This window comes from Papio anubis, chromosome 2 (genome assembly GCF_008728515.1).
Source record: "Papio anubis isolate 15944 chromosome 2, Panubis1.0, whole genome shotgun sequence".
NCBI lineage: Eukaryota > Metazoa > Chordata > Mammalia > Primates > Cercopithecidae > Papio > Papio anubis.
In genome coordinates this window covers 48,800,772-49,012,607 of record NC_044977.1, presented here as the reverse complement: position 1 = coordinate 49,012,607, position 211,836 = coordinate 48,800,772, and the positions used below count along the sequence as shown (strand labels likewise).

At 48.7% G+C, this 211,836-nt stretch overlaps 5 protein-coding genes, 1 long non-coding RNA gene and 1 other non-coding gene across 23 annotated transcripts; 4 read left to right on the top strand and 3 right to left on the bottom strand.

Moving 5' to 3' along the window:
• Window positions 1-2,113: 2,113 nt before the first annotated feature.
• On the bottom strand, window positions 2,114-10,378 carry LOC101019083 (histone H1oo). Of its 5 annotated transcripts, XM_021922685.2 has the most exons (6): window positions 10,236-10,378; window positions 9,606-9,612; window positions 5,924-6,183; window positions 4,232-4,595; window positions 2,775-2,839; window positions 2,238-2,477 (listed from the first exon to the last, which is right to left on the bottom strand). In XM_021922685.2, the coding sequence occupies exons 1-6, from the start codon at window positions 10,344-10,346 to the stop codon at window positions 2,238-2,240; spliced, it is 1,047 nt and encodes a 348-aa protein (XP_021778377.1). In that variant the 5' UTR covers window positions 10,347-10,378. The 5 variants fall into 5 exon arrangements, with proteins under 5 accessions (XP_031518952.1, XP_021778377.1, XP_017801556.3 ...); XM_031663092.1 differs by lacking the exons at window positions 5,924-6,183; window positions 9,606-9,612; window positions 10,236-10,378 and adding an exon at window positions 5,128-5,218 and having other exon boundaries at window positions 2,114-2,477; XM_017946067.3 differs by lacking the exons at window positions 5,924-6,183; window positions 9,606-9,612; window positions 10,236-10,378 and adding an exon at window positions 5,201-5,283.
• Window positions 10,379-18,478: 8,100 nt separating this feature from the next.
• RHO (rhodopsin) lies at window positions 18,479-26,746 on the bottom strand. Its single transcript, XM_003906878.4, has 5 exons — window positions 24,474-26,746; window positions 22,588-22,756; window positions 21,242-21,407; window positions 20,886-21,125; window positions 18,479-20,068 (listed from the first exon to the last, which is right to left on the bottom strand). The coding sequence occupies exons 1-5, from the start codon at window positions 24,832-24,834 to the stop codon at window positions 19,958-19,960; spliced, it is 1,047 nt and encodes a 348-aa protein (XP_003906927.1). The 5' UTR covers window positions 24,835-26,746; the 3' UTR covers window positions 18,479-19,957.
• A 6,854-nt stretch (window positions 26,747-33,600) lies between these two features.
• On the bottom strand, window positions 33,601-121,416 carry IFT122 (intraflagellar transport 122). The gene is given in 31 exon segments (XM_031663090.1): window positions 33,601-33,791; window positions 34,222-34,386; window positions 34,768-34,847; window positions 36,355-36,480; window positions 37,633-37,681; window positions 37,683-37,748; window positions 38,678-38,843; window positions 40,815-40,915; window positions 45,497-45,591; window positions 46,699-46,839; window positions 48,831-48,933; window positions 50,373-50,544; window positions 53,194-53,360; window positions 57,723-57,884; window positions 60,917-60,970; window positions 65,000-65,140; window positions 69,698-69,895; window positions 71,677-71,841; window positions 73,457-73,594; window positions 75,156-75,358; window positions 76,590-76,728; window positions 76,885-77,076; window positions 84,580-84,655; window positions 87,265-87,441; window positions 89,179-89,325; window positions 90,325-90,391; window positions 92,635-92,711; window positions 95,540-95,618; window positions 102,141-102,225; window positions 103,852-103,918; window positions 121,238-121,416. Coding segments are annotated over 31 exon segments (3,729 nt in total). The 5' UTR covers window positions 121,279-121,416; the 3' UTR covers window positions 33,601-33,701.
• Window positions 121,417-121,591: 175 nt separating this feature from the next.
• Window positions 121,592-134,083, top strand: MBD4 (methyl-CpG binding domain 4, DNA glycosylase). 8 transcript variants are annotated; one of them, XM_021922692.2, is made up of 8 exons: window positions 121,592-121,893; window positions 123,695-123,922; window positions 124,343-125,184; window positions 128,186-128,260; window positions 128,338-128,472; window positions 129,060-129,209; window positions 129,700-129,750; window positions 133,949-134,083. In XM_021922692.2, exons 1-8 carry the CDS (start codon window positions 121,790-121,792, stop codon window positions 133,966-133,968), a joined length of 1,605 nt encoding a protein of 534 aa, XP_021778384.1. In that variant the 5' UTR covers window positions 121,592-121,789; the 3' UTR covers window positions 133,969-134,083. The 8 variants fall into 8 exon arrangements, with proteins under 8 accessions (XP_021778384.1, XP_021778381.1, XP_021778380.1 ...); XM_021922689.2 differs by having other exon boundaries at window positions 128,189-128,260; window positions 129,700-129,803; window positions 133,949-134,064; XM_021922688.2 differs by having other exon boundaries at window positions 129,700-129,803; window positions 133,949-134,064.
• Window positions 134,084-134,257: 174 nt separating this feature from the next.
• EFCAB12 (EF-hand calcium binding domain 12) lies at window positions 134,258-162,742 on the top strand. Of its 4 annotated transcripts, none has more exons than XM_003906877.5 (9): window positions 134,258-134,474; window positions 141,110-141,546; window positions 145,081-145,266; window positions 148,006-148,162; window positions 151,994-152,190; window positions 154,556-154,769; window positions 159,327-159,480; window positions 161,483-161,539; window positions 162,213-162,742. In XM_003906877.5, exons 1-9 carry the CDS (start codon window positions 134,426-134,428, stop codon window positions 162,469-162,471), a joined length of 1,710 nt encoding a protein of 569 aa, XP_003906926.2. In that variant the 5' UTR covers window positions 134,258-134,425; the 3' UTR covers window positions 162,472-162,742. The 4 variants fall into 4 exon arrangements, with proteins under 4 accessions (XP_003906926.2, XP_009179593.2, XP_009179594.2 ...); XM_009181329.3 differs by lacking the exon at window positions 134,258-134,474 and adding an exon at window positions 134,481-134,828; XM_009181331.3 differs by lacking the exon at window positions 134,258-134,474 and adding an exon at window positions 134,710-134,909.
• Window positions 162,743-165,135: 2,393 nt separating this feature from the next.
• Window positions 165,136-178,611, top strand: LOC101020124. 3 transcript variants are annotated; one of them, XR_001892817.3, is made up of 3 exons: window positions 165,136-165,186; window positions 167,081-167,991; window positions 177,731-178,185. It is a non-coding gene; the product is annotated as an uncharacterized LOC101020124 (long non-coding RNA). The 3 variants fall into 3 exon arrangements; XR_634926.4 differs by lacking the exon at window positions 165,136-165,186 and adding an exon at window positions 178,426-178,611 and having other exon boundaries at window positions 165,198-167,991; window positions 177,731-177,887; XR_002515744.2 differs by lacking the exon at window positions 165,136-165,186 and adding an exon at window positions 165,198-166,679.
• On the top strand, window positions 166,864-167,002 carry LOC116274011. Its single transcript, XR_004182494.1, has one exon. It is a non-coding gene; the product is annotated as a small nucleolar RNA SNORA7 (small nucleolar RNA).
• Window positions 178,612-211,836: the final 33,225 nt, after the last annotated feature.

Here is a 211,836-nt window from a genome sequence, read left to right as displayed (position 1 = left end):
AGGGAGGTAACTTGCCCAAGGTTTCATGGACGCTAAACACCTCCCACCCCTGCCCCCAGCTCATGGACACAAGATGCCCACTCATGCCCCCCACACCGCAGTCTGCCTGGAGTTGCCTCCCACAGCACCGGCTCAAGCCGTGAATGAGCAGTGGCAGGAGCAGACCTCTCCTCAGGAAGCACCGGCCCAGCCCCACTCCGCCATCTGCTCTGGGTGCGCTTCTGGGCCCTGCTGGCAGCCACATTACAGACACCCCAGGGAGGCTGTCAGCACATCTAGGCAAAGCCGGGATTCCAAGGGGAGAGGGTGGGGTGACGGAGCAGGGGCAGGAAGGGAGCGGCTGATGCCCCATGCTGAGCAGCCTGCTTCCCTTTGCACCCTGTCTGCCCCCTTCTCAAGTCCTGTGCAGTTTGTTTTTGACTCCCTTTAGTCCACCCCTTCCTTCTCTCTGTCCTCCGTGGCTAGGCTGCCACCTCTCATCAGGACCATATCTCGGCAGCCTCCCGGCACGTGCCGAGTCCTCACCTCAGGAAATGGTCACCCAGCAGTCACCTAGCTGTCTAGAACCCAAACTGCAGACTCATCAGTGACCCTTCCTACATCCAGTCCATCAGCAGAGCCCGTTCACACCATCTTCAACAGCGATCCAGAATCTGCCACTTCTAACCCTCCTCTGTGAGCATGTCCTGGCCGGCCACCCCTTCATCTGGGTTGTAGCAGGGGCCTCCTCGCAGGCCTGTCTGCCTGCTCACATCCCTGCAGAGACTGTTGCTTGCTGTCCTCTAATGGTTGCCTATAACAATTAAAGCCCGCAGTGCTTGCCCTTGGCTTACAAGACCCTATGTGATCCAGCCGTCATCTACCCTGCAGCCCTTGTTCCGGTGAAAGGAGGGGGATCTGTTTAGAAAGATCTATTGCTGCAGGACACACCACCCCAGTACCTAGTGGCTTAAAATAACAGCAGTCACTTATTTTGCCCACGAATCTGCAATCGGGGCAGGGCTTGGCAGGAAAGGCTTGTCCCTGTTCCACCAGGTTTCTGCTGGGGCAGCTCAGTTAGGGCTGGAAGACGCAGTTCCAACACGCTGCATTCAGATGGTGGCACGTGGTACCAGCTGGTCAGAGAGTTCAGTGAGGGCTGAAAATTGGAGTCCTCAGTTCCTCTCCACAAGCTGCTTGGGCTTTCCCATAGAATGGTGGCCAAGTTCGAAGAGTGAGTATCACAAAACAAAAAGTGTCCCCAAACACAAGAAGTAGAAGCTGCCTTAAGGTGGGACCCAGAAATTGTCACAGCATCATTCTCACTGAATTCTACTGGTCAAGCATAGAGCCTGGAGTCAAGGGGCAGGGACACAGAGCCTGTCTCTCCGTGTGAGGAGTGCCACGGATGTTTTTAAAGCACCTTGGACCTTGTCGGAGAGACCCCTGTTCTTCTCTTTATTGGGCTCTAGCCACAGACTCTCCTGCAGCTCCCAGCCTGAGGAGCATGTTCTCACCCCAGGGCCTTTGCATTCACTCTTCCTTCTGCTGAAATGGTACCCCCTCCAGACACAGGTCCTTGCTCAGACAGCCCCTCCAATGCTGTCTAAACTAGCAGCCAGCCCTACCCACCCTGCTGGATGCCCAGCCCTACCTCTTCAGAGCACAGGCGCTGGCTGGGGAGTAGGACACCTGTTGGCTGTCGCAGCACCTGGCCCAGGAGCACTCCGGAACCAGTGGCTGAAAGGTCTCCCCCTCTTCTCAGCTACTCTAATCCTTCCTTTCTACCGCCAGAGGGTTCTTTCTAAACAGATCCCCTCCTCTCATCCCACCCCTCAGATGGCACCCTCTGCCTCATCTGCCTGACAACAGCTACCCATCCTTTAGGATCAAAAGCCACCTCCTCCTGGCAGCCTGATCTCAGGGCCGGGTTACTCTCCCTCCACCAGCCCCTTTGCATCCTGATATCTGATATCTATGCCACAGCCCCATACAGCACACAGTCTGTATTCCTGAGGCAGAACCTCCTATCAGAGCCCCAGCATTGACCAGGTAAACAGCAGGTGCTCAGCGGATGTTCATGAAGGACCGAATGGCCAAATCCTTGAACCTCAGCCTCTACCCACACCAGTTGTGAGGAAAAAGAAACAAAAGTCTTTATTGATAAATAGCTTACAATGAAATAAATAGAGCAGTGGTTTGTTGAAGAATAAAAACTAGGGCAGAGGCTCGGTTTCTCTCCACCCCTGCCTTTAGCCCTAAGCTTCAGCCCTCTGGCTGGACACTTTGGATGATGAGGCCTTGATGGGCAGCCCAGCCTTTCTTGGGCCCTTGGGGGCCTCTGTCTTCCTGGACAAGTGTGCAGGTACCACCTTGGACCCACTGCCCTTAGCAGGAGCAACAGCCTTGGTGTTTGGCCCCTGCCCAGCTTTAGGGGCCTTGGCCTTGGCCTTGGCCACCACCTTCTTTTTGGTCGGGGAAGCAGCACCATTCTTGACCTATACAAAAGCAAACCGGGAGCAAAGAGACAGCTGGGAAGGGCTGAAATCCCAGCTCGGTGGCTCTGGGTACACAACATTACCCTTCTAAGCCTTAGTCTCTTGTCTGTAAGACGGGGATGGCAACACCCCAGGGTGCCGGGGGAGCAGAGAGAAGAAGGTGGTAGACTGTGCTTTGTAGGAAAAGAAATTGAACCCGATCCCTGGCTGACCCTTCCAGAGGCTGAGTGTGGGATGCCCAAGCTCTGGCCTGTTCAGGGCAGGCAGCCAGGCTGGGAAAGTCATGCAGGCGCCTACCTTGCTGGCCGTGGGTTTTGAACTCTTACTCCCAGTGGTGGTTTTCCTGCAGGCCTCAGCATCTCCTGGAATGTGATGGAGGAGGTTTTGTAGGGGAAGAAGGTGGCACTGCTGGTGGGGCAGGAAGTTTCAGGGACTCTGGAACCCCCATCCCTCCTGGGTCCTAGGTCTTCACTCAGCTCTGTGACATGGGGCAAATCATTTAGCCACTCTGAGCCTCAGTGACTAGTTTGAAGACTGGGAATAACAGCATGTCCCTCACAGAGTGGCTGGAAGGTTAACCGAAGCACTTGCTCTATGCAAAGCACTAGTGCTCCAAGCCCACCGAAGCCAAAGTCTAACGGGCCTGTCAGCTCGAGCCTTTAATTTGTCTTCCGCCTGGCAGCCAGAATGCTTTTTCTTTCTTTTAAGACAGGGTCTCACTCTGTCACTGTGCTGGAGTGTGGTGGTGCGATCTCAGCTTACTGCAGCCTTGACCTCCCAGGCTCAAGCGATCCTTCTGCCTCAGCCTCCCAAGTCGCTAGGGCAACAGGTGTGCAACAACATGCTGGCTAATATTTTTATTTTTTGCAGAGATGGGATCCCACTATCTTGCCCAGATTGGCTCTAATTCCTGGGGTCAGCACTCACCTGTGTGACAGAGCAAGAGCCTGTCTCTAAAAGAGAGAGACGGAAAAAAAGAGTAACTCCAGCCCTAGCTGCTTCCTGTCAGAATCCTTCCACAGCTCCACATCATCCTCCAGATAAAACCCTGATTCCAGCTGCCCTTCACACCTTCTCCTTGCCAACACTGCAGGTAGACTGAAATATATACAGTTCCTCAAAAACTCCACCTCCTTGTGTTTTGTTTTGAGAGCGAGTCTCACTCTGTCACCCACGCTGGAGTGCAGTGGTGCGATCTCAGCTCACTGTAACATCCACCTCCTGGGTTTAAGTATTTTCCTGCCTCAGCCACCCAAGTAGCTGGGATTATAGGTGTACACCACCATGCCCAGCTAATTTCTGCATTTTTAGCAGAGACGGGGGTTCACCATGTTGACCAGGTTGGTCTCAAACTCCTGACCTCAAGTGATCCGCCCGCCTCGGCCTCCCAAAGTGTTGGGCTTAAAGGCACAAGCCACCATGCCTGGCCTAAAAATTCCACCTTCTTTATGCCTCCAGGCCCTTGCAAAGGCCCTTCCCCTGCTTGAGACACCTTCCTCCAGGAAGCCTTCCCTGACCCCTGCCTCAAGAATGAGTCACGCTCCTGGTTTCTGCTTCCCCCTTCATAACCCTTGAAATGTCTGCCTCCTTCCCCCAACTAGCTACCATGAGTTCTGTCTCTCCAGGTCAAGCCCAGCACTCAGGGCACATGCACTAAAAAAGGAAACCCCTCTCCAGAACTGGCTCCCCAAACCTACTCCAGTGGCTGTCAAGACCCCTATTCCCACACCACCCCCTAAAAGTCACACAGCTACCTTGGCTGCTCCTGCTGCCTTTGGCCTTTGCCTTCCTGCTGAGCCCGCTGGCACTGGAAGGTTCCCGTATGGCCTTGTCTGGCTTGGGGGGCACCTTCCTAGCCTCTCCCAACTGTGCCCTGGTGTCCTTGGCCGTGCCGCCTTGCTTTCGAGCCTTCTCTGTGGCTGCACCTGGCTTGGGAGGAGCCTTCTGCACCTTTGCTGGCCTCTTGGCTGCCTTTTTCACCTTGTCGACGTTGGGAGGGTCCTCCTTGGCCTCGCTTGGTTTCTTGGGGCCCTTCCCCTTGGCCTCGCCCACTCTCCTGGGGGCCGTCGGGGGGGCCATCTTCCTGGGCTGGATTTTCCTCTTGTGCTTGGGAACTAACTGGAGGAGGACACAGGGTGGGCTGAAAGCAGAGCCTCAGGTGCCTTACGTCCCCCACCCTCCGTAAGACTCCGAATGGGAGGCCTCATTCCAAACAGGGGGGCTGCTCAGGCAGTGAGGGGCAGGGAGAAGGCACGAAGCCACTGTCCTTGGAGGCACGGTCTACTATGATTCTAGGATCTCATGATCTCTCAACCACCCACCCTGCCCCTGCCGCTTTCCCACAGATTGTGCCTCTGGACTCCCCCTCCCTCCCCACCCTGAAGCTCTGTCCTGCCTCATGCCCCATGCCCCATGCCCCCGCCACCTTGCCCCTTGACACTCAGCAGAACATGGACTGAGGTCAGATGGCTCTGGGCTCACAGCTTCATCTGCCCTCCTCCAGCCGTGTACCACAGCTACATCTTCTCTTCTTTACAGTGGGACCATCACCAAGGGTGTGAGCGGCAGGGGTAGGGGAGGGCTCCTGGCAAGCTGTTTCTTTCCTGTCCCCCAACCCTCAGGGCTCCCCATCACCAAGACTAGAAACCACCTTCACCCCTCAATTGCCAGCACACCGCATCAGACACCCGACACCCCTCTGGCTCTTCTCCCTGCCCAGCCACCTGGTCCTGCTGTGACGCGAGTCCAGGCTCTGACCCACGCCCAGGAGTTCTACTAGAGTGAGACTTTCTGTGATCTGTCACCAGGTAACCACAGGGACCAGCTTGGGGTAGGCTGAGAATGTTCCCCAGTGTTCCATGGCAACTGTCATGGCAGCTGCTACGTGCAGGAAGTTGGGCAAGATGCAGGGGGCCCAGCAATGACAAGTCAGGCCCTGGGTCTGGTCCCTGAGGTATTCCTGGTGGCTGATGACAGTCCTGATGCTGGGGTGCAATTTTGTCCCAGACCTGCCTCAGCTCTGAGTGACCTGGCATGCATCCCCTCTTGGAGCCTCTTTATGAAGATGAAACTCTCCCCTTTGAAATGCAGGACATGGCTGCTCAGGGAGGTGCCAGCAGGGGGAAAACCCTTTGCTGTGGTGCGGAATTCCAGGAAGGGACTACGTGCCCAGGACCCAGAAGTTAGCACAGCTGGCACAGTCCCTGGGATCCCAAACATGCAACAGTTCACCTGTCCTGGACACCAACAGGGGGACTCTTGCAGTGGGAGCTCAGAGGGGGCACACTACCTGCCTTCCTGGCGGAGAGGGCATCTCGGCTGCGACTACAGGAGGAACAAGTACAGGGGACCGGAGGGGAAAGGCCTTCCAGGAGAGGCCGCAGTGCTAACAGAGGCCAGGACCCTTGCTCCAACCCTGGGCTATGTCCTCCCTGAGGGGCGCTTACTTTGAAGCTGCCAGTGGCCCCCCTGGCTTTGGAGTTGAGGGGCCTAGTGAGAAGGCCACGGCGCATGCCAGTGGCCAGCGCCTGCTTCAGCAGGTACTTGAAGCGCAGGACGTCCACTGTTGGGTACTTGTGCAGGATGTAGAGCTTGATAGCCGCCACCGACGTGCCCCGGCGCTGCTCCCCTGCCTGCAGCGCCTCCAGCACCATGCGCAGCACTGGGGGGTGGCGACGTCCCACTGGGAAGCTGCTGTGGCTCAGGCCTGAGGAGAGATGGCAGGCCATCACCCAGGGCCCAGTCACAACTCATTGGCAGGCGTCAGCTGGCCCGTGGGGGGTGGGTGAGGGCCCAGCAAGGGTCAGATGCTCCCCTCTCCCCAAGACACTGACCGCTGGCATGGAAGCTCCCAGACAGTCTCCCCTCAAGGCTTATTGAGTCTCTCTTTTTTTCTTTGAGACACAGTCTCGCTCTGTCCCCCAGCTGGAGTGCAATGGTGTGATCTCAGCTCATTGCAACCTACACGTCCTGGGTCCAAGCAATTCTCCTGCCTCAACCTCCCAAGTAGCTGGGATTACAGGTGCATGCCACCATACCTGGCTGATTTTTGTATTTTTAGTAAAGACGAGGTTTCACCATATTGTCCAGGCTGGTCTTGAACTCCTGACCTCATTATCCACCCGCCTCGGCCTCCCAAAGTGTTGGGATTACAGGCGTGAGCCACCGTGCCCAGCCAAGTCTCTCTTTTTAAAGAACTGAGTATTCCTTTAGAAAAACAAATCTAAATTGGGTGAATTTTCTAGATGTAACTATGGGTTTACAGGACCTCCAGGGGCTATGTGCACATTCTCAGAGGCACCCAGACTGAGAGATTCTCCAGGGCGCACAGCCCGGTTTCTTCCACAAATAAGAGGGAAAGAAAAAGTGGGAGAGACACCCTATAGACTAAAGATCCTTAGGAAACCTCTCAACCAAATGCTCATTCCCAGAGCAGGATTTGAACAATCCAACTGGAAAAAGAAAGGCAACAGATAAATGTGAGCACTGGAAGGAAATACTGGATATTAGGGATAATATTGTTTGAGGTATGCTAATGGTATTACAATTGCTTTTTAAAAGGTTCTTATCTGTTAAAGGTAAATATTATAAAATATATTTACAGATGAAATGATAAATAAATCCAGCATTTGCTTTGAAATAACCCAGCAGATGAAACAAGAGCGTCCGCAAGCTGATGACTGTTGGAGCTGGGTGATGGGCACAGTGGAAGGGAGTTACGGACCATTTGGTATAGTCTACTTTTGTATCCATTTGAAAGTTTTTTGTTTTGTTTTGTTTTACTGAGACAGGGTCTCAATCTGTCACGCAGGCTGGAGTGCAGTGCCACAATCATGGCTCGCTGCAGCGTTGACCTCCCCAGCTCAAGTGATCCTCTCGCCTCAGCCTCCGAAGCAGCTGGGACCACAGGCACGCCCCACCACGCCCAGCTAATTTTTGTATTAATATTATTATTATTTGACACAGGGGTCTGACTGCATTGCTCAGGTTAGTCTCAAACTCCTGAGTTCAAGCTATCTTCCCACCTCAGTCTCCCAAAGTGCTGGGGTTACAAGCGTGAGCCACCATTCTTGGCCCTGAAAGTTTTCATAATAAAAAGTTACCAAAAAATTCCACTCTTAGGTATATACCTGAGGGAAATGAAAACACACGTCCACACAAAAACGTATACATGAATGTTCATAGCAGCGTTCTTCGTGTCAGCCCAAAGATGGAAACAGCCCAAACATCCATGATGATCAACAGATGGATGAACAAAATGTGGTCTCTACCCATCCCGTGGAATATTATCCATTCATACAAAGGAGTGAAGCCCTGGCTACGACATGGAGGAGCCCTAAAAACATGCTAAGTGAAAAAAAGCCAGTCAGAAAAAGCCACATACTGTCTGATTCCATTTATATGAAATGTCCAGAATAAGCAAGTCCATAGATGCAGAAGGCAGATTGGTGGTTGCCAGGCTGGGGAGTGGGGGCGGAGAGTGACTGCTAATGGGTACTGGTTTTCTTGAAGTGATTAAAATATTCTAAAATTGATTATAGAGATGGATACACAACTCTGAGTATACCAAAAGCCATTGTACACTTTAAAGGGTGAATTGTATTGTATGGGAATTATTTCTCAATAAGGCATTATAAAAAAGTTGCAAATGAAGTAGGATCAAGGGTGGGGGGAAGCCTGAGAAGTTGTCAGTCACCATGAAATGCATAAAAGGGATTAAAATGTGAAACCGGATTTAAATGTGGTGACTGGAAATGTTGACTTCTGATCAATCTGCAGAATGTAAAGACTTAAATTCTGGGCAATATCGTGAGACCTCGACTCTACAAAAGTCTTTAAAAATGAGCAGAGTGTGGTGGTGTGTGCTTGTAGGCCTAGCTACTCAGGAGGCTGAAGTGGGAAGATTGCTTGAGCCTGGCAAGTGGAGACTGCAGTGAGCTGAGATCACACCACTGCACTCCAGCCTGGGTGACAAAGAAAGATCCTGTCTCCAAAAAAAAAAAAAAAAAAAAAAAAGATTTAAAAAGTCTATTGGCTACATTAAAAATGTTTTTCAATAGAAACAAACAAACAAACAAACAAACCACCTGAAACTCTAGATCTAGAGCAAAATTATAAAGCGACCTAATCCAATTCAACCCCTGCTGGTTCCTGGCCATGACGAGCCCAGTGTGGGAATATTCATCTGGGGGCCAAAACCGTTGAGTTGGTGTAGTCCTGGGTCACTCCGGGTTCTCAGGAGTTTCATTCTGCCCTCTAGGCCTCAGTCTTCCCATCTGTACAGTGGGATGGGGGCCTCTGAGGAGGTCTGAGCCCTCCCAGCTGCAGTGCTACAGGGCTTCCCAAGGGTCTTCACTTGGCCTGACCTCAGGAGCAGCTCCAACCCCTCCTCTGCTTCCCCGAGACCGTGTCTGTCCCAGAAAGCCACCCCCAAGAGTCCTCCCTCAGGCCTGTCCCCTCTCACCCCAGCCCCTCATTCGGCAGCTGTTCCATGCCTGCCATGTACCAGGATGTCCAGAACAGAGCTCAGGCCCCCAAACCTGCCCTTCATCTCTCTTCCAGGAATGCCCCACACCCCCACTGCCCATACCTACCCAACATCCAAGCAAGAACTGGGGGCATTCTGGGCCCTCTCCTCCCCACCATACTCACTTGAGGCCTCTCCATAGGTTTTTCTCTCCATATTCTGGCCTCTCCTCTCCAACTACCCAGCCCCAGCCTCCTCCCCACTACCTGTTCCCCACCCCATGCATTCTCCTCGCTGCATCTCACACCCCTCACCTCCCTGCCTGAAACCGTCCATGGTTCCCGTTCAATATAAGAGCTGACCTAACCGAAGACCGCCTTGGAGGCCCTGTGTGATGGGCCCCTCCTCCCACTGCTCCCCCAGCACTGCCCCAGCACTTCCCTCCTTCCCAGAAGGAAGATGCAGCTTCCGAGACAAGCTGCTGGTGCGCTGGCCTCTGGGCCTTAGCCCATGCCGTTTCCTTTGCCTGGGATGCCTTTCTCCTCCTGGCCATGCAGGCTGCTCTCACCCATCCTTCAAGGCTCAAAATCCACCTTGGTTTGGATACCTCTGACTTCTGACTTCCCAGTTAACTCTGCCCTTGTTCTTCGTGGTACCGGGACCCCCTCCCTATCTTCCTCGGTGTCTTGGCAAATAGAACACTTCCCCTGGCTGAGGCACACCCATCCTTCAGGATCATCTCTTCTGAGAAGCCTTCCCTGACGTCCCAGAGTGGGTTAGGGGACTCCTCTGGGCTCCCCCAGCTCTGGATGACCGCCACTGAAGCACACACCACATTAGCAAACAGCACCTACCCATGGACTGGGCTTCCCCATCAGACCGGGAGGTCCTCGAGGGAGTGAACTGGGCCTGGTTTGCCTCGGTGGACCCTCATGTCCAGATAAGCCCTGAGGTGTTTCTTGGTTGAAAATTGGAAGGCCTAACTCTGCATAAAATGTTCCTGCCCCAGTCCCTCCAACTAGCTGCCCACAGCTGCAGTCCGGCTATGGGCTACGGTCTCCAGCACGAAATGGGCTCCAGCTGGGAGGCCCTGTGGCTCTTCCCTGAGCTTGGCCGGCCCCAGCCCCCAGCCCCTACCTGGCCTTGCTACCTGTAGGTCAGCTCTTCAGCCAAAAGGCAGTTGAGCTCAGCAGCTGGGTGCTGGGTGGGTGCTGGGGCCAGGCTGGGAAAGGACGAGGAGTGGGGGTGGAGCGTCAAGGGTAACCCAGGGAGTGGGCTTGCCGGGATGAGGCAGGGGTTGCCTCCTCTTGCTCACCCGGCTTTTCAGATTCAGTAGACTTGGATGATCCTGCTGTGGAAGTTGAGGAGGGTGAGATGTCGCTGGTGACACTCCCAGGAGCCATGAGACCGACAGGTGCAGCTGGCACACCCCTCACCCAGGTGTGAGGCTGCCGGGCCTGCCTGCTAGGCTTATATACCAGCAGCCCCCCCCCCCCCCCACACCACTCCAATCAGCTGTGATTGGGCTGGGAGCACTCCAAGCTGCTGACTGGGGCTGTAGGTGTGGGATGGGGCACAGCAGCCTGCCTTCTGTAGGGAGCCCCAGCTGGACTACCCACTCCTGTGTAAGGTTGGGGGCGTCGCTTGACTTCTCTGGGTCTCAGTCCCCATGGTGCAATGATGGGAGCTGAGATGCTTGATCTCTCCTGTGCCCTCTGCCCACCAGGGGCTGGAGATGCTGATGAGGAATTGGGGTCACCTGTGTTGTCAGGAAGGCCGCTGAGGCGGCCCTCTAATCTTACCAGGTGGGCAATGGGCTGCCCCACGCCACTGCTGGCCTCAGTTTCTCAAAAAGTAGCAGTTGGAGGCAGCCCAACTGCTACTTTTGCCCAGAGCACATCCCCCTAGATCAGAGTAGCCCCTTCTGAGGCCAGCCAGGCTCTCTGGGCCTGTGCCCGCCTTTGGTTTTGTTTTTAAAGAAATAATATGGGAGGATGCTTAGCAAAAATCTTCATAGATAAGGACAACATCCACTGGGACAATGGACAAAGAATGTAAACAGGCAATTCACCAGCCTAAAGGCTGAGGAACAGGAACAGGAAAATGGACACTCAACCTCCTTGGCATTTGAGAAAATTCAAATTGAAACAATGGTGAAATACTACTTTTTCCCATCAAATTGACCAAAAAAAAAAAAAAAAAAAAATCCAAGCGAATACCCAAGGCCTGGCTAAATCACACCCTTTCTGTAGAATATTCTCTAGCCATCTAAAATGACAAAGTACGCTGGTGCAGGGACTCACGCCTGTAATCCTAGCACTTTGGGAGGCTGAGGTGGGCAGATCACCTGAGGTCAGGAGTTTGAGACCAGCCTGGCCAACATGGTGAAACTTCATCTCTACTAAAAATACAAAATTAGCTGGGCGTGGTGGTGTGCACCTGTAGTCCCAGCTACTTGGGAGGCTGAGGCAGGAGAATCACTTGAACCTAGGAGCTGGAGACTTCAATGAGCCAGGATTGAGCCATTGCACTCCAGCCTAGGCAACAAGAGCAAAACTGTGTCTCAAAAATAAATAAATAAAAATAAAATAAAATGACAAGGTGGATTAAAACAAGGATGAGGGGCCAGGTGTGGTGGCTCATACCTGTAATCCCAGCACTTTGGGAGGCTGAGGCAGGAGGATCGCTTGAGCCCAGGAGTTCAAGACAAGCCTAGGCAAAAAAGTGAAATCCTGTCTCTACCAAAAAACACAAAAATTAGCTGGGCATGGTGGTGTGCACCTGTAGTCCCAGCTACCTGGGAGGCTGAGGCAGGAGGATTGCTTGAGCCTGGGAGGTCAAGGCTGCAGGGAACTGTGATCACACCCCTGCACTCCAGCCTGGGCTACAGGGTAACACCCTGTCAAAAAAAAAAAAAAAAAAAGAAAAGAAAACAAACAAGGATGAGGCTGTATTTCACACTCAGCAAAATGACAAAGATGTAAGTGTCTCTCAATACTGAGTGACCAGGATTCAAAGAAAGTATGGCTGCTGGGGGTGGGGAGTGAGTTGGTAGCCGCCTTAGAAAACAATTCAGCAATGTTTCATACAACTAAGGAGGGACTCACTCCACAACCCACCCATTCCACTCTAGGTGTAGATCTGAGACAAATGTATACACTTACATGCAAAGATGTTCATTTCAATCTTAGCAGAAATTTAGAACAACATAAATGCCCATCAGGTGGAGAGTAGACAAGTAAACTGTGGCCTTTTCTCACAGTGGAATAGCATGCAGTAGTGAAAAGGAGTGAACCAGAATGTATCGGAGAGTATGCCCCAGCTACTGAGAAGACAAAACTTGCGTGTGTGTGTGTGTGTGTGTGTGTGTGTGTGTGTGTGAAGGCACAATAGTTCTTTTTAATTTTTTTAAACTTTTTTTGTTTTTGTTATCTTGCCAGTCACAAGCAGTAGAAAAATGTTCTGAATGGATTCATACCAAGGTAATAGTAGAAGTGGTTACCTCTGAGGAAAGGATGGGTTTTAAACAGACATGCATTCTTCTCTAGGTAGTCTCTTTATTGTGGAATTTTCCCAGAGGACTCTCCATCACCAGAGATCTGGACTCGGGGAGGCTGTGGCCATCAAAGTGTTCTAAGGTGAAATCAGATTTCACTCCCCTGTCTAGCACCCTGCATGGCTGCCCACTGCCCTTGGGTGAAAGTTCATGCTCTTCCGTCTGACTTAAAGAGCCTCCTCCCCACTCAAATCCCACAATTCACCCACACTGTGGCTCCTGGAATGGGCCATGTGCTGATATCAGGACCCTTTTGTCTCCTCTGTGTGTGTTGAATTGATGCAGAATTGCCCCCAATTTTTCACTCCTGCCCATATCTATGCCCATTTGCAATGCAACTTTGCAACCCCTCTCACATTTCTTGTTTGTTTGTTTGTTTGTTTGTTTTTTGAGACAGGGTTTCACTCTGTCACCCAGGCTAGAGTGCAGTGGTGCAATCATAGCTCACTGCAGCCTTGACCTTCTGGGCTCAAGTAATCTCCCACCTCAGTCTTCCAAGTGGCTGGGACTCAGGCACTTGCCACTATGCCTGGCTAATTAAAAAAAAAAAAAAATATATATATATATATATATATGTGTGTGTGTGTGTGTGTGTGTGTGTATATATATGTACACACTAGAAATTTTATATATATACTAGAAAAAAATATATATGTATATATATACTAGAAATGGAATCTTGCTATGTTGTCCAGGCTGGTCTTGAACTCCTGGCCTCAAGTGACCTCCCACCTGGCCTCCCAAAGTGTAGGTATTACAGGCATGAGCCACTGCACCTGGCCCCTCCCACATTTCTTAAATCTGAGCGGATTCCTTACATCTTATGACTTGCTTTGACCAATGGCAGAAATGATGGTATGCCAGTCCCATTGCCATGTGAACTAGCCCTAGCTAGCCTGCCAGATGCTGAGGCCCATGGCCGTCACCCCTGTTACCCGGCCATCTGAGGGTCAACCAGCGAGTCCCCAGCCAACCCTCCAGTTGACCACAGATGCTTGCATGAGCCCAGCCGAAATTGACCAAGCTTGGTTCAGATCAGCAGATCCGTCTGGCTCATCCAGAGTCATGAATGACATGCAGTTTGTTGTTTTAAGCCATGAAGTGTTGGGGTTGTTTGTCTTGCCGTATAAGCCAATTGATACACTTGGCCTAGAAGGCCCCTCTGTACGCACTGCCCCCTTTCTCTGGACTCTTTCCCATTCATCTTTTGGCCTCAGTGTAGATGCCGCATCTTCAGAAAAGCCTTCCCTGGCCCCTAGAAGGTTAGGGGCCCCTCCTCTGGGCTCTGCCAGGCCCCAGCCTTGCTCCTGGAGAGCCTCAAGCGCCCCGAATCGCAGCTCTGCCTTCTGTGTCTCCAGCCTTTGTGCTCTGGGGGAGGAGCGGGGCTGTATCTGTCTTGTTCCTGGTAGTATCCCTGGTGCCCAGGGCAGCACCTGGCACACAGTCGGTGCTCAGTACCCATTACTGTGATGCCTGGAGGTCCCAGTGCTGGAGGCCTGAAAACCATCTTCCGGGACTATGCTGGAGCAGGAGCCGAAGCAAAGAGGCAAATGGAAGTTGGCACAAATGGGGGCAGCAATTTTGATCACATTTATGGGACACTTCCAAGAATTGAGAAGTAGAGCAACACTCAGCGATAGAAACATTCCCACGAGCTTCATCCGAAACCCTGCTCCCGGCTGTGCCAGGATCGAGTTTCGCATTCGAAGGGAAGCAGCTCTAAAATGTGCTGCATATTCTAAAAATTCCTCTAGAGGATTGCCTTTTTACAGGGAAATGGTAATTCTGAGCATCAGACTGCGGGGAGGACGGGCCGCTTGGTGAGCTTCTGTGGTTTTTTTACTGAGGCCTATATGAAATGTAACTTCTGCTGAGAACTAGTTATGAAACACTGAATGGGGTCGGCCTACATGTGAACTTTCCTACAGTTCTGAAGATCGCAGTTCTGAACTTTTGGAAGCAGTTTTAGGGTGTCTGCTTTGTGTAACTCCAGCCCCTGTAACATCAGGACATTTGTGACTTTTCTTTCCTGACTTTGAGTCAGTAAATGCGTAAAGGGCGGGGTAGAATAACTGCCACATTCGACGTCCATATAAATATTTTATAGTCACTATTTTATTTATGCATGGAGAAGCTGAAGTTCAGAGAGGACCTGCACTTCGATCTTCCTGAGCTCCTGGGCTGCAGCCTGGAAGCCCTTTGTTTTAGTGAAGAAATAGGCCATAGGCCAGACATGGTGGCTCATGTCTGTAATCTCAGCACTTTGGGAGGTTGAGGCAGGCGGATTACTCGAGCTCAGGAGTTCGAGATCAGCCTGGGCAACATGGCAAAACCCTGTCTCTACTAAAAATACAAAAAATTAGCCAGGCGTGGCGGTGCACTCTTGTAATCCCAGCTATTCGGGAGGCTGAGGGAGGAGAATCGCTTGAACCCAGGAGGCGGAGGTTGTAGTGAGCTGACATCGCGGCACTGCACTCCAGCCTGGGCAATAGACTGTGTCTCAAAAAAGAAAAGAAAGAAAGGAAGAGAAGAAAAGCAAAGGAAGGAAGGAAGGAAGGAAGGAAGGAAGGAAGGAAGGAAGGAAGGAAAATAAATTGGCTATAACTCCAAAATCACAAGTGACTTAAACAAGAAACCATGAAACTCTTCCCTCCTGAAACTCTTGAAGTATAAGTTGGCCAGGGCTGTTAAGACAGCATGGGGGAACCATGGTGAGACACACCAGAGAACGCTGCCATTCTCTGTCCTCGGATTCTGTCTCGTGATCTAATATGGGTGCAGAAGCTCCAGTCATCATGACTACCTTCCAGCCAGCAGGAAGAAAAGACAAGAGGAAAAGGAGGGCACTTCCAATCTCCAAAATGCACAACCCAGAGACTACACACATCATTTCTGAGTACCCTACAGTGACTGGACCTTAATGTCCTGCCACCACAGTGCAAAAGAAGCTGAAAGATACTGTGTTGTGTTGAGCAACCAGGTGCCCAGCTAGAACCTAGTATGATATTATTGACAGAAGGAAAGGGAATGAATATCGGGGCAGTTAGCACTTGCTTCCCCGCTTTTGCGAGACCCCCCTCTCTGTGTTAATCTCCTTACATGTCCATTTCCTACCACACAAGGGGCTGCCTCCTTTGAACTTAGTTCATGTCTCTGGGAAGGGAATTCACATTTATTGAATGTCTACTGTGCACAGCACCCTTTATACAAATACTCTCATTAGACCCTGTAGACAATTCTACCGAGTGGGATAATTCTCTCCTGTATAGCTGAGGGGCCTGAGTCTTGGAGCAATTCAGGGACTTGCCCAAACCAAGTACAGTGGCTCATGCCTGTAGTCACAGCACTTTGAGAGGCCAAGGCAGGAAGATCCTTTGAGGTCGGAAGTTCAAGGCCAGCCAGGGCAACATAGGGAGACTCCATCTCTACAAAAAATAAAAAATAAGTCGGGTGTGGTGTTGTGTGCCTGTGGTCCCAGTTACTTGAGAGGCTGAGACAGGAGGATTGCTTGAGACTGGGAGGTCAAGGCTACAGTGAGCTATGATGGCACCACTGTACTCTAGTCTGGGTGACAAAGCGAGACCCCATCTCAAAAAAGAAAAAAAAAAAGAAAGAAAGAAAGAGAAAGAGAGAAAGAAAGAGAAAGAAAGAAAAAAGAAAGAGGAAGGAGGAAGGAAGAAGGAAGGAAGGAAAGAAGAAGGAAAGAAAAAGAAAGAAAGGAAGGAAGAAAGAAAGGAAGAAAGAAAGAAAGAAAGAAAGAAAGAAAGAAAGAAAGAAAGAAAGAAAGAAAGAAAGAAAAGAAGGAAAAGAAAGAAAAGAAAGAAAAGAAAAGAGGACTTGCCCTGAAGCTACATAGTTGAGAGGGGCACCCACTGTCTCCTTAGGGGGCACCTCAGGCTTTCAGGGGGGCATGTCTCCCTTGGCGTGAGAGAGCTCTGTGGCCATCTGAGTCCCCAGTGCATTCTGGCATGGGGTCAGCTTGCTCAGGTTTGATTGAATGGAGCTGCCATTGTACCTAAGAGGCTGTACCTCTTAGGTATCATTACAATGATAGAGATAGTCTCATTGTACCTAAGAAGCTGTACCTCTTAGGTTGTACCTCCTGCTGGCTGCCTGGAGATGAAGTGTGGACAAACTTACTGCAGCTTAGGGCAGCAGCTCCTTCTCTTTATGTACGCAAGTGCCACTAAGCAACTGTCAAGTCATTTGTAAATTAAGGAGGTGGAGGCTTTCCTGTCTATCAGGACAAACCAGAGAATGTTCTGGTGTTAGAGTAAAATTTTCCTCTGGACATGAGGCTGGGGCAAATGTACCATTTCTCAGAAAAAGTGGACTGGGTTGGGGGTTGGGGTGGGGAGCTGGGATGGGCTCCCTGCAAGTCAGGACAGCTAAGATGCCACTGTCCCACCCACTGCCACCCTGGCCCAACACAGCATCCAAAACAAAGGGTGCCAAAACCTTTGGGACCACCCATAGGAATCTTCTCCCTCATGTCCTTGAGATGAGGAGACAGGGAGGCCTGGTCCAGCCATGTGCCCAGAAAATACCAACTTAGAGTCCATTCCCTCTGGGTTGATGCAGGCTCTGCTCACCCTGCCTCCTGCCCTCCTACTTCAGGTAACAGCACCTGGGCTTTCCTTTGTGAAACCTACCTCTCCCCATTCAGCCTGCTTGGGCTGCAGGGTGAGCATGTGACCTAGGTCTGGCCAATCAGAGGATGAATCCCCATTCCAGTCATGGTGATGCAGTTAGACCTGTGTATGCCTAGCGTTCCATTACTGGAACGCTAAGCATGTGTGAGTTATTTATATCTTACTGTTCAAGGTCATTGCCAAGGTCTGATTGCAAAAATCCAAAAAATTGCAACCTCAGGCATAAATGAGCCACGTATGATCAGGTGACCTAGGCCTGGCCAATCACAGAATTAATCACCATCTCAGGCATGGTGATATGCTGTACCTGAAGCCCCGGGCTTTTTGGTCATGTGGAGCCAGCAATGTGTGCCTTTTGCTTCAGCCTAAATGAGCTGGATTTCCTATCACTTGCAACCAAAAGTATCCTGACTGATATTACCTAGTGAGTCAGAGTAAAGAGGGCCAATGATAGAGATCCCAGCGCAATGTGCCCCAGCCCCACCAAGGCACCGAGCATCTGCTATCTCATGCTCCTGCCCTCCTTCCTCACCTTGGAGGAGGGGGTGACTCTCGGGAGCTACAGCTCCATCCTGTTCCCCTTTGGGACAGGGTCTCTAGTAAGGCCAGCTCTGAACTGAGGCCCAGTATCGCCAAAGTCTCTCATCTGCTGCGTGCTAGGCAGTAGGCTGGCCACTTAAAGTCCACAATCTCATCTAATTCCCTTAGGATCAGGTGTTTGTTTTTTTTTGTTGTTGTTTGTTTGTTTCGTTTTGTTTTGTTCTTTTGGAGATGGACTCTCCCTCTGTTGCCCAGGCTGGAGTGCAGTGGCGTGATCTCGGTTCACTGCAACCTCTCCCTCCCAGGTTCAAGCGATTCTCCTGCCTCAGCCCCCTGAGTAGCTGGGATTACAGGCGCCTGCCACCATGCCCAGCAATTTTTGTATTTTTAGTAGAGATGGGGCTTCACCATGTTGGTCAGGCTGGTCTCAAACCCCTGACCTCCTGATCTGCCTGCCTTGGCCTCCCAAGGTGCTGGGATTACAGGTGTGAGCCACTGTGCCCAGCCAAGGTCAGTTTTAAGATTCTCTTTTGCAGATAAGGAAGCTCAGAGAGGTGACAAAACTCGTTTGCAGTTTTATGGGTCACCTGTGACTCTATGACCCCAAAGTTGGGGTTTTTCCCATTCCCAGGGCTGCTTCCTCCACCTCTAGCCCCAGGGGACTCTATGCTGCTTGGCTCTGCCCATTGCTCAATCCAGCCATCCCAGGGTCAGGGATCAGGTGGAAGCTGGCAGTTTCAATCTATCCTGTGGATAAAGAGTTTGAAAGCAACAAAACCCACCACCATTAATACCAACATAGGAGCTGAGCTTTCAATGGCCCAATTTGCCTTAGTCTCCAGGCAGAGCTGGGTAAAGCTAGAGCTTCTGGCTTTGCCTATATGGAGAGGCAGGAGCAGTTACTGAGGCAGCTCAATTCTGACACCTCAGAGATGTGGCCAGCTTTCTGGAGCAGACTGTCCAGAATGGAGAATCGACTAGCAGCTGCTGAAGATGGGCTTGTCTGGCAAGGGAAACTGGAAACGGGGGCCCATGAACATCCCCAGGGAAGGTGGGCCCAGTGGAATTTCCCACTGTTTGTTTCTAAGGTCTTTGAGATAAGGATGACATCAGGGACTCAGCTGTTCATTAAATGTGGGCTGGTGAGCATATCTTCTAGAGGCTCCATGCTCTAGATGCTGGGGCCCAGGTGCTAGGGCAAAAGAGCAGGTAACTTCCAGAGGCTGAGAGAAAGGCGTGTCTCTCCATAAGCCACACTGGGAAGGGGAGGCACGGGGTCTGGGGCCTCACAGTAGGGGTGATACCCCAGGCCCAATCTCACCCTCACTGAGAACTTGGCCTTCATCGCCCCACTCCCCCAATGTTGTTTTTTCAGGTGTGATGACTGCATTCTGCATTCCTGTGACTGTCCTTGTCTGCAGCCCAGCCCCAGCCCTGGTCTGGCCTTGACGCCTAGCTAATTTTTAAAAACCTGCCCCGAGGCTGGGTGAAACCCCATCATCTGAATGCCCAGTCTCAGAATGTTCACAATCAGGAGGTGATAATCATAATAATTAACTAGTTACATTAATTGATGTTATTCACAACATGAACTAGAATCTGTACAGCTCTTGCTATTTACAAGGTGCTGAAACACACACATAGACACACACACACACACACACACACACACACACACACCTCTTTTGGTCCTCTCAGTAGCTGCGTGTCGGCAGGACCAGGAATCTGGGATTTCCATTTTATAGGGGAAGAAAGTGAGGCCCAGGGAGGGAAAAACAACTGCTCCTTATCATTAGCCAAGTATGAGTTGCTGCTGCTAAGAGGGTCTGAGAGGATAGATATGTTCTCCCTTCGCTTTCATTCCTCCCTTCCTGCATCCATCCAGCATTTATTAAGCACCTACTGTGTGCCCCATTCTGTGCTAGACACTTATCCCTAAGCTGGGACACTTTTCCAGAAAGCAAGAATCTTCGTGTTCCTGAAAGATGAGTTGGGAGGAGGAGGGGCACAGATCCCGCTGGCCTTGGGGAACCTGGGACTCCAGATCAGTAGGTGTTGGTGGATGTCCCTTCTCAGGCTATCCCGGGTGAGTGAGGAGCCTCATTTTTCTCTCATTAATTATTTCTTAAAAAAAAAAATGAAGGAGCCTATGTGACTTCGTTCATTCTGCACAGGCGCTGCTCCTGGTGGGATGGCTGTGGCTGGGGGGGGGGGGGTGTGGGGGACGGGAGACGCCTACAGTCGGCCACAGCGTCCTAGGCAGGTCTTAGGCCGGGGCCACCTGGCTAGTCTCCGTCTTGGACACGGTGGCAGAGGCCTCATCGTCACCCAGCGGGTTCTTGCCGCAGCAGATGGTGGTGAGCATGCAGTTCCGGAACTGGAAGGCAAGAGGCTTGAGTCAGGGCCAGGGCTGCCCACAGTGTGCTTGGAACTGGAACGTTAGTGAGGTTTGCCCCAACCCTTTCCCTGCTTCTGCCCCTCACAGTTCCAGCGCCCCGTCCACTCAAATCTGGCTTCCTGGAGGAAACTTGCTAAGCAGACACTCCTCACCCCTAGAGATGCCAGGGACCCAGCACGAGGGGGCTGTGTCGCCCACGACATTTCATGGTGCCCTCTGTGTGCCAAGGGTGTTCTGTAAATTATCTCCTGTAATCTGAGAGTTGGGTGTTTTGCCTTTTCTATGGATGAGGAAACCAAAGCACAGAGAGGGGAATTGACTTGCCTGGGGTCACACAGTTAGAAAATGGCAGAGCTGACTTCAGAGACTGTTTACCCCAACTTCTGAGTTCCTTGGAGAGGAACCTTTACCCCTTTACCCCTCAGAATAAGACTTTTTAGCTCCTTAGTCAGCTTTATGGAGACTGGCCCATCCATTCCCCTCTTGGGACCTTCTGACTTTGACATTGGGCTTCCAGAACTATCTGGACTAGAGATTCTCCCACCTCAGTGAGCATCTGAGCCACCTGTGGAGAGCTTGTTGGAAATGTAGGTTCCTAGGCCCTCCCTGAGATTCAGCAGATCTGGGTGGGGCCAGGAATCTGCGTTTCTCACACACTCCCCATTGAGACTGCTGACCCAAGACTGCTGCCAGTAGCCCTGATGGAGCCCCCTCCCCTGCCCTGGGACGCAGTTAGTCCTTGGCAGGCAGTGCCTGTGGTCTGGGACACTGGGGCCCTCCTACCCGCAGTAGGCACCTGCTTGTTCATCATGATATAGATGACAGGGTTGTAGATGGAGGCGCTCTTGGCAAAGAACGCTGGGATGGTCATGAAGATGGGACCGAAGTTGGAGCCCTGGTGGGTGAAGATGTAGAATGCCACGCTGGCATAGGGCACCCAGCAGATCAGGAAAGCGATGACCATGATGATGACCATGCGAGTGACCTCCTTCTCTGCCTTCTGTGTGGTGGCCGACTCCTGCTGCTGGGCAGCGGCCTGCAAGACAAGGGGCCCGGGTCCAGACCATGGCTCCTCCGGGGAGCAGGAGCCGCAGATACATGCTGGGGGCTGGACTGTCAGAGCCGTGAGGCTGCCCACTCCCCAGCCCGTACCTCCTTGACGGTGAAGACGAGCTGCCCGTAGCAGAAGAAGATGACAATCATGGGGATGGTGAAGTGGACCACGAACATGTAGATAACAAAGGACTCGTTGTTGACCTCTGGCTTGAGCGTGTAGTAGTCGATTCCGCACGAGCACTGCAAGCCCTCGGGGATGTATCTGAGGACGGGCAGGTAGGGAGAACCCGCCTGTGAGGGACTTGGCCAAGGCGCCTGCCGAGCGCTGGCCCTTTCTGGGGCTTCACATTCCCTTCCTGGAAAAGGGGATCATAAGCGTCTGCATGGCTGGGTGACAGGATGGAATATGGATTAGATGGGGATGCAGACGCACCTTGTGGAATCAGTGTCGCTTCACTGGTGGCTGCGGTACCAGATGATACCACCCAGCCTCTCCCGGCATGCCCAGCCCCAGCATCCACTGCCCTCTGAGCCTAGGGTTATGCCAGGCAGAGGTTGGTGAGGAGAAGGGGAGGCTCTGTATTTGAGGCAGTTTGTATGAACTGAGGTCTTCCTAGCCCCAGGGCAAGAGTATTTTCCAGGTCAAAGATGGACATACAGGGTATCTAAGGGATCTTTGTGCAGCTTCTGGAAACAAGAGGTTTCCAGGGCACGTTGTTAGGATGTGGCAATGGTTCCTGATACTGGTGACAGTTGACTGGCCTCAGGAAACCCAGAGCGTCCAGAGGCTGTGCTTCCGGAGGATGGAACCAGATTGGAGAAGATGGGGAAAAAGTCCAGGGGGTGGACTCAAATTCAGCAAGGGGTAAGAAATGGACCCTAGCAAGACTGAGGAGGAAAAGGAAGTGAGAGTGGGAATTTTCTGGAGACAGAGGGACATGAGGCCTCAGGGGACCAGAGTCACCGGTCCTATTGTCCAAACCACTGTCCCCACTGTGTCTCATCTCAGCCCCATTTGGAGACAATCGCCTAGAGGCTGAATGGGACCCAGTTCCCAGGGGCCACAATATGGCCACCAGCACTAGGAAGGTGTGGCCTCCCCTGCTGCTGAGGCCCAAGGTTAGAGGGGGCTGCCCCCAGGGTACTAGACCAAAGAGGATTGGAATTTGCGCCTGGCTTAGTTGAGGATTAGGGGCACAGCCAAGGTGAAGGGTTGGGATGTCTTGGATTCTCTTTTACATAGAGCTCAGGAGATGGGACCAGCGCTTTTAGCAACATTAGAGTCTATTTCTTCTGCCCTACACCCCTACCCTGGGTGGGCATTTGGGCCAGGAGACATACAAGGCCAGTGCCTGGAACCAGACACTACTGGGTTTGAGTCCTGACTGGAGGACCCTACAAAGAGTCCCTGGAGCCTCTTCCCTTCTGCTCAATGCCATTACCTGGACCAGCCGAAGAGGGGGGGTGCGGCACAGGCCAGCGCCATGACCCAGGTGAAGGCAACGCCCATGATGGCATGGTTCTCCCCGAAGCGGAAGTTGCTCATGGGCTTACACACCACCACGTACCGTTCGATGGCCAGGACCACCAAGGACCACAGGGCGATTTCACCTGCAAGGCAGTCAGCAGGCTGTCAGCAGACCCCACTGCCTGTCTAAGGAGAGTGCACTCCCCCTAGATAGGGAGAGGGTAGCTAGGAAGGCAACCAGGAGTGGGAGAGGGACTTGAGGAGGCCTTGGGGAAGGAGAGAGCTTGGCACTGGGAGGAGGGGAAGGGGCGGAGGGACCACATGCTGAGGAGGGCTGGGCAAAGAAGCTCCAGGGAATGGGGGAAGTTGTTTGCTTAGTGCTCTGGGTCCATGAGGGACACGATTCAGATCAGGGGGTCACGATCGGACTGAGAACCCGGGTGGGTTTTTTTGTTTGTTTTTAACAGAAGAATGCATCCTAATGTGGGGCAGAGTTCTTTGTTGGGCAGGAATGCAGAGGTGGCGGAAACCCAGAATTGGCAGTCCTTCCTCCCTCTCTCTTCTCGGGAGATGAAACAACACGGGCAAGTGTGGCCCTCTCCTAGGAGCCATGAAGCAATGGGCAATGCTTTGCCCAGAGGAAGAAGAAGGAAATGATGAAATTGAGACATCTGCCCTGCTCACCACCCCATGAAGTTCCACAGGGAGAGTGGCCATATAGTTAATCAGCCAAACTGGGACATTTCTAACAGTGAAAGGGACAATAATTGTAAACTGGGACTGACCCTGCAGAGAACAACCATCCGTATGTGGCACACCACCTTCTGGCCAGAACTGGGTGATCTGTGATTATTGAATGTAACAAATACCCAACAATGCCAGAGATTCCCTGAGAATGGGACCGAGGAGGCAACCTGGACATGGGGGAGAGAGGGCAAGGCTGGCAGGGTGACGCTTGTGACTGGTGGTAAGCTCTCCTCGTCACCCAGCTTTGCAATGGCTGCTGCTAACATCTCCTCCATCTCAGCAGATATTCCTGGATCACAGCCAGGAGACCTAGGCTGTTGTTGCTGCCTGGCCACATCCCTAAATAAGTCTATTCCCTTCTCCCTGCCTCAGTTTTCCCCTCTGTTAAGTGGGATCTGTTATCCCTGCAGCACCCCCATCTGTTTTCCTGTTAAATGCAAGACATTATTCTAAAGCAAAAAGCAGCTGCTTCAGAGGGGCTGCATGCAGTTCGCAACACCAGGAGCCTTGGAGCACGGCACGGAGGCTAGAGGGGCACCCAGGGACGGGGGGCTGGTAGGGGAGGCAGAGGATGCCAAAGGGGACCAAGCCCATTACCCAGCACAGGGAAGACTCAATGACTGGAGAATGGAGAATCCACTTCCTACCCTGGGCTTGGGCCCCCAGAGAGGAGGGGTCTGGCTTGCCCAGCTCTCTCCTCGGTGCCCAGCCCGGGTCTGACCTGTTTTCCGAGGGAAACAGAGGCTTGGTGTTGCGAACACGGCCCAAGATGGATGCGGGCTTCAAACTCAACTCTGCCCCCATCCCATTGTGACCCCCAGCAGGGCACTTGACTTCTTTGAGCCTCAGCTCAGTTTTCTTGCTGTGAAATTAGATAAGCGCATGTTGCTCCAGGTAAGATCAAGGTAGCGTTCAGTGCCAGCCCTGCACAAACAGCAGCCCGGCTATCACCGTGTATGGTGTTTGTTGACTGAATATATGAGGGCCTTGGGTAACGCTGACAGGAGAGGAGAAGGGAGAAGGCCTCTCAGCCACTACCGCCAAGCCCAGGACTGTCCCAGACCCCTCCATGCTCCCGGGCTCCTGCATGCCCCACCCGCACCCGGCTCATACCGCCCAGGGTGGCAAAGAAGCCCTCCGCATTGCATCCTGTGGGCCCGAAGACGAAGTATCCATGCAGAGACGTGTAGAGGGTGGTGGTGAAGCCACCGAAGACCATGAAGAGGTCGGCCACGGCTAGGTTGAGCAGGATGTAGTTGAGAGGCGTGCGCAGCTTCTTGTGCTGGACGGTGACGTAGAGCGTGAGGAAGTTGATGGGGAAGCCCAGCACGATCAGCAGGAACATGTAGGCGGCCAGCATGGAGAACTGCCATGGCTCGGCCAGGTAGTACTGCGGGTACTCGAAGGGGCTGCGCACCACGCCCGTCGCGTTGGAGAAGGGCACATAGAAGTTAGGGCCTTCCGTGCCATTCATGGCTGTGGCCCTTGTAGCTGCCCCACGTCTGTTCCCACCCAAGAATGCTGCGAAGGCCTGAGCTCAGCCACTCAGGGCTCCGGCTGGATGACTCTGGGCTCTCACCCCCCCAGACCCTTATAAAATGACCTCCCCCTCCTAAGCTCCTGGCTGAATCAGCATCTGGGAGATTGGGGGTGTTCATAATCATATTAATCCCGCTGCAGAAACTGAGGGCCTAATTGGCTTCCAAAAGGGGCCAAGGTGACACCAGGAGGAAGCCTGAGGTCAGGGAGGAGAGGTACTCAGGACCCTGGGAAAGGGAGAAGGCCCCTAACTTCTACATGGCTTGTCTGTCCCAAGGTCCCAGCTCAGTCTGGTGGCCTTGGTCTGAAACAGGGACCGTGGGTGTCTGTACCATTTCCCTTGGCTTAGTACGAGCTGACTTCAGATCTTCATCTGGACCGGACAGTGAGCTTCTGGACAGCTAGAGACTTTCTAGTTTATTCTCCCAGTCTCTCATCTCGTCACAGCCCCTTACCTGTTCATTCCCCTGCAAGTTACTTCTGGGCTTGTCCAGTCCCCACACTCCTCTGACAGGAGGAGCTCCATGAGGGCAGGGGCTGCATCCTGCAGCTTCTATTTCCAGTGCCAGACACATGGCCTGGGGCCCAGGAGCCCAATCATTGTTGCATGGAATTGGAATTCACTCTCTTGTTTGTTCATTAAACATTTATTTGCGGGCCCCTGGGAATACAAAGATGGAAAGAAATAGCCCTGCCCAGAGGAGCTCAGGGGCTGAGGAGGACTCAGATATGGGAAGAAGCAGATTCCGCCCAAGGTGTCTGTGAGGTGGAGACGGGGCCTGACTGCCTGGGGGATGCAGTCCAGGAGGCCATGTTTGGGCCTTTGAGAGAAGGAGCAGTTTGCCAGGTGGCTGGGTGGGGAAGACCTGAGCTGGGGGCAGTTGTGATGGGTCTTGAACGCCGGGGAGCCTGGCTTTATCCAGAGGGAAGTGGGCAGTGGCTTGGGCAGATCACTGGGGTAGAAAGGTGACTCGGATGCCCCAAAGATGGAGTGGAGGGAGGGAGGATGGAGGGGGCTACCAGAGCAGGGGAGGGACAGAGCCCCTCAGGGGACTCCAGTCTGAAAGGGAGGCCAGCCCTGGAGGCAGCAGACAGGGCACTGTTGGGGGAGGTCTGGTCAGTCACGAGGGCCTCAAATGCCATGTGCCAGGTGGCCCCATGAGGGCCGATTCCAGAACAGCAGGATGTACTGTGAGAAAGAAAGTAGCCAAGAGCCTTGGGGGCAGATGGCTGGGGGCAAATGGAGGCCAACACTGGCAGGTCCCCCTCTCCCCGCTGTCCAAGGAACACGATGACACCTCCTAAGAATGAAGCGGGGTGTCCAGGGTGGCCTGTGCAGGTGCTGACAGTGCCCGAAGTGTGGCCGCTCAGGGACCACCATCCAGCCAACATGTGTATTGAGCACCTACTGTGGCCCAGACAAGGTGCTTTGTCCTGGGGGACACACAGGGGACATGAAAGAGCAAGCTCCTGCCCACAAGAAGCCAATGTTTCTGTGGGGTGAGGGGGCACAGGGACCACAAACGAATAGTGGAGCGAAAAACAGTAGGGACAGTTCATTCGCAGCCACTCCCAACACAGGAGGCTTCTCTGAGAAGCTGGAGCTTAAGCCGAGAATGGAACAACAGGAGGAAGCTTCAGGGGAAGGACATCCAGGCAGAAGGACCCCGGCGAGCGCAGAGCCCTGAGGCCAGGGAAACATCCCTTAATCTCTGTCATACCCAGTCTCTCCCACCCAGGATTCCCAGATCTGTCTGCTCAGAAGAGTGTCCCCTTCCCTGTAGCCCACTTGGGCTCCAGCCCCCTGCCTGGCCTGGGTGGTGTTGGGTGTAACAGGGTTTGGCACACGTGGCAGGACTAAGGCAGGGCGGGTGGGATGGGGCCTCTCGTAGTTTAAGGCGCTTGGCCTGGTGATTATGCCCAATGCTAATGAGGTTAAGGTGGGGGGTTTGATTCTGACGTGGACCCTCATGGCCAGAAGGAGGGTGTCCTGGATGCCTTGGGTCAAGGCTGACCCACACTCAGCCCCTCCCTGGCCGGGCTGAGCCCCCACCCTACACAGCTTAGCAGTACCTCAGCACCTTGCTTGTTGCCTAGTGCTTCTGGCAGCACGGAAGCTTTTTATTTGTGTTTGGTGCTCGTCTCCCTGCCTGTAATGTGAGTCCACAAGGGCGGGCCTAGGTCTATCTTGCTCACAACAGGGTTCCCAGAGCCCAGCATGGTGCTTGGCCTGTGGTGGAAAGAGGTGGGATCATGTCTGTTTTGTTCATTGATGTGTCTCCAGGGCCTGGCACCTCGAAGGTGCTCCTGAATATTTGTTGAATGAATGAGTGGGGGAATGAATGAATGAAGTCCCCCTAGATGATCTCAGTACTTCCCCTCTCTGTCTCAGGTTCCTCCTTTGTGGGTTTCACAATTGCAACCTCATGGAACCCTGGTAATAGGGAACTAACAGCCATCACTGAGGTGACAGTGCTCTTTATTCTGTAAAGCTTGACAAAGAAAAAATTTTTTTGAGACAAGGTCTCTGTCACCCAGGCTGGAGTGCAGTATCACAATCATAGCTCACTGCAGCCTCTGCCTCCTGGGCTCAAGCAATTCTCTCACCTCAGCTTCCTGAGCTGGGACCACAAATGCACACCACTAATTTTTGTATTTTTTGTAGGGGTGGAGTCTTGCTATGTTGCCCAGGCTAGTCTTGAACTCCTGGCTCAAGCGATCCACTCTCCTCGGCCTCCCAAACTGCCAGGATTATAGGCATGAATCACCGTGTCCGGCCCAAGAAATATTTTTTAAACAAAAAATGCTCTTTGTTCAGGACAACAGACTCATAGTGAGCTGGAAGGGTCATTTGAAGTCACCTACTCTGACCATCTCTGCTACATCCATTTTGCAGATGAAAAGACTGAGGACTAGCTCTGCAGAGTAGATCAGGTCCCGTTACAAATCAGTGGCAGCCTGCGTTATAACCTACATAGTCAACTGGGCTCCATGGGTATCAGCTTCCCAAACCGGGCTATGCCTCCCTCCCCTCATCAAAGACAGCTCTCAGGAAGGACCAGCCAGCCATTCACACCACGGTATAAATGACTAAAGAAAGGTTTAGCTGGGGTAATGGAAAGGCCCTAGACTGAGTCACACAGGCCTGGGGCAGGGCAGCGGAAGCCTCTAGGAGAGGAGGCTGGATTCTAGCTGGTCTTTGAGTCACCACGGTAGTACTGCTTCCTTCCCCACTCTGGGCCTCAGTTTGCTGGGACAAGGAAACCTCAGTGTGGGGCGCGTGCACATCCACCTATACAGTAAACCTCACCTGCTTTCCCCATGAGAGCCTGGTTCGTGAATCTTTAGACCCTACAGCCTTGGTTTCACTGTTCTCCCTCATTGGGCAAGGCTCTTTTCCATCCACCCTTACATCTGGACTAAGGCTACACAGCCTGGGTGCAGCCAGCTCCTCCGCCCTCCCGAGAGTGTGCTTCGGTTCTCCACTCTGTAAAATGGGAATGATAATAGTGCCTACCTAATAGGATTATTGGGAGTGCTTGTAAGTGATCAATATGTTTGTTGATGACAGTATTCTTTTGTTTTTGAGACGGAGTCTCGCTCCGTCACCCAGGCTGGAGTGCAGTGGCCGGATCTCAGCTCACTGCAAGCTCTGCCTCCCGGGTTTACGCCACTCTCCTACCTCAGCCTCCCGAGTAGCTGGGACTACAGGCGCCCGCCACCTCGCCCGGCTAGTTTTTTTTTTGTATTTTTTAGTAGAGACGGGGTTTCACCGGGTTAGCCAGGATGGTCTCGATCTCCTGACCTCGTGATCCGCCCGTCTCGGCCTCCCAAAGTGCTGGGACTACAGGCTTGAGCCACCGCGCCCGGCCTGATGACAGTATTAATCTCTTCCTAAGTCTCCTTCAGGTCTCTGCTCACACTCATGTCCTTGGGGCGACCACCCCTGACCATCCTACACACCAGGCACCCCCACCAGGTTTAGTCGTTGTTTTGAGACAGGGTCTTGCTCTGTCACCCAAGCTGGAGTGCAATGGTGCGATCTTGGTTCACTGCAACCTCCTCCTCCTGGATTCAAGCAATTCTCCTGCCTTAGCCTCCCAAGTAGCCAGGACTACAGGTACGTGGTGCCTCACCTGGCTAATTTTTATATTTTTAGTAGACGGGATTTTGCCAGGTTAGGCAGGCTGGTCTCTAACTCCTGATCTCAAGTGATCCATCTGCCTCAGCCTCCCAAAGTGCTGGGGTTACAGGCATGAGCCACCACACTTGGCCTATTGTTTTTTGAGACAGGGTATCGCTCTGTCACTCAGGTTGGAGTGCAGTGGCACGATCATGGCTCACTGCAGCCTCAACCTTCTGGGCTCCAGCGATCCACCATCTCAACCCCTGAGTAGTTGGGACCATTGGTGTGTGCCACCATGCCTGGCTAATTTATTTTCATTTTTGTAGAGATGGGATCTCCCTATATTGTCCAAGCTGGTCTCTAATTCCCAGGCTCAAGTGATCCTCCTGCCTTGGGAGCCACTTGGGAGGCTGTAATCTCAGCCTCCCAAAGTGCTGAGATTACAGGTGTGAGTGACCACACCTAGCCATGTTCAGTTTTTAAACAGTCATCACCATCAGCAACTATTTCATTCATCTTCTTAAAGCAATTTTTAAATGTTTTTTAGAGATGAGTCTTGCTCTGTTGCCCAGGCTGGAGTGCAGTGGTGCAATCATAGCTTATTGCAGCCTTGAATTCCTGTCCTAGGCTCAAGTGATCCTCCTCAGCCTTCCGAGTAACTGGGTCTACAGGCATGCCACCACACCTGGCCTCATTTGTCTTCTTATTGACTGACTTCCCATCTCTTTCTAGAATGCAGGACCAGCCTGGCCTGTTCATCGTTGCTTCTGAGCTCACAACCAACAGGAGGTGTTCAATAAACATTTGTTGAATGAATGAACAACTCCTCCTGCCCCCTGTGAGGAGGGTCTAACTCCCCACTGACCACTGAGGAATCTGGGGCACGCAGGGTCAAAGTTCCTCTGCAGAGCTGGGATTTGAACACAGGCCTGGCCAGCACCCACACTTTGTGTCGGGCAGTCCAGAGAAACCCATGGTGTGGGTGTTGGCCAAGCTGGTGTGTGTAGGGCTTCCTGAGCCAAGATGTCTGGATGCAGCCATCTTGGGGCACCCGAGTCCCAGCCCTCAGGAGCCCAGCTTTGCCTCTGCCTCGGAGGATTAGGGGCTTAGCTTGCAAGGCACAATTCGCTCTTCAGCCTCTGCAAGAGAGGAGCTGCTGTGAGAAGAGCCGCTAGGTCCTCCTCCTCCTCCTCCTCCTCCTCCTCCACCTCCTCCTCCTCCTCCTCTTCTTCCTCCTCCACCTCCTCCTCCTCCTCTTCCTTGGCTTTCTTTCTCCTGGTTCCCTACATGGCTCAGCCCCACCTGGCTGCATCACCAAGGCTACGTGAGGCCTTCAACGGCACTGAGAGCATCAAGGGGGAATAAGGGAGGGGGAAAGACCAGCTCTCATTCCCTCCTTCCTCTTTCTTTTTTCTACTCTAGCATTTGCCAAACTCCTTATATGCACCAGGCTCTAGGGATGCTGAGGCAGATCCCAAACAGTTCCTGCTTTCAAGGGGCTCCCAGTCTCAGGGGGCACTGATGGGAAACTAAGCGTGAGAGATGAGAGTTTTCTCCAAGTCCCAGTACTATGGGAGCCCAGAGGAGCAAAAGGTGGACCAGGAGGGTCAAAAGAGCCTCAAAAGAGTCTCCCAAGCAGGGCAGACAGGGAGGGCCAGCTGGGCGTGGAGGTGCTGGGCCCCCCAGGGTGGCGTGGTGGGGACAGAGGGCAGGCCTAGGGGTCTGGGTGTTGGCTGAATGGCATGGGCAGCTGCTGCAGGTGGCAAGCAGGGAGGGCCATGATGAGGTCCAGTGTTCTATACTAGGCCAGTGTTCTAGATCTGTAGGGGGAGAATCAGGGAGGGCCAGGGTAAGCACCCTGCCCAGTGGTGGCCTCTGCTGTGGGCACACAGACTCCGAGCCAGAGAAGAGACAGAGCAACCTTGGAGGAGGGGCCTCTGCCCACCTGTGCGATAGCCACCAGGGTCTCCTGGCCTCACAGCCTTGCTGGGAAAAGAGGGGAAACCAAGGCCTGGGGACCTCCAGCTGCCTGAGGTGCATCTACAGTCAGGTCCACCTGAGGCTGCCCAGTCCACCTCTCCCTTACTTCCTCATTCCAAGAACATGGGCACAATGTTGAGCACTTGGAGATGAGAGATCGGGACCAGTCCCAGCCAGATGGGGTCTCCCTATATTGTCTGAGCTGGTCTCTAACTCCCGGCTCAAGCGATCTTCCTGCCTTGGCCTCCCGAAGTGCTGAGATTACAGGTGTGAGTGACCACACCCAGCCATGTTCAGTTTTTACACAGTCATTACCATCAACGATTATCTCATTTGTCTTCTTAAAACAATTTTTAAATGTTTAGAGATGAATGTTGCTCTGTTGCCCAGGCTGGAGTGCAGTGGTGCAATGACAGCTTACTGCAGCCTTGAATTCCTGTCCTTGGCTCAATTGATCCTTCCACCTCAGCCTCCCGAGTAGCTGGGACTACAGGCTACAGGCCAGAATCACTGCTCCACTGTGCAGCCTCCAGCAGCCACTCCTGTCCGGCCTCAGTGTCCTCTTAGTTCAATGGGCATCGCCAGGTCCCTGTGGTGTCTTTCTTGTCACAGGCACTTGAGGGGTCAACAGGATCATCAGCGCTGTTGACAGACGCAGACTGAGGCTGGAACCTCGGAGTCAGAGCTGGAGGGGGCCCTTTTGTGCAGATGGGGAAACAGCCTTGGAGAAAAGACTGGACTTAGTTCAGACCCAGATCAGGTTGAGAGAGAAAAGCAGCCAGACACAGGGCTTATGCACAAAGGTTGCACTCAGGTGCAACCAAATATGCCTTGGCTTAATGCATATTTGCTGAATGAAAAATAACATGACTGAGGCTCAGTGTCATCACCTGCGTAATAGGCAGCCTTGGATGATGCACGGAAAGTGCATCTGACTGAATAGGGGTCCCACTCAGGCCTCTGGAGCTGAGCTTCCCGGGGCAGCAGAACCCAGCAGAGCACACTCATTTTTGTGTTCTTCGGCTGAGGGGGATGCATGCTAGAGTCTCGGCTGGAACCCTCCCCTGCCTCCAGCCAGGGACCATCTGATCTGTCACTGTGATTGACTGCTGGGTAGCTGGAGCTGTTTTCTCCCTCGCCTCTTTTTCCCAGCCATATGCAAATGATTTCAGTTCAAGTCATGCGCTAATGGAAATCCTAACACACTAATAAATGTTTAGTGGGAGAGCGCATGCATGATGGTAAGTAATTAGACACTTGATGGAGGAGTTCTGTTGGCACAACTGTCTGGCTCCCTTCCTTTCTTTTCCTCCATCATCTCCAGAGAGATGTGGAGGGAGGCAGGGAGGAGGGGCGGTCTAGGGCGGGGCAGGGGCTCTGGGATGGGGCTCTATCTCCGATACTTCCCACTGGGGGCCTCTGCAGCCACTCTCCTTGGGGCCTCAGTGTCTGCGTCCCTGCAATGGGCACATTTGCCCTGCCCTGCCCCCTGCACAGGTGGGTTGTAAGGAATCAATACTGCAGCACAAGGGGAGGGTGCGTTTCAGCATGGCATGGCAGCCCATACCCTTTCTCCTGCCTGTGTCCGGCTGCTCTTGGGCTTTTCATGAAGTGCTGCATTGCCACCTCTGGCAGGTGGAGTGGGGGTGATAGGGGCAGGGCCTCAGGGCTGGACAAATTGTGGGCCGCCCCTCCCAGGGCTGGAGGCACCCCCGGGCCCTGGCAACCCCCTTCCCAGCCCCACTGGAAATCATAACCCTTCCTTCACAGGGCTGCTGAGAGGCTTGAGACAGCATGGAATGTGGCTGGTGCCCAAAACGTCCCCAATACATGTGAGTTCTCCTCAGCTTCTGTGTGCTGTTCCTTCCACGCCCTCAAGCTGTTGGACTGGACACCAGTGATGCGTGAGGGAAGGGACCTTGGCAGCATGGAATCTCAAACGGAAGCCCCCTGCTTCAGGAGCTGTTCCAAATGGAAGAGTCTCCACTGGGCTGGAGCTGCTCTATGGGGCTGGGGAAGGTGGATGGAAGAGGGCAGCTCCACGGCCTGGACAGGAGCCTTGACTGGGCTACCAAACAGAAGGCTTTTTAAAAAAACTCCTGCCATCTTCTTTGGACCCAGGTATTTTTTCTTGTCAAGATGGATCCCCATTAAATCAAAATAAATAAACAAAAAAAAATCCCTGTTCCCCTACCCCTTTCCATATTGCCATTTTGATTAAATGTTAAGAGCACACAAATGTAATGTTCCTTTCAAATTAGAAACAGGTACACTTTTGCATATGGAAATTAAGTTGCAGACAATAAGAAGATTTGCTAAAATGTAGATGGTGATGAAAATAAGGAGCCCTTTTGTTATTATTGAGGCAATCTGTTGGCAAAATGTACATGCTAACGGTCTGACAGATCGGCGGACTCCAGCAGGCTGCCACGAACAACTCAGAGCCGTTCTGAAAGTAACAGATTTTTTTCCTTAGAAAATATATGTACATTCTCTTCCTCATCTCCTGGTGCTATTTACAAGGCATGAAATGCCATAAATAGGAATTCTGTGGTTACACAAGGCCCCCCCCCAAAAAAAACCACAAACTTCATCTGGGCAAGAAACACATTCTGACAGTTTAACTCTTTATTCTCCTTCACAGCCCAGCAGACCTCAAGGCGGGCAGAGGGTGCAGGCCATCCCCAGGATGCTGGTCATGGGCCAGGATCGTCCTTGCACCTGCGGCAGTAGGGGCAGCAGCCATGCTGAAGCACCAGCAACTCATAGTCCTCAGAGTGGAACATCTGAGGGAAGACAGCCATAAGCCCAGGCTGAAGCCCTAGTGCTTATCAGCTCTACGCCTGGGGCCAGGACACACTGCCTCTCAAGGGGAAGGGGCTTGGCAGTGGTCAGGGCCGGACACAGACCTGCAGCACCTTTGTTTGAGGGCTGGAAGGGAAGATGGGAGGGGGCTGTGGGGTTCCTTGTTTTCTGAGTGAAGGTCAAAAGCACATCACACTTGCTGGTCCTCCTGATTTGGGGAGGGTGTGGACAGCGCAGGGTCTGGTGAAGCACATGGAATGCAAGTAGGGGCAGAGGACAGCCAAGCCTCTGTCCCAACTTGGAGCCATGGACGTGCCCCTCCTCCAAGGGGCCAGACCTCCCAGAGGGACATTTGGGCAAGGGAAAAGTGGCCAAGAGAAGCACACGTGAGCTGCTGGGGTGGCCACCTACCTGGAAGCAGGAGGGGCACATGGTAATGGAGGCATCAGGTAGTAGTGAGCGGAAGTATTGCCATCTCAGGGGCGGGGGCCAGCGCTTGATGAGGACATCCCGGCGGCTCATGGAGCGCAGCACTAGCCGGCTTACGACTACTGGCACGAATTCTGAGCCACCTTGCTGCAGGGTGGGCGGGAAGGAGGCACAGTGTCCTCACTCAGCCACAGTGACACATCTGTGTGGATTATGATCCTGGAATCTTTGGCAGTGGTGAGAGAGGACCTGCTTCCTAAACCCAGGTGACCCCGACAGTGACAAGCTCCTCCCACCAGAGCTGAAGCTGCCTCCCTGTCCACAGACCTGTGCCCTTGGCCATGGTCCTTTGGGGGCAGCCATGGCTCCCATGCCCCACAGGAAAGGGTCCTGCCCCTCCCTCGTGCCACCACATCTGGAAGTTCTGGCCAATCCTCCTCCGCTACTGTGCTAGCTGAGGGTCCCCATGTGCACAGGAGAAGGAATAGAGGATGCCCTCCTTCAGGTCACCCAGAGAGGCACTCTCACCTCAAAGCTCAGCTTAGCTGTGAATGGGTCCTCATCTCCCATGGAGTCCTTGGTCTCCACTAGCCGCAGAATCTGGGAACCTGGAGGGGTCTAGTCAAGGATGGAATCAGAAGCAGAGATGGAGACAGACCTTAGCCTCCACCCTACACCTGTGTGAAGACTCAAGAGCAGCCAGGCCAACGGAACAGTTTTCCAGGTGGAGGAACAGAGGGGGCTTAGGCCAAGAAGGTGGAGAGAAGGGACTCTGCTGGCTCTGCTGCCCTCACCCATTCCCCTTGCAGGCCACACACACCATGGATCCCAGGGCCAGTGGGAAGCACATGAGGGCCCTGTGAGCTGCTGTGGATGGGCACGGAGGGGATAGGCCCAGGGATCCTGGAGAAACATTCCTTGGCTGCTGGGGGTCTGTGGGCACTTGTGATGGAGCAGACAGGGGTGAGAGCCCCTACTGACCCCAGGGCGGGTCAGACTCACGTGGAGGTCCCCGGAAACCGCCCCTCACCCACAGTGGTGGAGCTGGTGACAGAGGCCAGCAGGGGTCCTGCAGAGAGGCCCAGGACATGAAGACTGCTGGTGTCAAGTTGGAGTGGGCACAGCACCCACCTGCCAGCACCATAGCATGCATCATCTGTGGCACCTGAGGGAGCCTGGGTAGCACAGATGGGTCCGTGTTTCCTTCAGCAAGCAGCTCTCTGAGCTTCCCTCCTCCTAGTGTGGCCCCTGGGGGTGGCAGCACCTGGGAGCCGCAGGAAAGGCAGGCTCACAGCCCCCAGACCTGCAGACTCGGCCAGTGGAAGGACGCGAGGCCCCAGGCCATGCGTGTGCTGTTCCCTGCCAGAAGCCCCTCCCATGTCCAGTCTGCAAGTGTGGCCTGGCCTGGACAACTGCCCTGGTGCATCCTCCTGGCCAAAGGGGCAGGCTGAGCTGTGCCCCGGGGCTTTCACTGCCACGGCTGAGAGGAAAGCTGGCTGTTTCTGGGGGGTATGAGGCTGAGGGGATATGGGGCTGGCACTGCTCCTGACATCTCTGTGTTATGGGGGCACCGCGGTGCTGCCAAAGAATGAAGCTCCCCAGAGGACAGTGCGGCCAAGAGAGGCAGAGCCAGCCTGTGACAGACCAGACTAAGCGCTGGGCTAGGGAGCTTCCTCTCCTGCTCAGGGCTTCCTTGTACACCCTTCGCTTGTTCGGCCTGTCTGACAGTTTTGGACTCTGTCACTTGCATGCAAAAGTGACCTGAGGGGAAGAGCTGGGGGCCAACACCAACATCATGTCCCATGTTGGCTATGTAGGAGTTATGCACAGACAGAGGCACAGCCAGTGCCTTTTAGGGGGCAAGGGAGGGTGGGAGACCCACACGGGAACACCAAGGTGTCACTTGCCACTTCTGGGTCTTCAGGTCCTGGCCAGCTCTCTGCCCATCTCTGGTCCCTGTCTCTGTCCCATGTGGGCCTCTCCAATCTCTCTGGGGACACACAGCCAGGCTCAGCATGGCCTGCCATCCCCTGGGACTGGGCTCTCCTGCATCCCGCCTGGCCCCAGACCCCTCACACAGCCGCATACACAGGCTCTGGCCAAGGGCATGGATACTGCTGTTTGCAATCTCTTGCTGTCTGTTGTCCTGCTTGGGTCTTGGCACCTCCAGGTCGATGAGGGAGATGGCTTCTTCATCAGTGATCCCTTCCTCCAGGTAGAACTCAACCAGGTGTAGCACGTCTGGAGGGCATAGAGAAAGGGCTGAGGGGGCTGAGGGCTTTGCAAGGGACTTGCCGCCAGGCAGGTGGGGTGACCACAGAGTTCCTTCTCAACCCACTGGCAGCTTCATCAAAAGCAAGAAGAGGCAGCAGGGGCAGTCTCTGTGTGTGTGTGCAGGGGCAGTCTCTCTGTGTGCAGGGGCAGTCTGTGTGTGTGTGTAGGGGCAATCTCTGTGTGTATGTGCAGGAGCAATCTGTGTGTGTGTGTGTCAGAGTTGATCAGCCATTTATTTGCAGGGACAATTCCAACAGCAGGGGAACTGTCATCATGTGTGTGAGGATATGGCCTTCAATGTATATGCAGGGGTCTCTGCTTGAGGGTATGTGTGTGTCTTCTCTTCCTTCCTTGGGGACTGGTCCATTTGCAGGGGCTGAGTCTCTATGTTTGAGACAATCTGTGGCTGTGTGTGGGAACGATCTCATTTGCAGGGTGGGTGAATCAATATCATGGACAGAGACAGTCTCTCTTGTTTGCAGGAACAAGAATCTGTGTGTGACGTACTGAAAGGGCAGATCTCCTGTTTACAGGGAATCTGTGTCTTTAGGGGGCAGATTCTGTGGGACAGCCATGTGTGCAGACGACAGCGTGTGTGCGGGGGCGGACGGTGTCGCTGCCATGGCCAGGGGCTGGTATGCCAGGCAAGTCATAACGCGAGGGCAGGTCGCCATGGCCAGGCCTGGTCTCAACCGCTGGGGCCGGGTCGCTGTACGGACGGGTCAACCGCCATGTTGCGAGGGCTGCAGTCAACAGCAGCCATGCCGGGGCGGTGATCAGCGCCGCTGCTGCGCGGTGGCCTCATCAAAATCCCGGAAGGACTTCCTGGTCCTCGACATCAGGAATCGACTCCGGGGTCAAATGAAACATCGGGCTACCTGGTGGTTATCGCAGGACTGCAGGATGGGACGGCTAAAACACTGGGCGGCGGTGAATGATTCGCGGTTTACAAAAAAGCGAACGACTCTTATCTTCCATTTCATTCAGGTCAAAGAGTCCTCCTCCGCTGCGCTTCGAGGTTAAATAGAATTGCTGGCGCGTTACCCCAAGTCAGTGCCAGGCTTGAGCCAGGTGGCGAAACCAGTTCCAGTCGCCCGCGCCCGCGCTAAGGTCGGGGACTCACTTGGAAAGAGGGAAAAGATGGGCTTTGGCGGCAGTTGATGCAGACGATTGCCCAGGTTGTTGAGCAGTGGGTTGTTGAGGTGGAGCAGCTGACGGTAGCAGCACAAAGGCTGCTCACAGCCACAGGACTCGAGGGGCCAGGCACGTGTCCTCCTCCCCCTGGACTCTGGCTTCGGGCCCCTGGGGCCTGGCGGCAAGAAGAAAGGCCACCTGGGTGGGCAGGCAGGGAAGGGGCGCCGGGCCCAGGGGCTCCATGCCATGGGGAAGCAGGATAAAAGGCCTGCCGAAACACCCAAGCCCTGTCACTTGGGGCCCTGTGCCCAAGACACCTGCACAGGCAGCGCTCAACAGCACTTTTCCCCTGGCAGGAATGACAGTGGCCGCTGCCACCATTAGCCAGCCATTTACCATGCTGTAGGCACCATGCGGAGCACGTGGCCTGTGCTGGCTCATTTAGCTTCACAACTACCTGTGGGAAAGGGGGAACCCGAGGCGCAGAAAGATGGAGACAGAGCTAGGAGAGGGTGGAGCCAGGATGTGAACCCAGGTCTGTTTGATGCAAGTCCTTGCTCTGAGCTTGAGGGAGGAGGTGTGAAAGAAGGAAACTGGCTGGGTTGAAGGAATGTGCGCTGGGAGTGTGTGGTAGATTTGCTGGAGAAACACAGCCTGGTTCCAGAAAGGGCAGAGGTTTCTAGAGTGAGGGTCAGCTCTGGAGCCAGGCCTGGGGTAAAGGCAGAGCCACCTGGGCACAGAGGTGTGGGGCTTGCCTAAGGGAGGGCAAGGAGCAAGGGAGACCAGGCTGAGGGCTGGGGCTGGGGTTGGGGTTGGGGACTGTGAGCTGGCACCGGGGGGACTGCGGGGAGAACAGGGGGTGGACAGGGAAGCACAGGGGAGCTGGCATGGCCAGGCCTGAGCAGGGGGCACAGAGCCTAGAGGGAGCTATAGCTGTCTCTCTTCAAACGGAACCCAGGCCAGGCAAGAAGGCATGAGATGGCCTCAGGGGAGAGGAGAAGCCGTCTGCCCAAGGGTGCTGTGTCCTCACCTCACTGTCATGGAAGGGCTTGGCGCGGATGGTCAGGGTACCCAGCTCAATGGACTTTTGGAATCTGGCAGGGATGTACAGGCCACGCAGCTTGTCATAGGCATGCCGGGCCAGCCTGTAGGCACCGAGGGCCTTGCTCTGCTTGGCCAAGGTGAAGAGTATTTTCCTGCCGTGAACAGGGTTAAGGACAGCAGGGGCAACACCAGGCCTAGGAGCTGGCACTGCCTATCCTTGAAGTGAGCCCCGGGCTGGAACACAGCTCGTGCTGGTGCCGGGAGGGCAGAGGAAGGATTGTGGGAAGGCTCTGTGCGCTTGTGAGAGGTGAGTGTACTTCTCGGATGGCAAGGCCCAGGAATTTTTTCAGATATAAAAACAGCATAGTTTCCATTAATACTTTAACCTTGCTTAGTATCTCTGGGCCTGCTGATGGCTCATCTTGCACCACCCTGACTAGGCCAAAATGGCTGTTTCTGCCTCACCAAACCTGCCAGCCAGGCCCTCCTAGGACGCCTGGCACGAAGGGTGCTCTGCTCTCGCCCTGCCAGGTGAGGCCTGGTCAAGACTCCCTGGGGAGCCACCCTCAGCCCTGCTCTGAGGCCCCTGGGTGTACCCCACTCTGCCTGCATGCCCTTCCCCAAGGGCCTAGTGGGCAGTTTCTGAGCGGCAGCCTCGCCTGTACTCTGGGGCCCCCTTGGAGCTCCTCAGCCAGAGGCTGATGAGCCTTTGTGCTCTCCTCTCAGGTCACCTCCGATGTTGGCTGCTCCCAGGCCCTCCTGCCCTTCCTCCCACCTTCCTCCCAGTATTCCTGCTCCTGCCCTCTGCAGCGCAGCCCCGTCCACTTCAGCAGTTTTGTGGAGAGTTTCCTTCTGTGTCTCCGGCATGACTCCTCAAAGTCAGGGACTGTCAGGAGCCATTTCCAGGTCCCCAGGGGATGGCACAGGGTAAGGCTTGGGGCAGGAGTCCCATCAAGCTGTTGACTCAAACAGAACTTGCTGCAAAGGATAAGTACAGGTGCTCAGCCCGCACAGGCATAGCCCTGACTGCTCCTTTGGGGAAAGACGGAGATGCATGCAGCAGAGGTCTGACTCTAGGAAGGCACCCCTTGATTTGGGGTCGTTTCCCCTGAAATATAAATAATGGGCCTGGAATCCTCTAGCAAGGCCAATTCTTACAACAAAGAGCTCTGCGTCTTTTCCAGTGGAGTGCGTTTTCCTTACAGAGGGAAGGTGGTGCTGGGGCTGGGAAGAAGCTGAGAGTACAGTGAGATTTAGAAAAGAACAGGGACAATTATGTCTCATGACATCCAAGACTTTAAAAATCTGGATCCAATGATCCAGTACGTGGCTGCACAGGACCTTCAGGCACCTGCTCTGCTTATGGCACCACTGTGGCCCTCAGGGTCTACAGAAGGAGAGGAAAACCCAAAGGTACGCCCTCAGGCCTTGGGTCCTGCTGCCTCTCCGGCCCCTCCCACCCAGGGCCCCCTCACACCCTCCCACATGCCTTGCTTGCCTCTCCACATGCTGGGTCCTCCCCTGGAACATCCACTTTGCCATCTTCCCTGGCTGCCTCAACTTGCATGATGGACATCACCTCCTCCAGGTAAACTTCCCTGACCGTGGCCCTGACCTCAGCCTCATTCCACCCTCAGACACAGCAAACATCCACCAAAGCAGGCCCTAACCTGTGACCTCCCTCTTTGATGGCAGCTTTGTCACCTGGTGCCTGGCCCAGGGCTTGGGGACATAGCAGGTGCTATGTATACCTTGGCTAAACAAACACCCCCTCCTCTCCAGTCTGGGGAAGTGCCCAAGGTTCCAAGCCTGAAGGTCTGGTGCTTCTTCCATTTCAGTCACATCTTCATCTGTGGGTTCTAGGAGGAATTGGGACAGTGTGTTGGCCAGAGACCTATTGCTGGGTTCAGCTCAGAGAGCCCTGAAAACTTATCTTTTCTTGGCCTGGGCCCCTGGGCCTCCCTGCTGAGCCTCTACAGCCAAACAGCAGCGAGAGGGTGAGTTCTCTCTCTTCCCTGAGGGCTGCTGAGAGAGGAAGGTTCTGCCAGGAAAGTGCTCTGGAAGGAATTTCTTGGGGCCATTAGACAAGAACCGGGACGGGGGAGGGGTAAGAGAAAGGATACACTTTAGAGATGCCCAAGGGGGTGTCCTTGGGCAGGCTGTGCAGCAGGAACCTGGAGATGTTGAAAAGAGTTTCAGGACGATGGACACTGAATGGATCCTCCTGCAGTGAGAGAAAAGTAAACAGGGATTGAGTTCCTCAACTGAGCTGCTGCTGGGCCAGGCCAAAAGGCAGACACCAATAATTCTGAGTGACATCAACAAGAGCGGCTCTGATTATTAAGCACCCACTGTGTGCTGGGCACCATACAGTCACTGTCTCATCTGGTCTTTAACATAATAACCTTGTGGTATGCATTTTTATCCTCACAGTACTGATGAGGAAACCAACACCTAGATAGATAATTTGCCCAAGTCACCAACTAGAACAGAGCTGAGCTCCTATTCAAACCCAGGTCTGATTCCAAAGCCCAAGAATGTCTTTCTTCCAAGCTGTACTGCCTCTGGAGTTGGTAATGACTCCGTTTCTCTGAACTACTCCAAGTTGTCTCCAATTAGCTCTAAAAGAGAAGACCTTCTATGCAACTTAGGACATAACCACTGATTCATATAAGCCTGTCTTTCAACAGGGCATTTAGCCCTCTCCAGCATGAACCCACATGCCTCTTCTGTGCTTTCCAACAGCAGCTTGACTGATGTGCCACCAAGTAAGCACATATGCGGAGTTCCTCAACTGCTGACCCACTTCCCTGGCTCCTGGCATAGGCACTAACAGGAGGCAGTTAGCGCACATTAGTGGAATGATTGGTCTTCGTACCTAGAGGCTGCCAGAAGCTCAGAAGACAAATAGGGAATTTTCTATGTGAGGGTCTATAAAAGGTCAAGAATACCTTATTTTGAAGGCATCTGGCACACTGTACATAAACTGAGATTACCCACTTCTAATAAAGCTTTAAATGGTGAGGATTAAAGCAGGCTAGCCACTCCTTTTTCTTGTGAGCACTGAAGAAGGGTCTTGTGACGCCCTACTGATCACTGAGCCACCAAAGCTTAACCCCTAATTGGTCTAAACTCCTGAGGACTCACTTTGCTCTACACTTCTTCAGTTCAGAGCTTAGCATTTTCTATTTAATTCACACTTAAATTTCTATAGCTTTTGTTAGCTCCAAGAACTCAAGAAAACCTGAGACCACATCCTTTCCAGGGTAAGAACAAGATGAAGTCTGTCTCTGGTTCTACTGCACTAGGTAGGGAAGCTAAGTAACGTCCCAGAAACAATAGGTAGGAGGGGAGTCCTTTCCTCTGGGAAAGAAGCCATGTATCCAGGAAGGACCTGAACTTCCCTTTCCAGTCTTGCCCTGAATCAATGCTGCTCTCCTGGGCCCTGGATGTTGAACCACAAACTACCACTCACCTCCAGGCCTTTGCACAGGCTGTGACTTTTGCCACAAACACCTTTCCTCCTCCTCCTCTGCTTCACTTGCCCCATTTTTACTTTTCTCCCGCCTTCTGGCTGAGGGGCCACCTCCTCCAGGAAGTCTCTTCACAGGCCTCTAAACTTTACCCCTGAGGGATTGTCCTGTTTGCTAGACTGGGACTGACTGCAGGGACAATGTTTTGTTCACCACTGCGTCACCAGGTCTTATCACAGGGTCTATCACACAGTAGGCATTTGTTGAACGAAGGAATGGCCCAATTAAGAAGATTCAGCTGGGATAAGAGCCAGGGCCCCAGCTGGTCTGAAGCCCCTTAGCTCCTAGTCCCATGTAGGTCCTGTGTGTATTAGCAGAGCTCAGTTGTTAGAGACAGGAGCCCTCAGCCCCATGCCCCAGGTGAGGAAGAGGACAGGGAGCAGCAGGAGAAAAGTCTAAGGGAAGGAGCTGAGAGCCAGGTTCCGGAGTGGCTTGGGCAAACTGAGGCTGAGCTGGGCCCTGACTTCCAGCCCAAGTTGAGTCTGGGCTCCTTTTGTGGTAGTTTCTCTCCAGGTGAGCACCTGATAGAGATGAGGGACCCTAGGGGGTCTTGTTTCAGGAAAGGCAAAGACTGTAAGGGAAGATGAGGTCCCTTGAGACCACTGACCCTGCTGTGGGAAGGGATGTGACACTAGACTGACGGTTGGCCTGCACAGAGCCTGTCAGGAGTCCTTCTTGCCAGACTTTCCCAAGAAGCAAAAAATGTGCTGAGAGGTCAGCACAGATTAGAGGGAAAGAAGTGCCCAAGGTGGAAGGCAGGGCATTTGAGAGGTCAAAGAACTGTGGAAAGGCTGGGCATGGTGGCTCATGCCTGTAATAATCCCAGTGCTCTGGGAGGCTCAGGCAGGAGGATCACTTTAGTCCAGCAGTTTGAGGCTGCCATGAGCTATGATCATGCCACTGCATCCCACCTTGGGCGACAGAGACCTCATCTCTGAAAAAAGAGAAATGCCAGATGCCCAGCCGCAGGGTGCAGGCCAGGGAAAGCTGGTGTGAAGCCTTGCCTGCAGCAGCAGTAAGGATAGTTGCCACCTAGGGTCACTCCATGCTGGGTACTCTTCCAATATTAACTCATCTAATCCTCACAACAATCCCATGAAGTAGATACTGCTGTTATCACTATTTTATAGAGAAGGAAGTGAAGGCCAGAGAAGGTAAATAACATGGTGTCATTTGTGTGTGAGGACTCTCAAGTTTACCCACAGACCAACATACTAGCCTGCTTTCTCTAAAGGGAGAGAGGGAGGGAAAGGCTAGGAACACAGGCTCCAGTGCCAGCCTATTGAGACTCATATATTGGCTCTGGAATTTGCTGTTTGATAGTAGAATACATTCCTAAATGTGTTTATGTTATACATCATTTCAATGGGCATTTCTCACTTTATGTTTTTTCGCTAATGAGTTATTACTTGCTGTTTATTTTAGACTACGGAAGTGATGTTAGACAAAAAACAAATTCAAGCAATTTTCTAAATTGAGTTCGAAATGGGTCATAAAGCAACAGACACAACTCATAACATCGACAACGCATTTGGCCCAGGGACTGCTAATGAACGTATAGTGCAGTGGTGGTTCAAGAAGTTTTGCAAAGGAGATGAGAGCCTCGAAGATGTGTAGCGTAGTGGCCGGCCATTGGAAGTTGACAACAACCGAGAGCAATCATTGAAGCTGATCCTCTCACAACTACAGGAGAAGTTGCCGAAGAACTCAATGTCAACCATTCTACGGTTGTTTGGCATTTGAAGCAAATTGGAAAGGTGAAAAAGCTCGATAAGTGGGTGTCTCATGAGCAGATCGAAAATGAAAATATAGTCGTTTTGAAGTATTGTCTTCTCTTATTCTATGCAACAACAACAAAACATTTCTCAATCAGATGTGATGTGTGACCAAAAGTGGACTTTATACGACAACCAGTGATGACCAGCTCCAAGGCTGGACTGAGAAAAAGCTCCAAAGCAGTTCCCAAAGCCAGACTTGCACCAAGAAAGGCCATGGTCACTGGCGGTGCTGCCGGTCTGATCCACTATAGCTTTCTGATCCTGGTGAAACGATTACATTTGAGAAGTATGCTCAGCAAATGGAGGAGATGCACTGAAAACTGCAACACCTGCAGCCAGCACTAGTTAACAGAAAGGGCCCAATTCTTCTTCACCCACCTGACTGCACGTCACACAACCAATGCTTCAAAAGTTGAATGAATTGGGATACAAAATTTTGCCTCATCCGCCATATTCACTTGATCTCTTGCCAACCAACTACCACTTCTTCAAGCATCTCAGCAACTTTTTGCAGGGAAAACACTTCCACAACCAGCAGGATGCAGAAAATGCTTTCCAAGAGTTCATTGAATCCCAAAGTATGGATTTTTACACTACAGAAATAAACTTATTTCTCATTGGCAAAAATGTGTTGATCATTATGGTTCCTATTTTGATTAATAAAGATGTGTTTGAGCCTAGTTATAATTATTTAAAATTCAGTCTGAAACTGCAATTACTTTTGCACCAACCTAATAACCTGTGAGACCCCTCTGTCTAGGGCTTCATTATCATCTGTAAAATGGGGGTGACAGTCCTTCCCTCAAAGTGTGGTTGAAAGGAGGAAATGACTTGATACAATGAAGCCCTCAGTACATTGCCTACTAGGTACTAAGTGCTCAACATCTGTTGGGTGATTGAGGAGATACAGTGGATGAAGAGGCTGTTGACAACCCATCACCTGTTCCTCACTGCAACCAGACAGATTTAAAATGGCTTTCTCAAAGGAATCAGAGAGTGACTAAAAAGAACTATTTGGGTTTCTGGAGACCAAGCCAACACTCTGGTTTCACAGAGAAGAAAACTGAGGGACAGAGAGGGAAAGTGAACTGCTGAAGAACACACAAGTCACTGACAGGGCCAGCCAGGGAGGGAACTCGAGCCTTTGGTTAACCTGGGTCTTCGCCCTACTGCAGGAGAGGGCCTCATGGAACTCCCGCCCCCCCTTGCTGGTTAATGCAGAGTTTCCCCGAGTCATCAAAGCCTGCACTGAGGAACTAGCAAGGGCCATTCCAGCTCTGGATTACAATTCAGCAGCCCACTGCGTGATACATGGCAAACAAATAGTCAAACAAGGAAAATCAAACTTTTTCTCCCCAGCGGAGACCAAGATTCCTCAGCAGTTCACTGTGACCAGTGGGTTACATTCCATCCAGTCTGCTGCTCTTTAGACATGCCCGGGACTCCTAGCGCAGCAGACAGTACCCTCAGGCGCTGGTGACCCAGCCACCTTACCGTGTGGCGATGGATGGCATGGTAGCCATGGTACAGCTCTGCCAATCGCTGGAAGTGGTGGAACTTGCCAAGCATCATGTCCTTCTGGGCAGGATCTGCTGTGTGCAGCGGGTGGGAGGGGAAACATATCAAACAGTGTCTGTGGCTGCCAACTGGCCCCAGGAGGAGGGGCCAGGCAACAGTACTTTTGCCGGCATCAGTTCTCCCACCACACAGTGTCTGTGCCAGGGTGAGGGACAAAGTGTAGTGAGGGGAAAGGTACTCTGCTTAGGAGTAGGGCCACTCCAGGACAGTGAAGTCTTAGGTGGGCAGGGCATAAGGCCAGGGAGTTTGAAGATATTTTTTCCAGATCTCTCACTGCACCCTCCCAGGTTATTCCCCTCAGGGAGCGACAGCTGCAGCAAGACCCCAGATGTGTCAGAAGAGCCTGCTGGGACAAGGGCAGGCAGACACCAACTGTATTCATGCTTATCTTATGCCTCTTCCCTCTGCTGCTCCTATCAGAGGCATAAGGCACTGGCCAGAACACAAAAATGTGACCTTACACCTGGGCTTGACAATTTTCAAACTGTAAGCATGACTCTGTGAGGCTCCCAGCAACCAAAGGGACCAGGACAAGGGACTCCCACAGGACAGATGGGCATGCAGAGCTCAGGAAGGATTGTGACTTGTTACAAGTCACCTGCAGCCTCCATTCCAGTGTTTTTCCCACCCCTGCATGTGGCCTTTTCCAGTGGAAAAGAACATCTTTCTCTTCCACTTCCAGGGCTCCTTCAGTACATCTTGGGAAGTCTTGTGAAAGAAAGCAATATTGAAACTGTTTTTCTGGCTGGGATGAGTAAGAATCTGGAGTGCGTTATTGTAAAGTCATCTCTTGTTCATCTTCTCATTTAATTTAAAAAATTTAAAACCCAGTGCTCACCCAGGTCCAGCTATGGGCTCCCAGGTAGCAGGGGAGAGATATGCTCTGAATTAGCAATGCAGGGCTGGACCTGCCAACCGTAACCCCAGGACGGTCCTCATACCATTCTGATGGGCAAACTGGAAAAAGATGACACACCAGATTACGCCACTGCAAGGCAGGCTTATGGACAATACACCCAATAAACAAGCCCAGAGCTTTAATTAAAATGTCCCAGCTCTTCTGATGTTTATCAGAAGTGGGGCTTGGGAAAACAGTGGTCTGGCTGATGTTTACGCACCTTGAGCTATATCGAGGCACTGCATGGACAGCATCCAGTAATAATAGGCAGCATCATTAAACCTGCTCTCTGCCACAGCATTGTTTGTGAGTTGCTCCAGCACCTGGACCGCTTCTCTCTGTCGCCCGGCCTTGTGGAATGCTGGAGGAGTGGTGGAGGGAGGAAAAAAGCACATGCAATTTAGGAAGTCACTCAGGAGGCAGGATGGAGCTCTGTGGGGCTTGCACAGGGCTGTTTTGGAAGTAGGACACTCATTGGAGCATCTGCAGTGCTTCGTTGCTGGGATGGAGCTTCTCTAAATAACCGAGGCTACATCCTGGAAAAAGTACAGTGAGACAAATTCCTTTTTGGCTGGGAAAATGCGACCGACTTTGAAAAGCATGGCAGAAAGGAAAAACTGGAGGGGCCAAATTCCAAGGCAAAGTCTAAGAGTGAAACTTGCTCATCTTTAGTGAGGTTCTGCCCCCTGCTCATTCCAGGGCAAAGTTTTGTGATTCCTAAGGTGATACAAACAGGACCTGCCACTTTACTGCACTTGGAGGTTTGCAAAATGCTTTTGTTGCTAATCACTTCACTGGATCCTCACCACAGACTTATGAAGAAGGAAAATTATCCCCCTTTTTATGAGCAATGAAATGGACTTTGCAACATGGAGGTAAAGCGTCACACCCAAGGTCCCAGAACCAAGCCCAACTCTTCAGTTTGTCTTCAAATGACTGCTTTTCAGTGACCACTTTGAAGGATCTACCTCAGTTCTCACAACCATTTGTGAAAACAAGCAAAAAAACTCTCAATCATTCCTACACTGTTTAACAGATATTTTCTGAGTACCTACTACGTGGCCAGCCCCTTGAGATGTTGGTGGCTGATAGTGAAGCACTTGTAGCCATGACACTTGCCATATGTGGGCATTCAAATGATCCTAATCCTCTGCCTTCAGAGAAGGAGAAGGTCTGGCCTTTGTTCCATTCTCATATACAATCTCTTATCTGAGTACCAAGTTACTATGGTGATGGATTCTTGGAAGGGCAGACACAGACAGATGGATAGGTTGATGTGTTTTGCCCAAACATGCAGATACTTCAGCAACTGGATGCTCTGGAAATGCTGAAGCAGCAGAGAATGCGCTATCCTTCAATGAGGGCTTTCAGTTGAGAGCTCCAACAGGGAGACATTTGTTCTGCAATGTGTCCAGAGGTGGCAACGGTTACCATATAGAAGTGTAAATCAGATGCTACGGAACATGAAACACCCAACTTCAATTAGAAGGCTAAATAGGCAGCAAAACAGAAAAATCAGGTTCCCCAGTCAGAGAGGTACTGGTCCAATTCTGGCTCTCCTGCTGACTAGATTTGTGACTTGGCATGGCACATTTAGCCTCTTCATCCTTGCACAGCTGTTGGCAAGATTCAAGGTTACATAGGTTAAGTGCTCAGCCAGGGCCTGACACAGAGAGGGAAGTCAACTTTAAAAAATACGATTAATTACATCAGCGAAAGTTCTATACTTGCTTTGGCTCCAACTTCAGATGCCGTTGTATGTTGTGTGCAGCCCATTTTACCAACAGAAATCTTGAGGAGCAGAAGTCACCCATTTATCTGAGCCAGAAATAGAAGCTGAGTTTCTATTCTCAGTAGAGGTGAGACCATGCCTCACACTGTGTGGCAGTCCTCCCTTATTGTCCTCATGGCACCCTGGCTCACATTACCTCCCTGCCACTTCCTAGCTATGAAACTTCAGGCAAATTTCTTCACCTCTTTACCCTTCAGTTTTCTCATCTGCAAAATGGGAATCATAATGATGGTAGCTATACCATAGGGCTGTTGTGAGGATTAAATGGGAAGATACACTGCAGTGCACAGCACTTTGCTCAGTAACCACAGAGGCTTGGAGAGGAGGCAGCACCTCTTAAGGGCCTGTAGCAAGTGAGTGTGGCCCAGGAGGGTGTGACTCCAAAGCCAATGGTCTTTTCATGCTCCATAGTCTTTCACCACCAAACAATCACATCCCCAGGATGAAGTCATCTATCTTGGGATCTACAGATGGGAAGGGCTTGGTAGCCTTCCTGAAATGTATGTCTTGGCAGTGACTTCTCCTGCTCCTTCTAGAAGGTGACAGTCTGTGTTGCCTACCTTTCTGGGCTTCCTCAAAGCGATCGTTCTCTGCTAGCCACTGAGCATACGGCACGTAGATGTCATCCTTAAACTCAGGATGCTTCTCACCCAAAGCAAAGGCCTGGGGAAAGGAGCAAATGAAGTCTTAATAAAACTGCCCCTGCAGCCCCCATGAAAACACTGCACTTGGCTGAATTCATTAGGGATGTCATATTTTGCCAGCCTGACAACTCAGAGAGGGAGAGTGCCTCCCCCAAAAACTACCCACAGAAACGCAAAAACAAATCAGCTCTTCGAAAACAAAAGGCAATTAACAGCAATATGCAAGCGACTGGATTCAGTAACAACACAGTCTGTTTCTGGACCACAGAAGCGGCACAGAATCAGAAACATTTTATTTTGAGGGTTTGCGTGGGCTCCTGTAGTGCTGCAAACAGATTTCTTTTAATTGCAGGCGATACCTAAGGAAACAGAATTGACATTATCATCATTACCACTTCTTATCAGTTGTCAAAGATGACTGTGGGCTTTGAGCTGTATGGACCCACTGACTACTTCTCACCTAAGCCCCAGAATCACCTGTCAGGCCAGGAGAACTGGACATGAGCCATGGGGAGAAAGTCTGCCTGATGCACAGCGAGGTCTGAGTCATTCTAAGATGCTCTAATCTATGTTGCTTGAGAAATCTAATAAATTTCTCTTGAGAAGCCACCATTGCCTCTGTCCCTAGCCCCACCTTTTCTCATGAGTGACCTCAACACCTCACCAAATGGAGCCATCCAGAGAGCAGACAACAGTCAGATGGCTCCTCTCAGTGAAGGCTTTGCTTTCACTCTAAAATGGACCATGACGGGTGGGTGGGTGAGTCGGGGGAGGATCTTGGCACAGCTCCTAATCCTCTCGGGGACGGATTTCTCTGAAGGGCACAGGGAGCCGGTGAGCTGGAGGGTGGGGGTTGGCCACAGAAGGGGCAGCATTAGCTGCTTCTGCCAGCCTCAGGCTGGCCACTTTTCTCACTGGCCTGGCTAATTCTTTACAGCCCCCAACACCAGAGAGAGAAGCAGTGGTTGTGGGGTGGGGGCAGAGAAGGGAGGGAAAAAACTGGCCCCTGAAATGACTCTCGCAGTCTGGATCTGGAAAGCACAGATGGTGCTTTCTGCCAAAATGTTACCCAGCAGGTTTTAAATGTCACGCAGGTGCATCTTCACATCAGCCACGTGTCTGAGCCTGTGGTGCTGGTCAGAGGCAGCTCAGCCCAATGGCAGGCACTGGAGCTGTCATGTTCACACTCACATCCCCGGTGCCTGTCACCACCCTGGCACAGAGCTGGCTGTCAGTAACGATTTTCTCAATGACTGAATGAACGGACAAGTGGAAAGGCGCTCCACAATTCTGTGGCTCAGAGAATTCGAGGTTAAGTTGCCTGACTGCCAGCCCAATGTTCCTTTCATCATGAGGGCAACTTCTCTCCATCTGAACCCCAAAGGGCCCCTGTACCCACCCACCTGTGTCCCAGGGCTCAGGTGGGGCCCCAGCCCACGAGGCCTGCTTTCCCCTCACCTCATCCCAGCGCTGGGTCTCCACGTGCAGCTGCACCAGGGACTTGAGGTCACCCATCTTCAGGTAGGTCTCGGCAGCATAGCCAGGGCTGTCCAGCTTCTTGAGGTAGGTAGCACACAGCAGCAGCGGCTCGCGCTCAGCCTTGTCCAGCTTGCGGGCGATGTCGATCAACCTGGAGAGGGAAGGGGCAGGTAGGACGGGGGGCTCTGGGTCTTGTCAAGGGCAGACCGTATGTCCATTCATCCTGCAGTCCCCAATGTTGATACCGTGCCATGGCCCCTGGGAGTTGCTCAGTGGTTAGTTATTAAATGCATGAATACACACTCCAGAAACATCACCAGGGACCGGGAGAGGTGGCCTTTACAGGATCCCGTCAGCCACCTCGTGTATCTTTCTCGGAAGTCACTGAGCTATCCAGCAGGGCATAGAAACAATTATCTCCTAATCCCCTACCAGTACCCAGATGATGCCATGAGCTTTCCCATGCATGAAATCAGAATCTTCACCACCCTAAGAGGTGGGCACTATTATTTCCATCTCTCAGATGAGAATAAAGTCTGGGGGAAGGTGAAGCACCCAGCCCAAGACTCAGCAGCCAGGAAGTAGCCCAGCGCTCTTTCTACCACAGGTGCAGGAATTCTCACAGAAAAGTGGAGGCCAAGGCATAAGAATACCTCATTGACTGCTCTCTAAAGGAAGAGGTGAGTATGGGGCCTGCTCTGAGCTCTGGACAAAGGCCTGCAGGAAGTCTTCCCTGTCCTCCTGGCCAAGGTGCTGACCAAAGGGAGGAGCCGCAGGGACCCACTGGCTCACCACTGCTTCCCGGTGGTGAGCGGCCCTCCCATTGCTCATGGGGACATGACACCTGGATAGAATGTGCTTGTTCTCTCTGGTCAGGCTGGAATTTGGAGTCAAACTAACTCTCCCAGGAGAAAGGGTTCTACCCAGGCTAGTCTTGGTGAGAAAGGAAGGAGAAGCAGCTGTAACGAATCCCTGTCTCAGAGACAGGCAAGGCACGGAGGCCTGTCAGTCTATACTTAGAATAATAATGGCATCTAAAAATAACACTGCTCAGCAGAAAAAGGACACATTTTTAGGGAAAGGTGGCATAGACAGGCCTTAAAGCCTTAGAAACCTTCCCACCCATCACACCCAATGTCCCTAGAGGAAAGGCACCTTTTATAGCCACATCTGGAAAGCGAACAGAACATGCTTAATGTGTTTCTTGAATTACTCAAGTACCCTCAGAGTAACCTGACACATAGCACTTACAAATGAAAGTGACATGAAAAGCCAGACGAGAGAACAGGGGACCCTAAATCTGCCTGGCCCTCTTCTATATGAACCCCTTCACTTAAAGAAAAATGTGGGGAACAAAATCTGCGCCTCTGTCTTAAAAAAATTACTATTGGACAAGAAAATGGGGTGGTAGGACATCCACCAAGGTCCCTTTGTAAGGGGCCAACACACCAATTATTAATATATGGCAGCACTCAACGAAATAATTTAATCATTAACCAGCCTCCTCCGTATCCCCAAATCCTGGCTGGGCCACTGCTACCTGTAGACCACAATGTTGTTTCCAGAAGAATCACCAGCCTTTAGGAACCAGCCTAAGCCACCCTCAGGAGCTTGTCCCATCATGTCCTCTGCCTGCCACAGCAGCACGTGCATGTGTGTGTGCACGTGTGTGAGCCTGAAGCTCACTGACTGGAAAGACAAAGCCTTCCCCCTGAAGGTCTGCTGCACCGAGTCCCAAGGCTGAATCCATCCTGTCTCAGTGCTGCCCCACCCCAACCCCCTCCTCTCCCTGTTGTCCACCTTGACGAATGGTGTAACCCACCAGCAGCTACAGAGCAAAGCTAGCCTGACACTCACCCTTGCCCCACCACCCTGGGATGGGTCACTTGGTTCTAACTCTGCTACTTCTCTTTCATACCCTCAGCTACCAAGTTCCCTCCTGCTCTACTGCACTAGCCAGTTATCTGGTCTCCATTCTACCTGCCTGCCTGAGGGGGTGTCTGACTGTACAACCCTGACCGTAGGTGGTCACTTGCTATTGGCAAATCTAAGCACCTCCGTTTGGCATCAGGGGCCCTTCCAGTGTGGCCAGCCCACTTCCCCCAACCCACAGCCCATGTCCTTCACCCTCCCATTCCCACACGTCTTTTACTCCAACCAGAGCCGACTCGCTGTGTTCCTGCTGTACTTCCTGCCTGCATTTCCTTTCCCCCCATCTCTATTTACCTCTTGGAATTCTTCAAGGTCCCCTCATGCAAAGAGTGTCTCCTAAGAGAAGACATCCATGGTTCCTCCCATAAGAATTCTTCCCTGGAACTTGTTTTGTTTTTGTTCCTACCATTACACATGTAGTTGGAATCGACATCGGCCAGATTAGAGGCTAAAGCTCAGCTCTACAACTTTCCAGCTATCTGGACTTTGGGAATAACTTGTCCCTTTAGCTTCTGTTTCATCATCTGCACAGTGGGTGAGGAGACACCAGCCCTGATGGCATGGGTGGAAAACCTAATGCCTGGAAGGTTAGCACAGTGTCTGGGTTGTAGTGAGCGTTCAGCAAATGGCAGCTGTGATGTCCTGGTGTCTCCTCTTCCCTGGTCCCCACCATCCCTTCCCCTAGTGACTCCACAAGCTCCTGGAAGGCAGCTACTGCCTTGTGCAATCTCTGTCTCTCCTGAAGAACCTAGCCACTATCATATTAGCTTTAGATAATTAGAGAAGCACTATTTGTCCCTTGACAGTCAAGAGGTGACATGTGATGACATGCTGCCAAATGCTTCTCGGTGCAGGGACCAAAACCTACATGTCAACCCAGCCATGGTCACCACAGATCTCGATGGCCTTGACGTGCTCTCCTGCTGAGATGTACATCTCCACGGCGGCTTTGGGCTCCTTGATATTTCTGGCCCAGTCAGCCTGTTTGGTGATTAGCATCTTTGTTTCTTTGGGGTCTCCAGATCCAAGGAAATCCTGAGGAAGCACAACAAACAAAAACACTCTGGATCAGAACTTCCTGTGCCAGCGTTACATCAGGCTTTTCTAGCAGCAAGGGCAGGCTCCACATGGCTAAAGCAGGCAACCAGGAGGCAGGCAGGGCCCATCCCTGCGGGGCTGAGAAGGGGGAGTCCCAGGTCTCGGGAAGAGTGATCTCAGGCTGCCCTGCAGGTGTTCCTGGGGGATCCTGGGACAGCGTCAAGGACACTGGCCCCCAGTGCTTCCTTCCCATCTCACAAATGGGCATTTGTTCATCGGCTAAACGACACTTTCTAGACTATTTGGGGCCCTGCACATGAAGTCTGCAGGCTCGGGGGTTCATGATCAGGCTGTCTCTCTCTCACATAGTTTGGTAAATACATGATTATTCCTAAACAGCAATGAGACAACCTGGTGCACAATTCTAAATATCGAGACCTGTCATCTTTATTCAGATCTTATGGGTGACACAACATGCTTCAGAGTGGGCTGAGCAGGGGTTCCCCTAAACTTACACAAACAAAATGACTTACAGTTTGCCGGCCCTCCATGCCCTCTCTGAATCACCAGCAAACACTCTGTGCCCTGAACTAGGGAATCATTGCATGGTCTTTGCCCCAGTTACTTGCCTGGAACAGATAATAAGCAAACCTCTCTCTGGTTAGCTGCTTCTCAGCTGAATGGTTAGGGATCCTGTCCTGAGGTCAGGTCTGCAGGTGTGAGGACCTGATCCGACAGTGGGACAGCAGGAGACCATGGGGGGATCTGAGGCAGGGAAGGTGCTCAGGAGAGGACCTGAGAAGGAAGAGACGACTGTGGTCCTGGAGGCTCAGGGGTCAGGCCTAGAGCCTGTGTTCCTTTGGCCTCAGCAGGGGCCCTCTGAAGCGGTATGCCCAGCTTCTCTGGGCTGGCCATAGAATGTGTGAAAAACAGCCTCAGAACATCACCTCTTTTCACGGTAGTTACCCAAAATACACATGTGGGAGTTTGCCAGAGTCGAGGCAGCTTTTAAAGGTGGAGCTTTTCAAAAAGGGAAACTGGGAGCCCTTAAGAGCCCAGGTCTATGTTACTGGTAAGAAGTGGTTTGTCTTAGGAATAATGTACCCTGCAGAGAGTGCTTTGTGTCAGCCTCATTGAGAATAAAAAAAACACTCCTTTCCCCATGATTAACGCTCATGTGTCAGGAAAGTGCAGTCAATGTATGCTAAAAATCCACTTGAACAATTAGCTCGCTTTTTTTCATTTGCTTTCAGGGTAATTGTGCTTTCAGGGTATTAGGTTGGCCTAATATATGATACATTTTAAGAAGGGGAGGAAAGAGCATTGTATACCCTGATGCTGGGATCCAATAGAAGCAGACCTCCTGGCTGGCCTTTGGTTCTCCCAGGAGCTGACAAAGGGAAGGGGCTTGGAAAGCAGCCACTGTCCCCGCCTAGTTTGGGCCTTTACAGACACACCTCTCCTTTTGGCAGCTGCTATGGCACGGATTCTGTACGCTAGCACGAAGCTGGAAACCCTGCCTACCTGGCTGGTGAAATGAGGGTGGCAGCTGGGGGAAACAGGCATCTTCAAAGGGACTTCAGTGAGTGCTCAGGGGACTAGGGGTGACTGCAGCAAGGGTGAGAGACTGAGAGGAAGCCATAAGCCTAGGCCAGCTGGCCACTCAGGGAGCTGTGACTTCACTGAAGCTGGGTCTAAAAGCTTCCTTCAAGGCTCAGCAAACTGGGAATTCAAAGGCTTTTTGCTTTCCTGAAGCTAAGTTACACGTTATCTGGGGCCATGGCAAAGACTTGGCCCTGAAGTGGACAGAAAGAGGCTGTGCTGAGTGATGAATGAGACTAAACAGTGTTCTCATGCTTGGTGATTTTGATAAGAACATACTACATAAGAGTTAAGAGCATTATAATTCCCTTTATCACCATATAAACATGTCACTTATCCAGAAAGCATACAATTTATTTGTACGTGGGAATGTAATTTAAAAATTTTCTGAAAACCAGATTGAATCTTGGGAAGCAATTTTCAAGTAAACAAAAACATGCCATGTTAATCAGTACTAGATCTCCCCCACCCCCCACATAATGTGTATGTACGCATTTCTCAAATTCAGACTACCAAGTGGGGGCAGGGCGGATTGAAATGGAACCAACTTCCTTGGAATAGTGATCAAAAACTAAAACCAAAAACAAGTCCCAGAGTATTTACCTTCATAGAGAGACGGAGCAGATGGAGTGTGTAAATGGGCTGCAGTTCTGGTGGGAGGCTGTGGGCACATGAAGTCCACCAGAGTGTAAGGAGGGGCCTCAGAGCAGGGGCAGGAGTGAGGCCAGCCAGGGAGAGAGGTGTGAAGATCCACTCTGTGGTCACGTGTGGCCCTCTCATCTTCCTAATCTTTCTACAGCTTGGCATTTCTTTTTTTTTTTTTTTTTTTTTGAGACGGAGTCTCGCTCTGCCGCCCAGGCTGGAGTGCAGTGGCCAGATCTCAGCTCACTGCACTACAGCTTGGCATTTCTAACGGGCTTTCCTATACATTATTCTGTGCAAATCTCAAGACTAAACTGAGCTGTGGCTATTACCATCTGAGAAGGGAAGGGAGGCTTGGCAAACTGAAGAGCCTCTCCCTAGGTCATCCCACAGAAAGAACCTGCACTCACACCAGCTCTGGGGCACCAAGGCCAGGCATTTTCTTATTTATTTATTTTTGACATGGGTCTTGCTCTGTTACGCAGGCTGGAGTGCAGTGGTATGATCTTGGCTCACTGCAACTTCTACCTCTAGAGCTCAAACAATCTTTCCACCTTAGCCTCCCAGTAGCTGGGACTGCAGGCACTGGCTAATTTTTTGCATTTTTGGTAGAGACAGGGTTTCACCATTTTGCCCAGGCTGGTCTCGACCTCCTGAGCTCAAGCAATCCACCCACTTCAGCCTCCCAAAGTGCTAGTATTACAGGCTTGAGCCACCACGCCCAGTCTGACCAGGCATTTTCTACTGCAGCACAGCTGCCTCCTTGAGGAGGCTTCAGGGGTTCCTAAGACTAAATTCTACCTCTAGGGTCTTGATCCCTGAAGGGTTCATCCTGAGTTAAAATTTTGTTATCCCCAGGAGCAGAGATGCACTGACTCTGGTGATCTCAGTATGAATGTGTTATGAAATCTTCTAGGTGTCTGTGGTGGGGCCTGGGGGAGGGTAGAGAAGGTGACGAGGAAAAGGCAGAGGGAGCCTGTACACTCTGGGTCTCAGGTACGGAGTGAATAAATCACTAAGGTGAAAAGACAGGCTGGGGCCCAGGAGCTCATCCACGTACTGATGAAAAGGTCCTGGGCAACATCACAGGCCACCAAACACACCTTCAGCCCCAGGGTCGAACAGGTGGTGGAAGAGCACAGCCATCTTCAGGAATATAAAAGCAGAAAAATGTGGGGAAGATTTTCCATCTTGAACTTGTGAGCTGAAGAATTACTATTAGTAGCCCACTAATAGGTTGTGGCTGATGAGTCACTTCATAACACACTGAGAGCCACTTTTGACACTCCCGGAAAAGGCAGGTTAACAAAGCCCCTCTGTAGAAGGAAGACTGTAGTTGCTCAATGCACCCAAGCCTCTTTGAACTTTGCTTAGACTGAACTGCCAATGTCTTGGCTGGTCTGGGCTCCTTAGTGCAACTCCTTACCACAGAAGCCATCAAGAGCCAGGTCTAGGAAGCTCCTCTCCTATACCTGCCTTAAAGGGCCCAGCTCTGCTGGGGACTAAGGTTCATAAGGGCCATCCCAATGCAAAAGAGAATCTCTGTAATCACCCACTGCAACCACATGGTAGCCACTCTGCAGCTGGTAGGCGTGAGGCATACTGCGCTAACACAGGAGGGTGGAGGCTCTGCCTGACTTCCCAGAGGCCTAGTGAGAAGCCCAAGACAATCAGCAGGTGCTATGGGAAACTTGGCTGGCAGGCACCACATTATCCCGTATGACTGGCAGGACCGGCTCCCGCCTGAAGACACCGATTCTTGGCAGTTCCTGATAAGGATTGAGAGGATTTGTGGGAGACAGCCCTGAAGCACTGAGCCCTCAAATCAATGAAGGGATTGTGCTGGCGCAGACCCACAGCCATCCAGCTCTGTCGCTGATGAAGGTCTGAACGGCCATAGTCTGCCCCTTTGGTGTCAGCATTAAATGTCAGTTTTAGGTGAGTTTCAACCAGTGGCTGTAGATGGGTCATTTGTTTACCAGTTTCCCCACATCCTTTCTGAGACCATTGCTAGTTTTTGTCTACACCACTCTTGGGGAAAATAACTTGGACACCGCAGGTGAGAATACCAGTGGGCTCCAAGCTGGAGCTTGGGCCTGGGACAGGGTGGGTTACCTTGGCATACTCAAACATGCAGAGGTCGGTATACATTTCAAGCGCGAGGTTCTCGTGCCCGCTCCTCTTGTACAGTTTGGCGGCCTCATGGAACTTCCCCTGGTAGGAAAACACATCTGCCAGAAACAGGTCATTGTTGGTCTCTCCCCGCTTCTTCCTCTCCTGGAAAAATTAGAAGCACAGGAAATGGCCTCTGCAGCCATGGGCAGGAAGCAGCCTTTACAAAGGTTAGATGTGGCTATTTCAAGTGAGGCCCCTGGACCTTCCTACTGGAATCTGGGCTTGGCTCCTGGCTGTTGTCTCTCTCCCCCAGGTTCCCGCTGGGAACACTTGACAACAAAAGCAGGTTTTTACCAGACAAGCAAAGATCAAAAAAAGATGCAAACCTTTGTTTGTTTAATGGAAATTCCTCAGGGTTGCTTTCCTGTGTATTCCAAGGCTATGACGGAATAGTTTGAATAGTGTGTGCTCTGACTCATCCATGACCCCTAAGCTCCAGAGATCTCCCAAATCTGCAAGCCCTGTTTGGCAGAGTTGTGGCTCATAGGGATGACAGAGCAGGAGAATGTTTAGGGTTTCTGCCCAAGAGGGAGACTAATAAAATAGGATGACAAGTCTCACTATGTCCCTACTTTTAAAGAGAAAGTAAGAAATCCCGCATGCTGAATATCCACTAGGTTCTGGGTATATACTTTACACACACATGGCCCCTTTATTCCTCTCAGTGACCCTCAGGGTAGGTCTCACTACCCAAGTATTAGAGTGAAGGATGCTGAGACTCAAGAAGAGGAACAGGTCAGGGTCAGACAGAGCTGGAATTTGGATGCAGTTCTGTCTGACTCCAGATATTCCTTGTATCACGTAACACTGTCTTCTGAAGCAAGTGATGTCCCCAACAACACACACACACACACACACACACACACACACACACACACTTAGCACAGCTGAGGATAAAGCTTCTTCCTTCTGTGTCAAGGAACATTCACTTGTCTACAGCTCGAGTATTTGTAAACACTCAGTAGCACTCAAACCCTGAGCCCTAGCAGTTTCCTTTTGCTTGTTTTCTAGCAAGAGTAGCATATCGGAGGACGATGAGACATTGAATCAAACTCTTAGACAAGCTGGTGAAAGTTTTAACAGCTGGAGGCAACATGCTTCCACACTGACAGAAATCATCATTCTAAAAACCTGCACACAGCTCAGGCTCATCAAACAGACTAACTCCTAATAGTTGGAAAGGAATTAAAATCTTGCAGTGAGATAAAAGATTGATTTTGGCTGGACATGGTGGCTCACACCTGTGATCCCTACACTTTGGGAGGCCAAAGGAGGAGGATCACTTGAGCCCAGGAGTTGTAGGCCAGCCTGGTCAATATAGTCAGACCCTATCTCTGCAAAAAAAAAAAAAAAAAGATTTTACTAGACATGAAATTCAGGCCATATCCATTCTAGGCCCCAGGATATCACCATGACCAATAATAACGATCTATGGCACTCAGCAGGTGCATGTCAACATGGGTAGGTTCTTCCCCGCCGTCAGCAGGACAAGAACATCTCCCCTATCCAAAAGGCACCCACTGAGGATCCGCAGTTCTCTGGAATTATGCTGAGCACCGAGATGTGTGCAACCAAGTCTGCGGGCAGTCAACATAGAACACACTCAAAGGCACTTTACTTTTTTTCAGGAGACAATCTTAGTTTACTTTAAAGCACTTCCCAGCTCATAGCACATGAGGAGAGGACTATATTTTGATCCCAGTAAAATGTGACAAATAATAGTTGGATCCCACAGCAATCAGTTACTTTTGTGGAGAGGAAAATTATGCTAGTAACTTCAGGTGAAGACCCCCAGATCCAGGCCAGTGGATTTACAAGTGAGAGTCAGCAGCACTGGGCATTTCGGGCAATAGCTCCGAACAAGCCCTTTACCATGTGGCAGGTAAACCCCAGAACATACAGATGCCCTTTACGACACGCGGGTAGGGAGGGTATGTGGCCGAGAGAGCATGAGCTTAGGAAATAGACTGGGCTTGAATTCCACCAAGTTTTTGGCTGTGGACCTGTGGGGACGTGGCATTGTCTCACTGAGCCTTAATTTTCTCCCGCATGGAATAGGGAGAGCAACAATACCTGCCTCATTTAGTTAATGTGAGGATCTAGAAGAGCACTCACATAAATCACACATAGGGCACAGAGCAGCTTATGTTATGAGGTTTAGCAGGCTGTGAGCTCCTGTCGGCCTCTCTGTTCCTCAGCTCTGTGCCCACTGAACTCGGCACAAGGGTTGGCCCACGACAGGTGTTTATTACATGGAAATGAATGAGAGGGACAAGACATTTGCTGATTTCCTCACTGTTTCCAACTGGGAATTCAAATGTGTCTCACATTCCCATACCCTCACAATAAATCTGTTCAGGAGAAAAAATGTGTACGTCTTTTAACAGACAGCCAGACAGCACTGAGATACACAGAAATTAAGAATAGTGTCTAAGGGCCGGGTCTGGTAGCTCAAGTCTGTAATGCCAGCACTTTGGAAGGCTAAAGTGGGCTAACAGCTTGAGCCCAAGAATTTGAAACCAGCCTGGGCAACATGGGAAAACTCTGCTCTACAAAATATACAAAAAAATTAATCAGGCAGGGTGGCACATGCATGTGGTCCCAGCTACTTGGGAGGCTAGGTGGGAAGATCGTTTCAGCCTGGTAGGTCAATGCTGCAGTAAGCCATGATTGTGCCACTGCACTCGAGCCTGGGGAACAGAGTGAGACTTTGTTTCAGGGAAAAAAAAAAAAGCATAGTGTTGACCACCACCCAGCAAATGGCGTACCTACAACCAGCTTCCTTAGCACACTGCAGGCCTATTGGGTTTGGATGACAAGGTCAATATTCTCAGCCAGAAACAGTAGGGCTGGGGGTTACTCCAGAACTCTGGGGCGCTCAATTCAGACCATGGGCCATGCTCCCCACGGAGATCGGGAGAGCTTCACCCAGCTATCACGCGACAGCTCACACTGCCTGCTGCTGTCTCCCCGTGTGGCCACTCTGCCCCCAGAGCAAGGCTATGGCCCAGATGCCCAGACGCCAGTGAGCTCTGCTCCCATGTCCTCAAGGCTCTTGCCTGCCAGGAGGGCTGCCCCTAAAACAGGAACCCCAAGTATGCCTTCTTGAGAAGGAAGAATGTTTTATCTTTTACCTCAATGCTGCTGATGAGCTCTAAATATCGGAGGTCTTGTACTCTGATGAAGGCCTGTGGGGAAGAAATAAAGAATAAAATAAGCTGTCTTCTTGGCTTCCAAAGTGGGTGACTGGCTGGGGGTGGGAAGTCAAGCTCTACCTAGACAGTGAGCCAGTAAGGAGAGGAAGGGAGCAAGCATGGATTAATCGTCGTGTGTGCAGGAGGTTATACCACTCAGCGAGGTGTGGCTTTATCCGTGGGATTGGACATGTAAAGAACAGCAAAGACGTTCCAGTTGCATCAATCATTTTGGGATCAGGTAAAACAAAACCGTGATGCCACAGTCTGTGGTGGTGCCTCCTTGGGAGACTCTCGACCCAAAGAAGAACAAGCCAGCCGGGCGTGGTGGCTCACGCCTGTAATCCCAGCTCTTTGGGAGGCCGAGGCAGGTGGATCACGAGGTCAAGAGATCGAGACCATCCTGGCCAACATGGTGAAACCCCATTTCTACTAAAAATACAAAAAATTAGCCGCGTGTGGTGGCAGGCACCTATAGTCCCAGCTACTTGGGAGGCTGAGGCAGGAGAATCACTTGAACCCGGGAGGTGAAGGTTGCAGTGAGCTGAGATTATGCCACTGCACTCCAGCCTGGGCGACAGAGTGAGACTCCATCTCAAAAAAAAAAAAAAGAAGAAGAAGAACAAGCCGGTCTGACCCTCTGGTGGGGCAGGCAGCATCACAGCAGGAGAGGGTGAGATGCATGGACTGATGAGAGACTGCCTTGCACATCTTGGTGACATGGGTAGAATGCAGGGGACAGCTATGCCTACCCAGTGTTGCCACAGACACAGGGGACCCAGAGGCCCTGGTACTGCAGAGGGAACGGAGGAGGAGAAAGCTGAGAGGGCATAAAGACAGATTCTGGAAGAAGGTGGAGGGGTAGGGAATGAATCCCACCAAGTCCATGGAAGGCAAACTCTTATGTAAATCCTAAAATTGCAGCCCTTGCCAGAGACTTTAACTCATGGGCCTCTAGAAGTTTCTGAGGAACAAGCAGACTGGTGTTGGCTAAGCCAGTTTTGCTGCTTTCAGATTCTGCCCAGGATTTGGAGGAGCATGAGCCACCAGGTCAGGCTGCTTTCAGGTGGCTTTGCTGTCACCATTTCCACCAGCTGTGCTTGCTTACATTGCCCCATTCAAAATGGGCTGACCTGTGCCTAGAGGAGGCAGCAGCTCCGGAGCCCTTTGAACCAAACATGCAGAGCAATCCTGACCACTTGCAGCCTCCACTCAGCAGCACGGCATCCTCCCTCCTGAAAAGACCTCGGGAGATAAGCGAGTCCCCGGCCTCTGGCTGCCTTGCAGGTGACCACAACGCAACTTCATCTTTTCATCCCACAGGGCCAGGCTTCCTGTCAGAGACTGGGGACCCAGGGAGAAACATGTCCCGGCCCCTGTCCCCCTCCACAATTCAGAGGCCCACATTCTAACCAGGGAGGCTGGCCAATTAAACAGATCATGACATCTAGAGCTAAGAGCTCTCCGACTATGAACCAGATGCTTGGAGAACACAGATGAATGGTCTGAGCATGAGCAGGAGCGGGAGGCAGCCTTAAGTGAGGCATCAGAATCAGAACCTGGCAAATAAGTGTTTGTGGAGAGGAATTCGTAGAATAGGGCAATGTGGGCATCACATGGGCCAAGGAACACAGGGTTAAGACTACCTGGGTCCCAAGCTGTAAGTCTTACACTCTACCTTCTAGATCTGGGTTTCCTTAAAGCGCCTTGAGAGGGCAAGCCTGGCAAAGCCTGGCACGGTGGCTGAGAGGGAAAGGAGCATTCGAGGTCCGAGTCCTTGCTCTGAGCCTACTTCTCTGCTTCTAGGCTCCAACCATCTTCCTTGTGGAAAGGGGCCTGCTACTGACACCCTCTCAAGGGTCTTTCTAGCTGTAGCTCAGCTGTGCTGGAGTCTAGGATTTGCCTACTAAGAAGTCTGTTTCCGAATTCCTTCAACCTGATACATTTTGCAGCGTCAGGGCGCCTGGTCAGAGTCACAAGGCCCCTGAATGAGCTCAGCAGAGGGAACCCTGGGAACAGGGAGGCACCTGCAGCTCTGCTCAGGGTCTGGCGGGAGCTCAGCAGCTCTTCTCTGCCATCTAGTGGGGATGGCAGTCCATCTCTAGGAACCACCCTATCCAAACTGGTGAGCCTGAGTGCCTGGCACAGAGGAAGGAGGCGGGGGACTCGGGATTCGGATGAAATAGTAACTTCTAGCCTATCTTCAATATCATGTGGCTTTTTCAAAACAGCATGTTGTATACAATAGATATATATCATATACACTTACTTTTCAACTATAATAAATTTGGCCAGGTGTGGTGGCTTATACCTGTAATCCCACACTTTGGGAGGCTGAGGCAAGAAGACTGCTTGACCCCAGGAGTTCAAGACCCACCTGGGCAACATAGTGAGTCCCCATCTCAATATTTAAACAAATACATATATATGAATCAATAAACACTCATATAAAACCCTGTGGCTTTTTACAATCCTTTCTGTTCTAGGGATTTGTCGTCTTCCTCCCTGTTGGCATTTCTGGGTGGGGCAGGAGAGGGAAGCTCCCTCCATGGAGATACCTCCTTCCTCCTCTGAATTCTTTTTTTTTTTTTGAGATGGAGTCTTGCTCTGTTGCCCAGGCTGGAGTGCAGGGGCACGATCTCGGCTCACTGTAAGCTCTGCCTCCCGGGTTCACGCCATTCTCCTGCCTCAGCCTCCAGAGTAGCTGCGACTACAGGCGCCCGCCACCACGTCCGGCTAATTTTTTTGTATTTTTAGTAGAGACGGGGTTTCACCGTGTTAGCCAGGATGGTCTCGATCTCCTGACCTTGTGATCCGCATGTCTCAGCCTCCCAACGTGCTGGGATTACAGGTGTGAGCCACTGTGCCCAGCCCCTCCTCTGAATTCTTATAGCCTCCTCCATCTCCACTTTCCTACACTGAGGACATCTAAAAATATAATCTAGATCATTGTTACACAATGATCACTTCCCTTGTTTAGTAATGGCTAGCATCTGTACAACCACCCCTGATTTAAATTCCCCTTTACAACATCTCAGTTAAGCCTCATGACTGCAGCAGGCATTCTCACCACCCCCATTTCAGAACTGGGAGGACTGGGGCTCTGAGGGAAGCGGCTGGCCTGAGGTCCCAGAGCCCCTTACGTGGCACAGCTGGTTCTCAGCCAGGCTTCTCAGTCCTGGTCTGGTCCAGTCTCCTCTCTTCATGCCTACAAGTCTTGACCTAACCCAAGGCGGGCATCACATCCCTCTTTGCCACTCCTTCAGTATCAGCCCAGGAGTATGCACAAAATGAGCAGCTCATTAATTGACTGTGGGGAAATAAAGAGGGAAGGGGTAGGGGAGAAGGGGTTGGAAGCCATTCCTTCCTCCATCTCAGGTTCTAGATGGAAACACAGCTCAGGAACATACCTGGGCTTTTCCTTATGTGCAGAAAGGGTCAGATGTTTTCAGCCATCTCTCTAGCTTTCATAGACTAGGCCAGGAAAGGACACAATGAATCAAGTCCATGAATCCTGCCATGAAGGTATGTGGGAAGTGTCTACATTGCTGTCAGAATCAGAGACCTTGACCTTAGTTGGCAGATGCTAAGAAAAGCAGCATGGTGTGCAGCATTATGGCCAGTGATTACACCGATAATAAAAGCCGCCATTTACGGAATGCCTATGATGTGCCAGGCTACTACCAGGTGCTTCCCATAGATGACGGCTAATAAGAGTGACAGCCAGAATCTGAGATGCTGCTCCTGGATCAGGCTTTACAGGAACCTTCCCATTCGATCCTCAAAGCTTTGTAACGATGGGGCCTGTCATCACCCTACATCTATAGAGAAGCAATCTCAGAAAGGGTGTCACCTACCCAGGCCCACAGTGAGGAAGTGGCTGAGCTTAGATCTAAGCCCAGGTCAGCCTAACTCCAGAGGCTGCTGCAGTCTGTGGCCTTTCCGTGCCAGCTGGGTCCCCATCACCCTTCTTAAGGGACCCCACAAGGACCAAACTCCAGCTTCTGCTGGCTAGATGCTTACCTTCTTTGCTGTTTCAAAATCTAAACCTTCTAGAGCTTCCATGGCCAGTTCACGCCAATCAGTGTCGGTGACACCCAAGCACGCAATCTGGTAGGCCTCCTTGAACAGTTTCCTATCCAGGTACTGGTACATGGGAGCAGACTGCAGGATTTCATCAGGGGTAAAAAAGAAGACTGTTTTCAGAGCCATGGAAAAAGCCAGATTCAGACAGAGCCTGCCTCCAGATGCCTGGGACAATTACCCACGCCTGGGGAGCAGCCCTGCAGCCATCAGTCAGCACCCTGCCCAGCCTGCCCAGCCCACTCTGTGTGCTCCATTCTGTGTGCTCCATTCTGCACCCCTCTCATGGCTGGGCCACTGTGCTCCACAGCACAAACTCTCTGCCCATCCTCCCCTCCTTCCCACCTGTGGGCCTGCCTCACCATAGGATGTCATCCTCGCCTGGAATGCCTTTGCCCCTCCCCACTCTCCCTCTGGAAAATACCTATTTGGCTTTCAAGGCCCTATTGAAATGTCTTCTCAAGAGTCCTCCCAAGCCCCTCAAGCCCCCACCCCAGGTGAAGGAGTCTCAGCTTCCTCTGCCCTTTGTCCAGATCTCGGGTTTTGATGCAGTTACAGGCCTGTTCCCACAGCAAGGCCATGCACAGCACGTGGGCAGTGGTGGGTTGTACCGGCCTCCCTCAGCAGACCCCTAGTCTATGTTTGCTGACAGAATGAATGAGTTCCTGGGAGGAAGGGGTCTGGGATGGCCTCTTCTTCCAGGGACTGTGTCCAAGAAAGGTAAGTGATTTGCTCCAAGTTACCCTGGAAGCCTCTGGAAACAAGTCTCCTGCTCCCTGCACTGGGACCAACGCCTTCGTACAAGATGGAGTTGCCCATGAATAGTTCCTAACGACTTCTCTTTCTTAGGTTTATAAAGGGCTTTTGGCTGTCCCCATAGGCCTGTGCAGTAGGTATTATTTCTCCCTGGCTACAGCCCAGGAGACCGAGACTCAGAGAGGACAAATGACCTGTTCCAGCAAATAGCTGGCAATAGCCAGAGGTGACTGGACTCCAGGTTCTGTGCCCCTTCCTGCCACATGTATGCACGTGTGTACATGTGCATATTTGTGTGCAGGCCTGAGAATGAGTCTGAGTTGGGCCAGGACGTCTTTATCAAGGAAAGGCCTTGCCCTTGTTTTAGGCCAGTCAGTGTGCTTCAGAGGCCTGCATCTCTCCTGGCTAACTGGGCAGGGAAGAGAAATCAGTCAGGACCTCTGTCCTAATAGTTCCCAAATGTGGAGCTTGAAGTATTGTTTTCTCCAGTTGGGGCTTTTGTCTTTGAAATTTCTGGTCCCATTTTTTAGCTTTAGAATTGAAGAAAAAAAAATTTTTTTTGAGTCTGTCTACTCTCAGAGCAAAACATGGCTGCTTCCAAGTGCTTATCTTTTCCACTATGCCATCTCTTCTCATTGACACATTAAATGTTCCCTTTAGGGGGGCAGCAGGCATAGGCTAGGGAGCAGGTGACCTAGAACCCAGGCCAGGCTCAGCCACATCCTAGGGTGGTGACTTTTTGGGTAAATCCATTAACTTCTGTTTAGATGTCCTGCCCAGCTCAGGCTACTATGGGCAAAGGAGAGCTGTGCTCCAAAAATGATGAAGCACTGGGCAAAACGCAGGCATGATCATTACCTTCACTATATTTTCTCAGCACTAGCTCCTCACCATCTCCTAGGCTCTCCATTCTTGTTCTACCCCCACCTTTTCCTTTGTTTGAAAAGCTTCCCTGCTCCAGTCTTCCTCTCCAGACCTCTCAGGGTTCAGATCAAGTTTCGCCATCTCCTGGAAGCTTTCTCAAACTCCTGAAAGCTTTTCTTAAAGCACACAACGAGCTTTCCTTTCTAAAGTCCGTTAATAAGTACAGCCTGTTGCAATTTAGTTGTGTTTTGTGGTTTTTACTATTTTATGAGTCAGTAATAAGGTGAAATAATAATAGAAATTTGGCTTGACAAAACCTGAAAGATGGGTGTAATTAACCCCATTTCACAGAAAATAAAATGAGGCCCCAAAGAGTGAAGTGAGTTGCTCTAGTTACAGCTGCTTGAGATGGCAGAGTCAGGACTGAAAGCCAGTGCTCCTTCCCCGAACCGCACCAACTGCTTGCCACACTGACTGCCCTGTGAGTGGGACAGGCACTCAGACAGGCATATCACAGCTGAGCATATGATGGATGGCTAACACTTGGACTTACTTGGGAGGCATAATTTGAGTGGAGTTTTAAAAATAGACTCACTGAACAAATACTCTCTGAGCTATACTTTATCTTGCTGTTGCATTCTAAACATGAAGTCACCACCGCCTTGAGAAGCCCTCCTAGGGCTCGTTGTCCTACTTGGCAGCCCTGACAAACCAGTTCTTACACAAGACAATGTAAATTTCGAAAGGAAACCAAAAATTCCAAGACTGGGTCTGATGCTTTCTCCCTCCTCTCTGGGCCAAAACCACAGGATGGCTGGAGGCAGAGGCGACAGATGAACAGCCTCTGTCTTGAGAATGTGTTTCCTAACCCTTGGCAGTCCTGACCTGCTGCATCAGCAGGATGGCCTTGGTGCAGTCAGCAAGACTTTGCTGCTGAATCTTAAAGTCCTGGCAGAGGAAGCCCCAGGCCGCCCCTCTGGCTCCTCTTGGCCGGCCACAGTCAGGGAGCAGCAAACTGCATTTATTTTTGAGGTCAGGATGCCAATCTTGGGAGAAAACTTTTAATAAGCAGAGTTGGTTTGGTGCAATTGAGGGAGAGCAAGTTCCTGGTGGATGTGGTACATGGGTTTGTAATGGGGCAGACAAGGATGACGAGGACACAGTCCAGGAGAAACTGTTCGTGCCCCTCGTCCTGCTGCCACTTCCACCCACCTCGTTCCCTTCTTCCTCTTGTTTTCTGGTCTTTTTCTTCAGATCTGAATTCCACTAACATTTCTTGAATAGCTGCTCTGTGTCAGGCCTGGATGATGGGCATTTCCCCAGTAAGTCTTGCAGTCATGAGTTTTGAGGGGATCATCAGCTTAGAAGAAGTGGGCTCTAGCCTGAAGCAGAGTTGTGTGGGGAAAACACAGACTGACAGAGCTTAGCGGAAGGGAAACCTGGAAATTTCCCTAAAAGTCTTTCAAAGGTACACATGCTTAAACCCAGAAATTTCACTTCTAGGAATTCACGCCAAGGCGCCAAGTTGGGACAGATGCAAGGACTTAGCTAGAAAGATGCCTGCTATTTATAATACAAAAAAGCTGTAAGCAGCAAACATGTGCAGTAGGACTGGTAAAAAAAAAAGCTATGGAACATCCACAAGACACGATAAAACGCAGCTGTAAATACAAGGCAGGTGGGGCCTAGGCAGGAGGGAGGGGTGCTGGCTGTAAAAAGCACAACACCAGGCACCTTGTGGTGGTGGCAGTGTTCAGTGCCATGACTGTGGTGGGAGGTTACACATGCCAACATGGGTGGGAAGATCACCCTAGAGCTTTGCACACTGTTACCGTTGGGGGGAACTGAGCAAAGGGAATAAGGGATCTCTGTATTATTTCCTACAACTTACGTGAGTCTACAATTACCCTAAATTTTGCCATGCAGGGTAAGAACATTTAATGACACAGATTCATGCTTCAGGAGATTGCTGAGTGAAAATGCCAGATGACTAGTTTATAGCCAGCACTTCGTAGACAGTGATAGGGCTGCCATAACCGAATGTGAGGTGAAATGAGAAGATGGCCATAAAGGAAGGGATGAGAAGTCTTGTTTACAGGCCAGGCTCAGGGAATACAGTAAATCTGAGGTTCCATCTATAGGTAGCAATACATATACACATAAAAGTCACGAAAAGTATTTGCAGTGTGATTCCACTTTCGTTTAAAAATGTTCTTATAAAATCACACGCTCCTAATTGTATGTTATGCATACATTATATATACACATAGAAAAGCTCTAAGCAGATGTATTTCAACATGTGTAAGAATGATTCTGTCCTGAGGATGGGATGATGAAGGCTAAAGTTTCTCACTGGTGCATGTCTCTGTTTTATGGCAATCCTACATTGAGCACTATCTGTGTGGGGTGCAGAAGGCGGAGGGGAGACCATCCTGCATTTGGGAGGTCAATCTCAGCCGCCTGTCTGTGGTTCTGCCCTTCCCCATTCTGTGGCTCCTCCCTTCAGTGCCCCATTTCTATTCTGGCCTCCTCCTGGTTCAGGGGGCTTGTGCAGAGTCCCATGCTCCCTTATTGGCTCACAGACCTCAGCCCACACCCCCACCCACTCATTCTCTGTCTCCCCATCTCTCTCGCACACACATCACCACCATCACACACGTACTCACACACACACACCCTGCCAGACTCCTAGCTTTGTTGCTCACTCCATTTGGCTCCACGTTGGGCTCTCCGCAAAACACACACTGTTGATAACACTGCATACCCCTCCCATCCCTACATAAAGGGGACCAGGAAGAAACTGAGGCTCAGGGAGGTTAATCTGTTTGCCCCCAGTCACACAGGTTGCAAGGAGTGGAGACAGGGCAGCAGGTTCCAGGCCCAGACTGCCTCCCATGACATCACAGCTGCCATTCTTCTCTCCTTGCTACTGTCTCCCCAAAGCACCAGCAAGGGGCCTGGCTTCCCTGATCTTGTCCGCCTTGCCAGCGCTGACAGTGGACAGGTGCCCCCAGTTACCTGCGGCACCTCCACAGCAGAAATGGAGAAGACGTGGAGGCAGAAGATCTTGGAGCCATTGTAGCCGACCACAAAGCCCTGCAGCTTCTGCCGGTGCACAGGGAAGGTGCTGGCTTTGATGTTGAGGTAGCCTCCTCCCGAGAAGCAGAGCATGTCCTCACACTGGGTGTTCCAGGCCACACTGTTGGCGTTTGGTTCCTGGGGGACAGGGACGGTGGGGATCCTGTGAAAACCACCCTGGGCTCGGGCAGTGCTCGCACATTTCAGCCCAATACCCACTTAAAGACTGAATCCCACTAAATTGCTTACAGTGGGATGAAGGGAAAAGGAGGAAAAGGGACCACAAAGAAATGAACAGAGGCAAGCCCCTCCATGCACCTGCATGTTGTTAGAATTTTTGAGTAAGCAAGCATTACTTTTGAAAAAAAAAAATATTCTCCTGAAATATGCTCATACCCTTCTGCCTAGGATCTTTTATAATGACTAAATCTTTTATAATGAGCATGGATTGTTTTTTATAATGAGAAAAAAATCAATATAGCTGTTTTATGTTTAGAGGGTGGGGCAGTGGAGAAGAGGAAAAGCCAGCAGGCGATGTCACAGCTGGGAATGCTGATGTCTCCTGGCAGGGCTGAGAATCACCTCCCCTAGCCTGCTACAGAACCAGCAGTGGGGACGGTGGAGCACCCACCCTTCCATACTTGTATGGTTCTACGCTCAGACACAAGATTCACATTTGGGGCCAGCTACGCCCCCTATAGGTGGGAGGTGAGGCTGGGGAGAAGGGAGGTAACATTTCAGGCCCCATTTTGTGCCCAACACTGAGCTAGGCACTGTGGTATCCTCTATTCCTATAGCAATTCTGTGAGGGGCAATTACTAATTTCATTTTAGAGAAAAGTAATCAAGGCTCAGAGAGGCTCACTAACTTAAGATCACACAGTAAGGGATCCAGGCAGGACCCAAGCCCAGGTCAGCCTGAAGGCTGTGCCCTCTCTTGCCCCCAAACCATTCTACTCTCTTAGGGACATGAGTGAGTTGAGACTGACAGGGAGTCACCCCTGGGCTAAAGGTGGCCAGGTAACCCCTTCTCACTGACAGAGGCTGCTCCCCACTTCAGGACCCTCCCCCTATCAGTTCTGCTGCTGAGAACAAGGAGGAGCCTGGTAAGGGGACTGAATATGCCCATAACATGAGGAAACCCTGCAGTGGCCGAGGAAACCAGTCAGGAAGGGCTCCAGCTTTGGGGGGAACTTCATTCCGGGAAACCAGTCCTGACCACCTACAAAGACCTAAAGAGACAAAGAATGGCACGAGCCCAGCGAAAAGCAGCCAGGCCCTGGGCACAGAGCTACTGGGCTGTCTTCTCTGGTGATACACTTCCTCAGGCCACAGGGCTGGATGACTCCACCAAACAATGCCTAGGCCCCCAAAGATCCAAGCACTTCGCATTCTGCTGGCTCTTCTAGCATTCTTGTGAATTAAGCAGAAGGCAAGGCTTGCTCATCCCCTTCCCCCTTTCAGATGACAAAACTGATCCTGTTTCCTTCCCATGCTATAGGTGCGCATAGACACAGGCAGGCCTGCACAGGTAAGACGCAGACTTCTGCAAAGGAAGTGCATCCATCGCCCCATTCACTGAGTGCCAACGTCACACCCCTCTCAGAGTCATGGCCCCATTTCTTGTTCATGGTAAACGCGTTAGAAAGGCTCTGCTTGCTCAGAGCCTTTGGTTTCCATTGGCAAGGAAACCAAAGTTAAAGAAGCTGGTCCAGGCCCTGCGGCTTGTGCCTGCATGGGAGGAGCAGGTTGTGGCCCAGGGCCTCTGGGACTCTGCGCATGTGGTTGGCCCCTGCTCCTCACTGCTCCTCCCAGAGACCTGCCAGGGCCAGAGCTGGAGAGCCTCCTGCAGGGGCTGGGAAGCTAGAGGAGGGTCTCTAATCAAAGGACGATGTCCCTGGGCCCCCTCGGGGACATCACCTGAAAAAGCAGCTCCTTGGTGTCGATGTCATACACCAGGCAAGTGTCATTTTCATCTACCACGGCCAGCTTCTTACGGGAGGCACTCATGTCCAAGCAGCGCACGGCTGTGGCCTGCTTCAGCAGGATGATAGCAAAGAGATTGTCCACGAAGATCTTCAGGATCTGGCAACATTTCAGTGAAAACAGTGTCAGTCACCATGGCAACAAGATCCTGGCCCACTGCCAGGCCGCTAGAATCCCATGTGCTCTGCAAGAACAACTCCCACCACCTTCACCAGAAGTTCTGTGCAGAGAAAAGGACTCCTCAAAAGAAAGAGGGGGGTGGGGGGTGCATTGGCTTATCCTCAGCAGGCCAGAAGCGAGGTTCATCAGAGGCTGCAGACGTAATGACAGCCCCGAGACAGGCCGAGCTCACTTCAGTGTCTGTTCGGACCGGGGATTTGTTGATGACATTACCCAAATGGCAGCATTAGGAGAGGCCACCTAGCAGAGATCTGAGTCACGGACTAACACAGGAAAAGGCTACTATGAACACTGACAAGACATGTGGTAGAGAATTATAATAATGATGATGACAGCCATCATCTACTGATATCCCTGGTTTAAAAAAAATTTTTTTAGAGATAAGGTGTTGCTATGTTGCCCAGGCTGACTGCAGTGGCTATTCACAGTCTTAATCATATCACACTGCAGCCTCAAACTCCTGGGCTCAAAGTGATCCTCCTGCCTCAGCCTCCTGAGTAGCTGGGACAACAGGTACCCACCACCATGCCTGCTTTAATACCCCTGGTGTTTTTTGTTTGTTTGCTTTTTGTTTTTTAACACTGGCTTTAACTCCCAACCTTGATGATATCTGGTTTTGACAGTCCTATGAAATATATGGTATTATCCTCATGTAAAATCAGCCTCACAGAAGTAAAGTGACCTGCCCAGGATGACAAAGCCAGTGAGTAGCTAAGTAAGAACATGACCTCAGGTTCACCTGACCCCAAAGTCCATCCTCCCACGGGCAGTGAGAGCTGCCTGAGAAAGAAGCGGCCGTTCCTCCCCTTGGCATTGCTGCTTGACTTCACTCACTGCTCTCACGCCCCATGACTTCCGTCCCCAGCAAAGACCTGACAAGCCTCAGCCATAAGCCATCTGCTGCACAGCTTGGCTGTCAGGCTAATGCAGTTACATTGTCACTTTCAAAGTTCCATGTAGCAGCCCACTTAGAACTTTTCTTATGCTGAGCAAAGAACACACATGTACACACACACACACACACACACAGAAATCTGTTTAACTTTGTGTAACCTGGATATCCCACATCTAACTGGCCAAAGGGCTCACTTTTCTTACGACATCTATCACTATCCTGAGGACCCAGCATTCTCTAGGACACATACTGGAACGCACTGCCTTAATCCACTCGCTGCCCTAATCGGGAGCTGACCTAGGTAACAATCTCTGCCTCCCTCTAGAAATCCACAGAAGCAGCATCTCTAACAAATCTCCCACCTTCTGGTGACCTTAAGCCACTAATCCACTTTACATGTAGCCAAAGGTTATAGCTCAACTCTGCCAAAACATGGGCCTGCTATGAGTGTGACGGCCACAGCACCTTTGGCCTGAGGCTGTCCTCAAAAACTGAACTCAGGGCTGCCCCACAATTCAACCATGGAGGAGAGAAGCCCTTTTCCTGCCCTGAGAACCCAGCTCAGAGTCATTGCTAGACGGGTCACCCACGTGTGCATGTAGATTATCAGCCTGAGGGGAGACATGCGGGAGTGCTCACCTGTCCATTCTTCAGCCCCACTAACAGGCCTTCCCTTCCAGGAGGGCCACCGATCACCTTGATGTAACGAATGAGAGACTCCATCTGCCACTCCCGCTCCTTCACTCCGCTGAAGGACAGGCACTGCAGCCGTTTCTCCTAGGAAGCAAACCCAGATCTCATGGAAATTCAACAGAATAAGTGCTCCCAGCCCTCCCCAAGGAGGTCTTCCTGCCCCTAAAGTGTGAAAATACCTACACATTCAGTATCTATCTATCTAACCCAATGTAGACCCCATAATTGGCATCGTTAATCCAAGACTCCATGCAAGGCTTCCCCACAGAGCCCAATTCAGCCTCAGACCTTCAATGCAAACCTCCATCCAGGCAGCCTAGGCCAGAGGCAGCACTCAAAAGTACACATACTTGCCAGTACACATACTTGCCACATGTATCCTGTAATTTGTGGCAACCCTAAACCGCTTGAAGTTCTAGACTTTGATTATTGATTGATTGATTGATTTTTGAGACAGAGTCTCACTGTCACCCAGACTAGAGTGCAGTGGCACTATCGTAGCTCACTGCAGCCTCCAATTCCTGGCCCAAGCAATCCTCTTGCCTCAGCCTCCCAAGTAGCTGGGACTACAGGCAAGTACCATCACACCCAGCTAATTAAATAATTTTTTTTTTGTAGAGATGGGGTCTCAGTTTGTTTTCTAGACTTCTTTCGAACTACTAGCCTCAAGAGATCATCCTGCCTTGGCCTCCCAAAGTGCTGGGATTTACAGGCGTGAGCCACTGCACCCAGCCCAGTTCTAGACTTTGAGAGATTTTAATAGTATTTTACACTACAGTGATTCCTAAAGAATTCTTCTCTTTCATCACCTCCAATAGAGCTATGTAAAACTAAATCCACCTCTACTTCCAAGATGCTGGACTAGCCTTCTCTCAAAGTCTTTCCAAACTTCTCTTGGCATTGACTTAGACACTCTCTAGGAATCTTGAGAAATTTTTTTCTATGAAAAAAAAACTTTCAGGAATTAAAATTTCCTTGACAATTACTGACTTGATACAAATTTTATGTGTATATGCTTATCCATAAAAACTATCTTCATTTTGTATAACACCAATTTATGTTTTAAGTCATTAAAATATATCTAATCCCAGTATGACAAAATGTTCTGCAATAGAAAAAGGTATTCTTGGCTAGACACAGTGGCTCACACCTATAATCCCAGTACTTTGGGAGGCTGGACAGGTCTTAAACTCCTGGGTTCAAGCATTCCTCCTGCCTTAGCCTCCCAAAGTACAGCCTCGCATCTCTACTAAAAATAAAAGATTAGTTGAGTGTGGTGGCACGTGCCAGCTACTCAGGAGGAGGACTGCTTAAGCTTGGGAGGTCAAAGCTGCAGTGAGCCAGAATTGTGCCACTGCATTCCAGCCTGGGCAACAGAGCGAGACCATGTCTGTCTCAAGAAAAATATTTTTTAAAAAATAATAAAATAAAACAAAAAGCATTCTTCAGTTTATGGCTCATGACTTGCTAATAGAGTCTGGTTCATCCAGATGCCAGGAAAATGAAAGCCAATAAGCACCACTTAGTCTGATGGAAACAGACTTGTTTTCTAGTGACCAGTTTTAAAACCATGAGATGGGCACCCTATCATTGCAGGGAGCACAAATGGAATTCAGCCCAACTCCTCCAACACGCTGCTGCCCACCTGGCACAGGATGATGTGATTGGCACACACCACCAGGAGGTTGCACTCAAACTTCTTGATAATCTTCTCCTTTACCCGGTAATGCATGTCTGATGAGTCCTCTGAATACAACTCATAGATGAGGATTTTCTCTGGCAGTTGGATAGCCAATCGATTTCTGTAGATGGCAATCTTCTTGACAAGCTCTTTGCATTTAATCCGAACTGTCAAATAAAAAAATATCTAGTTCTAGCAAGAGGTTGTTAAGTAAGGTGGAAGGGAGAGAAATTAAAAGCCATCATTTACTTAACGCTACTGGCAATTAAACTGAGATACTCTCATTGAAAAATCTTTAGAGTATCTAATATATACAATCAACTCTGCTGAGCACTGGGATCCAAAGTCCTATAGGATCCAATCTTCACGGTCCAAGGCTGACAACTGAGTATGGAAATGAACTACTCACTGTTACCATCACTTGCTGGATACAAATATAAACTCCTCTCCACAGCACTAGTGGCCCCTGGTGATCGGAAGCCTGCTTAAGTAACTGACCTCACCTCTGGCCGCTCCCTGCCCACCTCCTTGGCAAACAGGAAAGACACGTTAATTTCTGGTACACACCAGGCTCTACACTCCCACTACAGACCAGGTGGAGAGAATGTCCCTGACGGGGACACTATGGAGCTGTCCAAGAGGCTTTGCCCCAGCCACCACAGCCAGAATCTTCAGAAACATAAGGTCCTCCAGGGGGACCAAAGGACACTCATCTGAATCTACAAAAGAACCCCCCACTTGGATCCCTTGCAAAGGCACCCAGCAGTGCACTCAGGCCAGCACATCCAGATATGAATACACCTGGAGTAAGTGGATTCTGAGCCTATTTAACCATTAACCAGCACAGCTACTTAAGTGGACAGAGGGAGAGACTGAGGTCTTAGGGCTTGGAATGACTATGCTAGGCCTGGAACCCTGATCTTCTGACTAAGCCTATGCCAATCCAATTCCGCTGCTCATCTCTGGCAGAAGGACCCAGCAGGAGGCAAGTGGAGACTGGGCTGAAGGAGAAGCACCCCTGAGTGACTCTGACCAGAAAGGATAAAGGTCCACAAAGACCCATGTAGGTCAACCACCTGGCTCCAATCTGTCATAAATCATCCTCCCTCACTCAGGAAATTCACGTACTCCTTGAAATTATGTGCAAAATTCTGAGTTGGTACATTTTTCAGAGAGGGCTTATTGCTTTCATGAGATCCTCAAGGAGATTGGCATTCCTAGTTCCCCCACCAAAAAAAAAACAAAAAAAAAACAAAACCCCAAGACATAGACCCAGTGGCTAACATGTTTTCAAAAGGCCAAGGAGAAACCTTTCCTGTCATTTCAAGTGCCCTGTCAGTAGCCCTTTCCCTCTGCTTCTACCTGTCCCTCTTTCCAAGGTCTAGACCTGCTTCTCACCTTTCTGCTCAGTAATCAGGTGCTGCACAATGACGTCAGTCATGCTATCCCTGTAGGCATAGCGGTCCTTGTAGAGCCCATGGACTGTGCTGAAAATAAGCTGGTAGAAGGAAATGGTGCCGTCCTGGCAGCCGACCACCTGCAGAGTGACAGAACTGTCAATTCCCAGCTCTCTGGAGAGAGTCTGCACTCCCATTTGTCAGACACAAACCCCAGTGATATGTCTCTCGAGACACGGCGGCTGCTCAGTGCCTCTTCAAGCCATGGCCCCACAGAACAAACTTCCTCCTCTTACCACATAGTTGGAATCCGGTTTCACTTGACATGTCCACACCCAGGAGTTCTGCTCCCCAACAGTCCCAAGCCGCACTCCATCCTTGGTGAAAAGAGATACTTGCTTGTCTGAACCCCCCAGCAAAATGTACTCCCCTTTAGTAAAGTAGCTGATGCAGCAGGGGTCAAAGTTCAGTGCCCGATCCTTTCCAATCTGAGGAAAAAGAACACACACCAAGGGAAAAACCATTTCCGAATCCATAACCATTGCAATACAATTAACGGCTTTTCTCGCCAACTTTAGAGGGAGTTGGGAAGACAGGGACAGCTGGCCAGCCTTTTCTCCCGTGTCATCCCATGGTGAACACGGGCCTCTCTGCCTCTGCATCTCCCTACTCCCCCACCACACAGCCCAATCCTTAGCTCCTAGAGTCAGTGGCACCTCCCCTAGTCCCACCCAAGTGCTCCAGGAGTGCAGGTGTGTCAGGGCTCCTCAGCCAAGATGGAGACTGTGGGTGGTTTTGCTCCCAAAGGCCCCCCTCCCTCTGCAAATACAGTTCTTCATACAGTTCAGTGGGTTCCCTCAGCTTCTTTTCTCTGCCTTTTTTAAAAAAGTATTTTATAAAGCTGAGTTTATTCAGTTTAAAGACTGTCCTGGTTGGGCGCGGTGGCTCAAGCCTGTAATCCCAGCACTTTGGAGGCCGAGACGGCCGGATCACAAGGTCAGGAGATCGAGACCATGCTGGCTAACACGGTGAAACCCCGTCTCTACTAAAAAATATAAAACACTAGCCGGGCGAGGTGGCGGGTGCCTGTAGTCCCAGCTACTTGGGAGGCTGAGGTAGGAGAATGGCGTAAACCCGGGAGGCGGAGCTTGCGGTGAGCTGAGATCTGGCCACTGCACTCCAGCCTGGGCGACAGAGCGAGATTTCATCTCAAAAAAAAAATAAAGACTGTCCTTTTATTCTGCAACTACACCCATACTACTTCTCTTTATTTTTTAATTCTTGTTTATTTCAAGATAGGGTCTCACTCTGTCACCCAGGCTGGAGTGCAGTGGTGCAATTACGGCTCACTGTAGCCTTGAACTCCTGGACTCAAGTGATCTTCTTGCTTCAGCCTCCTAAGTAGCCGGGACCACAGGTGAGTGCCACCATGCCTAGCAAATTTTTTTTTTTTTTTTTTTTGAAACAGGGTCTGACTCTGTTGCCCAGGCTGGAGTGCAGCGGCGCAATCTTGGCTCACTGAAACCTCCACCTCCCACCTTCAAGTGATCCTCCTACCTCAGCCTCCCAAGTAGCTGGGACTACAGGTGTGCGCCATCACGCCTGGCTAATTTTTGTATTTTTTGCAGAGACGGTGTTTCTCCTTGTTGTCCAGGCTAGTCTCAAACTCCTGAGCTCAGATGATCCACCCACCTTGGCCTCCCAAAGTGCTGGGATTACAGGAGTGAGTCACAGCTCCTGGCCTAAATTTTTTTCTTTTTAAACTCTACGTTGAACCTTTTTAGGAACTGCTACACTTTTCAAAGTGAATGCACCATTTTATATTTGCATTAGCAGCGTATGAGGATTCCAATTTCTCCATTTTAGTGAGTGTGAATTATCTCATTGTGGTTTCAATTTGCATTTTCCTGATAGCTAATAATATGGAGCATCATTTCATGTGCTTATTGGCCACAAAGAAATGTCTCACTCTATGGCTTAGGCTGGAATGCAGTCGTATGATCATAACCCAATGCAACCTTGAACTTCTGGGCTCAATTCCTCTGCCTCAGCCCCCTGCCACACCTAGGAGCTGAGACTAGAGGCATATACCACCACACCCAGCTAATTAAAACTATATTATTTTAGAGATGGGGTCCCACTATGTTACCCAGGTTAGTTCTGAACTCCTGTTCTCAAGTGATCTTCCTGTCTCTGCCTCCCAAAGCACTGGGATTACATGCATGAACCACCATGCCCAGCCCTGTCTTTATAGTTCTTTATATATTCCAATACAAGTCCCTTATCAGATATATGAGTTGTAAAACTTGTCACATTCTGTGGCTTGTCTTTTCACTTTCTCAATGGTGCTTTCTCAGCTTCTAGGATGAAGGTCACTCCCAAACTCAGCCCCCAAGGTCATTCTCTCAGCCAAAATGAACTTGTAAGTTTCCTAAGCAGGCAATGCTTTTTCAGGTCTCCACATCCTCACAGGTGCTGTATTACACACCATCCCTAGACCCAGCCAGGAGTGCTCTTTCCCTCACTTTGTCTGCCAGGTGTCATCTCCTCCAGGAACATCTCCAATCCCCATCCCCTCATCCCACCACAGCACCTGTGCTCGCCTATCCCATTGCACTTCTTTCATTGTCTGTAGATACAGGGTTAATCAGGTCTGCCCCGCTAAAGCCCAAGTTCCTTATTACCACTGGAGTTTTTTGCTGCCCCAATGGTGTCTTTCGTGAATAAAAAGACTGTTTGTGATTAACATTATTAAACTAATATTCAATTTATAAAAGAAATAACTTTAGGGAACTGATTTCTCCTTAAGTTTTTAAGTTCAATTTACAAATATTTTCCTATTTATAAATCTAGTTAAAGTGAACAGCCAATTGACTGACTGTTTAAGGAATTTAATTTTGGACAGATTATAAAATCCCTTAAATATCCAGTCCCATTTAAAACTTAGTTAAATTAATTCCCTTATACCAATTTAAACTGCAATTATAAGTTTAATACATTCAAATTTCCTTTCCTTTTTAGGAATTTCAAATGCCTAGCAATCAAAACTTTCCCTAGCACTTATCTGATGCTAGAAAACCTAATAAGAAAACAAAATTCTTATGAATCATGACATGGAAGGCTAGCAGCTTCTGGAAGTGGCTCAGTAGTTCCTATCGGAACATCCTCCCACAAGTATAAACAATAAACTCTGGACCAACTATAAACAACAACCATTTCAGGGCAACCAAAAGCAGGCAGGAACTGAAGACACATGCACATCTGGAAGAAGGGAACAAGCACTAGGTGAACTTCTCATTTTTTTTAAGGGTTCTTGCCGGAGGGTAGCCCTCTTCAGCATCATGCTGGGTGAATATAGAATTTGGGAGGACCACAGCACCCAGAAAGTGAGGTGGGAAATTCCAGAAAAGAGATGCAAAGTAAGAGCTTAAATTCTGCACATAAACTCCGCTGAATATCTGGAAACTCTTGAACTACAAACTGTGATGAGATGCCAAGCAGCCTAGCTACAGCTAAAGAACTGCACAGAGATGTCAGCTGCTGACACCACTGAAAACATGCAGTTTTGATATTGAGCCCAGCAAAGTAAACTGCCTGCTTAAACATATATACACACAAACACACAAATATACACAATAATCTTCAGAGGAACATGATGGAAATGAGTCTCTATGACGTATCACTCACTATATTGAGTACAATTCAAAATTCCCCAAAGCAGAAAATGTGAACCATATTCAATGGAGACTGAACCATGACGACCCAGATGTTAGAAATAGCAGATGAGAATTTTGTTTGCTTTTTGGGCACAGGTCTTGCTCTGTCACCCAGGCTGGAGTGCAGTGGTAAGAGTTCACTGCAGCCTTGAACTCCTCAGCTTGGAAATACTCCTGCTTCAGCCTCCTGAGATGCTAGGACAATAGGTGCCTGCCACCTCGCCTGGCTAATTTGTTTGTTTGTTTTTAGGGATGAAGTCTCTCTATGTAGCCCAGGCTAGTCTTGAACCACGATCCTGGCCTCAAGTAATCCTCCCTCCTCGGCCTCCAAAAGTACTGGGATTACAGGCACAAGCCACCATGCCCAGCTGCAGATGAGAATTTTAAAACAGCTATTGGCAGGGCACGGTGGCTCAAGCCTGTAATCCCAGCACTTTGGGAGGCCGAGACGGGTGGATCACAAGGTCAGGAGATCGGGACCATCCTGGCTAACCCGGTGAAACCCCGTCTCTACTAAAAAATACAAAAAAAAAAACTAGCCGGGCGAGGTGGCGGGCGCCTGTAGTCCCAGCTACTTGGGAGGCTAAGGCAGGAGAATGGCGTGAACCCAGGAGGCGGAGCTTGCAGTAAGCTGAGATCCGGCCACTGCACTCCAGCCTGGGCAACACAGCGAGACTCCGTCTCAAAAAAAAAAAAAAAAAAAAAAAACCAGCTATTATAACTATGGTTAAGACGATAAAGAAAAATATGCTTGTAATGAATGAAAAGGAAAAAAGAACCAAATGGAAATTCTAGAACAGAAAAATGCAATAATAACTGAAACAAATATGCACTGAAAGAGCTTAAGAGAAATGTCAGAAGTTGCAGAAGAGTCAATGAAATTTAATACTGAACAACAGAAATCCTCCAATCTGAAGATCGGAGGGAAAAGAAGGGATTTTAAAAAATAATAACAGAGCCTCAATGACTTGGAGAACAATAACAAAAGGTCTAATGTAAGTGTAATTAGAGTCCCAGAGGAAAGGAAAGAATCGAGAAGAAGAAATATTTCAAGAAATCATGGCCAAAATGTTTCCACATTTGGTGAAAGACATAAAGATATCAATGTGTACATTCAAAAAGCTCAGTGAACACCAAGCAGAAAAATACAACAAATTGCTTAAGCATTCCAATATTGCTTAGGAACCTTAAATAATATACACTTTAAATATAATTCTTATATCTTTCCACTTAAAATCAGAAGTAGGCCAGATATAGTGGCTCACACCTGTATTCCCAAGAATTTGGGAAGCCAAGGCAGAAGAATCACTTGAGCCCAGGAGTTTGAGACCAGCCTGGACAACATAGAAGACCCTATCTCTAAAAAAAAAAATTTTTTTTAATTAGCAGGGTGTGGTGAAATGTGCCTATAGTCCCAGTCACTTGGAAGGCTGAGGTAGGAGGATTCCTTGAGCCCAGGGGGATCAAGGCTGTAGTGAGCCATGATCATGCCACTGCATTCCAGCCTGGGTAATAGGGTGGGACCTTTTCTCAAAAAATAAATAAATAAAATCAGACATATAAAATTACTCAATACAACTTTTAAATGGTCATTGCAAGACTAATCTGATAGATATTCTAATATGGATTCTGGCACCAGTATGCCTGGGTTTCACCAGGGTGGACCACAGACTAAATGTGTGCCTTTGGGCAAATTATTGAGCCTCTCTGTGCTTCAATTTTCTTGCATGTAATATGGTGATGATAACAGTATTTACCTCATAGGGTTGTTACAAGGATTAAGAGAGTTAATCCTTGTAAAGAGTTTATATAATGCCTGGAATTCAATAAATTTTAGCTATTATTATTATTAAGTCGATCCTCTTAAGTATTACCAACACTTCAAATGACAAAAATACACAAATTATACCTCAGGCTAACACAAAAGTATGGGTTTGATTTACTTCATCATCCTACATTTAATTCTAATCTTCCCAGATTGGGAAGGGAAGACACTTATCCACCAAGAAAACAATTTTACTGTCCCAAACAAGTTGGGGTTACCATCTCAGCAGGTTGAGGTTGCTTATCATGCAGAAACTTTGGGCCACAACACGAGCTCTGGGGCGGCATAGATGCAAGATATTTCCTGTGGCCCTCCGCCATGTTGAGCTCTTTTCTACTGTGGCCATAGCAACAAGACCCCATTCCCTCCCACTGCAGTGCGGTCATTTGTTCCCAAGAGTCTTCAGTACCCACATCCAGTGCCTCGTACACAGTAGGTGTACCTATAAATATCTGTTGAATGACGACGTACACACATTAAGCGGATGAATAGAGAGGGCCAGGGAAACTAGATGATAGTTAATTAAAATGAGAGTTTTAGGAAATCAACCACGGCAAACTGAGAAAACACTTCATTATCTGCTCCCTTTATCTTTTCTTTACTTGAATACAAAAGAAATGACCAATGGTAAAGCAGGAGTAGAAGAAATGGCCTAAAAGCTGGGCTACACACATCTAAAACTCTTCCTTCTTGCATGACATATTTTGAGGAATAAGGATGCTATGAAATTAAAGGCTTCACTGCACAGGCTGCATTTCTCACTTGCTTGGCTATGGTATGAAACCTGTATCCAGCACCTTTACTCTAATTCTTGGCGTTTCCTGCCTACTAATAAGTCATCCGACTACCATGCTCTCTATATTTTAATCCACCCTCCACGGAAACAAGTTATTCTTCTGAAGCAAGAATCTGTGATGCCACTTCCTGCCATCTATGGCTCCTGAATACTTACAGTATATGATGTTCGAACTTCTTATTCACACTACTCAGGTCCTTTATAATCACATCCTCGGCCAGGTGTGGTGGCAGCTCATGCCTATAATCCCAGCACTTTGGGAGGCTAAGGCAGGCAGATCACCTGAGGTCAGGAGTTTGAGACCAGCCTCACCAACATGGAGAAACCCCGTCTCTACCAAAAATACAAAATTAGCCAGGCGTGGTTGCACATGCCTGTAATCCCAGCTACTCAGGAGGCTGAGGCAGGAGAATCGCTTGAACCCGGGAGGCAGAGGTTGCAGTGAACCGAGATTGCACCATTACACACCAGCCTGGGCGACAGAGCGAGACTCTATCTCAAAACAAACAAACAAAAAATCATAGGCCGGGCGTACTGGCTCACACCTGTAATCCCAGCACTTTGGGAGGCCAAGGCGGAGGGATCACGAGGTCAAGAGATGGAGACCATCCTGGCTAACACAGTGAAAACCCGTCTCTACTAAAAATACAAAAAAAAAAAAAAAATTAGCCGGACGTGGTGGTGGGTGCCTATAGTCCCAGCAACTCAGGAGGCTGAGGCAGGAGAATAGTGTGAACCTGGGAGTTGGAGCTTGCAGTGAGCCAGGATGGCGCCACTGCACTCCAGCCTGGGCCACAGAGTGAGACTGCCTCAAAAAAAAAAAAAAAGAAAAAAGAAAAATCATGTCCCCACGTTCCTCTTAAGCTCTGTCTTCAGGTCACAAAATCTGAGATGCAGTCACCCTGTACAACTCATCATTCTCTGAAATGTCATATATTTTCATTCCTTCCTGCCTTGATACACGCTATTTTTTTTCTGCCTGAAACACCATTCCCAATATCCTCAGCCTAACTCAAAGCTAGCCTGCTCAAAGATAACTTGTAACAAGACCTCCCATCTCTACCAAGTGGTGATGTTACCCTCTTTTGTATCCCTAAAAGCCATCTATATAGCTTTCTATTATGTCACACACCGCACTACACAGGGGCTCTTTGCTATCAAGTGTGTCTCCGCCAGCCTGTGAGCTCTTGCAGGTAGAGACTATCACTTTCCCGGCTCTACGTCAGCAGATCCTCTGTGAAAGGGCTCTCCTAAGTGGTTACTCATAAATGTTAGTTGAATGAATGAAAGCAAATAGAGGAAAGTAAGGTCAAAACTAAGAGCTAGATTTTAAAGTCAAACCAATCTGGGTTTAACTCCTAGGCTCCACCATTTACTAGCCGTATGAAATCTCGGACATATAATTTCACTACTCTGAGTTCTGGTTTACTCATTACTAAAAAGTTGATAAGGAAAGTAGTACCCACTTCATTGGGTTTTATAAGAATAAAATAGGATAAAACGTGCAAAGCAGTGAGCACAGTACCTGGTATCACAGCAAACGCTCAATAAGCAGGAACTAACAATGATAATGTACAATGAATAGTAACAGAATCTCAGAAAATGAAAACATAACAGGCATGACTGCAATTGGATTTGCAATTGGATTACATACCTGTTTTCCACTCAGTTGGTAGAAGGAAATTTTCTGTCCCCAGTCAGCCACAGCCAGGATGTCATTACGTTCCTCTCTAATCAACAGAAGATAAAAGACGTTATGAAGGGCCACAGCCTGCTGATGAGTATAGCTCTAAGGGCTTAAACAACAGGAACAAGAGAGCCCTGGCCTCAGGTTGCCAAATGTTGTACAGCTTTACTGAGGCCAAAAGTTGTAATTTGGCCCAACCCATCCATCAGTCTTATGGGATGAAGCAGAGGTGAGGTTTAGCCTTCCTGGGATCTGCTTTTTCACTGAGTCCTCTGCTATGAGCTTATGGTGCTGGGGACACTGCTACAGCTGAAGAATATAAACCTCTCATTTCAGAGCTTACTGGGGAGCAACACTAAGACAGACAAGGCTCCAATATTGAGACTGCTTTTCTCTTACATACTGGAAAATGTGGGGAGATGGCAGAGAAACATCTCTTTCAATACAAACGCATTTTTTAATAGAAGGGAAACTTGCTTGCTCTTCCTGAAGAAAGAAAATTAACACCTAAAAATAGGTTCTCCTGCAGGTGGGGGTCCTTGCACAAGTGAAATGGTTTCTGACTGACTCTAATTTTCAAAAAAGAGCAATGGGCTCTCTGAAAACATGCAACTTGTCTTTGAAACTGATAACCTATGGGGATCAGTGCCATGGGGCTGGGACTGTAGGACCAGCACATAGGAGAAACTCCCTTGCCTGAGGCTAGGGAGCAAGCTACCTGGGAATCTAGTTCAAGAGAAAAGTGGCAGCACGTGGTGGCTCACGCTTGTAATCCCAGCACTTTGGGAGGTTGAAGCGGGTGGATCACCCGAGGTCAGGAGTTCGAGACCAGCCTGGCCAACATGGGGAAACCCTATCTTTACTGAAAATACAAAATTAGTCGGGTGTGGTGTCGCGTGCCTGTAATCCCAGCTACTCCAGAGGCTAAGGCACAAGAATCACTTAGAACCCAGGAGGCAGAGGTTGCAGTGAGCTGAGATCGTGCCACTGCACTCCAGCCTAGGTGACAGAGCCAGACTGACTCAAAAAAAAAAATGAAAAAAAAACCAAAAGCATTCCTAGCCTTTGAGGCTGGGTCTTAATCCACCTAATGTTGCCTCTTTGTTTATTAATTCCAGCTTTTCTGATCCCAGTGTCTTGTGGTCACCTGGTAGCACCACTGGATATGCAGGCAGACAAGCTAAGGCCTTGTTTGTAAAACCCAGTCAAGAGTGGCAAATGTCGGGCCGGGCGCGGTGGCTCAAGCCTGTAATCCCAGCACTTTGGGAGGCCGAGACGGGCGGATCACGAGGTCAGGAGATCGAGACCATCCTGGCTAACACGGTGAAACCCCGTCTCTACTAAAAAAATACAAAAAAAAACTAGCCGGGCGAGGTGGCGGGCGCCTGTAGTCCCAGCTACTCGGGAGGCTGAGGCAGGAGAATGGCGTAAACCCGGGGGGCGGAGCTTGCAGTGAGCTGAGATCCGGCCACTGCACTCCAGCCTGGGCGACAGAGCGAGACTCCGTCTCAAAAAAAAAAAAAAAAAAAAAAAAAAAAAGAGTGGCAAATGTCATAGGCACTAACTCAAAACTAAGGGAAAAGAGACAAAGGCCAAGAGGGATGTTATGAGGGAGCCTGCAGATGATCTTTGTGTGAACTGGCACTGAAGTCCAAAGTACAAACAATCCAGGAGCCCAGCCCACCAGTGAGCCCTCTTGGGGAGGCCACATATGGCTCTGGGCTGGGCTCAGTCCCTGTGAGGTGGATTAGTGATTTTCAACCCCCTTTTTTCTCCTAGGGCAGTAGGATTCTTTACGAAACAAAAACTCACGTTGAAACAATCAAAAGCACTGAAATGGGGACCCAAAGCCATACCTTCCTCCTTTACCGTCCCCACTTCCTAGCCCCCATGACCTCAGGGTGGGATTCTTCCAAGGAAATTCAGGTACCATGGAAAACAGTTCGGAAAGTCCCAAGCTAGTGCCCAACTGTGATATCCTGGCTACCCCAGCTTTCCCCACTCTGGCCTGCCCATGTTTTCCCTACAGGCAATCTCGACTGAAGAGAAGAAAGAATGACTGGACAGCCAGGATTTGAGTGTGAGGACTGTGGCTAAGGTAAGGGCTCCCTCACTGACATGCATCCTAGAAAATGCAAAGTAAGGTAAGGGATAGTGTGGGAACAGGCTAAGAAACGTGTCCAGTAATAGAGGAAGTGTCGAATGATGGGGCATCCACAAAAGGGCACACGCTTCAGCCATTAAAAATCATGTTCTTTGAAGGATTTACAATGTTACTGGAAAGGGGTCACACTATAATGTTAAGTGAAAAAAAGCAGAATATAACTTAGTTAATTATATGAACACACTAAAAGACTAAGGAGAAATACACTAGATTGCTAACAGTGATTTCCTCAGGTGATGGGGTTTTATCAGAAAAGCTGAACTTTCTCCTTTAGTCTTTTCAGTATTTCCTATAGTTTCTCACAGGATCACTTTATAACCCACACACAATTTTTAAGGGTGTGTCTCCTTTTTTGGAAGGAGCTTTCACCCACAGTTCCCCCCAGTCCCTGTACTCCCTTGGCCAAGGAGCTTAACATCTGTCCTGGCAAGTCTGTGTGGGACCTGGGCCCTTGCCAGGAGGGTTCCCACTCATTGGGACACACTCACAAGTTGTCGTCCCTGGGACTGTTGTCTTCTTCCTCTGGTTCTTCCTCCTCTGCCTCACTACCCTGACTACTGTACACTGCTGACTTCAGAGTGGAAGGGATTTCCTGAAAATATCTGTTGACAATGACATCCTCGGCATCCTCATTCTCTCTGTTCATCCAGAAACTCTCCCATCGGCTGTAGACAGTAAGTAGTTGTTCAAAATTACATTGCCTAGAACTACACTAAAACTATAATTTAAAATCCTGTCAAGGAGCCCCTGGGGGCCGGGTGCAGTGACTCAATGCCTGTAATTCCAGCACTTTGGGAGACCGAGGCAAGTGAATCACCTGAGATCAGGAGTTCAAGACCAGCCTGACCAACATGGTGAAACCCTGTCTCTACCAAAAATACAAAAAATTAGACAGGTATGGTGGCATGTGCCTGTGATCCCAGCTACTCAGGAGGCTGAGGCGAAAGGATTGCTTGAACCTGGGAGGCGGAGGTTGCAGTGAGCCAAGATCGCACCACTGCACTCCAGCCTGGGTGACAGAGTGAGACCCTGTCTCAGAAAAAAAAAAAAAAAAAAAAAAAGATAATAAAAGTAAAAAATAAAAGGAGCCCCTGAACCCTACCTGGAGGAAGACAGCCACCAGTTATATAGGACATCCTGCTTCTCATGAATTAAAAATGGTAGCCTAGAGCCACAAAGTCCTCTGCAGCCACAAATCAAACAGCAGGAACTCTGGGGTGGGCTAATGGCCTTTGATAGCATTACACATGCATGGTACAGCATGGGCCAGACAAAATTATTCAGGAAGAAGCATAATAACCTTCCAAACAACCTTCTAAATCAAGTAGGCAACCATTTGTAAAGTGACATTGAGCTGGTAAACAAGTAGGACTTTTAATTTACCTTCAGAGGACTCCATAAAGGATACTGATGGTTTAATAGTATCATAGGATATATAAAGAGCATATAGGGTCAGGTGCAATGGCTCACACCTGTAATCCCAGCACTTTGGGAGACTGAGGTGTGTGGACAACCTGAGGTCAGGAGTTCAAGACCATGGCCAACATGGTGAAACCCATCTCTACTAAAAATACAAAAAATTAGCCAGGTGTGGTGGTGGGCACCTGTAATCCCAGCTACTCAGGAGGCTGAGACAGGAGAATTGCATGAACCCAGGAGGTGGAGATTGCAGTGAGCTGAGATTGCGCCATTGCACTCCAGGCTGGGCAACAGAGTGAGACTCCATCTCAAAAAAAAAAAAAAAAAAAAAAGCATATAATTAGTTTACTGTCAAAGTCACATGGACATAGAAAGGAAAGTGTGTACAAAATTTCAGAAGGTAGGTGCCAACTGCTCGTGTATCTCTAGGCTTTAGGGATGTCTGCAGACTTAATTTTGACTTTCTGGCAAAGGCAACAAAAAGGCTTATGAAAAAGCTATTTATTAACAGGTGGGCACATATTCTGCCCAAACTTGGAGGGAAGAACTAAAAAAGGAAAGGCAAAAATGAAGCCACAGCAGAGAGCTCCACTATTGATTCATAAGGAAACGGTCCTCCTGCATCACTCACACACCACACACACACCATACTCATGTACATGTGCACATACACATATGTGTGCATGCACATGTGTGCACACATGCCACACACACACTTTGGCCTGGCCTAAATAGCTCATCTGCTTTGCTAAAATCTCTAGGATGCATTCCAAAACTGAACTTTTCAGCAGGCTCTTAAAAAATTCCATACATTCTTAGGTAGCAGGACTGTTAAAAAAAAAAATCCATACAAATGGAACAGGTTCTTAAACAGACTATTCAAGTGAGGTGAGAGGCCTTTGAATCTAGGGAGACCTCAGGAAGGCAGAAAGCCCTTCTTCATGATGGTGTTTGTTCTAGAAGGAGGACAATTTAAAGAGTACCTTGAAGGGTTCCAGCAGATGGACCATATTGGCGAAAGGGAGCCCCCTGGCCGCTCGATCTTCACTTTCTCCTCGCCATTTTTGTTCCGTATGCTGATGATCCCATTGAACATCCCCAGCGCCAGGTACTGACCATCATTTGTCCAGCTGTGCACACAGCCAACAAAAGGCATGGGGATAGAGGAAGCACCCCACAGAAGGTAAAACTAGTGAGGATGATGCCTTGGTTTGAAATAAAAGTCTGATGAGGCAGCAACAGCTGGGATGGATATGGTTTCATTATTGCCAGTCCTGACATAAAGTCAGAGGATCAAACTTAAAATGCTATTTAGTTCTGTAATCAACAATGAGAAGTGAAGGCACTATTTGGTACCTTTTTCTGAGCTCCCCCAGCCCTGTGTACACACCTCTATGACAGCCCTTACCTTGTGCCTACATCTCTGGGCCAGCCACCACTTCCCACTCTCCATCTCAATCCCCTAGCACTTAAAGAGCACCTTAAGAACAGACTTGGTGTCTTCCAATCCCTAGGACAGTGCTTGCTTTGTAGAGGGTGCTCAGATGCTGAACGGAAGGGATATACTCCTAGAAGCTGAACAGCTACCATTTTGAGTGTCTGCTGTACACCAGGTGCTGTCCTGCATGCTTTACACTCGTAAGTTTGTGTACATTTCACGACAATCCCGTCAAGTCAGTATTTTTACCCTATTTGTCAGATGAGGAATATAAAGCTCCAGCTCAGAAAGATTTAGTAACTTTCTTGAGGTCACATGGCCTGTCAATGACAGATTCTGGATTCTAATCCAGGTCTAGCATCAAAGTGTGGGAGGGAAAGCTTTCTTCCCCACAGATGCTGCCTGGACAATGACAGCCTCACATTTTCTACAAGCTTCCACTCAGTATAGCTGGGTGTTGAGGCTTGTTGCTAGGTAACTGCATGAAGGCAACTTGTAGTTCTCTTTTGCTTCATGATCAAAGGCATAGGTCTTTCCCATTGAGGAGACCAAAAAAGAAGAAAAAAGGAAATACAGGGGCCTAAACCAACTACTTAACACAAGACCTTCTCCGCTGCATGAAATAATTGGATTTTGAAAGTCTGTGTGGAAGATGAAGGAACATAAATCTTATTGTCAGAGCTGCACTTACCTGCAGCAGATGATCTTGCTGCTTGATTTGTGTTTGGAGACAGACTTCTGTTCAGGAGACCACAACCCTTCAATGCATAATAATATAAAAGAAGATGGATTGGTTGGAATACTACCCAGCAATAAAAAGGAACAAATAATTGAAACATACAACAACTTAGATGGATCTCCAGGACTTTATGCTGAATGAAAAAACACAATCTCAAAAGGTCATATACTTACTGTACGATTCTATTTCTATAACATTCTTGAATGACAACATTATAGAAATGGAGAACGGATTTGTGGTTACCAGGGTTTGGAAATAACTGGAGGTAAGGTGAGTAGATATGACAGTAAGTGGTAACTTCATGGTGATGGCTTAGCTCTGTGTTGCACTGGCGGTAATCTACACATGTGATAAAACAACAGAACTATATAATATACACACTTTGTGCCAGTCTCAGTTTCCTAGTCTTGATATTGTATAATAGTTACATAAGATGGATCCACTAGGGGAAACTGGATGAAAAGTACATAGACTTCTTGATACCATCTTTGTAACTTACCATGAATCTATAATTCTTTCAGAAGAAAAATAAGATAGATTGGTAAAGTGCCAGCCAACTTTTCAGGGATCTGACTCTCAAAGAAATGACAATTTCACTGTTCATAACTCTGACATTGCAACCAGAATATAACCTAGCATTTAAAATAACAATGCTGCTTTCTGAAAATCTAGTTTTCTTTCATAGGTCTCAATCACAACACATAGACCCTATCTGAGCTGTGCCTCTTCCATGGCATACTGGTCACCTAAGGCTTGCTCCTCCCTGTCCCAGATGCCCTGGTTCAGTGCCTCATAGCAACAAGTATATGTCTAGATAACATAAGCAAATTATTCTATTTGCCAAGTTGCGAAGTACAATCAAGAAGGTAACTCCAGTGCACAAATATATAGCCAAGTGCAACATCAAACAAGTTATTTTTTGCCTTTCCCCTGGTCCAAAACGCTTCTCCAAACATTTTGACTTGTGCACATGTTATCTGTGTTCCACTAAGCCTGCCTGGAGCTCCCAGCTGGAGGAACCTCCTTCTTCCTGGGCCTCCTTCAGCAGTGCTTAGCAGGGCAGGCTTTCTATGTAATCACCTGGTCTAAGGTCCAAGCCCTGGTTCCTCTACCTACTAGCTAAGGGACCTTTACCTCTTTTTCATCAGTAGGGTGGGAATAATACCTGACACCTCAGGGGCTGTCATAAAGCTCAAATGAAAATTCATTTCTAATCCTCAGAACAGTGCCTAGCACACTGCAAGCATTCAACTTTAATATTGTATTTTTTAAAATCCCACCTTCCCCTAAGACCGTAAGTTCCTCGAGGGTAGGGATTCTATTTTGTCTTTTTAATCTTCCAGTATAAGCATACAGACCAGTGCTTCACATGAAGAAAATGCTATAAAATACGTTAAACAAATGATAGGCCTTTCTCCATGTATTTATACAATTGGCTTTCAATTCCATTCTCTCTTTTGAACCTCAGAACCAGAACCGTATCATTGAGACAGTGAGTAGCATGCTCCTTTTAGATAAGGGAACTGAAACACTGAGAGGGATTAGGCCTCTGACTCCTCATCTAGTGACTCCATTGTATCCACTAGCAAGGAACACAGACTGATAGAGCTGAAAACAGAATTAACCATTAATGGAAATAACCTATAAGCCTCTGCCCAATTTCACTCCCTTCCTCCCTCCATAGACATTTTACTGATACATCTTTTGTGCCAGTACTACACCAGTACTGTAATGCTGGCACGGGACCATGGCCAGGATGAACTCCTCAAGGTGTTCAGCCCCTCAGGGAGGACAGCTACAGCCGCCCCAACAAGTAATGATGACAAACTGTGCAAGAAGTACAAGTGCAACAGTGAAGAATTTCACATACACACAGATGTGGGTCAATACAAAGGTGAGGACAACTGCACTGTCCCTGCCACGGTGAGTCAGGGAAGGCTTCCTAGAGGCAGTAACACCAAGGGAAGGCTTCCCAGAGGCAGCAACATCAAGTTATGCCTGTGCCCTCCCAATCTTCTTACCATTTCCTTTGCTGGGGCCCTTCCTGTAGTCTCTGATGTCTCACCAGAGTAAAGGTCACCATTCACTATCTTGGTTTCTACACGATTTAAAGAATAACTGTCAGCCTCCCCTCAGTCATTGAAGGCAGAGAAGTAGTATTAACTCTCTCAGGATAAAATCACCATATTCTGAATGCATTTCAGCATTTTTAGCCCAGATTTTCAGTTATTTCAGGACAGGACATCAGGAATCAGAACCTACCAAAGTCACTGGAGGAACAAGATGCCAGTTGATGAGTAATAGGATTGTAGGAGACACACTGTATAGCATCATTGTGCCTGGGAAGTAAACAACTGTAGATTACTATGCAGCAAACCACAAACATTTCAGTGGCTACAACTGAAGATTTTAATAATGAGCCCACAGCCTCTGACTACAGACCACTTGCACTTCTGCACGTGACCAACAAAAAGCACAGAAATTAATTCTCCTACTCCAAAATAATTAATTCTTCTCACCTACTGTTTTCTTTTTTATAGAGATGGGGACTCGCTTTTGGCCAGGTTGGTTTTGAACGCTTGGCCACAAGCAATCCTTCCACCTTGGCCTTTAGGTACTTTATTTGTGGTTGTTACTCTTACTGTTTTGCGGAGGCCCAGAAATGTAAGATGGAGGTGCAATGAAAACATTACAGACCAAGATCTGGAAACATGAGAGATCCTTCGACAACAATGAAAACTGAGCAAATCATGTACCATGCATGGCATCTTAGCCCCAGTTTTATTCCTTCACTTGTGGGTAATACTTTACTTACAACATCACTCATTCATTCATTCATTTATTCAAAAATTATTTGTTGATTTGTACACCCATGTTCATAGCAGCATTATTCATAATAGCTAAGAAGTGGAAGCAACACAAGTGTCCATCAACAGATGAATGGATAAAGAAAATGTGGTCTATATATACAAAGGAATAATATTCAGACTTAAAAAGGAAGGAAGCTGAGCCCAGTGGCTCACACCTGTAATCCCAGCAGTTTGGGCACCCGAGGGAGGATTGTTTGAGCTCAGGAGTCATAGTGAGACCTCATCTTCACAAAAAATAATAATAATAAAGAAAAAAAAGGAAGTAAATTCTGACACATGCTACAACACAGATGAGCCTTAAGGACATTACGTGAAATGAAATAACCCAGCCACAAAAGAACAAATATTGTATGACTCTACTTATATGAGGTATGTAAAGCAGTCAAACTCAGAGAGAAAGAAAGTAGAATGGTGGTTTTCAGGGGCTGGGGGTAGGAGAGAAGGGTGAGCAGGTAATTTGAAGGATATAGAATTTTAGTTTAGCAGGATAAAAGAGTTTGGGAGATTGGTTGCACCACAATGTAAATGTATTTAACATTAAACTGTAAACTTAAAAAGTAGTTAATATGATAAATTTTATGTCATGTATATTTTACCACAATTGAAAAGAGGCCAGGTGCAGTGGCTCATACTTGTAATCCTAGTAGTTAGAGGACAGATTGAGCCAAGGAGTTCAAGACCAGTATGGGCAACAAAGTGAAACCCTGCCTCTACCAAGAAAAAAAAATTTAAAAATTGGCCAGGTGGTACCTGCCCTGCCATTTGGGAAGCTGAAGTAAGAGGACTGTTTGAGCCTGGGAGGTTGTAGTTGCAGTGAGCTAGGTACCACTGTGCTGTAGCCTGGGAGACAGAGCAAGACCCAATCAAGAAGAGAAGGGAAGGGGAGGAAAGAAGGAAGGAGGGAGGAAGGGAGGGAGGAACGGAGGAAGAAGGGAAAGAAAAAGAAAGAAAGAAAGAAAGAAAGAAAGAAAGAAAGAAAGAAAGAAAGAAAGAAAGAAAGAAAGAAAGAAAGAAAGAAAGAAAGAAAGAAGAGAGAGAGAGGAAGGAAGGAAGGAAGGAAGGAAGGAAGGAAGGAAGAAGAAGGGAAGGAAGGAAGGAAGGAAGGAAAGGAAAGGAAAGGAAGGAAAGGAAGGGAAGGGAAGGAAAGGAAGGGAAGAAAGGGAAGAAAGGGAAGAAAGGGAAGAAAGAAAGAAAGAAAGAAAGAAAGAAAGAAAGAAAGAAAGAAAGAAAGAAAGAAAGAAAAGAAAAGAAAAGAAAGAAAGAAAGAAAGAAAGAAAGAAAGAAAGAAAGAAAGAAAGAAAGAATTGGTGAGTGCTAATTATGGATGAGCTAGGCATTGTATCAGGGACACAAGAGTGAGAAAAAAAAAAGATGCAGTATCTGCTCTTATGGAACTTAGGAAGGAAGGAAGGAAAGAAAGAAGGAAAGAAGGAAAGAGAAAGAAAGAAAAAGAAAGAAAGAGAGAGGGAGGGAGGGAAAGAAAGAGAGAGAGAGAGAGAAAGAAAGAAAGAAAGAAAGAAAGAAAGAAAGAAAGAAAGAGAAAGAAAGAAAGAAAGAAAGAAAGAAAGAAGAAAAGAAAAGAAAAGAAAAGAAAAGAAAAGAAAAGAAAAGAAATTGGTGAATACCAAGTATGGGCTAGGCATCGTATCAGGGACACAAGAGTGAGAAAAAAAAAACAGATGCAGTATCTGCTCTTATGGAACTTACAGGCTGATGAGCAATACTAATCAGTCACCAGAATAAATCTAAAACTGCAATTGTGAGAAATGCCTCAAAAGAGATCTGCCCCAGCCTAGAGAGGCAGGAAAGTCCTTACAAAGAAAGTGACATTTCAGTCTGAGATTTGCAGGGTAAGTAGGGACTAACTAGTAGAGGAACAGGGGAAGAACACAGCAGATCCCCAATAGTGAGAGGAGGCCTGGAGCACACTGACCCCAAGTTTCTGACATTTGACACTGGGTGGATATAAGGCCATTCTCTGAGATAGGGCCACTGGAAGATGACAAGTTGGGGGTGGGATAAAGTCTACAATGTCAGATGAACTGAGATGAGCTTCATGAAAGCACCTGGCCCAGTGCTGACCACGCCAGTAAGCGGCCAAGAAATATTCATTAACTTATTCACTACTCAATCTTCCTATACCAACCACACACACCCACAACTTAATTTCAAGTTCAATTTAAGAGAAAAAAGTTTTCTCCTACATCTTTTCTAAGATGTAGCCTCTAAGAGGATTTTGCTGCAATTATTCAATAAGCATCAAACTCATAATACTGTACACCTAAATGGTTACTTACGTGTACTTCAGAATGCCTTCCAGTTTTGATGTCCAGATAATAACGCTTTTGTCAGCTGATCCAGAAGCAAAGCGCTTGCCTAAAAGTGTTTTTAAAATGGAAAGTCTTACATTTATCTTAAACCAGCATTTCCCAGAGAGAATTCTTTAGAAAACTAGTTCTTTAAGGTACCTAATAAGTGTTAGCTTCTTTACTACTTCTTATCAGTACTGGGAGGCAGGACCTTGGAGTCAGAATATTTGGGTTCCAAACCTGCTTTGTCTGACACTGAGTAAACAGAGATGTATTGGGGGCCTACTACTATGTAGTTGTCATGTTCTATGCTAGGGATCAAGTAATGATTAAAACACACATGATCCCTACTTCATAAAGTTTAGTCTAGTGTAAGAAGTAGGCATCAAATTAATCTAACAAAAATACAACGTGGTAAGACACAGATCCTATGAAAGAGAATAACTAGGGAACTTGATTTACTTTTTTACTTAAATTTTTATTTTTGACAAATATCTACTTATGAAGTACAATGTGATATTTTATGTACATACACACTGAAGAATGATTAAGCTAATTAACATATCCATCACTGCAGATACTTTTTTTTTATAGTGAGAACATTTAAAATCTATTCCTGGCCGGGCACGGTGGCTCATGCCTGTAATCCCAGCACTTTGGGGGGCCAAGGCAGGTGGATCACGAGGTCAGGAGATGGAGACCATTCTGGCTAACACGGTGAAATCCCTTTTGGTAAAAATACAAAAACAAAATTAGCCAGGCCTGGTGGCAGGTGACTGTAGTCCCAGCTACTCGGAAGGCTGAGGCGGGAGAATGGCGTGAACCCAGGAGGTGGAGCGTGTAGTGAGCCGAGATCTTACCACTGCACTTCAGCCTGGGCAACAGAGCGAGACTCCATCTCAAAAAAAAAATCTATTCTTGTACCAGTTTTGAAAAATAGGCTATTATTAACTATGGTCACCATGCTGTGCAACAGATCTCAAAAATGTACTCCTTTTGTCTGACTGAAACTACCCTTTGGTCGACATCTCCTGGGGGACCTAATTTAGATGAGGGAAGGTTTCTCTAAGGATGAGATCCTTCAGTGGAGACCTAAAGGATGAGCAGAGCTTAGCCAGATGTAGAGAGGAGAAAGACCCATCCACATGGATGGAACAGATGTGCAAAGGCCCTGAAGCAGGAAAAGCCTGGCATGTCTGAGGGAATGAGCGGAGTCATCATGGAACTGAGGGAAGGGTGAGGTGGGTTGTGGAAGGATCTCTTGGGACCTCAGGGACACATTAGAGGCCTTGCTCTTTATTCTAACGCAATGTGAAGGCAAAGAAAGGTTTTAAGCAAAGAGTGGTAGATCAGATTTGCATTTTCATACTACTTGGGCTTTATGAAGGAACAGACTGGAGAGAGGCAACATATAATAAGTAATTTGTTATTAATTATACTGTTACACATTTATAAGTATTTGGGAGAGGATCATGGCATCATGGCAGCAAACAATGGGGTCTTCACCTACTCTGGTGAAAGATGAGGAATAAGAGGTAAGCATGAGCCACATTCTGTACACCTTAAGGACTTTCAGACTTTATTCACAGGGCAAGTGGAAGGTGACCTTGGGCAAGTCACTGTTCTCTGAGCCTCAATGCCTTCATCTGAAACACAGGAATAGTATCTTCCTCAGTCTTTTTGTGGGACTCAACTAAGATAGTATCTGTAAAGTATTTTTTTTTTTTTTTTTTTTTTTTGAGACCAAGTCTCACTCTGTTGCCCAGGCTGGAGTGCAGTGGCACGATCTCAGCTCACCTGCATCAGTCTCCCAAGTAGCTGGGACTACAGGCGCCACCACCACACCCGGCTACTTTTTTGTATTTTTCGTAGAGATGGGGTTTCTCCATGTTGGGCAGGCTGGTCTTGAACTCCTGACCTCAGGTGATCTGCCTCCCAAAGTGCTGGGATTACAGGCATGAGTCACCACCCCTGGCCCTTTTTGAGACGGCGTCTAGCTCTGTCACCCAGGCCAGAGAGTAGTGGCATAATCTCGGCTCACTGCAACCTCCGCCTCTCAGGTTCAAGCAATTCTCCTGCCTCAGCCTCCCAAGTAGCTGGGATTACAGGCACACACCACCATGCCTGGCTAATTTCTGTATATTTAGTAGAGATGGGGTTTCACTGTGTTGACCAGGCTTGTCTCGAACTCCTGACCTCGTGATCCACCTGCCTTGGCTTCCCAAAGTACTGGGATCACAAGCATGAGCCACCACGCCCGGCCAACTACCTTTTATAGTAGCTGAAATAGTAGATATTAGGGTGAGCCGTATGATATTGCTGCAAATACTAAAGAAACAAAGAAACTGCTCTTACTATTTCCATCACTCCTCCTTCATCCTGGTAGGTAGCAGGTGATGTGATGAAAAGCATAAGCTTTGGGCTTAGAGTCTCTGGGTCAGAATTCCTAGAGATCTCACTGAACAGCTGTATGACCCAAACAAGCTACTGAAGGGCTCTATGATTTCCTTATTTGAAAAATGGATATAATGTTAGTATTTACCTCATGGTTGGTGTGAAGATTAAATGAGTGTATGTATGTGTGTACATACAGTTGACCCCTGAACAACATGAGTTTTAACTACATGAGTCCACTTTTACATGTGAATTTTCTTTTGCCTCTGTCTCCCTGGCACAGCATCACCAACCCCTCCTCTTCCTCCTCCTCCTCCTCCTCCTCAGCCTATTCAACCTGAAAACAATGAAGACAAAGACCTTTATGATGATCCACTTCCATTTAATGAAGAGTGTATATTTTTCTTTTTTCTCAATTAACATTTTATCTAGCTTACTTATTTTAAGAATACAATGTATAATACATATAATATTAAAAATGTGTTAACTGTTTATGTTACAGGTAAGGCTTGTGGTCAACAGTAGGCTATTAATAGTGAAGTTTTGGGGGGTTCAGAAATTACATGCAGATTTTTTACTGCACAGGGAGTGGCACCCCCAACCCCTGTGTTGCTTAGAACTGGGCCTGGAATAGAAGCAACACTAAAAAAAAATTAGCTATTTCTATTATTTCTTCATATTATATTGTTTTTCTTGAACAAAAAAACTATGTCTTACATACTTTTATATCATGGTTGCTCATTAAATACTTACTAAACTTGGGCCAGGAGCGGTGGCTCATGCCTGTAATCCCAGCACTTTGGGAGGCCGACGTGGGCGGATCACAAGGTCAGGAGTTTGAGACCAGCCTGAACAATGTGGTGAAACCCTGTCTCTACTAAAAATACAAAAATTAGCTGGGCATGGTGGTGTGCACCTGTAGTCCCAGCTATTCAGGAGGCTGAGGCAGGAGAATCGCTTGAACCAGGGAGTTGGAGGTTGCCGTGAGCTGAGATCGCACCACTGCACTCCAGCCTGGGCGACAGAGCGAGATTTTGTCTCAAAAAAAAAAAAAAAAAAAGTATTAAACTTAAGGGAGAAATCAGAAACAAGTAGACTTAAAAGAGCAATTCAGTGTATCTCAATCTTCAGGTTTGAAAGGAAAAAACCAGTTCCGAGGACTAAAAGACTTTTTAATCATCATACAGGTGTCATGAAGAGGCAGCGTGATACACCAGAAAGGACAAGGGCTCTGCAGTCAGAGGACCTGGGTTAGGCCTGCCTCTGCCACCATCACCTGTAACTGCTCCAAGTCTGTTTTCTCATCTTTGAGCAGGGATAAGAGTCCCCTTGCTGCCTGCTTCAGAGAGTTGTTGGGAGCATCAAATGAGATGTGTGTGACATGACTCTGGAAAGTGCTGTGCAAATGCCACTACCGACGGGTCACACTCTGACATCCCCAAGTGCCTTAATGGTGTTGCAGGTCAAAGAGTCCTGCTATGCTTATAAACACCAGAGGCATCAGAGGCCCAATAGCTCTTCTGTACCTACTGGGCCTTATACCGGGCCCTTGACTGGCCCACGTTTCTCAAGAGCCACTAGGATGAGACAGAAACAGTTCAGCTCTCCAGCCTCCCTCCTCACAGGTCTCCCTAAAACATTATTCTGAACTTGAACTCAAACATGCACACACACACACACACACACACACACAAAATATGACTACCATGGTATAGCACACCTGACTATAAAGCAAGAAATTAGTTTTGTCTTTGGGCCAACCTGCTGCAAGGCCTTGGCAAGTCACATGACCTGCCTTTTTTTTTTAGAGACGGAGTCTAGCTCTGTCACCTAGGCCAGATTTTAGGGAGTCTCACTATGTTGCCCAGGCTGGTCTCAATCCTGCCTTAAGCAATTTTCCCAACTTCAGGTTCCCAGAGCTTTAGGATTATAGTAGGATTATAGGCATGAGCCACCGTGCCCGGCCAATTGTCTATGTCTTTATGCAGGGCTAAAGTGAAAAGACTGGACTAATCAGACTAAATTATATGCACGAAATTCTGCATATATATGAAGAATCTACATTTTTCTAGAAAGTGGTCTAAAGCTTCCATCTGACTATCAAAGAGGCCCATCAGCCAAAAGAAGTTAAAAAATCTGGGACTGGAATGATCTCCAAGGTTCATTCAAGCATTATAACGTTACAATTTTGTGACTTCTTGGCAGTGGCTACAGAATGTTATCTCTAATGTTATCTATTTGACACATGAAGAAATCGTGACTCAGACTCAATAACCAGCTCAAACTCACAGAATTCTGGTGTTGGGTTGGGGTTGGAACTCACAACTGTCTCATTCCAAAGCCCATGTTCTTCCCACTAATCCTATGCTGTGGGACAACATGGATTATTTTAAAATAAATTTAAATCTCAGTTTCATGCATCACTTCCCTTCCTTCCCAACCCACCTGGTACCCCAACTGTAACAATCCTTCAACCCCACCAGAACCTACTACTTCTCCATTGCTGTCCTCTCTCTCTTCATTATTCAGCCAACAATTCAAGGTTAATGTACATAATTATTTATCTGTATACACTTTCTGCTCCCTTGCCCTCCTACTTCATCTTCAAATGTGCTTGCAAAACCACCTCTGGTTAAATTCATCTCTTCTGTCTCACAACTATGCAGCTCAAAATGGCTGGAGAAAAAGACATAATCACACCAACTAATCTCACTTTCAATTCATGATCACAAACTTCAAGAGGGCCCTTCATGTCACTGGGGATCTCACTACACCTCCCGGGTCCACTCTCTGAGGCAGTGATTTTACACTTTTTCCTTTCTCTTCAACTCTCTGAAACCTCCCTTCCCCATTGTCACTCTCAGTTGATGTTGCTTCCTATTTCACTGAAGAAAAAAAAAAATGGAATTGAGAATTTCCATTAGATTCCTACTACCACACTGTCCCCATTTGCTGGCCTCTGCAGTTCTACCATACCCCTATCTAAAGCAAACACCCTGTCTATGCCCTAGATCCCATCTCCTCTTGCCTACTCAACTCTGTTCCAGCAGTCCTCTCCCCTCTCCGATATCATCAACTTTTCTCAAATTCAGCATGTGTAAAACTGAATTTCTGATCTTCAACTATAAGTTTTCTCTACCTGCAGTCTTTTCCATCTCTGTCAGGGGGCAACTCCATCTTTTCGGTCCTCAGGTCAAAAACTTTGACTCCTTTTTCTTCACAGCCCATATCCAATCTGTCAGACAATCCAGTTGGCTCCACCCTCCCATTATATCCAGAGTCTGATCATTTCTCACCACCTCCTCTGCCCCTACAGAAGTCTGAGCCACCATCACCCCTTGTCTGGATGATGCTTTCTCACTCAGATGTCCCAACCCTCACCTCTTGCAGGTTGTTTCCAACTCAGCAACTAGAAGGATCCTTTTAAAATATAAATCAGATCAGATCCCTTCTCTGCTGAGGACCTTTCAGTAGTTCCACTTTGATTGAGAATCAAAATCTTTATGATGGCCAGCCTGATCTGACCACCCCATGTCTGTTACCACTTTATCCTCATCCTCTACAATTCCTGATTCTCTTTGATCCAGCTCCTAGTAGACACACCCACACCTAAGGGCCTTTGCAATGGCTCTTCCTCTGCAAGGAGCTCTCGTCCCCCAGATGCCCACTGGCACAATCTCATTGCCTCCTGACTTCAAAGTCTTTGCTCACCTGTCCTCATCTCAATGAGCCCACCTTCACTAGTCTAATTCAATACTGCACCCAACCCCCTGCCCTGCCTAGCACTCTCAATCCCCCTCACACTGCTCTACTTTTTCTTCTTCCATAACAGTTATCACCTTCCAGCATACTGCTTAATTTACCTTTTTACTATGTTTACTGTATGTCTTCCCTCATACTCTCTTCCTCCCTCACTTCTCACCACCACCCCATAAAACAGAAGCCCCATAAGGGGAGGGACCACTGTTTTTTTCTCTGAAGTATCTCAAGCATCTTGAACAGCACCTGGAATATAGATCGCCTCAATAAATACTTGGTAGACTGAATGACTGAATTGAAGTCTAAGCAACTTCACTATCTTCTGAACTTGCAAGTTGTACTCTAGCTTATTAGAAATAATTAAAAAGTGACTAAGGAGAAAAATGAACAATGATGAGACCATCATGGAGAATGGAAACCCAGAGCAGCCTTTTACCATCCTTCGCATATGCCACACAGTACACAGTGTCTTTGTGTCCCTTGAGGGGCTGAAGTAAGGTGCCATCAGAGGTGTCATAAACCTGGCAAAAGAGACAAATACAGATTATCTATGTGATATCTATTAGTCAGAATTCCTGCAGGGTTGCTACTGCTATTTTTGTTTTTATAACAATACACATGTCAATATTCTAAATTTGTATCCAATAAAAACTATACGGTGAAACCAAAAACAACGTGACTTAAAGTTGGGTAACCAAGAAGTAAAGGTCCCAGGTCTATGTACTACTATGTGACCAGGAATATACCACTAATCCTTAAGAACCAAAGGTTCAATTATTCACTCCATGGAAATGCTTTACACTCATCCTTACCTGAATTCAGATACATGACTAATCAAGGCAGGCCCTTCTAAATAAAACTAGCCCATAAAAAGAGCCAGCTATAACATGATTAAATTTTAGTGCCAGTTCTGCACTAAATCAGCATAATAGAGAGATGTTTCATATTTGCTACCCAGAGTTTGAAAGTCACACAACTCTGGGTTTTCAAGTAGGAGGGAATGTTATAACACCCAACTGCAGGCCAGGCATGGTAGCTCACGCCTGTAAACCCAACACTTTGGGAGGCTGAAGCGGGAGAATTGCTTGAAACCAGGAGTTCAAGACCAGCTTGGGCAACAAAGTGAAACCCCATCTCTACCCAAAAAAAAAAAAAAAAAATTATTTTAATTTAAAAATTAGGTGGGCGAGGTGGTGTGTGTCTACAGTCCTAGCTACTCAGGAGGCTGAGGTGGGAAGATCCCTTAAGCCCAGGAGTTTGAGGCTACAGTGATCTATGATTGCACTACTGCACACCAGCTTGGGCAACAGAGCACGACCCTGTCTCTAAGAAATAAAATACAATAAAATCCAGCTGTAATATGGATTTAGGTATTTGATAGCCATGTGACATCTATTACTACGTGGAGAGTTAAAAACACACCATCTGAGAAATCAAGGGGAAACTTTCTGAAATGGTTATAGTGTTGGAAAAGATAACCTATGTAGAAAAACTAAAATGGCTTGGATTGTTTACACTGGAGAGAAGTCTGCAGAACAATTTAACCATACAAAGAATGGAGATTAATCAGTCTGCGTATCTAGAGACAACAGAGAAGAGGAAGTAGACTTAAGACAGAAAGAGAGATCATACAAAGGTTTTTTGGTCAAACATAAGGGGTTCTCTGAAAATTACTTTTATATACCTGGATAGGTTCCAGAGAGAGCATATGTTCTTTAAAAATATGAAAAATAGGACAATATCCATATGGAATTGTTTAGGTAGGCCAATGCCTAAAAGTTGGGGTCTGACTTTTCACGGACAGAGCACCTTCAGTCCTGTTGCTTGAATTTTTCTGGGGAACAAAATGTAAACTGACACCAGTCCAGTTTCAAAGGCATTGTGATTGTTTTCAACTCTTTCATGGGTGTCTCAAAGTAAAAAGGGAAAGATTAATGACCCCAAAGGAGGTATTGTTCACAGGTTTTTATCTGATAGTTTACTTGCCTGTTTTAAATAGCCCATTTCCATCCCTATTAAAAAGTAATAAGGAAGGTTTTTCCACCCTTGCCTTTTTAATCTCCAAAAAAAAAGGGGTCAAATTTCAGAGTACTCACAAGAGGGAGGTTGGGGAAGTACTTTAAGAGGAAACTAAAACAAAATCCTACCAGTAATCTGTTGCCGGCAGCCAGAATCAGTTGAGTTCCATCAGGCTTAAATGCGATGTCATTTATACTGAACAGAAAACAAGGCGAAAAGACAATTAGGAATCAAAATTATGAAGTCTGCTAATGGCCAGGAAAGTAAACTTTATTTCCATTAAGAAACACTGTGTGTGTACTGAGGAGAAAAAGAATGATTAAGAATTGCATTTGTTGCAAATTCCATTCAACCACCATACCACAATAGCCCATTCAATCATGATCCACTCAGTAGTTAGCTCTTTGTCCTGACTTCCTCTTATCCAGAAACCAGACACAAGAAATTATTCAAAGGGTCGACTGTTCAGGGTATTAACTTTTCTAATAATACCATAAAGGCCAGACCACATGAGAGAATGTGTTGTAGCAGGACGGGTGGCAGACAAAACTCCTCAGACACCGAGTTAAAGAAGGAAAGGGTTTATTTAGCTGGGGACATCGGCAAGACTCCTGTCTCAAGAGCCAAGCTCCCCATGTGGGCAATTCCTCTCCCTTTTAAGGGCTCACAAGTCTAAAGGGGTTCGTGTGAGAGGGTCATGATTGAGCAAGCAGGGGGTACATGACTGGGGGCTGCATGCACCGGTAATTAGATTGGAACAAAATAAGATAGGGATTTTCTTTTTTTTCTTTTTTTTGAGACGGAGTCTGGCTCTGTCGCCCAGGCTGGAGTGCAGTGGCCGGATCTCAGCTCACTGCAAGCTCCGCCTCCCGGGTTTACGCCATTCTCCTGCCTCAGCCTCCGGAGTAGCTGGGACTACAGGCGCCCGCCACCTCGCCCGGCTAGTTTTTTGTACTTTTTTAGTAGAGAAGGGGTTTCACCATGTTAGCCAGGATGGTCTCGATCTCCAGACCTCGTGATCCGCCCGTCTCGGCCTCCCAAAGTGCTGGGATTACAGGCTTGAGCCACCGCGCCCGGCAAGATAGGGATTTTCACAGTGCATTTCTATACAATGTCTGTAATCTACAGATAACACAACCAATTAGGTCAGCGGTCGATCTTTAACTACCAGGCCCAGGGTGTGGCACCAGGCTGTCTGCCTGTGGATTTCATTTCTGCCTTTTAGTTTTTACTTCTTCTTTCTTTAGAGGCAGAAATTGGGCATAAGATGATATGAGGGGTGGTCTCCTCCCTTATTCCCCCCTTTTGAGACTCCCACTCATTTTATTAGTGGGAGTTCTCACTTTCATTTTTACTACCCATGTCTTCTTGCAAGACAGATCGATAGTGATTCATATAGTACACTTGTGCTGAAGCATTTTGGTGAACTAAGGTAGCGATGAAGCTTTTTATCATTTGAAGAAGTACACGTAGCAAACAAGGGAGCAGTAAGTAGGTTCCTATTACTATTATAACTCTTATTATAAGAGTTTTAACTTCTCCCAGCGCTGGGAACCATTTTCCAAACATGATCCCAGGATCAAATCCATGCCACACTTGCACGGGCACATGTGCCAGTTTTGTCATATTTCTAACTATGTCTTCGACTACTTGCCCTTGATTATCTATGTGTAGGCAGCAATTAGTAAGGTTAAATTTCCTACAGACCTCTCCTTCAGCTGCTAGCAAGTAGTCGAGAGCTAATCTATTTTGATAGATAGCATTTCTCATCTGAGTTTCTTGCTTGGCCAGAACAGTCAAGGCTCTGCTAGTTTTATTAGTGATTATTTTTAAGACAGCTTGTAACCATATGATTTGGTTAATCATGTAAATGGGGGTCTGGTATCCCCACGAGCCGTCTTGTGCCTAAGTAGCAGGCCTATATTGTATGATTCTCTCAGGGGGCCATTTGTCATTTTTTCAATTTCTTATAGCTATACTTCTCTTTTCGCGGGAAGCACAGACAGGGAAGCCCGGGAGTTCTCCTGTTTTTAAGAGCAGTTGGAAGAAAGATGGTTTAATAGTGCCAATAACACAACTACCTGCCCACTGATCAGGTAATCTGGCATAAGTTCTATGCCCACATATCCAGTATAATCCAGTGGGGGCTGTCCAGTCCCAGTGGGACTCCAGGTGGGTCCACACGGTTTGCAACTCTGGGAATTTAGTAAATGGATTTCTCTCTGTGTGATTTGAACTCCAATAAGTGACTGTTTTTGTGGTACTATTGTACAGTTTCTGTCTCAGACAACTAAGTCATCTTACTGGGTGAGTGAATTCTTTTCCTTCTCTAGCTATGCAATGTTGTCCAATAATTGAGGTTTTTAGGACCTAGAAATTATCAGGGTGATTCTTTTGAGCCAGGAATTTTTCAGGAACTGGGTCTGTAGGTACTAATTCTCAGGCTTCCTATGGCCATTGATCTCTTATTACAGTTCCTCCACATACATAACATGAAGTGACACTGAGAGACTGTGCTACTTCCTCGGCTAATTGCAAAAACAAATTTCTTGTTTTTCCTGGAATTTCTAGTACTGGCACTTTTAGTTTATCATAGAAGGTTTGAAATACTGGCTCAGGAGAGTGTTTATAAACGTTTCCTCAAACCATGATATTTACTTGAAAATCTAGTCTAGATCCATCAATTTTTAGGGTTCCATGTTCCCCTTTTTTTCCAGTGAGGATCAACAGGATTGGTTATTACTAGTTCTAAGGGGTTACATTGTCCCTTAGTACAGGAAGGGTCATTTTTTCCTTTCTGAAGGTGGACTGGATCCTTCTCATTTTTTTTTTTAAATCCAGGTAGCCTAAATGACACAAGACCAGTATTTACATTTATTTCCACACAGTCCTAATTTATGACAGATGTACTTATTTTCTGCCATATAGCCCCTTTTCTAATTAAGAGAACTATACCTTATTCCTAACTTATTACTATTAATGACAGCACAGGCATCAAATTTTAAGGTGACTTGTTTAGGCACCCTTTTTTTTTCTATTTTGGCTAACACTTTACTCGTATTGTTTATGAGCCCCTAACAGTCTTCTGTTCTTAATCTTATTTTAAAAACTGTGGTCATGGGAGGCTCAGATGGGTCATAACACACATCAGGTTGGTCATTTCCTGGGCTACATACCTTGTATAATATAACATTATACAAACAAGTTCTTTTTAGAGTTCCAGTACACTTATAATAACCATAAAATAATAGGACCGTAGCAATCTTTTGTCCTATCTCAGTGACTTGATGTATACACTGGGAACAGTTCTCAGTCTGAGGAAGATCAGTTGAAGTCCTTACTGTACAAGTCCAAATTTTAAGGAAAATGAGTCCCGTGAAGACTTTCCTCATGCTTCAGCCGTGCGTGGACCAGTCAGCTTCCAGGTGTGACTGGAGCAGGGCTTGTCGAGTTCTTCAGAGTCACTTTGCAGGGGCTGGCAAAGCGCTCCCATCCATGTATTGCTCACAGTCTACTGATGTTTAAGGATGGTCTCAGAGGTTGCGCCTGCTAGAATAAACCGAGTCTGACACCTCTACACAGTTATGTTCAATTGGGCTCTTTGATACCGACAGCAAGGTTGTGGTGGGGTTTAGGATGTTACAAACTTCAATGCTTATGTGGGGATTTTCACATAGCAAGCTTTGGTACTTGGTTAATCTAGCATTTGTTAACCAATGATGTCCTTTGGTGTTTATTGAAGTTACCACAGCGTGGAGGGCCTTTATATTCAGGTTTTGTCTAAGGGTTAGTTTATCTGCTTCTTGTGCTAACAGGGCCATTGTTGCTAGGGCCATTAGACCTGGGGACCAGTCTTTGGAAACTCTGTCTAGTTGTTTTGAGAGATAGGCCACTGGCCTTGGCCAGGGCCCCACAGTCCGGCTTAAAACTCCAAACAAAACTCTACATTCTATGTGTCAGAAAGATTAAAAAATGGCAGTTTTGTCAGGTCAGGTAGCCTCAGGGCTGGGGCCGACATGAGTTTTTCTTTTAACTCATGAAAACCTTGTTGCTGTTGGTTGTAATAGATGTAGTTTACCTAATCTACATTTTTATTAACTGTCACCCACCAAAATATTGACTTAAATCCTGCAGCTATTTGATTTCCAGCTTTAACTTGATCTGGTATTCCTCATGGGACTCCAGTTGCATCTAAATAGACATGAGGGTCGAAAGATCCATAAGCAGCTTCTCTCGCTTTTATGATGTCTTATTTTTTTTCTTCTGGTTGATGAAATGCCAGGGTGAAAGGGATAGACAATTGGACTAAAGTACAAGTGCCACTCCAGTTATTCGGCAGAGTGCCCAGTAAATGTCCACCACAATACCACCACACATCCACTCAAGGATGAACAAGGGCTGACTGATTGATAAGCTCTTGAAAATTCTTAAGCTCATCACATCCTTTCAGGTCTCTAAGGAATGCTAAGTTTCTTCCCTGTCGTGAGAGACACGAAGTGAACTTAGTGTTGGGAGACGGAAGCTGGATGGCCCTCAGGGGCTGAACCGCAGGGTGCCAGACTTTGGCATATAGCAGAGAGAGAGTCTGGCATGACTTATTACTCCAGGCTGTAGAATCCTAGAAAAGAGTTACCATGCAGCCTACGCCTGGTCAACTGGAGGACCACCTTAGTTCCATGGAAGGGGGACAGTCTGGGCCTCTGGCCTGCCATGTGCACAAGCATAACAATTGCTTTTTTTTTTTTTAACATGCAGATGGAATATTTGATCCATTTTAACCAGGCGTTTGTATCTTGGTATCCTGTCTTAATTGCTAAAGTTTGTTTTAAGTCTTTAACATCTATGATCCTCTACTAAAATGAATGTATGGTTTTAGGGAAATTACAAAAAGCGGTTCGGGCAGTCCATCCTTGCTCTTTAGTGGCCCAGAGAATGTTGGACCAACTATGGCATGAAAGCTGTACACTGGGGGGCAACATTCCTGGTTGGCACTGGGGTCTTTATTGAAATCTCCCTGGATTAAATGGTCCTAGTTTACTACTGCCTAGTCTGAGGAGAGTCAGGAGGGACAGAAGTAATTTTCTAAAGTAGAAAGCTGTCTTTGACTTGGCAAGTCCTCACAGGATATAACAAGGCAAACATTAAATGCAACAGTTTGAGATGAAATTGACTTGCTTATGTTAATAACCAGATGGTCAGCAATAGAATGAGGAAAGAAGAAAGAATAATAGAATAGATGAAAAGAGTTAAATTTTTCTTAGCTTCAGTTTGGTAGGGTTTTCCCCTAGGACGATGGCCCATGACTCTGGAGGGGGTGGTGCTTTCTTGACTCGGGTGTGATGAGTGCCTCCTTTTTTTTTTTTTTTTTTGCTGTACAAATAGCGGTCTTGGTGGTTAGCAGCACAAGGTAGCGTCCTTCCCAGGTTGGCTCGAGTTTTTCTTCTTTCCACCCTTTGATGAGAATGTGATCTTCAGGCTGGTGCTTGTTTACTGGAAATTCTAGGGGTGGTACATGTGCTAAAAGACTTTTAGTTTTTATGTTTTTGTTTTTTTTCCGAGAAAGGAAAGTGGAAGATAAACCAAGTATATAATTTTTAAGAAATTGATCTTTTGTTTTAAATGTGGGGACTTTGGCAGTGAACTTTATAGTCCTTAGTGCCTTTTTACTGAGAAATTTCCTTTAGCACATATTTTTATTAGTTTTTAAACCAAAGAAAGCCAAATACCATTTTACATTTAACAATGCTTCTCACATGATTTTTATACCAGATAAGCTAAATTTTATCTTTACATTAGTGTGTTATTAATGTTAAAGCTAATTTTAATAAAACCTTGTAGACATATTTATCTAATTTTTAATGTTTGACCATAAGGTAAGATTTTATAGACTCTTTTTAACCTTTTATAATTTTTGCTAAAGAGCAGGTTGGTGCTTTAAGAAAAACCTGTTATGCTTTTACTTTAATGTCCAGTTCACAGAAAAACTGGATGATACTTCTTTAACTTTAGCTAATATGTTTACACACAGAATTTTCTTTACAATTCACGTTTTAAAACTTGCTTAAACCTTCAAAACAATATTTTTTTAAACTTTTTAATGTAGGTAAAAATGTACATTCTTATGCCTCCTTATAATCCTTTTACCAAAGGTATATTTTACTTTTCTTATACACCTTGCACATAAACTGTTTTTTTGTCTTTTTTCAATAGTTTTACATTCAGAAAGCCTAGTTACTTTTAAATTATACAACACTTTTTGCATAAATTCTTCTTTTAACACACATTTTTCTCTTTTACGACTTTCGCAATTCTTCGACATGCCTCAACTTTCTGACTTATTACAAATATTTCTTTCTTTAAACAACCAGTTAATTTATTTCAGGATAAGAATTTACCATATAATACTCTTTTTATATAAATTCCGCCCCCCCCCCCCTATTTTTTTTCCTTAGGAGACTTCTGAACTGGTGAGTTGTGCTCACAATGAGGTGTCCTCTAAAAGTTATTTATTTTTTTTACTTTTGTTGTTGTTGTTGTTAGCAAAGCAGTTGCCGCTGCAGATTGAAAGCATTTGGGCCATCCGTGGGTTACTGGGTTAAGGATTTTTGATAGGAAGGCCTCAGTGCTTTCGGGATATGCCCTTGTTTACACTGGCAACAAAGTGGTATTGGAGTGCTATAGGGTTGTGGAGAATACCTTCAATCATCCATTATAGGTTTTAAATTTACCTTGGCTTTTAAAGGAATAGGGTACACTTTTTTTTTTTTTAACTACTTGTATATCTCTCTCTTTCTCTCTTTGGCTTTGTCTGTCTCTCTTTGACTTTCCTTTTGCCTCTGTCTCCTCTCTCTCTCTGCCTCTCTCTTTCTCTCTCTCTCTCTCTCTCCCTGACTCCCTCTTTGTCTGTCTCTTCCTCTGTGTTTCTTCCTCTCTCTCTTTGCCTCTTGTCATCTCTGTATCTTTCCTTTCTCTCTCTCTCTGCTGGTCTTTCCTTGCCTCTGCCAGCCGTTTATGCTGCTGTTCTCTCAACCACTGTGTGTTGGAGGCAAGGAGGTTAAAACCAGCTGGTCTGGGTTCTCTGGCTTATAGGTTACAGGTTACCTTGTGCCATACCTTTGAAACAGGGGACCTGTCCAGGCTTCCTTCTAATGGCCAACCTACGTCTAATGCTGGCCAGTCTATCTTACACAAAGTTTTAAATTTTCCTGGTGTCATGATACTCCATAGTCTCCCTTAAATCCTTTTTTTGAAAATTTTCAACATAGTTCCTAGTAGAGTGGGCTTATCTGTGCCTGACTTATGCTGCTTCAAGACAAAACACCACGCTCACACCACATACACACCACAAAACAAAGAACGGATAAAAAGGGCACACACACACTTTTTTGCAGTTTGCACCAAACCAAAATCAAAACCAAAATCAGAGTATCCAGAAATCTAAGCCAGGTCAAAACCAAAACCAAAGCATCAAGCAATCCAAGTCAAGTCAAAAACAAAAACCAAAGTGCCAGTATAGGCACACCGTGGGTAATCAGGCCACGCGTCCACTCAAATGGAGTAGGCAAGTTCCCAAGACCAATCCTGTCAAGCAATTCAAACCAAGTCAAAACCAAAACCAAAGTGCCGATAAAGGCACGCCGTGGGTGATCAGGCCACGCTTCCACTCAAACGGAGTGGGCAAGTTTCAAACACTAGTCTTACCAAGTTTTAGATGTCCAGACTCCAAGGGCCCGTTCCTTCCCGGTGTTCAGCCACTGCGTTGATCCTCCACGGGGGCCTGCCACACACTGCTCTGGCGAGGTGTCCCACCAGGGCAAATGCAGGATCCGCGTCACTCCGGCTGGTCGGAGTCCCCCGCAGGGATGTTCCACAGGGCAGGCTTAAGCCGCCCAAGGAGCTACCTCGACCATCCGCCAATCACCTAGCTTCCCAGTCAGGGAACCAAGAAATATAGCAGGACAGGCAGCAGACAAAACTCCTCAGACAACGAGTTCAAGAAGGAAGGGGTTTATTCGGCCGGGGGCATCAGCAAGACTTCTGTCTCAAGAGCCAAACTCCCCGAGTGGGCAATTCCTGTCCCTTTTAAGGGCTCACAACTTTAAGGGGGTGTGTGTGAGAGGGTCGTGATTGGTTGAGTAAGCAGGGGGTACGGGGGTACGTGACTGGGGGCTGCATGCACCGGTAATTAGATCGGAACAAAACAAGATAGGGATTTTCACAATACATTTCTATACAATGTCTGCAATCTACAGATAACATAACCGATTGGGTCAGGGGTTGATCTTTAACTACCAGGCCCAGGGTGCGGCGCCAGGCTGTCTGCCTGTGGATTTCATTTCTGCCTTTTAGTTTTTACTTCTTCTTTCTTTGGAGGCAGAAATTGGGCATAAGATGATATGAGGGGTGGTCTCCTCCCTTAGAGTGAGGGCCAATAAATCCACAGATACTTACTGAGTCCCTCTTAGGTGCCAGGCACCAACAGATATGAACTGATCATAATCCCTCCCTCCCCTCAGGGAAATTACTATCCAGTGAGAAGGTGTGAATCAGACACTTTCACAAAGAACTACCATATGTCATCAATTCTAAAGGATACATTTTTTTTTTCACATTTTCTCAACCTCTGAGGTTAGGATGTGTCTTATAAGTGATGATGTTTCAGTGTAGCTGGCAGCATTTTTTGCTTTCTTATTGATACACAAAACAATGGTATTTTATAATCAATGACCTATTAGTTTGGATGAAATACAGAACAGTACTCTGATAAAGGCTTTAAGAGACACATGAAAACAGGATTCGAAGGAGGAAGACACAGCGATACAGGAGCTAGAAAGAAATTACTTAGCCAGATACTGAGGGTAAAAGAGTCTTCAGCGGAACTTCCCTTTTAACAAAAAGCAGCCTGAGAAATTATTTTTTTCTAACAAAGAGCAGCCTGAAAAATCGAGCTGCAAACATAGATAGGCAAACTGAGGCCGGGCGCAGTGGCTCACGCCTGTAATCCCAGCACTTTGGGAGGCCAAGGCAGGAGGAAGACTTGGGGTCAGGAGTTTGAGACCAGCCTGGCCAACATGGTGAAACCCTGTCTCTATTAAAAATACAAAAATTAGCCGGGCGTGGTGGTGGGCGCCTGTAATCCCAGCTACTCGGGAGGCTGAGGCAGGAGAATCACTAGAACCCAGGAGGCGGAGGTTGCAGTGAGCTAAGATCATGCCACTGCACTCCAGCTTGAGTGACAGAGTGAGACTCTGTCTCAAAAAAAAAAAAAAAAAGGCAAGCTGGAAGCTTCCACTGGTGAATGCCGGCAGCTGTGCCAATAGAAAAAGGCTACCTGGGGGCCAGGTGTGTTCAACATGGAGGTTCCATCCTCCCTTTAATTTGTCACCACATGTAAAGAAACAGGCAACATGGCGCTGGCAACATAAAGAATCCATCTGTATAATAAAAGATTAGGATAGGGGTGGCCAGCTTTTCACACCGTATGCAAATAACACACCTAGCCCTAACCAGTTTTTAGAAAGTTATGCAAATGAAACACCAATCCAACCAACCTTTTGCGCCCTATGTAAATCAGACACCACCTCCTCAAGCTTATCTATAAAACCTGCATTTCACCACAGAGGTGGCAACTCATTTTTGAGAACCCTGTCAGCTGCAGAGAGCTGGTCTCTTTCTTTCGCCTGTTAAACTTCTACTCTTAACCTCACTCTGGTGTGTCCATATGGCCGTTGAGACAACAAATCTCGGATATTTACCCCAGACAATGACACCGTTTCAACAGCATTTTAATTCGAGGAGAGGATCAGAAAAAGATTCATGAAGAAGATACTTGAAAAAGATAGGGCTTTTGAAACATGCAGGAGGACACTGGGTAGAGGAAATTTCAGGCAGAGAAAATAAAACAAGCAAAGACATGAAAGTGAGAAATAGCAAGTATAAACCAAAAATAAAATTGTAAGGCCCCCCCCACCCACAACATCTGAATGGGCTTCCTCCTCAACCAGGGCTCTTTTAAAATTTAACCTGAGAGACTGTTTAAGGCCATGAAGGGAAGTGGGCCTCTGACATGCCTCACTGTACCTCTCTGGCATTAACATCAACACAGACTTTAAGTATGAGAAAAAAACATTTTAGGCTGGGTGCGGTGGCTCACGCCTGTAATCCCAGCACTTTGGGAGGCCGAGGTAGGCGGATCACGAGGTCAGGAGCTCGAGGCCAGCCTGGCCAACGTGGTGAAACTCTGCCTCAACTAAAAATACAAAAATTAGCCAGGTGTGGTGGTGGGCGCCTGTAATCCCAGCTACTTGGGAGGCTGAGGCAGGAGAATTGCTTGAATCCGGGAGACAGAGGTTGCAGCCAGCCAAGATTGCGCCACTGCACAAGACTCCGTTTTGCAGGGGGAGAAGAAATATTTTACAATCTATTCTCTCTGAAGCCTAGTACCCGAAGGCTTCCTCTGCAAATAAGAACATGGGTCTCCATAATCCTTTATCTTAACCCAGACATTCCTTTCTGTTGATCCCAGGTCTTTAAACAATCTCAACCAATTGTCAGCCAGAAAATGTTTACATGTTTAAATGTACCTATAGCCAATGTATTTCTTAAATGTATCTGATTGATGTCTCATGCTCCCCACAAACTGTACTCCAACCACCTTAGGCACATGTTCTGTGGACCTCCTGAGGGCTGTGTCACTGGCTGTGGTCACTCATATTTGGCTCAGAATAAATCTCTTATAATATTTTGCAGTTTGACTCTTTTTGTCAACACAAGTAATCAAAATAATTTAAGTTGACTGAAACATCTGGCTATGTGTGAGACGTTGCTAGAACACAGAGATATGAGGCTAGAAAAATGGGCTGGAGCCATATTACAAAGATTTTCAAATGCCCCAGGCAGAGGATTTCATTGGTTCAGTAAGAATGTGTCAAAAACCTGTCAAGCACTGTCAAAACAGACTATTGTTAAGGTTACTACCGAAGTTGCTAAAAACAAAACAAAACACTCAAAAAACAAACAACAACAACAAAAAAACAAAACCCAACCTATAGTAAAAGTTTAGCATGGGATAAACTTGTCAGTGTCAACAAAAAAATCCAACTCTGTAAAATGTTTGAAGAGATTTATTCTGAGCCAAATATGAGTGACCACAGCCCCATGATACAGCCCTCGGGTGGTCCTGAGAACATGTGCCCAAGGGGGTCAGGGTGCAGCTTGGTTTTATACATTTTAGTGAGACGTGAGACTTCAATCAAATACATTTAAGATATGCACTGGTTTGGTCCAGAAAGATGGAACAACTTGAAGCAGGGGCCTTCCAGTTTATAGGTAGATTTAAAATTTTTCTGACTGACAATTGGTTCAGCTTATCTAAAGACCTAGGGTCGGCCAGGCGCGGTGGCTCACACCTGTAATCCCAGTACTTTGTGAGGCCGAGGCAGGCGGATCACGAGGTCAGGAGATCGAGACTATCCTGGCTAACACGGTGAAACCCCGTCTCTACTAAAAACACAAAAAATTAGCCGAGCATGGTGGCGGGCGCCTGTAGTTCCAGCTACAGGAGGCGGAGCTTGCAATGAGCCAAGATCACGTGGCTGCACTCCAGCCTGGGCGACAGAGTGAGACTCCATCTCAAAAAAAAAAAAAAAAAAAAAGACCTAGTGTCAACAGAAAGGAATGCCTGGGTTAAGATAAAGGATTGTGGCAACCCAAGTTACTGTTTGCAGAGGAAGCCTTTAAGTACTAGGCTTTAGACAGGATAGTTTGTAAAATGTTTCTTATCTTACTTAAAGTCTGTGCTGATGTTAATGCCAAAGAGGTATACTGAGGCATGTTTGACCCCCATTTCCCATCATGGCCTGAAACAGTCTCTCAGGTTAAATTTTAAAAAAGCCCTGGTTGAGAAGGAAATCCATTCAGATGGTTGGGGGGCCTTTGAATTTTATTTTCGGTTTACACCAGTAATCTAAAAATCAAGCTTTTGTCAGTAACCTAAAAGTACACTCTCAATACCAGTACTTCAAATTCTTATTCCAGACAGCACCTGCTGAGTTCTTAAAATGCATTATTTTATTTCATCTCCACAATAATTCTGTGAGGTAGCAATTATTACTCTGTTTTGTAGATGAGGATACCATGGCTCAGAGAGGTCAAGTGGTTTGCCTGATGTCACACAACTAGCAAGTGCAAGGGCCAGGATTTCAACTCAGGTCTGACTCTAGAGTCTGTGCTTGTAACTACCGTGCTATGCTGCCTTCTGCTCCCTTGAATTACTGCCACGTATGTCAAATCTGTTATCCTTCATACATTAGTAAGTGACTAACATTTATTGAACACATTTATTATTGTGTATGCCAGGTACAGTTTAAATGCTCTACATGTATTAACTTGTGTTAACCTCAAAACAACTGTATACCTGTTTCACAGATGAGAAAACTATGGCATAGAGAAGTTAAATAACTTGCCTGAAAATAAAGAGCTACTGAATGGAAGTGGAGCCAGGATTCAAACCAAGGCAATCTGTTGTGTTTTTGTTTTGTTTTTGTTTTTGTTTTTTGAGGTGGAGTCTTGCTCTGTCACCCAGGCTGGAGTGCAGTGGCAAGATCTCGGCTCACTGCAACCTCTGCCTCCCAGTTTCAATCAATACTCCTGTCTTAGCCTCCCAAGTAGCTGGGATGACAGGTGCCTGCCACCACACCCAGGTAGTTTTTGTATTTTTAGTAGAGACAGGGTGTCACCATGTTGGCCAGCTGGTCTCAAACTCCTGACCTCAAGTGATCCATCTGCCTTAGCCTCCCAAAGTGCTGGGATTTTAAGTGTGAGCCACTGCACCCGGCTTCAAACCTAGGCAATCTGGCTCTGAAGCCCATGTTTTAATCATTATGCTATGTGGCCGCCATTATCATTGTTATCATATGTCAAAAAAAGGTATTATTACCTACTTAAGGCATTACATGAAGAATTCAGAAAGCTTTTAGTATGGCTCTGTTGACCTGATGCTTCTTTTAATAAAAACTCTTCACAGTTATTCAATATTTAAGAATTGTTAAAGAACGTAAACTGGGCCAGACATGGTGGCCCACGCCTGTAACCCTAGCACTTTGGGAGGCTGAGGTGGGAGGATCATGAGGTCAAGAGATCAACACCATCCTGGCCAACGTGGTGAAATCCTGTTTCTACTAAAAATACAGAAATTAGCTGGGTGTGGTGGCGTGCACCTGTAGTCCCAGCTACTCGGGAGGCTGAGGCAGGAGAATGGCTCGAACCTGGGAGGTGGAGGTTGCAGTGAGCCGAGATTGCGCTGCTGCACTCCAGCCTGGGAACAGAGCGAGACTCCATCTCAAAAAAAAAAAAAAGAGTGTAAACTTATATTATCTCATTTGATCCTTACGAAAACATAGTGTAGTAGACAGGACAGGCACCACTGCCCCGATTTTACCAATGAGAAAACTGAAGTACAGAGAGGCAAGTTGTTTGCTCCTTGTCATAGAGCTGGCTGATAAAGAAGCTGGAACAAGGATGATTATCACACTCTTTCTAGCTGGGCAAACTGAAACCCTGAGTTTTTCAGCTTCCTCACCATTATGTGGTAACAGACCTGGGTCTTCCTTGTTTCTTATGCTTTCTTCCTCTGAGCCTTGGCACATTTCACATTTTTAGGAGAAGCAGCATGGTGGACTAAAAAGTAGAGGAGTCGTGGGGCCAGAAAAGCCGACCTCCTATTTGAGCTTTCATTCTCACCTACAAAACAAGGATAGAGAGGTAGCCTCCTACTCATGGGGTGCACAAGCCAGTCTATGTAAAGCACCTGACACTTGTGGATTGCTATGGTAGATTATCAGATGTTGGAGCGGTGTCTGCACCCCTCATCTATAGTCATCCTTGGTATGTGGCTTCCTTTCTGCCTTATACACATATGAGCTCATCAAAGTGGTTCCTGTGTGACCTCTTCTTCATAAGGGTCATTTTGGGTTGAATTATCACAAAATCGTTTCTGAATGTCTCATTTGAGCCAAGCCTGAACTATCTTTCTCTTAGATATAAAAATTCATTTTCCCTGAATATCTTGAAATCTGCCTTCCTAAAATATAACATATACGTCTGATTTGCCCCAATCTAAACTCTTAATGTACTTAGAATCTGTACATTTCAGTTTAGCTCTGAATTATACAGTCGTCTTTACATTGTGTTAGATATCTTACCCCTTTAATTATAGTCATACGCAATTTGAGAGCAATGGCCCTGTTTTATATATTTGTGGACCCACAGTGCATGGCACTGTCCTAGACACGTAATAAATATAATTATGAGATCACCAGAAACTCAGAATTGGAAAGGACTCTAGACCTTGTCACGCAGTCCAACTGCCCCATCAGGGCAAGAATTCCTTATAGATGGCCATCTAGCCCCTGCTTGAACACTTCAGGGCTGGGAGCTCACTCATTTGCAGGCAGTCTGTTCTACTTACTGTAGGATGGTTCTCTCTCCACCCGCCTCTTTTTATAAAAGAGATACATTGTCAGAAGACACACTGTCAGATTCTATTGCAGAGATACAGAGGAATCCCGCAAATTGTCCTCTGACAACCCTGTACCCACCTCACTGTAAACCGATGTCCCACAGTGCCTCTCCAACTCCTGCATAATCTGACCCAGCCCCACTTACTCATTTTGTAATCTTAGGTAAGTTATGTCACCTCATTAAATGTCAATTTCTTCATCTTTAAATGAGATAAAAAATTCCAACCTCACATGTTATAGAGATTAAACATGATAACACATATAAAGACATGTTGCCTATAGCAAGTACTTAGTAAATACTAGCTGACATGAATGGAGAGTTATAGCAGATGCTAGCCTGACTGGAATAGCCTAATAAGGCATCCTGGTTGAGATGAACCTGGAGCTGTGCATTTAAGGGAGAAAACTAGGGAGTTCATAGAATAAGGGAGCATTTGAGAAGGATAGAGTTTTCTGCTCAACCTAAAAGTACAAATTTAAATGCTGCAAGTCTAGTGGGGAGGAGGGTCAGGAGGACCCTCTAGCAAAATGCACAATTTTGACATAGAAAGTAATTGGGAATCACTCTAGGTTTATGAGATGTAGAGTAACAGGATCACAGCAGCAGGTCTTAAAAAAAGAGAGTTCCTGCTGCTATGTGAAGGTTAAAATAGAAGCAAAGGAGCAGACTGGGAGACAACGGCTGATTTGGATGTGGAGGACTAATCTTTGACATCTAGGATTTTTTTAGTTCTACTACCTTTTTTTTTTTTTTTTTAGTTTTTTGTTTTGTTTTCATTCTGGGCCATCAGCTGGTGGTACATCTAGCAGCCATCAGGATTGAAGGTCTATAGAACCCTACATCCCTTATCCTAATGGGTTGTTTCAAATCTGTAATGGGCCAAAAACCAGACAACCAATCTTTGTTTATCATTCATTCACTCACTTATTCATTCATGTATGAATACATCTATCCACAGCATTTCATTTTTTATATATCTAGTATTTTATTACTATCCATAGTAACAACAACCACTGACCTGACTAGGCTCTAGAATAATTTGGAAACGAGTAAGACATAGCCATTGCCTTTAACGGGTTTATTAGACTTCCGAAATAAACAGATTTAAAAAATTAACTCTTACACTCAACAGACTTTGGAAGTACCACAAGAGAGAAATGAACGAAATTCTGTGCCAGGGGTTGAAAACAGAGCAAATTGGGCTGCATTTGGCCAGCAAATGTTTCATTTGGCCCACACAGTGTTTTGTTTTGTTTTTTTTCAGAGTAGATGCTAACATTTAAAAATTAGGCCATTTCACATAAAAACCCAGATTCCTAGCTTCTGGTGAAAACAGGAAGAGCTGAGCACACTAGGCCAAATTCCTGCATGGTGGTAATTGGCAGGAGCTGAGCAGCAGCTGCCCCTTTTAGGACAAGCATGAGCTCTGCAGTTTGCCACACTCCTTGCCACACTCTATTACTCTCTGACATTGAAGCCAAATGTTCAGTTGCCTATCATCAGCTTGTGATATAGGTACGTTTATAATAAAGTTAAAAATAAAATGATTTTTTAAAACTCAAATCTCTATTAAAAGTACAAATGAAAGATTCACTGATAGGGCTCTGTGTTTCAAGAAAAATGGGGTATAGAATACAAGAGTATTCCTAAGGAAAACATACAATTCCTAGTGTTTAAGATGCAAATAGACATCTCCCATTTATGTTACCTGTCTATCTCCTGCAGACATTTGAGTTTGCCACCTCTGTAATATAAGGAAAAATTAATGTAGGGGCTGAGAGCATTGACGTTGGAGTGAGGAAGACCTGAGCTTGAAAGCTGGCTCCACCCCTCACTGTGTGACCTTGGCAAATTACCCACCTTCTCTGTGCTTCAGTTTCCTCATACATAAAATAGAGGAAATTATAGTACCTACCTCAGAAAGTGGTGAACAGAGACAATGAGATGAAGGATAAGAAGTGCTTAGCGAGCACCTGGCACATAATGTCAGCTACCACTAGTGCCGAACACAAAAGAGAGGACCCGTCTCCAACGTGAGCCTTGAAGGATGTGCAGGATTTCCGTGTGAGATGAGGAGAGAGGGCATGCTTCACACAGAGAAAGATCTCAGAAAGGACTGAACCAAAGACAAGTAACCTGCTCCAGTGGCCAGAACAGAGGCTTCACAACAATGCTGAATGATTTTCAAAGTCAGGCCGAGACCTATCCCATAAATAAGTGTATGACAAAACAGACTATATTATAGATTTAGCCAATAACAATGGAATAGGACATTAAATAACTGAATCAAAAGGTGACAAAGTTATTCACCTTCAATTCTTTTTCAAATTTCCCAATTAGGAGAGCTTGTGTTTGATGCTCATTTTGAGCACCTCTCTGATCATACCTGCCAATCTCCAATTTTAGAGAAACGAGATATCAGGTTTAAAGGCTCCCTAGCAACAACAGCTAGCTACAGCCTGTTCAGTTTTGTTTCTCCCTAAGTTTTACTTTTACACTTAGAGCAAGTGACGCTGATTTTATCTTAACACTTAGAGCAAGTGACACTGGTTTTCATAAATGGAGTAATAAAGTTTCCTTGTAAAATGTGAAATCGTAATTAAAATAAATGAGACAATTTAGAGAAAAACGTCAAGTAAACAAGAGTACAGGTACTATGTGGAAGTGGCAAGAACTGTGAAGCTTGAGCAGCTTCGTGCTGTGTCGTGGGTGTGAGACGAACCCAAGGCAGCGACAAGGCCAGACCGTGAGGGAAGAGCCGCCTCCACCGGCACTACCTCCAGGCGCGGCACCTCCCTTTGCCGCTCTCCAACCCTCAGGAGTTTCGCCAACCGCCAACGGGCGGGAGGGTGACCCTGCAGTCTCCCAGGCCGGGGTTCAGTGCCCTCGGCCCAGGCAGCAAGCTCGCTGCCACCCTCAAACACGCTGCAGCGGCTCGCGCAGTCCTCGCGGGGACTCGACCTCCCGCTTTTCGCGGACCGCCCGGCTTCTCACCAGTGCTCGGCTTTATCTCTCCACGTCAACACGGCCCTCATCGCGGCTTCCCTTACGCCTCGGGCTCCTCCTCTCCGCCTCAGCGTCTGTCTCAGCAACCGCCTCACTAACGGTAGCCACGCCACAAGCCACTTTGGCTACCTGCGTTACCCCTGGCAACGTACATGCGCGGTAAGCTGCGCGGGAGGTCGCCTTCCTCTGAGTGCGCATGTCCGAAAGGCAAAACGGGAAAAGCAGCAAAAGCTAGGGTGGAACTGGAGCCCCTAAGGCATCAGCGCAACCAGAGCGCGCGCGATTGGTTGGGGTTTGTTGGGGCGGTGCGCCTTCCTCGACAATGGATTTGATTGGTGGAGCGTGGAAATGGCGGCTGTAGCCGAGGGGGCGGCCGAAAAGCAGGGGCGGCCGAAAAGCAGCGGCGGCGTCTGGGCCACTTTCGCAACATTCAGACCTCGGTTGCAGCCCGGTGGCGTGAGCTGAGGTTTCACATCTTACTCCGCCCCACACCCAGGGCTTCGCAGCGCTGGGCTCGTTGCTGCAGCCGGAGCCTGCTCGATGGGCACGACTGGGTTGGAGAGTCTGAACTTGGGGGACCGCGGAGCTGCCCCCACCATCACCTCTAGTGAGCGCCTAGTCCCAGATCCGCCGAGTGACCTCCGGTAAATTACTGTTCCCTTTTGGGCCTCAGTTTCACCGCCTGTAAAACGGGATCGGGAGAGTGGACGGTGTGTGGGCCTTTCTAACCTTAGACAGAGGGTCGGCAGAGACCTCGAAGCCCACGGGTTTAGTTACTAGGGGCTGGAGCTCAGGTGCTTTTCCTGTGGGATCAGTCCTGGGGTGCGCCCGACTTCCTCATCCAAGATGACTAGGGAGACTTGAGGGGGAGCCGGGAGGTTTTGTGCAACAGGTCCCCTTGAATTGGAGGATCCTAGGAAGTCATTTGAGTACATGTATGATAGGAGGTTAAGATTTACCTACTTTTTTCGAAATTGAATCCTAAGAACTACTTTGAAAGAGGCATCACCTTCTTTTTACAGAAAGTATTTTACAGAGACTTTGAGATGTTAAGTAACTTGCTGCTAAACTTACAGCTGGCAGAGCTGGGATTTGAGCCCTAGTCTCTTTAATAGTTTGTGCTGATTTCACCAGGCTTCAGTATCTTTATCTCTAAAATTGTAAACAGTATCATTTCATAAGATCCGCCCAGCTCCGCAAAATTATTTTACCCCAACTTACATCAGAAAACCTTGATTCTAATTCTAGTTCTTGCATAGTTTCCCTATTTGTAGAAAATAACTTGGGTTAAATGATCTCTCTAGACCCATCCAGCTTTTACAATCTGTGGTTTAGTGATTAGGATACACTTTACTGAAATTTTTCTTTTTTTAATTTTTAAATTATGTTTTCATCATAGAAGACACACTGGAACATTAATGAAGTTTTAGTTTAGTTTAGTTTTTTGTTTTTTTGAGATAGGGTGTCACTCTGTCACCCAGGCTGGAGTTCAGTGGCACAATCGTAGCTCCCTGAAGCTGTGACCCGCCGGGCTCAAGCAATACTCCTGCCCCCAGCCTGCTTAGTAGCTGGGACCACAGGTATGCGCCACCACGCCCGGCTGCTTTTTTTTTTTTTTTTTTTTTTTTTCATTTTTTATAAAGACAGGTATCTCACTGTGCTGCCCAGGCTGGTCTCAAACTCTTGGGGTCAGGTGATCTTCCCACTTCCTCCTCCCAAAGTGCTGGTACTATAGGCATGAGCCACCTTGCCTTGCCAACTTTTTTCAATAATAGTATGGGAGAGAAGTATTAGACCAAGATTTGGTAGACTTGGATTCAGGTGTCTGTTCTGCAAGTAATTTAACCTTTCTGTCACTCAATTTTTTATCAATAAATTGAGAGTTAATCTTATCGTACCTACAAGGTTACCATGAGGATCAAGAATGAAGGAGATTCAAAACTTCTGTATCAAATTATTTACCTTCTGGAGGGTTACATCTGATGAAAGTGATACACTCTCCCAGAAATTGTACATTATGTAAAACTTTTACCTCATTTGTTGGCAGAGAAGAGAGAGTAACTCACTGATTTATTTAAGCATTTTCTGATGCTTAAGAGCTCAGGTTAAGAGCTCAGCTGTTAGCTCATATTCTCAAATTTATGCTAAGTGCCCCCAGAAATCTTTACAATAGCCCTACTCAGTAATTAATCGGAAAAGTTTCTAACTTGACCTTTTTGTTGTGCAGAGATTTCCAACACTTTTTAACTTGTGCTAGAGGGTATGGGAAGCTTTTGGAAGACAGGAAAATACTCCCATAGCACAAGGCTGGTCCATACTGACTTTAGTCTCCCCCATTTTAATATGGATAATCTATGTGGTTCCCGCATTATCATGGATTAAAACTTAGTAGGCAGTGGAAGATAAATTTTAAATAAGTTAATCACTTAGACTTTGTTTTTCCAGCAAAGATGTTGCTGTGGATTTGGAAAGAGTGGAAGAAGATGAGGAACAAATGATGATAAAAAGAAGCAGTGAATGTAATCCCCTGCTATTAGAACCCATCGCTTCTGCTCAGTTTGGTGGTACTGCAGGGACAGAATGCCATAAGTCTGTCCCGTGTGGATGGGAAAGAGTTGTGAAGCAAAGGTTATTTGGGAAGACAGCAGGAAGATTTGATGTATACTTTATCAGGTAAGCATATAAGATGGTAAAGACAGTAAAGCAAAATAATTTTGTCTGGTCAGATAGTGGGAGCATAGCAGGAATCTTGGCTTCTTTATATTTTTATCATAAAACGATTGCAGATTCTCTTCTTTCAATGTTGCTATTAATTACATCAAGTGATTTGGGGAAAATTACATACATTTTGTCCCTCCTACTGTGAATGGTTAACGGGTAGGTTGCATTTAAGTTATATTTATAAATTTATTTTATATTGTCATAGAGGAAACAAACCATTTAAAAGTGCCATTTATCACTCTTTTTCATTTTTAAATGACAGATGCCCATGGCAACATTTGGAAATTAGTTAGAAATCTGAAATGTGGTCCAATTCTTTTAAAAGTCCCTTCTATTTACTAGCAGTAAGTTTCCTTTAATATCATTTTCTAGCCCACAAGGACTGAAGTTCAGATCCAAAAGTTCACTTGCTAATTATCTTCACAAAAATGGAGAGACTTCTCTTAAGCCAGAAGATTTTGATTTTACTGTACTTTCTAAAAGGGGTACCAAGTCAAGATACAAAGACTGCAGCATGGCAGCCCTGACATCCCACCTACAAAACCAAAGTAACAATTCAAACCGGAACCTCAGGACCCGAAGCAAGTGCAAAAAGGATGTGTTTATGCCGCCAAGTAGTAGTTCAGAGTTTCCGGATAGCAGAGGACTCTCTAACTTTACTTCCACTCATTTGCTTTTGAAAGAAGATGAGGGTGTTGATGATGTTAACTTCAGAAAGGTTAGAAAACCCAAAGGAAAGGTGACTATTTTGAAAGGAATCCCAATTAAGAAAACTAAAAAAAGATGTAGGAAGAGCTATTCAGGTTTTGTTCAAAGTGATAGCAAAAGAGAATCTGTGTGTAATAAAGCAGATGCTGAAAGTGAGCCTGTTGCACAAGAAAGTCAGCTTGACGGAACTGTCTGCATTTCTGATGCTGGAGCATGTGGTGAGACCCTCAGTGTGACCAGTGAAGAAAAGAGGCTTGTAAAAGACAGATCGTTGAGTTCAGGATCAAATTTTTGTTTTGAACAAAAAACTTCCGGCATAATAAACAAATTATGTTCAGCCAGAGATGCAGAACACAATGAGAAGTATGAGGATACCTTTTTAGAAACTGAAGAAACTGGAACAAAAGTAGAAGAAGTTGCAGAAAAGAAGGAACATTTGCATACTGACATTTTAAAACGTGGCTCTGAAATGGACAACTGCTCACCAACCAAGAAAGACTTTACTGGTGAGAAAATATTTCAAGCTATCCAGTGCTTTCAAGCACTATTAAACATTATGTGATGAGAAATTTATAATCCTGCATCTTGTATTTGTGCCTGTACATGGTTAAGACGTGAAAATAGAGCCAAGAAATAGGGCCAAATATGAGATACATCCTACCAGTTGATCCTAATACTTATCTAACTGATATTCAAGCAGTTTCCTATGGCAGAGAGAAAATCAGCTGACTGCTGTCATGAGGCCATGGCAAAGGAGAGTACTACTGTTAACAGCTGCCATTGTCTCTCCCTGGTGCAGCACCTGGGACTCTCCTTCTCAGCAGGGCTTTCCCTTCTTCCTATCCTCTTTCCAGCCAGTAATCTTAAAACTTGAAGGAAAATTAAAAGCCTTCACTTGTGAAAAATTTAGGGAAGACTTCTTTTTTTTTGAGATGGAGTCTTGCTCTGTCGCCCAGGCTGGAGTGCAGTGGCACAGTCTCTGCTCACTGCAAGCTCTACCTCCCAGGTTCATGCTATTCTCCCACCTCACCCTCCCAAGTAGCTGGGACTACAGGTGTCCGCCACCACGCCTGGCTAATTTTTTGTATTTTTTTTTTTTTTTTGAGACGGAGTCTCGCTCTGTCACCCAGGCTGGAGTGCAGTGGCCGGATCTCAGCTCACTGCAAGCTCCGCCTCCCGGGTTCACGCCATTCTCCTGCCTCAGCCTCCCGAGTAGCTGGGACTACAGGCGCCTGCCACATCGCCCGGCTACGTTTTTGTATTTTTAGTAGAGACGGGGTTTCACTGTGTTAGCCAGGATGGTCTCGATCTCCTGACCTTGTGATCCGCCCGTCTCGGCCTCCCAAAGTGCTGGGATTACAGGCTTGAGCCACCGCGCCCGGCCAATTTTTTGTATTTTTAGTAGAGACGGGGTTTCACCATGTTAGCCAGGATGGTCTCGATCTCCTGACCTCGTGATCCGCCCGTCTCAGCCTCACAAAGTGCTGGGATTACAGGCGTGAGCCACCGCGCCCAGCCGGGAAGACTTCTTATATACATAAATGGGTGGAGAATAGTTGGTGTCTTCTCTTCACACCCCTCCTGATACTTACTACTAGATGTGACTTCCAATTTAATTTTGTATATATCATAGTCGTTTTTATCTTCTATTATAATGTAATGCTTCTCTGAAATGCTTTAGAGCTCTAAATAATTCAAAAGTATAATCACATAGTTCATCTATTATTTGTAATATGCTCTTAATACAGAATTCAGAACTTAGCAGTTTTGTCTTTATTCCCTCAGTGAATAAGAGATAAAAAGGAGACCTTTTGAGCAGCCCTGTATTAGTTATTCATTATGCTATTACGGTGTAATGAATAACTCCTTTAAAGAATAATAATTTTACTTAAACTCCTGTGGGGAAACAGCCTGGACAAATTTGTGAAGCAGGAGAATAGATACGATTCTTGTTCCCAGTTCTACCCATGATTGTATGTCTTTTCTGTGTCTGGAGTTTCTCTGCCTTTAACACAAGATGGCCATATATACCTAGTGGTATATTCTTATGGTATAAGAATTCATCTTCTTATAAGAATTCTTCAAGTCTGTGTCCTAAACACTGAGCTTCTTGACGAAAGCTTTGAGGTTTATGTAGATTTATTGCTAGCAAAATGGGCAAAAATTAAAAACTTTTTTTGTGATAAGAGTGTAGTTCTCAACATGAGATGAAGAACTCTTAGGTTCCTAGGTGTCCCATGAAATAGTGAAGATTCCCATTGGCTTAGCTAGAAATTGCCAAGTAAACTTGGCATAAAGGAGATTGGTTAGTAATTATTCATAGGAGCCCACAGAAAAAGTTGTCAAATCAGAGCAGTCAGAGCAGTTTCCTTTGTTGTTGTTGTTGTTGTTGTTGTTTTTTAACTCTCTACTGGGTTTTACCTACTCAAACTAAAATAGCCAAAAAACAGTAGTCTAATTATCTGGAGACCTGGATACTTGTTCCAGTTTATAGTCAATCCCAATATCATTTTGGGATGATTGCTTAATTTCAAAGCTTTAGTTTCTTCATCTGTAAAAGAGAGGTAACCACCCTGACTAGTCCTGTTTTTCACATCAAAAATATTATAAAATGAGAAGTGAAAAAGATGCTATACAAATGCAAGGTATTATTAACTGATATTCAAATTGCGAGGATATGGCTAAGGAGTATTACATGTGATTTTAGAAATTTGAGAAGTCTGATAATACTGGTTCCCAGTAGACAGAGGTTCTTAATAGGTAGTTGTCTCAGGTGCTCTGGGGTTCAAATTGTAGGTTTTTCTGCAGACTCTGTTTTGTCTGTATATTCTGTTTTGTCTGTATCCCTTTTTTTGGTAGGTGTAAAAGTAAGTTCACTGCAGAAATTTTGGAAAATATAGAAAAGTAAAGAAGAAAAGAAAAATTAGCACTTGGCAACAACCGTTATATCATTTTGGCTTATTTCATTCTTAACCTCTGTATTTTTATTTATATATGTTTCCCCTTTTTTATAAAATTGGGATTATATGTAGACTTTTGCTTTTTTCATTTAGAAGTTAATGGGAAAGTATTCACAATAGTCTAAAAAATATTTTAATGACCACATTATACAAATGCATTGTAATTTAAAATATTCCATACTGCCTTTAATTTTTCAATACGATAAACTCTGAACATAAGTCATAAAGAACTAGTATCACAGAGTGGTTAAGGTGAGGACTCAGGAGCCAGACTGTCTGGATTTGAATTTTAGCTCTGACACTTAGTATCCGTGTGATCTTGAGCAAGTTACTTAGCTTCTCTGTACCTCAATGTCCATATCTGTAAAGTGGAGATAAAAATAATACCAAGTTCATGGGTCATTAGTTGGATTAATTGGGTAATTTATGTAAAGGGCTTAGAATAGTAGCTGGCATGCTTTGTAACAGTGTTGATATTATTTGCATCCCTGAATATTGCTTTAAACTAAACCATAGACTCGATAAAGTGTTCACTTTTCCTTTTCAGAAGATATCATCCCACGAACACAGGTAGAAAGAAGGAAAACAAGCCTGTATTTTTCCAGCAAGTATAACAAAGAAGGTATCCCTTTCCCAATCAGAACAGCAAATTCTAATTCTATTTTGGGTTTTCAATTCTGATGCAGTATGTTTGTTTAGCTCCTAGCCCCCCACGACGTAAAGCCTTTAAGAAGTGGACGCCTCCTCGGTCACCTTTTAATCTCGTTCAAGAAACACTTTTTCACGATCCATGGAAGCTTCTCATCGCTACTATATTTCTCAATCGGACCTCAGGTTTGGGGATTATTATCATCTTTGTCTTACAGACAGTGTGGTAAGGAGAAAGCACTGAATTGAGGCCTGGGTTCACAGTCCATTTTGAGTGTGTCACCTGGGATAAGGCATTCTCCCTTCACCCTTAAACTCTTCACCTACGAGGAAATTAGACTAGATGACATCCAACAGACCTTTTAGAATAAAGGGGTAGATTTTATTTATTTTCTACTTACAAATTCATTTTGATCATCAATGAAAATCAGTTAATGTTTCTCCACCCTCTTTCGTGTGTGTTTAAAAGTATCTTTTTCACTGAATGTACCTTGTGTTCTATATGCCTCTACTCTCATTATCTGCTGATCTGATCATTTAAAAGCTAATCATGCAAGGCCAGTTTTCAGCATAATTTGGACTATTAGCCCCATATATTAGCAGTGTTGGCATTTGATTCTGAAAGTGGTTGCTGGTTCCGATAATGGCTTCTCGCCAGTGGTTTAAAAAAAAAAAAAAAACCCTCTGGATGAGATTTCTAGATGAGAAACTACTTGAACATGAAATCAGCCTATCTAGAGTCTTGTAATCATTCAGTTACTTTTACTTCCCAGGTAAAATGGCAATACCTGTGCTCTGGAAGTTTCTGGAGAAGTATCCTTCAGCTGAGGTAGCAAGAACCGCAGACTGGAGAGATGTGTCAGAACTTCTTAAACCTCTTGGTCTCTACGATCTTCGGGCAAAAACCATTGTCAAGTTCTCAGGTATTTTCCTATATACCCAAAGGAAAAACATAATACCTTGTGCTTATTTAAGAGAGCCACACCTTAAACTTTAATGTCCTCAGATACTATATTAATGGAGGTTTTTCAGCTCAAGCACCCTAGACATTTAAAAAAGTCCACTTTCCCCAAACCACAGCCTCCCAGTGACCTAAACAATAAATCTTTGCCCATCACTGGGTCAGGCATGTGGGCAGAATTAGGGGAAGAAGTCAGTGAAGCAGAAAGCCCAGTTCTTGACCTCAGGGACGTGACCTCTGTCGCATTAGCACAGCACAAAAGAGTGGTTAGGATTTGGTAAATGATATGGGTGCTACAGGAATTCAGTAAGAAGGGCAGTCACAACTGAGGTTGCCAGGAAAGAGCCTTTCCTGTCCCTTTCTTCTCTTCTCTCCATCCTGCCCCGTCACCACACATTTTGGGAGGGTGTCTTTAGAAGCTGACTTGATGTGTGGGATGTTGTATTCTTCAGATGAATACCTGACAAAGCAGTGGAAGTATCCGATTGAGCTTCATGGGATTGGTAAATATGGCAACGACTCTTACCGAATTTTTTGTGTCAATGAGTGGAAGCAGGTGAGGCCCACTCCCATCCATAATTCAGCACATTTGGTCTCTGGGGCAAAATAAGTCCACCATTATGGTTAAGACTATTTATTGGACACAAATGCTATTATAGTCACAAACAATTTTGTTCCTGGCTGTGGGGAAGTGGGTGGCATGCAGGTTTTGGGGTAGGCACTCCCAAGTCCACAAAGACCAGTCCAGAGGTGTGGCCTCTGACTCATCTCCAGTGGTTTGTCACCTCTGGCCCTCTTCCTGTCATTCCCCATTTGTGTACTATCTCTAAGCCTGCCATGGTTTTCCTCCTGTCCAGAGTACACCACTACAGGAAAGCAGGAAGGTTTGGGCCTGCAATGTATACTTATTGGGTTTCTCTTAGTGGTCTCAGGCTACTTTTGTGGTGACTGGGTCCTGCTTTAGCCCTGTTGAATATGCCCAGCCCTTGGCATACTGATGGTATCCTGGCATCCAGTGGTGCCCTCGGCTTTCGCGACTCACCTCCATTGCATTCAACCAGTAGGTCTGGCCAGGCCTGAACTGAAGGACCATGGTCCTATCCCTACTTCATCAGAGCAATCCATTGTGACCTGAGAATCCTTTTTTTTTTTTTTTTTTTTTTTTTTTTTTCCTGAGACGGAGTCTCACTGTGTCGCCAGGCTGGAGTGCAGTGGCGCAATCTTGGCTCACTGCAAACTCTGCCTCCCGGGTTCACACCATTCTCCTGCCTCAGCCTCCCGAGTAGCTGGGACTACAGGCGCCCACCACCACGCCTGGCTAATTTTTTTGTATTTTTAGTAGAGATGGGGTTTCACCATGTTAGCCAGGATGGTCTTGATCTCCTGACCTTGTGATCCACCTGCCTCGGCCTCCCAAAGTGCTGGGATTACAGGCATGAGCCACCATGCCCGGCCCTGAGAATCCATTTAACCTCTCAGGGCCTAGAACCTCCTTCTGGAAAGTGAGGTATTAATACTTGACTCATGTCATCACCACCCCACACTCCAAGTCATGGTGAGTAGTCATTTGGACAGTACTTTGTAAACTGTATGTGATTACCTTAATATAAGGTATAACTTAAAATATTCATGAATCCCATGAGGTTAAAAGTTTTAACTTTTAGTATAGTATCATAATGTACTGTCCCCCAGCAAACATTTAAAAAGCCAATTTTAAAAAACATATTTCTGACTAAGTTACATTAAGGTCTCTGCCTCTTTGTGTGTTGTATTTCTTCCAGGTGCACCCTGAAGACCACAAATTAAATAAATACCATGACTGGCTTTGGGAAAATCATGAAAAATTAAGTCTGTCTTAAACTCTGCAGTTTTCAAGCTCATCTGTTATGCATAGCTTTGCACTTCAAAAAAGCTTCATTAAGTACAACCAACCACCTTTCCAGCCATATAGATTTTAATTAGCCCAACTAGGAGCCCAGTGTGTGTGCTTTCTTAATGTGTGTGCCAATGGTGGATCTTTGCTACTGAATGTGTTTGAATATATTTTGAGATTATTTTTAAATAAATTATTATTTGACAACAATCCAAAAAAAGTGTGTGGCTTTTCCAAAAATGAAATATAATCAGAAGATAAAAAGTACATCTAAACTATCAATAATACAAAGCAAATTTCTATCAACCTTGCTAAAGCTAGGGGCCCACTAAATATTTTTATTGGCCAGGTGTGGTGGTGCACGCCTATAGTCTCAGAAGGCTGAGGCAGGAGGATCATTTGAGCTCATGAGGGCCCAGGAGCTCAAGGCTTCAGTGAGCTGTGATCATGCCACTGCACTCCAGTTTGGATGACAGAGAGAGACCCTATCTCAAAAAATATATATTAAAAAAAAAAAAAAAAAGCTAACCCCAAAGTCAAATAAGATTCCTCTGGCATTGTGTATTGTTGACAGCTCCACACTGTCCCTTAGGAATTGTAGATTCCACCTCAGCATCCGTTTGGTAACCTAATGTGAATATCTGTCTGCTGCTCCTTTTCAGCTCACTCACTCTTTTACCTTGGTCCCTTTGTGAAAACTCATTTCTCATCTTCCATTTGGAGTTTATACCATTTGGCCAGGCACAGTGGCTTACATCTGTAATCCTAGCACTTTGAGAGGCTGAAGCAGGAGAACTGCTTGAGCCCAGGAGTTCAAAACCAGACTGGGCAACCAGATAATGAGACCCCATCTCTACAAATAATTTTAAAAATTAGTTCGGCATGGTGGCACACACCTGTGGTCCCAGCTATTCAGAAGGCTGAAGTGGGAGGATCCCTTGAGCCCAGGAGATTGAGGTTGCGGTGAGCTATGATCACACCATTGCCTGGATGACACAGCGAGACCTGTCTCAAAAAAAATTAGTCTTATGCCATTTTTATACAAGTACTGTTATTGTTCAAATACCAAAGCATTTACTATTAGAAAAAAAGGGAAAAAACTAGTTATTAAGTCTTAATTACCAACTACCATTTTAAGATATAATTTGAAAATTAAATTGATTGAATAAATGAAAAATCAGTTGTTCAGGAAACTGCCTTTGTTGTAGGGCGGTGTGAACCGGATCAGGCTGCAGTGTGATGCAGAGGTAGTTGGTTGTTTCCACTTTAGTGAGTAATAAGTGTCAGTTTTTAGAAGGATGAATTTTGACCAGAGAACAGGAAAACTGGCCACACCTCCCTCTCCCCACGGCAAACATCCACTTTATAATTTACCATCACATTTTCATTTGACAAACATCCAATTAGCATTCACAAAGTGTGAAACCCTGTGGTGGGGAGGGGCACAAAGATAAGTTCTGTACAGACTCTCAGAGAGAGAAAAAAGGGCACCTAATAATGGAAGGGAACAAAAGGGGTAAGGAGTAGGGACAAGACAGCCAGATATGGCAGCTAAGGATAGCGAGGGGCCTCTGAAACCTTGGGCCCAGCTGGGGCTGGAGGGTGGGGCGGGCTCACCAAGCTCAGGGTATCAGATATGGCTTCATGGTAGGGCTGGTGGTCATATCCTTTCCCCTAGCATCTCCATGGGGAGTGTGGGCCCATGTGAATGCAGGAGGCGAGCTCTGTGCTAGGGGACCTCAGGACAGCCAGGTTGCTCAGGCTCTAGGCCTGGCTTTTCCCCTTTATTGCAAGTAAGGTTGCCTGACCTCTGTACCTGTTAACTTGTCTTGTAAAAATGGGATAGTGGGCCAGGCACGGTGGCTCATGACTGTAATCCCACCACTTTGGGAGGCCGAGGCGGTCGGATCACGAGGTCAGGAGATCAAGACCATCCTGGCTAACACAGTGAAACCCCGTCTCTACTAAAAATATTTAAAAAATTAGCTGGGGGTGGTGGTGGGCACCTGTAGTCCTAGCTACTCGGGAGGCTGAGGCAGGAGAATGGCATGAACCTGGGAGGCAGAGCTTGCAGTGAGCCGAGATTGCGTCACTGCACTCCAGCCTGGGCGACAGAGCAAGACTCCATCTCAAAAAAAAAAAAAAAGGGGGATAGTGGTGTCTACCTCACACGGTGATTGTGATTATGAAGTTCAGACATGTAGTGCTAAAATGGTACCTGGCTTGCAAGAGTGCTGTATGAATGTGACCCATGGCAACCATCTCAGGTTGTGAGGGTCACAAAGATCGCTTGTCTCAGCAAAGGACAAGTGCTCAGGTGTTTCTTTTTAACTTTTTAAAAATTGAGCTAAAAGCCACCATTTGACCATTTTAAAGTGTACAATTCAGTGGTTTTAGTACATTTACAATGTACAGCCATCATCACTAATTCCAGAAGTTTCCATTTCTTTTTTCCATTCCAAAAAGAAGTTCCCCACCTGTTAGCGGTCACTTCCAATTCCTCACCCCATCCCCTATCTGCCATTAATCTACTTTCCATGTCTGTGGGTTTGTCTATGCTGAACATTTCACATAAAATGGAATCATACAGCACGTGGCCTTTTGTGTTTCGCTTCTTGCTTAGCATACTGTTTTGAAGGTTCATCCATATTGTAGCATGTACTTCATTCCTTCTTATGGCCATCCTATGGCTATACCTCATTTTGTTTATCAGTTGATGCACGTTTCAAGGGTTTATTATTCTCTGGTCCTCAGGTTCTGTAACTCCAAACCATGGCACCCTGCCATAAGGGGGGCAGAACATACCAAACACCTTTTTCTGGCCACAGCTCACTTTGGTTCTTCCTAACCCTCTGGAGGAGGCAGGGCCTATGTTTCTGATGAGAAAACTAAGGCCTAGAGATATGGAGACCTGCTGAAGATCCCACACTTCACGGGAAAACCTGAGACTTTCTACACTAGATTCCGGGGCACCGCGCCGAACAAAGAAATCCCGCCTTTCACCAACCCCAGAACTGGGCACGGCGTGGATTTGCTCGCTGACCCTCCTAGAATTGGACGAAAAGGAGGTGGGGTCAGCAGGCACTGGGCCGAGCGGGCTCGCTCCTGGCACGTGGCAGCGCTCAGCCAATTGGCGCGGGGCGTCGGTAGCCACGGTAACAGGTTGCTCCGGCTGTCCCAGCTGAGCGCCTTTCGCACGACTTGGAGTTACTGTTTATCTGATACTCCGGCACCCGTACGCAAGCAAGCCCACATCTACACACATTCATACACGCCCTTCAGCACCCCCTCCCAGCACCACGACCATGGACGACGACTATGAAGCGTACCACAGTCTGTTCTTGTCGCTGCTGGGTAAGTCCCGGGAAGTGGCGTCTGCAGGGAGCGCTCAGCGCCCTAAGGACGCGTGGAAGTGGGGTGACGGCAAAAACTCAGCCACAGATCTCATTGTGCCGACCCCTCTGGGTGAAGGGTTGCCATGGAGTCGGGGGCAGGTCATGTACATTTCTGAGATTTCCACCTGAGCCTAGTTGGAGGCACCAGAGGCCCGACCCATAATGACGGGAGCCCTCCAGCTCACCCTGTTTCTCTGTAGGACATTAATGTATTCAGTACTGGAGGAGAGGCACGGAAAAGACGTCAGTCTTCAAGGTTTTGGCAGTAATGTGCTGGGGACCAAGTTCTTGGCAAAGCAATGCAGCTTCATGGGTAAAAGACAGAGATAAATTGATAATTACAGAATAAGAAGGGGTGAATGCCGGGCCCAGGGATGACACCCACAAGTAAAAGGTGTGCTGAGGGTATGGGATGGGGAGCAACAGTTCCAAGCTTTTGGAAAATATCTTTACACTTGAGCTTAAAGGATAAAAGGGAGTTCTCCAAGCCAAAAGGGGAAGGAAAAAGCATTTCGGGCAAAGAAACTTTTTCCTTCTATGGCCCAAGAAGTCTGGTGTCTCTGGAAATGAGGTGAGAGAGGTCAGAAGGGACAAGATCATAAAAGATCCTGCAAGCCAGGAGATGGAGAGGCCACTGGGAGTGGCAGGACAGGAATGGGAGCAGTCAGAAAAGACCTGAGACTGAGTTGGCAGACTCAGAATGTTGGTGTGGGAAGATGAGAGCTGGGGCTGTAAAGCTTGAAGACTGAAGGTCTTCTCCATGCCCCTTCTCCAGCAGTGAACACATTAATGCCCAGTGGAGAAACAGGGCGAGCCAGAGAGGCTGACCACCTTTCCCAGGCACACAGGTCAGGGCTCTGGTCAAATGCTCAAGCTAAAGATGCTGGGAGGTGAGGGAGAAGGCCCAGGCTAGAGGTAACTACAGGAACTTGGGGACTGGTTGGTCAGGAAACATACAAGGGGCAAATAAAGATGGTGCTCAAGTTGGCAGCTGGGGGACCTGGTAGATGGAGGTGTCTTCCACAGAGATAGAGAACGTATTCAGAGGACCCAGTTAGTGGGGGCAGGGGCACGAAGACAAATCCAGTCTTGGTTGAGTTTAAGATCCTTGTCAGTGGCTAGACACAGTATATCCCGCCTGTAATCCCAGCACTATGGGAAGCTGAGGTAGGAGAATTGCTTGAGCCCAGAAGTTTGAGAATAGCCTGGGCAACATAGTGAGATCCCACCTCTACAAAATCATTTTTAAAAGTTAGCTGGGCCTGGTGGGGTGGCTCACGCCTGTAATCCCAGCACTTTGGGAGGCCAAGGCGGGTGGATCACAAGGTCAGGAGATTGAGACCATTCTGGCTAACATGGTGAAACCCCATCTCTACTAAAAATACAAAAAATTAGCCAGACGTCGTGGCGGGCACCTGCAGTCCCAGCTACTCAGGAGGCTGAGACAGGAGAATGGTGTGAACCGGGGAGGGGAAGCTTGCAGTGAGCCGATAGCGTGCCACTGCACTCCAGCCTGGGCGACAGAGTGAGACTCCATATCAAAAAAAAAAAAAAAAAAAGTTAGCCAGGCTTAATGGCATGCACCTGTAGTCCCAGCTACTCAGGAAGCTGAACTGGGAGGATCATCTGAGCCTAGGAGTTCAAGGCTGCAGTGAGCTATGATTGAACCACCGTACTCCAGCTTGGGCAACAGAGCAAGACCCTGTCTCAATTAAAAATAAATAATAGGCCGGGCGTGGTGGCTCAAGCCTGTAATCCCAGCACTTTGGGAGGCCGAGACGGGCGGATCACGAGGTCAGGAGATAGAGACCATCCTGGCTAACACGGTGAAACCCCGTCTCTACTAAAAAATACAAAAAACTAGCCAGGCGAGGTGGCGGGCGCCTGTAGTCCCAGCTACTCGGGAGGCTGAGGCAGGAGAATGGCGTAAACCCGGGAGGCAGAGCTTGCAGTGAGCTGAGATCCGGCCACTGTACTCCAGCCTGGGCGACAGAGCGAGACTCCATCTCAAAAAAAAAAGTAAAAATAAATAAATAAATAATAAAAAAAGATCCCTGTAAGCCATCCAAGTGGAGATGTTTTAGGAACAACTGCAGGTATAAACTTGGAGCTAATTCCAAGTCAAAAATATTGGTATGGATGTCCCCAGCATAAAGAAGGTCATAGAAACATGAGAGTGGAAGGGATTATTTGAAAAGAGAAGAGAGCTTGGGTATAAGCCTGGAAGCAACAACCTTTAAAGAGTACAAGAAAAGAGGGGCCCAAAAACGGTAGCCAGAGAGGTAGAATTGGACATAGCAAGAGATTGAATCAAGCCAAGAGCAGGGAGAATTTCAAGAAAGAGTGGAATTGTTTCCAGACACCTATAGGCTGTCCGAGAAAAGAGAGAACAAATGTGTTTTCTGGGACATCCATGGGGAGGACTAGAACCAAGGGATAGAAAGTCCAGGGAAACAAATTCTGGGTCAATATAAGGAGGTATTTTCTAGCAATCAGAGTTTAGCGTCCGCCATGTTAAGTAGAAAGTTCCACGTCACTGGAGGTGTATAAATGGAGGCAAAGTCTGCCAGTGATATTGAGGAAAGCGTCCTTGACCTGGGCAGGTGATTGAACTAGTTGGCATATGAGAGCTTTCCTCGCCAGTCTCCTAGGAACATTGTCACATAGTCTCTACCCATAACTACATAATGACAGCCTCTTTTATTGTTAAGAGCCCACTTCCCTTTCTGTCAATGGACACAGGACTCCAAAGAGCACTAGAATGAAGCTCTCTGAGGAGGGTGTGGTTGGCAGGCACCCTTGGAAAGTGGGGTCAGGGGCTGGTGCAGGTTTAGAACTATGTGAGGAGAAGGACTCAGCCAGGGAAAACCCTGGGAAATGCAGTGCTCTTCAGAGGGCACAGCAAATGCAAAAACTGAAAACCCAGAGCCAGGAAAGAACCAGGCACCTCAGATAACAGAAAGGAGGACAGCAGCTGGGACCACATGAGTGAGGGGTGGGGTCTGGGAGGTGACAAGGGAAGAGTGAGGAGCAGGGCCAGTGAAGGCAGCTTTGTAGGCCACAGAAGGAGGCGGGTATTTATTCAAAGAGCAGTAAGAAGCCATTGAATGGTTTCAAATTGGGGAGGGACAGACTGTGAATTTACATTTGTAAGGCTCTCCTAGCTGAGGGCAGAACATGGATTGGGAGTATAGGGAGGACCCAAATGGGAGCAGCAAGACCTGTGGGGAGCAGGTTTTGTGTTGCTGTGGTCTGCAGGGTAAAGTTTCAATCTCTTAGCCTGGCATTTGAGATGATGCCAACCTTATTTCCCACTAACCTCCTCCTTTACACACAGTGTGCTTCCAACATGTGGAACTGTCTGGTGACCCAAAAATCCCCAAATCCCACTCCTGACCTTTCCCCATCCCTGCCCCTCCACCCCATGAAGCCAGACTATTCTTGAAGGTCCACATCAGAGACACTTCTTCCTTGATGCCCTCCCAGGTTCCACAATCAGCATTTCTCCCCCAACGGAGAACATCTTGTTACCCTCTGGGTGCCCCACCTTGTTCCGTTGGGTGGACTGGGATCAGGTGAACCATGGTAGGTGCTCAGCCTAGTTTAATCTGCACCTGGTACAGCACCAAGCCCTGGGGGATTCTCAATAAATACTGGTTTGATGAGTGATGACATTCTCAGTCATCCCCTTTTGAGAATGGACTTTCTTGTGGTCAAAGTAATGATACATGTGTTGTTAGAAGTGCTCACTTCCATCCTTATTGATGTGTAATAGTCTGTTCTAGCACTGCTATAAATAACTACCTGAGACTAGGTAATTTATAAAGAAATGAGGTTTAATTGACTCACAATTCCTCAGGCTGTACAGGAAGCATGGCTGGGGAGGCCTCAGGAAACTTAACAATCATGGCGGAAGGCAAAGACAGGCACATCTTACACAACCCAAGAAGGAGGAAGAGAGAGCAGGGGGAGGTGCTACGCTTTTGAACAACCAGATCTTGTGAGCACTCGCTCTCACGAGAACAGCAAGGGGGAAGTCTTCTCCTATGATCCAATCACCTCCCACTAGGCCTCTCCTCCAACAGTGGGGATTATAATTTGACACGAAATTTGGGCAAGGACACAGATGGAAACCATACCATGATGTTTACTTTTATTATGTGCTGACTATGAAAGGAACACATGGGCCTTGTAAAGACACTTAACAAATGTACTGAATGTCCACTTTGGGCCAGGCTGGGCACCGAGGACACAGGGGAACTAAGACACAGTCCTTGTCACTGAGAAACTCACAGACTGTTGAGAAAGAAAGATGCAAAAAATATCTTCATTTCAGAAAAATATGGTAAATGCTTATGATGGGACTAAGTATGGGGGCTGTGGGACCCAGAGGACCCATGAGAGGGGGAGTGGGAGGGTTTCAAGGGGCCGGGATGCCTGAGCTGAGTCTCAAAGGGTGAGTCAGGGATCAACAAGTAAAGCAGGGAGGGAGAAGAGCGTGTCATGGGGAGGAAACAGCATGGCTTGTGTGTGTGTTGGTGGAGCAGATCTGTTTGGATACAAATGCAAGGGAAGACAGAAGGAGCCGGAGAAATCGGAGAGACTGGCAGGGGCGAGAGGGCCAGATGGGGCCAGGTTAAGGAGCTTGAACTTTATTCTAGAGGCAGTTGGGAGCCATGGACAGGTTTTAAGCAAGGGAGTTTGGATTTTAGGAGGAAAATAACTGACAGTATTTCCAATAAGATTGTTATATCCCTTCTGATATTTTATTTTTTTGAAAAAAGGTCTCTGTTGCCCAGGCTGGAGTACAATGGAGGTCATCTCAGCTCACTGTAGCCTTTACCTCCCAGGCTCAAGTGATCTTCCCACCTCAGCCTCCTGAGGAGCTGCGACTACAGGCGTGCACCACCATGCCCGGCTAGTTTTTAAGTTTTTTGTACAGATGAGGTCTCACTATGTTGCCCAGGCTGGTCGTGAACTCCTGGGCTCAAGTAATCCTCCCACCTCAGCCTCCCAAAGTGCTTGGATTACAGGCATAAGCTACCATGCCTGGCCCCTTCTGATTTTTTAGAACACTTTCAAACTGTTATCTCATTTGATCTTCATAACAACTTCAAGAGGTAGATAGAGCAGAGTTTATACCGTTTCAGAAGTGAAATACTTGAGACTCAGAAGGATTGGGTGACAGCCCTGGGTAATATCAAGTAACAGCTAAGAGCTGAGCTCTGGGGCCAGACAAACTGAAGTTCATGTCTCAGCTCTGCTACTAATCAACTGAGTGACCTTGGGCCTCTCTAGGTCTCAATGTCCTTATCTGCAAAATGGGCATAATCATAGTACCAGCATCGTAGGTCTGTCCATTTGTCACTCACCAAATATGTACTGAGTTCCCATTATATGTAGACACTGTGGAGGTGCCAGGGCTCCAGTCGGGAACAAGAGAGATAGGGTTGTAGTCTTCACAGAACTCATAGTCTACTAGAAAAAATAAACATCAACCAAATAATTACACTGGGGGTCTCAAAGCAAATTGCTGCCCAAACCAAGGACTTAATAAAGAAAATGAGCTGCCTGTGAGACAATAAGGAATGGGGGAGTGTGTGGCAAGCTGGAGAGGGCAGTGCCTCAGCCCAAAGTAACTCAGATTGAAAAATATCAAGCAAGGTGTTAAACAAAACAAGACCTCAACCCTCATTCAGTATGAGGGCCACCAGTTTTCAGCCCTTGATGTACCCAGTTGTGATAAGTGGTCTGAAGGAAAGTGCAGGTTGTGATGCAAAGATGTGGCCTGGAGGATGAGGAAGAGTACCCAGGGTGTGGATGGGGAAGGAGCACTCCTGCTAGAGGGAGGAGCACATACCAACCCCTAGTCAGGATGAGGCTTGGACCACTCAGCAAACAGAGAGAAGCCCAGGTGTCCAGGACGTATAAGGAAAGAGAGGCAAGGGACTGGGGGACAGGTTGACAGAAGAGGGGCACGGGACTTCATTTTAAGGGCTATCAAAAGTCATGGAAGGGCTTCAAAATGAGTGAATGGTGAGTATATACCAATAATAGCAGATATATTGTATACAAAGCAACTGTAATAGATTGACTGATTTTAATATCACTCCCATCCAATAAAATAGGTTACCTTCATTATGCCCATTTTACCAATGAAGAGGTTGAGACAGAGAAGTTAAGTGGTTTGCTCAAGATCATGCAGCCAGTAGGTGGCAGGACCAGGACTCAGACCGAAGAGCGTTCTGGCCCCAAAGCCTCTGCTCTTAATACTGTGCTGCCTTAGATGATCACACAATATCAGACTGGCATCTTTAAAAGTTCATTCTGATTGCCAGTGGGAGTGTTGGGGGCTGGGTGTGGAGAAGATGAAATAAGAGAAAGCAGATAGAGCCCTTAGCTTGCTGCCTGCTGTTGGGAATGCCCGGTCACATTAGATGAAATTATCCTTATCATTACAGCAAGACAATGATAAAACCTGTCCTGGAATCCAGGGCCCCTGACTCCCAGCCTGGAGCAAAAGTGTTTTTCCTTCCTGGCTCCTTTTAATCCTCTTCCAGAAAGAAACTCACCTTTTAACTCTCTTACCCCAAGGACTCTGCCCATCTAAGACTTCCATCGATGAAAATGCCGCCGTCTTTGATCCTGAACTGGTCATTGCCCACTGCTTCAAGCAGTTCAAGCAGAAGGACTTCCGCCTGCCTCAGACCCGCCGGCGAATCATCATGGTGCCTCGCAAGGAAGATCAGACACCCATTAATCCTGCATCCCAACCTCAGGCTCCCCCAAAGCCCATCCCCAGCTTCAAAGCTCTGGAAGCTAAAGATATCCAAGAGCAGCCAGAGGACAGGAAGACCTGGCTGAGCCGGAGGGCGAAGCTGCGGCAGGAGCTGGAGTCCTTTGGTGATGTAAAGAGGTGGCTGGAGAACAAGCCCAGCATCACGCCTTCAGAGGCCAAGGTCTTACACATGATCCACGAGGAGCAGAGTGCCCAGACAAATGCCTCCCAGGCAACTACCAGGACCACCAGGGTGAGCAGCCCCATTTGCCAGATGAACAAACCAAGAGTTTAGGGATGCATCATCATTTTATTCCCTTGGATTAGGCTGAGTAAGGATAGTTCACCCCATTTCACAGAGGAGCAAACAGAAGTCTTGAGAGGGAGGTGTATTAGTTATCTAGTTGTCTATTGCTGCCAAATGACTGAAAGCAGCAAATATTTATGATCACACACAGTTTCTAGAGTCAGGAATTGGAGAGTAGCTTTGCTGGGTCGCTCTGGCTCAGAGTGTCTCATGAGGTTGCAGTCAGGATGTTGGCCTGGGCCTCAATCATCTGAAGGCTTGACTGGGGCAAAAGGATCTGCTTCCAAGCTGGCTCACCCATGTGGCTATTGGCAGGAGGTCTCAGTTCCTCCCCACATGGACCTCTCCATAGGGCTGCTTGAGTGTCCTCACAGTATGGCTGCTGGCATCCCCCAGAGTGAAGGGTCCAAAAAAGAGAGCAAGACAGAGGCTGCAGTGCTCTTTAGGACCTAGCTTCCGAAGGCCTCAGTTTCAGAAGTTTCACACTATCACTTCTACCACATTCTCTTTGTCAGAAGTGAGTCCCTGAGTACTGCCCATGCTCAAGAAGGAAAGAAGACTCCATCTTAGAAATGAGAGAAGCAGAATAATTTGTGGACATACCTTAAAATCACTCCAGAAGGGATCATTCCTGGCAGTCCATCTTATGGGGTATTTGTAAAATACCCATTGTTCATTCATTTGTTCATGACACATGTTTGCTGAGGGTTCCATGTAGCACGCAGGTGCTCACAAGGCTATTGTGAGGATGACGATTGTGAGGTTGGGAGGAAAAGGAGGATCCCCCTTTTACAAATGTGGAAATAGAAGCTCAGTGAGGCCAACATTTGTCCAAACATACAGTGATAGTAAGTGATAAGGGCACTACCAACTCCTTCTCTCTCTGTGACATTTCCTTGGAATAAAAAGTCAGATAAGTTGGGTTTAAACATAGCTCTGCTACTTCCTAGTTGTATGATTTGGGTCTCAGTTTTCTCATCCGTAAAATAGAGATAACCATTATTCCTACCTCCTGGGGTCACTATGATGTCTAAATGGATTCATTTATATAAGGTGCCTAGGACGCTATTGGACACATAGTGAGCACTCAAACATGTTTTCCATCTGTATTATTGTTGTAATCTCATGGTTGTCCATTGGGTTGGTTGACCCAGAAGCTTCAGGGCCAGTCCTTGCTGTTACTATAGCCAAAATCCTAATTTCGTGGGTCTAACACACCCTCTTCTGCCAGCAGCATAGGGTCTAAGAATAAGAACTAGACGGGTTAGAAATGCAGGTGTACTGCTTACTGGCTGTATGGCATTGGGAAAACCCTTCACATCTCTAAGCCTGATTCCTTATTGTGAATTAGGTAGTACCTCATACCTCATTCATAGGATCGTTTATTCCTTCAGCAAATAATTACTGCCTGTCTTCCTAGGGCCTGGGCTTTGTTCAGTATAAAGGTGGGAGATGGGGATACACTGTAAATAAGAAATGGTCTTGCTTTCAAGGTGTCTTAGCGTGACTTCTCTTGCTATCACAGAAGACCTGATACTGGGTAATTTATAAAGAAAATAGATTTTTTTGGCTCACAGTCCTGGAGGCTGAAAGTCCTCATGAGGTTGCAGTCAGGATATTGGCCTGGGCCACAGTCATCTGAAGGCTTGACTGGCCGGCCTCTAGGTACGGCCTCGTGCTGCATCCTAACATGGTGGAAGGCATCTCAGGGTGAGGGGGTACACGAAAGGGAGCCAAACTGGCTTTTCTAGCATATCCCACTCATGATAACGAACCCACTTCCATGATAATCAATCCATAACCCATTAATCCATTAATCCATACATGAATTAATGGATTCATGACAGCAGACCCCTCATGACCCAATCACCTCTTAAAGGCCCCACCTCTTTTTTTTTTTTTTTTTTTTTAGAAGGAGTCTCGCTCTGTCGCCTAGGCTGGAGTGTAGTGGTGTGATCTCGGCTCACTGCAAGCTCTGCCCCCTGGGTTCACGCCTTTCTTCTGCCTCAGCCTCCTGAGTAGCTGGGACTACAGGTGCCTGCCACCACGCCCAGTTAGTTTTTTGTATTTAGAGACGGGGTTTCACGTGTTAGCCAGGATGGTCTTGATTTCCTGACCTCGTGATCCGCCCGCCTGGGCCTCCCAAAGTGCTGGGATTACAGGCTTGAGCCACCGCGCCCAGCCAAGGCCCCACCTCTTAATACCATTATGTTAATAACAGTATTAAGTTACTTCTGACCCGGCCCATCTGCGGTCATCAAAAGATGCTGCGTTTCTAACGAGCTTCTGGTGATGCCTGTGGTACTGGTCCACGGACCACACTTTTACTTTCACTAGCTATTTAATAATGTAAATTAATTATAAATTGGCCGGGTGCGGTGGCTCAAGCCTGTAATCCCAGCACTTTGGGAGGCCGAGACAGGTGGATCACGAGGTCAGGAGATCGAGACCATCCTGGCTAACACGGTGAAACCCTGTCTCTACTAAAAAATACAGAAAACTAGCCGGGCGAGGTGGCGAGTGCCTGTAGTCCCAGCTACTCGGGAGGCTCAGGTAGGAGAATGGCGTAAACCCGGGAGGCGGAGCTTGCAGTGAGCTGAGATCCGGCCACTGCACTCCAGCCTGGGAGACAGAGCCGGACTACATCTCAAAAAAAAAAAAAAAAAAATTATAAATTTAAAAATCCAGTCCCTCAATCACACCAGCCACATTTGGAGTGCTCAATAGTCACATGTGCCAAGTGGCTTAACAAAACTCACCTTAAGTTTAAACATGTGTTTTGGAGGGGACAAACATTAAGCCATAGCACAAGGTGTTCACGTTAGTGGGGGAGGCAGCCACATCGGATTAATGGCTCTACAGTTTGCTATAGGCCATTAATAGAAGTGGGTCTCTATTATAGTAAGCACCCCGGGAGGAGCACAGAGGAACAATACCCTAGGGAATGGGAAGGCCCTTTGTAAACTGTCCAGTGCTGCACCAAGGTAGAAGATTATCATCATTACAAAATATGCCCTTTCACCTGGAATTGGAGGAGGAGGAGTATTTGGACAGATAGAGAAAGAGAGAAAAATTTTCCAGGCAAGAGGCCTATAGCAGATGCAAAGGCTGGGGGAGGGGGTGGGGGATCTCCACCTGGTTCCAGGGAAGGGTATAGGTTTTGGTGCACTGAGAGACCAGACCAGTGGGATTACAGATACTGCCTGGTTTGACAGGAGAGATGTAGATAAGAATGAAATTTTAGTTCCTATATTTTCCAAGCCTTGTGTTTTTCAGATGAGAAAACCAAGGCTCAGAGAAGCAAAGTCTCCCAGACATTTTGTGGCCAAACACAGTTGCCCTGAATCCAGTGCCCTTTGTACTCTATCCTGCTATTTAGAGTTGCTCGGCCTCTCCTTACTCCCTAACTCTGGTGACTGCATCCCACTGGCCGGTCTCCCTTGAACTCTCTCCTCTGCCCTACCCTCTCGCCTCTTCCAGAAAAAAGGCCCCCGGCTCTCCCGCCAGATGGTGCCCCAGCTCCAGCTGCCCAAGCCCCCTGCCCTGTCAGTCATGTACTCCTACCTGCATAGCCGCAAGATCAAGATCCTGGAGATATTTCACAAGGTGGGCCAGGGTGAGAACCAGAGAATCACCAGGGAGGAGTTCATCACGGCTGTAAAGGCAGTAAGTGCCACCTGCTTTCTCTGGATGGGCCTAAGTGGGCAGGATGTCCATGTACTCCCTCTTTGCCGCCCCCTGCTGGGTTCTGGTTCAACTGAGAAGTAGACATAAGGAGTGCAAACTGTCCGCCTTATTACTTATAAAGCCAGATTGAAAAATATGGATTAACTTGTGGCCAAATCAGATCCTTAAAATCTGCTCCCCACACCAGTCTGACATTGAAAGCCCCCACCTGAGTGGAAAGTCTGCAGAGTCAACCTCATAACCAGCCAGCTACCTTGGGGAATCCCTGTCTTGCACAGCAGACCCCAAAACTGAGATCAGAGAAAGCTGGTAGAGTGTCTCCAACTGTTACTGGCATATAAATTACATGGGGGTCCTGTCGAAATGCAGCTTCTGACCCAGTACATCTGTGGGTCATCAAAAGATGCTGTATTTCTAATGAGCTCCTGGTGTTGCCTGTAGTACTGGTTCATGGACCACACTTTTACTTTCACTGGCTATTTATTAATGTAAATCAATTATAAATTTAAAAATCCAGTCTGTCTATCACACCAGCTACACATTTTGAGTGCTCAGTAGTCACATGTGGCAAGTGGCTCCTCTACTGGACTGCACAGATGTGGAACATTTCCATCATCATGGAAAGTTTTATCGGCCTAGCAGAGGTCTGCAAACTGTGGCTCACGAGACAAGTCCAGCCTGCTTCCTGTTTTTTTAAATAAAGTTTTATTGGAACACAGTCACACTCATTCATCCTTGAATTGTCTGTGGCTGCTTTCATGCTACAATGGCACAGTTGAACAGTATGACACACTGTATAGCTAGCCAAACCTAAAATATTTACTGAGTTTTTTGTTTGTTTGTTTGTTTTTTGAGACGCAGTCTCACTCTGTCACCAGGCTGGAGTGCAGTGGCGTGATCTTGGCTCACTGCAACCTCCGCTTCCTGGGTTCAAGCGGCTTTCCTGCCTCAGACTCCCGAGTAGCTGGGACTATAGGCATGCACCACCACGCCCAGCTAATTTTTGTATTTTTAGTAGAGAAGGAGTTTCACCATGTTGGCCAGGATTGTCTCGATTTCTTGACCTTGTGATCCACCTGCCTCAGCCTCCCAAAGTGCTAGAATTACAGGTGTGAGCCACTACGCCTGGCCCTATCTGACTTTTTACAGAAAAAGCTTGCAAACCCTAGTCTAGATGAATTAAGTTTTTATATATTTTGAATGCAAGATACTTTACCCTGGCATGATGGCTCATGCCTGTAATCCCCCAACACTTTGGAAGGCCAAAGCCAAAAGATTGCTCGAGGCCAAGAGCTTGAGATCAGCCTAAGTAACATAGTGAGACCCCCATCTCTACAAAAAATTAAAAAGCCTAGCCCAGTGTGGTGGCACACACCTGTAGTCCCAGCTACATGGGAGGGTCAGATGGGAGGATCACTTGAGCCCAGGAGTTAGAGGCTGCAGTGAGCTATGATCACAACACTATACTCCAGACTGGGTGACAGAGCAAGATCCTGACTTAAAAGAAATCCAAACAACAACAACAAATACCTTAAACAACTTTAAGAAGTTGACTGTGATGTCTTTTGTGGCTTTAAATTATTACCAGTTTTCTCACACATGTTTTATGACATGTAATTATCTCAACAACATTTCAAAGCATTTAAAGATAATGGTATTTAATTTCCATAACCCAAAGGTTAAATAATTACATTCTTTAGCACCAAGAGAGTTCTTTTTTTTTTTTTTTTTGAGACGGAGCTTCGTTCTTGTCGCCCAGGCTGGAGTGCAATGGTGCAGTCTTGGGTCACTGCAAACTCCCTCTCCCTGGTTCAAGGGATTCTCTTGCCTCAGCCTCCCGGGTACTGGGATTATAGGCATATGCCACCATGCCTGGCTAATTTTGTGTTTTTAGTAGAGATGGGGCTTCACTATGCTGGCCAGTCTGACCTTGAACTCCTGACCTCAGGCATTCCACCCGCCTTGGCCTCCTAAAGTGCTGGGATTACAAGCATGAGCCACCACGCCCGGCCAGCACCAGGAGAGTTCTGATCTTACTTAAGGAACGTTCAAGGCTAGGCGCAGTGGCTCACGCCTGTTTACCTAGCACTTTGGGAGGCCGAGGCAGGAGGATCACTTGAGGCCAGGAATTTGAGTAAAGTTCAGTGAACAATGACTATTGTCTAAAGAAACTGAAGAACAAAATCATATTTCCTTTACAACTTTTCTTCTTGAATATCCAATGTTGCTGGCAAGCATTATACACTTCCAGAGTTGCTCATTGGCCTTAAAAGAGTGAGGTGTATAGTATTCTTGATCCCATTTTCCAGGAATTAAGGGAGATTTATGTGTTACTTGTGGACAGGGATGATCCATATGTGAAATCATGCTTCATATCTAGGATGGTAGATGCTGCCATTGAGACTGGTAGGAAGTGGGGTGGGACCCTAGAGGAAGAAGTAACCCACTCTATAAAGATGGTGACATCTGGACTGGACTTTGAAGGAGGGATGGGAGTTTTTCAGGCAGAGAAGAGGAACTGCCTGAGCAAAGGCAAAGGTAAGAAAGGACCAGGAAAGGGCTCTGAGCTCCTGCAGCAGGGACCTTGGGTATAGTAGTGAGTGGTTGAGGATGAAACTGGAAGCAGGATGGGGATCTGAGGAGGCTGGTAAGGCCTTGGCCATCAGGGCAGGATGTTTAGATGGGAGCCTGCTAGTCTCAAGGCCTCTGTCTCCTCAGGTCGGAGTCCCTCTGAAGAACCAGGAGGTGGAGGATATAGTGATCTACCTCAGCTCTCTTGGGAAGCACAACACCATCACCATGGACATCCTGGCCAATACCTACAAGCAGTGGTCTATGGCTCAGCAAAGGAGCAACCTGGCCACTGCAAGGAAGCGTGCGTACCCCTCCCTGTCCTGTGCCTCCACCTCCCCGTCCTGGGAGCGAGCATGGTGCAGGAAGCCTTGGCCTCTCCTCCAAACTCACTTCCTCAGTGTGTTCCCCAGTTTGGGCTGACTGTGGTTTGGCCAAGCCTCTGGAAATTTTCAGGCCCAGAGATTAAGTAAGGAGTAGATACTCCCTTGAGTGCCCAGCTACCACTGTGTCCATTCAAAGACAAATGAGTCCCCGCCCTTGTTCTTAGCGGAGGATACTCAGCCCACCAGAGCCCACCTGAGAGGCTGAGAACTGACCCAAATGGCAAGCCTTCCAGAGACATTTATGTGTATGTGGGTCCAAGGCCTCCTCACTATTAATCCATACCTTATTGATAAAATTCTTGTTCAGAACCAGAATTAGCACATGTTTACAGTTTACTGGAAAGTATATTTTGGTATTCTGCTATCAGGGGTATTATGGCAGGGTTGCTGTGAACAGTTGTAAAGGTTGTGCATGGCTCAAGTTCCATCTGCCGAGCAATACACTTGTGGGGCCACATCTGCCCAGACAAGGCACAGAGGCAAATTAGAAATGGACTTGCTAAAGCTCTGGCTGTGAATTTACTCTACAACACAAAGGTGCATTGTATGATATTTCTTTATATCTTAGTACCATTCTTGTAGTAAACAAACAAAAAAGAACAATTACAACCACCCACCCATTCCAGCACCTTTCCCAAACATAGCCACAGCTTTGTTTTTCTAAATGAAACAAATCTTGCTCTGTTCCCATCCACCAGGTTGGCAGGAATTTAATCTCACGCATGTTTGGAGCCTCCTTGTCCTCCCTGAGTCACACAGGAGCCCTGGAGGAGGCAGTGGAGGGGTTTCCTAACAATGCTAAAGATCCGGGGTGAGGCCATTCGAGTTTACGGTCACACCAAGTGGAGTTACTCAGCATCTTCACTGGAGTGGCTCATTTGGGAACAGCAGGCAGCTCAGAGCATCCATTCCTCAGTCCTCTGGGAGATTTTCAATGTCCAGTCTCAACCAGCTGCCCTGCAGAGAAACCATCACCTCCCAAGCAGGGTCTCTGCCTCTGTCAGAGCTCAGGGAACCTCAGCACCCCAACAGTCGCCTCCTGCATGTATCACCACCCCAACAGTAGTAATCTCCTTTATGTCCAGCACATTTTTAAGGTCGCCTCGAGTTGGGCTGCTTTCCCTCTGATACTCTTTGTGCCTTTTTATTATAAATTACCAAGCTCATCGCTATCTGTGTAGCTGGCTGCAAGTCATTTGAATGACCACAGTGTGCTGTGATGCATATTTGCAGCAGAGATATTTTGGGGCCTGTTACTTCCCAGTAAGTAAACACAAAGCCAAACAGCAGACATTTGCTCTCATGGTGCTATTTTGGCATCATCACTGAGTTCTTTTGCCCTGGTGAGCAACAGTGGGTAAGATGGGTAGACTGGGGTGTGTAAGAATTAAAGAAAGAGGAAAGAAACATGAAAGGTGGCTCAATAGTCAAGTACAGGTTTATTTCAGAGAAAACAAACCTGAGAGGGGCTGCTGGCTGAGTTAGGTCAGAGCTACACTCTCTTACAGACTAAGAGTTTTTAAAGATTCAGTGTGGGAGAGTTTATCAGAGGTGTGGACTGCTTCTGTGTCTCTTTGTTGGGCTTATCTGGGAGGGAGAGTTGTGTGTCTGTTTCCATCTTTCTGCAGCTGCAGGCATATCCCCCAAGTCTGCTTTTAGCTTCCCTATCTTAGTGCACCTGAAGGGAAAGGAATGTGCTTATTAAGGCCCACTGTTTTACTGGGGCCCATTGTATGAGGGTGAAGTTTGGCAGTCACCCAAGAGACTTTCCCCCACCTCCCTCTGTGCCCAAGCTGTCTTATCTGTGTTTTACCATCTGCTCTTTCTGGCTGCTCGTAGTTAGAAGAGAAGTGATTTCCTTGAAATGCATGAGGCTAGAAAGGGAGCTGAAACTTAAAGTGGCGGTGTTTGTCCCTGGTGATGGTGCTCCTGCTCTGTCAGGGTGTCTCTCACTTTGTCTAAAGAGGCAAGGGTTTGAGTGTCTTGGCAGGGGTGCCTTCTTCCAGTAGTTCTTCTTGCAGTAGCTCTTCTTCATTCTTGCAGAATGATCTCAGTTTATCCTTCATGTCCGCAGAGGTCACAATTGCTATTCCTGCTTTACGAGGAGGAAGCTGGAGCTCAGAGAGGCTGACCCACTTGTTCACAGCCTCAATAGAAGGTGGTAAGGTTAGGATATTATTTCAGCTTGCGACAATGAAGGTCTGAACCAGGGCAGGGACAATGGGATTCTTTCATTCATTAGAATCTTTGTTGAGCAACTACTATGTGCCCCTTCTAGAAACTGGGAACACAGCAGTGGGCCAGCCAAAGCGCCAGCTGTTGATGAGCTTGCACCTAAAGGGCTGGTGGTCAGGGAAGGACTCTCTGAGAAGCAGACATTGGAGCCGACATCTGAGTGACTGACAGGAATTAGTCTTGGGGGAAGTGCAATCTAGGCAGATAGAACTGTGAAGGCAAAGGCCCTGGGGTAGGAAAGCTTGCAAGAGACAGAAGGTGATGAAGGTGGCTAGGTGGAATGGGTGAAGGGTGAATTGTACGCCATGGACCAGGTGGGAAGGCAGCTGAGGCCAGACGGTGCAGCAGGGCCTTGTAGCCCAGGGAAAGGACTCTGGGTTTTGGTCTAAGTGCTGTGGGAAGCCAAGGGAATGAGGCGATCTGGTCTGTCTATCTATCTATCTATCCATCCACACATATCCAACATAAGGAGACCCACGCAGCGGGATCTCCTTATGTTGCCCAGGCTGGAGTGAAGTGGCTATTCACAGGTGTGATCATAGCTTACTGCAGCCTCGAATTCCTGGGCATAAGCAATCCTCCCACCTCAGCCTCCTGAGTATCTGGAACCACAGGCGTGCCACTGCACCCTGCTCTATATATGTATATATTTATATATTTTGGGACGGATTCTTGCTCTGTCGTCCAGGCTAGAGTGCAGTGGTGTGATCTCTTCTCACTGCAACTTCCACCTCCCATGTTCAAGCAATTCTCCTGTCTCAGCCTCCTGAGTAGTTAGGATTACAAGCACATGCCACTGCACCCGGCTAATTTTTGTATTTTTAGTAGAGACGGGGTTTCACCATATTGGTCAGGCTGGTCTCAAACTACTGACCTCAGCTGATCCACTTGCCTCGGCCTCCCAGAGTGCCCTGCTCTATATTTTTGTTTGTTTGTTTGTTTTTGAGACGGAGTCCGGCTCTGTCACCCAGGCTGGAGTGCAGTGGCGCGATCTCAGCTCACTGCAACATCCAGGTCCTGGGTTCAAGTAATTCCCCTGCTTCAGCCTCCGGAGTAGCTGGGACTACAGGCACGTGCCACCACACCTGGCTAATTTTTTGTATTTTTAGTAGAGATGGGGTTTCACAATGTTACCCAGGATGGTCTCGATCTTCTGACCTCATGATCCACCCTCCTCAGCCTCCCAAAGTGCTGGGATTACAGACGTGAGCCACCGCACCTGGCCATACTCTATATTTTTTAAAGATCCTATTTGCTGCTTGGTGAGACAGGGTGACAGGACAAGAATGGCAGCCAGAGGGCTGGGGTTGGTGTGGTAAGGGACGCCATTAGTGGAGATGGAGAGGAGGGCCACATCTAAGGTACAGCTCAGGTGGGCACTGCCCAGATGTGTGGGAAGGGAGCAGAGGGTTGGCCTGGTGCCTGCTGGGTGACGCTGGATAACTGCTTGGCAGGTTCGGTGGCTCGGCACCCTCTTAGTCCCTCCTTCCTTCATCTCTTCCCTCCGACTCTAGGTTATATCTTGGTTAAGCACAGAGATTCCCTGAAGGGTCCGCTCAAGAAGCAGGAGGTGGATTCAGCCCCACAGCTTCCCAAAGTGGACCTGCTGACGGTGCCTGCAGTCGACACACAGATGGAGGCGCGGCCCATGACCCTGGAGGAGATGGAGGAAGTAGGCAAGCGGTACCGCGAGCGGCAGCGACAGCACAAGGTACCTCGCCAGCCCAAGGAGGGCATGCGGCTTGGGGATGAGCAGCTGGGGTTCAGATCACTGCAGTAGCATTACCCGCTGGCTGCAGAACCCTGGGGAGGCGGGTCTTCACCTCTACAACCACCCCTTCTTCACGTCCCTCACCTGTAAAATAAGAATACCTGCCTCCTGAGTTTTTGTGAAAATGTAGTAAGATCCTGTTTCTGAAAGTATCACGTCCCCCCTCCCTATTCTTTAATTATGACTTTTCATCCTGAGACCGGGCCTGCATTTTCATCACAGCTGGAATCCAGGCAGCTGGCACACGGCCTGGCCCTGGGTAGACTCTCCAGAAATACACGGCAAATGAAGGAAGGAAGGATTGATTGCATGAATTAGCTTGTCCAGTAAACATTTGTTGAGAGCCTACCATGTGCCAGGCACTCTTCTGGGCGTTGTAGTAAGCCTAACAGTCCCTGCCCCTAGGAAGCTGACAGTCTAGTAAGGGAGGCAGACAACATCAATACAATACTACATATAAATATTCATATATAATATAGGCTTGGAGTGGTGTCTTGCACCTGTAAGCCCCGCGCCTTGAGAGGCCAATGTACTGAGAGGACTGCTTGAGCCCAGGAGTCCGAGGCCATCCTAGGCAACATAGGGAGATCCTGTCTGTACAAAAAAATTAAAAAGTTAGCCTAATGTGATGGCATGTGCCTGTGGTCCCAGCTACTCAAGAGGCTGAGGTGAGAGGATTGCCTGAGCCCAGAAGGTTGAGACTGCAGTAAGCTAAGATCGCACCACTGCACTCCAGCCTAAGGGAAAGAGCAAGATCGTGTCTCAAAAAAAAAAAAAAAAAAAAAGTATATACAGGCCAGGTGCAGTGGCTCACGCCTGTAATCCTAGCACTTTGGGAGGCCAAAGTAGGAGGATCACTGGAGGCCAGGAGTTTGAGACCAACCTGGGCAATATAGCAAGGCCCCGTCTCTGCAAAAAGTTTTTAAAAAATTAGCCATCATGGTGGCGTGTGCCTGTGGCTCCACCTACTGAAGAGGCTGAGGCCAGAGGATGGCTTGAACCTGGGAGGTCAAGGCCGCAGTGAGCTATCATTGCACAATGCACCCCAGCCCAGGCTACAAAGTGAGACCATGTCTCTAAAAAAAAAAAAAAAAATTAATTAATTAATACAAATATATGTATATAAAAAATTAAAAATACACATTTGTAGTTATACCTACAATATTTGTATTTGTACCTATAATAAAATGGCAGATATTGCTATGTGCTATATCTACTAAGATTTGATTCAGTTGCTTGACAAGAAAACCCAAAATGTTTGAGCAGGGACCGGCAAAGTTCCCCTGTAAAGGGCCAGATAGTAAACATTTTAGGCCTGGTGAGCCATATGTTGTCTGTCGCAACTACTCAGCTCTGCTATTGTAGCAGGAAAGCAGCCACAGACAGCACCTTAACAAATGAGTGTGGCTGTGCTCCAACAAAACTTTATTTATAAAAACAGCTGGTGGGCCAGATTTGGCCCATGGGCTGGTCTTTGCTGATTCTGGTGTTAGAAGCTTTAAAAGATAGGTTTTTTTTTCCCCCTTGTTAAAAAACAAGGTGGTGGCAGCCAACGAAAGCAGCTACCTGCTCCGCCAGCCTCCTCCTATCTTAGCTCGTGGCTTTCACCTGAAGGTTACAGATGGTTGCTCCTAATTTAAATTCCCATGCAGCCAAACACTCAAATGTCACTTTTCTTTTCTTCTCTTTCCTCCTCTTCTCTTCTCTTCTTTTCTTTTTTTGAGACAGTCTCACTGTACTGCCCAGGCTGGAGTGCAGTGACTTGATCTTGGCTCACAGAAGCCTCAACTTCCTAGGCTCAAGCCATCCTTCCACCTCAGCCTCCTGAGAAGCTGGGACTACCGGAGTGTGCCACCATGCCCAGCTAATTTTTGCTTGTAGAAACAGGGTTTTGCCACATTGCCCAGACTGATCTCAGACTCCTGGGCTCAAGTTATCCTCCTGCCTCGGCCTCCCAAAGTGCTGGGATTACAGGTGTGAGCCACCTTGTGGCCTTGTGAATGTCATTTTTCAATAGGACACCTCTAGGGCATGTGTACTGTGTTTTACTGTATATGTTACACAATCATGTGTGCACACCTGCACACCCATCAACAGGGCTGTGACTTCAGAACCTGAGCTTCCAAACCTGAAGTCTTCACTGACTTCAGAACCGGAACTGCAGCCCCACTGGACATTGGTTGCCATCACCCCTCGTGGGGACCTCGCAGGGGAAAGGTCGATGAGGCACTGCATGTACCTTCTTCTGGCCAGGAGGAGGGACACAGGCAAGAGAATGACAAGCCTCTTTCTGCTTCCTTCGCAGCTCATGATCCCCTCCATCCAGTACACGGAGCAGTGCCGCCTGGTGCGCTGTGGGAATCGGCACTTTGATGAGCACTGCCTCCCGTCCACCATCCACGGAGATATGAGGGAGCTCATTGACTCGACCCGCAGGCACAACTTTCTCGTCTACCTGCAATGCTGGAAGCTCTGTGAGTCCTATGGCCTCCCGCTGACGGAGGACATCCTCATGAAAGGTAAGGGCCTCGGTGGCTGGCCCTAGGAAGATGCCAAGGGAACCCCAGAGCCGGGGCGAGGGTGATGCCACCCAAGGCACCCATGCAGCCATTCAAGCCACTGTAGTCTCTGGTGGTGACACTGGGAATAAGGCAGAGTGGGGGCGTGGAGGAGAAGAGGAGGAGCCCAGTCTGTTTTGCTGCTAGATGGGATTTCCAGAACACAAGGCCTGGAGGTCTGGGTTCCACAACTGAGATTTGGAGGTCTGGATTCTGGAACCCTGAGCTTGGTGAACCAAAAGCTCATCCTAGAGTAGAAAGCCCCAAGGACAGGAGTTCTGAGTGAGAAAGCCCTGAGGTTGAACATAAAGGAAGAGTTGTAATAGTGAAGAGAGAGATTTGATAGAAATGATAACTGCTATCGAAACAAAGCCTTTCTCTAGGCCAGGCTGTTGCTTGGTTCTTCTGCAACAAGCAGTGGGGTACAAATGCACCTGGAGACAGGACCTGCTGAAGCCCTGAGATTTCCACACTGCTTCTACCCTCTGCTTGGGTGGAGTATGCGTTTTCATACATCCAAGCTGGTCTGAGCCCACTGTGTCTCTGAGGGGTGAGCACTTCTAATATGTGGGAGTGAAGAAGGGCCCAGCCCCAACATGTCAATTTAGCAATGCCTGCATTCCAAACTCGTGAATTGGTGAATGTATAAATTTGTTTTGTTTTGTTTTGAAACGGAGTCTCACTCTGTTGCCCAGGCTGGAGTGTAGTGGTGCGATCTCAGCTCACTGCAACGTCCACCTCCCGGGTTCAAGCAATTCTCCTGCCTTGGCCTCCCGAGTAGCTGGGATTACAGGTGTGCACCACCATGCACAGCTAATTTTTGTATTTTTAGTAGAGACAGGGTTTCACCATGTTGGCCAGGCCGGTCTTGAACTCCTGACCTCAGGTGATTCACCTGCCTTGGCCTCCCAAAGTGCTGGGATGACAGGCATGAGCCACCACGCCTGGCCTGGAGAGTGTATAAATTTAATGGGCAGGATCTTCTCTGTGCTTTAAAAACATGAAGGAGCAAGCTGCACTTGGGGGCAGAGGTTTTTTCCTCTGGACGTCTGCCTAGGAAGGAACTTTGGCCATACTGGGAAATGTAGCTTTCTGAGAAAGGAACACGCCACACAGGCAGTGGTGTGACTTATGTGAGAACTAGACTTTACAGTCACAATTGATTATTACCGTCTTTTTCCCAAGAGGGAGGGAAACAAGTGCTGAATTTATAGGGCCTTGGGTCTTCTTAGATTAATTTGCTAGGGCTCCCATAACAAAATACCAGTCTGTGGACTGGGCTGCTTCCACAACAGGAATTTATTTTTCACCATTCCAGAGGCTGGAGGTCCCAGATCAAGGTGCCAGCAGGGCTGATTTCCAAGGCCTCTCTCCTTGGCTGGCAGATGGCTGCCTCCTTGCTGCCTCCACACAGTTTTTTCTCTGCACATGCACACCTGGTGTCTCTCTTGTGTGTCCACATTTTCTCTTATAAGGATGCCAGTCAAATTGGATTAGGACCCACCCATGGACAGCCTCGTTTTAGCTTGATCATCTCCTTCAATACTTTATCTCCAGGCTGGGCACAGTGGTTCACCCCAATAATCCCAGTACTTTGGGAGACCAAGGCGGAAGGATAGCTTGATCCCAGGAGTTCAAGGCTGTAGTGAGCTATGATCATACCACTGTACTCCAGCCTGAGTGACAGAGCCAGACCCTGTCTGGAAAAAAAAAAAACAAAAAAAACACCAAAATCTCCAAATGAAGTCACATCCTTTTTTCGTTTTCCCCGCTCAATGGTCACATTCTAGCAGGGTGAAGTGGCTCGCGCCTATAATCCCAGCACTTTGGGAGGCCAAGGTGGGTGGATTGCTTGAGCCCAGGAGTTCGAGAACAGCCTGGGCAACATGGCAAAACCCCATCTCTGCAAAAAATACAAACATTCATCAGGCATGGTGGCATGTGCCTGTAATCTCAGCTACTCAGGAGGCTGAGGTAGGAGGATCGCTTGAGCCCGGGAGGTCAAAGTTGCAGTAAGCCGAGATCACACCACTGCACTCCAGCCTAGACGACAGAGTGAGACCCTTTCTGTCTCTCTCTCATACATGCACACATGCACACACACACACATCACATTCTAAAGTATAAGGATTAGAATTACAACATATGAATTTTAGGGAGATGCAATTTGGCCCATAACAAGTGTATACAGGAGAATGTGGTCAGAGGCTCTCAGGAACACAGGCAAGCAACTTCAGTGGTCATTGTCTCCTATGTGTGCTGCCTGGGCTGGGAGGGCAGAGACAGAAGGAGATCCTACAGCTCTGGATGCTGACTTTTCACCAAAACATCCCTCCTTCTTCCTTCCTTGGGGAGCCTCACCTTTTCGGATTATTTACGCCATGGTCTTACGCAGTGGTGGAGCTGCAGCCCTGTCTTCTGAAATGCAGGCCGGCTTGCCATGGGCTCTGGACCACTCCTCTGGGTTAGGTCTTCCCCTGTGTGCCTCCTTTGTCCCTCCCCACCAGAACATCAAGCTCCCCCCGCCCTTTATTTTATTTTATCTTTTTGAGAGATGGGATCTTGCTTTGTTGCCCAGGCTGATCTCAAACTCCTGGGCTCAAGCGATCTTCCCACCTCAGCCTCCCAAAGTACTGGGATTACAAGAGTGAGCCACTGCATCCACCCCTGGCTTTTGCTAGCTGCTGGGTTCCTACATGAGTGAGCTTCACCTCTCTGCAGGATCTCATGTTCACTGGCACACAGGAGCATCCTGTGGGTAGGACTAGGCCCAAATCCATTTCTGACCACTGTCTTGGCCACTGGCTATTGGGTATCTTTATGACAGAGGCCTGATCTCCTGTAGGCAGAGAGGCTCAAATATCAGGACTTCTAGCTCTGTGTTCTAGACTAGACCTTGGTGGCTCAGACTCCAGGCCTCAAGCTCAGGAGCCAGAATTCTAAACAAGGTCTCCCGCTCCCCTGTGAATATAACTTTATTGGCTTTCCACTCTGGTTTTGGTGATAATACTTGCTCATTTGAATTTTTTTGAAAACATAAAAATCTAAATTCCACCAGCCTGACTTGGCCCTTGTGAACCTTTTAGTGACCATCCTTTCACAAATCTCTTTTTCTTTTCCATTTGTAGAAAATTATTTATATAACTCATTTTTAAATCATACTTTAAAAAATCATGTGTACCTTTTGAAAATATGAATGTTGGCCGGGCGCGGTGGCTCAAGCCTGTAATCCCAGCACTTTGGGAGGCTGAGACGGGCGGATCACGAGGTCAGGAGATCGAGACCATCCTGGCTAACACGGTGAAACCCCGTCTCTACTAAAAAATACAAAAAACTAGCCGGGCGAGGTGGCGGGTGCCTGTAGTCCCAGCTACTCGGGAGGCTGAGGCAGGAGAATGGTCTAAACCCGGGAGGCGGAGCTTGCAGTGAGCTGAGATCCGGCCACTGCACCCCAGCCTGGGCGACAGAGCAAGACTCTGTCTCAAAAAAAAAAAAAAAGAAAATATGAATGTTACATATCTCCCCCTTCCCTCTCCTTCTTTCTCACCTCCACAGCCCCTTCCCAACCCCCAAATAGCCAATATTAACTAGCTGGAGTGTGACTTCCATCACTTTTTCTAGAACATGAGCTTTCATGTGTTACCATCTTAAGACAAGCACTGCTCAATAGCTGCAGAAGGTGGAGACCCTGGCTCAGTATTTTTTATATTCAGCACATCTGAGAAAACTCTACCAAGGATCTCCATGAAATTAATTCAAGACAAGGAGAAAACTGCCACCAAACAAATCTAAGTGGGCCAGGCACAGTGGCTCTTGCCTGTAATCCCAGCAGTTTGGGAGGCCGGGGTAGGTAGGATGGCTTGAGCCCAGGAGTTCCAGACCTGCCTAGGTAACATAGCAAGACCCCATCTCTACTAAAAATTTAAGAAATCAGCCAGGCATGGTGGTGCATGCCTGTGGCCCTGGCTACTCAGGAGGCTAAGGTAGGAGGGTCGCTTAAGCCCAGGAAGTTGAGGCTGCAGTGAGTCATGATCTGTACTTTAGCCTGGGTGACAGAGTGAGACCTTGCCTCAGAAAAACAAAACAAAACAGAAAATAGGTCTAAGTTAACCTCATCAAGTCTTGGTCAAATCCTCCTGCCTCCTGGGACAGCTCAGACCTCGTTGCACCCAGGCCTTCAGGGCTTTGTTGACCTGGTTATAAACAAGCCCCCCTCATCTGTAATCCCCTGAGCCATATTGTCCTAAGGCCCCTTTCCTGGCATCACACTACAGCTATATGCACATCACCACTGGGGCAGTGGTTCAAATGACCCCTCTGCATTATTTTTGCAACTTCCAGTGAATCTACAACTATTCAACAACAAAAAGTTACTATATAGATAAGAAGAAAATGTCTTAAAAATGTGAATTAACAAAACAAAACAAAAACAAAACACACCTCATCTGACCCCAGAGGCTCAGGGAGGGATGGGCGGTCTGGACTGATGGCTGCAGATACTTCTCTTGCTGTCCACAGCCTTGCTGTACCCAGGAGACAAGATCATTTTCCAGATGGACAAAGTGCGCCCCATCCGGCAGCCAGGAGGCTACTACTCTGACTGGAAGGTCTTTTCTCCGAATCTGGCTCTGCTCTGGTCCCAGGGCCCCAGCAAGTCTAAGAGGACTGACAAGCTAAGTTTCGGACCCTCTTTCCCCCTGCCTTGGCCTCCTGCCCCATTGCTGTCCTTTCAGTGCAGGGCCTGGAGGCTGGCATACCTGGGACGCCATGCTGTGCTTGTGTCTGCATCCTAGGGCAGCATCCCCCAACCTGACTGCTCACTGCAGACTGACCAGTCCCAGGTCACCATTGGCGTGTGTCTCAGGATCACGGCCTGCTGGCCTCAGCTCCCATACAGCTATCCTCCTGACCCCAGTCCTGCACAATCGCAAGGTTTCTGGAAAAGATGAAAAAGAGAGCCTTCTTAGAGAACATGGTTGGAGTGAGGGCCTTCACAAATCCCTAGCCAGGTGTCAGGGCCCTGCAGAGAACAGGGGGCCGCCCTTTCTCTGCCCTGCCCCCTTGCAGCGGACACACCCCTTCTCTGGCAAGAGGTGGGCTTGCAGCTCCTAGGAGGAGAAAGGAACATTTCCCTGGGACCTGCTCCCAGCCCTTTTGAGAGACCAACCTGAGTCTTCTCTAAGAAAACGGCCTCCTTTGGCACTCCAAAGCCTGAGCTACCCAGATTTGAGTCAAGCAGCAGGTGACAACCCATGGGCAGCATCAGTGGGTGACTGCAGATGAACAAGGCAGCATCCCCGCAGAGGGAGGGGCGCAGCATGGGCGGAGGAGAGCCCAGCTGGCCAGACACCATGAGGTGGGAGGGGCCTGAACCTGCCCCTGCCCCTAGACCCCTGCCAGCTGCCCACTGGGTGTGTGGCCAGAATGCCTGCAGTGGGACACAGTGGGGCCCTGTAGAGATCAGACAGGCCTCCGGTTAAATGGACAAGGCACTTCTCTGAGCCTCAGCATCTTCATGTGTAAAGGGGCCTAGTAGCTCCTACCATACACTATGAGGATCAGATAAGAAAGAGCGTCAACATCTTAGCAGCGACAGCACTCAATCAATGATTGTCGTTGTTTTACCTTGCTCTGGTTGGGGCATCTTCAAGTGAAGGAGTAGGCCCAGGCCTGCAGGTGGGTCCTGGCCATGACATGGGCTGTGACTTCCTTCCGGCCCCGGGTGGCCCAGGAAGTGACTGGGAACCCAGGAAGGAGATTTTGGTCCGTGCTTAGGTAGGCCATAGCTAATAAAAGATAAAGAGAGTTCTCTTACCTCAAGGAGAGACATTGACTGTATCTTGCTTCTTAGGGTTATGAAAGATTCCGAGGTCAGATGGAGGCAGGGTGGGAAAGAGTGTTGTGAACCATTAGCGATATCTGTCAGGCTCAGGGTTGGAGGGGGAGGGGGTTAGATTTCACCATCTTCGTCCTCAAGGCTGGGTTAAGCTCTGGAGTGGGGAGTGGGAGCCAGGGACCCCAAAAGGACTCGGGATTCGGCAGTGACTTGCTGAGCCTTCCTCATAACTACCCTGAGAGGTCTCTATTCTGGACCATGAGAAAACGAAGGATAAGAAAAGGGACATGACTTGCCCAGGTCACCTGGTTGGATTCTGAGGCTAGGTCCAGCTGACCCAAGCCCACTGTGTTCCCCTGGAGCATGGAGGCACAGAGTCAGGGTCCACCTCAGGTGGAAGACATTTTTCTTTCAGAGCTCTGGTTTGAGACTTAGAAACGGGCCCACCCGGCTGGGCGTGGTGGCTCACGCCTGTAATCCCAGCACTTTGGGAGGCCGAGGCGGGCGGATCACAAGGTCAGGAGATCGAGACCACGGTGAAACCCCGTCTCTACTAAAAATACAAAAAAATATTAGCCGGGCGCGGTGGCGGGCGCCTGTAGTCCCAGCTACTCAAGAGGCTGAGGCAGGAGAATGGCGTGAACCCGGGAGGCGGAGCTTGCAGTGAGCCGAGATCGTGCCACTGCACTCCAGCCTGGGCGACAGAGCGAGATTCCGTTTAAAAAAAAAAAAAAAAAACAGAAACGGGCCCACCCCTGCGGCCCCTGACCTACTCCCTAAAGCCCCATTGGCCTGGATTTCCACTCTCCTCACAAAATGCCTCTCTCTCCTCCACTAGGAAACCGCCAAAGAAAAGCAAGAAAATGCACTTTAAGGAGTTTGAGGAATTTACCAGGTCTGTGGCAATCATCTAACTCCATAAGGAAGGAAGGTGGGAGGAGGCGCAGCTTCACCTGAGACAACTGGGACTCTGCGCTCCTGGCACAACAGCTGGGGCTCGGTGCCCTGGCCTGAGAGGCAGTAACACAACACAGAGAGGGCCAGGAGGAATCGCTCTGGGGCTTTCCATGTGTCCACTCACTCAAATCCTCCCAACAGCCCTATGAAGTGACACTAAGCATATTCATTTTACACTGGAGGAAACTGAGGCAACAGAAAGGGCAAATATCATGCTCAGAGTCACACATCTATGTAAGTGGTGGAGTGGGGATCTGAACCCAGCTAGGGCGGCTCCAGGGGCCATTCTCCAAACACCACATTAAAATGCCTCCAGATAACAGATGGTGGCGCTTAAGGCTTTGAGTTTTAGAGGCATTGGACAGGGAGTGAAGCCTGCACTTGGCCACTTGCTCAGGGTACAACAGCCTCTCCAGGCCTCTGGGTCCTCACAGGTGAGGTCGACAGGATAACAGCGCTGACCATATGGAACTGTGGGGAGGACTGAGGTGCTGAAGTGCTTGGCACAGGGCTAAATCTCCGCTTTGGTCACAGTTAGTGGGCTCTGCGATGAAGCCTCAGCCCTGGCCTGTCTGCCATGACAACCATCCCTGTGTCTTCTTGTTCTCCAGGAAGCTGAAGGTGAGGAGGTCCAGCAGTCTGCAGCAAACCCACCCCAATTCCTTCTGGCCGGGTCACCTTCTGGATAAGCTGCAGCTCTACTTGCCCACTGTGGCCACAGACCGGAGCCTGGCGCTCTTCAGTTGTGTCCAACACCAGCCCCATGTCTACCCAGCCACCTACCACCCTGACCACTGGTGGCCCCTTAGGAACAAGAACTACATGACCCGCGCCTATTATGATGCCGCCAAGGTGTACTACATCAACTAGAGCACGCCAGGTGTTGCCGGGCCCAGCCTTCCTGGGCCAGGAGCCGGTGCAGCCAGCGGCCCAGAGCCCAGACACAAGAGGAGTGTCAAAGAGTCAGACTAAAGAAATCCTTTCAAAGAGGGATGGCCGGGGCCCAGTTCCCTCTAGACTCCAAGTGTCCAGTGTCTCAGAGGATAGATGTGTCTAAGAAAGGACATACAGTTTTTGACTATTTCCCTCCCCTGACCTCTGCCCTTTCTAAATAAAGCAGGTTGGAGTTTTTCTCACGTCACCTATGACCCAGCTAATGTGATTTCTTGCTCAGGAGCTGTGGCCAGGGGGGAAAACTTGAGCCTGGGGGAGTACAGGCACATTCCCTGGGCTATTCCAGGGATGACTGCAGGACACCTTCAGTCTCTTGTCCTGGGACCCCAGTGCCCACAGGGAAGCAGTGTGGGTACCCCTGTGCTCTCCTCTGTGAAGTGAGGTAGCAGCATGTCCCGTACCCCACAAAGACTGAGCCATCAGGTTACTGCTTCCAAATCTCTTGGGTCTTTGGAAACTGAAGGCAGGCTGTCTGGTTCATGAACCCTACAAGTCGATGAACCCACTTGAACCAATCAAGACCTTTTCTTTCATGACACGCATCATGCAGGCTGCCATTAGCAGTGTGCTTCCCTGCTCCACATCCCATCTCACTACATACAGCCTGCACGATAAGCACGATTCATGAGGTGTGGAATAGCCACAGATGCAGCAGGGTTCTAGCCCCAACACTACGGCTTGCCAGCTATGTGACCTCAGACATTCCACTTTTCTGGGTCTCCTCAAACTCCCCATTCCCTTCACGCCCAAAACCTCACCATGGAGTTACTAACACACCCTTCTCACCCCTCTCTCATTCACTCATCAATACAATCCAGTTTAACTTCTGGCCCCTTTGGGTCCCTGGAACTACCCCTGTCAAGATCGCCAGTGACATCTGTACTGTGTTCCAGGAGTAGAATCTAGGAGGTGTTTTTTTTTTTGCTCCTGAAATTTGATTTTCAAAATAATCTTAAAAGCCAAGGGCCAGGCGCGGTGGCTCACGCCTGTAATCCCAGCATTTTGGGAGGCCAAGGCGGGCAGATCGCCTGAGGTCAGGAGTTTGAGACCACGGTGACCAACATAGTGAGACCCCTGTCTCTACTAAAAATAAAAAAAATTAGTCGGGCGTGGTGGCACACACCCGTAATCCCAGCTACTATGGAGCCTGAGACAGGAGAATCACTTGGCCCCGGAACCTGGGAGGTGGAGGTTGCAGTGAGCCGAGATCATGCCACTCCATTGCACTCCAGCCTGGGCGACAGAGTAAGACTCCATCTCAAAAAAAAAAAAAAAAAAAAAAGCTAAGCGAATCAAGAACAAGTTTAAAAGTTAGACAGTAGCTGGGCACAGCTACTCGGGAGGCTGAGGCGAGGACAAGAAGATCACTGAAGACCAGGAGCTGGACACCAACCTGGCCAACACAATAAAACCATGGCTCTACGCAACAACCAACAGAACAAAACAAGGTAGTTTAGAATAATGGTTAGAAGCGTGGAGCCTGGAGTAAAATCTCCAAAATTCTCCTTTCACATATGCAAAATAGAGACAATAATAGGGGTACATTATAGAATTGTGGTAGGCCTCGCATGTTAGCAGTTTCGATCTTATTACTATGTACTATGTAAATTCAGTGAGGGAATTTTGGGAAATCTGTCTTGTTCTCTCCTGACCACTAGGAGGTGCACTTCGGAGTAGAAGAAACACTACCGGAAATAGCCCAAAGGCTAGATTGGCTTCAATTTCTGGCGGAAGTAGATTCCTCCCTACACCATGTGTTAACTCAGAAAGAATTCCAAATTTCTACCTAGTGCCAAGGGCAGGGAGGATAAATTTTCCTTTATACTCTTAGATGTTAATCTCTATTAAAACAGTTAAATTCGCCGGGCGCGGTGGCTCACGCCTGTAATCCCAGTACTTTGGGAGGCCGAAGCGGGCGGATCACAAGGTCAGGAGATCGAGACCACGGTGAAACCCCGTCTCTACTAAAAATACAAAAAATTAGCCAGGCGCGGTGGCGGGTGCCTGTAGTCCCAGCTACTCAGGAGGCTGAGGCAGGAGAATGGCGTGAACCTGGGAGGCGGAGCTTGCAGTGAGCCGAGATCGCGCCACTGCATTCCAGCCTGGGCGACAGAGCGAGACTCCATCTCAAAAAAAAAAAAAAACAGTTAAATTCGGCATTTTTGCAGCACCATTTCTTTGACGTGTCTTTTTTAAAGGACCCGGAGCCGGAAGTGCTTACCTTTTCCCTGCCAGGACCCAGAGGTTACCTCCCATCAGCACCGGCGCTCTCTTGTCCACTGTCTCTTTCTCGGCGCTTCTTTTTCTGGCTCGGTTGAGTTTGTTTGTTTTTGTTTGTTTGCTTTTGAGACAGAATCTCACTCTGCTGCCCAGGCTGAAGTGCAGTGGTGCGATCTCAGCTTACTGCAGCCTCCGCTTCCCGGGTTCAAGCGATTCTCCTGCCTCAGCCTGCCAAGCAACTGGGACTACAGGCGCCCGCCACCACGCCTGGCTAATTTTTGTATTTTTAGTAGAGAGTGGGTTTCACTATGTTGGCCAGGCTGGTCTCGAACGCCTGACCTCAAGTGATCCGCCCGCCTCGGCCTCCCAAAGTGCTGGGATTACAGGCGTGAGCCCCCGCGCCCGACCTGGGTGAGTCTTAATCCGGGTGTGTCCCCTGGTAAGGAGGCCCTCCCTACCACTGTGTGTCTGTGGGTATTGTCGGCTTGCTGGAGCGCCTACAGGAACAGAGTGAAGCAGGCAGCCGGGGCGGGGGGCCGGGGCGGTGGTTGGGCGCTGCGTCTGTAGACGAAAAGAGTCAAACTGTGTGAAGTATTTGAAGAGACTTATTCTGAGTCCAGTATGAGTGACCATGGCCCGTGACACAGCCCTCAGGAGGTCCTGAGAACATCTGCCCAAGGTGGTTGGGGTGCAGCTTGGTTTTGTACATTTTAAGGAGGTGTGTTGAGGGGGCCTGGGCCAGGCTATTGGTAGATTTGACAATTGGTCGAGTTTGTCCAAAGACCTGGAATCAACAAAAAGGAATGCCTGGGTTCAGAAAAGCGGTTGTGGAGACCAAGATTCTTATTTATGCAGATGAATCTTCCAGGTAGCGGGCTTCAAAGAGACTAGATTGTAGATGTTTCTTATCAGACCTGAAAAGGTGCCATACTCTTAGTGGAGTCTCTCCTGGCTCAGGGAGAAGACCTGGAAAGGGAGAGGGATTCACTACAGAACGTAGATTGTCCCAAGAGACAGCTTTACAGGGCCATGTCAGAATGTGTCAAAGAAATATATTTTTGAGTAAAGTACTTCTGTTTCTTTCAGGGCCTGCAATCTGTCATGTGATGCTATACTAGAGTCAGGTTGAAATTTGGTGTCTTATTGCTACAAAGTCTGTTTTGTCAGTCTTGGGATCGCTTTTAATGTTAATGCTGGTCAGCTGTGCCTGAATTCCATAGGGAGAAGGGCATAATGAGGCAAGTTTGACCCCGCATTTGGCCTGAACTAGTTTTTCAGGTTATCTTAGGAATGCCCTTGGCCAAGAGCAAGAGTCCATTCAGTTGGGTTGGGGGCTTAGAATTTAATTTTTGGTTTATACCGTGCTTACTGATGTTGGCCCACGTACATTCGTTCATTGCCATGGCCCCACGCTCCTTTCCTTCTAGTCTGTGACCCTAGGGCTGCTGTGGTGGAACTGCAAAAAAAAAAAAAAAAAGATGGGGTGCAGGTCCACTCACTCAGTTCTTAACAGAGATTCTGATAGTCAGGATCTCTAGGAATATAAAGATGAAACTTCCCCCTCACCTTCAAGGATATCATGGGCCAGAAGGCAAAGTCGTTTTGAATACGTGGTTCGCTGAGTACCCACTCTGTGCCAATTGATGGTTGCAAAGAGAACAGAAGGGGTGCTGCTGTAGGAAATAAATGAATGGCTCAGAAGGCCACACTGAGGAAGGTGTGAGTTGATACTGGAAGATCTCCAGGTTTGAGGCATCCTTAGAGGGATATGATGGTTTTGTGTGTGTTGAGGGTGTGGTAGCGCAGCAGCTCCCTGGGGAATTAGAAGGTTTTTCTTTATTGACCGTTTACCCTGTGACAGGCACTGCAGGCATTCAGCGCACAGTGTCTTCTCCATTTTACAGGTGAGGAAAAGACGCAAGTTCAAGTAGATGGTCAAGGCCAGTACTACCGGAAGGACCATCTGGGGGTTCAGACACTGGCGGGGTGGGATTTGCTGCCCCTTGCAAATTGAGAGTATCTCGGGGTCAGTTTTGGTTTGCTCAGCTGTTGGCATTCTTTGGGCTCTGAGTGGGTGAGGTGACCCTTGACCTCCTGGGATCGCGTCTGGAGAGTGCCTAGTATTCTGCCAGCTTCGGAAAGGGAGGGAAAGCAAGCCTGGCAGAGGCACCCATTCCATTCCCAGCTTGCTCTGTAGTTGGCGATTGGAAGACACTCTGCGACAGTGTTCAATCCCTGGGTGGGAAAACCTCCTTCCAAGCCTCCTTCCAGGATTCTTCCTCACCTGGGGCTGCTTCTTTCCCAGAAGGCATCATGGCCGCCCTCAGACCCCTTGTGAAGCCCAAGATCGTCAAAAAAAGAACCAAGAAGTTCATCCGGCACCAGTCAGAGCGATATGTCAAAATTAAGGTATGTGGTCCTGGGATGGAAATGGGTGTGGGGTGAAGAAAGAAGTTTCCAACAGGCTGTCGGTTTCTGACATCACCTAGTCGGGATTACCTTTGACCAATGAACTGGTTTGTGGAAGAGCTTTCTGTAGAAATACAGGTCTCCCCCAGTGTGCCCTAGTGCTGGTCTCAAGTCTCTTGGTGTATGAAGTGAAATTTAAATGAGAAGGGACACTTGGCTGTTTCAATGTGTTTAGAGGGCTTTGCATTTGTGTCGTGTATTTTGGGTTGCCTTATGACAGCAGGATCCCTATTTTATAGACAGGAAAACTCAGAGGTGCTGAGAGCCGTGTCTGCAGCTGTGCTCGCCATCCCAGTATCTACACAGTCCCCTCGCATCCCATTGGTGTCTCCATTTCTTGGGAGTGAGAATGGCAGGGGTGCCTGCATTCCTAATGGCTAAAGCCAAGAGCTCCTGGTTTTTCCCACCAAAAAAGCATGTAAGGAAATAGTGAAGTCCTGTTACCAAAGGCAACTACTGTGTGGCATACTTCCTTTTCATTTGGTTCTTTTTTCCCTCCCCAAAGGAACAGTTGGCACTCTGCACAGATGCTAACCCACCTGTGTGTTATTTCCTTCAGCGTAACTGGCGGAAACCCCGAGGGATTGACAACAGGGTTTGTAGAAGGTTCAAGGGCCAGATCTTGATATGATGTCCAGCATTGGTTATAGGAGCAAAAAAACCCAGAAAGCACATGCTGCCCAGTGGCTTCCGGAAGTTCTTGGTCCACAATGTCAAGCAGCTGGGAGTGCTGCTGATACACAACAAGTGAGTTGGGCCCATCTCTGGTTTCAGGGCTCAGAAGTTTGCATCTATGTGGGCACTTCTGGCAGGAACTCTGGAAACTCTTGGGATGCATTTTGGGAAGTTGACATTCTCTGAGGGAATCTGAAGTCATTCCTTGCAGGAGTTTAGAGAATTCTTGTTGGGGCCAGGTGTGGTGGCTCATGCCTGTAATCCCAGCACTTTGGGAGGCCAAGGCGGGCAGATCGCCTGAGGTCAGAAGTTTGAGATCAACCTAGCCAACTTGGCGAAACGCCATCTCTACTAAAAAGACAAAATTATTCAAGCGTGGTGATGTACGCTTGTAGTCTCAGCCACTCGGGAGGCTGAGGTGGGAAAACCGGGAGGAGAGGTTGCAGTGAGCTACGATCGTGCCACTGCACTCCAGCCTGGGCAACAGTGAAACTCTATCTCAAAAGGAAAAAGAGAATGCTGTTGGGGAGTTCAGTGTGTTTCCTTTGTTGGAGAGGGGAGAGACTTTTGTCCTCATAACTCTGGAGACCCAAGACCAGAAAAATGGACTTTGCTTGACACAGTGAACACAGCAGTAATCACCGGTTTTCAATATAATATCTTTTGGCTGTTTCCAGAATGTTGCTTTATTTATGAGGGAATTCGGGGAAGATCAAACATAGGCCTCAGACCTTAAGGGGCCCTTTATGCTTTGGTAAGGGGTATTTTCAGGGGCACAGAGGCATTACAGCCAAATGTGAACTAGAGGGAGAATTAAGAGGAAGACTTTGTGGACAGAAAGTGCTTACACAGAGGTGGAGAGTGCAAAGAGGGGTCACAGGACATTAGTGCTAGGTAGTCTTTATGGTTTGTTTTTAGAGACTCTGTTGCCCAGGCTAGAATGCAGTGGCCATTAACAGCTGTGATGATGGCCTACTGCACCCTTGAACTCCTGGGCTCAACTGATCCTCCTGCTTCGCCCTCCCAAGGTTCTGGGATTACAGACATGAGCCACCACGCCTGCACAAGAATAACAGGTTTAAACAACTAGGCAAGCAGAGGCGGCAGGGGCAGTCTGTATGTGTGCAGGGGCAGTCTCTGTGTGTGCGCAGGCGTAGTCTCCGTGTGTGTGTGCGCGCACGCGCACAGGGGCAGTCTCTGTGTGCAGGGGCAGTCTCTGTGCATGTGTGCGTGTGTGCAGGGGCAGTCTGTGTGTGTGTGTGTGCAGGGGCAGTCTGTGTGTGTGTGTGTGTGTGTGTGCAGGGGCAGTCTCTGTGTGCAGGGGCAGTCTCTGTGTGTGCAGGGGCCGTCTGTGTGTGTGTGTGCAGGGGCCGTCTGTGTGTGTGTGCGTGTGTGTGTGTGTGTGTGCATGGGCAGTTATGTGTGTGCATGGCCTCTGCTCAGCTCCTGGGAAGGAGCTTCTGATCCTCTGTCAACATCAAAGGAGCTACCTATCTCAGCCTCCCAGTCCGAATGAAGAGCCATCGGATTCTCTTCCTGGGGCATTTGGTTATGTACAGCACTGTGCCAGGTTCCCAGAGTGGGTGCTTCAGCTTTGGGCAGCAGTGGGTCCTATCTATGGGAACACCGACAGTGACTCCTTGTGTCAGGCAGGTGGGTGTCAGAGTGTCCTCACTTCATAAACAGGGACATTCAGAGGCCTTTGGCCGTTGCCCAACGTCCTGAGGCCAGAGAGCAGTGGAGTGAGCGTAGTGGTCCACAGGCTGTCCCGCCCACATGCTCAGGATGCAGGGACTCACCGTAGGAAGAGGCGGAGAAGATGAAGGGCTGGCGGCAGTTGATGCAGACGTTGCCCAGGTTGTTGAGCAGCGGGTTGTTGGTGGAGCAGCGGTAGCACAAGGGCACCAGCTCCTACAAAACAGCCACGGACTCCCGAGGGGCCAGGCACATGTTCTCCTCCCCCTGGACTCTGGCTACGGGCCCCTGGGGCTTGGCTGCCAAGAGGAAAGGCCACCCGGGTGGGCAGGCAGGGAGGGGGTGCCAGGCCTCGGGGCCCCATGCCGTGGGGAAGCAGGATAAAGGTTTCCTGAAATACCTAAACCCTGTCACTTAGGTCCCTAAGAGGTGGGCACGATTATTTCCATCTCTCAGATGAGAATAAAGTCTGGGGGAAGGTGAAGCACCCAGCCCAAGACTCAGCAGCCAGGAAGTGGCCCGGCGCTCTTTCCACCACAGGTGCAGGAATTCTCACAGAAAAGTGGAGGCCAAGGTGTGAGAATTCCTCAATGACTGCCCTTTAAAGGACGAGGTGATTGTGGGGCCTGCTCTGAACTCTAGACACAGGCAACCTCTGTGTCTCCCAAGGAACCCAATCACTATCACATTTGCTTTAAATATTTAGAGAAGCACAATTTGTTTCCTTGTCAAAGCCAAGAGGTGGCATGTGATGACATGCTGCCAAATGCTTGGGGCACAGATGGAAACTTTCATGTCAACCCTGACATGGTCACCACAGATCTCGATGGCCTTGACGTGCTCTCCTGCTGAGATGTACATCTCCACGGCGGCTTTGGGCTCCTTGATATTTCTGGCCCAGTCAGCCTGTTTGGTGATTAGCATCTTTGTTTCTTTGGGGTCTCCAGATCCAAGGAAATCCTGAGGAAGCACAACAAACAAAAACACTCTGGATCAGAACTTCCTGTGCCAGCGTTACATCAGGCTTTTCTAGCAGCAAGGGCAGGCTCCACATGGCTAAAGCAGGCAACCAGGAGGCAGGCAGGGCCCGTCCCTGAGGGGCTGAGAAGGGGGAGTCCCAGGTCTCGGGAAGAGTGATCTCAGGCTGCCCTGCAGGTGTTCCTGGGGGATCCTGGGACAGCGTCAAGGACACTGGCCCCCAGTGCTTCCTTCCCATCTCACAAATGGGCATTTGTTCATCGGCTAAACACTTTCTAGACTATTTGGGGCCCTGCACATGAAGTCTGCAGGCTCGGGGGTTCATGATCAGGCTGTCTCTCTCTCACATAGTTTGGTAAATACATGATTATTCCTAAACAGCAATGAGACAACCTGGTGCACAATTCCAAATATCGAGACCTGTCATCTTTATTCAGATCTTATGGGTGACACAACATGCTTCAGAGTGGGCTGAGCAGGGGTTCCCCTAAACTTACACAAACAAAATGACTTACAGTTTGCCGGCCCTCCATGCCCTCCATGCCCTCTCTGAATCACCAGCAAACACTCTGTGCCCTGAACTAGGGAATCATTGCATGATCTTTGCCCCAGTTACTTGCCTGGAACAGATAACAAGCAAACTCTCTCTGGTTAGTTGCTTCTCAGCTGAATGGTTAGGGATCCTGTCCTGAGGTCAGGTCTGCAGGGGTGAGGACCTGATCCGACAGTGGGACGGCAGGAGACCATGGGGGGATCTGAGGCAGGGAAGGTGCTCAGGAGAGGACCTGAGAAGGAAGAGACGACTGTGGTCCTGGAGGCTCAGGGGTCAGGCCTAGAGCTTGTGTTCCTTTGGCCTCAGCAGGGGCCCTCTGAAGCGGTATGCCCAGCTTCTCTGGGCTGGCCATAGAATGTGTGAAAAACAGCCTCAGAACATCACCTCTTTTCAGGGTAGTTACCCAAAATATACATGTGGGAGTTTGCTAGAGTCGAGGCAGCTTTTAAAGGTGGAGCTTTTCAAAAAGGGAAACTGGGAGCTGACCCCTAAGTTTGTCTTAGGAATAATGTACCCTGCAGAGAGTGCTTTGTGTCAGCCTCATTGAGAATAAAAAAAGCACTCCTTTCCCCATGATTAACGCTCATGTGTCAGGAAAGCGCAGTCAATGTATGCTAAAAATCCACTTGAACAATTAGCTCGCCTTTTTTCCTTATTTGCTTTCAAGGTAATTGTGTAGCTCCTAAGATCATATATTAGGTCGGCCTGAGAACCAATGTTTTAAGAAGGGGAGGGAAGGGCATTGTATATGCTGATGCTGGGACCCAATAGACGACAGGCCCCCTGGCTGGCCTTTGGTTCTCCCAGGAGCTGACAAAGGGAAGGGGCTTGGAAAGCAGCCACTGTCCTCGCCTAGTTTGGGCCTTTACAGACACACTTCTCCTCTTGGCAGCTGCTACAGCATGGATTCTGTACGCTAGCACGAAGCTGGAAACCCTGCCTACCTGGCTGGTGAAATGAGGGTGGCAGCTGGGGGAAACAGGCATCTTAGGAGACTAGAAATGTCCTCCAAAGGGACTTCACAAGTGCTCAGAAGACTAGGGGTGACTGTGTTAAGAAGGGTTAGAGGTTGAGAGGGAGCCATGAGCTTGGGTCGTCAACCCAAGGAGACCATCCAGGCACACAGCTCCCAGGCTCAGGAAGCCTCCTCTAGTCCAGCAGGACCCTCAGGGAGCTGTGACTTCATTGAAGGTGGCTCTAAAAGCTTCCTTCAAGGCTCATCAAACTGGGTTTTGAAAGACTTTTTGATTCCTGAAGCTAATTTACACGTTATCTGGGGCCATGGCAAAGACTTGGCCCTGAAGTGGACAGAAAGAGGCTGTGCTGAGTGATGAATGAGACTAAACAGTGTTCTCATGCTTGGTGATTTTGATAAGAACGTACTACATAAGAGTTAAGAGCATTATAATTCCCTTTATCACCATATAAACATGTCACTTATCCAGAAAGCATACAATTGATTTGTACATGGGAATGTAATTTAAAAATTTTCTGAAAACCAGATTGAATCTTGAGAAGCAATTTTCAAGTAAACAAAAACATGCCATGTTAATCAGTACTAGATCTCCCCCACCCCCCACATAATGTGTATGTACATATTTCTCAAATTCAGACTGCAGCACAGCTGCCTCCTTGAGGAGGCTTCAGGGGTTCGTAAGCCTAAATTATACCTCTAGGATCTTGATCCCTTAAGGGTTCATCCTGAGTTAAAATTTTGTTATCCCCGGAGGCAGAGATGTACTGACTCTGGTGATCTCAGTATGAATGTGTTATAAAATCTTCTAGGTGTCTGTGGTGGGGCCTGAGGGAGGGTAGGAAAGGTGATGAGGAAAAGGCAGAGGGAGTCTGAACACCCTGCGTCTCAGGTAGGGAGTGAAGAAATCACTAAGGTGAAAAACAGGCTGGGGCCCAGGAGCTCATCCAAGTCCCGATGAACAGTAAGTCCTGGGCAACATCACAGGTCACCAACACACCTTAAGCCCCAGGATCAAACATGGTGGAAGAGCACAGCCATCTAGAAAAGCAGAAAAAAGGCCGGGCGTGGTGGCTTACGCCTGTAATCCCATCACTGGGAGGTGGGTGGATCACGAGGTCAGAAGATCGAGACCACTCTGGCTAACATGGTGAAACCCCATCTCTACTAAAAATACAAAAAATTAACCGGGCATGGTGGTGGGCACCTGTAGTCCCAGCTACTCGGGAGTCTGAGGCAGGAGAATGGCGTGAACCTGGGAGGCGGAACTTGGAGTGAGCTGAGATCGCGCCACTGCACTCCAGCCTGGGCAACAGAGCGAGACTCCGTCTCAGAAAAAAAAAAAAAAGGCAGAAAAAAGGGAAGATTTTCCATCTTGAACTTGTGAGCTGGAGAATTACCATTAATAGCCCACTAATAGGTTGTGGCTGATGAGTCACTTCATAACACTGAGAGCCACTTTTGACACTCCCGGAAAAGGCAGGTTAACAAAGCCCCTCTGTAGAAGGAAGACCCTCATTGCTCAATGCATTCAAGCTTTTTTGAACCTTGCTTAGGCTGAACTGTAAATGTCTTGACTGGTCTGGGCTCCTTAATGCAACTCCTTCCCACAGAAGCCATCAGGAGCCAGGTCCAGGAAGCTCCTCTCCCACACCTGCCTTAAAAGGCCCAGCTCTGCTGGGGAGTAAGGTTCATAAGGGCCATCCCAAGGCAAAGGGGAATCTCCGCCATCACCCACCGCAACCACATGGTAGCTACTCTGCAGCCGGTAGGCATGAGGCATGCTGCGCTAACACGGGAGGGCGGAGGCTCTGCCTGACTTCCCAGAAGCCCAGTATGAAGCCCAGGACAATCAGCAGGTGCTATGGGAAACTTGGCTGGCAGGCACCATGTCGTCCTGTATGATTGGCAGGACCGGCTCCCGCCTGAAGACACCAATTCTTGGCAGCTTCTGACAAGGATTGAGAGGATTTGTGGGAGACAGCCCTGAAGCACTGAGCCCTGAAATCAATGAAGGGATTGTGCTGGCGCAGACGCACAGCCATCCAGCTCCGTCGCTGATGAAGGTCTGAACTGCCATACTCTGCCCCTTTGGTGTCAGTGTTAAAGGTCGGTTTTAGGTGAGTTTCAACTAGTGACTGTAGATGGGTCCTTTGTTTACTTACCAGTTTCCCCACATCCTTTCTGAGACCATTGCTAGTTTTTGTCTGCACCAGTCTCGGAAAACAACTTGGACGCCATAGGTGAGAACACCAGTGGGCTCCAAGCCAGAGCCTGGGCCTGGGATGGGGTGGGTTACCTCGGCATACTCAAACATGCAGAGGTCGGCGTACATTTCTGTTGGGGTGATCAGACCCAACACCAGGTCGTGGGGGCGACGAAGTCCAACGGAGTCAAAGGAATGAGAAAGAGTTTAAGAGAGAAAGTGGGACCAGGGGGCCATCACAAGTGTGGAGACTGGGAAGGCCATGAGCTCTGGGAGCCCACACTGTTTATTGTATTTATTGTTGCTCAAACAAAGAAACAGGTGGTGAGGATGTGGGGGTTGAAAGGAAATGGTGTATCAAGTGAATGAGAAACATATGGCTGCTTGAGATAATGGGAATGCTAGAAGCAAGGAGCCAGCAAGTCTAGCAGACATGCAACCCTGCCTCAGCTTCTCTCCTAACACTCAGCTTTTCTTCCAACACATTTCAAGCTGCCCGCTCCTCTTGTACAGTTTGGCGGCCTCATGGAACTTCCCCTGGTAGGAAAACACATCTGCCAGAAACAGGTCATTGTTGGTCTCTCCCCGCTTCTTCCTCTCCTGGAAAAATTAGAAGCACAGGAAATGGCCTCTGCAGCCATGGGCAGGAAGCAGCCTTTACAAAGGTTAGATGTGGCTATTTCAAGTGAGGCCCCTGGACCTTCCTACTGGAACCTGGGCTTGGCTCCTGGCTGTTGTCTCTCTCCCCCAGGTTCCCGCTGGGAATGCTTGACAACAAAAGCAGGTTTTACCAGACAAGCAAAGATCAAAAAAAGATGCAAACCTTTGTTTGTTTAATGGAAATTCCTCAGGGTTGCTTTCCTGTGTATTCCAAGGCTATGACGGAATAGTTTGAATAGTGTGTGCTCTGACTCATCCATGACCCCTAAGCTCCAGAGATCTCCCAAATCTGCAAGCCCTGTTTGGCAGAGTTGTGGCTCATAGGGATGACAGAGCAGGAGAATGTTTAGGGTTTCTGCCCAAGAGGGAGACTAATAAAATAGGATGACAAGTCTCACTATGTCCCTACTTTTAAAGAGAAAGTAAGAAATCCCGCATGCTGAATATCCACTAGGTTCTGGGTATATACTTTACACACACATGGCCCCTTTATTCCTCTCAGTGACCCTCAGGGTAGGTCTCACTACCCAAGTATTAGAGTGAAGGATGCTGAGACTCAAGAAGAGGAACAGGTCAGGGTCAGACAGAGCTGGAATTTGGATGCAGTTCTGTCTGACTCCAGATATTCCTTGTATCACATAACACTGTCTTCTGAAGCAAGTGATGTCCCCAACAACACACACACACACACACACACACACACACTTAGCACAGCTGAGGATAAAGCTTCTTCCTTCTGTGTCAGGGAACATTCAACTTGTCTACAGCTCGAGTATTTGTAAACACTCAGTAGCACTCAAACCCTGAGCCCTAGCAGTTTCCTTTTGCTTGTTTTCTAGCAAGAGTAGCATATCGGAGGACGATGAGACATTGAATCAAACTCTGAGACATTGAATCAAACTCTTAGACAAGCTGGTGAAAGTTTTAAGGACTGAAGGCAACATACTTCCACACTTGACAGAAATCATCTTTCAAAAATCCTGCACGTAGTTCAGGCTTATGAAACAAACTAATTCATAATAGTTGGAAATGAATTAAAAGCTTGCTGTGAGATAAAAGATAGATTTCGGCTGGACCTGATGACTCATGCCTGTGATCCCTACACTTTAGGAGGCCGCGGCAGGAGGATCACCTGAGCCCAGGAATTCAAGACCAGCCTGGTCAACCTAGCAAGACTCTATCTCTGCAAAAAAAAAAAACCCAAAAAAACCTCCCCCCAAAAAAGGTTTTACTAGGCATGAGAATGAGTCCATATCCATTCTAGGCCCCGGGATATCACCGTGATGAATAGAAACGATCTGTAGCACTCAGCAGGTGCCTGTCAACATGGGCAGGTTCTTCCCCCCTGTTAGCAGGACAAGAACATCTCCCCTATCCAAAAGGCACCCACTGAGCATCCGCAGTTCTCTGGAATTATGCTGAGCACCCAGATATGGGCAACTAAGCCCCGAGCAGTCGATGTGGGGTGCACTTGAAGGCACTTCATTGTTTTTTAAGAGACATTCTTAAGAGTTTAACCCATTTCCCAGCTCATAGCACACGAGGCGAGGCAGGCATTTTGACCTTGGTAAGACCTGACAAATGACAATAGTTGGACCCCACGGCCATCAATTACTTTTGTGGAGAGGAAAATTATGTTCCTTGCCTTCAGTGAAGACCCCTAGATCCAGGCCAGTGGATTTACAAGTGAGAGTCAGCAGCACTGGGCATTTTGGGCAATGGCTCCGAACAAGCCCTTTACCCCAGAACATACAGATGCTCCTTATGACACGTGGGTGGGGAGGGTACTTGGCAGAGAGAGCATGAGCTTAGGAGACAAGACTGTATTTGAATTCCACTGAGCTTTTGGCTGTGGACCCATGGGGACGTGGCATCATCTTGCTGAGCCTTAGTTTCCTCCCGCATGGAATAGGGAGAGCAACAGTACCTGCCTCATTCAGTTAACGTGAGGATCTAGAGTAGCATTAACATAAATCACGCGTGGGGCACAGAGCAGCTTCTGTTATGAAGTGTAGCAGGCTGTGAGCTCCTGTCGGCCTCTCTCCTCAGCTCTGTGCCCACTGAACTCAGCACAAGGTTGGCCCATGACAGGTGTTTATTATGTGGAAATGAATGAGAGGGACAAGACATTTGCGGATTTCTTCACTTTCCAACCAGGAATTCAAATGTGTCTCACATTCCTATACCCTTACAATAAATCTGTTCAGGAGAAAAAATGTGTACGCCTTGTAACAGACAGCCAGACAGCACTGAGATACACAGAAATTAAGAATAGTGTCTAAGGGCCGGGTGTGGTAGCTCAAGTCTGTAATGCTAGTACTTTGGGAGGCTGAAGTGAGGTAATTGCTTGAGCCCAGGAATCTGAAACCACACTGGGCTACATGGCAAAACCCTGACTCTACAAAAAATACAAAAAAATTAACCAGGCGTGGTGGTGCACACACGTGGTCCCAGCTACTTGGGAGTCTGAGGTGTGAGGATTGCTTGATCCCAGGAGGTCTAGGCTTCAGTGAGCCATGATTGTGCCACTGCACCCTGGCCTGGGGGACAAAGCGAGACCCTGTCTCAAAAATAAATAAATAAAAAGAATGGTGCCTACCACCACCCAGCGCCTAGTTTCCTTTGCCCACTGCAGGCCTATTGGGTTTAGATGACAAGGCCAATACTCTCAGCCAGGAACAGCGGGGCTGGGGGTTGCTCCAGAGCTCTGGGATGCTCAGTTCAGACTGTGGGCCTTGCTTCCCAGGTGCATTTCTGGGAGTGGAGCTCAGCTCGTGCATTTGGGAAATCCCTCAACACTATCAGATTACTGGAGTCTGAGAGGATGGTGACCGACTATTCGCCACCATGAGGATACAAACCATTTCCTGAGAACCTACTGAATCCTCACAGCAGCCTGTGAGGTAGGTCCAATCTCTTTTCACAAACAAGAAACCCAACCCTGGAGAGATCAGGAACCCATCTGCCTCAGTCAGCTATAATGTGACAGCTCACACTGCCCACTGCTGTCTCCCCCTGTGTGGCCACTCTGCCCCTGGAGCGAGGCTGTGACCCGGATGCCCAGTCGCCAGTGAGCTCTGCTTCCATGTCCTCAAGGCTTTTGCCTGCTGATATGGTTTGGCCATGTCCCCACCCAAATCTCATCTTGAATTCCCATGTGTCGTGGGAGGGACCCAGTGGGAGGTAATTGAATCAGAGGGGCAAGTCTTTCCCATGCTGTTCTCACGATAGTAAATAAATCTCACGAGATCTGATAGTTTTAAAAAGAGGAGTCCCTCTGCACAAGCTCTCTTTGCCTGCTGCCATCCATATAAGCTGTGACTTGCACTTCCTTGCCTTCTGCCATGATTGTGAGGCTTCCTTAGCCATGTGGAACTGCAAGTCTAATTAGACCTCTTTCTTGTGTAAATTGCCCAGTCTCACGTACATTTTTTCCCGCAGTGTGAAAATGAACTAATACACCTGCCACAAGGGCTGCCCCTGAACCCCGAACCCCAAGTTCACTTTCTTGACAAATAAGAATGCTTCAACTTTTACCTCAATGCTGCTGATGAGGTCTTGTACTCTGATGAAGGCCTGTGGGGAAGAAATAAAGAATAAAACCAGCTTGCCTTCTTGGCTTCAAAAGTGGGTGATTGGCTGGGGATTGGGAAGTCAAGCTCACCTAGACAGTGAGCCACAGAGGAGAGGAAGGGAGCAAGCAGGGATTAATCATCACGTGTGCAGGAGGTTATACCACTCAGCGAGGCACGGCTTTATCCCCGAAATTGGAACATGCAAAGAACAGCAAAGACATCTCGGTTGCATCAGTCATTTTGGGATCAGGTAAAACAAAACCATGATGCCACAGTCTGTGATGGTGCCTCCTTGGGAGACTCTCGACCCAAAGAAGAACAAGCCAGTCTGACCCTCTGGCAGGGCAGGCAGCATCACAGCAGGAGAAGGTGAGATGCATGGACTGATGAGAGACTGTCTTGCACATCTTGGTGACATGGGTAGAATGCAGGGGACAGCTATGCCTACCCAGTGTTGCCACAGACACAGGGGACCCAGAGGCCCTGGTACTGCAGAGGGAACGGAGGAGGGGAAAGCTGAGAGGGCATAAAGACAGATTCTGGAAGAAGTTGGAGGGGTAGGGAATGAATCCCACCAAGTCCATGGAAGGCAAACTCTTATGTAAATCCTAAAATTGCAGCCCTTGCCAGAGACTTTAACTCATGGACCTCTAGAAGTTTCTGAGGAACAAGCAGACTGGTGTTGGCTAAGCCAGTTTTGCTGCTTTCAGATTCTGCCCAGGATTTGGAGGAGCATGAGCCACCAGGTCAGGCTGCTTTCAGGTGGCTTTGCTGTCACCATTTCCACCAGCTGTGCTTGCTTACATTGCCCCATTCAAAATGGACTGACCTGTGCCTAGAGGAGGCAACAGCTCCGGAGCCCTTTGAACCAAACATGCAGAGCAATCCTGACCACTTGCAGCCTCCACTCAGCAGCACAGCATCCTCCCTCCTGAAAAGACCTCGGGAGATGAGCGAGTCCCCGGCCTCTGGCTGCCTTGCAGGTGACCACGACACAACTTCATCTTTTCATCCCACAGGGCCAGGCTTCCTGTCAGAGACTGGGGACCCAGGGAGAAACATGTCCCAGCCCCTGTTCCCCTCCACAATTCAGAGGCCCACATTCTAACCGGGGAGACTGGCCAATTAAACAGATCATGACATCTAGAGCTAAGAGCTCTCCGACTATGAACCAGATGCCTGGAGAACACAGATGAATGGTCTGAGCATGAGCAGGGGCGGGAGGCAGCGTTAAGTGAGGCATCAGAGTCAGAACATGGCAAATAAGTGTTTGTGGAGAGGAATTCGTAGAATAGGGCAATGTGGGCATCACATGGGCCAAGGAACAGAGGGGTAGCAGTAGCTCTTGTGCCAAGCGGCAGGTCTTATACGCTACCCTCTAGATCTGGGTTTCCTTAAAGCAACTTGAGAGGACAACCCTGCAAAGCCTGGCACGGTGGCCGAGAGGGAAAGGAGCATTCGAGGTCTCAGTCCTTGCTCTGAGCCTACTTCTCTGCTTCTGGGCTCCAGCCATCTTTGTGGAAAGGGGCCTGCTACTGACACCCTCTCAAGGGTCTTTCTAGCTCTAGGTCGGCTGTGCTGGGGTCTAGGATTTGCCCACTGAGAAATCTGTTTCTGAGTTCCTTCAGCCTGATGCATCCTGCAGTGTCACGGCTCCTGGTCAGAGTGGTCAGAAGGCCCCTGAATGCACTCAGTAGAGGGAAGCCTGGGAACAGGGAGGCACCTGCAGCTCTACTCAGGTCCTGGCCGGAACTCAGCAGCTCTTCTTTGCCATCTAGTGGGGATGGCAGTCCATCACTGGGGACCACCCTGTGCAAACTGGTGAGCCTCAGTGCCTGTCCCAGAGGAAAGAAAGGCAGGGGATACCGGATTTAGATGAAATAGCAACTCCTAGCCTATTGTCAACATCGTCTGGCTTTTTCAAAACATATTGTACTGATTTTCTTTGTTTTTGACACAGAATCTTGCTCTGTCACCAAGGCTGGAGTTCAGTGACATGATCTTGGCTCACTGTAGCCTCTGTCTCCCTGGTTCAAGCAATTCTTCTGCCTCAGCCTCCCAAGTAGCTGGGACTACGGGCATGCGCCACCACACCCAGCTAATTTTTGTATTTTTTTTAGTAGAGTCCAGAGTTTTACCATGTTGGCCAGGCTGGTCTTGAACTCCTGACCTCAACTGATCTGCCTGCCTCAGCCTCCCAAAGAACTGGGATTACAGGCATGAGGCACTGTGCCTGTCCCGTGTTGTACTTAATAGACATTTACTATATACAGTTATTTTTTAATTTAAATAAAATCAATGAACAGTGTTATTTTTTAAATCTTGTGGCTTTTTTTTTTTTTTTTTGAGACAGAGCCAGATCTCAGCTCACTGCAAGCTCCGCCTCCCAGGTTTACGCCATTCTCCTACCTCAGCCTCCCGAGGAGCTGGGACTACAGGCGCCCGCCACCTCGCCCGGCGAGTTTTTTGTATTTTTAATAGAGACGGGGTTTCACCGTCTTAGCCAGGATGGTCTCGATCTCCTGACCTTGTGATCCGCCCGTCTCGGCCTCCAAAAGTGCTGGGATTACAGACTTGAGCCACCACGCCCGGCCAATCTTGTGGCTTTAATATACCCTTTCTATTCTCAGGGAGTGTTTTGGGGATACAGGCTGGGGAGTTAAATAAATGAATGAATAAACTTAGTTGTTATCCATTCAAGCATTTGTTGAGCACCAGCGTGTCTAAGGCAGTGCTAGGCAGTGTGCAGTGTTATTAAGATGAGGTACGTGTTTAGTTCCTGGGTGTAAGGAAGTGACAATCTAGAGGGAAGATTTTTAATTTCATTCCATGCCCAAAACAAACAACACCTATTTTAGGGATTTGTCTTCTTCCTCCCTGCTGGCATTTCTGGGTGGGGCAGGAGAGGGAAGCTCTTTCCATGGAGATGCCTCCTCCCTCCTCTGAATCTTACAGCCTCCTCCATCTCCACTTTCCTACACTGAGGACATCTAAAAATATAATCTAAATCATTGTGTTTTGTTTGTTTGTTTGTTTGTTTTTGAGACGGAGTCTCGCTGTGTCGCCCAGGCTGGAGTGTAGTGGCGGGATCTCAGCTCACTGCAAGCTCCGCCTCCCGGGTTCACGCCATTCTCCTGCCTTAGCCTCCCGAGTAGCTGGGACTACAGGCGCCCGCCACCTCGCCCGGCCAGTTTTTTGTATTTTTTAGTAGAGACGGGGTTTCACAGTGTTAGCCAGGATGGTCTTGATCTCCTGACCTCGTGATCCACCCGTCTTCGGCCTCCCAAAGTGCTGGAATTACAGGCTTGAGCCACCGCGCCTGGCTAAATCATTGTTACACAACGATCACTTCCCTTGTTTAGTAATGGCTAGCATCTGTACAACCATCCCTGCTTTAAATTCCCCTTTACAGCATCTCGGTTAAGCCTCATGACTGCAGCAGGCGTTCTCACCACCCTCATTTCAGAACTGGGAGGACTGGGACTCTGAGGCACTGTGCCTGTCCCATGTTGTACTTAATAGACCTTTACTATATACAATTATTTTGTAATTTAAATAAAATCAATGAACAGTGTTATTTTTAAAATCTTGTGGCTTTAATATACCCTTTCTATTCTCAGGGAGTGTTTTGGGGATACAGGCTGGGGAGTTAAATAAATGAATGAATAAACTTAGTTGTTATCCAGGCTGGCCTGAGGTCCCAGAGCCCCTTACGTGGCACAGCTGGTTCTCAGCCAGGCTTCTTAGTCCCGGTCTGGTCCAGTCTCCTCTCTCTTCATGCCTACAAGTCTTGACCTAACCCAAGGCGGGCATCACATCCTTCTTTGCCACTCCTTCAGTATCAGCCCAGGAGTATGGACAAAATGAGCAGCTCATTAATTGACTGTGGGGAGATAAAGAGGGAAGGGGTAGGGGAGAGGGGTTTGGAAGCCATTCCTTCCTCCATCTCAGGTTCTAGATGGAAACACAGCTCAGGAACATACCTGGGCTTTTCCTTATGTGCAGAAAGGGTCAGATGTTTTCAGCCATCTCTCTAGCTTTCATAGACTAGGCCAGGAAAGGACACAACGAATCAAGTCCATGAATCCCGCCATGAAGATATGTGGGAAGTGCCTACATTGCTGTCAGAATCAGAGACCTTGACCTTAGTTGGCAGATGCTAAGAAAAGCAGCATTGTGTGCAGCATCATGGCCAGTGATTACACCGATAATAAAAGCCGCCATTTACGGAATGCCTATGATGTGCCAGGCTACTACCAGGTGCTTCCCATAGATGACGGCTAATAAGAGTGACAGCCAGAATCTGAGATGCTGCTCTTGGATCAGGCTTTACAGGAACCTTCCCATTCGATCCTCAAAGCTTTGTAAGGATGGGGCCTGTCATCACCCTACATCTATAGAGAAGCAATCTCAGAAAGGGTGTCACCTACCCAGGCCCACAGTGAGGAAGTGGCTGAGCTTAGATCTAAGCCCAGGTCAGCCTAACTCCAGAGGCTGCTGCAGTCTGTGGCCTTTCCGTGCCAGCTGGGTCCCCATCTGCCTTCTTAAGGGACCCCACAAGGACCAAACTCCAGCTTCTGCTGGCTAGATGCTTACCTTCTTTGCTGTTTCAAAATTTAAACCTTCTAGAACTTCCATGGCCAGTTCACACCAATCAGTGTCGGTGACACCCAAGCACGCAATCTGGTAGGCTTCCTTGAACAGTTTCCTATCCAGGTACTGGTACATGGGAGCAGACTGCAGGATTTCATCAGGGGTAAAAAAGACTGTTTTCAGAGCCATGGAAAGAGCCAGATTCATACAGAGCCTGCCTCCAGATGCGTGGGACAATTACCCACATCTGGGGAGCAGCCCTGCAGCCGTCAATCAGCACCCTGCCCAACCTGCCCAGCCCACTCTGTGTGCTCCATTCTGTACCCCTCTCACGGCTGGGCCACTGTGCTCCACAGCACAAACTGCCCATCCTCCCCTCCTTCCCACCTGTGGGCCTGCCTCACCATAGGATGTCATCCTCGTGTGGAGTGCCTTTGCCCCTCCCCACTCTCCCTCTGGAAAGTACCTATTTGGCTTTCAAGGCCCTACTGAAATATCACCTCTTCTGGAGAGTCCGCCCAAGCCCCTCAAGCCCCCACCCCAGGTGAAGGAGTCTCAGCTTCCTCTGCCCTTTGTCCAGATCTCGGGTTGTGATGCAGTTACAGGCCTGTTCCCACAGCAAGGCCGTGCACAGCCCGTGGGCAGTGGTGGTTTGTACCAGCCTCCCTTGGCAGGCCCCCAGGCTATGTTTGCTGACAGAATGAGTTCCTGGGAGGAAGGGGTCTGGGATGGCCTCTTCTTCCAGGGACTGAATCCAAGAAAGGTAAGTGATTTGCTCCAAGTTACCCTGGAAGCCTCTGGAAACAAGTCTCCTGCTCCCTGCACTGGGACCAACGCCCTCGTACAAGATGGGGTTGCCTTGCTGTGAATGCCCATGAATAGTTCCTAACGATTTCTCTTTCTTAGGTTTATAAAGGGGTTTTGGCTGTCCCCATAGGCCTGTGCAGTAGGTATTATTTCTCCCGGGCTACAGCCCAGGAGACCGAGACTCAGAGAGGACAACTGACCTGTCCCAGCAAATAGCTGGCAATAGCCAGAGGTGACTGGACTCCAGGTTCTGTGCCCCTTCCTGCCAGGTATGTGGTCGTGTGTATATGTGCATATGTGTGTATGTGTTACCAGTGGAGAGTCTTGACCACAAGCCATCAGGTTCTTGGTGTTTTCAACAAAGAGCTGAACAAAATACACAAATAAAGCCATGAAGGAACGAAGCAACAAAAGCACAGATTTGTTGAAACAAAAGTACACTCCACAGAGTGACAGCAGGCTTGAGGAAGAGGCTCAAGAGCACCAGTTGCAAAATCTTCTAGGGTTTGAGTACCCTGCAGAGGTTTCCCATTGGTTACTTTGTTATACCCTATGTAAATGAAGGCGTGGTCCACAATCATTCTGATTGGTTGCAGAAGGGGGCCAATCAGAGGTACTTTTCATTTTTTATCTGCTATGCAGTTCAAAGGGAGCCTCTGATCCTTTTGTTACTTCGGTGTGGAGAAGTGAGGTTTTCCTTTTGATTCAGTTCTAGGAAGTCAGCATGAATCAGCCTTAGGTTTCCTCCCTCCAGACCCTATTCTCCTGCGTCATGCGGGAACAAGAACCAGTCTGAGTCTGGCCAGGATGTCTTTAACAAGGAAGGGCCTTGCCCTTGTTTTAGGCCAGCCAGTGTGCTTCAGGGCCTGCGTCTCTCCTGGCTTCCTGGGCAGGAAAGAGCAGTCACCCAGGACCTCTGTGCTAATGGTTCCCAAATGTGGATGTGGAAGTGCTGTTTTCTCTGTTTGGGGCCTTTATCTTTGAAATTTCCAGTCCCATTTTTTAGTTTTAGTGTTGAAGGCAAGTTTTTTCTTTTTAAGCTTGTGTAAACCAAAAGTAAAAGTCTACGCCCTCCATGCCTCCCTTGAATGAACCCCTCCCCTTGGAGAAGGAGGATTCCAAAAAAACCCTAAAAAACTAGTTCCAACCATCATGGGCATAAGGGGTCAGACATGCCTCATTTTACCCTCCTCCCTTTGGAGTTTAGACACAATGGACCAATATTAACAAGAAAACTGGGGTCTCAAGACTGACAAAACAGACTCTGTAGCAATGAGGCAGGATAGTATCCAGTCTGGAGGCAGGGAACTTAAGGCCAATTCATGCTGAATCAAGGAAAAACACCAAGGTCTGGGTGGAAGCAGGGAGTCTGAGGCCAATTTGTGCTGACTTCCCAAAGCTGGATCAAAAGGGAAACATCTGGGTCTGGAGGCAGGGGCCCTAAGGCCAATTAATGCCAACTTCCTGAAGCTAAACCGAAAGGAAAAACCCAGCTCCCCATGCCTAAGTAGCAAAGGGTCAAAGGTTACTCTTTCTACAATCCTCCCTGTTCCACTGTGGCTTGGACAAAAAGGGAGAGTGGCTTAGAGTGGCCAGGGCCAAGCAGGGACCATCCCTTCATCTGCATAGAGTGCCATTCACCTCAGTCTTTACTTAGCCACAGACCAAATCCTTCAACTATATAAGGGGTAACTGATAGGAACCTCAAAAGGAGTACTTGAAACCCAGAAAACTTTGTAATCAGACCCTTGAGCTGCTTGGGCCCACTCCCACCCTGTGGAGTACTTTCTCTCTTACAAATCCCTGATTTTGCTACTTCAATCCTGTGTTTCAGTCCTTTGTTACTTAGTGTGTTTTGTCCAATTTTTTGTTCAAAACACCAAGAACCTGGACAACTTACACTCAAGGCCCTCCTTCCAGTAACAGCAATAGAACACTGTATTTCACCTTGACTCCGATATAACATTGATGGCAGTGGCTACTCCAGATCACTGAGTTTTGGACAATCAAATGTAGCCAGCTGTTCTACTGTAGCTCCCAGCTGCAGCAGGGAGACGTGGCTGGGGCTGCACGCTCCATGAAGCCCTTCCAAGTTAGGATGGGAGCTCCCCAGGTGCCACTGCAGCTGCCCAAACCATTGGGTTGCAGACCTGGGCCTCCCAGTTCACAGAGCAGGCAGGACCCCTGCCCTTTGGGGCAGGGCTGTAGCCGCCCAACTTGCGGCTACAGGTCTGAGCCTCCCTGTGCTCTTGGAAGGCCAGGAGCAAGCAGGATCCTTGCCTTCCTGGGCACAGCTGTAGCTATCCAAACCATGGCTGCAGACTCAGGCACCCCTGCACTCTTGGAGGCCTGGAAGGTCCCCCTGTCCTTGCCGGCTCAGCAGTGCCCGCTCCCATTGCCTGGCTTCTCCCTGCTGTTGGTGCCCACTCCAATCTTGGAGAAATGTTGGGGCCAAGCTCTGGTGTCATGAATGGCAGCAGGAGGCAGACAGGTTCCTGGATGGAAGGGGGCAGGTCCCCAGTGAGGCCCCACCTTCAGGCCAGGGAGGGTCTGAAGGCTGGGAGCCAAGCTGCCAGTCCCAAGGACCAGACTGGGAACTTGTGGTGCCATTTCCAGGCCCACCCAAGTACCAGTCGGCATACACTTTCTCCCCTCTGAGGCCCATAAAAACCCTGGGCTCAGCCAGAGCTAAGCAGACTACAGGATGACCAGCTGCAGAGAAGAGCTACCCTTTCTGCTGAGAGCTTCACAGACCTGCAGAGATGTTGGGACTACCAACTTCAGAGAGGAGCAACTCACTCCAGGGCCTTCTCTCTGCTAGGAGTTGGGCAGATGTCGGGATGACCAGTAGAGAGAGGAGCTACCCTCTCCAGGGGCTCCAATCTGCTGAGAGCTGCAGAGACAATGAGATGACCTGTCTGCAGAGAGGAGCCACCCTCTCTAGTGCCTCCTCTCTGCTGAGAGCTGAATACTCCACAGGACCACCTGCCTACAGAGAGGAGCTACCCTTGTGGGTCTGCTCTGAGCTGTTCTAACACTCAATAAAGCTCCTCTTCATCTTGCTCATCCTCCACTTGTCTGGGTACCTCATTCTTCCTGGACACAGGGCAAGAACTCAGGCAAAGGCACCACTGGCCACAGAAGTTTCTGGCCAGAAAGACGACACCCCAGAGATCCCATAACAGCATCGTGCAACAGTAGGCCTTGAAGGAAATCAAAGTATTTTACCCCAAAATATATTTTGTTGACATATTTTGCAATGGGCCTGCAAAGCTTTCTCTTGTGCAGGGAAATGTGCATTCTGTAGAGAATCTCCTTCTCTTACTAGGTCTTTTCTGGAGAGTTTTGACACATTTTAAGGTCAGACAAGAGACATTTTCCATCTGTTCTCACTGAAGCTTGCTACCTGGAGGCTTCATCCACATGGAAAGAACCTGGGCTTGGCTGGGCACTGTGGCTTATGCCTGTAGTCTCAGCACTTTGGGAGGCCGAGGTGGTTGGATCATGAGGTCAGGAGATCGAGATTATCCTGGCTAACGTGGTGAAACCCCGTCTCTACTGAAAATACAAAAAATTAGCTGAGCATGGTGGCGGGCACCTGTAGTCCCAGCTACTCAGGAGGCTGGGGCAGGAAAATGGCGTGAATCTGGGAGACAGAGCTTGCAGAGAGCTGAAATCGCATCACTGCACTCCAGCCTGGGTGACAGAGCGAGACTCCATCTCCAAAAAAAAAAAAAAAAAAAAAAAAGAACCTGGGCTTAAGCTCCAGCTTACTCTTTCAACCAATTACCAATCAGGAAATCTTTGATCCACCTATGACCTGTGAGTCCTCTCCACTCCCACTCCCACCCCTGCGTCTGAAATGTCCACCTTTCTGGGGCTGAAGTAATGTATACTTTACATATATCAATTTGTGTCTTTGCCTGTATATTTTGTCTCCCTAAAATGTATAAAACCAAGCTGGGGCCGTTCGCGGTGGCTCACGCCTGTAATCCCAACACTTTGGGAGGCCAAGGTGGGCAGATCACAAGGTCAGGAGATCGAGACCATCCTGGCTAACATGGTGAAACTCTGTCTCTACTAAAAATACAAAAAATTAGCCGGGCGTGGTGGCGGGCGCCTGTAGTCCCAGCTACTTGGGAGGCTGAGGCAGGAGAATGGCGTGAACCTGGCAGGCAGAGCTTGCAGTGAGCCGAGATTGCACCGCTGCACTCCAGCCTGGGCGACAGAGCGAGACTCCATCTCAAGCAAACAAACAAAAAGCAAGCTGTAACCCAGCCACCTTGGGCACATGTTCTTAGGACCTCCTGAGGCTTTGTCATAGGCCATGGCCCTTGACCTTGGCAAAAGAAACCTAAGGTGATGGAGACTTGTGTCAAATACTTTTTGGTTTATAGCCGTTTACCCTCTGACAGCAAGATGTGGCTGCTCGCGAGAGCTTATCTTTTCCACTATGCCATCCTTCTGCCCTTCTCCTCCTTTAGTGGGGCAGCAGGCGTGGGCTGGGGAACAGGTGACCTAGCTCAGCTACATCCTAGGCTTGTGACTTTGGGTAAACCATTAACTTTTTTTTTTTTTTTGAGATGGAGTCTCACGCTGTTGCCCAGGCTGGAGTGCAGTGGCATGATCTCAGCTCACTGCAATATCCACCTCACGGATTCAAGCGATTCTTGTGCCTCAGCCTCCCAAGTAGCTGGGATTATAGGCATGCGCCACCACGCCAGCTAATTTTTGTATTTTTAGTAGAAACGGCATTTCACCATGTTGGTCAAGCTGGTCTCAAACTCCTGACCTCAAGTGATCAACCCACCTTGGCCTCCCAATGTGCTAGGATTACACGTGTGAGCCACCGTGCCCAGCCTAAATCCATTAACTTCTGTTTGGATGCCCTGTCCAGCCCAGGCTACCATGGGCAAACAAGAGAGGTGCTCCAGAAATGATGAAGCACTGGGCAAAATGCAGGCATGATCATTACCTCTTAAGTGGACCCAGGTTCAGCTACATGAGCCAAACGAGAGGTGAGGGCTGTTGGGAAGAAAAGCAGGTTTAATTGGAGAGCCGGCAAATGGAGACGTCAAACGAGCGTTCTAAAGGAGCATCTTACATTTTCAAATTTACCATACGGGTTTTAAAGCGAAACTTGGCATGGGAGATACGGGAAGAGTGCAGGGCACAGAGTCTGTGTCTTTGTCCCCATGGCTGTCTCAGGTAACTGCTGGTCTGGAGGTCTGATTGGTGTTATCTTGACTTTGGCCCAATGGTGGTGGACCAATTGTTCGTGACTCCCCCTAAGCGGGAGTATTCCACAGAGGCTGCATGCCTGGTTTGTTTCAAGATTCGCCTCTGGGGTTTCTTAAACAAGAGCATAATTAGATGAACATACATTGCCGGAGAGGAGTGTCTACAGAAGGAAGGAATGAAGGGGTGAGAGTGGAGAAATGAAAGAAAATTAAGTAGGTGATTTTTAAAACTGAGGTCCCAGCAGCCAAACAAGCACTGGCCTCGAGATAAGCAACATTAAAACCATTGACACTCCACTAACGTTGACTGACCCCCGGCCCAGTTCTACCAGCCACAGCTACAGCTTTAATTAGACAAGAGACTGATTTCAGTAACTTTCCCCTGATAAAAAGACAACCGAGCATGCATTAGTTCTGGCCAATCTACAAAAATCACACACTCGCATGCCTTGTGTCCCGAAAAAACCTTTTGACATATAGGGCCTAATTGTAACACATTTAAATGGTCCCCACTCCAAATTGAATGTGGGTCATATGTCACATGCATATTTGTTCAATACATATGTCAGGACCACCATCATGAGTATTCATAGTTCCTCCCAAAGCCTGTTAAATATGTATGATTAGCCAACCTGTCATCAGATCCCCACAGGAGCTCTAGGTACAATTGACAGCGGGAAACGTGCACTGTAATTTTGACTGACCGGCCTGAACAACAAAGTGAGAGCTCATCTCTACAAAAAATCAAATTAGCCCTGGTGTGGCTGCACACACCTGTAGTCTCAGCTACCTGGAGGCTGGGGCAGGAGGATAACTTGAGCCCAGGAGGTTGATGCTGCAGTGAGCCATTTTCATACCACTGCCCTACAGCCTGGGTGAAACAGTGAGACCTGGTCTCAAAATGATAATAATAAATTTTAAAAGGACTGAATATTATGTGTACTTCCTGGATAACTCCAGAAACATATTCTCAGCCCTGCAAGACATACACAAATAAACTAGTGCTATGTCTGATCCCACAATATCTAAATCAATGGCTTTTATCATGGTTTGTATCGGGCCCCTTCTGGTGGAAAAAATTGATCATTATTTTGGCCATGACTATAGGAACAGGCTTATTCTTCTGCTGTGAACTCTATTGCTGTTGTGTGCCATGCTTGGGAATGCAGAACTAGTTCTCCCAGGGGCTTCTGGCCCTTTGCACCACGATGCTGCAAAAGATTTTGTCTGTAAGTTCAGGGACTTGCAAATACTTTCAACTCCAAGTAGATCAGTTCCATTCCACAGCTCCCTAACTACTACACTTTTCAGTAGGAAGTAGCCAGAATGAGTATATTGCTCACTTTTCGTGGAAATGGAATGGAACTTGACAGTAAGGAGTTTGTAACCAGAGACTTCAGTTTTGCTGTTGTGGTTACCATGGGCTTATAGTATAGTTAGAAGTCAGGTCATGTGATGCCTCTGGCTTTGGTCTTTTTGCTTAGGATTGCTTTGGCTATTGGGGCTCTTTTTTGGTTACGTGTTGTTAAATCAAGTTTAGCCTAAAGCTGCCTCCTTACATATTTTAAGTTCAGCCTAAAGGTTTCTCTGTACATTGTGAACTATAACAAGTGGAGGAGTAAACCGACCATAGCCTTCACTTGTGCCAGTCACCGAGTTTTGGACAATCAGATGTAGCCACCTGTTCAAACTGTATTCAAATAAGGCAAATACCAACCTGTAACCAATCTAGCTGTTTCTGTACCTCACTTCTGTTTTCTGTACATCGCTTTCCTTTTTCTGTCCATAAATCCTCCACCACTTGGCTGTGCTGGAGTCTTAGAGCCTGCTGGCTCAGGAGGCTGCCCAATTCACGAATCGTTCATTGCTCAGTTAAGCTCCTTTAAATTTTTTTTTCTTTTTTTTTTTTTTTGAGACAGAGTCTCGCTCTGTCCCCCTGGCTGGAGTGCAGTGGCGCGATCTCGGCTCACTGCAAGCTCCGCCTCCCAGGTTCCTGCCATTCTCCTGCCTCAGCCTCCCAAGTAGCTGGGACTATAGGCGCCCGCCACCGCGCCCGGCTAATTTTTTGTATTTTTAGTAGAGACGGGGTTTCACTGTGGTCTCAATCTCCTGACCTTGTGATCCGCCCACTTCAGCCTCCCAAAGTGCTGGGATTACAGGCGTGAGCCACCGCGCCCGGCCCAGCTCCTTTAAATTTAACTTGGCTGAAGTTTTTATCAATGTGAATTTTAGAATTTTTTTCTAGTTCTGTGAAAAATGACATTAGTACTTTGATACGAATAGTGTTGCATTTGTAGATTGCTTTAGGCAGCATGGCCATTTTAATGATATTGATTCTTCCAGTCCATGAACATGGAATGTTTTTCCATTTGTTTGTATCATCTGTGATTTATTTCAGCAACAAAAAACAACCCTATTAAAAAGTGGGCAAAAGACATGAACAGACAGTTCTCAAAGTAAGACATACATGCAGCCAACAAACGTGAAAAATGCTCAACATCACTAATCATCAGAGAAATGCAAATAAAAACCACAATGAGACACCATCTCACATCAGTCAGAATGGCTATTATTAAAAAGTCAAAAAACAATAGATGCTGGCAAGGCTGAGGAGAAAGGGAAGCTTATACACTGCTGGTGGGAATGTAAATTAATTCAGCCACTGTGGAAAGCAGTTTGGAGAGTTCTCAAAGAACTTAAAACTACCATTCGACCCAGAAATCCCATTACTGGGTGTCTATCCAAAAGAAAATAATTCTACCAGGCCAGGCATGATGGCTCATGCCTGTAATCATTTTTGGTTCTGACATTTAGCTACATTTTGAGTTAATTTTTTATTTATGGCCTGAAGCGAGAGTCCAGATTCATCCACTTTTGCAAGTAGATATCTAATGCAAAAGCGGCAGAGGCAAGGGGCAGGAGGATAACTTGAGCCCAGGAGGTTGATGCTGCAGTGAGCCATTTTCATGCCACTGCCCTACAGCCTGGGTGAAAGAGTGAGACCTGGTCTCAAAATGATAATAATACATTTTAAAAGGTGGGGAATGTAGTTCCTTGTACACCATCTGGCAAGGGAAGAGAAGGTGACTTCACTGACAATCCCTCCATATGCCACAGTCTGGTGGCAGGGCTTCCTTCACTTGGCAGTGTTTTTGAGGTTCATCCATGACACAATGTGCACAGTAGATTGTTCCTTTTCAGGGCTGAGTAGTATTCCACTGCCTGAAAGTACCACATTTTGACTTTCCATTCACACCATTTTTTAGAATATTTCTGCCTAGAAAGAGGGCAGATCGGGGGCACCTCCCCAGCTGGTCCAGAAGCCTTGGGTCTGGCAGCTCCGAATTTCCCCAACTTGATTCATTCAAGCCCCCCGTCTCCAGTTTTGTGCCTTATCCCTACTAACTACTTAGAATTTTTCTTTAAATTGGCTCACTCTTTTACTTGAGTGTATTCTGTAGAGAAAATGCACATTTATTTATATCCACACTTTAAATGTAAAATACTATCATTACTCCAAATAGAAAAGAATGCTCAAAATAATGCCACGAACACAAAACAATGTCATCCCATTCGGGCTCCAGACTCTTGCTGTTTCACCCTAAGCTGATTCCTGAAAGAGGCCCGCACAGTGGACTGGCACCAAACCAAGCCACTGTCCCTCACAGAACCAGGAGAGCTGGAAAGACCTGGGATGGAATGACCTAACCTCTCACATGGCGCCCGAAGCCTCTAGAAGTAGCACCATAATCACGTGCTAGCTCCCCACCTAAAGGGAGGGTGCACCCCCGGCTTCCAAGGCCCCTGGGCAGCTCCGGCATTCCAGGATTCCAGGATTTCTACATGCAGAGGCTGGGGACCTTCCCAAAGCCATGGGGGGAGCCCAGAAGTGACCTAGCACCTCTGTGTGCTGAGTTCCTTCCATGCTCACCTATGGCGCTCCCAGGTCTGCGAGGCCTGGGGTAAGGCATGGGCGGGGAGCAGCTGGACCTGGCCGTGCTGAATCCTTGAAGTTGGGATCATTTTTTAATCCCATTAGCGAGGCCTGGGGCAAGGCATGGGCAGGGAGCAGCTGGACCTGGCTGTGTTGAATCTTTGAAGTTGGGATCATTTCTTAATCCCATTAGTCCCCAGGTTCTGGCTCAGTGCTGGCTATACAGCAGGTGCTCATGGACTGTAGAATGAATGACTCATAGGTGTGTGCATGAATGAGCTGGCTGCTGAGAGAAAAGACAGACTGAAATAACTCATCTGAAAACTACTCGAACCATCCAAAAGGGGCTGCTCTCCAAGGCAACGGAGTCTTTGGTGGGAGGCGAGGGAAGCTTGTGGCTGAGACAGCATGGTGGCTGCACTCACACACAAGATGCTTTTCACATCTCATGACGGGGAAAAGGGAAGAGGTTTTTAAATTTTTTTCATGGAAACTAGAAAATGAAGTTCATGTGCTCTGTTTGCTCCTGCTCATGCACAGGTGGAGGTGAGGGGTGGCCCCAGGCCCAGAGGGGTCTGTCGGGGAGACCCCTGACTGCCACCCTCAAGGGTGTGCACTGGGTCCTGCAGGCAATGGGGAGCCACTGAACATTCTTGAGGGAGGGTGGCCTGAACAGATCCAGCTTCAGCATGACTTCTCTGGCAGCAGGTGTGCAATGGAGGGAACCTGGAGAAAGGAAGACAGCCCTGGCTGCCACCTCCACCCCCAGAGGCTTCCACACTTCCTCAAACTCTCCCAAATCACCCATAATGCCTCCTTTCCCCTCACTTACTCAGTGCCACCCACCAAGTCAGCTGCAAGTGAGCCCAAAATGCCCCTGCTGTCACCACAGCCACCCTGATCCAGGCCAGCAGCAGCTATCCCCTGGGCCATGATGCCAGCCTCCCAATGGGTCTGGCAGTTTCCTCTGGCCCTCTACAATTTGTCCCTCAGCAGAAGCAGCTTTTATTTTATTTTATTTTATTTATTTTATATTTTATTTTGACAGAGTCCTGCTCTTGTTGCCCAGGCTGGAGTGCAGTGGCGCAATCTTGGCTCACTACAACCTCCGCCTCCCAGGTTCAAGCAATTCTCCTGCCTCAGCCTCCCAAGTAGCTGGAATTACAGGCATATGCCACCACGCCCAGGTAATTTTTGTATTTTTAGTATAGACGGGGTTTCACCATGTTGGCCAGGCTGGTTTCGAACTCCTGACCTCAGGTGATCCGCCCGCCTCGACCTCCCAAAGTGCTAGGATTACAGGCGTGAGCCACCGCACCCAGCCAGGAGAGGCCTTTAAAACAAAGTCACACCATGTCACCCCTGAGCTCCTGTGAAAATTCTCCAAAGGCTCTGTCACAGAGCACTGAGGACCAAAGCTCCTCTTCTAAGCCCTGGCCTGGGTGCCCTGGGCTCCGCTCCACCCTCTCTCCCAGGCCTGCTGACCCTGCCCCTCTCTCTGGCCTCCTTTACCTCCTGCCAAACTCATCCCAGCTCCTCACCCCTGATACACATTCCTCACCTGGAGCAGTCCCCTCACCTGGTCACAGCCCCTTCTCATCACCTGATTCCAGACCACTGGCCGCTTCCCAGCCCACACCCATCGCAACCGCCCTGTGCTCTGTGCCATCAGCTCCCTGCAGGCAGGGACAATGGTCCATCCGTCCACCTCGCCAGCAGGCCCTGGTTGAGCCACGCTTCCCCAGAGACCAGGCTGCAGGGTGTTCCTGACGCCTGCTCCCAAGTTTACCGGCAGGGGGAAGCTGAAAGTCAGCGGACTCCAGAACCAGCCCTTCAACTCACTCCGTGCCAGCCGCACTGCCCACACTGTCCAGGTGCTGGAAATCCCCTCCCTACAGTTTCTCCTGGCATTGTAACCACCCCACAGCCCCCCAGGGAGCTCCTCACACTGGAAAAACATTCCCAGGGCCCTGGCGACTCCAAATTGGGATGGCCACCTTCAAGGATGTGCCCTCACCCCGGCGGGAAGGCACAGAGTGCTGCCTCGTTAATACTCATCACAACTTCACCAACGCCCACCTGGTGGTCTTCGGGGATCATTGGAGGATGTGAAAGTAGATGCACTAGGATGTTAAATAGTTCAACAGCAAGCAGCTCCTACCAAGTGCTTAGCGGCTTTCTGCTCACTGGGGCAGCGGCAGCGCCAGTGCTGGCTCGAGGCCCGGCCACCTCTGCAGGACAGCTTGGGAACAGTCCAGGCCCGCCACGTGGCCACCAGAGGCGGGGTGGTGCCTCTAACAAGCTGGGGGACGGCACATCTTCATCCACGGACCATCAGTTCCCAGCAAGGCCCTGAGAGGCTGGTGACTTCTTTCCTTAATGCCGCTGTTGCCTACAATATCCAGGGAGCTTGACTTTGGGACTCAAATGTGTTTGTTTTCTCTCTCCCAATCACTCCAGGCGCGGCGACTCCTCACCAGAAACTTGAAACTTGGCAAAAGTCACCTGAAGCCTTAGTCCAGGGAACTGGGGTCTGTGTAGCCACCTACATTCAGGCTGCCCCCACCCCCGTCACAGGCTCCTGTTGGGATGCTATTTCTAAACCCCAGCCTTAGGCACTTCAGTGCTTTTGAAGATTTTAAATTGGCACGTACTGGGGTTGCAAACTCAACTGCCTGCTGAGGCTGGGAGTGGCCGGGCTAGGTGGGCCTGGGGCAAACTAGAGAGCCAGCCCGGCCCCTTCGAGGGGATTGTGCCACTCAGTTCCAGCCCCAGACCTTGATCGCCTCAAATTTCAAACTTGGAAGTCATCACATAGGACAAAGGCGGCCTGTGACCAACATTGCCAGTTTGAGACCTGGGACCCGGGGGAACAAAGGGGGTCCTTGACCCCTATCTCCTTTTTACCCCGTTATCTGCCGCTTGCCCCTCATACCCCACTCGCCCCCTTAAGAGGCTTTTCCTGCTCTGTGGCCATCGTCTAGACTGAGACGTGGGTCTAGACTGAGTCCCTCAAAGGCAAGGTTTCTGGGTCCCGGGGAAGAGGACTCCCTAATAAATATTCATTGAATTAAATGACTAGTTAATGATCAAGCCCATTTCATGATCAAGACAAGGTCAGCCTCACGGCCATCACTGTCTTACTCCTCTGGTTCCTGCATGGTCTCAGGAGCCGGTCCTTACAGAGCACAGCCTGAGACATTCCGAGGTGCACATTGACCCTTGCAGAGCACAGCCAGCACCCCAGGTGTGAAGGGCGATGCCACCTGGATACTCACGTCCCGGGACATTTGGCTAAACTGGCCTCATTAACAGGCCGGCCAAACACTCCTCACATATCCGCTGGCATCTAGATCTGCGTGGATGGGTTTTGCTGCCAAACTCCTGTTTCTCTTAATAGCTACCAGCCACCGGGCCACTACACGGGCATTAATGCCATTTATTTCTCAAAGAGAGCTCCTGGCCTCATCCACGGTGGGGAAACGACATCGCAGAGAGAGGCAGTGACTGAGGCTTAAGGAGGCAGGGAGGCAGGGAGGCAGGGGGGCATGGAGGCAGGGGGGCCAGTGAGCAGGGGAGGCCAGGGCTCGTAAGCAGGGCCACCACTGGAAGGACCTTATAGTGTGACACCATAGCAAGGCCTGGAGCCAGGAGGCCTTGGTGAGGGGAGGGAGGCGGTTTCTGCCCCTGAGGCCACTGTCCCAGGCCCCGCCCTGGTCACAGTGGGGTGCCTGGGTGGTGCCCAGAGGGTTTTTCCTGAGGGTGGACACAGGCCCCAGTCTCTCTGCTCTGCGGGCAGCTGCCCGGCCCATGCACCTCTGCAGGCACCTTTGTCTCAGCCGGAAGGGTGACACTGTTCCTCCAACAGGACGTGTCCCAGCGGTAGTAGCCAGGGAGAGGTGGAGTTAGGACAGGTTCTGTCACACAGAGGCCTCCCTCAACCTCAAGCATCCTCAGGGGGCACAAGAAGGAGGCCAAGTGGAGGCCCCCCTCCAGCAAGGCCAAATGGAGGCCCACCCACCCAGTGACTCCTACCCCAACTGCATATGGCCAAGCCCCTGCCAGCCCACCCCAGGCCTCCAGCCAGGAGGCCCTCCCAAAGCAAACCCAGGGGCCTAACGAGCTCAAATACTGCAGGGCTCCCAGGGCCCCAGGAGCAGACGCCTGGAGCCCACGGCGGCTCTCCGTGCCCTGCCCGAGTGGGGCTTCCATTCCTCCAAAGGGGCGGCATGGCACTCCATGACTGTATCACATGGGCCAGGCCTCTTCTGCCGGGAGCTGCCTCCGGCACAGGCATCTGCCACAAAACCGGGAACTCCCCTGCGGTATCTTGGAAAGTCAGGCTCCCAAACTAGATTCATAAAGGACTCCAACGCCTGATCTGGAAATTTAGTGTGCTCCGGAAATGAGCCAGTTTCCTCAACCACGACTAGACCCACCTGGAGAGGGGAGCGGCGGAGCAGAGGGGCAGGAGGCGGGAGGACCACCCCAACCTACTTCCAGAGGAGGGTCCCCTTTCCTTTTCATTGTGGTAAAGGATGCATAACACACATTTACCACTTTATCCATTTTCGGCGCACACTTCAGTGGCATTAAGTACACTTTCTCATCTTCCCCAACTGAAACTTTGCTCCATGAAACACAAGCCCCATTCCCTCTCCCCCAGCCCTGGCACCTCCATTCCACTTTCTGTCTCCGTGAATGTGACTACTCCAGGGACCTCGTGGAAGTGGAATCCTGCAGTATTTGTCCTTTTGTGGCCGGCTCATTCACTAGCATCCTGCCGTCCAGGTTCATCCCTGTTGCAGCGCAGTGCAGAACGCCCGCCCTTTTTAGGGTGAATCATATTCCATTGCAGGGACAGACCACGTTCATCTGTCATGGACACTTTCTTTGCTTCCACCTTTGGCTGTTGTGAATAATGCTGTTGTGAACATGGGTGTGCACATATCTGTTTGAGGCCCTTTCAATTCTTTTGGGTCTACACTGAGAAGTGGGATTGCCGGATCATATGGGAATTGTGTTGCATATTTAACTCCTTCGGGAACCACCACACCATTTCCCACGGCAGCTGCACCACTTTACCTCCCCACAGCAATGGAGCCACAAAGGTTCTTATTTCTCCACATCCTCACCAACCAGAGAATGGCCTCTCGCAGCAGATGCTGGGGGCCAAGCTCGGTGGTAGAGGCCGTCGAAAGCACTCCAAGGTCAAACAGGCTTGGGTAACAGTGAGCACGTTTCTTCCCACAGGACTCCTCAGAGTGCTCGATGTGCTAGTGAGCTCAGGACCCCCAAAGGGCAACGTGCGTGGAGCCCCAGACCCTCTGCTTCCTTTACGGCTGCTGAGGAACTGTGCTCTGAGGGGCAGCCTGGGGACTGGCTGGTCCCCCATGGCACAGGCCCACAGCAGGGTAAGCTCAGAAAGCAAGAGGCAGCAAGCAGACTCAGCTCCAGCCCCTCAGCACCCTGGCATCTCACACAGGAGCATCTACTTACCAAGGTGTCAATCGTGATGGATGGAAAATAACAAAAAGGGGTCTTTTGTCAGACAGGTTGAGAACTGTGGTTCCAGAAGGCCCTGCCATCGAGGTTTGGGCAGCATTGGGTGGGGGAGGCGTGACCCATCCAGACCCCCGGCTTGCCCGGCCAGTGGGCACGTGGCAGCTGCTGTGCCTGACTCTCCACACTCCCTCAGTAATGCCCCAGAATGTCAGGTCTTCATGGAAACGTCAACGCTTCCTGCATAATTGGCTTCTTCCCAGTTAGAGGCCTGAGCTCTGGGAGGAAATCATGGAAACATACAAACTCAGGTTTAGAAGGGATCCGAAAGACCCAAACCCTCCCACAAGGATGGAGCTCCTCCAGATCTCAGGGAGGTCGCCGGGTCTCTGCTTCCCCACCTCCAGAGATGGGAGTGTTCCTGGCATAGCCTCTACCCCTAGAGAGTGGAAAACTTCTGCACACCCAGCAGGGTCCTCCCTGCTGCAGAGGGAGTCCTTGAGGCAGAACTCCTGTCAAGGGGGAAGCTGGGGATGGTGGACAAGTGGGCAAGTCCTACCCTCCCAGCAGAACGGCAGGAAAAACTGGCCTCCCAGGTCCCTGCACCCACCTTCCCCATGCACCCATTGGCCAGATCTGAGAACGCAAGCTCCCGCTTACAAGAGACATACTGGGGACACACGGGGACTGCGGCGTCTGCAGAGGAAGTCAAAGCAAAGGCGTTAGCGAGAAGAAAAGCTGATTCATTTTTGGGTCGCTTTCCAAACTTTACACCTGGCCCATCTCAGCATTTTCTGAATAGACAGTCTCAGACAGAGGAGGGAAGAAAGGGGACATCTTGTGCCCTAGAAATTCACTGCCCAGACCTCCCTCCTAAGGTGTTGTTGGCTTGGAGTCACAGGACATTAATGAGCTTTGGAAGGGAATGTTGGTCAGCACAAAGCAGTGCCTCGGAGCCAGGCTCTGAGCCAGAGGGTGGGGGCTGAGTCCTCCCTCGGCCCCAGAGCTGCTGCGCCACCTTGAGCAAGTTGATGAAATCTCTCTGAACCTCTGGTTCCTTATCTGAGAAATGGAGGCGATGAGGAGGCCAACCTTGGGAGGCTGCCGGGAGGCTTCAGTGGCAAAGGCAGGAAGAATCCACCATCCAGGGCTGGTGCAGAGCTAGAGCCTGTGACAGGCACCATTAGAGCCGACATCGACCTCCCCACCCAGGCCGAGTCCCTTCTGCAGCCCAGAACAATCAGAAGGAGGGAGAGGACAGAGGTCCTGACTGAGCCCAGGAGGTCAGCAGGAAGAAAGAGGCCCCCACACCCAATTATCAGGCCCTGAGAGGAAGGGTGGAAGGACCTGGGAGGAGAATGACTTCTGTCTTGGGGATCAATGTGGGCATCACTGGTCTCCCAGTTCTGGGCCCTGGGCCCGGCCCAGGCAGGGACCGCCTGCTGTTTAAGGTGCAATGGGAAAAGTGGCTCTGGGCAGACTGTTGGGGGGCTTCAGCCTCGTGACGTCCTCTCAGCCAATCTGCTTTTCCTTTAGGCTCCTAAGTGCTGAAGCAGCCCCTGTGCGCTTCCTCTCCAGTGCTGCACGGGGCACACAGAGCATCTCATCTCCGCAGTGCCCACCAGGGCGTGTCTTGGTGTTCAACTCGATGTTCAGCACCACAGGCCTAACCTAGGCCACCGTCCACCGAGAAGGACCCAGGACAGGAACACAGCCTGCCAGGTGGGTAGCTTCGAGCATTCCTCTTCTGTAGTTGCCCACACAGCCACATGGGAGTCATCTCCATTGTCAAACTCCCCCAACCCGTGACCACATAGGTGCAAGGAGACCAGAGGCACATCAGGCAGGTGTGGGAACTGCCCTGGCTTAAAAGCCTCATGCCCCCCAGAAGCCAGCACCTCTAGTAACAATTCCATCAGCAAAGTGTCCTGGGCGCCCCACAGGGATGTGTCCAGCAGAGTCACTGTGCTCTGTGAAGCCCAAGCCTGGTGGCCCAGCAGGTACTCATAGCCCCCGCCCAGATACCAACCAGGGGACACTGTGCCATTAGCAATACTGCCCAGCAGCAGAGGGACATTCTGCCTTTACCTGGGTCCCAGGGAAACAGAGCTAGAAAGTTAACCCAAGGTTAAATTCTCACACAGGGCAAGGGTTTTGTTACCATAGTCCACCCCATGACCTTTGGTCAACACCTTTACATGGACACCAGTGCATTTTACAAAAACCAGGAGTTGTAGAACCCAACGGGGCATGAACGTCCCTTTTGTCCCCTAACCAAGTGGATTTCCCCCATGGTCAGTTAGTTTTACAGCCCAATGGTGCCTTTTGATTCTGGGGTAAAAGGCAATGGTACATCAGATAACATTAAATGTGTGTTTAATGCACCGAAGATGGAACAGTGTTTTACCAGAAGCCACTAAATGAATGACATGGGCCAGGCGCAGTGGCTCACACCTGTAATCCCAGCACTTTGGGAGGCCGAGGTGGTCGGATCACGAGGTCAGAAGATCAAGACCATCCTGCCTAACACGGTTAAACCCCGTCTCTACTAAAAATGCAAAAAATTAGCCGGGCATGTTGACAGATGCCTGTAGTCCCAGCTACTCGGGAGGCTGAGGCAGGAGAATCGCTTGAACCCGGGAGGCGGAGGTTGCAGTGAGATCGCGTCACTGCACTCCAGCCTGGGTGACAGAGCGAGACTCCGTCTCAAAAAAAATAAAAATAAAAATAAAAAGCTATGATTGTATGTGATTCTGTTATGATTTGGGCCTGTTTTTCTCTCTCTGGAACACATGGGCCATGTTAAGATGAAAGTTCATCATAAATAGGACTCAACAAGCATACATTCACTTGGCAGGCGGTAAGTACCAGAAAGCTTTCTAGTCACCCATTCAACAAATATGTATCAGGCCCCTAACATGTGCTAGACACAGGCTGGGAGAGATGAAGAAAATAAAGAATAGGTCCCTGCCATGAAGAAACTCAAGGTTAAGTAAAGATTCAGAAACACACATAAATAGATCACTTCTAAGGACTCTGAGAAAGGTATATCCACAGGACAATGGAAGCAAAGGAGACAGATAAATTAACCCTACTTGGTGAAGGGGCAATTCAGGTTGGGTTTTGAAGATTGAAGAGTCCTTTATATGAAAGGACATTCTGATCAGACAAAACAGCACGAGCAAGGGAATGGAGGTAGGAAAGAGAATCAAAAGGGAGAAAAGGTTTGGGGATCTAGTGTACAGGGTGAGTACAAGAAGAAGGTAGAAAAGCTATTTAATTTAATTCATCAAACTTTAATTTTTTTTCTTTTCTTTTGAGACAGGGCCTTGCTGTGTTGCCCAGGCTGGAGTGCAGTGGTTTGATTTCGGCTCACTGCAATCTCTGCCTCCTGAACTCAAGCAATCCTCCCACCTCAGCCTCCCGAATAGCTGGGACCACAGGCGTGAACCACCATGCCTGGCTAATTTTGGTATTTTGGGTAGAAATGGGGTTTCCTCATGTTGACCAGGCTGGCCATGAACTCCTGAACTCAAGCAATCCTCCCACCTTGGCCTCCCAAAGTGCTGGGATTACAGGTGTGAGTCACTACATCCAGCTTCATCAAAGTTTAATTGAAGCAGCAATATAGATTAGGGACTAAGAACACTGACTCTGAAACCAGTCTGCATGGGTTTGAATCCCAAGTCTGCCATTTAGTACTTGCATTACCTTGTGTTTGTTATTTAATCTCTCTGTGCCTCAGTTTACTCATCTTTAAAATGATAATCATACCTACCTCAGATCATTGTTCTTTTATTCAACAAATATTTACTGAGTATCTACTATGTGTCAGGAATTGTCCTCGGCTCTAGGGACACATCAGGGAACAAAACAAAACTTCCTGCCCCCAGGCCGGGGTAGTGGCTCACACCTGTAATCCTAGCACTTTGCGAGGCCAAGATAAGAGGATCACTTAAGGCCAGGAGTTCAAGGCTGCAGTGGGCTATGATCCTATCACTGCACTCCACCCTGGGTGACAGAGACCCTGTCTCAAAAAAAAAAAATATATTACCCCTTTTCAGCTCATGTTCTAGTGGGGATACTGGAGGGGCAAGAGGAAGAGCAATAAGATATGAGGTCAGAGGGGTGACAGTGACACATTGTGCATGGGCTGTGCCCACCATGAGGACCCTGGTTGTTACCTGGGTGAGGCGGGCGCTGTGGGAGGGTGCTGAGCAGAGGAGGGGTGAGGGATGACAGGCAGAGCAGGGAGATCGTTCATAATGCTACAACCATGGGAGAGCTGGTGGTGCCCAGGCCAGGTGGGGTGATGGAGGCCTGGAGGGGCAGATTCCGAAGGGGCCCAGCAGGTTTCACTGATGGCTGATAAGGGGTGTGGAGACAGACAGCAAAGTGGGGACTCTCGGGGCGGCATCTCACAGGAAGACGTCCACACGTGGGGAGCAGAGACCACTGCCCTGGCTTGGAGCTGCAGGAGGCAGGCTAAGCTCACATGGATGCCGAGGCCTGAGGCTGGATCCCCAACCTTGGTGCCACCCCCGCCCCAGCTCACCTAGGACCCCTTCACCATTCCCAGCAGTCTGGCCTCAGTTTCCAACCAGGGTGAAGGACTGGTGATGGTTCCACTGAGGCCCTCCGCTGTCCCTGCTGTCTGTGTTCCTCCTGCTCTCAGGCCTGGGAACTGCGATTTACTCTCCTGACTTCCAGGCAGCCCGGCTCCTGCTGATAAATGCACTAAAACATCCATCTTTTCCACCCCCAGCCCTGCTGGGAGTGCCCAGGCGCGATCACCTGGGAACAGATGATGACGCGAGCTAAGAAGTTCAGAGTTGCTTTTGCTTTACAAGGTGCATAGGAACACATTGTACTAAGAACGTGCCAGAAGCCTCAAGGTCACTAAAGATCCCCATTTACCAGACCGGAAACAAAGGAGCAGGGGAAGGAAGCACCCACGTGGGGCTTCGTGGGCTGGAACTTTGTGACCTCGGCAAGTCACTTCCCTCCCAGAGCCACTCTTTCCCAGGTCAACTGGAGACAGCCATGACCTACGGGCAGGCGTGGTCGGAATTAAAGACAGTGGGCACCCAATGCGTGGTGAATGGGAGACATTATAGTAACTATTTTATTGATCTTAGATTGAAATATTTCTTGCAACTTTGAAATTTATTTTAGCTTGCAAAGGCTTTAACATCTTAAAATTTTTTTGAAATCTTTAAAAACCTTACCAAATCCCTTTGCAGGGCCTGCAAGGAGTGGCGGCATCTGCCCCTGCTCACTTCCCCCTTCTCAGCTCCTTCTTCTCACCCCTGCCCTCTGTGTTCCAGCCTTGCTGATCTCTTAGCTCTCCAAACAAGGAAACTTATGCTCACCTCAGGGCCTTTGCACATGCTGTTCCCACTGCTGGAAACACTGTTCCCTCCACTCAGTACTGACAAGCTCCCTCCCGCACCTTCTTCAGGGCTCAATGTAAATGCTACTTCCTCGGCAAGGCCTTCCACACTGCCCCACCTCAGTTTTATCTGTCTCCTCTGTTTTCTCCTCCTGGCACTTAGGATGATCTCTGATCGGTCTGAGAACTCTGCAACAGCATCTGTCTGTCTTTTCACCACTAGAGCCCATCCTGGTGCCTGCTACACAGTATAGACTATGGAATGAATAAATAAGCCTGTGACATGGGCTGGCACCACCAGCACACACACACACACACACACACACACTCTCATACACACCCTCTCACAGTCGGCACAGCACAGAACAGAGTAACATCAAATCCTGACTGCCTGGGTTCAAATCTCACCTTTGCCCTAAACAGCATTTGGATGAGTTACCCGCAGATTTGAAAACTGTGGTGTTGTTTTGGTTTGTCAAGGTCTTAGTATCATGATGTTCTCTGACAACCACATACCCTTTGTTGTACACATGAGACTACGATGATAGGGCCTGGCTTATAACGACTACTGCGTAAATGTCACTGTTCATGAGGTCATCAGTGTTATGATCACCCCAGGCATTCAGAGACTGCTCAGCCTTCAAATGTTTGTTGAGTGTACAAGGGTCCAGGCAGTATTGACACCTGAGGGACCCTCATCTCCAAAGTAGATTTTATTTTATTTATTTGTTTTTTTTTTTTTTTGAGACGGAGTCTTGCTCTGTCACCCAGACTGGAGTTCTGTGGCCAGATCTCCTCACTGCAAGCTCCGCCTCCCGGGTTTACACCATTCTCCTGCCTCAGCCTCCCAAGTAGCTGGGACTACAGGCGCCCGCCACCTCGCCCGGCTAGTTTTTTGTATTTTTTTAGTAGAGACGGGGTTTCACCGTGTGAGCCAGGATGGTCTTGATCTCCTGACCTCATGATCCGCCCGTCTCGGCCTCCCAAAGTGCTGAGATTACAGGCTTGAGCCACCACGCCCGGCCCCCAAAGTAGATTTTAAAGACAGCAGCACACTGGGGAGAGGAGAAATCTCACACAACACTCCCACCCGCTCCCCAGCCCGCCTCTTGCTTCCTGGTCCTGTTCTCTTGGGGAGAAGGAGAATCTTATCTGACTGGTCAAACTCCAGGACCATCCCTGGCCACTATTAGTAATGGGCAGGGTCATCGCATGTTCAAGGCTGTGCACATGGAGCCCCGGCCATGCATGAGGGTGGGGCCTTCTGGATCTTCCTTAAGCTCCTTGGGAACCCACGAGGAAGCTCCCTGATGGGTGCTAAGGGGCATCTGCACCCATAGATTCTCTGCCTGACACAGAAACACCGGGTTCCTGGGAAACTGGATCCTGCCTTATGAATGCCCCCATTCCCACCACCCCCTCCATCCCTTGAGGCTGCTGCTGTGTTTTACCATTAACCCTCCCCTGACCCCAGGACACCTGCCTTGCCCAGAAGCACCCCTTCGACCTGGGCCTGGCTGAAGGCTCACTCCTCCGTCAGGCCTCTGAGGGGGACCGCTTCGTGCTGTTCTTATCAAAAGGAGAAACTATCGCAGCAGAAAGGCCAATGCCACACTAGACAGCCAGGAGCCCAGCAGCACAAGTAGCCCCCTAAGGCACTTTGAGGACCATATCTCCGTCACTCTGACCGCAACACAGTCTGGTTCCCAGGACTTCAGGATCCTCCTGGAGACCTCTCAGCATGATTAACACAGGCAGATGGGACCTGAATGGGCCACTGGTCCTTCTGAACATGTTCACCAGGCAGTGTGAGTGTGGGGAGACCATGCACAATGTGTGGGACTCTGCCCTGCACACGCTCAGAGCCCCAGCCCTTCAGAGCCACTGGTAATGATTTGCTGCAGGTGGGGTCACTCTGATTCTTCTCTGAGGTCTCTTTTCCTTTCAGTTTTTCTGAGTAACTGAGAGGATCGCATGACAGCATGCCGCCTAAACTAGGGTGTGCACAGCCCCCGTTCTGTGCAGGGAGGGTGAAAAGCAGCAGAGTGTCTGTGACCCACCTGCCACCTTTCCAATGCTACTACAAGATTTGAAAGAAACGGTCATTTATCAGGAGCCATCTTTATTAAAAAAGATACAATAGAGCAGGGCAGGGGAGAAGTGCTGCAGGAAATAGTCCAGGTTCTGACGTTGCTCCAGGTGGGTGGAGGGGCCCTCTTGTCTCCAGGAAGCTCCAGGCTGTCCTTCAGTTCACCTCTTGGGATAGGATGCCTTTGAAGGCCACGGCAGTGTGGACGTCTTGCCTGGCCGCTACCTGCAGCTGTTGGAGTCCACATAAGACTGATCTGTCAGGTTTCAATGTTCTTGGACCTCAGGGCCTTCGTCCTCTCTAATGTAAATGCAAAAAGACATTTGACGTGGACTCTCTCAGGTGTTTTGCAATGCAGTACATTCCCATTGGCTCTGGTCACCCTGCTGTGCACTGGATGTCAAAACCTCTTCCTCCCATCCATCTGAGATTTGGGTCCTTTGACCGACAGCCCCCCATTTCCTCCCTGTGCCGCTCCTCAGCTCCTGTCACCATCGATCTACTCGCGACTTCTGTGAGGTCAACTTTTTCTGATCAACATTTCCAGGACATCATGTGGAACTAGTCTCTCTGAGGTGGTGGAGATGCTAAGCAGCATGATTTCCTCATTCCACGGTGCACACAGCTAACTAATCATCACATTCTACCCCATAAATGAATACAAGCATGATTTTCCAATTAAAACAATACTAATAAAAACATAATAAATAAAACGCAGGAAGTGCGGCTTGACTGCCCCACCTACTGGATTTTTGTCTTCACCACAGCCATCCAACTACTCCGTTGGGGTGATCTTAGTTGTAAGAATTTCTGCGCTGGACACAAGCAACACATTTGTAAAAGAAATGAAAGGCATATTCCGGGCAGCCCTGTGGCAGTTCTTGTCGATGAGGCTGACTTCACAGCCTCTGGCTGCCCAGCTTGGAGGAATCTGGCTTTCTGTAGTGGTTGTCACGGGGCCAAGGTTTTTTCTGGGTCTCCTCCACTACTGCTGGTGCTCTGGGTAGAGAAGGAGCCCACAGGGTCATGCTGGGGGTTTCACTAAAACTGTCTGGCTTCCTCTACAGGATGACAAGTGCACTGGCAGGAATAGTGGGACAAATTGGCTCGCTGTGAGCCCGCTCCAGTGGGAGAGGGAAGCTGGAAACTTCAGTAGATGGAGAAGGAGAGGTGGGAACCCCAGGAGGAAAGTACAGTTCTCTGATGGTAGAGTGCTTCCTCTTTTGTTTTGTGTGCTCTAAAATGACGTAGGTGGCCATGGGATAGTTTAATGCTTTTTCTTTGGCACTGAGATGTTCTCAGCCTAGAATCCCATGGCCACTATGAGCTGAGCTGTTGGAGTCTGGGTGGTCCAGGAGTGGCTCTTTGTATGATGTCAGTGGGATCTTCTGGCCACTGTTCACCCACAGGCCCCTCATCAGTTGTTCCAGTAGGGATGGCTCCCTAATGTTTAGCATTAAGTACTTTTTTTTTTTTTTTTTTTTTTTTGAGACGGAGTCTCGCTCTGTCGCCCAGGCTGGAGTGCAGTGGCCGGATCTCAGCTCACTGCAAGCTCCACCTCCTGGGTTTACGCCATTCTCCTGCCTCAGCCTCCCAAGTAGCTGGGACTACAGGCGCCCGCCACCTCACCCGGCTAAGTTTTTGTATTTTTTAGTAGAGACGGGGTTTCACCGTGTCAGCCAGGATGGTCTCGATCTCCTAACCTCGTGATCCGCCCGTCTCGGCCTCCCAAAGTGCTAGGGATTACAGGCTTGAGCCACCGCGCCCGGCCACATTAAGTACTTTTTAATAAATCTTTCAATTTGAAGCGGGAAAAAAATGGTAGGGAATAGTATTGTCCTGTGATAATTTTTTTCCTCAGGTCCACCAGGTTCCCTGAGTAGAAGGGCAGGGCCCAGCCACCATGGAATAGAGAATGACATGGAGGCTCCATACATCCATGGCAGGGCACTGGTACCCCCGGCCCAGGAAGAGTTCTGGGGCAGGAATGGTGGCCTTCTGCCCTGACTTCTGACTCTCCTTGGGCAGCCAAAAATTGAAAGTGTGAATAGCTGGCTTCCTTTAAGCTGTCTTTGGTTCCACAGGGAAGATGGACTTTGTCAGATGGGAAAGAGCAGGGGGGACACCCAGGAGGAAGGAACTGTGCTTAAATGACAGAGCCCTTCCTCCTCTGCACTTTTCCTGTACCCCAGAATTAGGTAGGTGGCCGTGGGATAATCATATACATATTTTTTATGGGGTGGGGGAAATACTGATTCCAAAATGTATGCTGCCTGGAATCCCACGGCCACCATGACTAGGGTTGTAGGGGGTCCAGGTGCCCAGGGTCTCTGGTGTCAGCAGCGTCTCCTGGCCAGCATTGACCCAGGGATCCCAAGTTAGCTGGGTTAGCGGGGGCCACTCCCTGGGGTGGAGGGTGAGGAATTGTTTTACTAGTGTTTCCAGTGGAAACGAAGAAATAGGTGGGGAGTCATATTGTCACATAGCCTGAGGTGGAAGGGACCACGGGTGGGGCTGGATGTTCTTTCAGCCTCCCTGGCAGAGATCACAGACACAGTGGTCAGCTTGGCCAAGCTTCTGCAGTGGTTGACTCTGATGTAGGGGAGGGAGGCAGTCCCCAGAGCAGGAATGACTTCCCGGGGGCCCCTATCCTTGCAGGGGAGGAGCCGGTCTTCCTCCCCTCAGAGCCTCCTTCACTGCAGCCCGTTGGGGGGCAAGTGACCTGGAGGATCCGTGCCCCAGAGGCAAACATCTGGCCTCTGGCTTCATCCCCGCCCCGGGGAAACATGCACAGCCCCTCCGGAGGAGAGCTCTGCTGCAGGAAGACTCTAGGGCAGGGCCCAGCTGCGAGGGTCCTGGGCTGTTGGTGACAGTACCCCAGGCTCCAAACTCTCTGGGCCTGGGGGCAATTCCCTTCCCTGGGTACAACAGATTCCCACCCCACCCTGGCCTTCTGCTCACCCCACTGGGAAGTGGCCCAGGGGTGGAGGCTTGGACAGGCATTCCGATGTCTCCAGTCTGGGTCAGCCTGGACAGCACAGTCCCCGAGGGGCAGACAGGGTGGGAGGGGAAGATGCCAGGCTCCAGGGCAGCCCCTGACAGGCGGTCGGGCGGCCTCAGGTCCCCATGGAGACCGGGTTGGGGCCAGGCGGCGGTGAACTATGGCCCAGTCCAGCCTGGGCAAAGAGACCCAGCTTGGGCTGGGTAGCAGAGACAGGGACCCCCCGTCTCTCCCACACTCGCTCCCCTCCCCCTCCGCCTGGCAGAGCCTGACCCCTGCGGGTGGCCGAAGCGCTACTGCACCCACATGGACCGGCGCCCTCTGCGGGTCCTGCGGCTCCCGGCCCCACTCAGAGCCTCCAGATGCCTCATCTGGGCCCTCCGGGCTGGGTCCCCGGGGCCTCAAAGCACTGGCCAAACCGCCGGGTCACTCCCCTCAGCCACTCGACTTTCCCATGGGTCCTTCGGAGTTTGTCCTTCCTAAGTGCCGCCTGCCCGGACGCGGCTGCCCCAGGACCACAGCTGACCCAGTGTGGCTGCGTCCTCTGTGGGCCACCCATCAAGGGCAGAGGCAACAGGAATCCCAAGAGGCAGTGGCCTGCCTTGCCCAGGGCTGACCCTCAGAGTGGGGAGAGGCCACTAACTCAGGTCCTCTCCCCTTCCTCAAGGCTCCTTCCGCACCTGGGGTGAAAGCCTGCCAATCCCAGCACCTTAGGGGCCTTCCTGTTTCATTTATACCAACAAATAATCATTCAGTGTGCTGGGACACAGAAGACAGACAGGCTGGCCCCCAGGTGGGTGAGACAGACTAGTCTATCAGTGCAGAAAATTCCCAGTAGGGACAGGGGCTAAGAAGGAAACACCAGGAAAAGTGAGGGTGGAAGATGGGGGTGACCCTACTGAAGGTGGGTGCTCAGGGAGGGCTTCTCTGAGGAGGTGACATTAACTAGATTGACAAAAGGGACGGGCAGGGCCTGTGTAAGTCTTCTAAGAGAGGGAACGGCAGTGCCCAGGGCACTGTCCCAGAGATAGAAATAGGGCAGCGGGTGGGGGTGGGGGTGTGAGCCAGGCAGGCAGGACCCAGACACCGTGTGATGGGTGCAGTGGTGGGACCCATGGAGGCTCTGAGGAAGCCCTGGGCCTCAGAAGATGGGGAAACAGGAGGACCCACTTAGAGGCCTTCACAACCTTCTAGGGCACAGACAGTGCAAAACAGCTCAGGCCACAATGAGGTTTAGGTTTCAGAAGGGTGCTGGGTCCCCCATGCTCTTCTTGAGGCTAAAGGGCTTCAGCTCCGTAGGCCATTGCCACATGGTTCTGGGGCCCCATGGACAGCCTTCTGATGGTTTTCGTCTGTGGCCAGGCAGGGGGCGTAGGGCGACTCGCCTCTTACTTGGCCAGGCGGACAGATGAAGGGAGCCTCTGGGAGCAGGATCGTTGCATTGGGAATTAGACTTGGAGTGTAATCCAAATGCCCCACGGGTCCTGCCTCTTCTCTGGAGCTTGGCTTCTTCAAGAAAATTGGGGACAAGAGATGGCAAGACTAGCTCTCAGGACCCTTGCCCCTCCACCCTGTGATGCTTTTAGACGGTTCTCAGGGGCTACCTTTTTCAGGAAGAATTCTCGAGTTACAGGAAAGTAAAGGGAGGAAACGTGTTTTGAGTGGCTTTTAGATCAGGCTCTAGACTAGGTGTTGGTTTGGTGGGGTTTGCTTTTCCTCCTGCCCCAGCCCGCTTCACAAAATCCAAGTCCTGACTAGGGCTGGGAGTGAGATCCCTGTTTCTAGATTTTCATCATTCTGTGTTGCACAAAACAAGATCTGGGGGGAAAGGAGACAGATATTAGTAAGTATATAAAAGATAATTGGCCGGGCATGGTGGCTCACACCCTGTAATCCCAGCACTCTGGGAGGCAGTGGTGGGCAGATCACCTAAGGTGAGGAGTTTGAGACCAGCCTGGCCAACATGGTGAAACCCTGTCTCTACCGAAAATACAAAAATTAGCCAGGCATGGTGGTGTGTGCCTGTAGTGTCAGCTACTTGGGAGGCTGAGGCAAGAGAATGGCTTGAGCCTGGGAGGTGGAGGTTGCAGTGAACTGATATTGCACCACTGCACTCTAGCCTGGGGGACAGAATGAGACCCCATCTCAAAAAAAAAAAGATAATTTAACCAGAGAAAACCTAGAAGAAGAATCAGGATGGGGGGATTAGGAATGGCAGAGGAAGAGCTGGGGGAGAGGGAGTTAGGGACGGGGCTGGGACAAACCGAAAGGAGGTGGGGGAGGGGGCCAGGGAAATAAAGTCCAAGAAGTCAGCGGGGATCAGAAGCCACAGCCTTACTGGGGGCCTCAGGAGAGCAGCAAGCTGCATTTATCTTGGACAAGTGGAGAGAGGACTGCAGTGACTTCAGTTGGGAGGAAGGGGGAGGTGGCAGGGCAAAGGAACCTGGGGACAGACAGGAGGAAGAGATGGTGCACTGGGTCAGGTGGCCACCACTGCTACCGTCACCAGAAGTGGAAAACTCTGCCTTCTCCTTACCCCTGTCACCGTGACGCCCCCATGCTTTCTGCCTGCGCCCCCCAGTCTTTAGTAATAGGTGCTGGCAACTAAGGAACAGAGTCTGATTTGAAACTTCAAGGAAACCATCAGGGGCAGCTGTGAACCCACCAGGCTTGCCCAGTAGGGAGCTCAGGATCCCCAAATTGGATGAGCAAATAAGCT

Bases quoted from the DNA above. Each gene is read 5' to 3' on its own strand.
- LOC101019083 (XM_021922685.2), bottom strand. From the start codon at position 10,346: ATGGCTCCTGGGAGTGTCACCAGCGACATCTCACCCTCCTCAACTTCC. The intron at 4,596-5,923 runs GTAAGCGCCCCT...GTCCTCCTCCAG, and splicing joins GGGCCACTGGCAGCTTCAAA to TTAGTTCCCAAGCACAAGAG. The intron at 2,840-4,231 runs GTAGCTGTGTGA...ATCACATTCCAG, and splicing joins AGGCAGCAGGAGCAGCCAAG to GAGATGCTGAGGCCTGCAGG.
- RHO (XM_003906878.4), bottom strand. From the start codon at position 24,834: ATGAATGGCACGGAAGGCCCTAACTTCTATGTGCCCTTCTCCAACGCG. The intron at 22,757-24,473 runs GTATGAGCCGGG...ACTGCCTTGCAG, and splicing joins CTTCTTTGCCACCCTGGGCG to GTGAAATCGCCCTGTGGTCC. The intron at 21,126-21,241 runs GTACGGGCTGGG...CTTGTCTTGCAG, and splicing joins TCGTCTTCACCGTCAAGGAG to GCCGCTGCCCAGCAGCAGGA.
- MBD4 (XM_021922688.2), top strand. From the start codon at position 121,790: ATGGGCACGACTGGGTTGGAGAGTCTGAACTTGGGGGACCGCGGAGCT. The intron at 121,894-123,694 runs GTAAATTACTGT...TTGTTTTTCCAG, and splicing joins GATCCGCCGAGTGACCTCCG to CAAAGATGTTGCTGTGGATT. The intron at 129,210-129,699 runs GTATTTTCCTAT...TGTATTCTTCAG, and splicing joins AACCATTGTCAAGTTCTCAG to ATGAATACCTGACAAAGCAG.
- EFCAB12 (XM_009181329.3), top strand. From the start codon at position 134,678: ATGACGGGAGCCCTCCAGCTCACCCTGTTTCTCTGTAGGACATTAATG. The intron at 154,770-159,326 runs GTAAGGGCCTCG...TGCTGTCCACAG, and splicing joins GGAGGACATCCTCATGAAAG to CCTTGCTGTACCCAGGAGAC. The intron at 159,481-161,482 runs GCTAAGTTTCGG...CTCCTCCACTAG, and splicing joins AAGTCTAAGAGGACTGACAA to GAAACCGCCAAAGAAAAGCA.